Source organism: Carcharhinus amblyrhynchos, chromosome 11 (genome assembly GCF_965287045.1).
Source record: "Carcharhinus amblyrhynchos chromosome 11, sCarAmb.v2.hapA, whole genome shotgun sequence".
In the NCBI taxonomy this organism is placed as follows: Eukaryota; Metazoa; Chordata; class Chondrichthyes; order Carcharhiniformes; family Carcharhinidae; genus Carcharhinus; species Carcharhinus amblyrhynchos.
In genome coordinates this window covers 51,733,213-52,021,570 of record NC_137334.1, presented here as the reverse complement: position 1 = coordinate 52,021,570, position 288,358 = coordinate 51,733,213, and the positions used below count along the sequence as shown (strand labels likewise).

General features: G+C 41.8%; 1 protein-coding gene across 3 annotated transcripts; it reads right to left on the bottom strand.

The window, feature by feature from the left end:
* Window positions 1–63,051: 63,051 nt before the first annotated feature.
* On the bottom strand, window positions 63,052–270,778 carry LOC145350132 (G protein-activated inward rectifier potassium channel 1). Of its 3 annotated transcripts, XM_080199090.1 has the most exons (4): window positions 270,492–270,778; window positions 269,357–270,111; window positions 267,157–267,373; window positions 63,052–67,351 (listed from the first exon to the last, which is right to left on the bottom strand). In XM_080199090.1, the coding sequence occupies exons 2-4, from the start codon at window positions 270,023–270,025 to the stop codon at window positions 66,756–66,758; spliced, it is 1,482 nt and encodes a 493-aa protein (XP_080055216.1). In that variant the 5' UTR covers window positions 270,026–270,111; window positions 270,492–270,778; the 3' UTR covers window positions 63,052–66,755. The 3 variants fall into 3 exon arrangements, with proteins under 3 accessions (XP_080055216.1, XP_080055215.1, XP_080055217.1); XM_080199089.1 differs by having other exon boundaries at window positions 269,357–270,778; XM_080199091.1 differs by lacking the exon at window positions 63,052–67,351 and adding an exon at window positions 218,880–218,940 and having other exon boundaries at window positions 269,357–270,778.
* Between the last annotated feature and the right edge of the window lie 17,580 nt (window positions 270,779–288,358).

The following is a 288,358-nucleotide window of genomic DNA, read 5'->3' as shown; positions in this document are numbered from 1 at the left end:
TGCAGCTATCATGGATGAATAGCTAGCATGATATATGAAATCTGTGAGATGTAAATGTGCGGCTTGCTGCAACATTAAGTTTATGAGGGTGAGGTGAAGCATATACATGTTCGGGTTGCGTTCTGACTGATGGACATTGCTGATAGATGAGTAATGTGGGTTCTGGTGATTTGAGAGGTATCTTATTGAAAAGTATAAGATTCTTAGGGGACTTGACAGGATAAATGCTGAGGAGAGTCCAGAACCAGGGAGTCTTGTTTCAAAATAAAAGTTCTCCCATTACAGATGGAGAAGAAGAGGAATTTCTTCTCTCAGAGGATCATTAGTGGTTGGAATTCTCTCCCCATTGCAAGCTGTGAAGGATGGGTCATTTTGATTTCTGATCAACAAGGGAGTCTAGGGTTAGGGGGACAAGCATAAGAGTGAAGTTAAGGTCACGTTAGATCAGCCATGATCTTATTGACTAGTGGGGCACAGTCAACAGGCTGCTTGGCCGATTCCTGTTCTCATTTTTATGTGCTTGTATTGTACTGGCTGAAGTTAGTGGTGAAGTTGGTAGAATATAACTGTTGAAGTCCATGATGCTGACTGAACTGGGCTTTTTGGGTGAAATGATTAAACTTCTTGTAGCTTCCAGATCATCAAGAATAAATTCCCAATGTCAGCTTACTGTTTTCAGCGCTTCCTGGCAGATACAGTAAGGAGTTTCACAACACCAGATTTCTTACTGTGCCCACCCCAGTCCAACGCTGGCATCCTCATATCCTGGCAGATACAATACATCTCTCAGCCTTTCCACCTGCAACACCAAGACTTCCAGTGCAGCACTGGAAGACCCAGGTGCCTGCTATCTTCCTTGTTCAGCCATCCTCTGTCTTTTCCAATTCAGACTCAACTACCCAAGACTTATATAGTCACTGGCATCTCCTTTGTAAATGGGGAAGACAAGCTTTAAATGATGCTAGCAAGTATTGATTTTGAGCTCCCAACTGATTCACACAGCCAATCAACAGTGTGTTTATAACTGACTGCACGTAGAAATCGTTTAAAGCATAGGCAACAAGAATATGGCAATCACTCTGTATTAAATCCAACAAGTGCAGATTAATAACACTTACAATCCCCATGCCAGTTTTCAGAAGCTATCCAATTTGGTGTCTTGATGTTCATGAGAGCAAATGTCTGCCGATATTCTGTGATGGTCCTTTCAGTAGCAAATTATTGTTAAGTGACCCCCTATTTCCCAGCGGCTGATGCACAAAGTGCAATCTCTGCTTCGGCCAAAGTGTGTAGAAATCTTTAAAGCTCACAGAAGATGAGTTCTGTATACTAATTATACTTGCAATTTGTTGCATTGCATAATCAACTCTGTATTTTCCAACAGTAATTTCCTAAATATAGCAATGCAAAAAATACATATATTGCTATGGTCGTACATAAGTAATGGGGTAAAGCACCAAACCTTAGTGTGTTTCCAGTTTAATAAGGCAACAGATGTTTCTTCAATTCCACTCCTCTGCACAAAGATTTGCAGAGATAACTAGAAAATAGAAGAGCCAATATATGATCTCATCCAAATGTAACTTATCCATTTGTGACAAGATAGACAAAGGAAGATGTGTTGAGTATTGCACACAATCATTAGTCCTAAGCCTCAGAATGAATCACTGTCGTGTTTCTGACATGGTTGTTGATAGTGTGTTGAGCCAAGTACTTCCTGATATTAGATTGTGCTTTGTGTATGTCCTTGAGGTCTTCTAAAAGTCAACAGTGAATCCTTTCTCAACTGCATGACACTTGGATAGACAATGGTTGTGGAAAACCCCTTAAGGGATTTTTTTTTAAAATAGGAGGGCTCACAATCCAAAAGGCATTGCATTTTGGAACCCTAGTTCCAAACGGTGACTCCCAATGCAATTCTTCCTGTTGCAGATTTAATTTAATCCTTCTTTCACGTACTTAAAACTCATGGAAGGTGTAGTTTGAAAGCATCTGATACAGAATAAGGTATTAATTTGATGATGCTCTCAATGTACCTCTTATTCCATTAACAAAAGAATGGGAATAGAAAATGTGCAATTTTTTCACAATAATATTTCTGCTCAGTTTCAACTGCTGGAAGGCTTATGGTTACCGTGGTAACATAAATCGCATCTTCTGAAAGAAATGTAATATTCATCCATTTTTGGCAACAGATTTTTAAAGGAAATGTGTAACAGCAGCAGAACCAGTGAAAATCTGGGTAACTCTCTATATACATGCGCACATCTAAAGATTCAACTCATTAACTGGTAGCCCCCAATGTAATTATTCAGCCTTTCCATGATTTCTTATGTGGTGTTAAAAATTGATATTATCAAACTATAAAGGGTGTTTTATATTCTTAACTGGAATTTCTATCTCAAGTACTGTAAATTTTATTCCTGTCTTACAAGCGCAGGCAGCATGGTGGCATAATGGTTAGCACAGCTTCCTCACAGAGCCAAGGATCTGGGTTTGATTCCTGACTTGGGTCACTGTGTGGAGTATGCACATTCTCTCTGTGTCTGCATGGGTTTCCTCCCACAGTCCGAAAGATGTGTTGGTTATGTGCATTGGTTATACCAAATTCTCCCTCAGTGTACCAAACAGGTGTCAGAGTGCGGTGACATGGGGATTTTACCAGTAACTTCATTGCAGTGTTAATGTAAGCCTACTTGTGACTCATAAATAAACTTTAAGTTTGTAAAAGAACAAGACCATTGGACTGAATTTCCTCCTGTTAACCCTAATTTTGAGGTGTGGACTTCAGTAATTGGATAATGAAATAAAAATCAGCATGTTGATTTTCTGTCCATTTCATGTAGCATACATAACTCAAGTGGATAAATAGATTGATGTCATAAAAATCTTACACAATAAATACCTACCTGAAACAGTTGAAACCTTCATCAGTTCAATTGTGTTTCCCTGGGCCACGATTTAGATAGCCATGCAATTTCCTCACTTTTAAATCATCCAGAAAAGTGTAATAGGCACCCAGAGATACACATGAATTTAATTTCCCTGCAGGAACATTGTAGGAACATCTTTTTACAATTTCCATTGAATTCAGTGAAAAGGAAAGCTTTGGTGAAAAGCGAACAGCCAATCTTCTGCCATCCAATTTCTGCTTCCACCAAAATGGAATTTCAGAAACATATTGATTGCTATTGCCTCACTGTTTTGGTTCTGTATTCTTCCAATATAAACTTTGAATACAAAATTAAACTGAAAAGCAAGTGACATTTTCAGAATATAGTTATTGGCAGACGTTCTCCCAAAAAAATTTCAAGTGTCGAATTTGCATAAAAACTGGAGTAATTCCTGCTGGATTTTTCAGCGGGATTTTCAAAATGAATCTCCCACATTCTGTGCACTGCAGAGTGCTCTAGTATGATTCGTGTGAAAGACCAGTGGGTGGGGTCCATTCCTGCTGGAAAGGCTAAAATCAGCCGGCACAGAGGGTCACTGCACATGTGCCAGTTAGCACCAAGGTCAGCAGATGTGTAGTAGCCCCTCACTGACTGCCTCCTGATTGCTGGCCAGCCCCACGACCCCTGAATGGCTGTCCCTCCGACACCCTACAGGCTGACCCAGATATGTCAGACTCGACACCACCCCCCTGCTCAATCTCCCCCTCCCCTCTCAACGCTTGACACTGCCCAATGCCAAAAGATGTGTTGGTTATGTGCATTGGTCATACTAAATTCTCCCTCAGTGTACCCTAACAGGTATCAGAGTGCAGTGACAAGGGGATTTTCCCAGTAACTCCCCCTGGTCACTGACACTTTGTCCCTTGGCAGCGCCAGGGGGCCAGACTGGCACTGTCAAGCTGATAATGCTCAGGGGGCACTCCCTTACTCCCAACCCTCTGGGGGGGCCTTGATACCTCCCTTCACTCTAGCTGGGTCGGGCTGCCAGCTTCCCACAAGTGGAAAGCTATTGTAAACCCCACCGGACTGAAACACTCCTGGTGGGATGGAGACACGAGCGGACCCACTAACCATATGCTAATTCTAATTTTAATAATCTTATTCCACTCCACACTGATTTCTGGTGTGGAACTGATGGTGCCAGGAATCCGGCAACCAAAGACTCATGGATGCCATGGCTCCCAGCGGGGAGCCCGTTAAACAGCCTCTGCTCAAGTCTCCCAAGTGCCACGGACTGGGAGAATTGCTCCCACTATCTGGGAAAACTCTGATAACTCAATTTAACCAGTGCATCAGCTAGTTTGGAGGCTCAATTTCATATTGTACTATGAATCATCAATGATTTATTCTTGCCTTAGAGTTAAAAATGAGATTGTTCCTGTTTTCCCGTCTGCCCTGTACTATTAAGGTAAGCAGCAAACATCATGCTGCCTCCTCATTGCAGAGATTTTAGCATGTAGCCCAGAACCAAACGCACTGTTGACTAGTCTGATGGTCAGAGGACCCAGCAGTGTGCATGATTCATGCGCACATTTTTCAGCTGGCCTGCTCATTTTAAAGAGAACTTGTCTCTCTTAAGAAGGATCTGGACTCATTACAAGGAAGTAGCTGATAACTGACTGCAGGAACCGCCAGCAAGGTGAAGCAACCCAAATGGCGTGGCCCAACTGGAGCAACAGCATGAGAGAGGGCTCCCAGATTCTCTGATGCACTTATGGAGGCATTAGTACAGGAGATGGAAAGCAGAAAATAAGTAATGTTGTGCAGTGTCCAGGAGGACCTCAAGGCACACACTGGGGAAGAAATGAGAGCAGATAGTCAGGAAATACCATTCACTGAATCTGGTCCAGAAAAATAGGCAGTAGTGTTGCAAGAAGTTCAATGATCTCACAAGGGTGGTCAAGGTAAGGAAATGCATCTTCAAAGAATATTTCCTACCCACTGCATCACCGATTTTTCATGTTGTTCAATGCACCATACCCCTATTCACTCACCCATTAGTGATTTCCAGCAATCAGAATTCAGGACTAACATTCAGGTACATCAACTCACCCTCAGGACACTTCTCACTGATGTCAGCCTCACATCCACTTCGACATACATTCACCAATCAACCATCACAAACACATCACCCAACGCAAATGTGATCATTGATATTCTTCTTTTGATCTTGCAGGGAAAGGTGATCCATGACAGAAGGGGCTAGTCACACCCGGATAATTGTTTTAAATCCCATTGTATCCAGTGTCACTGAGAACGTCCAGGATGATGCTGTGTCCCTGACTTATGATCCTTCTCATGTCCCATCTCACCCTCCATCCTGCATTCTGCCATGAAGCAAAAGCAGCAGATGGGATGAAGATGGGCCGCTTGTTTCCAAATCAACTCCAACCTTCCTTCACCTCAAACATGCACTTCTAGGATCATAGGATGGAATTTTACTGCCTTACCTGCCCTGGAATTGGAGCGGGTGAGGCTCGCAGGACAGAATTCTCTGTTGGCCTTGGGCAAGATTTTATGAGCCTCGTCCGAGTAAGGTCATAAAATTCTGCCCATAGAACCCCTACAGTGCAGAAGGAGGTCACTTGGCCCATCGAGTCTACACCTACAACAATCCTACCCAGGCCCTATCCCCGTAACCCCATGTATTTACCCTGCTAATCCCCTTGTCTCTTTGGGGCAATTTAGCATGGCCAATCAACCTAACCCACACGCCTTTTTATACTATCAGATATTCAAGAACTGCTACCTGGCAAGCCATTGCAGTCTCATAAGAAAATGTGAGAGGTTCATCTGTCCTGTGATGAAGCAAACTGACATTTTATCTGACACTTACAGCTACCAGCTCAGATATTGCATATTCAAGTACCTTAGAGGAAAATATAAAGTCAGGATGTGTATGTGATGAATCACTTGGCATGCATGGGCTCCAGCCAAGCCAGGGTGAAAGGACAGTGTATACACCATCTCCCCAGGGGCTGAGATCATTGGCAGTTTTGGTCCACGATATTCAGATGAGAGTATCAACGTCACGGTAAACAGGAGAATGCTGATGAGAATGCATACCGAGATGCTTAGTACATTGGCAGCCCTGCCATAGAGTGCTTTGTTGCTGTTGAGTAGCATGGGGTGTCCAGCTCCAGCTTCGCACAGGGCATTGTGCACAGCTTGGAGGCCACCCTTTGGAAGTGGTGTTTAGTTTCATAACAGGCCTTATGGATCAATCTGTGATGCAGTGTTTGGTGGCCACTGTGCCAAGTTCCACTGCAGCACAGGCAGAAGCCATCCCATGTCACGCTGCTGCCTTAGAGGTTCCAATTAAGATTATAATATCCGTGTGTCAACTGTAGCTCAGTTAGTAATATTCTCCTCGGAGTCAGAGGTTCTGGTTCAAATCCCACTCCAGAGCACAAAAATCTAGGCTGAAACTCCAATACTTAGGGAATGTTGCACTGCTGGGGGTGTCATCTTTTGAATGAGACAATAAATACACAACTTTCTTTCCTTCTATGGCTGCTGCCAATGCAAGCTCAGATACCTGCGACCATGGTTGTGGATCTCAAAATGTGCAAAGACTGGCATAGCCATCCAACAATCTGTTCTCCAACAGATGGGATTGCACCAGGTCAGCCTATGGGGGTGACAGTGGCTTTGCAGTGCGCAAACCAGATGTCATCTTTCAGGAAGACGCCATTTGTCTTCCCACCACTGCAATTGTGCCAGTAACCTTGCTGGTGCCTGCCAACCAGCCATCCCAGATGGTGTCCATGCTGAGGTGGTACTGTCCAAAGCCAGTCCCTCCTGGCCCGGAGCTGCTCGAGAGCTTTCTGCAAAGCCATCGGCAGTCTCCCTCCAGTGAATGTCAGCAGCTTTCCACCAGGCATGCTGCAGTCACTAGGATAGCACCGCCCAGGAGGACTGGGACAAGCAAGGGCAAGTGTGGGCATTAAGGGGGACACTGGGGTGGTCCTTTGAGATTTCTATCAACATTGTAAGTGCTGTTGGATACTTTTATGATGGAAAAACGTTTCAACACTACCTGTTATTTCAGGATTTTGATCCAGACAACGATATGACGGATTGAAAGGTGATGAATTGTGGAGCAAAGCTGATGGTGAAACAAGATTGGGAAACCCGCTTGTTTAGGGAAAAATGATCCAAAATGCCTTCCCACCACCCCCCGCCTTCCCTTTCATTTTCTTCCTCTTGCTTCTGTGGTGCCCTTCAGGGCTGTGTCATTTGTCAGTACTTGAGGAAATCCCCTACTTCTACCCCAAGTAGTCCAAGCAGCAATTTCAGTTTAGCTCAGTTGGCTGGACAGCTGGTTAGTGATGCAATGCCAACAGTACGAGTTCAATTCCCGTACTGGTTAGAGTTACTCATGAAGACCCGCCTTCTCAACTTTGCCCCTTGCCCGAGGTGTGATATCCTGAGGCTAAATCACCAGCAGACCTGCCAATGGCCATCTCTGGGACCAAAGATTCAGGATGAGTTCCTCATGATTGTTAAAAAGATAGTGAACTTTCACCACCAGGATATTCTGTACATGGTCACACGTCAACCACACATCAATAGAACGCCCACCCTTGTGAATCCTGTACCTCTCCTCTTTAACATGTGAAACCTATAGAGCCACATGCATACAATTGATGAATTCCTTCCCCATTGGGAGACCTGCAGCCCTGGAACCTCTACTTGTCTGCTTCTTCTGCCTATAAGAGGAAAGACAATGAAGTCCCTTCCCAGGCATATAGGATCTCCATCCCCACCCTGTTGCAACAGTGGGTGGCAAACTAGGAAATGTGGAATTTGTTGCCTGCTTCTGCCTGGAGGGGTTCATTTCCATAGAAACGGCTAATGACAGAGAGTTGTACTCCCTGCTGACAGCTCCAGATCCTGTGAAAGGTACAGTTCAGTGACCACTTTCTTGCTGAAGCATAGGTGTATCAGAGGTTACTCCTGGCTGAAGTATAGGCAGCAGAAGTGCTCCTTGAAAAACCTTAATAGGACCTCACGTTCCTCCTTCTCTCTAAATGCAGCTTTCTCTATCTGCAGCTTGCTCTCATTGTCCCTGTCAACTTTAACCCTTTAATCACAAACAAATGTCTGTGCACAAGGCTGAAAATTCTTCTGACCCCCTTGTCAGGATGCAGTGACACTCCCTACAGAATCCAAAAGGCCTCCGAGCACACACCATAGGCCTTCCACAAAATTTGAAAGGGCAAAAATTAATTCAAAAGCAAATTGAATGGTTAGTCTTTTAATAAAATGCTGGAAGAAAAGTCCCTTTTGTAGCTGAGTGGACAGTTAGGATAGGGTGTTAACCAAATGTGCATTAGCAGATTTTCCACCAAGTCAACCTGAGTGGCTGTTTAACATTCCAACCTGCACAATGAAAGCTTTGGATGCACACACCAGGCTCATACTAGAATGGCACACTGCGTGGTCAGCATGACAAGTGGATGGAGGCTATGCACCCCCCCCCCATCCAACAGTACTATAGAGCTGATGTCTTCAGCAGCTGATTCTAGCATGTCATTCCACATGTGATTGTAGCCTGGCAGAACTAGTCTCACGTGGCCCGTAAAGTATTTGAGGTGTACAACCAGATTTCTTTAACTGTGACGCACCGCCTTCCTCTCAAGGATGGAGTTTGACAAATCACATATTTATTTAAATGCCACAAATTAAGTGATTCGCCACTCTTTTCACATTCTGGAAAGATTTTCACAAAAAAAAAACAAGCAATTGCTTCCCAATATAGCCGTCAGCTATTACAGTTTTAATTAGCCTTTCACATTAATTTTACGATTATAGTTTTGAAGATTTAATTTTAATTGAAAGGATTTTACATTTGGTTTCTCCCAAACACACACAGCAGTAACCTTCAACCTTGTGCCAAAAAACATTTTTGCTGGCACCCTTTATCTGTTGTGGCTCACTTGTGGAGCTCACTTTCCACATAAAATTGAACTGCATAAATAAAGTGTATTTATCAATTATTCAGTTATTATCAAGAAAGTAACATTAGTTGGAACTCTGACAAAACAGTGATTTATTTTTTTAAATTCACTCATGGAACATGGGTGTCGCTGGCTAACCAACATTTATTCCCCATCCATTGTTGCCCAAGGGCATTTGAGAGTCAGCCATATAGCCTTGGCTCTGGATTCATAGATAGGCCAGACCAGGTAAGGATGGCAAAGTTTCTTCCCTAAAGGACACTCATGAAGCAAATGGGTTTTTCCAGCAATCAACAATGGTTTCATGGTCATCAGTAGATTCTTAATTCCAGATATTTTTTACTGAATTCAAATTCCACCATCTGCCATGACGGTGAACCCAGAACATTAACTGAGCTTCTGGATTAATAGACTAACAATAATACCACTAGGCCATTGGCTTCGTGAGTTGGGGGGTGGGGGTGGGGGGCGGCAGGGAGAACTGGTTCAGTAATGTAAGCTAATTATGATGTACTGCAAATCATCTGCAGCTATTGTGAGTTTATCTCACTCATGCATTTTTGTTCAATCAGAATCAAATTGGTGAAAGAACATATTCTGACATAACTATTGTGATCTAATGGCCAGGAACTCCTGCCATTGACTTAATGGATGTTCCAAGGTCATGTAGTGGCTCCCTACATAGCCTAACAATGACAGCCTCCCTTTCCACAATAGACATTTGGGCTGCCTGGCAAAAATAACGGAAAAAATCTAGTGAGGAATTAGATTAACCAGTTTGGGGAGAGTTCAGCAATCCTCTCCCAAAATGATATTACAAGTACCAACAGTGCCTGGTTTGTGTTGAGGCTATTGTACCAAAAAGGCTAGGATGAGTGTGTGCCAGAAGGGTCACAGATTCTTGGGACCATTATGTTTGTCTTCTAATCTTATATTGTTTTCTTCTTAACTTTTTAAACAATCACACTATTTAAATATTATTTCACTAAAAGCAATTAATAGGTCCCAAAGAAATCCAAAAGTTACAAAAGCAAGTATTAAAATGTCATCCACAACACAACATTACTTATCAGATCAACATGAAAAAACATATTTGTGAGACATATGTTATTCTTTGTCTTATCAGTGTACCTTGGCTCTGTGCTGTACTATCAGAGTATTAAACGATGATTAGAAAATGAAGGTCAGCACAGCTAATCTACAAAAAAGTCTATTTTTTTAGTCATGTTTTTGATTGATGGTAGAAGTAGTGAGCTTTATAATAATACACTTTAATTTGAATATGTGTGCATATTATTTTTATTACGCATTGTCCATCACTCTTCCCTTACAACTGTTGTTTCTTATGGTTGACTTCCATCTTCAATGAGAAAATCAGGATGACCTGGACTTTCCCACAGTTAGTTACTTGCCAGGAGGGCTGTGATGTGAAAATCTGTGAGCTCTGATAACATTCTGGCTGTAGTGCCGAACACTTGTATTCTGAAACTAGCTGGTCCCCGAGGCAAGCTATTCCAGCACAGCTGCAACACTGGTATTTCGCCAACAACATAAAAAAGAGGACAGATCCAATCGAGACAATTATGCACCCATTAGTCAAGTCTCAATCATGAAGAAAGTGATGGAAGGTGTCATTGGCCAGGCTATCATGTAGCACTTGTTCAGCAATAATCTGCTCATGGCTGCTTATTTTGTCCACCACCCTTTCCTTACAACTGTGCTTCTTGTAGTTGGCTTCCATATTCAACAGGGAAATCGGGATGATCATTTCTTTTCCATTGTTATTTTCTTGCCAGGGCTATTTATCACAGGCTTGGTTCAAACATACACAAAACAGTTGGATTTCAGAGGTGGGTTAAGAGTAATTGTCTTTGATATGAAGTCAAGATTTGACTGTGTATAGCATCAAGGAACCCAAGTGAAATTGAAGTTAAATTGAATCAGGGGAAAAGCTCTCTGCTGGCTAGGATCATAGATAGTACAGAAGAAGATGGTTGTGCTTGCTGGAGACCAAGCATCTCAACTTTGGAACATTACTGTAGGAATTTCCTAGATCCAAACATCATCAGATACTTTATCAATGGCCTACCCTCTGACATAAAACCAGAACCGGGGATGCTCACAAATAATTACAACGTTCACTGTCATTCATAACTCCACAGATAATGAAGTGGTCCATGTCTGTATGTAACAACAGCTGGACAACATTCAGATATGGACTGATAAGTGGCAAGTAATATTAGTACCATAGAATTGATCATCACCAACAAGAGAGAATCTAACCATCTCTCCTTAACATTAATATAGTATTATTATCACTAAGTCACCCATTATCAGCATCCTGGGGGTCACCAATGACCATAAATTTAACTGTACAAGCCATATAAATGTTGGGATTATAAGAGCAGGTGAGACGCTGGGAATTCTGTAGCAAGTAACTCAACTCCTGACACAATCCCAAAATCCTGTACACCATCTACAAGGCGTAAGTCAGGAGTGTGGTGAAATATTTCCCACTTGCCTGGATGGGAACAGCTTTAACAACATTCAAGAACATGAGCCAGGATAAAGCATTTGGTTGTCATCCCATCCACTCCCTTCAATATTCATTCCCTCCACCACCTGCACATAGTGAAATCAACGGGTACTATCTACTAGATGCATTGCAACAACTTGCCAAGATTCCTTTGGCAGCAACTCCAAACCCATGTCTGCTAAACGGGGAAGAACAAGTGCAGCAAGCACAGGTGAACACTGCTATTTGCAACCGCAACGTCTCAAACAAGGATGAGACAGAGTACAGGAAACAGATAGAGAATCTGATGAATTGGCACGACAATAATAATCTCTCCCTTAACGTCAGCAAAATGAAGGAGATAGTCTTCAATTTCAGGACGCATAGTAGAGGATATGCCACTGTCTACATCAATGGGGATGAAGTGGAAATGGTTGAGAGCTTCAGGTTTCTAGGTATCCAGATCACCAACAACCTGTCCTGGTCCCTCCACACTGACACTATAGTTAAGAAAACCCACCAATGCCTCTACTTCTTCAGAAAATGAAGGAAATTTGGCACGTCCACTATGACTCTCACCAACTTTTACAGATGCATCATAGAAAGCATTCTTTCTGGTTGTATCCCAACTTGGTGTGGCTCCTGCTCCATCCAAGACCACAAGAAACAACAAAGGGTGGAGAACAAAGCCCAGTCCATCACGCAAACCAGCATCCCGTCCATTGACTCCGTTTACACTCCCCATTGCTTTGGAAAGCAGCAAACATAATCAAGGGTCCCATGTATGCCGGATATACTCTCTTCCACCTTCTTCCATTGGAAAAAAATCTGATGTCACTTATCAACTGACTCAAGAAAAGATCTACCTCATATTAAGCTGATCTTCGTCTACACCCTAGCTCTGACTGTAACACTACATCTGCACCCTCTCCATCCCTTCTCTATGTATAATGTATAAGAACATAAGACATAGGAGCAGGAGTAGGCCATCTAGCCCTTTGAGCCTGCCCCACCATTCAATAAGATCATGGCTGATCTGAAGTGGATCAGTTCCACTTTCCCACTTTATCCCCATAACCCTTAATTCCCTTGTCTGGCAAAAACCTATCTACCCGTGACTTAAAAATAGTGACTTAAAAATTAGCAAGGTAGCCTCCACCACTTCAACGGGCAGAGGATTCCAGAGATTCACCACCCTTTGAGTGAAGAAGTTCCTCCTCAACTCCGTTCTAAACTGCCCCCCCCTTATCTTGAGGCTGTGCCCTTTAGTCCTGCTATCCTTTCTGAGCGGGAAGAATCTCTCGACCTCTACCCTATCCATCCCTTTCATTATCTTATACGTCTCTATAAGATCCTCCCTCATCCTTCTAAACTCCAACGAGTACAGACCCAGTCTATTTAGTCTCTCTCCATAGTCCAACCCCCTCATCTCCAGCGTAGCACCATGTGTAGTGCGCAAGAAACTATACTTTTCACTGTGTACTAATACATGTGACATGAATAAATCAATTCAGATCAATGCACCATCTTGACTTGAAAATACATCACCCACTCCCACACTGTCTCTGAGTCAAGATTCCGAAGCTCTCTCCGAACAGCACGATGGATGTTCCTACGCCACAGGGTCTTCAGTTCAAAAAGGCAACTTACCATCATTTCTCAAATGTTACTCTGGGACGGGAAATAAATGCTGGCCCAGCCAGAAATGTCTATATCCATAGAATCCCTACAGTGCAGGAGGCGGCCATTTAGCCCATCAAGCCTGCACCAACCCACAATCACAGCCAGGCCCCATAACTCTGTGCCCAGGACATTAGTGAACCAGATGGGTTTACTTATGACAATCCGCAATGGTTTCATGGTCATCAGTAGATTTTTAATTCCAGGTAATTTTTTTTATTAAATTCAAATTTCACCATCTGCCATGGCTGGATTTGAATCTGGGTCTCTGGCTCTGTGAGGCAGCAGTGCTAACCATTGTGCCACTGTGCCATCCCATTAACAAATATTAAAGGAAAGCTTTTTGTAAGCTCTCAGAGGTACGCTGTTAATATCAAACTCTCCAGTGCTTCACTACTTGATCTAGTAGGTCCTTTTTAATTTGCTCATTTGAGGATAGGCATTTAAGTAACAGCTGGAGATAAGATTCAGACTTTCAGATTTCCACAGTGAGATCAGAGGTCAGCCATTATAGTGGTATTATCGCTGACTATTAATCCAGAAACTTAGCTAATGTTCTGGGGCCCAGAGTTCGAATCCCACCATGGCAGATGGTGGAATTTGAACTCAATAAAAAATATCTGGAATTAAAAATCTACTAATGACCATGAAGCCATTGTCAATTGCCATAAAAACCCACCTGGTTCACTAATGTCTTTTAGGGAAGGAAATCTCCCACCCTTACCTGGTCTGGCCTACATGTGTCTCCAGAGCCACAGCAATGTAGTTGACTCTCAACTGCCCTCGGGTAACTCGGGATGGGCAATAAATGCTGGCCAGCCAGTGACACCCATGTCCACGAATCAATAAAAAAAATCCAAGTTTCAAACCAATATTTATTATCTGAAATCTTTACTGAATAATTCTGTCAATAAATGTACTGCAATTAGACATGCAGATCAATTCAGTTTGATCTAAGGTTAACTCAGCCAAATGCTATGAACTGCAGAAGTAGCCTAGTTTGCTAAAGTCCCATTAATTTTTTTATTTTAATGACAACTGGAAAACATAGTGAACAGGAGTCAAGATACTTCTATCCAAAGAGCCTTGAAAAAGGATAGATGAAGGGAAGGAAATCTACATTATTCGAAGTCTGCATTAAAAAACTGCAATGTTTGCCAAACGGCACAAAGGAAATTTTTGAGTTTGTACTTCATTTCAAATCAATCACATCTCAGAATAGACTGCCTGGTCACATTACAAGCCGACCAAACTGGTTTTTGGATTATACAACTAAGCAAAAAAAAAACAAATAATTATGAGCAGTCAAGTGAATCAAATAAACTAGGTCTCATTTTAAATTGTACTTTGATCATGATCAAGTTCAAACAAGTAAATAATTGGTCAGGAAAATGCTGGAAAAAATCAATTTAAATGCTGGAACTGCTTTCAACCCCTCTCGGCTATCATGCAATTTGCTGAGTGTAATTGTTCAGACAACAAGACACTTGCGCATGTTCCTTCTAAAGCAATGGAAAACAAATTGAAATCTAGCATCTGAAATTAAAAAAGTTGGAAATCATTTCAGCACTATGTATATGCATGTAAATGTCTGGAGTTCTACGTGAACGATATAAAGTCATCGGAGAGATTTTCTGCTCCTGTCTGCAGAGGCGGAGCAGAAATCCTGTGGGAGGCCCAAATGTAATTAATGCAGGCGAGATTTCCTATTGTGATCATTCTTGACCCCCCCTAGCAATGATATAACGGGAATCCCACCGATCAATATCAGGATCCACATTAGAATAAATTTAAAGATAATTAAAGTTTAAAGTTTATTTATTAATATCACAAGTAGGCTTACATTAACACTGTAATGAAGTTACTGTGAAAATCTCTAGTCGCCATATTCCAGCACCTCTTTGGATACACTGGGGGAGAATTTAGCATGGCCATTGCAGCTAACCAGCATGTCTTTCAGACTGTCAGAGGAAACTGGAGCACCCGGACACAACCCACGCAGACACGGGGAGAACATACAGACTCTGCTCAGACAGCGGCCCAAGCTGGCAGTTGAACGTGGCTCCCTGATGCAGTGTGGCAGCAGTGCTAACCACTGTGCCAGCATGCTGCCCTAGAGGCCTATTAGGCCTCTGCACCTGATAATCATCCTCCCGATTATCCATTCACATCAATCACAACAGGTCTCTCACAGCTTGCACCTAGTGCACAGAACCCACCAGAGCCATTCAGATGAGTGCATCACCGAAGAGGGAGAGGGTCATGCACAGGAACTACCCTGGCACTGTGTCCAGCACTGTCCAAGCATTAGCCCCTGACATGGCGTGGGCCCTGTCTCTCCAAGCGGGGAGTGTTAGAGGATATACCATTGTGGAGGGTTGTTCCTTGGGGAGGGAGGTTGTTTTGGGTGTTTGTTCCATGGTGGGGGAGGTTATTCAGTGGAGGGGGGGTGTTCCACGGTGGGGGGGGAAGGGTGGAGGTTGTTTCATGGTAATGGAAGAGTTGTTTGTGGGGGACAGGGAGTGGGGGGAGGTCTATTGATAAATTTTTAAGGGGTAGCCCTGGTCTTTTAAAACTTACCTCGCTGGCGGAGTGAATTCTGATACCTGTGTTATGTTGCGCCCCTTGCCCATTCCAATATTTTTTGCTATATGCTGATGATACAGTCGAGAAAGCTGTTGTTGGGGCCAACGGTTTCAATGCTGTTTTTTCCCGCGCACCTTCATCAACATTTCAGGGAGTGCACACTAGGACATAACCATTCATTACATTAAAAAATCTTCTTAGGTTGTCTTTGGTTCTTTTGCCAATCCCTTAAAACCTCTGGCCTCTAATTCCTAACAATTCTACCAAATGGAACAATTCCTCCCTGTGTATTCTGCCGAGACCCCTCACAATTTTGAAAACCTCTGTCAAACCTTCTTTTGACCTTCTCTCCTCTGAGGAGGATAACCCAATCTCTTGCACTTAACTGAAGACCATCAGCTTTGAAAACATTCAAATAAATCTTTTCTGAACGCTTCACTTTCCTAAAGTGTATTGTCCATAATCAAGTACAAAACCATTGTAGGGGCTGAACCAGTGTTCCATAAAAGTTCATCATAACTTCATTGAATTTGTACTTAATGCCTCTGTTTATAAAGCTGAAGATCCTACTTGTCCATTTTATCATTTTCTCAATCTACTCAACCACTTTCAACAATTTGTGCACATACACACCAGCCTTCTCTGTGCCTACCCCCATTTTACAATTGTACCCTATAGTTTATGTTGCCTCTCCTTGATCTTCCTAACAAAATGTATCATTTCACACGTCACCCTAAACTGCACCTTTCATATGTCTGCCCATTCCATGAGTTGTCCATATTCTCTTGAAGTCTGTCGCTATCCTCTTCAACACTTCCAAATTTCGTTCCATTTGCAAATGCTGGAATTGTGTCATGTAGACCCAAGATTTGATGATTAATATCAGATTATGAATCTTCTGCCCAAAGGTAGGTGCTTGGTTCATAATCTGCTGATGCTTCATCCTGAGTTGTTCACTCAGCTGGTATTTTGTCAGTGGTAGTTTACCATTGACTTCCACTCTCCAGGACAGCAGAGGTCCAAAGTCTACCTCACCTTCAAAGGGAATTTAACCCTTTTTGGCATTGTTGTGAATCACATTTTCACCTTCTAGCCAATTAAATTAACTGTCAACCGCCACCCCACCCCCACCCAAAGTCAGTAGTATATATCTAGAAAAGCAGTGGTTCTAATACTGACACCTAGGGATCCTCACTGTGTACCTTCCCCAGTCTGTAAAATAATTGTTCACAACTACTCTCTATTTGTTATCACTTTGTATCCTTGCTGCCACTTCCCTTTTATTCCATTGGCTTCAAATATGCTGACAAGTCTATTGTGTGGCGCTTAATTCAACGTGTCTTGAAAGTCCACATACGCTATAGCAACTGCACTAGTCTCATCAATTCTCTTACGTTTCATTAAAATATTCAATCAAGTTTGTTAAATATATTTGCCTTTAACAAATTCACTTAGATTCTCAGTAATTAATTTACACTCATCCAAATGATTGGTAGTTAACCCTGCCTTGGATGATCATTTCTCAAAGCTTTCCCGCCGCCCAGGTTAAATTGACTGTCCTGTAGTTGTTATTGCATCCTGTTTTGTAACACTTGTAGGTCTCCAGCCCTCTGGCAACACTCCAATAGCTATGTCAAACTGGAGGATCATGGCCAACACATTAGTAATTTCCACCCTTGCTTTCCTCAGCATCATTGGATACTTCTCATCAGTCTTGTTGACTTACCAATTTAACGTACAGCTAGGACTTCTGTTCTATCAATTTTCATCCCACCCAAAACATCAGCTAACACTTTACTTTTGCTGCATCTTCTTTCTTACTAAAGACAGAGGCTAAGTGTTCATTTTAACACCTCAGCCATCCCTCTATCTTCCTGTGTCTTTTTGGTTTCTTGTTGACCTCACACCTCCACTTATGATCCTTTTACTGTTCACAGCTATAGAACAATTTTGGATTCCCACTTATGTTCACTGCGATCTCTTCTCTGACTCTCTCTTCATCCTCCTTTTTTTTTAAATTCTCCTTTGAACTTTCTATATTTAGCCTGCTTTACATATATCATAGAATCATCGAAACCCTACAATGCAGAAGAAGGCCATTCAGGCTGCATCAACAACAATCCCACCCAGGCCCTATCCCCGTAACCGCATATATTTACCTTACTAATTCTGCTGACACTTCTTTTTAATTTTTCTGAAAACGTGCTCCTCCATTTCTTTTCCACTTGTTGTTGGCTTTGAGAATGCACCCTGACATATAACGGCACATCTGTTCTTTCTTAACACGGACCAAGTAAATCCTTGGCTATTTCAGGATTCTATTATTCTCCGTATTTAATATTCCACCCCCTTTCTTTTCTCCCCTATGTTTCTTCAACTCTTTGGCCGGAATTTTCCTACCCTGCCTGCCACGGGCATCATACCGGGTGAGGGGGCAGACCATGAAAAAGTCCTTTGATCAGGGGTGGAATTTTCCGATTTTGGGGCAAGCCGGAAAACTCCATCTTCTGTATCCAGGAATACTTGATACCCAGTGTCAGCCTTTTTCAAGCCAGAACACCATTATCACCACACCATCATATTCCCATGTGGCCACCTATACCTACAGCCCACCAACTATATTTAACAAGCTTTATGAATTTATATGGTCTTGTTGTCTTCCCTTTAATTTTGACTAATATTTGATTATTTTTTGTTTACCTTCAGCAAAGGGAAAATTGGCATCGAAAAACCTTTGTCCTCTAAGAATAAAAGACCCAGTGGAAAGGATGTGCTAAGTGAATAAATCTAAACAAGGAAGATGTGTGTTAAAATTTTTAAGAGTCTCCCAAATGCATCAAAGATATTTGTATTCCTTCCAAATATGTCTGCAATATCACAGCGTCCTAACTAAACACACTTACTCAATTCAACCGATTCACTCTTCATGAATATTTTTTAGTAACACTCTCAGAGAAAGATGTTAGCACCAAATTTGATGCAGTTAACCAGTTACCTAGTGATATACAGTTTAGTTAGTATGCAGGTACAGATTCTAATTCTCCACCAACTACAAAACAATCACAAATGTGTGAGATTTTAGGCTCCTGAGTCCCCTTCCAAACAAATTGATACCAAAATGAAATAGCTAAAAAGCACATCAGTCATTCTGTGCAGTAGAATTTTCAGTTTTTACAGACTAGGTATACCACACAGCCTGTGTTCAGTGGACCACATGGGAATCTTCCAAGTTAATTTTTAATGTTTTGTAGTTAACAGAAGGTTCTCTCTTCACATTAAAATTGAACAGGCACTTGGAAACTGGTGAACATGCAGAAAGGTCCATTGCCCTCGGGCATAAAGTAATATGAGACCCAGGGAACAAATCAAATCCACAAGCTTATAGGAATTCAAAACAGATGCTTCTTTTCTAACAATATCCTTAGATTCTATACAAGATCAGGAATATGATTGAACATTTTAAGGTTGACAGCATTGAAGTGGAGAAAATCCAATTACATAATTCAGCAGCCCCAATTTGACCTCTGGGTGGTCCTGCGGTGATAGACCTGAAGGCAGTGTGAGTTCATTTTCCCTGCACAGTTTCTGATAGGCTGGTCACAGCCTCCAGTCCTAAACCCACAGAGAGATCTGTGCTCTGCTAATTCTGGCTTGTTCTGCACCCTCCATTTTAATTGGTTCCCCTTTGATGACTGCGCCTTTTACTGCACGTATGCTAAATTCTGGAATTCCCTCTCTAAACTTCTCTGCTTCTTTATCACTTTCTCCTCCTTTGAGCTGCTGCATCAAATCTGTCCGTTCAAGCTAATGGGCAGGATTTTACAGCTGTGCTCACCCCAAAATCCTTGCCCGAGATCAACAGAATTTTGCATGTTCTGCCCGCTACCTTCTACAATTCCCATGGCGGGTGGGACGATAAAATTCCCCCCCATATCTCTCCAAGGGGTTCGGTATAGAATTTTATTTGAGAATACTTCCCGTAAAGCATCATTTTTTATTACAGTAAAGACACTGCACAAATGTTGTTATTGTTGCTGTTTTGTTTACATGTGAATACGTCTCTTGCAGCAAGGTTGTACCTTTTGCTTTAAAATGTTGTCCTTATACTGCTACAAGATGGAGAATCTCAGAAATGTGTCAAACGGCCTCCCCAAGGATTTTAAATGCCTCCCTGGAAATCCTGGTGTAAGAGATCAGGACAAGGAGGGACATGTTATTCGTCAGTAACATCAGGACAACACCCATACATGAGCAATAACAGCCTTCCAGCTTTGCTAAGGCCACTGAAGGTCACTGGGAAATAATATGGTAATTAACCTTTCTAATATTGCTGGACACTAGGTTGAGAAATTAATTTAAGGCAATCATTGTATTTGACACTAAATTCATCATCTTAATCACAACTGGCACTTTGGTTGGCAGTCTGAATATGTAATTTTGTCCAGTGTTTAGTAATTATGATGTGAATATTTATTATCTACTGCCATGACTTATATTTTCCCTCTCATGTAATTAGTATCTGAATCTTCCAGTTAAGATGTATTAGTTTGTATCGTGAAGCAAAGCATTTGCCATGTGGCAGGTTAAATCATTCATACGTTCCCTGATTTGTTTAATTTTATACTTGTGCAGGCTTATGCTACAGTTTGCAACAGGAATAGTAAATGCTGGAAGTGCAGAAGAAGTGTGGAAAAAAAGACAGGTTAAGGTTTCCAATGGATGAATATGCTCATAACAATAAACAACGGATGAGATTTTGTCATCACCGTGGAGATGGTCAAGGAGACAGGCAGTGTGGCAGAATTTTCAATGGGGCACCAGTTTTCAATGGGGTTCCAGTGAGGATAAGTATCAGAGAGGGAGAGGGCTGTAGCCACAAAGAACAGAGCTTCAATGACCAGAGGGGCACCATGATCAGGAGACTGAAAATGGCCAGGCATGAGGAAGTCTGAATGGGGCACACTGCCAGCCACTTGGGTGCAGATGACACTACCAACCAGAAAGGGCAATATCTCCCCCAAAGATAAGGATAGGGAGGTGAATCAGCAAGAAGACTTAGAAGGCCAGCAAGCAAGGCACGGTGAGATATGGAAAAATGAGTCTCACAACTCACTAATATAGACCTTTCCATACACACCCATGCAATCAAACAAATCTTCCATCTCCTATCAAGCTAATGCACATCCCTTGAATGCCCTCACTGGGCTTGCTATCAAAATAGACCACAATATGGGAGGTGCACTGACCTCATGCACTGTGATCTTTGCTATATCCTTTGCTGGAGCCATCAAGATGCTGATGGCTTCGCTGAGGATAAATGATTAAAGAAGTGTTTTTGCCCTGGAACATTTCAGATTTCTTTAAAGTGTTGAACAGCAAGGTGGCGTGGAATAACATCATCAGCCCCAGCACAGCTAGGTACACTTTCTCATAGATGTTGCTACATGGTGCTCATTTTTCTACCCTATGGTTCTGTTGACAATGATGGTCATCCTGTGGTTAAATATAACAACATAACACCATAGGAAATGGGAGCTGGAGTAGGCCATGTGGCCCTTTGAACCTGCTGCAGCATTCAACACAATGGTGACTGATCATCAGCTTCAGCTCCACTTTCCATGCATCGGTGACTTCCATCCCAATGCTTACCATTACCTGTGTGAATTTCTGCTTTCCCTCACACCACCCCCTCTGACACTACAGACACATGCCCACATAGTTTCCTCTGTACCCCAGCAGGATGAAGAGTGTTAAATTTCCATTGTGTCATGACATCTGATCTACGCATTCCAACCCACAGCCAAAGAGCATAAGCCCTGACTACGCGCAGCACTGAAGTGTATTAGACAGAATGCATGACAAGGGGTCTGCATCCTGACAGGTCACATCTGGTGCCAGACATGATATTGAACATGGGAAGTGGTGCCATCTATCACCATCCTCCCACGTCAGGAGGTTCTCCACAGTGTAAGCTGTGTACTGCTGAGGTCTAAATTGAAAGGCGCCTCTACATTCTTTGGCTTGGTCTTCCAGCGGGTTAATCTTTGTCCCCAGGCCCAACTAGATCTAGCTCCAGGTAGTAAACCGGCATGCTGGACTTCTCAAAGAATCGCCAGTTAGTCACTGTGGCAACAACCTTCATCTTGGCGAGACACAGCTAGATCTTGAGAGGTATGCAATTAGCTTTTGAAGCAATTTCCTAGAGGTCAGTTTCATTGTTCAATGTCTGCAATGCAGTGCAGATAAGCAACCTTGCATGAGAGCAATCAACACACTCTCATTGCTGTACCTGGTAGTCAGAATTCACAGAGAAGTGGATTTGAACTCCCTGCCCAGTAATCCCCTCTGGCCTCACACCATTGGCAGAGGTTGTCGATCTCACTGTATTTGTCCTCCCCCAAGTGAGGGGGTCTGTTTGCCTCAAGAAACAGGGTAACTCCCCACCACAAATACCCCCCACACTGCTCTTGCAGCCTAGCCTCTCCCAAAGCAAGACGCCAGGACCTCACAGTCAGATCCAGTACCGCTCCTCCGTTGTGACCGCCGCCCACCCAGCCTGGCCCGTGGCATTACCCAATCGGCAAAGTGGCAATGCCCAGGGTGGGGGGGGGAGTGGTGGAGTCGCACAACCAGCAATGGTTGGTTGCTGTACTGACCAGTAATCGGGAGGGTGGCAGTGCGGGTCTACTGTGCATACACCGATCTTGGTGCTGACAGATTGGCGCATGCACAGTGGCCCACTCGGTGCTAAGCTGCCAGCCTCTCCAGCAGGAGTAGGCCCCACCCACAGATTATTTGCAAGATTCACGCTAGTGCACGCTGCAGTGCACAGAGTGTGGGAGAATCCACACTCTGACCCGCTGCAAAAGCCAAGGGGATTTCCTCCAGTTTTAACATGAATTTGACACTGTGAATTTTTTTGAGAGAATCCCACCTGCGATCTTTTCATCCTTTTCTAACCTCCCCAAATTTTTTGCCTACGCTGCCATTCCAACAGATGGCAAATATGAGAGTGAGGCAATTTCCCCTTTTCTTAGTCCTCAATGGCTGGCCCTTATCCTGAGACTATGCCTCTGGTGTTTTACATTCCTCAGCCAATGAAAACAACCTCATAGGGCTCTAAGTGCTGGGCCGACTTGAAACTGGGAGTGTTTCAGATTTAACTTTTAGGCCCGTTCTGAGGCGCTTCCATATGCACTCTGCCTGCAGAAATATCAGTGATTCCAAATCGCACTGCACAAGCCTGTGGGCAGTGTTTATCACGCCCGAAAAGCTGCAGCTGCAATTGGCGCCTCCAACTGCGCACGCGCAGGAAAAATACTGATAGAATGCAGCTCCCCTGCCATATCCCCCTGGCTCCCATAGACATTGCTCCCACCCCATAATATTACTGACCCCCAATCCCCCCATCCCCCACAAATGAGACCAATCAGAGGCCCATCTCCCCATTGCCCCCACCAATCTCAGCCAGAGTGGCAGCAGACGTCCCCTCCTACCCCACCGATCACAGGCAAAGTGATCCTCTTCCTCCCTCCCCACCAATTTCAGGCAGAGTGGCAATGGACCCCCTTCCCCTTCCCCAGTGATTTCAAACAGGGAACCGTCCGATGCTAGGCATCTACCTCCTCACTACCTGGAGCACCTGAATCGGACCTCTACGGAGCATGTCTGTTTCACACTGATTCTGGATGGGCAAATGCAGTATTAACAGGGCAAGTGCCAATAAAGTTGGAGGTGCAGCCCATTAAGTCAATTTAAATGGCCATCATGCCCATTTCAGGCGCAATTCTGATCATGGCCATTTTCAAGCCTTGGTAAAGGGGGGAACCGGCACAGAGGCGGACACGGTTCGCGCTAGTCGCCTCATGTCCGACTTTACCGGGTTTTTGCGCCTGAAAACAGGTGCAACGCGATGGTAAAATCGGGCCCACAATGTCCCCTTAGGTATCTGACATGTTTCTATTAGATCACCTTTCATTCTTCTCAACTCCAGCAAATATAAAACTAATTTACTCAACTTCTCAGCATCCCTCTTATTGCAGGGATCCAATGCAAGTATATCCTTCCTTAAAAATGGAGACCAAAATTACACACAGTATGATCTCCCTATACACTTGTAGCAAGACTTCTTTGATCATCTACTCCAAACTCCTTGCCATAAAAATGAACATGCTATCTGACTTCATTATTGCATCCTGTACATGTATGCCAGCTTTCTGTGCTCCTTGTACAAGTACACTCAGGTTCCGCTGAATAGCATTTACAAATTTCACATCCTTTAAAACATATTCTGATTTTCTATCCTTACGACAAAAGTGAATAACCTCATACTTCCCCATATCATACTCCATCTGCCCTTTTGTTTCCCATTAACCTCATCTGGTTCCATCTATTTGCATTCTCTCTTTGACTTGTTCACAGCTTACATTCCTCCCTGGCTTAGTGTGTCAGCATTTTGGGTACATTTGTTTCTGCCTCTTCACCTCAATCATTAATATAGATTGTGAATTATTGAATCTTTCTGTGCTCTTAGGTTTTCAGCATCTTCTCTGCCACAAGTTCTTTCTCTTTCTCAAGAATTCTGAGTTTTCTTCATTGTTTGCATTTCAATGAACATTGTTACTCACCCATCACAGAGATGCACCACGCCTATGTTGGTAGCAGCCTATTGGCCCAGCAGGATGCTGTTGGCATCTGTCCATTCATTACGTCCAGGACATGGGTCAGTTCTGACTGATGTGTCCTCCACAGAAAAAGATACCATACGTGTGGCAGCTAATCATGATGCCCAGGCATTGCCACTAACTGGATGGGCACCCTTTTCTCCAAATTCAAACTTATCTTTAGTCATAATTTAAGGCTGCAAACTTAATCTTATGCATTGCATTTACCTTGCCAGAAGGTCATTGAACCTCTTTCAACACAATACACATGTTTATTGGAATGCCATTGGCTGCTCACCTCCTCTACATTCTCCATCAGTTTATCTGGTGAGCTATTCTGTCCTGAGGGAATGCAACATACGTCCAAACCCATGCCACCTGGAGGAGCGCTTCCTGAGAGGTATTTGAGAACGCAGGCACCTCCTTTGCTCTGTCATTGCCCAATGTCTTCAATCACCAGGGTTCACTTTCCATTTGTAAAAGTACCGCTGGCTGTCTTGTAAAGATTGAGTCAGTTTTGTCTGAACTATTACTTCCCCCTGCCCATGCCCCCTAACCAGCTGGTTTCCACTCCTGTTGGCTGTTAATTGGGCTGCCCTGAGAATATCGTGCTCTCACATCTGCCCCTGTCTATGCAGTCACTCCATCCACTTTGGCTCCCAACTTCTTCGCAGTCAATAAATTCCCAGCATAGATATTTTTTTCAGACGATGATTGATCTACTACATGTTCCATTTTGATTGCTAATCTCCTGTACTGATGATTTTTCCTCTTATTTGGTGATTCATTCTATTGTGCTTGCATCTTGATTTGACTGAGAAAGTATGGTGCTCAAAATTGAATGCCCCCCTACCCAGGGCAACTTGTCCCCCACTAGATATATGCCAATTCATTTATCCACCCTAGCAACAGAAACAAAAGCAAGTTGATCAAAACTGAAAAATAACAGAGCTGGAATATTCTCAAACTACCAGAGGAACACTTATTAGCCCAGCTGTTTTGAACTTTCTCACATAGCTGGAGGGTTGGATGAAATATGCTGTCTGTACAACATCCAAAATGGGTTCTGATTAATAATGTATCAAGCCAGCTTCTGAGAACAGAAACATATAGACAATGCAGAGGTGAGGAAAGATTTATGGAAGGGAAAATCAATTTTAATTTGTTCTCAGCATGATCAATAGTACAAATAGTTTTAAAGGTTACTAATAGGCGGTTGATATCTGCCTGGTCTTTATTAATGCTTTTTCAATATATTTTTAATTTAACAATGTGTGAAGCCTTTAATACAAATTTTGAACAGTAGTTTTGGCTACGTTTTACTTTCACTTAAACTCAATGTACTTAAATATAATGTCAATGTATAAGTTAAAATGCCTAACCAACAATTAATGCTCGATGCACCTTCCACTGGAGAGGTTATAATGGACCATTCTGATCAGACCAAATTAAGTTACATTTACCAGAGAATAAAAAGCATATTTGACAAACCAGTAACAATGGAACATGCATGTTTTAGATATTAACGTATGCTTTGGTTGTCATTGATAAACTTGAAATAAGCACAATGACCTGAAAGCTTCGCATCCAGCAATCTTAAGGAAAGCGAAGGAAGAAATGAAGGAGAATCTGATGATAATTTGTTCAAAGTTCTGTGGAACAGTAAATATTAAAGTTTACAACAGTGTGTAATTTACTAAGCACTTGGAGAACAGCCAGTTAGCATGAATTTTCAGAAGTTGAGTTGTGCTTGAACTAATGTACAGTATTTTTAAAGAATAATAGATTAGATAAAGGAATTGCAGTGGATGCAATTTTTATGGATTTTGTAAAAGGTGCTGTATGAGCACAATGACAAAAGTATTAATGGCACAATGAATTGATACAATGAAGCCACGGATAGAAATGACTGGAGAACAGAAAAAAAGGGTTAAACGTAAACTTCCGTTGCTGGAAAAATGCATTGCATGGTGGTTCACAGGCTCTGTTTTAAGCCAGCACTTTTTTCAAATGTATGTAGATGACTTGAAGAACTTAGAGAATAATATTGAACTGTATTGATAATTTATCGTGAGAAACATGTAGAAAACCACAGGACGGTATAGATGAACTATTTTGTTGGGGAGATAAATATCAGCTAGCACTATGCCTCACAAGAGGAATGAGTGCCTGATTCCTGGTGTTTGCCCAGTGAGGGCTCAGACCTGTGCTTGTCAGTTGTCTAATGAGCAACTAGTAACTATTCCTCTTAGTGATAGTGATGTTATGCTGCAGGTAAGTCAGCTAATGCATCTGGTGATGGATTACTTTAAATGAGTCAGCTCCTGGATCAGATTTAGTGTTCTTCTGCCTGAGTCAGGCAGGTTATCAGTACCCCAGAGCATTGTTAATGACTGATCAAGCTGCATTGCTTATTAATGATGCCTCCAGTGGCCAATCTCCCACTGTGAGCTGAGGCTCTTTCCACTCAGTCCAACTAATTATGCAAACCAATGAATTAATGTCTGAAATGATCCAGGCAGAATAAGTAGGAGGAATATTATTATTACTGTTTCATATGAACTAGTTGTGTTTATGTATAATGCTTGGGATCTCCAGCTCTTGCTAAATTCTGTCCACTAAAGTAAATAGGGTGTGTCCCTCTAGGGAAAAAAAAGGTCACACAGTTGGGTTTCGTAGTCCTGTGTGGCCCACATGGTAATGTATGCTGGGAAAAATGCTACCACAAGCCAACTGTATATCCATTAGAAGCATCAAGTGTTTGGATCATGATGTTAATCCGCCATTGTAGCTGATTCAACACGCATTTTCAAAATGTAAACTATGTTGGGTCAATGACACATGTGATAAACATTCAGCTGAACATGCCCCATTAGCACTACTTACAGAGACAGGCAAAAAAACTTACAGATGAGATGCTTCCATTTACTTCTTCTTTGGCAAGATTCATGGAAGTACATTTTGATGAGTTGGTCTTTTGGTTAGTTGGTGCGTGGTTGCAGGGAAGACAGAGGACCATGTCACCTGTACCCAGCAAGTCTGCAGAAGATCTTGGGGCTGTGACTGCAGTGGTTTAGGATTTGCAACATGGAAAAGAGGCTGCAGAGAGAGGAAGAGGAGGAGGCCTTTCCTCCAAAGGCCCGACTCACCAAGGAACTTCAGAGAGAATTTGTAATACATCCGACTCGCCCAGGGTCAATGCATGAGACGACTCAAATTTAAACAGGAGATGATCGTAGATCCTCAAGAGCACCAAGGTGAAGAAGATGCTGCCAGTGACCGAAAGGATTACAATTGCATTAAACATCTATATGAAGATCTCCCAGTATGTTGCCCACTAATACATCTGACATCTGACAGAAGCCCTCCATGCGAAGAGTTGTAATTTCATCGTGCTCTCTCCAAGCAGAAAGCTGCAGGAAAAGCAAGCATGTGGATTTCTTAGGGCAGCGGGATTCCCAATGTTACAGAGGGCACATGATTGCAGGCCTCACATTCTTCAGCATCCTGATCGACCATTTCCACCTTACCATCCACATTGGACATTCTGTCATGGCACTTGGATCTCTCCCCTCATGGATACATTTTCTCTGTCCAGAGGTATTTATGTTTAAAAAGAATCCACTCAAGAAATTCTAAAAAGAGTGAGTTTATTTGTTACTAAAACGCAAGAAGAAAATGAAAAAAAAAATGTTACATACATACACACAGATTTGAAATGAGTTCAAAAATAAAAATTAAGACAGTATAGAAAATAATTTTTGTCTGTGAAAAGTAGGTGGTGAAACCTTTAAGTTCGGTGATTCCAGGACTGACTTTGGCAGTTGGACAGCTGGTTGGAGATTCTTCGTTTTGCAGGTTAGCAAAAAGGAATTGTCCTGTTTCCTTTTCCACTGACTCAACTTGCTTCCACCCAGCAAAGAGAGAGCCTTTATCAGCCAGTGTTAGGGGTGCCTAGAGTGTTCTTCCGGAGATAGTTTCTGCCAAGACTATAATTACTTCCATTATCTCCACAGGAGGTTACAGTTCAGCTTTTACATTTCTTCCTTGGAAATGACTCTGTCTGAAAAGGGTGTAACATTCCATTATCTCTCATGAGACTGAGTATAATCCACATAGAAATTCAACAAGTGGTTACGTTGCAGTCTCTGTCAGTTCTTACTTTTATGTCCTTTTCTAAAAATACACGTCTTATTTAAAAGTTCAGTATATCTATCCATCATTCAGGGCAATGATCGATTGTCATGACAGTATGAATTTTCCTGCATGTCTCACTGTCAAAATACTCATCTGAGACACTCGTAGCAGAACCCAACTGCAACCTCACGTTCTGGTGCATTAACACACAAACTATTGATTTTCCCTGGCCTTGCTGCAGTTCGCACATGCCCAGCAACTCACTGTGTGCTCTAAGATTCACACAGTGCCAATGTCTGAGCTATGTCAGATCAAATGGCGATGCTTCTTATTAGTGGTGTAGCGTTGCTCTCACCTTTTTTCCTGGAGTTGCTGTGACTGGGAAGGTGGCGGTTCTTTGGTATCTAAAAGCAGAAGCTCAGAAGGGAAGTGTTTGGATGAGATGTAAAGCAAAAGGTCCCCACAGTCACACCATCTGCAGCTAACACTTCACGTCAAACAAAAGAATATGGACAAGATGGGAGTTGAGAAGGGGGCAAAAGGCAGTAACATACCATCATTCTTAATGCTCTCAGCAACACTGAATAAAATGTATAAGTCGCTTATAGATTCCTGATATGAAGCCCTTTCTCTTCTGTGGAGTTCAAGGTATGCAGGCTTGCATGCCTGTCACTACGGCTCCTGCTCTGCTCACTGCTATTATGTGCCACTTGTTCAATAAGAGACGGGCTTTGGATGATGTGTTTGCCACAGCTGAATAGGTATGTGGAGGCAACGAGAAGTAGGCATGAGATTGGCATCATTAGGATATGGAAGAGGATGGGGAGAAGATCAGATTGAAAGCCGAGGCCTGATGTTAGAGAGTCCTGCTAGCTGAGTGATAAGTGTGCAGTGTACTGAGCAGCCTGTGAGTTAGTCTAACAGTGGATAGGAGCTGACATTTGAAGAAGCATTCTTGGAGCATGACCATCATTGTCCTCATGACCATATGAAGTCAATGAACCTGCTGCGAAGCACTCAGGGTCAGACACTGGATATTGACCTTCCTGACCATCTGCTCTCATTCCACTTAGACCGTTCACATTAATGATTTCCTGCCCAGCCCCCACCCCCCGCAGAACCATATGGCCTCTTCCTCTGGTCTACCTCAATGACTAAGGATCCAGGACCCGATTTTACCATTTTGATTCTAAGTGCTGAATCTGGGCAAAATTCAGATCCAACTTGAAAAACTGTTCCCAGATGTCCCTGCACGCACTTAGCTTGAAAAAAAAATCATGGGTCTGAATTGCGCTGTGGGCAGGGCTTATAGGACCTGAAATGCTGCTTCGGCCTGCGCATGCGCAGTGAGAAAACAAACATGCCGCAAAAAGTGGATAAAGCAGCTCAGGAGCAAAAAGCCCCACCCCCACAACATAACTGTCCCCCTTATCCATACACGCCCCGCTACCTAGACCGATCGCAACCCTCTGCCACCTTTCCCCCCCACGAGGCCTCCCCCTCCACCAGAGAATGATCACACTCCCTCCTTCCTCCCCCCCCCGTACCAGAGATACATCTGACTGCCTCCCTCTCCCACCCCCTCCCTCACCAGAGAATCATCTGGCCACCCTCCCTCCATCCGCCCACCACCGATCTGAGTCAGAGAGCCATTCAAAGCGCTGAACTTACTTCTTCAGGAGCTAGAGTGCCCGAAACAGACCTTTGCTCGGCATGTCTGTTTCGCGCCAAATCTGGATGGGCGAACACGATGCTAAAGGGGGAAATGCTAGTAAAGTTGGGCGTGTAGCCCATTACTTCAATTTAAATGCATGCAAATACATTTAAACTGCCGTTGCGCCCATTTTGGATACAATTTTCGGGCCTTGGTAAAGTGGAAATCTGCACGAACGGAGGCATGGATCGCGTTAATGACCTCATGCCCGACTTTACCACGTTTTTGCTCCCGAAAACAGGCGCGACGCAATGGTAAAATCAGGCTCCCAGTCTCTCACCTGTGAGCCTAGGAGCTTTCTCTCCACTCTGCTGTTCTCCATTTGCTTTGTCTCCAGTTGTAGCACTGGCAGTCAGCAGCAGATTTCTTTCAATGTGTGCGGCAGTCCTGTATGAGGGCAGATCCAGCTGAAGAGCACACGGCTACTCTTACACAGTGTCCGGCCCCCTGGCATGCACCCAGACAGCAAGATGGGTCACACTGGGATGAAATCATTCAAATGCGGATACAACACAAAGGTTGCATGGTATATGCTTCCATACAAGTGGGCACGGGCAGATTGTGAATCACAAGCCCATACACCCAAAAACAGGAACATGGATAGACACAGTTGCCCTTTCTCTAGCTGGCTCTGAAATTTGACTGAGAAATTACAGAAAATGACTCCAAAGGGCAAGGGATTATCATTATTATTTTACAATGCAAGCACATACATTTAGACATTAAGTTTTCTTGCCATCGTCCCATTAGGGAAGTTGCCCAAATTAAGAGAGAGCAATGCCATATTCATTGGAAGGCAGAAAATCTGCATTGCGCTGGCTTTGCAGATCCAACATACATTTACACCAAGTTTGACTAATTACCTTCATTCTCTCAAAACCTTTGATGAATTTAAAACTAATGAGACAGCACAGCTGTCACTGGGAAACATGCTTGAATACATTCACATTACAGGGCCAAAAAAGATAAGTATCAGTTTGTATATGTGCAGTTTTTGCTTTTCTTATTCACCAACCGAGTTCATGTCCAAAATAAAAGTGGTTTGTGCAGAAAAAGAAATAATACATAAACATTGAATTTTAACTTCAGTTATGAGAATTACTGAGTATTAAAAAGTTTAACAGCATTGCACATGTCCAATAGTGTATCACTTAGAATTTTTTTTCAGATGACTCTACTACAGAAATGCAGTATGAAACTAATCTTAAAAGTCCTTGCAGGAGTGTTGGAAAAGTGTTAGAATTTAGGCTGGGATCCGGTCTTGAATGTTCTTAGATGATAGAATCCCTACAGTACAGAAACAGAACTTTTGCCCCAATTGAACCTGCACTGACAACAATCCCACCCAGGTTCTATCCCCATAACCCCATCTATTTACCCTGCTAATCTCCCTGACACTAAGAGGCAATTGAACATGGCTAATCAACCTAACCCACACATCTCTGGATTGTGTGAGGAAACGCTCGCACACATGGGGAGAATGTGCAAACACAACACAGACAGTTACCCAATGCTGGAATTGAACTCAGGTCCCTGGTGCTGTGAGGCAACAGTGCTAACCACTGTGCCACTGTGCCACCCATTGTTGCTGACCATTCTTGTCAGTTTCCAATGCTGGGTGGGGAGAGTGTTTTTTGAGAGTTCATTTACAACGTCAGACAAGGATATTGATACCAGGGTGAGCATGGTACAGGGAGGGGATTCAGTTTCCTCATTCCCAGCCTGGAAGAACATCATCAGACAAACTCACTCCTGTAATTATTCCAGGGCATCATTGTAACTGCAGCACAGTGGCACTGCTGCCTCACAATGCCAGGGACCTGGTTCGATTCCCAGCTTGGGTCACTATCTGTGCAGAGTCTGCATGTTCTCCCCATGTCTGTGTGGATTTCCACGGGGTGCTCCAATTTCCTCCCAGAGTCTGAAAGACATGCTGGTTAGGTGCATTGGCTGTGCTAAATTTTCCCTCAATGTACCCGAACAGGTGCCAGAGTGTGGTGACTAGGGGATTTTCACAGTAACTTCATCGCAGTATTAATGTAAGCCTACTTGCGAATAACAAATAAACTTTAACGTTTCACTGTCTGCACCTAGTAGTAATACTCCATTAGGCTGTGCAGTCTCCACAGTCTGGTGTGTGCTGAGATATGCGATGATACGAGCACTGTATGCAACATAATTAAACAAACTGACTTCCCTTACACACTTTGATTTTGATAACACTGGCAGTCATCGTAAGGTTAATTCAGCCAATTATTTCTGGATGGATGGCCAATGGATTTTCTGCCACTTAATAATATCCGTATAAGCCTCACCCAAGTTCCAAATCCCAAATAACATTTGCTGTTAGGACAACCGTTGCAACATGATCCTAACCAATAATACAAAGAGGAAACCACATTGTACACACTGACCAGGTGAAAACACACCATTAACCTGCTATGCCAATCCTTCCGGTACAAGACACAATTAAAAATTAATTCGGAAATAAATGACAATAGTTTCCTGCTGGAATGTTGTGCTGAAATAAATATTACATGGGAAACAAAAGCACAATATTGAATCATCAAGAACACTCCAAAGAGCAGCAAGTATAAACCCTCAACAAAAATAAAAACATCTCTGGAGAGCAACAACAAACAAAATGAAATCTCAGTCAAATATGATCCTCAGAAACATAAAAGAAAATATAAAAATAGCTAAACCCTTGAACGCAACAGTTGCCTGCAGAGAAATGGGCAAATAAACAAGACACTAATAGGTAATTACATTTTTGAACAGCAACAAATAAATTAATTTAAAAACCAACTTAAAAAGCAAATATAATACTGAGTGAAATAAAGTATTACTTGGTCATGTAAGATATTTTGATTAATCATCAGCCAATGTCACGGACACCACCATCCTGGGCAAGTCCTGTCCCATTAGCAGGGCTGACGTAACAAACACAATGGCTGGAGTTTTCCGACCGATCCCACCAGCGGGATTTTCCCATCCTGCTGCAGTGAATGGAGATTTGGTTTGTCCGCCAAACACTCCATCTTCACTGCAGTGGGAGTGTGGCACGAACGGGCAGTGAGATCGCACCCCATGGCACAGTGTGATCATTCAGGAGGGAGTTGCTCTGGAGCCTTCAACATTGATAACAGACACCATGAATTCTCATGACACCAGGTTAAACATGGGCAAGGAAAACCTCCTAATGATTTCCACTTACTGCCCTCCCTCAGCTGATGAATCAGTACTCCTCCATGTTGAATATTAGAATGTAACAGATGATAACTTTGATTGGATATAATGTGACCAATGGGAGCAAGGTGTAAGGGTCAGCTGACCCAGTAAAACATGGAACCAATTATAGACTGATGTAATAGTCAGCTGACCAGCTGATTCATTATAAATAAGGAACTATGAGAATTGTGGGGAGCTTGAAGTGGCTGAGAATGAGGCCTCAAGTTTGGAGTAATGATGTTCCTTTATTAAACCCTTTCTTTAATTTATAAGTTGGAGTGAGTTTTGTTGTATTTTCATTAGCTGCATTTTGAAGAGTTTCTTCTGAAGAAACATTGAACACCACTTGAGGCTTAGAAGTTTTACCTGAGGGTCGCAATAGTTCAGAATATACTCTGGATGGGGGATTTCAATATCCATCAGCAAGAGTATTTTAGCGATGCCAATACTGAGTTGGGCATGTCTTGAAGGAAATGCTGCCAGATTGGGCCTATGGCACATAGTGAGGAACCAAAAAGACAGTAAAACCTACTATAAGACTATATTTGACTAAGAAATTTCATTTTGTTTGTTTTTGCACTCCTGAGGCTTTTTTATTTTTGTAGAGGTTTTCTACATGCTGCTCTTGGCAGTATACTTGCTGATTCAGTACTGTGCTATAAGACCCTATTCACCAACTTAATCATTCATTCCCTGCACCATTGTTACACAGTAGCAGTGCTGTGCACTATATACAAGATGCACTGCAGCCTCTATGCAGCTTTGCCTTTTTGGAATCTCTCTCTGTTCTTCATTGAACATAATTATTTTTTTCCAGGTTCCTGTTCTTTGTTCCTTCAACTAGAGGCTTTTCTTGGAATTTGCTTCTGTCCCTCTTCTTGGTTTTAAAATCTGTTCCTGTTTTTAAGTTACAACCTGCTCCCTGAAGTCTCTCTTCATGCCCTGCCTGTTCCAGCAGTTTGTGTGAAACTCTTTACTCCTGCATTACTTTCTTTCAACTGAACCAATTGTGGTTTGTTCCACTGTGGCCACTCTGTTACTAGGCAACAGTCCATTTTTTATATGTATGTGTTTGCTTTAGGGTCATAAAACCTCATTACAATGCAGACATCTTAAAATGAAATCAAACTAAACTTCTTAACCCTCTTGTAATATAGAAACACAAATTAAGCTTAAATGTAAAGCTGCATATTTTTCCAAATGCTAACAAACAAATATAAATTACTTAAAATTGTATCCACTCGTAACAATATTTCCATTCCTTCACTGTCATTGAAAAAAACCATGGATAGTCCCTTCCTAACTGCTCTGAGGGAGAGCATACAGCAGTTGGACTGGAGTGGTTCAAGAAGGCTGCTCAATATTACCTTCTCAAGGGCAATTAGGGGAGGGCAACAAATGCTAGACTTGCTAGAAATGCCCAAATTTCATGAAAGAATAAAAAAAAATCAGAAGAAACCATTTTCCCTCAAAGGGGAATTGTAAAAGATCAGTTGCTAATACAGCGGCACAGCGGTTAGTACTGCCGCCTCACAGTGCCAGGGACCCGGGTTTGATTCGCAGCTTGGGTCACTGTCTGTGAGGAGTTTGCACGCTCTACCCGTATGTGTGTGGATTTCCTCCGGGTGCTCCAGTTTCCTCCCACAGTCTGAAAAATATGCTGGTTAGTGGCATTGACCCAAACAGGCACCAGAGTGTGACGATTAGGGGAATTTCACAGTAACTTCATTGCAGTGTCAATGTAAGCCTTACTTGTGGCTAATAAATAAATTTTAGCTTTTCAAACACTATGATGTAATTGTGCATTAGTTTCACCTCTCCTAATAGCACAAAGAGCTAAAAGATGTTTTTTTGCTTCTGTTGGTCAGTTTAGGCATTGCAATTGAGTCTTCCTAGCCCCATGGTTCCCTGTTTAAATTAGCTTTGAACAAATGAAGCAATTCAAAATTGTTATGTGTGACCGAGCAGCCTTATAATGCCTTGATCATAATCAACTAAAAACATTTTGTTATGTGCAGCTGTTAGAACTGAAGACATCATCATGCACCTTAGGTATATACACAATTAGTCTTAAACCAGTTGTCAGGTTACAGCATTGATCTGCTTGCTACGATTAAGCAGAAGTAAAAAAGTAATTGAGTAGAAAATAATGACTATTATTCATGAGATGTGGATATTGTTATTCTTGAATAGCCAATGCGTTATTACAATAGGGAAAAATCATTCCCAGAGGCCGGATAACCTCCTTACATTTCAGTCACAACATAAGAAAAGCGAGTACCTGGTGAATCTTTATTATTTTCAGTTAGTTTTGTCGTCTAATATATAGAAGAATGGCAAGGTAGCTGGCACGCAACCCTGTTCCATATGGAAACTCCAGCACATTTTCTGTGTCCTGGATAGCCTTATGTGCAGGAAGTGTCATCAGCTTGAGCTCTGGGTTTCAGAGCTTCAACAGCAGATGGTGTCACTTTGGTACATACACAAGGTTGAGATCTTTGTGGATAGCACATTTGTAAATGTGGTCACCCTGCAGCTTAGAAGTGTGCAGGGAGAGAGAAGATGGGTGGCCACCAGTCAGTCAGTCAAGCAGAAACAGGCAAGTCATGCAGGAGTCCCCTGCATGCACCTCGCTCTCCAACTAGTATTCAGTTCTGAATACTGATGAAGGTGATTGTTCATCTGGGAAGTGCAGACGAACCAAGTTAACCACTGTTAACTCAGGTATACATGGGGGAGAGGCAAAGCAGTAGCGATAGGAGATGTTGCAGCTAAGAGGGACAGGTATTCCTGCAGTCACAGGCATGAATTCAAGATGGTATGTTGCCTCCTTGGTGCCAGGATCAAAGATGTCACTAAAGGGTTGCAGAGCACTCTGAGGTGGGAGGGTGAGCAGCCAGAGGTCATGTTCCACATAGCTAGCAACAACATGTAGAAAGAGGGACATGGTCCTGCAAACAGAATGTAGGGAGCTAGATAGGAAACTAGCAAGCAGAAGCTCATAAATAGTAATCTCCGGATCACTCCATTCAAAAGTGAGTATAGAAATAAGTGGATAGAACACATAAATGTGTGAGTGGAGAAATTGTGCTGGAGGGACGGCTTTAGAGTGAATAAGATTGATGAGTTTCAGACACAGGTAGCCACATGGAAATACAATGTTATGGTTATAACAGAGACCTCACTCAAAGAAGGACAGGACGGGATATTAAATATTCCTGTATGCAAGGTGTTCAGGAAAGATAGGAAAGGAAGAAAATGGAGGGGATGGTTGTAAGGATAAAGAAGACCACTGCAGTGCTGGAGAGAGATATTAACCCAGAGCGGTCTAGGACAGAATCATTTTGGCTAGAGCTACAGAAAAAAAGTACAATAAGTTACTTGATGTTGACTATAATTCACCAACTAGTGGGAATATGGTAGAGGAACAAATATGTCAGGAAATTACAGAGATATGCAAGAATTATACAGTAGTTATAATGGGGTCTTTAAACATCTGCCCATTGACTGGGATAGCCATAGTTCAAAAGGCAGAGAGAGCAAGACTTCTTAGGTTAAGTTCAGAAGAATTTTTTGCAGCAGTGTATTTCCAGTGCAATGAGAAAGGAAGTATTGCTGGTCTTGTTCTTAGAGCACAATTTCCCAATTTGTGCACCAATATACTGCATTGATGTGAAAAATGGTGGGTTTCCCACCAGCCGCATTGGTGAGTTTTTGCACCATATCACCCACTGCTCCCTCTCATGTGAAGCCTAGTCAATTAGAGAAGCTGAATCTCAACTAGAGCATACTGTTACCTCCCCCTCAACCCTGCCCTTAGGACAACCACCAAAGCCATTGGGTGAATCACATACCAGGTGATGATAGACAATGTTCATGCTAACAGCACCGTCCACAAGATGTGGCTGAAAATAAAGAGCTAAAAAACAGTGACTTTACCAGGAGAAAGAAGGGAGTTTGCACAACATCAGATATTTTTTCACTGTACTAACTATCATGAGAGCCTTCTCTTAGCTACATGTTGAGTAGCATCTTCCCATGCGGTGTGTTTTATGGCAGCAGAGCGACTCTCCATTGGCTGGTGACAGCATCATCCAGTCCTGCCGCTGTCAACAGGGTTTCCTGCTGCTTGCACCCTCTGTTGCCTTGCACCAGCTCATCCCATGGGCACCATTGTGCGTGCATTGCCCTCTTTGAGTTCTCTGCCATGCACTAACTTTCCGTTCTCTCTTTCATAGAGACCTTTGGAAAGTGACTGAGCTCACCCTCAAGGCAGGTGCTCAACTCCACTTTTGAAGGCACCTTGGATGAGGAACCTGAGGATGACACCTCTGAAGACCTTTCTCAGTGCTCACTTTCACCAGTGCAGATACACATGCCTCTGTGGGACCCAGATCTACAGCAAGACTGTATTGACAACCCAGTGAGCACAGCACACAGTCTGACCCACAGCAGACAGAGGCAGTGATGTCTGAGGTTGCTGATACTCAGAAGATTCCTGGAGGCCACAGTTCTGCTGTGTCTGAGTAGGATGATGAGACTCCAGACTCGGTCGAAAATCAGTTACTGGTGCTGCGGCAGGAGCACTAGGAAGAGGTGTCAGCTGCATTCCTTAGATTGCAATGAATAATGAAGGAGTCTGTCTGCAATATAGTTCCAAGTCAGGATGACAGTGGCTTAGGGGGGAATTTGCAGGTGGTGATATTCCATGATTCGGTGACCAATTTGAACTTTATCTTTTAACAATTTAATAACTTTTGACTGCAATCTCACACAAGCATGACATCTCTTTTGTATATTGCATAAGAGCAGCTGAGTGTCCATCCATGATCTAACTCCAGCAATGTAACTAACATCAAAAAGTCTAAAAGATCAGTTACAGTGCTCATAAAACTATTGACAGGAGTTTAAATACAGTCTCTGGTTTGAACACATGTCTACATGCCTGTTGTTCCTGTAAAAATATTTTTGGGCAGCACAGTGGCACACTGGTTAACACTGCTGTCTCACAGGGGCTTGGGTTCGATTCCCAGCTTGAGCCACTGTCTGTGTGGAGTTTGTACATTCTCCCCGTGTCTGCGTGTGTTTCCTCCAGGTGCTCCGGTTTCCTCCCACAGTCCAAAGATGTGCAGGTTAGTTGGATTGGCCATGCTAAATCACCCCTTAGTGTCAGAGGGACCAGCTAGGTAAATGTGTGGGGTTATGGGATAGGGCCTTGATGGGATTGTGGTCGGTGCAGTCTGGATGGGCTGAATGGCCTCCTTCTACATTGCAGGGATTCTATGTGATTCTATGAAATCGGTTGAGCTGCTTCATAGCAACAAGTTTCCCTGTTGTGAGGCAGTCAATTAGAGAAGCTGAATCTCAACTAGAGCATACTGTTACCTCCCCCCCAACCCTGCCCTTAGGACAACCACCAAAGCCATTGGGTGAATCACATACCAGGTGATGATAGACAATGTTCATGCTAACAGCACCGTCCACAAGATGTGGCTGAAAATAAAGAGCTAAAAAACAGTGACTTTACCAGGAGAAAGAAGGGAGTTTGCACAACATCAGATATTTTTTCACTGTACTAACTATCATGAGAGCCTTCTCTTAGCTACATGTTGAGTGGCATCTTCCCATGCGGTGTGTTTTATGGCAGCAGAGCGACTCTCCATTGGCTGGTGACAGCATCATCCAGTCCTGCCGCTGTCAACAGGGTTTCCTGCTGCTTGCACCCTCTGTTGCTCAGGGACCCATGGCAGCAGGAACAGCCAGGAAATCCCACTATTGTTTTTTTTTAAACGTGTTTTCATGGATGCCCATAATATTGCATTGTGAACTTCTCAGTTGTCTCAGTCCATCTCCTTTAGTAGAAGACTGCACAAAGCAGCCCATTGCAAAGTCCTACACCTTTCTATCTTTACAATAATACAGAAAGCATTCTGACACATAGGTGTAAGTAGAATCCATACAGTCTCTCACAGCTAAGTAATGTTTGTTTTTACTTTTCTAGAAGAAGTAGGTGTAATAAACAAAGGAGATAAAGTTTACAGAAGGTGCCCTTACTATCTTGTATTCCTTTGAGGATCAGGGTTACAGCAGGGGTGGCACAGTGGCACAATGGTTAGCACTGCTGCCTCACTGCACCAGAGACCTGGGGTCAATTTCAGCTTTGGGCGACTGTGTGGAGTTTGTACCTTCACCCCTTGTCTGCATGGGTTTCGTCTGGTTGCACCAGTTTCCTCCCACTGTCCAAAAATGTGCAGATTAAGTAGATTGATCATGATAAATTGCTTCTTAGTGTCCAAAGATGTGTAGGTTAAGGAGAGTAATGGGATAAATGTGTGGGGTTACAGGGATAGAGCAGGGGATGTGCCTGGGTAAGATGCTCTATTGGGGAGTCGGTGCAGACTCAATGAGCCAAATAGCCTCCTTCTGCACCTGTTGGGATTCTCTGACTCTATGAGATATTAAGACTTAGGGAAACAAACTGGTTAGCTGTGCTCAGGGCTTGTACACCAATTTCTTTCCTTCATCCTCCATCGTACTCAGTAACACAGCTGTTGTCACAAAACAACTCTCAGGCCTGCAGCTCGATACTAACTTTAAGGAGAAGGCATCTTGGCAGCCAATTCTTATGATAGAATTTTGTTTAAACCTTTCCTCTCTCGGGACCTGGATTTTCTGTGCTTGTTGGAGAAATGCCAGGGGAGGATTTGCTGCACATGTGATTCCACTAGCGCCCTGGAACTGGAGTAAATTTCTTTGACATGTCTTCACTTCTGCTGAGCTCCACCAATTAGGTTTTAATTCTCTAATATCTAGCCTTTGTTAAGTGATACTAGAATTTTCTGCTGACAATTTTGAACATATCATTTAGGTTAAAACGCCACTAAAATGAAGATGAAGAGTTGTACCCTTTAAAATACTGGATGGTATTTAATGGAAGCAAAAGGGCCTTGCTCACCAGCTGAAGAGCAGGTGAGAACACTCGTCTCTTTTAGGGAAGACTTGATGAATTAAGTGATCTGGCACTTTACTGGACAGCATTGGGTCTTCCCTAGGATCAAGAACCACATGAGCTGAAATCCCACTTGCTAAGAACTGTTGGCATCCGACTGGCCATTCTATTGAACAGCAGCACAACCGGGAAAGCAGTGGCTACAGCCAATACAACACTCTGTTGAGACCTAGCATCATCAACGGATCCATGGCAACAGATAAGCAATGGCATTAAGTTAAGGTTTATTTATTAGTGTCACAAGTCATAGGCTGACATTCACACTGCAATGAAGTTACTGTGAAAATCCCCAAGTCACCACACTCGGGTGCCTGATCAGGTACACTGAGGAAGAATTTAGCATGGCCAATGCATCTAACCAGCACCTTTTTCACTCCATGAGGAAATCCACACAGATATGGAAGAACGTACAGACTCTGCACAGTCAGTGACCCAAGCCGGGAATCAAACCCAGGTTCCTGGCGCTGTGCGGCAGCAGTGCTAACCACTGTGCCTCTGTGCTGTCCACAATGGGTATGCGAAGTGGGAATCACAGGGGATGGGAGAGGTAGACAGCAATGGGAAAGGAATATCTTTGAATGGGGGAAACTTTCAGCCCTCGCCCGTCCTCTCCCCTCCCATCACCTCCTGGGAGCCCACAAGCAAAGCCAATGGGATTTGCTTATTGTGATCCCCAGAAGATAAGCCCCTATCCCATCATTGCATTTAATACCTGTGGTGACAGGATGAGACCCTTGAGTGGCATGAAATTATCTATTTAAGGGCCCTGTGGAAGTTTGTCCATGGCCCTTCCCACCATGGACTTAATTCAGATGGAGACAGGTCCTGCTTGACCTGACTTCCCATCACCATCTTGCTTTGGAGGAGGGCATTAAATTCTGCCTTTCCGATGGGATGTCAGTTAGATCATATCTATAATTTTCTCATACAATAATTCAAGGCGCAATTCAAAGACAAACTGGGATATATTATACTGTTCCAATCAGAATTTTATTTTAATTTATTGAGAATATTCCATTTGTATTTTCCAATCAGTAAAATGAATGTTCTGTCAAAAGAATTCAGGAGTTTCTTGGATTAACTTATCAATTATCACCATGTCATGATCTTGCATTAATTGGTCCAAACGCTCCTGCAGGCTTGACGAGATTGCAATTTAAACTAATTTCAATTCAGATGACTGCAGTTTGCCTACACCACATTTATGTCACTCAGCATAGTTCTCTTATCATCAGAAAGAAATGTTTTTATTATAATTAGAAAACATTTTAGAAATGAAAGAATTGTAGCGTAACATTCTTTTCTGGATCAAATATGGTTTGCCTGTGGGAATAATTTCTGCATGCATCACTATATATTGTTTTTCCCATGGGTTCTGGGACCACACTGTGGTATAATGATTTGATATCAATCTCCTTCAGAGCCTCACAGTCTCAATGCTCGCAAAAAGCAGGAGGTTAAACATCTGCAAAGATTAACTATTTATTTTTCAGTGATAGCTGCTGAATCTTGGTTTAAAATTGCCTTTAGACTTTGGTTGCAATATTTTACTTACTGCAGCTGCCCACATGATGAATTGCTTGACTTCTTCTGCTTTGCTTGTATTATTTAAAATAAATAGCCAATGTTTTAATTTCCTATTGATGCCAATTGTATCTTTGTTACTGCAAACCCTTTGGGAGTACTTTTTACCATTTTGGTGATATCCTAGTTCCATAAATTTTACAATCTGCCTGGTGTTTATTCATTTCAAGTCAACTGTGTTCTAACCAAGGTGGTGAAGTTGAAAATGACCTTCTATTGAAATGCATGCTAACTTAGAACAAGTTGACTTTTGCTTTTGGTATTACTATGAACATCACAGCATCACACAGTGCAGAAAAGGCCCTCAGGCCCATTGAGTCTGCACACAACCTGACCTACATACCTAATCTCATTCATCCCATTTACCAGCACTTGGCCCATAGCATTGAATGTTGTGTTGTGCCAAATGGATATCCAGGCACTTTTTAAAGGATGTGACACAACGGTCTCCACCACCTTCCCAAGCAGTACATTCCAGACCATCACCACATTCTGGGGAAAAGCATTTTTCTTCACATCCCACCTAAACTCCCTGCCCCTCAACTTAAACTTCAGTCCCCTTGTGACTGACCCATCACCTAAAAGGATCAGCTGCTCCATTTCTACCCTTTCTATGTCCCTTATAATCTTGGGTCCCCCTCAGTCGACTCTTCACCATTGAAAACAAAACAAGTTTATCCAATCTCTCGTTACAACTTAAATATTCCATCCCAGGCAGCATCCTGGTGAATCTCCTCTGCATCCCCTCCAATGCAATCATATCCTTCCTAGAATCCATTGACCAGAATTGCATACAGTTTTCTAGCTGTGGCCTCACCAAAATTCTATACAATTCCAACATGATCTCCCAGCTTTCATAATCAATTCCTTGGTTGATAAAGGCAAGTGTCCCATATGCCTTTTTCACCACCCCACTAACATGCCCTTCTGCCTTCACAGATCTATGGACAAATACGTTAAGGACCCTTTGTTCCATAGAACTTCCAATGGTCATGTCATTCACTGATCACTTCCTTGTCAAACTACTCCTTCCAAAGTGTATCACCTCACACTTTTCAGTGTTAAATTTTATCTTCTACTTATCTGCCCGTTTGACCATCCTGTCTATATCTTCCTGTAGACCAAGACACTGAACCTCACTGTTAACCACCTGGCAAATCATTGTGTCATCCGCAAACATACGAATCCTAACCCCCACGTAACCTTCATTGTCACATACATGAGGTCTAATTAATGAGTAATCCTTAAAGAAACTTCTCAACAAAAACTGTTAGTTCCCCCCATACCCACTGATCCCCACCACTTAAAAGGATATGATGTTGTTGACATTGCTAAAAGTTGGACATGATACATTATATATACTTGTTCCTGTGCCCTCCGGTCAGGTTAACAGTCATAATAATAGCAGATTTTGAGAAAAAAGTCTGTAAAAGGAATTGTTGAATAACAACTTACTGACTTCTGAACCCATTTCCATTAAAAACCTTTACAGATGTGGCTTGTTCTGACATTGTAGGTTTATTTCATGGAATGTTCTGAGACTTCTGACACATGTTGCCTTGGTAACCACAAGATTTCTATTGCAACAAATAAAATCTGTATTTAAATTCATTGCTTCTGGTTTTATGGCAAAGCACATTAAAAATGAGGTATTAGTTAAATTATAAGGGTCTAGGAAGTTTAAGAATGGAAAAGAATGTAATCCAGTGCTCCCTGGTCCTTCTGCGAATGTCATATGCTCCTTCCTTCCTGTAATGGCATTGTCTTTCCCCTCCCATCCATTTTAAAGCGGACAGTAAAACCTGACCTCACTCCAGACCATTAACACCCTCACAGGTGATAGACATCAGACACTCAGTGCTATGAGATCCATGTCCTAATTCTATGAAACTTCAGTGCCACTGATATTCTGTTATCCAACAACCCCTTTTGCACTCCTGAATCAGAGCATTTTTTCCAGTACTTCTGCACTCTAGATCACTTACATAAAACAAAGCCTCCAGATTCTGCAATAATCCTTCTTATTGGCCTAAGATCTTCTCCCACACAATACAACATAATCTGTGCTCCTAAATATGATTCACTGTCAAGTACCCCCAGGTCACTGCCCTCCTGATTCTCTTGCAGCCCTGTTTCTGTAACTTTCTGACCTCCATGAGCAACGTTTCAGTCTGATATCTTCTCAGCACAACTCCACTAATACTCATCGGCCCTCCTTCTCAACTTAACACTCACCTCCCAAAGCTTTCAAATCATAGAACCACTCTCTCAACAGTATCAAAACATCAACCAAATCTCTTTCCCAGTGCTTATACATACATTTCTACAAACTAACTCTTAGCTATTTTCAGCCTGAAAGATCTTTCTATCACTTTCCTCTGCAATCCTGCAATTTGACAGAAAAGCCAATGATAAAATTGACATTAAAAAAATCATTGATTTGTTTTCCATACAAATGTTATTGTAAATATAAACCAGGATTTTTAGAAATGTGGCATTTCCCTTCCCGCAACCCAAAGTGTTGGCAGAGAACTCATCCCACATTGCCTGCCACACAGCCCTGTAATGCTTCAGATGTTAATTAGTTGGAAGGCAGAACTTACGTCCCTTACTCTGGAGGAAGATCCGCATCAGGGAGCTGCTGACTAATCTGATTGGCCAGCAGCTCTCTGTTCCCCACAATGCCTACTCCTGCGCCTATTTTCTATGTTTCTATGTGCCAGAAACTGTAGCGAACCAGACTGGGTAGTTCCCACAGTTAAAATCCCAAGAGTCCAAGACCAAGTAAGCATGGGGGTCTTAGGGTGGAGTGGGAGATGAGGTCCAATCAGGTGGGCAGAGGAGGTTGGACACAGTGTGGAGGCCAGGGGAGGGAGGACTATGGGGTCAGGCCTTTTGTTAGGGAAGTGCCTTATGTTACAAGGAGGTTACTGGTAGAAGCATGCCCAATTTCATTCTGAGGCATGAAACGGGTTGTTTTTTAGGCTTCCCTCTCCCTGAATTCCTCCCACGAGCCTCAAAATTGAAGCTGGGTGGAAATTTGTCAATACTTGGCCAATTAAAGGCCACAGTTGGAACAAAGGTGAGCCAGTCAGCCTAGGCCTTGCCCATCCAAATGTAAAATTGTGGAGAACATGGGGCAGGTGACATTCCAACAGAAAATTCATCCAAAACATTTTACAGCCTCTTCTCTCACCTACCCGCCCGGTGACACGGGAAAATAAAATTCTCCCCATAAAGGTAAAAATTTCATTAACACTTCTACAAAATCATATACTAAAAACACAATTTCACATACTCAATTACTTTAAATCTGGTAACATATTCTTACATTACATAGAACTGTATACAATAAAATTTCTGTTATCTGACACTGCATAAGTAGATTTTTCCACTAACCAAAATTGTATTGTTGTCTACCTTGAACACTTCTCTCTTTACAAACTTCTGCTGGAGTCTTTGTAGTGACAGTATCAAAAAGAAATAAACATGCCAGTCCAAAGACAGATCAAGGTAGACATTCATAAATAACTTCCTTAAAAAGAATCAAAGAATGTCATGGTACTCCTCTTGAACAACTATTTTTGATTAACCAGCTATACCCATTCTTGGAGCATGCCAGGAAAACAGAAATTTGATTGTTGTTGAGGTGTCCTGTGGCACATTCGCATTGAAAATTGGGGTGGTTGTCAATTGGAAACTCAGGTCCACCAATTGTCCAAGGCCCACTAATTTGTCCCCAACTGGACCCCAGTGAGGTCCTTGCAACTGGCTGAACTAGGCAGGAGACTTATTTCAATTCTTGACTTAGGGTTATAGGGCCCAAAGCCATTTTTGTGTGCCAATAGGCAGAGCACGTGCCATGGCAGCGGGGTAGGTGCGGCAGTGGGATGGGTGCAGGGGGAAGAGAGTGAAGATCTATCTGAGTGGACAGTAGTGGGTATTTTCAAAACCAGTTGCAGAAAAACATTTTGCAGAGAATTTTTACTGTTAAGATGTAAGATTAAATATATCACATAGTGCTTTATTTGATTTGCTAGGAAGAACCATTTTTCAGTGGATTTAATGGTGGGCCAGAATGTTCAGGTCCATGGAAGAAATACACAGCAACAGTCACAACATCACAGGCATAATTCATTTCGTGAATCATTTTCAGTCATTTCAATGTGATATGGTGTTACATAAATGCAAGGCAATTGATGGTGCTTTCTTGTTCCATGCTTTTTTATAATCTTATTGACTGACAAAAGATATTCCAGGACAACATTCATCTTGTGTGATAAGACAAGGCTGAGTCTTCTTCAAGAGCACCTTCATTTCTGTAAGGTCAAGAACAGGACTTCCACCCAGCACACCAGCTATGTTGTCACCCTGAACTATGTGTCCGCATAGAGTCTCATTGAATGAGACTCTATGATTAAATACAGAGGGTAGACACTGGTGAGGTTCCACCAAAAAAAGGAAGGGAAATTCAGTAGCATCACAAGGGGCTCCAATTCCAACATTTGAAAGAGGCAAAAGGAGTTGTAACATGGATCAAAGTAATCTGAAGATTTTTTTTTAAACAAAGGGTCTTTACTGAGCCATTATCTGTTTAACAGTGGAAAATACAAGAATTCCACCCTTTCCCTAAGGGCCCGATTTTACTGTTGCGTCCCGCCCAGTTTCGGGTGCGAAAACATGATAAATTCGGGTGTGAGGCCATTAACCTGATCCGCGCCCATGTCCATGCAGATGGCCACTTTACCAAAACCTGGAATGGCAGTGATCTGACTTGTGCCCGAAATGGGTGCAACGGCAATTTAAATGTATTTCAATTAAATTAATGAACTGCCCGCCCAACTTTATCAACATTTCCCCCTTTATCGCCACATACACCAATCCAGAATCGCACCAAAATGAACCTGCTGAATAAAAGTCTGAAATGGGCACTCCAGCTGCTGAAGAGGTGAATTCAGTGCTTCCAAGAGCTCTCTGACTAAGATGAGTGGTGGGGGAAGGAGGGAGACGGGTCAGATCATTCTCTGATTGGGGGTGGGGAGTGAGATGGAGGAGGAGGAGGCAAGTCAGGTTTATCTCTCGTGGGGAGTGGGTGGGGAGGGAGGGCCGAACCTTGGCAGCTGATCATTGTCTGGTGGTGGGAGGGAGGCAGGTCAGGTGTATCTCTGGTGGGATGGGGTGAGAGGAGGGAGGCCCGATCTCTGTTAGAGGGGGTTGGGGGTTCGCTGCCACTCTGCAGACAATTGGTGGGGTTGGGGGAAGGGGGTAGGGAGTTGCAATCAGTCTGGGTAACTGGGTGGAGTTGATAAGGAGGACAGTGATGTCTGTGGGGGCCACCGCTCCTGCTTTTGGCTGCCGGGCCACTTTCTCCACTTTCTGTGGCTTAGGAGTGATCTGACATGGGTGCGTTTTTTCAATTTTTTTTCCAACTGCGCATGCACCGTTCAGAGCTCCAACCATTTGGGCTGCACTAAGCCCCACCCACAGCACGATTCAGACTTGCAATTTTTTTTCAGGCTAAGTGAGTATGGGGGCGCCTGAAAGCAGATTTCCAAGTCGGATCTGAATTACACCCAGATTCAGCACTGAGAATGAAAATGGTAAAATCAGGCTCTAAGTTTCTAGGACAAAGCAGAGCTTATGGGATATTTGAGCGAGAATTGAGTTGGCTGTCCTGACTGCACCCAAATGCAGTCATTTAAATGTGTCAGAGCAGTTAAAGCATGAGCAACTTATTCTTTCGATTTGTGGGAGTGGGAAGCGTGGAGAATGGACAAATTATTCTAAAATACTGATGGGAGGGAATCCAAAGATGTTTGTACGAGTCCTCTCTTCCTGGCTCTATACCATTCACTCCTGGGTAGTATAGGAGATGAATAATCACCTCATAAATGGAAGTAAATAGACAATATGACGAACCTAGGGCAGCATTAGAATCTTATAACACATGCAATAGCACCCAGTTCCCAAGAATACGTAGGGGTACCAAAGGGAACCTTTGCACAGGCCTCCCACTCGGCAGATTTTGCTGCTGCTTTGAGGTGAGCCAATATTGACACCGCAGTGTGGGATACTTCACATTTAATTATTTAATCTGCAAAGTTAATTGGCCAATCATACAAATTGAACACAGAAAATTTGAGGTAGTTGGGCAACCAACAATAATATAGCAGTTAACTGCATTGCTAATATTATCAGAAATTTGCGATTGGCATGAAGCTTAACAAAAAGACAGAACAAATTTACATTTATATAGTGCCTTTCATGAGTTCAGGACATCCTAACGTGCATTACAGTCAATGAAGAAGTTTTGAAGTGTAATTACTGCTTTACTGTCAGAATAACAACAGTAACATTAAGATTTTGTATCAGAGCAGCCAATATTGCTTTGTAAAAATTAATCAATATCTTTTTTCAGTGAAGTTGGAATTTATCCAGCACAACAGTTATTGCATCGAAACTCAGTTGCTCTAAGCCAAGTTGGATATTTGGAATATGCAATATCTTGAATTCAAACATTCATAGACTCAAAGTTGAATACCAGCAGCGGTGGGACAAGGCCATTAAATGGGCAGTAATTGACCACTTAAAGACATAACATAAGAACATAAGAAATAGGTGCAGGAGTAGGCCATCTGGCCCTTCGAGCCTGCCCCGCCATTCAATAAGATCATGGCTGATCTGTTGTGGCTCAGTTCCACATTCCCGCCCTCTCCCCATAACCCTTAATCCCCTCTCTTATCAAAAACCCATCAACCCTCTTCTTAAAAATATTTAGCGAGGTAGCCTCCACCACTTCAACGGGCAGAGAATTCCAGAGATTCACCACCCTTTGAGTGAAGAAGTTCTTCCTCAACTCCGTTCTAAACCGCTCCCCCCTTTATCTTGAGGCTGTGCCCCCTAGTCCTACTGTCCTTTCTGAGCGGGAAGAGTCTCTCCACCTCCATCCTATCCATCCCATTCATCATCTTATACATCTCAATGAGATCTCCCCTCATTCTTCTAAACTCTAACGAGTACAAGCCTAATTTATTCAGCCTCTCCTCATAGCTCAGCCCCCTCAACTCCGGCATCAGCCTAGTAAACCTCCTCTGCACTCCCTCCAAGGCCAAAATATCCTTGCGTAAGTACGGCGCCCAAAACTGCACACAGTACTCCAGCTGCGGCCTCACTAGTGCCCTATACAGCCGCAGCAAGACCTCCCTACTTTTATATTCAATCCCCCTCGCTATGAAGACCACAGCGCTGTCGAGGTGGAAGGCTGTCTACAAACCTTCCTACCCTGGACTGAATTGAAGCAGAAACAAGATTGTAGCAGAGCCCTCATCCAGAAGACTCCTGTCCAATTAAATGTCCCCACCTTTCAGGAGAGAACAAAAAATTCTTAAATATTTTTCAGAGATCCTTATTTCTGCTGCTCTCTCCTCCAAAGTCACCAAACTCTCAACTATCTTGCACACTGCTTCTCCATTCTAAGGGGTCTCTACCAGTCAGAACCCAATGTTGCAATGTAAGAAGAGCCTATCAAAATGAGCCTATCAGCAAATTCAGAGCTCTCAGGCTCTGATTGATGCCCCAAACCCAGCAGCCAGCATGGGACCCCCACATTTGTCAGGACCCTGTGTCTAGGCACGATGTGATTCATTGTAAGTCCACTGTGCTCCACAATCTCTCAAACCTGACTCTGTGACCCTCCTCCAGCCCCTCACTGAGGACTTACCTGAAGTCTTGGATATATCTTCACTTCTTCATGTTGGACAGCTTTTAATCCCAGCAGTGGCCACCACTGTCTTCTGGTGCTGCTGGAACAACAGAGCAGCCAGTCAATCAGATTGGCCAACAGTTCTTTTAGATGGGACTTTCTGTCCCAAAGAATCAGAAGTCCCATTCTGCAATCAGTCAGCAATCTTCCAGCATATTCTCCTGTGGGGCAGCTGGACTTCCTGTCAGTGAGGTGCCAATTGATTATTAGGCTGGGGGTGGTGGGAAAGGGTAATCCATAATAAAATCCACCCCATTGTTTTCTATATTTTCAAAAGAAGCGTAATTTTTATAATTTGTTCATGTCAGCTCTTATAAAACGTTTCAAATAGAAACTGAACTTGTAAGAAATACAAATGACTAATAAATTCATACCAAATGAACACAGCGTCTGTGCCATTTAGTAAAGTAACCCCAAGTTACAGTCAGCATTGATTACTTTCTCACACCATATTTTAATGTTCGGAAATAGCAGGAGAACATTAGAAAATATTTTTGTCAATACAGTTCTGTCAAAATAAATTATGCAATCTGTCTATAAACTATGCCAGATTTTTCAGGTTCTTTATTCTGTCCATTTCTTGTGCAATAATTATTAATAATGCTCCATTAATACATTATCACCCAAAGGAAACTGGATTGCCAGATCTTGATATACTCAGAGCCATTGCTAAAATCATTTTAGGCTTAATTGTGTTGTCAAATCACAAAATGTTCTCTAAATATTTTCAAATGTACCTTTTGTAAAATGCTAAACACAAAGATTATAATCTCACAGCTGACATATTATTCCCCAGTACATAAAAGAACGTAGGACTATTATTGTGACAGCTAATTTCTTTCAATGGCATCTTGACAGATACTCATGTTCAGTTAGAGTGGCATGACCACCACAGGCAAGCGTCAGCTTCCAGGTGTCCATGACTTTTATCTCTGATATAGCATTCTAAGCTATTGGGTAATTAGCTTGACAGGGGCTTGAGACTTTTGACTGTCCGCTGTTTTGTCACTTCTCTGAATTTAGAGAATATCTGTCAGGGAGGATGTCATGCTGCGAGACTGTTGATGTGCATGAGAGTCTTGGTGTTGTACACAACCAGTGCAATGAGACATTCTTACCAAGAAAACTGCATCGTACTATTGCCAATTGCATCATCAACATGATTTGACTTTGACGGTTGAAATCTAACCAGAGCTGCTTCACGTCCACTGAGTGTAACAACATTTATTTGTTAAATTGATTTTACAACTCCAGGAAATACCACTAACCTTTGGAAAGAAAATTATTTAAATACGCTTAACATGTTCATTCATCTCACATGCTGACACTAAGGGATCAATTCCCAATTTACGAAAAATGTGACACTACATATTTTTCTCTGCAATTAATGGCCTGTTAGTGAAATCATACAAGTGTTGAACTTTGCAATATGGAGAGTCTGAAAATGTAATTTTCCTAGTCACTAGTCACAAAAGTAGAGGCATTCTTCTACGTTTTAATTGTCATTTCACCCCAGGTCTGTTGCCTATGATTATGGTTCATAAAAATTAGGAGTCGAAGTAGATTATTCAGCCCCTTGAGCCATTTAATAAAATCATGACTGATCTGATTGTGGCTTTAACGTTAATTTAATGCCTGTCTCCTACACTCTTTGACTCCCTTGTCAATCAAAATCTATCTAATTCAGCTTTGAATACAGTCAATAACCTAGCCTCCACTGCTCTATGCCTTCAGTTTGATATTTACCCTATGAGGCAAAATGTCTTCTCATCATCTCCCTGTCAAATCCTCTCAGAATCTTATGTTTCAATAAAATCTCATGCTTCTAAACTCCAATGAGTAGTCCCACCCTGTTCAACTTTTCTTCATAAGCGAACTCCTTCATCTCAAGAATCAACCTGATTATACAAGCAAATTGCCGTGGAAGCTGGAATCTGAAACCAAAAGAGAAAACGTTGGAAAATCTCAGCAGATCCTGCAGCATCTATAAGAAGAGAAAAAAGCTGATGTTTTGAGTCCTGTCGAAATCTCGACTTCCGAGTTTGACTTTAACACAAACACACATTAACACAAGACATTTAACCAACAAATTGTCTTTATTTTACTTGCTAGCAAGGGGGGTAATCTCTTGACACAATGGTTCAGAGATACCACTCCAACGGACAAAGAAAATCATCCTGGTTTATACAATTCTGCAATTCACAGTCAGTTGGATACAATCCAATCAAAAGTGTTATAAATGACATGCTTTATGTATTGATCCAATAGAAAAAAGTACTAAACCACCCTGATGTATAAGATCACGATGCCCTCATGGATACCCCAATATGTCATCCCTAAGTCTGTCCTCTAGTCTCTTGGTAAGACATCTCACAACACCACGTTAAAGTTCAACAGGTTTATTTGATAGCAAACGCCACTAGCTTTCGGAGAACTGCATCTCCACATCATGACGACTCTAGTCCCTTAGTCAGACATCATGTCTCTATTTTTGATAGCAGCCTCACAAAGCATTTGCACTAAAACAGTCTCACATGGACATCCTTTAATTGATAAAGGGGGACCTACAAAAGCCGTTAATATTTTATGCCCTTGTCAATGAAGTTAACTAAATCTCTAAGGGATGTGGTCAACTCATCTTGCCTTCAGGGTATTTTCCAGTTATAGCCCTGATAACTTTTGTTTATTGCCAACATAATGAAACACATTGTTTATCAATTCAATGACTGAACTTTACATCACTACCTACATTTGAAGGGGTATCATTATGTTACCATTATTTCTTTTCAATTCTCACTAAGTCCCCTACCACAACTCTTTCATTGGCTAAGACATTAACATCTTTCTGATTCTGTTTTGATCAGAAACTGTGAAGGCAGCTTCATTAAAACTCACTCTTGCATCAGTTGTTTCTATAAAGTGTCTGGTGAGACAGTTAAGTGTCCTTTATGGCCTTTTGATTCCAACAGTTGGGTGCTTTAAATGAATATATCTAAGATATGTTTAGTATCAAAGGGGCACTCTGTAACTGTGCATCTAAGTTTCTTTGTTTAATTTCCAAAATGTATAGAAGATATATTTATATGTATGGATTAATTAAAGGTATTACACATACCTTTAAAACTGCATAATATTTAAAACACCTCATTACAATTACTAACAAACTTGCTCCCCATTGATTTAAAATGAATTCTGCATCTAAGTTGATTAAACAAAAACCCTAGCAGAGTCTGCCAATCTTATTGTAGCCTTTTCTATCTTTCAGTCCAGGTGACCCTTCGACTTGAGACTTTTCAGCATTTTCTCTTTTGGAATCAACCCAATGAACCTTCAATGAACTGCTTCCAATGCAATGACGATATTTATATTCCTCCTTAAATACAGCACCAAATCGCCAGATGGTACTCTAGGTGCAGACTCACCAATGCCCTGAACAATTGTCACAACTATGCTCAATATGTTTTGTAATAAATGTCAACATTCAAGTTGCTTTCCTAATTACTTCCCATAGCCCCTTTCTAACTTTTTGTGATTCTTGTGCAAAGACACCCAGATCTCACTGTACCGCAACATTCAGCAGTGTCACTCCTTTAGATCATATTCTGCCTTTTTATTCATCCTGCCAAAGTGCACACCTCACATTTTTCAACATTACACTCCAACTGTCAATTTTTTGTCCACTCACTTAACCTATCTATGTCCCTTTGCAAACTCTTTGGAGCCAATCTTATCAAAAAAATTCTAAGTGCTAAGCGAGCGTGAAATTGGCCAGCGGGACAAGAATGTAAGATTGGCCCCTTTGTATTCTCCTCACAATTTTCTTTCTGACCTATGTATTGCTAGTAAATCTGGCTGAAATATAGTTAGTTCCCTTATTCAAGTCATTAATATAGATTGTAGGTAATTGGGACCACAGCACTGATTTCTGTGACACTCCACTTGTTACAGTCTGCCCACCTGAAAATGATCCATTTATCCCCACTTTCTATTTACTGTTAGTTAGCTAATCCCCTATCCATACTAATATAACATCTCCAATACCATGGGTGGAATTGTGTGACCTCATTCGTCCTGAAACTACAAAATCCCACCCAAGGTCAACGAACCTTCCCATGCTCCGCCCCTCACCCACTTCTATTCCCGTGGCAGGCAGGGTAGTAAAATTCCATCTCATGATTTTTTAACTTATGTGTAACTTTTTGTGTGGCACATTATCAAATGTCTTTTGGAAATTCAAACATATCTGTTGGTACCTCTTTATCCGCTCTGCTTGTAGCAAATATTTTACAGATTTTGGGGAAAACAAAACAAACCTCAAGGAGTTGAATGGTCTTCAGCACAGTATTTCTGCACATAATTGAGGACCATGTTATACAGAAATCAATGTTCTGTAAAATATTAAATTAGTTGACATTCAATAATTAAAGTATCACTGTATGGCATTGTAATTGACTAACTAATATTGATCTAGGAAATCTCAGGTGAAAATTATAAATTTAAAAAATGCACAAAATGCTAAACTGTGTTATACTGTAAAGGAATCCACTAAAATTTGAGTCTTTAGTACATATTCTGGAAGCAAATAATTTGTCTTCCAAACAAATAACTTCTTCTTCAACAAGTAACGTGAACCTTTATGATAGGTGGGAGTAAGCCCGTACTACCCAGTAAGGCGTACCAGTAAGAAAGTGGCCAAAATATACAGGTTAGATCCACTAAGGGAAGAGAAAATAATCCAAAGCCATTCTACCTGGTGTATCCTGAGGCCATTCTTGAGCCAACAAAAAAATAGATAAGCAAATTATTTTCAACTCTGAATGAAGTCACTCTGCTTTTTCAAAATTATAATTGATATTGTTCAGTTGATTATCTTAAGCAGAATATGGTCTATCACCTTTCTTCAGGCCTCAATATTAGTCATGCAAAATGCAAGAATTGTAGAACTTTTATAATTACATACTGTGCCCAGTATAACACTTGAATTCCATTAGGTGTTTCTCACCGATGCAAGAGGAAGAACAAGACTTGCTTTTCTATGCTTCTTTAACACTTCTTGGGCATCTTACATCAAGAAGAACACTGGTGGAAATGGATTCTGATTTCTGTTGTATCTGTTGCCCTGGCTACAGTTCAGAATTTCAAGTTTGGTGTTTTATCTTTAGATTCAAATCCAACTAAGCTGATGCAATCAAAGTTTTCTTTATGTGTTGTCTGTGAGAGTCATATATCAACTGAACTTGTGTAGGACAGTTCCTGCTGAGTATGGCCCCAGATACAAAATTACATGCTAGTTTGGCACAAATTATTAATCACAGGTTGATGGAGAAAATGGAAAAATGGAATACTGACAAAAGAAAGGGATACTCCTCTCCTTTTAGCAAAGAGTAAAAGGAACTTGATCCTGAGCATGGGGTGGAATTTTCCAGTCTCGTCTGTGGCAGGACCCCTTGTGTGCGAGAATGGAAGATTTGGCATTCCAGCCAAAACTTCATTGACTTTCAGCGGTACTGGAAAATCTCAGAGGTAAGCGACGATGGAAGATTTTGGCCATGGTCCTGATCAATGTGCTGGATGCTGAAAATGGGGACCCAAACATATACATCTCCCTAATAAATGAGCACAAAAAATTCACATTACAATTCCATGTGCATAATAAATCAAACATAAATGTAAACTTCTAACATGTATAATGTAAGAACACTAGTTCTTAAATAAACCAAAAGAGAAAATGCTGGAAAATCTCAGCAGATCTGGCAGCATCTGTAAGGAGAGGAAAAAGCTGATGTTCCAATTCCAAATGAGCCTTTGTCAAAGCATCTAGTCATCTGGACTCAAAACATCAGCTCTTTTCTTTCCTTACAGATGCTTCCAGACCTGCTGAGATTTTACAGCATTTTCTTTTTTGGTTTCAGATTCCAGCATTTGCAGTAATTTGCTTTTATCCTTAGTTCATAAATAAATTTAAAGAAATATTTAGCAAAGGGGCCAAACTGTTCCATAAACTTCTTAAGGGGGTGTGTAGATTAGTGAGGTAAATACATGGGGTTCACAGGGATAGGGCCTGGGTAAGGTGCTCTGTTGGGGAGTTGCATTCTAGGAATTCTACGACACCTCAACTCATTATCAAAGTATCTGTAAAATCACCATTTTCTCCTGGGCTATGTAAGATATCTCTGTGTGGCTTACTAAACTGTTTGACATCAACCAGTTTGATTAACATTAGCATTTACATTAGCAACCTCTCAATCAGTAGGTTAATCATCACTAACAACATTTAAGTGAATGAATTTACTCTTCACTTCCCAACTTTTCAAAATGGAAGTCAGACCATGAAGTCAGAAAGTAGCATTTATTAATGAGCGTCTTTAGATACCAATTATCAGCATTTAGTATTAATTACATAAATGATTTAATAGGTATGGTTAACTGTTGGGGTGAATAATTGAAGTTCCAAAGTCATTCCGATATCTCACAATCATTCAGCATTATCTGATTTGCTGATTACAAACTGATGGTTCAGCTCACTGTCTGAGATTGATACAAATTGCTGAGATTAGTTTGTGATTATGCTCCTTCCATAGCTGAAAAGTTAACAACATCAGATAATAAATCGATTGGACATATTAAAGTCCAATTAGTTCAGCTTACTACTGATATGACGGCAGTTTAAGAACAGATTCCTGAAAATCCTATAACTGGACGCTTTCGCATTGGCCATTGGGCATGTTTATACCTTGCTTCTGCGCTGATGATGTTAATCTCCTGGAAAAATGCTGAATTCTTGTCCATTGATGTGATGCCTATTCCTTTCTAGATCCTCTATCCTGAGCACACCTGTTTTACACTCTGGTACCTGCATTTGTATCAGTTAACTCAAATCTCACTTCTCTTTATTTTAAAAAAAAGTAAAATACTGCAGATGCTGGAAATCTGAAAGTAAAAACAGAAAATGCTGAATAAACTCAACTGGTCCCAGCAGGACGTTTGAAGAGAAGCCTAAGTAATGTCTTGGATCAAAACAATTCTGGGTTATTTAGATCTGAAATGTTCAGTAGGATTTATCACACAACCTTCCATGTATTTCACAGTGGTAGAAGACAGCCCACCATTGGCTAACAGTGGGATCTTTTGGTCCTGCCATTGTCAATAGTGTTTCCCATTGAATGTATCCCTTGCTGCTGGGAAACCCATGCAGCGCATGTGCCGTGGTTCCCACCGTTAACTCTGAGAGAGAGAACTCCAAATCCATAATAGTTGATATGACTGACTTACTAGGTGTCAATTACCCTAACTGGCCTTGTTCAGGAAAGCAGGAAGGTTAAACTATGGGAGTGGAAATAAATCAGATGCATAAGTGACAATTTCACTCCCTCATCTTTTCAATCTTTCAATGGAAAATAATTCCAAGATTTTGGATATATTTGTAATCTGTTAACATGCTGCCTCTGAGCTGTAACCTTCATGGCTCAGCCATTCCGGATTTGATGGAGAATGATTTGTTACAAGAAAACATTCATCATTCGGTTTGGAATTTGCTTTACCTTTCAACTTCCCACATACACTTGACTGCTGAAAACTTTATTATGAAGACATGTTTAGGGAATATTTAGGCAGTTTCTTTACAACTTGTGCAGTTCTGATCACCCTATTATAGAAAGGATATTATTAAATTAGAAAGAATGCAGAAAAGATTTACTAGGATGCTACCAGGACTTGCTGATTTGGGTTACAAGGAGATACTAGATAGAATGGGATTTCCTTCCCTGGATCACAGGAGGCTGAGGGGCAATCTTATAGACGTAATAAAATAATGAGGGGATAGATCAGCTAGATAGTCAATATCGTTTCCCAAAGGTAGGGGAGTTTAAAACTAGAGGGCATAGTATTAAGGAGAGAGGGAAGAGATACAAAAGGGTCCAGAGAGGCAATTGTTTCACACAGATAGTGGTGAGTGTCTGGAATGAGCTGCCAGAGGTGGTAGTAGTAAAGACGGGTACAATTTTGTCTTTTAAAAAGCATTTAGACAGATACAAGGGTAAGATAGACATAGAGAGATATGGGCCAAATGCAGACAGTTGGGACTAGCTTAGAGGTAAAAACTGGGCAGCATGGACAAGTTGGGCCAAAGGGCCATGTAACAAAATACATCAGATTTAAATCTGATTGTAATATTTTCAAGAGGGAATCTTTAATTTCTAAACCAACATGAACTATTTTTAAATAGAAGAATGCAATTATCGCATCAACAAATTCCGTCATGCAACAAAATATCTTTGGTCTTAACAAAATAATGGCAATAATTTATTTTACTGAAACTTATGCATGAGAGTGAAAACCTTTTGAGCATAATACTTGGGAATGTTAAGTGTTCTTAATTGATTTAAATGTTAATTTCAAACATGTTAAAATATTTGAGTGGAGTTATAATTCAGGCCTTATAGGAACAACTTTGACTTGTAGAAAAACTGCTCAACATATAAACCAATGAAAAGATTAGGGTTATTGAGGAAGTAGTTGAGATGGTTGGTCAACTATAACTAGAATCATTGAGAGATTTTCTTATTGTTTTGCCAACATCAAACTGAAAATTAGCAAGCATGTTATAAATTGATGTTTCTTAATAGCCATCACTGAAACAGCTTATTTCCACCTCTATAACAGTGTTCCACCTTGCCCCTGTGTCAGCTTACCTACTGATGAAATTCTCGTCCATGCCTCATTAACTATCGATTCAACTATTCCAATGTCTTTTAATCACTCATCATGGTCCTTCAGACTCCCCATGCTAACTCATGCCCCAGTCAATCCCCAAGGTCCTCATAATCTCCACGCTTATTTAATGCCAATTCACGCCCCTTCCATGCATATCCACCCAGTTTGCACTATTTATATAACCAATGAGCCATATACTAACAATAGCAAGTGTGGAACTGTTGAGAAAAAATACACCCATTAATCTGAAATAAAACGGTCATTCCTACACTATGGAAGTGTTAATCAGATCAATAACATAGGCATTAAACACTTTCACAGGTCTCATTCTTGTCCAAATAAATGTCAAGAAATTGACAACAGAAATCACAGAAAGAAAAAACTTATTATAATCATATAATAGAACACAGAACATAGAACATTACAGCGCAGAACAGGCCCTTCGGCCCACGATGTTGCGCCGACCAGTTAAAAAACAATGACCCTCTAACCTAAACCAATCCCTTTTCGTCCATAAACCTATCCACGGATCTCTTAAACGTCCCCAAACTAGGCGCATTTACAACCGCAGCAGGCAGGGCATTCCAATCCCTCACCACCCTCTGGGTAAAGAACCTACCCCTGACATCCGTCCTATAACTACCCCCCCTTAATTTAAAGCCATGCCCCCTCGTGCTAGCTTTCTCCATCCGAGGAAAAAAGCTATCACTGTCCACCCTATCTAAACCTCTAATCATCTTATATGTTTCAATAAGATCCCCTCTTAGCCGCCTTCTTTCCAGCAAAAACAACCCCAAATCCCTCAGTCTCTCCTCATAGGACCTCTCCTCCATACCAGGCAACATCCTGGTAAACCTCCTCTGCACCCTCTCCAAAGCCTCCACATCCTTCCTGTAATGTGGGGACCAGAACTGCACACAGTACTCCAAGTGCGGCCGCACCAGAGTTGTGTACAGTGTACACAGTGTAATGATGTCAATCAATTGGTTTAAGATGTTGGTTCTGAAATGCTCTTACTAAAAGCACTGTGGGTATATCTACACCACAATGAAGTCATTTTCTGGTTTCAAGAAGTCCTTGATAAGGTACCCTTGTGGATTTTTGTATGGCTGTGGCAGGCGAATGTGTGGAATGGGTATTCATTCTGTGCAGCCAAGTATCTGTTCATGAGAGGCCGCAATGGAGCCTGCAGTGATACAGTCACTGCCTCAAATGTGGGTTTTGTTCAAAAACTTAGCTGTGATCCAGCAAGATTCTGAGGGGTTAATATTAGGCAGTGGGAAAAGGAGGCAACCGGGGGGGGGGGGGGGGGGGGGGGGGAGCAGCTGCTAGGCAGGAACAGAGAGCATGGTTCTTCATGGAGCATCTCCTGACTGTCTCAGTGATGTTGCCTTATGTGTGATATCTACCTGGTAGCACATCATTCACCTGCTATTGTGCCATCTGATCTCGTGTGCAGTAATTTTTCAGAATCTCCTGCATCATCTGGTGTGGGACTGTCGGTGAGAAGAGTTGCTCCAACCACCTGCACTATTGTAGGCTTTCAAGGGAGGGAGGCCCTGGGTCACTGATGCATGCTGTGTGTGGGGCGAGTTAAGGGCAGGCTGGACTGAGTTCAGGATTTCTCTATGAGACCAAGACTAGGCCAGACTGTGACTGCATAATTGGTACAAGTATACAGGGGTGCAGATGGCCTTTGTGCATGGGTTTATATCAAACTTAAAGCTCTGCACTGTGTGAGGGCACAGAGAAGTGCATCATTTTAACACAGGTGCCTGAAACCAACATGAATGGAGTTACCTGCAACACCTTAGAAACTGTATGAAGGTGGTTTGCCGATGCTTCCCCATCCCGGGGTGGGGAGGGGGAATGCCCCAAGGTCACCCTCTTCCCTTCAACTCGAACCCCACTTGCCGCAGCTGAGACACACAAATCCCCCAAGCAAAGCAAAGCAGTTTAAAAATGTTTACTTACCACCTTGCTCTCCCTTGGATGCCTTGCTGAAAAGCAACATCAAATGACGTCTGCGTGACTTCCAGCAGAGAGAGAGGATGCATGGCAAGATGCTTCTGCATGGGCCATCTGGCCTGCCAATGACATTGAAATCAATGGTTTTACATTTTAATCAGGTTCCCACCCACTACAGGCCTGCAAAGTGGGAGGGCAAGGTGGGTGAATCCTGACTGCCTTGACATACTTCAGGAATCCCAATTTTTGGCCGACATCGCATTTAGATTCCCGCAGGCCAACTGGCGAGGCTAGAGAGTCCTGTCAGTGCGTTTGGGTGAAGTGCCTATCATGGTTTGCAAGCTGTGAGATGTGGAGTGAAGTTTGCAACATTGTTATTTGTGTAAGGGTCAAGTGAGGTTTTGAATGTTACGAATGAATCATGCTTGCAGAGAGTTGGTTGGCAAATGAAGGGTAGGTAGTTGTGTGATGCTAGTAGTTCCTTTATGAGGATAGGGCATTTGAAGATGCATTCACTGAACTTGACTACTCACATCAGTCATTAAATTTCTTCCTGCACTGCATACAGATTCTTGCAGCTACACTCTTACATTAACAAGGATGACTATTTGCTGCCACTGCCGGCTCTGCGCCTGTTTGCGGAGCCTCCTGCAGCAAGGCCTTCAGTTATGCATCAGAGCAAGTTGGAACATGCTTTCTGCCCTGTTGTTCCACTTTCAGCCTTTGTTTTGCCCACACTTTTTATTGCAAGCAGTTCCAGCACCTGTTCCAATCAGAATGCAGGCTGGTTTAAAGTATGCAGGCTAGTTTTAAGTGGTGCCTGTCCCACACAAATACGGGTCCCTGCTGAGACATGCAGCCACTCAGCAAATGCAATTAGAACTGGGTTGCATTTTATAATCACCTAAGTTAGCGGGCGGCAAAAGATTGCACACTGCTTGCATTGCAGTGATTGAGGGCATAGGTTAACTGTGCACAGGGATTCTAGTGCCCATTTCTGGGCCTTAACCAGTTTTCCTCCCCTAGCCACTAAGACTATAAGTCTAATCTCTTTAATGAAATGCACTAAAAACTGATTTTAAGTGATGATCAGCGAAGGAAGTTTCTTGTTTGAAAGACATGCCTGATCCAGGTCAGTAAAATTATTTGTTTCCTTTCTCTTTAAAGTGAATTTTAATTACAGGTGTATTGAAGACTGGTGAAATGCAAAACTTTAAAATCTCAAACCTGACCCCAAACTCACCCATTTTGAGAGGCAGGACAGGCTTTTGTTTAACTTCCCTTATCAGTCTATACCAGAAACCCAGCTACTCAAGGAGAATGTGGCTTGCTTTGGCACTGATGGTGGGTTAGGAGGAGCCAAATGGTACATCAAAGAATCCACACCATAGCATTCCTACAGTGCAGGAGGCCCATCGAGTCTGCACTGACTCTCCAAAACAGCATCTTACCCAGGCCCATCACATCTTCTGGGGCTTGAGCAATTACCTTGGAGTCAGGGTTTGGACCCCACTAGATTGCACCCCTCAACCTTCCACAGGCTCAGATTAGCATTGCAGGCTCCTTACCAATGACTGCAACAAGTTTAGGAGTGCTCCATGCCCAACCGGAAGCCAAGCCTATCAATCAGACTAACTTCCAGATAAGGCTCTTGTCAGAAAAACACACATTGTGGAGTTAAAACCCACTACTTACAGGTTTACCATCTGAAATTCCATATTTTCATCCACCTTGGAAGACCTGATCCTCAATGTCAAATTTCTGGGTGAGGGGATGCGGGTGGTCGACACAATGAAATCTGCAAGCTACTGCCAAAACTTTTCTATAGATGAATAGATACGTCATTGCTCAACGCACTAAGAGTTGTATTTACAGCTTTGGCATCTATCAGCTGAATACTCAAAAGCGGGGAGCTGTCCTCTGCAGGCAAAATATCCAGGCATTGTACCTTACTTGAATTAGGCATAAAATTAATAAATTAACTTAGTTCCTAATGTATTAGCTTATTTAAGTTTGTTGAAACCTTGTATCTTTAATCCATTTTAAAAGTGCCGATTGGGAGGTAATACATTTTTATGTCTGACCTGAGAAAACAAACATTTGTAAGTATTCCAGTACCTTTCAGATCGTAGCTCACATCTTACTGAACTGCTAATCTGCCTGACACGTGTGAAAACCAATATGTTATAATATCCTACCCAATCACCAAATATCAGTCAGCATAGTAGTGTGTTAAATCAACTCCCCATTGACAAATTTTCAATATTGTTCAATCATGTTTACTGTTTCCCAGTTATTCTGGAAAGAAGTTTACATCAGTGAAAATTAAAATCCAACAAGGAAGATTCAAGAAATAAGAATAGTATGTAAATAGCAAATGTTAGAAATGTACACTTTATTCACAGAGTATCTGATAGCATAATCACAGGATTAGACACAAAGATATATACTTAAAACTGAATGAAGCAACACCTGAAAAAAAAGTTGTGCAATATATTTTATGAAATTCATTACTGATAAAACATTTTGCAAGAAATATATTTTTAGTACACAAAGGTGTAGTCACCTTTAAAACTTTTGGTTCAAACAAAAAAATTTTTTTCAAAAATTTTTAACTTAAGTACATATTTTTTATCAATTGTTGATTTTTCAATATTTTCGTTTGAACAGTCAGTTCCATTGATGTGCCTGGGATGCATTACTTAACACAACTGTTTGTGTGAACTGGATTAAAATAATATCAATACAGCGGAAAGTGGAATCTATTTAGTAGATTTGTGCAAATCTCATTTGTCTGGTTGTTATGATATCCAGTAAAAGCAGTTGAGGAAGGCTGCCTTTTTCCTTTCAGCTTTTAATGGTTGGTGTTTTCCCAGAGATGCAACTGTTATTGGCATGAAACCCAAAAGGCATGGGATAGAGAATATGAAAGTGGGAAGCCAGCACCAGGAGCCAGAGAGATCAGGCATCAACTTAAATCCATGCCTGAAGAATGCCAGTGGGAGACCAAACTCAGAGCTAGAAAACATGAAACAGAAGATCTAGACTCAAGAGCTGGGGAATATTGGGTAGGGTTCAATGACTGATAATTAAATGACACCAGGCAAAGTACCATGAACATTGAGAACAAAAGACTAGGAAGTGGAGCTGGAAGGAGTACTGAAGGAATGGCCCTGAAATTTTGCAGCTGTAACAAGTGGAGCCCTAAAGAAATAGTGGAACAATGTCATGTTCAGAGGGTTTTTGCTGTTCTCCCATTGATATTTCAGTAGGAAACCAGTAGAATACTTGCAGAAATTCTTGGACTATATAAAACTGTTTTCAAACTTGTATGAGTGCAAGAGATTGCAGCCAATGTTTGCTCAGACAGCTGATTACACTGTACAAAATATCTTGTTCAGGCAGAGTTGAATTATTCAGTTTAGCCAATTGCCGAGACTGACAGCGTTCACAACTGATTTGGAACAATATCCAGTGACTAACTAGCTTTAAATGTTTTGTTCGATTATTTTCATTATTTCACTTGATGATTAATCCAAACGAGTTGTCAGTGATTCTTTTCAAAGATTCCTGTACTTTAACTAAATTACCACAGCAAGAAACATATTTACCTTTTCTCATTGAATAAAAACTGTTCCTAAATTAGGGTAATCCTACAATTTATGTTAGTTGATTTTAGCCAAGGCAGCCTTGGGTGGGGAAAATGAACCAAGGCTATTGAACTTACACAATGACCTCTCCTAGAACGTGCATGTGTGGACATTATGGTTGGAAATCCTGTTAAAATTCACCATCCAGGTTCAAACACAAAGGAGAAAATTTTGGCAATGGATAATAGCTTCAAACAAGTGATAGTGGCTGGATCATCGAGACCAATCAAGCACTTTTCCTGATTTCCTCTGACTTAATATTAGAAGATGAGAAGCTGAACGTTAATTGCTTGTTTTATACTATTATTCAAATTCCCAATTACCCTAAAATGGTTAATATAGTATCCAAAACAGCAAAATGGATCACAATTATTTGTACCTATGAAATATGTTTATTAAGTGCAGCTAATGATGATTCACTCTATAAAGGAATTAAATTACAGAACTGCATCGGAAATAATAAGAAATACTGTTATATGATCGTGATAGTTAATAATTGAACATGATAGTGAACAGAAAACAAGTAGCTTTAATCCTACAAATGAAAGCCAATGTTTTACATGGTCACCCTTCCTAGCAGGCTGAAGATTTAACCTAGTCTTTGACAAATCAGGACACTCAAAACTTAATATTTTTTTCATCCTCTACTAAATATTTCAGGTTCTGTGAGCAGATTAAGCTCTTGCTTAATTTATCAGTTTCTTGAAAGTACCTGCTTCTCTTGCTTTTACTTTACGTCTATTCCTGGACAGATAATGCTCGGGATTCTCCAGCCGTTCACACTGTTGTGATTCTTCGGTCGTGCTGCAGTGAATGGCAATTTGGCTGAACACTAAATTCTCCATCCCCACTGGCAGTGCGGCGTGAACAGCCGGAGAACTCCGACTAATGTATTTTTACTCTTTCAGCAACCATCTTTATTTGTAAAATAGTAAAATTTAATAAGCAATGATTCTTCGTGCAACTTCTAGCATCTGTTTGAGAAGTATAAATTTCCCTAAAAGCACATTGTTGTATAAACTTCCATTTATAAATATTCTTTGTAAAACATACCATTCCCCAGGTAGACTGACTTTTGTGTGCACAATGACACTCAAACTGTTTTCAGTTTACCTTGCTACAGGAGTTGAACAGAATACATCATAAAATGTGATCCCTCTAATTTTGAGACTTCAGTTTGATGATGAAAACACTCGTTTAGGCCTCATGTTACGAATCTACCTTAAATCTAAAGATACAATCTCAGTAAATAATCTATTATCATTGTGCAACTGTAATTCATTACAACAATTTTAGTAAACTGGAACATAAATAGGGTTACAATGTGAACAATTAATGTTGGAGGGGAGAAATAAAGACACAAGTGATTAAAACAAAATGTCTTCCCTGTTTTAGACAAAAGACAATCCATCTTTGATGGAAGCAAAAGAAGATTACTTAGATAACCACATTCATATACATTAGTATTGTTGAAACTAGTTTCACTATTTTGCATAGTAGCTAAAGACTTTAAAATATATTTTAACAAAAGTCTGATGCAAAAGCTATCATACATTATTGACAAAGGACACTGTAGTCTGTAAAAATGAAAGCATAAAACAGTTGAAAAATTTAATATAGTTTCAGCTAAAAACTGAGGCTGCAGTAGGAATAAATACAAGTATTCCATATTCCCTTAGTAATTCAAATAAACTTATGTTTATACACAAAGTCTGCATGCCTGAAGATGCTCCTAGTTTGGTAACATGTTTGACTTTATACAGTTCATAGTATGACGCAGGCTGAAGTAAAATAGTGTTATCTGAGATGATTAAACACAGACCTGCTGTGCAGTCTTGTTACCATAAAACATCTTTACCATTTCCTCATTCTTACTGCTGCCAGCACCTCCATCTTCACTTTCTGCATACACTCCAAAAAAGCAATATTTCAAAACAAAGCAAAAAAAATGTGAGGCCAATAAAACACAAAACAGGAAGATATCAGATTATTTAAGGCTAAAACGTTCTGATAAGAGCTCTGTCTGCTCTGTATTGCCTATAGCCTTCTCTAATTTTTGTAAGCAAAACATGCATTGAAAAGGACTAGTTTAAAGAGAACATATTATAATTTGACATACATAAGTTTCGAAGATAATAATCATCTTAAATTTTAATTTAAAGCGTGAAATCAATCCTCAAAAAATATCTACTCTCCTTTAGGAACACACTCTGCTGGACTTTTAAGATCCTATTCTGTAATACATTTTATGAGGCATAGCAAAACCTCTTTATATATATATTTTTTTGCTACTACTGAATAAATACAAATTTAAAGTGAATCATGCCATAAAACTATATGCAAGAGTTGCACATCATTATTGCATGCTATTTGTGAAACTACATGCTGGCCAATGGTAATATTACAATGAACGTAAAATGGTTGAGGTCTTGTATCAAAGCAATAAACATTACATTTCACTACAGCTGGTAAATTAACATCTCAGAATGCATGTAGTGCTAATGAAACTTTGCCCTATTTTGTAAATATTAAATGCAGTATATTTGTTCCATTAATCTTTGAAAATTACAGTAGAATTGTCTTTGATCAAAAATTAGATTTTAGTGTCCATCAAAAAGTTCCTGAAGTTACGTAAAACGATCTGAATTCATTTTTCTCAGTTTGGGAGGAAGATTTCCCTCAATCCTTGAACCACCCGCTAATCTCTGTAGCTTTGGCGGGAGCTCTGCCACAGATTGGCTCATTACGTCAGAGTTCACCTTACTGGTCTTTGGCACCAGTTTTTCCTCGGAATTTCCGGGAACTGAGCTGATTCGGTGGAGCTTCATTGGCAGGTCTCCCATATTGAATCCTTTTTCTGAGGTGGTAGAACTCATTCTCAGTAATTTTTTTGGTAAGTCTTCCCTCCCTGTGATCCTCTGCAGTTTGAGTGGTATCCTGGTACTTAGGTCATCCAGACTATCGAAACAGTCCACAGAATCATTTCTATCTGGCATTGTGCCCCTGCTGTTGTTAACAGCTGGGGCCATCAAAGGAGAGGTCATAAACAGCATTTCCTCTTGTTCTTTCACACTGTACGGTGGTGTTGGAATTTCAAATGTTGCATGAAATTGAGAGTAATCTACTTTGAAGAATCCTTCTTCCAGAGAAATAACTGGGAAAAAACGGTTACCCCAAAGAACTTCATCTTCTGTGTATGATGTTCTTGCTTGGCATGTCATACCTAGGAGGGAAAATACAAATGTAAATAAATAATTATGTCAGAATTTAAACTCGACATGATCTGATCATACACGATCCTTAAAATTCGCTAGGTGGATAATTGATAACCTTTATTTGAGTCAAAAATCAGGCACCTAATTAACATTCCATCGTCTATCTTATGTCAATCAATTGGAAACAGAACCTCAGGTTGTTGCAGGCCTCCTCCCCACAAGTAGTATCAATCACAAAACTCAATCCCTGCTGAACACATCACTGGTATGTAAATCTATTCCACACAGATGTAAAGAGCTGATACATTGGGCAGAATGTAATCCAGGTGGTCGGGGACTTGCCTGCCACCTGACAAGCTGGTGAGAGCCCCATAGATTCTACACTAGGGAATATTAAGTGTCAATCAGCTGTGTGAGTGGTCACTGTTAGACCTTCTCCAGAATTAGGGATCCTGGTGGCAGAAATCCCACCCCTGAGACTTTCCAACCAGAGCATGGCAGGTCTCCGATGCAAACAGTGCCATCAGGAGAGGTGGTAGCTGTTGGCAATGCACCCAGCAAAAGCCCAGGATCAATGAGGGACCTCAGGTTAAAGGTGAGGACATTATGGGGGTTGCCAGATTGGAGTCACAAGAGAGGAAGGAAGGAAGAGGGTAGCCTTCAAGGTCCCCCTCCCCCAACCCCCTGATGCCATGTCCCTTGATCAGGCAATATGCTTTTGAATGAGGGAACCTCCCCTGGGAACCCACAAGCATATATGACAAGGGTTTGCTTTATGGTATTTCCACGTGGCAAGTCCCTGGCCTGCTGTTGGTTGAATTCCAATGGTGAGAAAGTGAGGCCCTTAAGCTGGCATTAATTTCTCACACATCAGCCTCTATTAGCATCTGGAGAGGAAGGCTGCCTGCTAGCCTTCTAGCCCCAGACTTACTCGGGCAGAGTTGGAAAGACAGTAGGGGTCCCCCCCGATGCCCTCACACGAGATTAAATAATTCCTGCCTCTAAACTCGCTGACAGTGGTCATTAAACAAAGCCCAATATCTGTATTAACGGAAGTGGTGCAATCCTTAATTGAAATATCGCTGCTCACTCGGGAAAGTAACCCGTACTGGATGGATGCACCTTAGGTTATGTGGGAAGTGCAGCTGGAAATTTCAGAGGATCGTGACACAATTTTCTAATCCTCCTCAGTAATGGGAATGGTGCCAGAGAACTGGAGGGCTGTAAATGTAACATACTTACTTAAAAAAGGGGACGGGTAAACCCAGCAATTTACAGGTCAGTTAATCTAGTGACACTGGTGGGAAAATTGTTTTAGGCAATAATCCACAAGAACACAAGAGTTTGGATCAGGGGTAGGCCATTCAGCCCCCAAGCCTGCTCATCATCTGATAAAATCATAGCTGATAAAACCATAGCTGATATAATTGAGGCCTCAGGTCCACTTTCCTGTCTGCCACTATGATCATCAACTTCCTTGTTGACCAAAACGCCATTTAACTCAGTCTGGAGTATGTTCAATGATCCAGCCTCCACTGCTCTCTGTGAAAGAGAATTCCTCAGACTAAAGTCTCTCTCTCTTGAAAGAGAGAGAGAAAGTCCTCCTAATTGGTCTTAACTGGGAGACCCCTAATTTTTAAACTGTGTTCCCTAGTTCTAGACTTTTCTATAAGCGGAAATGTCCTCTCACTATCCACCCTGTCAGGTCCCCTCAGGATCTTAGCCTGGGATTTGATGGCCCCTCCCACCTGGTGGGATATTACGGTCCCGCTGAAATCAACGGCAATTTAAGTAGCCCATTGCATTCACTGGCGGGGGTGGATCCATATGTTGTACGCAGGTCGTCAGAGCCTGCCCTTAATTTTTGAGAAAGATTTCTTCTCACTCTACTAAGCTTCCACGGGTATGTCCCAAAGCTGCTTAATCTTTTCTTGTAAGGTAACCCATTCATCCCTGGAATCAGTCAAGTGAACATCTCTAAACTGCTCCTACTGCAGTTATACTCTCAAGTAAGGAAACCAAAACTCCAGATCCTGGCCAAAATTAATTGACATTTGGAAAAAAAAGGGCTAATAAATGAAAGTCAACACAGATAAAATCAAAATTATGTTTGACTAAGTTATTTGATAAAATAATGGCGAGGACTGTTGAGGATAGTGCAGTTGATATTGCGAATAGGGATTTTCATATTGACTCTATTAATAGAGGCATTAAGTACAAACGCAAGATAGTTATGCTAAACCTTTATAAAACATTGGCTTAACCTCAGCTAAAGTATTGTGTTCAGTTCTGAGCACTACACTCTAGGGAGGATATCAAGGCACTGAGGAAGTTGTAGAAGAGGTTTATTGCAATGGTACTAGGTTTGGGGACTTCAGCTATGTGAAGAAAATGGAAAGGTTTAGATATTTCTCATTGAAGTGGACAAGATTGAGTATTGTTCAAAATCCTGAATGGTTTTGGGAGAGAATGTTTTCAGTAGCAGAGGGCTCAGTAACTAAAGGACACAGCTTAAAATGATTGGTCATCGTACCAAATATAAATTTTTACAGAGCAGGTTGTTATGATCTGGAATGTACCACCTGCAAGGATGGTGAAAGCAGATTTAACTGTTAAATTTCAAAGGAAAGTGAATAAAGTTTGAAGGCACACAATTCCCAAAGTATTGCTATGAACAATGTGCTGGATGATCTCCAACCGTGCTCTGTCACTCTATGGGCTAGATTTGGTGCGAGGCATGTTGCTTGCCTATACCCACTTCCCCCACCTCCCCCAACCTCTGCCCCTCCCCACTCCACAATAGAAAGGTTGGTCGTAAGCCAAACAACTTTAGTGAGCTAAGTTCTGGACTTCTGCCCTTCAGAGACAAGAAGTTCCATTCTCAAAAGCTGTCGTCCAATCTGATCAGTTGGCAGCTAAGTTGTCCCGCAGTGCCAGAAGCAAACAGTAGGCACTGTTGGGATTACAAAGGAGTCCCTGGGAAGAAGTGTCACGGATACCATTTAAGGGAAGTTGGGTGTTTTTTGGTGGGGCAGTTGCCTGGGGCAGGGAAAGGTGGTGGGGGGAGGGGGGGGGGGTGGTTGGTGGTTGCGGGTCAGGTTTTGGGGGCTGGCAGAGCAAAGCAAAAAAGGTAGGCAAGGTAACATCTTGGGATGGTGTCCCACTGGGCATAGGGCACAACACAAAAAAGATATCTATCCTTTCATCCCTCCTTCTTGCTAGTGTTGGTGAAATGCAGGCTGCCTACTCTCTTCTGCCCCTTCAGGTTATGGCAGCAGAAGCAAAATTTGGTCTTTAATTGGCCAATTAACAGACTTAACATGTCTATGTATGGGCTGGTGGATGTCTTATCTGCCCACTGTGTTATGGGAACAGCTTGGGTTGGGAAGGTGATAGGCTAATCATCCATCCTGCATTATATGGCTCCTGCTGCTTCAAACATGCCTGGTGGGGTGCCATAACATTTAAAGTAAAGTTTATTTATTTGTCACAAGTAAGGCTTATATAAACACTGCAATGAAGTTACTGTAAAATTCCCCTAGTCACTACAGTCTGGCACCTGTTCAGGTTAATGCACCTAATCTACACATCTTTCAGAATGTGGGAGGAAACCAGAGCACCCAGAGGAAATCCACATAGACAGAGGGAGAAAGTGCAAACTCCACACAGATAGTGACCCAAGCCAGAAATCAAACCCAGGTCCCTGGTGCTGCAAAGCAGCAGTGCTAACCACTGCACTACCATGCCGCCTATAAGCTCTGTAAGTGACCTTCTGCATCCCTCTTCATGGCTAGATTTATGATTTTACTTTACTCTGGAGGGTTATTAATCTCAAAATTAAATATTATTGTATTTTAAGGTCATGTCAATATGTAATTTAAGATCACAGCATAACCCAACCTATTTATTATTGTAGTATAATTCATCTTTTCTAAATGTCAACAAAACATGGGTAAGATGATTAGGCCTTTACAATTTGGCTTTTTGATACAGTACATTTCACACGCTCAGACTGCACAACACTAAATTTACAGTTTGAATATGTTATATCTGTCTGCTGATCTGGTTTCCAATTTTTAAAAAATTTTATGTTGTCCTTTTTTTCATTAAACTCCATATGCCTTGATCTATAATGGACTTTGCTTACGTAAACTCTTCATTGTGCGTTCCCACACAATGACTTGAATTTTATGGCCTCCATACCTGCCAAGCATGTTTGAGGTGGGCATGCAAAGTAGGGTTGGTGGCTAGCTTACAGCATTGCTGTCCACGCTGAGCTGAACCCCATAATACGGTGGGCAGGTAAGGCATCTGCTAGCCCTTAGGTCTATTGAGACCCTTAGCTGACCAATTAAGAGTCAGTTAAGGGTCTAATTGTGTCTTGGCTGCCATAATATGGTGGGTCGTGGAAGATGGAGCAAAGTGGGCAGGCCATTTTTCACCAATGCTGGTGAAAAGGTAGAAAGGAGGGAAGGGACTGGGGGAGCTTCTTTCCTTTTAGGGATGCCCTGTTCCCACTGGGGGTACGCCCAACATGTCGCTCCTCTTTTTACCTTCACCCATGGTTTCCAAAGCCTGAAACTCCAACCCTCCCCTTCCCTCAGGTTCTCAATCCCTCCCTGGCCAAAAAGTACCAACTTCTCTTATCCTGGCATCCATGACACTTCTTCCTGGGGACGACTTGGCTGTCAGCAATCAGATTAACCAGCAGCTCTGGAGGGCAGGAAAATCTATCCCTGAGGATTGGAAATTCCACACTCACCTCATTAAGGCCACCCACAGTGTATTGTCACCGTGGGACAGCCTTTAGTTGGTCGGTTCCAACTGACTTTTCTACTGAGGTTTGGGGCGGAGTGGGGTGGGGGGAGGTTGGAGAACAAAATGCCCCATGTAAGGTCAATTTAATGGCCTTTGTGCTTTTTAATAAATGTTTTTGCTTGGAAGTATCAGCCCATTTCATATGAGTTTGAACTTGATGAGAATGACTTTCATCTGCCATTTTGGGCAATGAGGTTAAAATAAAAATATCGAAAGTGCAACCCAAATCCACTTCTGGTTTGAATCAAGGTGGTTGGTCATTGGGTAACAAATCTGCTCTGGGTCTGTCTTTAAAATATGTTAACGCGGCTTCTTGTCTTAAATTTAACCTGGCAGCGAGGGGGATGCAAATGGCTGGATGGACATAGTAGCATCTTTCCACCACTGATTTTTAATGGACAGGATTTTTTTCCCACAAGCCCATCATGCTACTTTGCAAGCCACCCTGCAATCTATTTCAACAAAACAACACCCCTCCCTCCTGCCTCACTGTCAGAGTTGAACTCTCCTCCTTCCCTCCACCACACCAACTCCCACAGCCCACTAAATCCCCACCATCTTGGTGCCTGATGCCTGGCTCACTTCCTGACCTCTGATGTCAAATGCCCAAGCTGACTCTCAATGTCCAATGGCCACCTCTGATATCCAACTTCTTCCTTGACCTTGAATGTCCAATATTGCAGAATCCCTTATGAGGTGGATAGCAATAGACTTGAAGAAGACATAGGCAGGTTAGTGGAATGGTTGGACATGTGGCAATTTAGGTTTAATACAGAGAAGTGGAAGTGATACACAACAGTAGAAAGAATGAGGAAAGGCAGTGTAAAACAAAGGATACAATTCTGAAATAGATGCAGATTCAGAGCCATGGGGATGTATGTATACAATTCACTAGAGATGGTAAAACAGGTTGAGAAAGTGGGTAATAAGCCAAATGTGATCCTCGGCTTGAAAATTTGAGACTAATGCCACAATTTTACGCCCGCATTCATTTCGACTGCAAACAGAGATGTGGGCATGAAATATCACGAGATTCAGAAAATAAGAATCACACTGATGTTTTCTGAGTTTTTGCACCCTTCATAGATGACATAATAAGATTCCCACCCAAGAAGGTTGGGAACCACATTTAAATTAATTAACATTTAATTAACGGGCTTCCTCCTATATCCCTCCCCATGTGTGGAAATCCCCCTTCGCCAGCACAATGTATGTCAGCGGGGTTTACAACTACTTCTATAAAATGTGAACCAGGTGAAGGGAACCAACTGGGGGAACCCAAGCAGGTTCAGTTCCTGGAGGAAAGGGGCATGCCCAGACAATACCCTGGCATTTATCCATGGGGAGGGGACTGCATGCCAGTTTTCTCGCCTCAGCCAGCCCCCTGCAAATAATGGAAAATTCCCCCTGGCTCCATCCCACACCACCAGGAAACCCACGGCAGGGTTGCACTGTCAGCGGAACTGCAGATTCCGGCGGCATGAACAGCCACAAAGTTCCGGCCTACATGTCATCTGTAAGAAAGAAGGTGACATTTTTAAAGGCCAAATCATAGAATGGATTGTGCATTATAACCTAGACTACATAATAATTCAAGGGGAGAGGATCAATTTTCTTTTTTATACGTGCTTGTCCGGTGCTAACTAACCATAGCTATTTACTTTTAAAGTGACGAAATTGCATAGCTCTTACTTATTTGATCAAGTCCTTGTGGATATGTGGGGAGAAAGACCAGGTTGAGGAAGGGGTAATGTACACTGAAAGACAAGATGTATAATGCTCATATGTTAAGGTCAGATCTAATTATCAATTCAAAATGAATTACCATGCAAGCTTTATGAGAATTCTATTGAAGTAGGAATTCTATTAACTGGGCAAAATCATGAAAAACAATTCAATACATGATTAGAAATAATATATTTTTCTCTTTAAGCCACATTTATCATAATGGATATAAATGATTACTATTCAGACTCAACCTTTGCTTCTAATGGAAACTTCGGAATCTTATAATCTAAAAAACCGTAAGTTAGGATATTGAATGATGGGTAAATCTGTCATATTTTTGAAGAAATTACATTATTGTTAAATTTACTAATTCAGAAATTTTTGGCTTCTGAAGGAAAATGACACAATTTTCTGTCCAAATTCCAATAGAAAAGGGGCCCATTTCCCCCCTGCTGCTCTCCTATGCTTATATCAGAAGGGAAGCTAAACTCCTGGGAGTTTTGTCTTCATTTCCTTGACAAAGTGAATGCTTGTATGACAGTATCCACGCTATTTCCACTAATGGCCTATCCTTTGCATTTAGCATCAGTATGGTGTTACTGTTGTCTGGTGGCAGGGGACATGTCCTACCCATTGTACTCTTTGCATGGCAAGTCACAGATCTTTCAGCAGCCTGCCAGGTATTTTATGGTTTCTCCCTAATATCACTTCTGTAAAGTCAAACAAGTTCAAGCATGAGAAATGAAACATGGAAAAATGCACAGACACAAAAGTCACTAAAATTCACTGAAAATCTACTTAGCTTTTTATAAACTTTTTGGCTATAGCTTAGATCGCATTTTCTGCAGGTGCAAATATGCTCTTCATAGAAATTACTGTTCTATTTTGATATCAGGCATGACATGCTGAATATAATTCTCCTCAGTTCAGCGCATCTAAAATTGTACATGCAAAATTAAATTGAAATTATGTTCCAAATGCCATATAAAATTGTAGAAGAGATTGTACTGAAAAAATATTGTGTAAAACCTGGCATAATTTATTTGAAATTGTGTCTGATAAATGTAATTAAATATTTAATAACCAACTCTAATTACTGAATACCACATTTTTGTGTTGATGTCACATGATCAGTCTGGCACTCCTTTTTCTAATCTTGTTTAACAAGCTTTCCAAATATATTTTACAACAGCTTCTAAATTGCAATGCCATTAATCTTAAGGCAAACATGTTCACTTTGAGTATTAATCATCAGTGATAATTAATCATCAATTCCGTGGACCCTCTGATTCCAAGACCAACTAGCAGCCCTTCACCAATCAGTTGAGCAAATGATTCTGTGTTCTATTTAATCGTGAAAACCTTCAAACCTGAACTGAATTTGATAATCACGATCCATAGAATCAAGGAGACACTACGATCGGTGTCAAGCTTCATTCGGTAATGTTCCTGTAAAACAATTTGGACATTTTACCGTGTTGATGACATTATATAAAACCAAAGTTCCACTACCCTCCCATCTGAGGTTAGTGAATTTAACTGAGCTCTCCCCATTACAGCATTAGTTCAAACTGGACAAAGGAGTTGAACTCCAGAGGTGAGGTGAAAGTGACTGATCTTAACATCAAAGTAGCATTTCATGAAATGTGGCATCAAGGAACCTCAACAAAAAACTGATGTCAATGGGAATCAGGAGAAAAGCTCTCCACTGGTTGAACATGCCAAGCACAAATGAAGATGTGATTGTTCAGGTCAATCATCTCAGTTCCAGGACAGAGTTTCTCAGGGTGAAAGCTGACCTAAGCAAGTGCTTCATCAATGACCTTCCTTCCATCATAAGGTCAGAAGTGGGGATGTTCACTGATGACTGCACAATTTTCAGCACTATTTGCAACTCTTCAGATGCTGAAGTTGTCCATGTCCAAATGCAGCACGACCTGAAATATATCTAGGTTTTGAGCAACTAAGTGGCAGCTAACATTCACATCACAAAGTACCAGACAATGAACATCTCCAACAAGAGAAAATTTACCCATGTCCCCTTACATTCAGTGGCATTACTATTGTTGAATCCTCTACTGTCAACACCCTGGAGGTTACCACTGACCAGACACCAAAATACTATGGCTACAAGAATAAGTTACAGGCTAGGAATCCTGTGGCAAGTAACTCACCTCTGATACCCAAATCCTGTCTGCCATCTACAAAGCGCATCAGTGTGACGGAATACTCTCCTTTTTGCCTAGATGAGTACAGCTCCAACACTCAAGATGTTCGACAAAGCAGCCCACTTGATTGACATCCAGGCCACAATCATTCACTCCCTCCATCACGGATGTAAAGTGGAGCTGTGTGTACCATCTAAAAGACACACTGCAGGAACTCACTATGGCTCATTAGGAAGCATCTTCCAAACCCACAGTTGCTGCCATCCAGAACGACAAGGGCAGCAGAGACACAGTAACACCACCAACTGCAATTCCCCCTCCAAGCCATCCACCATTCTGCTTTGGAAATATATCATGGCTCTGTTACGATTGTTGGATCAGAATGCTGGAACTCCCTTTGGAACAACATTGTGGATGTGCTTATACCCTAGGGACTGCAGTGGTTCAAGACAGCTCACCACCACCTTTTCAAGGCCAATTAGAGATGGACAATAAAGGCTGGCCTAGCCAATGATGCTCTCATCCCATAAATGAATTAAAAAGAAAGACTGGGATAAACTTGGCATCTCTTGGTGTGCAGTAATTGAATAAGGGGGACAAGGGATGAGAAAGAAAAAGTGCATTATCACATTGCTATTACACTCGTTGCTGTGATATAAGCAAACACTTAGGTCTTATTAATTTAAGCCATGCCCCATTCTATGAAGATTGGCTTAAGTGTTTATTACAGATACAAGACTATGAACATCATTCTAAACATTGTCAACGTTTGGTCGTATTTTGGTAACCTGAGTCTTTCCACCCCATTTACTAAATGTCTACTGCGAGTATCGAATTAGATTTTCTCCAGTGTGCTCAATGCAATGGCACATTATTCTATTTTCCAAGCTTATCAGAGATTTGATGAGGTTTACAGCAATCCTAAGGCCTTTGTTTTGTAGACCCAGCACAATGTGTGAATGAGCCAGTCAACAGAAGCTGAAATTGTTCAATTTTATTGTTAATGGTACAATAGCAAGGCACACATTTGTTTTCTAGTTGTCCTCAGCTTCAATAAAAATCAAACGTAGGTCTATATACTGAATGAAAGATTTGAAGAAAATGTGGATTCTATAACCTTGGCCTGCAAACAGTCTGCACTGAACAGAAAATAAACCAGTAGCCTTATTGTGCAAATTGTTATCTTGACTTATAGCATCTCAACTATGATTTTTTCAATACATCAAATTACAAAATATCTGGAGGCGAGAGGTTGAGTTCAGAAAAACTGAGGGAGAGGTTCTACATGACTCAAACATTTTTTCAATATATCTGTATTTTTTATAACTTCTAAGACTATGTTCTTTAAATCAAACCAAAAATGACAAAACCTGTAAATCTAAGAATATGAAATGTTGAAAACAGTCAGCAAGCCTGTCAACATCTGTGGATTAATCAGATCCTACATAGAGGGAAATTAAAGGCATTAATGAATGAATAGCTGAAGGAGAGAAAGAAAGGACTGGTTTGAAATGGGGGAATTTCATTGAAACATAGGGCCCGATTTTACCATTGCGCCATGTCCGTTTTTGGGTGCGAAAATGTGATAAAGTCGGGTGTGAGGCCATTAACAAAATCTGCGTCCGTATCCGCGCAGATGGCCACTTTACCAAAACCCGGGATTGGCAGTGATCCGCTTCGTGTTCAAAACGGGTGCAACGACGATTTAAATGCATTTTCATGTATTTAAATTGAATTAATGAACTGCCCACCCAATTTTATCAGCTTTAGCCCTTTACCACCACATTTGCCAATCCGGGACTGCGCCATAATGGACCTGCTAAATAAAAGTCTGAATCGGGTGCTCCAGCTGCTGAAGGGTGTGTGCAGTTAGTGTTTCCAACGGCTCTGTGACTCAGATCAGAGGTGGGGGGAGTGGGGAGGCAGGTGAGATCATTCTCTGGTTTGGGGGGGAGGGGAGTGAGGCCAGATCATTGTCTGATTGGAGGGGATGGAGGAGGCACGTCAGATGTTCCTCTGGAGGTGGTGGGGTAGTGAGGCCAGATCATTCTCTGGGGAGGGGAAAATGAGGCTAGATTGTTGTCTTGGGGGCCTAAGTGAGGCCAGATCATTCTCTGGGGGGGCGGGGGGGGTCGGGGGGACTGAGGCTAGATCACTGTCTGGGGGGCAGGGCGTGGGGAGTGAAGCCAGACTATTCTCTGGGGAGGGAGGAGTGAGGCTAGATCATTGTCTGGGGGAGGGGGGGGTGGGTGTTGAGTGAGGCCAGACTATTTTCTGGGGATGGTGGGGGGGGGGGGAAATGAGGCTATATCGTTGTCGGGATTGGGGGGGGGAGGCCTGATCGTTCACTGGTGGTGGTGGGGGAAGCAGATGGATCTCTGGTGGGGGGTGGGCAGGGGGGTCCGCTGCCATTCTGCAGGCGATCAGTGGGGAGGGGGGGGCAGAGGTGGCGATCGGTCTGGGTAGGGGGGGTGATGGATAAGAGGGACAGTGATGTGTGTGCACCATTGTTCCCGCTTTTCACGCCCAGGCTGCTTTCTCGGCTTTCTGTGGCTTGGGAGTGACATGGTTCGGGCTGTGCTTTATTCCAACTGTGCATTTGCAGTTCAGAGCTCCAATTGTTTTGGCCGCACTAAGCCCCACTCATAGCATGAATGGGACTGGAGGTGGCTGAGTGTGTATGGGGGTGCCAGAAAGCAGATTTCTAAATCGGATCTGCATTATGCTTAGATTCGGCACTTAGAATGAAAATGGTAAAATTAGGCCATAATACCATCCATTAAACAGTGACCGAAATGTCCAAGATGAAGGGAGAGGGGTCAGAATGTGCATGCACAATACGAAGCAATGGTGTTCTGTATTGGTACATGCAAAAAAGCATCCAGGGCCTATGTCTAAAGTGGATATTAATCCCTTTGTGTTTACAAGTAAGAGTTTTCATGTCTGCTTGAGCCCATTTGTGTAAAATTGGGTTATCATGTAACTAACCACAGAAATTCAGAAAATTAGATTTGGTAAATATAATTAGGGAATGATCTTACCAGCTCACCCTGCCAGTCGATGGCTGGACAAGCCAGTAAGATCGTGAGAGAGGCAAGAAGCCTCCCGTGATCTTACCGGCCCTGGATTACCAGGAAAAACACAAGGTTGATTTTAATATTGAAATTTGGATTTAAATACAATCAGTGAGTTTAGGAGGAAAAGTCAAAGCTGTGTCGCATAGAAATGAGGGGTGGGTTGAATGGGACGGTCAGTGAACTTACATCACATACCACTACATAGCATTTTTACAGGAGATTTATTACATCGCATTTACAGCACAGAAAACAAGTATAAGGAATGTTAGAACAGGATGAAAATAAGCTTTACATGGTCACAGGGAATGTGCATTGTGACAAAGCCAAATTTTTTTTCTGAAGTAGAACGAACCACTGGAATATTTACGTAGGATTTTGTTCAATCACATGGCATTGAGAAACAGCTAACATTATATAGTATTTATAGCACAGGAAAAAGCCATTCAGTCCTACAGATTCATGCCAGTAATAATGGCTGTGATTCTCCCAAAAGTGCTGAATTGGCAGGAAAACTGTTTTAAATTCGACTGTTTTGTCAGTTCAGCTTCTCACCCGAATCTCCGCACTCTGTGCACTGCAGAGGTCCCAGTCGTGAATAACATTAAAAACCCAGAGGGGGGGGGCCTATTTGTGCCAGACTCTGATAGCTCTGGAGCTCTGTGAATGCGTCGTGGCCCCGATCTGTCAGTCTCCCCCTTTGCTGGCCAGCTCGATCGCTGGCAAGCACAGGACCTCCACAGTCCTGCCCCTCCAGCCCCCACCCTCCCCTCCCCCCATGGCCTGAACATGGTCCCCACAACAATTCCCAGGCCAGCCCTGTCCTCCCCTTGCCCCAGAGCGCCCCAATGTCCAGCCCATTACCCCCAGCAGTGGCGATCCATCCATCCCCCTCACCTCGGCAGATCTACCCGCCCACTGATCGCCCCGGTGTCAGGCACCCTGCCCCCCAAGACACCCCCTGGAAGACCACCTCAATTGCTGCCGTCCCTCCATCCCAGACCAATCCTGTCTACAGAGTGGCAGCAGGACCCTTCCACCCCCACTCCCACCAATCACCCCTAGCCCCACCCAAGATAGATCCCACCCCCATGGCACTGCCCATTGCCTGATAGACAGTTTCAAGGTGTCTCCGGGCATGGGCATTTTGCCCCTTGAGCAGTGCCAGGGGCACAGGCTGGCACTGCCAAGGTGCCCGTGCCCAGGGGGTATCAGCCCAGCCCCAACCCCTTGGAGGGCCCCGATTTCCTCCTTCATTCCGGCAGGGTCTCCCGCTAATCCCCTGAACATGGGGAGCTAGCGTAAACCCCGTCAGAATGAAGTACTCCTGGTACGTTGAATATACTGCACAAAAACAGACCAATGGGCCTAACCAGTCCGTGCCAGCATTTATAGTACACTCGAGCCTCTTCCCATCTTTTCTCATCGTGATGCTAGTGTATCTTTAAGAAATGTTTTTTTTTTAAATCATGTTCTCTGCAGTTGTAAACAGGCCTTTTGTTTTCATTGTTGCTGAGCCCTCTGCCAGAAGTTCTTTTATTGCTGCTTCAATGGCTTAAATGGTGTTTTGTTTATTTTTAACCTGAGCTTCATATACTGGCTTGCAACTCATGATTAGTGGACAGGTTTTATTTCTTCATAGTGAATTTAAGATTTCACTTTCTGCTTTGGACTGCTTGCTGCTGTTTTAGTTTAGAAGGGATTTGGACATCAGACTGAAAGGCAGTATTTCTCTCTCTCTCTTCTCCTAGTATTGGAAATTCTGCTGGCTAGCTGGAAGCAGGTCTCCTGGCCTTCCTCGAGTGAAAATTCTGATTTTGATGGTTTTGCTAACTAGTTCCAAGAGTCTCTCTCTGTCTCTCCCTGGTGTTTTGGAAAGTAGTTCTGACAGCAAGCTTATCTGTGTATCTATCAAGAAAATTCCAGCATCCAACCAAAGGACTAAGTTCCAGCATCACGTGAGCATTCATATTTTCTGTGCTAAACCTGTGGCAAGGGTTTTATTTGGTTGGAACAGTATTTAGATATTAAGGTTCTTGTTTGTAATTGGTAAAAGTCATTGCTAATTTTCTTTCGAAACATATTAACTGTATTCTTAAATAAACTTTGCTTGATAAAAGTTCCCTAGTGGGTCATTTTAATTATACCTGAAGTGAAACATCTTGCTCACCCTAGCCAAATTCAAATTGCAAAACTTATGATCCAGGCAGACTTCATAAAACACTTTGGAGTTTCTGACCTGTGTTAAAACACCATCTAAATCTATCATTGCAACCTTGCTCACTCATATACTTGTCATATTTTGCTTTAAATACATATATACTATTCTCTTAACTACTCCCTGGGTTAACAAGTTCCACGTTCTTCAATTATTTTCTCATTTACTTGTTCCTCTAACTTCTATGTAAATGAATCTCGGCTATTGATTGCATCTAGTCCCTGTGATAGCAAGTTCCACATTCTTACCAATCTCCCAAATTCTCCTGATTTTCTGCTTCTATGGTCTACTTCAGAAATGAAAATATTTTCTCCATGTCTACCTGATCAAACCTTTCATAATCTTATCGGCCTTTCTCAGTTCGAGAAAAAAAATGCTCAGTTTGATAATGTTTTCCTGATGGGTATGACCTCACAGCTTTGATATCATCCTCCTAAATTCTTTTTGAACCTTTTCTGGTGCCTGCATCGATTGAATTGTTCATAATACTCCAAGTGCGATCAAACCCATGCTGTGCATAAGTTTAACTTAACTTCTCTGCTTTTTAATTCTATCTCCGAAATGAAATCAAATGTTTTGTTTACTATTTAATGGTCTTAACATAGTGATTTTACTTTCGACGATTTGTATTTCCATACCCTCAGGTCCCTGTGTTCTTCTATCCCATTTAGATATTTACCATTTTCCAAGGAATAACTGTCCTCCTTGTTCTACATATCTAAATGCATCACCCCATACTGATGTACATTGAAGTTCATTTATCAATTACATGACCATACTACGTTTATTAATGTTTTCGTGCATTTTATTGCATTCCTCCTACACCCCAGCCTCCCCTGCCCCTAATTTGGTGTCATGAGCAAATTTACAAATTGTACTTTATGCTTAATAATCACTCGCCCACTGTTCAAAGCGGAGGCTGGTCCCCACCTTGAGAGCTAACACCCTAACCACTCAAAGAGGAGTACCTCACATCATAATCCGTTAAAAGTGTGTGTGAAGTGGTATGATCCGCTCTTCAGCAAGTTTTTGTGGTTAAATCAAAAATAATTCCCTGACATTCTCTCCAACAAAAAATTAACAAATAACACTTCATTTATCAAACTAACAGTGAACAGGTCACTAAACGATCAACAAACCAAATAAAACATTATTCTAATGGAATGCCATTCAGATAAATACAATTCCCATTTATTAACAAAAATTAGAATTTTTATTCACTCTCTAAATTACAATCAGTTTGGTTTCTTCTGAAATCTTCTGGTCTTCTTTGTTAATTTCTTCTGTCTGGAACGTCTGTCTTCTTTTGGTGCCTTTGCTATTTAAATGAGACTTTGAACTAAAAGCTATGAGCTGTGGCAGAGGGCAGTTGCTGTTTCTGCTTATTGTCCCACTGCCTGTTCTTTTATATCTGTGATGACATATTCACATCCCCTATGATTGGTTCTCAAGTTACCAAAACATCAATTTCAAATCCAATAGGTTATTGGTAGCTAAGCACCTAATTCAAATTTGATTGGCTAAATTAAAAAAAATCAAAAGCCTGTTGCCAAGGCAACCCCGCTGTTTTGTCTTTAATACAATGTTTTAGTCTGTGTACTGGCACCATATGCACCTGCATTTTTTAAATCTCCAAGCACAGCAAAAAGACTACTTTTTTAAAGGGACCATGTAATACGTTCATCTCTTAGCATTTTACAATGCTTTAATAATTTTGCAAACACCAACTTTACAACACCCACTACTGGCACAGAAATGAGAATACAACAACTGCAACTTCCACTCCAAGTCACACAGCTCCTGACTTGGAAATTTGTGCCATTCCTTCATCATTGCTGGATCAAAACCCTGGAGCTCCCTAACTAATGTGAGAGTACCTAAACCACATGGATTGCAATGGCTCAAGAAGGCAGCTCTGCTCCACCTGCTCAAAGAGGCTCATGGATACATAATGAATATTGGCCTTGTCAGGGAATCCCATGTCTGATAAACAAATAATATTTAAAAATCCTGGATCCAAATAGTTTATCGAAATGGTGAATGACACCCAGTGATCCTTGTGGAACACCACTTCCCATCTTTAGCTAATCTGAGTAATAATCAATAACTTCTGCCTTCTGTTTTGTACAGCAATAAGTCTCACAACACCAGGTTAAAATCCAACAGGTATATTTGGTGGCACAAGCTTTCAGAGTGTCACTCCTTCTTCAGGTGTTTTGTAGCCAGCTTATTATCCAGATTGAACTAAGAATTGAAACGGAAAGAAATACAATCAACCTATTCAATAAACTGTTAGATTGCCTGAAGAAAACTTATAACAATCCTTACACCATCTGCCAGAAGAGGAAACAGAAAAGTCAAATGTAATGCAATAACTAAATTGGTCCCACGCCCTAGGCAAGAAAATATTCCAAATGTGCTAACATTTAATTAGAATGTGATTTTACCAGGAACCAGGATATATAAATGATCTTTTGTTATTATGGCTTGCATTTTTTATACCTAATGAATTAAAATTCTTACAATCTCAGCTGATATTACTGCTGGACAGTCAGGTCCCAGAATGGACTCAACAGACCATAACGTGCATCTTTTGTTTAAAGACGTGGATGAACATAGTCACAGGACTGCTAATTAACTTCTAACAAAAGAGTAAAACATTAGGTAAATGTGAAAAGGTGCACTATAACACAATATTCCTTCATCTTCCCTACTTCTTCACAGATGTACACTGATTTTTAAAGGTAACACAAGTTACAAAACATATCTTGTACTATAATGTGTTCAGTAAGTATACAATCCATGTAAACAAACAAGCCAACTATGGTCAGGCAAACCACATTCTGAAACCAAGTGGCTGATGTGACTCAATAGAACTCTGGATTTTTCATCCAATACCTTGCAGCTCTCTCTCTAACCGGAAACCTTTCTTTGCCCCAGAGGACAGTTCCTGTTCAGAATCAAGTCCTTTATCCCTTTGACTTTAGTCTCCTGGGACTTCTCTTTCTTTCCCTGGTTTCTGGAACTATCCGTTCTTTAGCTTCTGCGACTTGTTTTTTGTCCCTTACTCCATTGTCCTGCCTGTATTCTGACAGTGTCTGAGAGAGCTGCTTTCTTCTCAGGTACTCGGTTTCAACTGAACCACAAATGCTTATGCTTTTCAGCGTTGGCCTTTGGTTACTAAGCAACAGCTTAGTTTTTTAACCTCTGTAATTGTTTTTACTTCATAAACCCTTAATTACAAAACAGGTCCTGTTTAAAATGAAACCAAAACCCGCAGGCATACAGGCACCTTTTTTAACATGAACTAACTGAAGTTGTAATCCTTTCTCAGCACACAGCTGCAGAAACACAAATTAAATTTACTTAAAGCAATATCATACTTCGAATGCCTCAGGTACAAATATGAACTTTTTATACTATGGGGGCGATCTAACCGGCTTGTCCCACTGGTTGATTGGTGAGGGAAGGAGGTAAGATAGGTTTTTTTGCCTCTCGTGATCTTACTCGCCTTGGTTTACTAGTGATTTCAATATTCATGACATGATTACCATGTCATTAGTGAGTCCCGGAAGCTTTCACTTGCTCTTGCTTGCTCACGTGTCGAGGTCCCCACCAGTGAGGGTCACATATAGTCCCTACCAACGGGGACCAAGCATGATGGTCTTGCTGGTGGGAATGGAGGCCATTGAAGCCCCTCAGGTGGTTGGGGACAGGGCCTGGCAGTGCCCTTTGGGCAATGCCAACCTGGCACCCTACAACTGGCGATTAACAAGGTGGGGGGGCAGGGGAGTGCGATGTGGCGGTGATCAGAGGGGTGGAGAATTCAGCACAGGGAGTGATCGGTGGTGGGCCCTGATGTCCATGCGAGTGGGGGGAGGGAGTGACAGGAGATCTCCCAGAACAGTGTTGACACGGTGTTTTTACAGTGCACTGGGGGATTGAGACAACTGTTCCATGGCACCCCTAGAGCTCTAAAAATTATTTTTCTATCATGCTGAGAATACAGGCTTTCATGTCATAAAAAGTAATAATTGGAAACCTTCGAAGTGGCCAGCTAAAACCTTCTTGGTTATTGTAGACAGTTCAGTTAAAGACTGTTTTTTGGCTCCAATTGACACAATTAGGACAATTTGCATTTTAAATTTCTGCTATAGCTATCAAACCACATAGGAATTACATTTCAGTTTCTGTCAAATGCCAGTCTGCATAAAACTGGATGATACAATGTCCTCAGGATTTGAGTAATATTTATTGATTAGTAGCTTCTGGGCTAATCAATTGCAGATATCCAGTTTGAACATTTTTTTTATGGAATGGACCATTGTCCTTTTGGATGGGTAGCCAAAGAAAGGAGCTCAACCATACCGTGGTAAGTTTCTGTCCTTGGGTCATCCAGGCATAAATGGTTCTCAGAAGCTACTTGACTGTTTGTCGTGTATCGCTATATTAATGATTCCCATATCATCAGAAAAGGTTGCATTTTCCCATTAATGATTTATTGGAAAAATATTACTGTCAATGAAAGTTGATGGGAGGGGAATAAATTGATTTGGTTTTCCACTTTGCCATTTCACTCGGACCAAATAGAATATTTCAGTAAAGCTAGCTTTAGTCTTCAATATGACAATGTGTGTGATGTGTTCAAGCTGTATGAAGCAATTCACTTCTTAGATAACATGAAAAGAAAATTACTTGCTTGTAGCTTATATTAACAAGCTGCATTTGGTTCCAAATGCATATTTGTCCAAAACAAGATGGGGACAAGAAAGATGAGTAGTTTTTCTGAATATAACAAATTATCTAAAACCTCTTAAGAAATTCCATTATAGCTTATAAAATGGAAAAGCCTGGAGCTGAGATGAGAAGAAACTGGAACTTCTACTAACCTTAACAGTGCCAGGAATAGAATGTTTTGGTAAACTGACCAAGGGCATAACTATTGGTATAGCTAAAGTTTATTTCACCAAATCATTATGTGGTTACTTAATGTTAAAATCATAGAACTTATAACTGAGAAGGTGGTCATGTTACTGCTAGTTCTTCCTAAGAAGCTGTCTAATCAAAATCACATTTGACTGTCCTTTCACTATGTTCTTTTAAAATAGTTATTAAATTCCATTTAACTTCATTTTAAATCATGTTACGGTTCCTGCTTCATTCATCATTTGTGATAAAACGTTCCATATAGTCTTGTATGCAGCCTCTATTCGTAAAGCCATTCATCATTCCTTGCAACACTCTATAGACATAAATTGTTCTAATATTCTTTCCATAGAGGAGAGTCAAATACATGTGATCCAACTGTGGCCTAACTACTGACTTGTACAAATTTAGCATCATTTCCTTATCTCTGCATTCAATGCCCAAGCACTGAATAACATATGTTTTTTCCTTGTACAGTTTCAAAGATGCATTCCTCTATTTTCTGTTCTGAGAAAAGTCTTTGAAGTAATGGAAGTGAAAAACGAGGACTCACCAGCACCTATTTTACACCACTACATAAAGCCAAATTCTATCTGTGTTTGCAATTTTGAAAATCAATTAGTATTACATTGCAAGTGTTGCAGTTGCATAAATAGCAAACATTCTGAAAGCATCACACTTGCTTCCTCTGACACTTTCACTCACATTTGTTCCCAATCCTGATAATATCCAGATTGTTATAAAACAGCATATCCTGACTCACAATGAATAACACTACCGGAGGTATGGTGATACGTAATAAAAAAGGTATATCCTGCCATCAGTCACACTTCGGACATCACACTTTCTCAACCTAAATGTTAGAAAATGTTTCCCCACTGATTGGTCAATCCCCCAAATGGATATTCAAGATAAAATGTTGGCTTAAATTTTGCAGGGGACCATATTTCTCACTCACTCCAATACAAAACTCAGTGGCGAACCATTGGGGTCGAATTAAGGTTTCCTGCAGTGATAACACACTGTATGCAGCATTAACAAGCAAGGAGTGGGACCTCAGTGGGAGGAAGTCCCACCCTTGAGAGTTGCCGGCCAATCTGTGTGACTGAGTGGTCCCAGGGGTGAAGAGAAATGGATCCCAGACCAAGGTTAGTTCCAGGCTTTAAAAGCAGGAGGAGATAAGGATGCTAGGGAAAGGGGGGTGGGTGGGGGGAGATGGAGGGTGGATTCTGAAAGGTACATGGGATGGGGACACACAAAGTAGCTTTTCACCTTATGGGGAATCCTGATGCAGACAGGACATCCACAAAAGATGCACCCCAGGGCTTCCTTTGTGCGTTTTTACCCCAGATGCTAAAGAAGCAGATTCCCCATTCTCACCCATCCACCCATGCCAACTGCAAAATAGTGTGAGCAGCATAATATTCAGATCTATTGGCTTGCTGCAAACCCAATTGCCTGCTATTGATTTTTCCAAAATGGTGGCCAGGCTGCTGATTTGAGGGTAGTTAGAGGGGACTGAGTCTGAGGGTGGGCAGTGGGATAGCCATCTGGCATATTTTACATGTCCCACCCCCACCAAAAACATGTCTGACAGGGAAGCAGTCCGTAAAATGCAATCTGTAGTCTCAAGATGAATGAGGGTGCTGGAGAAGCACTTGGGAGAAACATAGAGAATAAGGGCAATGTGGTGAGTCATTCAAAAGTCTATTGACTTTGGTGGCACTGATAAATTCCACCAGCAGGAGAAACAAGAAATCCTAAAAATAGCCTATATTAAAAAAATTCTTAACCTATTATATGGAGCAATATACTAAGATCTATAGGTTGGATGGCATAAATTCAAATCCCACCCCAGGACAGCAGTGCTTAATCTAACATTTCACCGCAGTATTGAAGTATTATCGCATGGTCAGATGTAATAGACCAGAAACTGCAACTTTGGCAAAGCTTTCCACAAACAACGTTGATTCATTTCTTATGACTGACATTGCATGGCATTTCTTGTATAAATTATTGGAATACCGATTGGATGTCAACGTCACTTCCGGGTTAACATGAAAATGGGAATGTTCCTGATCCTATTTCTGAACATATTTTCACACCCAATTTTAGGTATTTAGTGATTGAAAATATGGCTAGACTGTTGCTAGCTGCTGCAGGCAGAGGGCTGGGCTTAATTCGCCAGCCAGCCTGCAGAGGGAGCTATTGTACATGTGCAGACCTCTGATGCTACAGGTGCACAATTTCAACAGCAGGACTCTAACAGACAGAGAGAACACTGCCAGGCCCCTGCTGCTGCAGGTAGTGTCACACGGTCCCCTCCTCCCACAACTGGGGGGGCCCCACAGCCGATTGCAAGCCCCACACCACCAGAAATACAGTCCCAGCTGCCCAGAACAATCACATCCCCCTCCCCCCAATCCAGTTGCATTGCAGAGTGGCAGGTGTCCTCCCTTCCCATCCCGATCTGATCGTGTTGCAGAGTGGCAGCAGGCCCCCATTCCCCCGCAACTGGGCCACCACTTCAGGCCATGTCCTTTTAGGCTCTGCCTCCTATAGGCCTTGCCCCAAAATATCCAGTGGGCATTGCCCATGTGCCAGGCTGGTAATGCCAGTGTGGCAGGCTGGCACTGCCCAAGGGGCATCCCCTGCCCCAGCCTCTCTGGCAGGCCTCAATGTCTCTGGTTCTATTGGTGAGGCCAACGCGACAGTGCCTTGTTCATGGGGAGCAGGTGTTCTCCTCACCAGAGACAATCTAACCTAGCAAGGCCAGAAAAGGCAAGCAAGCCTGGATGATTGAGTGCTGGGCTCACTAAACACATGTATATTTACATTACATAACAGGTGAGTGCAGTCCCACCCTGCTGGATGACAGTGGAAATAAACTGGAAAAGAATGGCATGATCAACCATGCTAAAGGCTGCAGACAGGTTGAAAAGGTCAAGGAGGGCTAATTTGACTTTGTCACAATCACATAGGATATCATTTGTGACTTTGATAAGTACTATAGCAGGAGCAGAAATGAATGGAGGGATTCAAACGTGGAGTTCTAAGAAAGTTGGGCATGAATTTTGGAGGCGATGTGATGTTTAAGGAATTTACAGGGGAAAACGAGATTGAAGATGCTGTGGTAGTTTGCAAGAATAGAGAGGTCAGAGGTTGGTCTCTGAGGAGAAGGATAATGATGGCAGATTTGAAAAAGGAGCAGAGCCTGAGGTGAGAGAATAATTAACAATGTCAGCTAACATGGGAGCCAGAAAAGAGAGTTGTGTAGTTTGGAGTTTACTTGGAATGGGGTTGTGAGGACAGGGGGTGAGTCTCATTGGTATGAGAGAAGGTAACAAGGTCAGGATTAATGCACAGGAATTCCTACAGGAGGTTTGGCCTGGTGGGCAAGGAGATGGGAGAGAAGACATAGAAATTTTATTCATGAGGGTAAATGTCTTGCTAAAAACAACACTGTAAAGTCAATCTTAATATGAAGACTAGAGAGAAGCCATCTGAACCAGCAGGAAAGAAGTCTGCTATAGACAGAGAAGTGGAGCTAATTTGTTTGAACTGCATGATTATATTTCTTCGCTGCACATACTCGACCACAAGTTTGATTGAAAAGCCGGGACCTATTATTGCTTGGAGTACCATTGTGGGTTCATCACCAGAAATCACTGGTCTTCATTTCTTTTTCTTCAGTGAACTGAACGAGCATTTCCAGTTCTTTGATGTTTGCTGAAGTGATATTTAGTTTTTCGGACTCTTCTTAAGAATAGCAATTCTTTTTTGTTAATCATCTTTGCTGGTGTGAGGAATGGGTGTTTGTTGCGTACACATTTGGGTCTGTGAGAAATAAATGTTTATCCTTTCTTCTGATTTAAACTTGCCAGAAAACTGTTTGGTATCTGTTCTTAAAATCACAGCATTCAAATGGTTGAAATGTTATTCCTCTGAAATGCACTTTTTTTGCAGTTCATTGAGATTTGGCAAAAAGGGAGAAATTTCTCCCCTGGATATAAAAGAGCAATTAATCTCTATCTATTAGTCCATATCAGACACATAAATGACAAAATGAGAGCTCTGTCAATGGAGAGCTTTGCGAACCTGGCCCAAACTCACCTTTTCCTCCCAAGCATGCTACAGGAACCTACTTTATACTGAGTTGACCTTTCTCTATACCCTAGCTATGATTGCAATGCTATATTCTGCACCCTCTCCTTTCTTTCTCCCCAATGTGCTCTATGAACAGTACGCTTTGCCTGTATAGTGCACAAGAAACAATACTTTTTACTGTATACTAATATATGTGACAATAATAAATCACAGTAAGAAGTGTCATAACACCAGGTTAAAGTCCAACAGGTTTATTGGAATCACAAGCTTTCAGAGCACTGCTCCTCCATCAGGTGCTCCAAAAGTTCATGAATCCAAATAAACCTGCTGGACTTTAACCTGATATTGTGAAACTTCTTACTGTGCACACCACAGTCCAACGCTGGCATCACCACATCAATAATAAATCAATCATATCAAACCTACCATGTTACAGCTCAAAATACTCTTCATTTATTTTCTAAAATGAATCAATCTAGTTTGCATTTTTGAATGTCAGCTCAGCTTTGCATCTTGAAACTTATCGTTATCTGACACTAACAAGAGTATAAACAGCAAGACTGCAACAAAAACATTGCTAGAATAGATGAAATGCTTAAAAACTCTCTTGGACCAACTCATTTATTTTTGGAGCGGAGACTCCACAATTCCACTGTTGCCTTCTTAGGCTTCCAAAATGGAATGTCATGCTAGGACTGTGAACCACATCATTAACAGAATCTTTTACAGCACTAATTGGCTGAGGAAGGAATATTTCACATTAACATCATAAATCCAGCAATTTCATGATCACTATTTAATGCAAATGGGGAGCCTCACAGCAGTAACATACTTTAATCAGCTTTAGCAAAACTAACAGAAATTTGCAGAGAGTTAGAACTCAAAGTCTTTCTCTTTAAGACTGAAAATAACTGATTCTTTCAATCAATTAATAATTGCAAATGTCATTAATATTGAAGAAATTTCTTGCCAATGCCTTTTGAGCTGAGCTGATAAACTGAAGCCTCATCTGTCTATTAAGATTCAGGCAAACAGTGTCAAGGCTTATTGAAATAAATTCAATAGGTGTAAATTTTCAGATGGTGAGCGCTTAGTGCAGTAGGCCTCATAGAATTTGCGCGAATGCACTGTCAGCAGCACATCCGCACCAATTCTGCAAGGCCCGCTGCCATTTTACAATCAATTCAGCTTGGCAGCATGCATGACTTCCATCCAACCTTGTACGGAAGTCTTGCTTTGGAGAGTTGTCAGTCAGTCTTCAGGCATAACACTGTGGTGGCCACGTAAGGTACAACAACTCCATGCCTGAGCCTAAGTCCCAGGACTGTACTTCAAGGGCAGAATATTCCTATCCTGCCGCCATGGGAATCGTAGCGGGAGAGGATAGACCATGCAAAGGTCCATTGACCTTGGGTGGAAATTTCTGGCTTTGGAGCGAGCGTGGCCGGAAAATCCCACCCCAAGTGTCAGGGATCCCAGGGGTTAGAGAACAATGGATCGCCAGGAGATTCGGGAGGGGTGTGATCTTGGTGCCTTCAGATTGAGGCACACCTGCTCATCCCTTCTTGCCTGAGATCGAGAATGGTAGCTTTTTTTATTTGGCTCCCTGGTCCAACTGATGTCCACCAGTCAAAGGATTGAGGCTGGTATGAAAGGGCGTTAATATGGACATGGGCACACTTCCTGTCTGAGGCCCTGCCTGCCCTACCATAAAATTGAATCAGGTTTGGGGCCAGGTGGGGGGGATCGCGGAGGCAATCCTGTCCATGCTATTTTGTACTCCCCCTCACTTCAGAACCTGCCAGGGATGGGGCTGGAGAAGTGTAAAATGCTTGCCATAGAGCTACTTGGAGAGCCCAGGCCAATATTTAGTCCTCAATTAAAACTTACCAAAACAGATTAACTACTAATTTTTCTCATTATTGTTTGTAGTTCTGCACATGTTCACAATGCTAATATTTCAGAAGCCCATAATTGGTTGTGAAGTGCTTTGAAAGATACTGAAGGTCTGCAAGGGATTATATAAGTGCAAGTCCATTATTTTTCTTGCAGAACTGGCTTGGCTCTTTTATAAAGACACGCAGCTTTGCAGTTCCTGGCTGTGATACACCGCCACTGGTCACAGACTGCAAATATAATTCCAGCGTGAGAACTCATGGCAGCCCCTGCTGCCCATCTCAAATGCCCTAACCAATCAATGATTCTACTCTGAAAATGGGTCTCAAATAACTGTCAATCAAAGGCACTATTCCTGGCAGGGGTTTTTGATCTGTAATCAGGTAGGTCCGAGTATCCATGTGGCTGATACCAAACCAGGACACAGCTGTACAGTTTATAATTTCTAGTGGATAATTAACAATTCATCCATATTGAGTGTAGGCATTAACTGAAAATAGCAAAGACGTGCATCATGTGAGGGCTTCAGCTGATGGATACCGTGAATCTGCTACTGTTTTCAGCCTTATCCCCACTTGTGAAGAATACAGCAGCCATCTGGAACTGATCTAAACTGTTTTCCTTTGAGAAGTCTTTTGTGAATTCTCAGGTGTAAACACGTTACATGTTGGTTCCAGTAACAAAGAGTAGAAATTAAAAACTAACAAAAACAAAATCACATTTAGCATTGTTTATAGAAATTATGATGTAGAGATGTTGGCGTTGGACTGGGGTAAACACAGCAAGAAGTCTCACAACACCAGGTTAGAGTCCAACCAGTTTATTTGATAGTAATCTCACGAGCTTTCAGAAACGGTGTTCCTTCGTCAGGTGTGTGGAAGATTCTGATCAGAGAAGGGCATATAAAGTCACACACAGTTTACAGAATACTGATTAGAATGCAAGTCTTTATAGCTAACCTGCTACTCAAGTCTTAAAGGTGCAGACAATTGTCAATACACATCTCTTTAACCTATGCTAATGCTATCTCCACTCACATTGTCTGCATCTTTAAGACTTGAATAGCAGGTTACACCATTTACCCCCAAACATGGCCCTTTATGAACACATGCTGCATCTTACCAATGGGACAATTTATATCCAGATGTCTCATTATTTCTTCCTTGGTGATAGATTCAAGCATTTTCCCTATTACAGAAGTTAAGCTAACCGGCCTATAGTTACCTACCTTTTGTCTGCCCCTTTTTTTAAACAACAGCATCACATTTGCTGTTTTCCAATCTGCGGGAACAACCACAGAGTCCAGCGAATTTTGATAAATTGCCACTCGTGTCTTTGCCATTTCTCCTGCCATTCCTTTTAGTATCCTGGGATGCATTCCATCAGGACCAGGAGACTTGTCAATCTTTAGCCCCCATTAACTTGCCGAACACGACCTCTTTCTTGATAGTGATAGTTTCTAGGTTCTCACCTGCCATAGCCTTCCTGTCATCAATTATAGGGTAGAAGAAGGTATCAGAGATACAGAAGTGGGGAGAAAGAATTTAAACAGAAAGATGAGAATTTTAAATCGCAGGCATCTGAGAATTGGGTAATAACCTCAGGATAATTAGTGAGTGGGTGTTCCTTGTGGGTTAGCATAAGGGTAACAAAGGATTTGGAGTCAGCCAAATTTCTGAATAATTGAAATGTGAGGCTGGAGAACATTGAAATGATCAAATCTGGCAGTGACGAAAGCATGAATGATGGTTTTATTAATGGGCTAAGGCAAGGGTGAGGTTGAGAGCAGTCTGGTTTAGTCTGAGGCAGTTGTTAGGGAGCATACCATAATCTTCCTCATGTTTAACTAAAGAAAACCAGGACTGAATGCCAGAGAAGCAGTCTAATAACACAGAGGCAGCTCAGTGATCAAAAGAACAGATGCATAGATAGAGTTGGGTATTGTCCGTGCAAGTGTGGAACTTGATGCCATGGCTTCTGATTATGTGAGCAAGGGTCAGAATGTAGAAAAGGAATAGGAGGAGACAAAGAATATACAGCTGGGGAGTGGGGGTGGGGGGGGGAACAGTAATCAGAGGCAACAGTGAAGAGGAGAGAACAGAAGCAATTAAGAAGATTCATTTCCTGGCTGTGGCTGAATATGCAAGAATGAAGTTGAGCGCAATTCCAATCAGCTGATTAATAGGGGACAGATGTTGAAAGAGGATGATGTGACTGACTGCATAAATTCAGTAGTGAAGTCACAAAAGAGAAAGAGGGATAGCGCTTCAAGGTTAAAGTCACAAGGGACGTCATTTCTTTAATCTGCTTTGTTTCAATGTTGTGGCAAGGGTGGAAACTTGCTAGGAGATTATTGAAACATGAAGTTGTGGGAAAGGTGGCATGGAATAGTCAAGTGACAGCAAATTTACAGACTTAGGAGGGGAAAGGGAGGTTGATGATGGGGTGGTAGTGTGTAAGGACAGTGAGATCAAGGGTAGCTTTTTGGAGGGGCCTAATGAATTGTACTTGAGGTGATAAAACAGTTTACAGCATTGGCTAACATGAGTCTGGAAAGGGAAGGTCAGCAATTTAGTGGGAATAGAGTCAAAAGAGCTGGAAGTAGGTCTTATAGATAAGGATTGGAGAAGGCATGAGAGCAGTCAGCAGAGAAACAAAACAATAAAGCTAGGTTGAGGGGAATCTTTGGGGAAGTTTGACATGACAAGCAGAAGAAAGCAGGAAACGCAACAGGTGCAGCTGAATGGGTAATCTCAGATTTTGTGCTTAAGAAATCTAAGGGCCAGTAGAAGTGAGTAGTGGGTGGAACAATGTGTGCTCAGAGCAGGAAAATGACAAGTGACTGACAGAAGTAATGATTGTGGGGAGGAAGTTGGCGGGGGGTGGGGGGGGAGGTGGGGTGGGCAGTGCTGGGATGCGTTGAGAAATGAAAGAAGATTTTCAGGGATGGATTGTTGTGGCAAGCGGCAACCGGATAGGAGATTGACAAGAGGCAGCAAAAGACAATAGGAAGGAAGAGGCATGATATTAAGTAAATAATATTTTGAAGAGCAATTTGAAGAGTCTTATCGTAGTATAGTAGTATAGTCTTATAGGTTAGTTGTAAAGACTCGCATTCTAATCAGTATTCTGTAAACTGTGTGTGCTGTTATATGCTCTGTCTGAGGCCAGAACTCTCCATTCACCTGGTGAAGGGGCAAACCCTGAAAGCTTGTGAATTTACTATCAAATATATTGGTTGGAATAAACACTAACCTGGTGTGGTGAGACTTCTTACTGAGTTCTGTTGCAACAGACAGGGCATGACACTCTCCCTCTGGGGGTTATACTCACCTGCAAATCTCTGGTAGGTTCTGTTCTTCAGGTGCATGTCGTGGGGAACCTGTTGTCATTCACACTGGTGTGCCCTTATGACTTTGGACAATCTAATGTTGGGGGGGGGGGCTATCAGGCAGAAATGCCTGATATGCATTGTCAATTAGGTGCAAATGGGGATCCTGACTTTTAAAGTCGAATCCCTGTTACATCATTGGTGGGGAGGGATAAGGTCAAGTAGGGAAATCCCACCTGCAAGAAGCATTTTGGGTCTCCCGCTTGATTCTCTGCCATTCCCACACCCCAGAAATGGGGGTAAAAAATCCCCCCATTGATTGGGAAAGCAGAGAGATAGACAGACAGGATTGGAAAAGGGGGAAGCGTGAAAGAGACTGAGTGGTAAAAGCAGGGAGAGTTGGAGAGACTAAGTGGGAAAGGGTGAGTGAAAGAGGCAGTGAAAGGAGAGAGGAACAGTGAGAAAGGGAGGCAGATGAGAGAAATAGATGTGGAAATCAGGGTGAATGAGGAAGAATAAGTGGGAAAGGAGACTGTGCGAGAGAAAGAGAATGGGAATGGGAAGAAAGAGAGAGGTAGAGTGGGAAAGGGAAAGTGAAAGAGAAAGAGTAGGAAAAGAATTCTTTCACAAGTATTTTGTGCTCAAATCAAAGTTGCTGATTTTTTTCTAGAATGATTTCCAAACAATTCGGTAAAAGATAAATTCTTTGTAACTAAGCGAGTTGGTCTCGACTGGATACTCCCGTGTCCCTTATGTATGAATGCACATTCAAACTGAACACATTCCTGAAATCCTTGATTAGCCAATCCTCTGGTAGAATGGCCAATAAGGACATGGCAAGATCAACAAATCAGGGCAGCAAAAAGCTCACCGATAACAAACTCACCTGGGAAAGAAAAATTCACAGCCTGGCTGCCAACTGCGGTGGACATAAAATACCTGTGACATTATTTCAAACAACAGCAATTGAATTATTCTAATCATTGTGTCATCACTGTGGGACCTTGCTGTGCGTAAATTAGCTGACATGTTTCATGCACTACAACAGTGACTACCTTTAATAATATTTCTTTGGTGTGGTGCTTTGGGATAATGTGAAAAGCGGCATATAAGTTGAAATCTTTCTTTGTCTTTCTCTTCAATCCGAGGGCTTCAAATATCACTGGTGCTTAACCTCCAATTGACCTTAGACTTCATGATCTTAAAGGAACACATCAGTCAAACACAGTTGCACTTTAATTATTGAAGAACACAATATCCCTGACATGGCTTATCAACAAATGTAACATGGACAACACCATGGAACATCCACTGGTACAAATTTAAAAGATTGGGCTGCTATTTGCAGTCATTGACCTGTCCGATATTGACCACAGATTTAGGATGTTGCGCAGGCAAAGATCCTTAAGTTATGGTCTATCACTCAGGGTCCCACCAAAGGGTGGACTCTCACAATGCTGGCAATCATTGAATTCAGTGAGAAATTCAACTTTCATATTCCCAGATTGTCATTTGAAACCCTTGAAAAACCCTTGTTCAATCGAATGTATTTGAGCATTTAATGGTGATGTGATTACTCAAATTTGATGAGCATCAGGAATGAAAAAAAATTGTTGTAACTGTGAAATGCTGTTAAATGTTTAATTAGTAGAATTTTTGAGCTGGATTTTTAAAATAATGTTTTAAAATTTTTCTTGGAAAATTTGGTTTTTATCTTCAATAAATGTGTACCAATCTTTAATTTGGTCTATACAAAGAGAATTAATCTTTTTTGTCTTCTCTTCTGTTTGGATGTCTATGAATATCCTGCAATATGATTGGTTGCTTTGACTACTTGATGTCATCACTTCTGCTATGTGCCAGGAATTCCTCAGTAAAGAACGTTGCAATCTGTGGCAGTATTTCTGCACTGTGATAGAGGTGAAATTCTCACCAGAGAGATTGCTAGGTTTCTCAGCAAGATTTAATTTGTTGTCAGCAGTGAGTGCGCTTGCTGTGCTGCTAGCTATTGTGCCTGTAGTCCTCACTTCACCAAACGTGAAATGTCAAAAAAAAATTGGAGAATTAAAAGTGACTTCATGCAAAAGGGCCACTTTGGCTTCTGCACGAGCTTTTTCAACATAAAATGGTTCCAAATGCATCTGAACCATACCAAATTTGGACATTTGAAGAATTGACCCAATTCTGTGGCTGCTTCCAGTGGCACGCCATGCAGTTTGTCCATCAGACATTCCTGGCGTTATTTCTGCTTACCACTGCTGTAAATCTTCAGAGCTCATAAAAGATACAAACCATTTTCATTTAATTTCCTCTCGACAGAATTTCTTAGTAAATAACATCGATTGAAGATATTTGACATATTATTTGTGTAAAGAGCTGAACATTTTTAATGAGTCTCAGCTGCTTTGTGAAGCATGCGAAGCAGACAATTTGGAAATGCATTCATTATTAAAAGATTCCTGCAAAATGCTGCATATGTGGCTTTAATAATTATGGAGTATTGCTAACAAGGCTGCATAATGACATCCTGATTACAGCTTTCAGAATACTGTAGAAATGGTGGACAACGTAGAGGTGGAGTTCATATCATGGGGCTTCTGTGAGGATTTAATACAGTCTTCTACATTCAAATAACAATGTACATTTTCTATTGCATAAATTACAAACAGAATCTTGTTTCTATTCCACTCAATGTTCTCTGTTTATTCTCTTTTATAACAATGGGAAGGGGCTTTATTTTTGTCTTTTTGATCTCCACAGCAAGAGATAAAATTATTAGCTAGTCAGTTGGAATTAATGATCCCGAATAGGAATGTAAATATTAGGAAAACAAATCACTGCAAACTCAAACCACTCTGCATGCAGAGCCACAATGGCAGGTGTTTTGCATAATCATAAAGAAAAGCAGCGAGTTATTTTTAAATTTAGAAGCAAAATCCTTGTGGCATTGTTCACAGGTACTCTGGAATCTGGAATGTGAATTTATTGATACGACTTAGACTGACACAAGAGTCGGGGGTGGGAGGGGGAGGGGAGTTTTCCCATCCCATCTGCAACAGAAATTGTAGCGGGTGAGGGGAAGATCATGCAAAGGTCTGTTGATTTGGGATGGGATTTTCTAGTTCTGGGGTGAGCACAGCTGAAAAATCCCACCCAAGGGGCTGAACATTCCTGGAGAAAGTGGAAAGGTCAAGCTGAGAAATTTCCCAGCCCCGCCACTTCTTCAAAACGGCTCCCACCCTCCACCATATTTCCACTCTGGGGAGGCAGAGGTGAGATAGAATTGGGCCCACCATCTCTGGAGTTAGACCCAGGGTGGCAGCACATCTCGGCAGATGGCCAAATTGGCAAGCTAGAATGCCCACCTCCATTTATTAGGACGTTGCCTCAGTTTCAAAGATGAGTGTCAGGTCTTGAAACCCTCACCTCTTACCCCGAACCACCTCTCAGGTTCTCTCATTCCCTAAAGCCCCCTCCTACTCCCAGGTATCTCCCACAGCCATTGTATCCATCATGCACAACCTCAGGATGTATTTGAAATAACGAAAAAAAGTAAACTTCCAACTATCTAATCTTCAAATACTCCATAGCAAAAAGAATGCTTAAACAAAAAGCCATTTCAAAACAAAACTAAACGCCCTCAAGTGATCAAACTATTGTAAAAACAAACAGACATTGATTTCACTAATCAGTCTTACATCCAACAACCAAAATATCTATACGGCATTCAACTGGCTCTGGACTATTTGAAATTCAGCCAAGTATTCATATTAGGCTTGACCTTAATTAAATAAAGCCCCTGGGAAATGTAAACAATGGAATCCATTGAAACTGAAAAGAACAGGAAGCCTTTTTGCTTCCTGAGGTACATCAGATGTCCTATCATCAAAGTAGTCCAAGAGAAGGTGTTTTCTCTTCCCCAGGTAAAAGCCACTGAAGATTTTCTCAGGACATTCAAATCATTTCAGACGTTTGCAATGGCGATCACAGGCAGTCCTTTCTTTCTTCAGCTTTTAATGCATGGGAAATGGGAAAAATGCTCCAATGCATTCACAAATCAAGAATATGATTCCTTTTGCTGGCCCTGCACTCAACCCTGGAACACCTAGATAACAAGGATACCTATGTCCGACTCCTATTTATTGAGTACAGCTCAGCCTTCAACACTATTATTCCCACAAAACTCATCTCCAAACGCCGTGGCCTGGGCCTCAGCACTCCCTCTGTGACAGGATCCTGAACTTCCGAACTCACAGATCACAATCAGTAAGGATAGACAACAACACCTCCTCCACTATCATCCTCAACACCGGTGCCCCACAAGACTGTTCTCAGCCCCCAGCTATACTCCTTATACATCTATGACTGTGCGGCCACGCTCCCCTCCAATTCGATTTTCAAGTTTGCTGATGACACCACCGTAGTTGGTCAAATCTCAAACAATGATGAGACAGAGTACAGGAATGAGATATAGAATCTGGTGAACTTGTGTGGCAGCAATAATCTCTCCCTCAATATCAACAAAACGAAGGAAATTGTCATCGACTTCAGGGGGCATAAAGGAGAACATGCCACTGTCTACATTAAGGGTTGAGAGCTTCAAGTGTTTAGGTGTCCAGATCGCCAACAACCTGTCCTGGTCCTACCATGTTGACACTATAGTAAAGAAAGCCCATCATTGCCTCTACTTTCTCAGAAGTCTAAGGAAATTTGGTACGTCAGCTACAACTCTCACCAACGTTTACAGATGCACCATAGAAAACATTCTTTCCGGTTGCATCACAGTTTGGTATGGCTCCTGCTCTCCCCAAGACTGCAAGGAATTACAAATGGTCATGAATGTAGCCCAAACCATCAGGCAAACCAGCTTCCCATCGATTGACTCTGTCTACACTTCCCGCTGCCGCGGCAAAGCAGCCAGCATAATTAAGGACCCCATGCACCCCGGACATTCTTCTTTCACCTTCTTCCTTCGAGAAAAAGATACAAAAGTTTGAGGTCACGTACCAACTGACTCAAGAGCAGCTTCTTCCCTTCCGCTGTCAGGCTTTTGAATGGACTTACCATACATTAAGTTGATCTTTCTCTACACCCTAGCAATGACTGTAACATTACATTCTGCACTCTTTCATTTCCTTCTTATGTACGGTATGTTTTGTCTGTGTGGCATGCAGAAAACAATACTTTTCACTGTACGTTAATACATGTGACAGTAATAACTCAAATTCAAATTCAATAATGCTTAGGATCTCTTGTTCAGTAATAGTCCACTTAATTGGCAGAACATAACCCTGTAAATCAATAATTGCACAAAAACACTTCTAATTTATCATCTAACTATTGAAATTAAAGGTGTGTGTGTGTGTGTGTGTGTGTGTGTGTGTAAATAACTTTTTGTGTGGTTCCCCACTTGGGGCTGGAGTTTCCTGTGGTTTATTTTCTCTCTGACAGGCTTTGAACCATTATCTATTTACAGAAGAGGCCCAGCTCCACTAAAATTATTGTGATATTTAAACTGCTGATCCCCGTATTGCAATTGGCAAGGTGAGTATACTGAGTGCGAGCGGGCCAACCAGACCCTTATCTCACACTGACAAAAATTGCCAAAAATGGCATGGGGACAGAAATCCCAGAATTGGGCCCCGGTCACCATTTTTAAAGGACTGCCAAATTGTCCTGACTCAGAAAAAAATCCGGGTTCAGGTTAAATAGATTACAGCACTTCCAATCACAGACATGATGGGGCTGATTTTCCAGATCTATTCCCTTGGAACACATTTATGTCCTGGACGCGAAGAACAGGAAAAAAAAAGGAGATTCTATAATTCCAGTCTGAACCCCTTCATGTTACTCTGGGGTTTCTGCGACTGCACCTTTCAGTATCATCCACAGGCATGGCATCCGCTTCTATATCCATGTGATGGCATCTAACTCTACCTCACCATCACTTTTCCCAACCCTACAGCTACTTCCTGCTGTTGAAATTTCTGTCATGGCTGATAAACCACCTGGAAAAACAAGAGCAGTGAGCAGATGGTAGCACTAGCATCTCCAAGTTACCTCCAACGCACATACTTTGCAACAATATTGCTATTTCTTCCTTGCTGCTGGTCAAAATCTTGGAACTTCCTCCATAATGTTCCTGCAGATGTACCTATGCCACATAAATTGCAATGATTCAAGAAGGCAGTGCATTACTACCTTCTCATAGGCAATTATTGATGGACAATAAATACTGAACTTACCAGCAATGTCCACATCCATGAAAATTCAACCTAATTCAGATTTTATTTTCCTAATGTTTTATTTGCCCTTAAAATGTTCTCTGCTTTAATATGTTTCATCACAGTATTTAGCCCCAACACGTCAAAACTACCACCTGGTCTAACACAAATACACAATCAGTTCACCTAATCAATGACGCTTCACAGTTGCTTTGTCTTTTCTTTAGATATAACATCATCTCTCTGTGATGACTTTATACAATTAACCGGGATGGGAGCAACACTCCTGAAATAGTATTGTTGAATTAAAGCTATTAAGACCTACTTCATTTAATACTTCTTCATTCCTGAGACATGAACATCGCTGGCAGGGCCAGCATTCAGTTCCTATGCCTAATTGCAACTGAGACCAATATAAACCATTTAACTCAAAACTCCACAAACTTAACTCCAAAATTCTCCTCTAATCTTATTAATAAAGCATTTCTCAAATTCCACAGTACCACCTCGTAAGAAATCATTAACATATATCATGAAGGCACCTTACAGTTGCCCTATATGATACTTGATTATCGGAACAAAAGTTGAAAGCTCCAAGTCCCAACAGTCTTTGAAGTTCCAGCGCATGTACAGGCAGGGGCAGGCCCAGAACAGTTCCTATGTGCCTGCAAATAGGGGAAAAGCACAAATGCGGCACTCCATTCAAGTAAGGAACAGAGGGGAGGCAGAGAGAGGTATCAAATAGTGGCCCAGAGACATGGAAAAGAGACAGGGGACAGGAACAGGAGATGCTAGTGTTACCATCCGCTTACTGCTCTTGTTTTTCCAGGTGGTTGTGAAGGCACTGCCAAAGGATCTTTGGCAAGCTGTTAAAGTGCATCTTATAGATGGTATAAACTTCTGTCACAATGTATCGGTGGGGTTGGGAGTGAATTTTTCAGGTGGTGGGTGGGTGCTAATCAAGTGTACATATATGTATCTGTACTTAAGCTCTCATCCTTTGGTGACCCAGAGAATCTGAAGTTTGTCATTTTTTGTGATACCTCACATGCTGATTTTCCTAATGGATATTCTCGTTCAGCGAGGTAGACAATATTACTGATGGGGGAGATTGGGAAATGTTGTCCAATTGAGTTAAGAAAAGCAGAAAAAATCTCAAATAAAAGAAAGAACTACAGGGAGCAGGCTTGAAGTGAAGTAGGCTCAGGAGAAGCCCAGATGACTGAAGCAGGTTCTAAAAAAAAGCCCTGATATCCAAGAAGAAACCTGAAGGTTGGTGACTGTGCTGTGGGCCATGGGACAAAGATACCCCCCCTTTGGAGCAGTAGTGCCCCTGCTTGACATGGCCAAAGAGCCAAAGTTGTGATTGTAAGTTGCTGCTTTAGCATACTCAGAAATCCAAGTGAATGAAATCTCTCTCTGAAGACCAGACTGAAATCCTGCAATGTGTACCATCATTTAAGCCATCTGAGTAGGAGTGACCTCTGGAGAGTTTCCAAGACAGGATCTTTGAATGTGGAGATTGGAAATGGTTGTGAGAAAAACAAAGTTTCAATGAGATTATTTGGCTCACAGTGTTACTTACACCTGGTAAATTATTGATAAACCCACGGAATCTATTTTGGTCGTCTTTGGCATTTACTGGGCAGGGTGGGGTGTTTCACGTGTACCTCATACTTACCCAGAATTTTGAAGTATATGATAGATATTGTACATTATTTTGTTTTGCTGAACTTGTATAACATTTATTTTTGTTTGTTCCAAATTTGTGGAATCTTGCAGCTTTATTCATTTAGTAAGTATCTTTGACCTCAAATTTTGTCTACTTTTAAAAAATCTCATGCCAAACTGGGTCTCACCAACAATTTGGGGTCTGACCAAGGATCATAAAGGACTAACGAATTCACAAATGCAGTGGAGACTACATGCTACTTGGTGAAGTTTAGCAAAGAGTTGACCATCATGGTGGAAACCATTGTTGCATAGGACAGATGCTGCTTCGCTACAAGACACCTATGAAACATTACAGGACCCATTTTTAGTTAACAGAACCTATTTTCAAGAAAACAGATCTCACAGAGAGGAAAAAAAGGTTATGCTGCAAGGCTGGGCCTGATTGCATTGTCTAATCCATTGAAGCTACAGCCACTTTTATGCCTGCCAGAACTATTACTGTGAGAGCACAATCAGAGACTCTCTCCATGATGTAATTATCTTCTGATACACAAGTGGTTTCCACACTGATGGTCAGGACTTGCACAGGGCTTTCTTATTCTCCACTCTGCCACTCTATTCTGCCAAAAAAAGGATCTCACTTCTTGGCCATCATACTAAACATTCAATCCATATTTAAAGTTGTCCATAGCTTCTCCTGTATATCCAATAATTATCAAATCCCTCCATTCACTAGACCCCTTTGAAATATATGTCACCTGATTACCCAATCTGGGCTTTTGGCCTGTTGATACAATGGAGCTGGAGGTTTATCACACAGCACAAAAGACAATTTGGGATTTTGCCTATAGTCTAGTTGACAGGGGCTCTAACCTTTAACCACCTGGAGTGTATTTGTTGTATGAACTGCCCATGCCAGGGCAGTTGTCAACTTGCAGTCTGGTTCATCAATTGAGGTTTTATCTCACTGCAAGGACTTCTACCTGTGGTACTCATAGCCAGGATGCTCACATTTTCACATAATTCTTAAACTTATCATTGCCAAATTTCCCTCCAATATCAATCAGAAACGTCACTGGTGTCCAAGTTCCTTTCCTATTGTTAAGAGCACAGCTGATGTTAAACATCAGGGTATTTTAAACACCGGAAGGAAAGTTTGAAACACCTGCTCACAACTGTATGTTGCAAGTTGATATAATGTGAGGGCAGATGTGAAAACCAGAGGTATCTTTGAGATGATTTTAAATACAATATAATAAAATAAAGGTTTATTTAAATAAAAGTTAAAATAATATTCACAAGACAGTCAACTGGAAATACACTTAAGTAACTCAATGGCCATACACAGTATCTCTAAAGTTACCCAGCTTCCAAATCACTTTATTTCTCTAACTACAGAGCTGATCCTCCCCAAACAACATCCCATGGGGTTTTAAAAACCATTGGCAAAATCCAGTAATCATAGAATGCCTACAGTGCAGACAGAGGCCATTCAGCCCTTAAGTGTGCACCGACCACAATTCCACTCAGGCCTTATTCCTGTAATCCCACACCGGGCACATATATCTCTCTGGATTGTTTCTGATGTAAGGCAGAATCATTGGTTGTTCAAATTGTTCAAACAGGCATTTCTACAGAGACAGCTTGCTGGGAGTTGCACACACTGCTGAGCACTGAGCTCTCAAAACAGCTAAATTGCATGAGTTGAAAATGCTCCTTATGTACCATTTTCCTTTTTGATCTTTCCTTATCTGAACTAACCTCCTCAGAAGTCACTTATAATTACCTTTGTTTTGCGAGTCCGACTTTTAGTACGTAATTGTGAAGTTCACACTTCATCTCCTCCTTTGAACCTCTAACATGTTTACTCAAACTCTTAGCATTCTATTCTCCATTACCAGTTTGCCTTCGGTAAACATCAGTTTACAGTGTTGCTAGACTTATCAAGCTACCAAAAGCACTGGTTCCATCAACTTAGCCAAACTGTCCCTACCACTCTAAATAGTTCTTTAAAAACATATAACCACCAGAACACATTTTCAATTGCTGGATTTCCTTGATTCGTCATTTTTTCATGATTTTCTGACACTATTCATTTCTCCATGGTTTTGTCAATGATAATGTCTTTATCCTGACTGAATATTATTGTAGGAAGATTAAATCTGGTCGACCGGTCTAAAAAATGTAGAATGAGAATATTTAAGTGCTTGTTCCATACCTTTAGACCCATAAGAACCAGCTTGCTAAGGTCACATGCCAATAGAAGCTCACAATAAGATGTGGTGGCATCATCCGATACTTACTATAGATTTCACAATTCTCACCAATCTCTTTTTTAATTCCTTCTATGGATGTGAATGTGACTGGAAAGGCCAGCATTTATTGCCCATCCCTAAGTGACTTGAAAGGCCACTTCAGAGGACAGTCATTGCTGTGGGTCTAGAGTCATTTATGGGCCAGACCAGGTAAGGTTAGCAGATTTTCTCAATCGTTTCTCCCTACAGAAGTGTTAACCTGTTGAACTTCTGTAACATTTGTTTGTTCTTACAGCAGATTTTCTCTGCTAAAATGAACCAGTTATGTTTTTACAACAACCCAGCAAGTTCATGATCATTATTACCAAAATTGGCTTTTTATTCCAGATTTATTTAATTACCTGAACTTAAATTCCCCAGCCAGTATGGTGGATTTTGAACTCATATCTCTCGAGTATTTGTCCGTTCCTCTGTATTACTAATCCTGTATCATTACCACTGTACCACCACTCCCTTCTATTGGTCTTAATGCAACCATGCCTGCATACTTTTGCAGAATTTTTAACCTTTGTCAAGTAGAATGGAAAAATTGTCTATGTAACGTTAAGACAATCTTTTTCTCTGATTCTTATCACCTTATCTAACAGAATATTCAACTTCATAGTATCTCGCTCAAGACCATTAATATTGAAAAACAGCTTACTCCAGCAATCTGAAAATCTGAAAAAAAAGCCCACTACCATACTTTAGTCCAGAAAGCCACATGATAAAAGAGTACTCCGAGAGCCAACCTTTACACATTCTTATAAACACTTAATCGCAGATTCACTTTGCAAATTTGCATCTCCTCACATAATAATCCTGGTTTCATTCTGTTCCATTTTATTGGGCACAAGTGAATCCCCAGTTAGTGAACATCACCTGTATCCAATTAAATAACTAATATAACATTAACAACAGAAAACAAGATTCTGCAAATCACTTTCACTTAATGCAATTGTAATATAGATGATCTGGTATTAGACTTTACTATCATTTGCTTGCAAACTTAGATCTACACTTTAGGTTCCATTTCCCTCCATTTCCATTTCTCCTCTAGTCCTCCACTCTTTAAGCCTTTGCAAATATTGGTGATAGGTTCAAGTATTTGTTGGTGCTGTACTTTCAAAGAAGTTACCTTCTTAATCTAACAAATCTCCTTTATTCCCCATATCTTTTTAAACATGGCATACATACAATCTTATGCTCTCAGGGCATGTTCTACATGCGTCCAAATCTACACCTGAAATAATAAACTAGAGAAAATATACGTGCAGAATCCACTTCATGGCGATTTGTCTAAACGCTACCATTAGCAATTATGGCAAAAGTTTTGGCAAAAAACAATACTGCTACTAACTCTGACTGCAATAATCAAATACAGTATCAATGTATATTTAGCAATTTAAATAGAGAAAGTAATCCTTAGTAACATCAATTAATAATTAATATATATTTTTAAACTGCTTAAACTTTACAGAGGTTGTAATAATGATCAGCTAATGAAACTTCACAATTATCATTTCCAAATTTAACAATGCTTGAATTAATGCAATAAAGGTACTATAATATGTCTCCAATCTTGAAATCCTCATCTATATTGGTACCACCAAACATGACTGTTCCAGCGGAGTCCTGTCTGGCCTTCCACATTCTATCCTTTAACATTGCTGCCTGTGTCACAGCTTGCACCAAGTCGTTGTATGACAGGGGATCACTTATCTGGTGTCCTAAAATCAGACCCGAAAACTGGCTATATTTGAAGCTGGCAGCTGGGCAGCAGTTTTTCATACTTTATTTCATGTGTAATAAGTACATGCTAGGCCTTGGTCCTAAAATCTATAAAATGCCCAAATCTGGCACACATCAGGTCTCAAACAGATACACGGTCCAGTCCTGTACTTTCCAAACTATGTTGACTCCTGTTTAATCACACCTTGATTGTAGCATTCTCAACCTTGTTTCCAATTACCTCCATGGCCCCACCCATCACTATCATTGTAGTCTCCTCCTGGACAAGAACTCTTGAGATTCCTGCACTCATTCAATTTTGGCCTTTTGAAGATCTCTAATTTTAATTGTTTCAACATTGGCACCTGTAGATTCAGCAGGCCTAGGCCCTAAGTTTTGGAATTTCCACTCTGAAACCTCTCCACTGCTCTAGCTTTCTCTCTCTTTTAAGTCATTTCTTAACACTTACTCCATTGACAAACTTATGGGCATATGTTCTAATATCCGTTTATGTGCCTTGGCGTCAAATTTTGTTTGGTAACATTCCTGGGATATTTCATATTACAGGCACAGTCAAAATTCAAGTTGTTATTGTAATTAGATGGCAATACAGTGAAAATTGCAACTTCCTTAAATGCTTTCCTCATGCATGACAAGGAGGAACTCAAACTCTGCAGTACTCAAAACCAAGGAGAAACTTCACCATTGTGGGCTGTATGAGATACATCGCAGGGCCATGAGAGAACAAGCCTTACATAGGATAGTATTATATAGATCACAAAGCACAGAAAGTGGCTATTCTGTCCAATCAGTCCATGTTGATGTTTATGCTCCACTCGAGCCTCCTCCAATCTTTCCTCATCTAAATCTATCATTGTAACCAGTTTTCTTATATGCTTGTCTAGTTTTCCCTTGAATGCATTGGTACTACAGTCTCCAGCCATTCAACATTCTCACCATTCCTTGGATAAAAGTTTCTTCTGAATTTCCCATTTGATTTCTTGGTGACTATCTTACATCGATGTCCTCTAGTTATGCTTTTTGTCACGTGAGAATGCTTATTGTCAGTATCTAAAACAAAAGTTTATGGATAATCTTTTTTGGCTTTTTTTCAGATGTTACATTATGATTAATTAAAGAAAAGTACTAGACTAAATGAGGAATGAAATTGTAGCTGAAAATAGTTTTAAAATATTTTTTGAGTCACTTGATTAGTTTACTTTCAGCTAGTTGTTTCCTGATTCTTTTTTAAAGAAAATTATGTTTTTGCAATACTTGCTCATTGTCAATTGGTATTTTCCCACCCAGCTTTGTACATAGGATCATTTTTTGATTGATTTGTATTTAATCAATTGGATATTTAACTAGCATTATTAACTATGGTTATTTTTGTCAATCGTGAATTTTTCCCTTAAGATTATTAAGATTTACATTTTCTGATATGGTGTGGAGTTAAGATGGAGACTTTGAGGTGACCCCATAGACTCTTGCAACACACTAGGTGGGATTTTATGGCCTCACTTGTCCCGAAATTGTAAAATCCTGCCCGAGGTCAACGGACCTTCCCATGCTCTGCCCCTCACCTGCTCTCATTCCCAGAGTGGGTGGGCCGGTAAAATTCCAGCCACAATCTTTTATAGACAGGAAAACCTGTTGTGGAGGAATTGTTGTAACATATGTTCTCTTAGTGGCAGGCTGCATGATATAAGCCATTTAAACCTTGGTTAACTATTACTGAGATGAAGGCAGGAAGCACACTCATCACAATAAAAGATTCACTACCCCGGGCAATTTAAAAAAGCCAACCACCCAAATAATTTATAATTGATATACAATCTGAACAGTCTAGTTGCTCAAGTGATTACGCAGTCTATGAAGGCAAATTAGCAAGGTGAATTCTGAACATGGAAACTGTGAAGAGTCAACTTCCCTAGTCAGCAGTTATAATCAATATACTTTTGTTCAAGTTGTCAATCAAAATCTGCCAGAAAGACCGCTGGAAGGTGGTTTTAACTCATGCAGTTGTAATCTTTCCATAGGCTACTGGAAATACCAGCAATGCCAAATTTCACAAAGTCCAGCATATGCTAGACAGGTCAAAAAATTTTAAGTTCGTATTTTACATTTACCACAACTATGTACAGAGATCAATCTGCTGTTATATATAAATTATTAGACTTTGCAGGATAGGTCTTTCAAGACATCTGAAATATCAACACAATATTCTTTTCAATGCCATTAATCAATGCAGCAGGGAGTTTTTCTGGACTCCATTTCCCTGCACTGATGCAACAGACATTATTTCAATACAGGTACAGAAAAGGCAAGCAGCAGATAACCCTGCCCATTCTTGGTCCATTCTCTCCAGCCGAAAGCCTGAGGCACTCAAAAGTCTGCACCTTGCTCTATTCTGCCAACAAACCTAAGGCATCGAAATATTACCTTGTTGCAGCTCATCGATTTGGGAGAGCAGGGAATTAGTGCACTTTCCACTGAGCCACTGACAGTTGGGACAAAATTTTACCCCCTTCCCCAGCCATGGGAATTGGAGTGGGTGAGGGACGGACAATGGGAAGGTTCATTGATCTTGGGTGGAATTTTATGATTTTGGGACAAGCGCAGCCATAAAATTTCTCCCATGGTGTCCAGAAAGATGGACAGTGACAACAGCAAAGGTCATCCTGAGGGGCCCTGAAAGTTCCAGAAGCAACCCAGTGTAGGGCCCACCAAAGTAACTACTTGCTGGACCATTCTGTGACTATTTGAAGCTCACTTTTAGCTCAAAATACATTCAGGATCATATGACTCCAATTTTTATAAGTTAATGAGACTCTGCCAGATTCAGGCAGGTGCCTGGGCATCCACATACATGCTGTGGGAGAAAAGGTTGGGGAGAAGGGTGTGGGGGGAGGAACTGGGGGGGGGGAAGCAGATGTGGGGAACAGGGCAGTAAGTGCAGCATTTGGACTTAAGGCCACTATCAGCTTTTCAAACCCTACAAACCAAGCTAAAATCTGTTGAACACTGGTTGATTGGCAGTCTAAATAAGCATGTGTAATTTCCTGAGTAGCAGGCACTGATGTGCATAATTATGCGACTGGCATTACACAACACTTGCATACTAATTGACTGGAAACTCTTCTGGATTAAAACTAAGTGGATTATCACGGCAGTTATTGGCACAGGAGTCCAATCAATAGTACTCTGCACCTGGGGGAGTCCTGAAAGTCTACAGAGGTTGACTGCTTGATTCTTTTGTTTTTTCTGGGTTTACTGAAAATGTGATTAATTTAGATGTCTCCGTTAACAGGGCATTCATAATCTCCTTAATACACAGCTGCTGATTGATGTGACTGACGTCTCCCGAGGCACGCTGGAAAGAAACAGTTACATATAAATTGAAGGCTGAAGTCATTTTTCAAGTCATTGACATGGTCAAGTCCTTCATTGATGAGGGCTGATAGCCTTTGACAGCTGTTTACATAGATCTCCAAAAACCTTTAGGTAAAAGCAGGTAAGCATGACCTTCTGAAACATTATTAATATACAGTCATAGAATCCCAAAGTGCAGAAGAAGACCATTCCACCCATTAAGTCTGTGCCAACTCTTTGACAGAGCATACCCAGGCTTTATCCCTGTAACCCCAAGTACTTATCTTGCTAATTTCCCCTAACCCACAGGCTTGGCACACTAAGGGGCAATTTAGCATAGCCAATGCACCTAACCTGCCTATCTTTGGATATGCATATATATGTGTGTAGAGGTTATGTTCTCCAAGACTGGGTACAAATCTAGATATTACTGTGAAGAGCCTTGGGATGTTTCATTGTGTTAAAGAAGCTTCATAATTGCAAGCTGTTGTACTTTTTCTTGATTTATTTGACTGGTGAGGAGTTGGGGGGAGATCAGGACTGTTGAGGAGTTGGGGGGACATCGGGGGTTGGCTCGGAGACGTCTAAGAGGCCAGCAATCAAGAGGTGAAGGGGCTCTGCAAGCCAGCAGTGGAGTTTGCTGTGCTAGCCAGTGATTAGGAGGCCGGCAGTGCAGGGCTAGTACGCATGCGCCAATCTCCACTCTGACAGAGTGGTGCAAAAGCAGTGGCCCTCTCAGCTGAGCATTATATCCATTGTGAAGCTAACAAGGTAAAAATGTATGAGAAGGGTTATTCATTCCATCTAAGCTCATGCATCCAGAAATTTTGATTTGATTTATTATTGTCACATGTATGAGTATACAGTGAAAAGTATTGTTTCTTGCGCACTATACAGACAAAACATACCATACATAGAGAAGGAAAGGAGCGGGTACAGAATATAGTGTAGCAGTCATAGATAAAGATCAACTTAATATAGGATAAGTCCATTTGAAAGTCTGATGGCAGCAGTGAAGGAGCTGTTCTTGAGTCAGCTGGTACATGACCTCAGACTTTTATATCTTTTTCCCAACAAAAAAAGGTGGAAGAGAGTATATCCAGGGTGCTTGATTATGATTATTTTCCAAGGCAGCGAGAAGTGTAAATAGAGTCAATGGATGGGAGGTTAGTTTGAATGATGGATTGGACTCCGTTCATAACCCTTTGTAGCTTCTTGCAGTCTTGGACAGAGCAAGAGCTATACTAAGCTGTGATACAACCAGAAAGAATGCTTTCTATGGTTCATCTATAAAAGTTGGTGAGAGTCATAGCAGACATCCCAACTTTCTTTAGCCTCCTGAGAAAGTAGAGATGTTAGTGGGCTTTCTTAACTAGAGCTGGTATGGAGGGACCGGGACAGGTTGTTGGTAACCTAAAAACTTGAAGCTTTCAACCATTTCCACTTCATCCCCATTGATGTAGAAAGGGACATGTCCTCCACTATGCTTCGTGAAGTCGATGTCTATCTCCTTCGTTTCGTTGACATTAAGGGAGAGATTATTGTTGTCACATCAGTTCACCAGATTCTCTATCTCTTTCTGTACTTCGTCTCTGCATCATTGGAGATCGATCCACTATGGTGGTGTCATCAGTAAACTTGAAAATCAGGTTGGCCACACAGTCATAGAGTCAGAGGTTTACAGCATGGAAACAGGCCCTTCAGCCCAATTTGTCCATGCTGCCCTTATTTTTAAAACCCCTAAACTAATCCTAATTGCCCAGATTTGGCCCAAACCCCTCTTATACTCATCATACCCATGTAACTATTTAAATGCTTTTTAAAAGATAAAATTGTACCCAACTCTACTACTACCTCTGGCAGCTTGTTCCAGACACTCACCACCCTCTGTGTGAAAAAATTGCCCCTCTGGACACTTTTGTATCTCTCCCCTCTCACCTTAAACCTATGCCCTCTAGTTTTAAACTCCACTCTGTTGGGAAAAGATATTGACTATCTATCTTGTCTATGGCCCTCATTATTTTATAGACCCCTATAAAGTCACCCCTCAGACTCCTACGCTCCAGAGTAAAAAGTCCCAGTTTATTCAGCCTCTCCTTTTAACTCAATCCATCAAGTCCCCACAGCATCCTAATAAATCTTTTCTGCACTCTTTCTAGTTTGATAATATTCTTTCTATAATAGGGTGACCAGGACTGCACACAATATTCCAAGTGCAGCCTTACCAATGACTTGAACAACTTCAAGAAGACATCCCAACTCCTGTATTCAAAGTTCTGACCAATGAAACCAAGCATGCCGAATGCCTTCTTCACCACTCTGTCCAAATGTGACTCCACTTGCAAGGAGCTATGAACATGTACCCCTAGATCTCTTTGTTCTGTAACTCTTCCCAATGCCCTGCCATTAACTGAGTAAGTTCTGCCCTGGTTTAATCTACCAAAGTGCATCACCTCGCATTTGTCTAATCTGCCATTCATCAGCCCACTGGCCCAATTGATCAAGATCCCATTGCAATTGGAGATAACTTTCTTCACTGTCCACTATACCGCCAATCTTGGTGTCATCTGCAAACTTACTAACGATGCCCCTTATGTTCTCATCCCAAATCATTTATATAAATGACAAATAACAGTGGGCCCAGAACTGATCCCTGAGGCACACCACTGGTCTCAGGCCTCCAGTTTGAAAAACAATTCTCTACAACCACCCTCTGGCTTCTGTCAAGAAGACAATTTTGTATCCATTTAGATACCTCACCCTGGATCCCGTGAGATTTAACCTTATGCAACAACCATGCAGTACCTCGTCAAAGGGTTTGCTAAAGCCCATGTGGACAACATCAACTGCACTGCCCTCATCTACCTTCTTGGTTACCCCTTCAAAAAATTCAATTAAACTTGTGAGACATGATTTTCCACTCACAATGCCATGCTGACTATCCCTAATCAGCCCTTTCATCTCTAAATGCTTGTCGATCCTGACTCGAAATACTTACAACAATATTTACACAGCACAAATGTAAGGCTCACTGACCTGTAGTTCCTAGGCTTTTCCCTGCAGCCCTTTTTAAACAAAGGCACAATATTTGCCACTCTCCAATCTTCAGGCACCTCACCCGTGACTATCAATGACTCAAATATCTTGGCTAGGGGACCTGCAATTTCCTCCCTAGCCTCCCACAATGTCCTGGGACATACACCTATGACTGAAGTATGAGGAGAATAGTAAGGGGCTGAGGAAACAGCCTTGTGAGGCACCAGTGTTGAGGATAATCATGCAGGAGGTATTGTTGCCTATCCTTACTGATTGCAATCTGTGGATTAGGAATTCTAGGATTCAGTCGCAGAGGGTTTGGAGATATGTTTTGTAGGAATAATGGTGTTGAAGGCTGAGCTGTAGTCAATAAATAGGAATATGACATGGGTGTCTTTGTTATCCAGGTGTTCCAGGATTGAGTGTAGGGCCAGGGAGATGGTATCTGCTATGGAGCTGTTGCGGCAATAGATGAACTGGAATGGATCCAGGCAATCTGGGAGGCTGGAATTGATTCGTGCCATGACTAACCTTTCAAAGCATTTCATAATGATGGATGTCAGAGCCACTGGATGATAGTCATTAAGCTATGCTGCTTGGCTTTTCAATGGTACAGGGATGATAATCATTTTCTTGAAGTAGGTAGGGACCTCAGATTGATGTAAAGAAAGGTTCAATAACCTATCATGCCTTATCACAGCTCTCACTGTTTCTTAAATTATTGCATGGCTTTTAGTGCTACTCCTTCATTCTGAAGTCTGTTTTGTATGATGATCACCCTTCATGCCTAGGACTTCTTGTCATCAGTGCAAATTTGTCTTTTTCTAGTTTCACCACCACAATGGGGCTGTAAAATTCCACCCATAATTTTTCTCTTACAATCTCACTAAATATTCTCTTAGCTTTCTCTGCTCCAGTGACTATAGTCCCTTTCAGAAACTATCTCCTCTGCTGTGGGAGTCAGGGTTGAGAGGACATATAATTTTAGCATTACAGCAAGGCATCTTGGGTTGGAAATCAATAAGCACCATGCGCACCTGCATTATTGTAGAATGTGGAATGACCTACCCCAAATAGCTGCCAGGACAATTGAGTTTTCAAGAATGATAGATCATTGTTCGGGATATTTAAATGCAGTTGAGGTACAGATTAGCCAAGATTGAAATAGTAGGCTTGAATGGCTAAATGGTCTATGTTCCTATGATCCAGTAACTCAAATTTCTCCTGAGAATTCTTGCTTCTCATTTATGGTATTACTCTGGTAAACCTGCCTTGAATGCTACCTATGACTTTAATTTATTTTCGATATACGATGCACCAAAGTGCACACAGTACCAGAACTTTAGAAATGCACTGCTTTATATACCTTTACCATTATTCCTTTGCTCCTATACTTTACACACCTATTTATAGATACAGAATGCTACTGAACATCCTTGCAACTTTGTCTAGGATGCTTGCTATTTCAACAAATTATAGTTTTGAACTGCTAGTTGCTGTTCATCTGTGTCCTTAATTATCTTTCCATTCCTTGCCGCTCCTCTCAAATGTATTACTTCACATTAAATTGCCTACCACACCTCATTCCATTAACCTATGTCTCTGCAAAGGCCTTTTGCAGTTGCTGTCAAACCAATTACTTTAATGTTTTCAGCAAATTTCAATATTGTACTCCCATCAGCAAATTTCGATATCAAGCTCCCTACGTCCAATTTCAGATCTTTATATAAAAAACAAAACTGGGCCCAGCATTGACACTTGAGGAAAACCATTTTGAACTTTGTTACAATCCAAGCAAGTCTCATTAATGCATAACCTTTGCCTCTTTCATTTTTACTATAAAGTTGAACCGGTGTTTTTGTGTAATTCATTGTCTACAGAAGTAAGTTCAATAAGAATAAGAATCAATAAGAAGACTGCCAGACTGAGTGGTCATTTGTCTACTGTTTTGCATTCTTCCAATTCCCCACACCGCTGTTGTCTTTAGATTTACAGGACCCCCTGTGACAATTGTTCTTGCTGTCTTTCTTTCCTCATAGCTTCTTACGTGCTGCATTGAGCATCCTTGTGGATATTTCAGTGTGTGTCTAACTTGTGAAGGAAGAAAGATGGCAGACAGGTCAGATTGCGCCAAGGAAGGGTCTGCACCCACTCACTGGTATCCCCAAACCAGGGTCTACAGGAATAGAAAATCATTCTGCACTGAATGAGGAGGCTGTGATTTACCAAAGGAGTTATGCTACATGCCACAGTGAAACCAACAGCCAACTTCAAAAAAGGTACTGCCAGTCAAGGTCACCATCTCCAGGAGTTCATATGCTTCAGAATAACTTCAGGTTATCACTGGGAGCATCAGTAATATAAGTCAATCAGTTGTCCAAAAGTATATTAAATGAATTACTAATATTTGCTCAGGCAAGCAATTATATCATCCTCTCTAGTGAAAACCATCAACAGCATGAGAAACATTGTATGCTGTGACTGTATTGCTCTCTGAACTTCATCACACAATGTTAGCATCTTCATAAATAGGACAGGATTTGACTACGTGATTTCTAATCAGATTGTGCATGTTCATTTTGCAAACAGCTGACACAAAGCCTGCATTTCATACAGTCCACTGCTCCATCATTATTTGATGTGGAAGGCAAGTCTCAGGTGACTGCCAGTAAATCAAAAGTTTTACTCCAACCTCAGTTCATTACACATCTTCAGTATAATAGGGTACCACCTGAACATAGGTACAACGAGGCACTGGCATTTACCTGAGTAATCATCGCATGTTGAAGCACTGGTTTAGGAATATGGCTAAGATCTGGTTGCATCCTGCAATATAGCCCCAGAACATTTCATGGATTTGTTGATATACGCTGTGTGATATATAATTGCAAGCTGCAAATAGCATCAACAAGTCATCTGGAATGTTCCCACTGCCCCAGAGAAAGATATTTCCTGGCTCACCCAGGAAATAACAAAAAGGAGAAAGAGTATTAAGAGAGAATAGATCAGAACTCAATGCCATTTATAAAAGCCATTCAACAAGCTCTCATAGTGGCAAGTGATTACTAAATATATAAAGGGTATAGGAAAAAAGATGGAAAGACAATACTTAAAAACAAAACACCTTTTTTTAAAATTTGATTTTGATTTATGATTGTCAGATGTGTTTGAATATAGTGAAAGGTATTGTTCCTTGCATGCTATACAGACAAACATACCATTCATAAAGAAGGAAAGGAGAGGGTGCAGAATATAGTGTTACAATCATAGCTAGGGTGTAGAGAAAGATCAACTTAACATGAGGTAGGTCCATTCAAAAGACTGGTGGCAGCAGGGAAGGAGCTGTTCTGACCACAAACTTATAAAAAATAACATCGATAAACAAAAAGGAAGCCTCGAAATTCCTATTCATTATCCAAGGTCCATGGTTTTAACCTTGAATTGCATGTTGGCAATTACAATGCCATTAATCAAACAGGTGGTTTCAATTATGTAAAAATAGTTTCAAAAAATAAAACTTACAATCCTCTGATGTTGACTATCATGTAAATTTCTGAAAAAAACCATGCCAATTAACATCTGTTAATCAATAGTCCATAAGCAACCACCATCTTAAATGGTTCAAAACAACAGACTTGCCATTATCAAAGAGAATGAGAAATAAGACAAAGAATGTCAATATTATTTAAATTGACAACACAAAAAATAATCAAATAGGGAAACAAATTAATTATAACTGGATATTTTTAAACTAAAATTACTGTTTCCATGAAACAGAGGTTATTTTTCAGGTACTTCACATGGAAACAAACCTCAAAACTGCAACCAGAAGTGGAATTATTGCTGGCTAAATATTTTAAATATAAAGACTAATTGTAATTGCTGAAATGATCCAAGGAATCTAGACTTGAAACATTAGCCTGTCTTTTCCTTTACATCAGATACTGATGGCCAGCTTCATTGTTCCAGTGTTTTCTATTTTTATTGTATGTACTGCACTAATAGATTGAACTGTTTTACATACTAAATAAAAGAGGATATGGGGAAGATATGATCCCTAAATTATCCAGTTTATATAGTGCAACGTTTGAGATCAAAGAAAGATAAAACAACAGGGTCGATTTCAAATCACGCTCTAAGAGGTCATTAGCAACTGTGGACTTCCATCAGATTGACCCAGGATCACACTTGGCAAGGTAATGCAATGAGTTGTGTTACCTCCTGCAGCATGGCTGACCAGGGGATTCTGCCACTCTTATTGCTTTCCATCAGGCACATCTGAAGGGATTACAGGTTGGCAATCAACCTTTTTGTCCAAGTAATGAACACACCTTCCATGGACATCAAGTTGGACTTGAGTCCAGAGCATCTGGCACCGAGGTGGGGGTACTAACTACTGTGCCACGAGGCATCCCAAATCACCCCACCCAACCACAACATGGTAACAGTGGCCAGACAATGGTATTGGGTCAGACTCTGCTCCACATATGATGGCACGCTAGCCAGTGCCATCTTGTGGAAGCTGGAATACCAGCTAATTTCAGACAGGAGACACCACGTAATACGGTAATCCAGTCTTATAATGCATTTAAGATGCTGATTACAAGTGAACATTTATACCAATCATGCGAAGGGTCATGTTTCATTTTTTTTCTTACTCAAGGGGCCAATGAGCAAATTTCAAAAAGATAAGGTTTGGCACACCATTAAACATGAATTTGAAAAAAAAGGTTGAGGTATGACAAAGATCTTGCTGAACAACAAGAAAATGTCAAAGCAATAAACTGATTTTTTTTTTGAAAAGAGTAATTCATAAAGATGACCATAAGAATTTGAGAGGGTGTGTGTGCATGTGGATGTGTGTGGGCATGTGTGTATATGTCTGGCTCACAACCAAACTCAGAGTGATGACTTATTTACTCTTATCCACACTCACAATGTGAGCAAGTGACAGTGAGCAAGGACCCTGAGACTGGGGGGTGAGCCAGACACTGTCATACATATTCTCTCATTCATTCTCACACACATTTGTGTGCTCTCAGGCTCACGTTCGCATATGCTCTGTTTTTCTCTCACTCGTGTGGTCTCTCACACTCTAATATGCCTGCTCTCTAACTTTCACTCTCATAATCACCAATTCCCTCTCGCACTCGCCGACTCTCTCTTGCAGTCCTCAACTCTCTCTCACGCTCGCCAACTCAACTCTCTCTCACGCTCGCCAACTCAACTCTCTCTCACGCTCGCCAACTCAACTCTCTCTCACGCTCGCCAACTCAACTCTCTCTCACGCTCGCCAACTCAACTCTCTCTCACGCTCGCCAACTCAACTCTCTCTCACGCTCGCCAACTCAACTCTCTCTCACGCTCGCCAACTCTCTCTCACACTCGCCAACTCTCTCTCACATTTACAGAAACACACAAGCAGTGTGGAGAGTTCAGGATGAATTTCTTTCTCTCCGTGTCCAACACAATTGTAAACCCAGTTGCCACAACTACCATCTTGACTCATGTAAGAGGCCTCGTCTCCATTCCTCCTCCACCTGACAGACTCTCTCTCCTCTCCCATCCTGTCACCCCACCCCCCCACCCCCAACCAGGTAGTTAATCTCTCCCTTCCCCTCAACTAACTCCCCTCCTCACCAGTACTGATACGTAAGCCTAAGGCTGAACAAAGCACATTGTTTGCTGCTCCTTGAATCAGTGACTGTTTCTCTCTCACATTTGCTGCTGATAGGCTCACTCATGAGCTTATCAAGAGCAAATGCTATAGAAAAGTGGCTTGTGATTGTAGGAGCAGCTTCTTACAGAATCCTCCACTTCACTTACCAGTATTTTGAACACTGACTCCCCGGGCCAGAAAAAGAGACATGGCAGACTGGCCAGTGTAACATGGGTTATAGGTTTGACGTGTCTGATTTATGACTTATGTTAAATACCTTAGCCAGCCTTAAAGTAACCAGGAAATTACTTTTGGTGAGGGCAGGATCAGAAATGCTCCTCTGGGTTAAAGTGAAATCTGGTCTGCTGCCAGCCCATCCAATACCCCCAACTCCAACATCTCCGGTTGCTCCCATGCCAAACCAGCTACAATGTGTTTCCTCCCACTCCTATAACTGGCAACCGGCAGCTGAGCACTCACTTGATGCCTACAGTTCCTTATTCAATTGCAATTATAATCATACCTGTGAATATTGATATTTTTGCTAATACAAGAAATTTCATAGGATCTGTACAGTTCTTAAAGTAAAATAATTCCAGTTATATTTTACAACTGAAACACTCTAATCCACTCAAGTTCACAATTATTTGGCAGACGCTTCTCTTATGTAAGTCACACATTTCAAATGAATGAATGCGGATAGCAATAGGCTTTTGGTTGCAGTCTTGTGGAAGTACTGTCCTCATGTGATTCATCTCAGAATGTTGGCTGGCAGACTCCTTACAGGGCTCTGAGTTCACCTACATTATTTCAATTACCCACATTGAGAGTGATCTTTACAATGCATAGACAGGAGGGCCAGCTGAGCCTGCACGTTCAGAAAATATGCATTATGCATCTTATTTAACCATCTACCCGTGTAACCAGAAAACAAACAACCGCTGATCTTTATGCCACAGAGCAAAACATATCCTTTACTTTGCCTAGAGGGATAGAATGCAAAAGTGAAGAAGCAATTTTGAACTTGTACCAATCATTAGTCAGCTAGATAAAAGATTCAGAGTTTGGATATCCCTTTATAGGAAGGATATAAAATAAATGCAAAGGCCCCAAAATAGAGTCATTAAGATGGTGCCAAAGACAATAGTGGTGGAAGTGGGGTGGTGGGGGGGGGGCTACATTTTTGAATTGAAACTTGAGAAGCTCTAACAAAGAAGGTTAAAGAGTAATCTTATTTACGTTTTTCAAATTGTGGTAGGCTAAACATTAATAAATCTTTTCTCCTGTCTGGAGAGATGGTAAGAGAAGGGCAAAAATTTAAGATCCTAAAGAAGAACTAAATGCAAGGTTCAAAATATTTATTTAGACAGAATGTGATTATTTTCAATTCTCTTCCCGCACCGAGTCATGCACTAAGGCAGACTTTCATCTGTTTCCATAGCTAGTAATTGCCAGACTAGATCACTAGTCTGTTGCCAGGGGCTTATAGCTTAAGGAGCACCACTCCACATCAAGCGTGGCTGACCAGAAGTCTCTCCCCATTGCAGTTATGAGGATGTGCTGTAATCTTGGATGTGCTACCTTTCAGGTAAGTGGTTAAATGAAAGCTATGTCTGTTCACATACTGGATATAAAAGATCCCACTGCACTATTTCGAAGGAGAGCAGTGGAACTCTCCCAGTGTGCTGATCAATATTTGTCCTTCATCCAGCATTACTAAAAGACAGTTTACCTGGTCATTACTACATTGTTGTTTCTAGGAACTTGACATGCATTAGGTAAACAAGAGGAAAATTAAATTTGCTCATTGTAATACCAAATTTCACCTTACGCTTTCTGTACAGTGTGCCACCACTTAAAACTAGATTTTATCATAATCTCCCTGATTCCCTGGTGCAAGTTTTATCTATTTTTAGCTGTCTATCTTGTGTACACTTACACCCAAACATGAGGCAGAATTTTAGCCTTGGTGTGGTGTTCCTGATGACAGAATAGGAAATGAGGGCCACTTGCTTTTTCCTGTTTCTCATACAATTTGAAATAAAGTTTAAACTGCCAGCAGGGTGTTTGGGAGAATTAGGCAGCGGGGAAAGCAGAGAGACTACATCATGGCCATAACTTTTCTGCCCAATTACATCGCCATTAACTTAAGATTTATTGACATTAATAACATAAGCGCAAAGATGGCATGGTTGTTTTTCAAATTTGTATTTCACTTGTAAACGTTTCACATTACATTGGATTCACTTTACTCTTTTGTGCATCATCATTATTTCTTGGCACTATCTTAGTCAGAGTGCTAAATGTACTGGTATGTCTCATGGTTGGCATGCACTGGTAGTTATAGGGAAATTATGGACATTTCCTTGTTGTGAAAGAAATGGTGATTTTTGTTTGTGTTCACTCTATTGAATGATCATGCTAATGTCCAGTGATGTGGGATATGGCTGAACTTGCAAACTCAGCTGGCCCTCCCTTCTGTGCATCATTAAGAACAATCTCAGTGGAGATAACTGAAATGTTATAGGTGAACTCAGAGCCCTGAAAGGACTCTGCCAGCCAACACTCTGAGATGGACAAACATTAGGACAATACCTATAGGCCCCTTATTTTCTTACCTTGTCTAACTGTTCATATCAGTCTCCCTACTGCCTCCCGTATATCCGCCACAACACCACACACAAGATGGTCAGACTTCCCTCTATTAGTTCCCCATCCCACCCCCCCCATCCCACTTAACACCACCACTGACTCAGACCTATTGATCCCAAGCCTTTATATAAGCTGCCATTCTCTAGCTACCCTCCATTGTGCCGTAGATGGAAAACTGCTGACTTTAGACACCTGCACAAGGCTGGCTGTTGCATACCACCTTTAAACAAACATGAACCAGGTGCCATGAAACTCTCGTGCACTGCTGACATTATCATGAAGACAGCATGTATTTTTAACAAGTTTTACACTAATAAGTATTCATGATATGCAAAGATATCACAAGTGGGAACTCACCACAGGATGGCGTGAGGCCCAACATGCCACAAACTTAATCCTTGCATCTCAACCGACTGTCGGGAAATTGAAATTTCAGCTCCTGTCTAATTCAGTCAACCCCACACTCCATCCTTCCCACTCTGACAGACTACATAAAATCCCCCTCCCACTCCCCGCCCCACTCCACTCCACAACCAAATTAGCTGGTTATTCTTTCACACTGAAAACCTTTTTGAGTAATGTTGATATGGTAGGTTTCAATCCATATTTCTATATCTGGATCAGGGAGGCGGGGGCACAATCGGTCTGGGTGGCAGGAGGTCATACTGTGAGGTAAGTAGCATCCCTGCCTTTCAGCCAGATGCTTTGGGTTTGAGTCCCACCCCAGGGCATTATGGCCAAGGAAGGTGTGCTCATAATCCAGTCAAACAGATTGTGCATCAATTTGCAAAATCCTACCAACACCTCAATGGCTGGTGATAAGAACGAGAGAAATTCCTGGTCAGCCATGTTTGATATGGAGTGCTATCCCTCAACCTATAACAAACCAGCAACCTTTTCCGGGAATTATTACTTTTGGAAACAGACAGAGGTCTGCCTTAATGGACCATGAAGTGTGGGAAGAGAATTGGAATATACAACCACTTAATTTTTTAATATATGTTAATGTAAAAGGGAATCCAAACAGGGTTAAACCCCCTCCGTAATTTTGTTAAGTAGGGAAAGCTGTTGCCTCCTGATCTGTTGAATTTAAAAGAAAGACTGATAATAAAGAATTTTAGGTACAGAACCTTTCTCAACAGGTGTCAGTGTAAAGCAGAATTGTTCGAGTTATGTTGGATTGGAACAATACACTAAGCAGGCATGTCAGGGATGATTCTCCCAAAAAAATTCTAAGTGCCAAATTTGCATAAAAACGCTTTTTTTTCCCAGCATGGATTTCAAAATGATTCTCCCACACTCTGTGCACTACAGAGTGCACTAGCGTACATCCTGTTGAAAATCAGTGGGTGAGGCCTATTTCCGCTGGAGAGGCCAGCAGCATAGTGCTGAGTGGGCCACTGCACACACATCAATCTGTCAGTGCCACGATCAGCACATGTGCAATGCCCCCCTGTTTGCCAGCCTCCTGATTGCTGGCCAGCTTGATCACCAGCCAGCCCCGCGACCTCCACATCGCCAGCCATGCGACGCTCCCCTCCCCCCAATGGCCTGATCACTGCCCCCTGACCATGTCCCAGGCTCGCCTCGATCTGCCCCCCGACCCTCCCCCACAGCCTCAATCTCTCGGTCTCCCCACCACTGTCGCCCTGATCACCCAGTCACCACCGCCCCCCCCCCCCCCCCCCCACCTCCCACCCCCCAACCCCACCACCACCACCACCGGAAGCCTGATTCCCCACACCCCCACAGTGCCAATCTCCTCCTGCAACTTCAACCCCCTCCCCAGGAGCCTGCGCCCCCCCCCCCCCCCAACTCCAACCCCAATGGCCAGCCCCGATCATTGACTTCCTCCCTCTGTCACTCAGTCCAAATGCAGAGTGGCAGTGGGACCCCAATCCCACCAATCACCCCCCAGAGACCCTGCCCAATTAGGCCCCATCCCGATTAGGCCCCACACCTTCGGACTGCCCAATGCCTGGTGGGCAGTGCCTGGGCATTGGCACTTTGTCCTTTGGGCAGTGCCAGGGGTCCAGACTGGCACTACAAAGGTGACAATGCCCAGGGAGCGCTTCCCCACTCCAGCCCCCGACCCTCTGGCAGGCCTCAATGGCCCCACTTCACTCCAGCAGGGTCGGGCTACCAGTTCCACGTAGGTGGAAAACAATTCTAAACCCTGCTGGAGTGCAATAATCCTGGCAGGGGAGAAAGGCTAGCAGGTCCGGAGATTTCTGTCCTGGACCTGCTAATGGGATTTAAATCATATTCAAATATTGAACTCTGGCCGCCAGAGCAGAGAAAAATTCACAATGCCCAATTAATGTGAAAACAGGGAAGTTCAGGATCCATTTTTTGGGTGTGCTTTTACTCCCAATCTTATGCACATAGTGCTTGAGTAAATGGGTTAGACTGTTTCTAGCTACTGGAGGCGGTGGGTGGGGCTTGACTTGCTTGCCAGTTTAATCAGACAGCAGGGGGAGCTATTGCACTGATCTCTGTGGCTGGACAAGCACAATTCCAATAGCAAAGGCCTGACAGAGAGAGAGAGCTGTCAGGCCTCAGTCTCAACCCAGTGGGGGAACATCAAAGTTATACGGGAACAAGCAATTGAGTGTAAAGTGAGGGAAGGGTAGGGGTGATGGCCAGGGGGTGGAAGTCAAGCTCATACAGCACTGACATCCTGATAGCACCTCAACTGAAGTTTACAGCAACTAAACAGCAATAGTCACCGAAAGGAAGGTGGAAGACTAGGACAACTCTATGGTGTTGAGACTCCCCTCCTCACTTTGCAATTCTTAAAGTAGAAATGTACTATATGCAATGCTCAGGCTGCAGCAGGGATTATCAGAGTTGCAGGCTGCAATAAATGTTTTTGTTGCTTTTTCTTATAAACTGGTAATGAAGCACTGGGATCTTTCCATCAAACAAAATCCACCCTTTCATAGAGGAAAGGATCTAATAAAGAACTCAACCACAAAACAAGAAGAAACTTATAGGGTGAGATTCTCCGGGCTCCCAACTGCAGAATTCCCACTGACATCACCCCACACCAATGGGAAACCTATGGGCAGTGAGTGTGCTACCAGCCGGAGTAGAGAATCCTGCCGGCTAGAGCGACCAGAGAATTCCAGCAATATTGTCCAATATTATCATCTTTTCCCTGTGTCATCTCAACCACTGACATTGCACCCTTAAACAAATATGCATAACAGGGAAGTTTTTTTGTAATGGATTTTCAGACATGCAGCTTTTGTAAAGAACTCTGAATTTTAAGAAATAAATATGTTATTAACAAGATGTACAAACCAACTAACAATCTATATTGGATTATGTTTGAAAAAATAGTAACTTATAATTGGTATAAAAACTCTTGATTTTTAAGCTTGGCCGCTTGGTTTATGAGATGGTGGGATTGTTAGGTTATTACCAAATTTTTCAACCACTATTGTGATGAATTTTGTTCCCAGAGGCAATACAGTAAGGAACATTTTGCAATTTCTTCAAAGGGTCTGTGAAATCTGTAAATGTATGTAAGAATGTTTGGAAATAACTTTTAAGAATTTTCATCAATTATAAAAGGATCAATTATGATTCCCCTGCATAATAAGAATTACTGGTCCATGTGACCTGGTGACATTTGTCCTGAGAACAATACAGACAAGAAGAAACATACAAAATAAGCCATGTGGTTGGCAGATAGAAAGGTGAACTGCAAACACAAGAGACAGATACAAGTAGAGGAGCTTGAGGGTAAAGGCAATCAGCACATCAATGCAGACTAAAAGAGAAAGCAAATGGAGACAAAACAAATAATACAATGAGTTAAGAGGAGAAGCAGCAAATCATTCTCAGGAAGAGGTAATTTTTTCTGTTTGGCAGAAAAGAAAACAGGAGCTTTTGGAGGTACTGTGTAAGCTGGCTAAAAAGATCTAAAATCTGCAAAGCTCAGTGAACAGCTCAGAGACACTAAAATTGCCAAACCATGAACCAGGGTGTTATTCATTAAATGTTATTTGTTGAAAAGGTATTCTGGAAAGTTAAACCATTTGGACTCTTATAACCCAGGCAAAGAGGGTTTAAGAAAGTGCACTCTGCTGATGATAATTGTATCCATTAAACTCAGGGGTAAAAGTTGTTCTTGCATAAGATTCTGCACCTATCCTACATGAATAAGAAACAGCATATTTTAGAACTATATATTTATGGAATACCATACATTCTGAAGGAGAATGCTTGTGTTTGTGTAAGAAATGGCTTTGTTGTATTGACTATTTAAAGTGAAATTTAGTTCTTTATTTGAATTATCGTCTATATGAAGTATATTTTTATTTGAAGTATGCGGGAGGATGTTGCAGATTACAGACGTACATAGATAAGCAGCAGAGCTGGGCTGAGAGGTGGCAAATGGAGTTTAATGCAGAAAAGTGTGAAGTGATTCACTTTGGAAGGAGTAATACGAATACAGAGTACTGGGCAAAAGGTAAGATACTTGGTAGTGTGGATGAGCAGAGAGATCTCAGTGTCCGTGTGCATAGATCCCTGAAAGTTGGCACCCAAGTTGATAGGGTTGTTAAGGTATACGATGAGTTAGCTTTTATTGGTAGAGGGATTGAGTTTTGGAGCCATGAGGTCATGTTGCAGCTGTACAAAACTCTGCTGTGGCCACATTTGGAGTATTGCTTACAGTTAGGAAAGGCTGAGGGACTTGAGGCTGTTTTTGTTCGAGAGAAGGTTAAGAGGTGACTTAATAGAGGCTTATAAGATGATCAGAGGATTAGAAAGGGTGGAGCCTTTTTCCTTGGATGGAGATGGTTAACACAAGGGGACATAGCTTTAAATTGAGAGGTGATAAATATAGGGCAGATGTCAGAGGTGGGTTCTTTATTCAGGGAGAAGTAAGGGTGTAGAATGCCCTGCTGCAACAGTAGTGGACTTGCTAACATTCAGGGCATTTAAATGGTCATTGGATAAACATACGGATGATATTGGAATAGTGTAGGTTAGCTGGGCTTTAGTTTAGTTTCACAGGTCGGTGCACGTCGAGGACCAAAGGGCCTATAGTGTGCTGTAACAAAGAACAAAGAACATCCCAGCAGGGGAAACAGGCCCTTCGGCCCAACGAGCCCGCGCCACCGCATCTTCCCACACCTACCCTGCCCTGTGTGTATGTGAGTGGAATCTCTAATGTAGCCAGATTCAGGGGAGAATAGTGTCAATTTGGTAAACCAATCAGCCTAAGAGCACATCTTTGGGGTGTGGGAGGAAACCAGAGCGCCCGGAGGAAACCCACGCAACCACAGGGAGAATGCGCAAACTCCCACAGACACAGGCCCAAATCCATGTATCTGCACAGCTAGCAGTGATAGTCACTGAGCTGTTATGGTGCCCATCTGCTGGTCCAGGATTAAGCACACACAACGACACGAAGTACTAGGCCACTCCTGGAACCTCCAAGAGCAGCCCACACACGACCCACCGTGTGCATGCCCCTCGTTTGACAACAAGGTGGACCGACCCTGTGGAATAAAAAGACAATACGTTAACATGTAATACTACATTTCCGGTGTCGTCCCGAGGCTCTGACCCTATTTAATACCCTCTACTATAACCCTCCATCCTTGCTTCGCTCTTGTGTCTATCTAAGTAAACCTTAAACAAGTCTAATGTGCCTGCCTCCACCACCCTACTCGGTAGCGCGTTCCATACCCCCACGATCCTCTGCGTGAAAAACCTTCCTCTCATATCCAAATTATACTTCTCCCCCCTCACCCTTAGCTTGTGACCTCTCGTAATTGTCCCCAATCTAGGGAAAAGCCTACCACTGTTGACTCTATCTATTCCCTTCAGTATTTTATATTCCTCTATCATATCCCCCCTTAATCTTCGTCTTTCTAAGGAGAAGAGCCCCAGTTTCTCCAACCTTTCCTCGTAACTCAGTCCTTCCATGCCAGGCAACATCCTGGTAAACCTCCTCTGCACCCTCTCCAGGGTCTCCACGTCCTTCCGGTAGTAAGGTGACCAGAACTGGACGCAGTACTCCAAATGCGGTCTAACCAACGTTCTGTACAACTGAAGCATTAGACAGCAGCTCTCATACTCTATACCCCTTCCTATAAAGGCTAGCATTCCATAAGCTTTCTTCACAACCTTCTCTACCTGTGTCGACACCTTCAGAGACTTGTGCACCTGTACTCCCAGGTCCCTCTGTATCTCTATACTCTTAATCGGTCTACCTTTTATCACACAACTCCTCCCTGCATTATTCCTTCCAAAATGCATCACCTCACATTTGTCAGGATTAAATTCCATCTGCCATCTATCTGCCCAATATACCAACCTATCTATATCCTGCTGTGTCACCTGACAGTCCTCCTCAGTATCTGCCAATCCTGCCATCTTGGTGTCATCCGCAAACTTGCTGATCACAGCACGTATGCCCTCTTCCAAGTCGTTTATATATACTACAAAGAGGAGAGGTCCCAGTACTGAGCCCTGCGGCACACCACTGGTGACTGGCCTCCAGCCAGAAAAGGTCCCCTCGACAACTACTCTCTGTCTCCTATTTCCCAGCCAGTTTTCGATCCACCGAGCTACCTGTCCTTGTATCCCATGTGCCTTAACCTTTTCTACCAGCCTACCGTGAGGGACTTTGTCAAACGCCTTACTGAAATCCATATAGATGACATCAACGGCTCGCCCATTGTCAACCGTTTTTGTCACCTCCTCGAAGAATTCCACCAGATCCGTAAGGCAAGACCTCCCCCGAACAAAGCCATGTTGCGTATCCCTAATCAGATCGCAACGCTCCAAATGCTCATACATCTTATCCTTAAGAATTTTTTCCAATAATTCTCCTACCACCGATGTCAAACTCACTGGTCTATAATTACCAGGGTTATCCCTACTACCCTTTTTAAACAGCGGCACCATATTAGCTACCCTCCAGTCTTCTGGGACCTCACCTGTGTCCAAAGAAGAGACAAAGGTTTGCGTCAGAGGCCCAGCAATTTCATCTTTCACCTCCCTACGCAGCCTGGGATAAATACCATCAGGCCCCGGAGCTTTATCCGTTTTTATGCTACCTAAAAACCTTAGCACTTCCTCCCTCGTAATGGATATTTCCTTCCACTGATCTACAGCTCCCTCCAAGACACTACACGACACCAAACCCTTCTCCTTCGTGAATACCGACGCAAAGTATTCATTCAGGATCTACCCCATTCCCTCAGTCTCGATACATAGCTCCCCTCCTTTGTCCCTAAGAGGACCAATTTTCCCTCTAACCACTCTCTTGCTCCTAATATACAAGTAAAATGCTTTTGGATTTTCCTTAATCCTATCAGCCAAGGCCATTTCATGTCCTCTTTTCGCCCTTCTAACTCCCCTTTTTAGCTCCCTCCTACTCTCTCTATATTCCTCCAGCGCACTCTCCATTCCCAGTTGTTTCGACCTAACATGTGCCTCCCTCTTCTTCCTGACTAAGTCTTCGATACCCCCTGTAATCCACGGCTCTCTAATCCTGCCTTTCCCATCCTTCCTCTTTACCGGCACATGCCTTTCCTGCAACATTTTCAGTTTGCCCTTAAAAACCTCCCACTTACCAACCGTGGACTTGCCAGCTAACAACCTCTCCCAATCAGTGTCCTTCAGCTCCCTCTTAATCCGAATATAGCTCGCCTTCCCCCAGTTCAGAACCCTCCCCTTCGGACGGCACTCATCCCTTTCCATTTTTATCCTAAAGTAGACGGACTTGTGGTCACTGTTAGCCACATGTTCGCCTACCTCAACCTCAACCACCTGCCCCGGCTCATTTCCCAGCACTAAATCCAGTATAGCCCCCTCCCTAGTCGGGCTAGTTACGTACTGCTCTAGGGACCCTTCCAACACACACTTTACAAACTCCTCTCCCTCCGCACCCCCAGCTCTAGGCACCTTCCAATCCACTCCAGGAAGATTAAAGTTACCCACTACAACCACCTTATTCTTTCTGCACCTATCTAAAATGCCTCTGCAAATACCTTCCTCCACTGACCTCGGGCTGTTGGGTGGCCTATAGTATACCCCTAGCATCGTAATCTCTCCCTTTTTATTCCTCAACTCCACCCACAGTGACTCAATCCCTAACTCCACCATATTGTCCTCCCTCTGCACTGCTGTGATGTACTCCTTTACTAACAACGCCACCCCACCACCTCTCTTCAACCCTCCTCTGTCGCACCTAAAACACTTATACCCAGGAACATTCAGCTGCCAATCCTGCCCTTCACGTAACCACGTCTCCGTTACTGCCACCACATCTAACTTCCTCACAAACATCAAGGCCCTAAGCTCATCCGACTTACCCATCACACTCCTCGCATTGAAACAGACGCAGTCCAACCCACCAGTGCCTCTCAGAACCTCCTTCTCCCTGATAATTTTTCTTTCACCCAAACCTACCCTATCACCCAACTCACTCCCGACCCCAGTGTCTAATGTGCTATCAGTCACATCCCCACCCCGCCTCCCTATTAGTTTAAACCCTGGCTAAACACTCCAGCTAACCTCCCTGCTAAGACATTTGTCCCTCTCCCATTCAAATCTTCCCCATCCCTCCTATACAGTTGCCCTTCTCTCACAAATACCTCCCAGTGGGCTACAAAAGTGAAGCCCTCTACCTTGCACCAATCCCTCAGCCATGCATTCAGGTGCATGATCTCGTTATTCCTAGCCCTGCCAGTACTAGGCAGCAGCCCAGAGAATGCCACCCTGGAGGTCCTGCTCTTCAGTTTGCACCCCAACTCCCTAAATGGCCTACGTATATCTGCCCTATTCCGCCTTCCTACATCCCTCTCCCCTGCGTGTATTATTACCTCTGCCTGGGTCCCCTCCCCTTTCAAAATTCCCTCTATCCTTTCCGTTATGTCCTGTACCCCTGCTCCAGGGAGGCAGACCACCATCCTGGAGTCATGCCTCTGCCCACAGAACCTCCTGTCAATTCCATTGACCTTCCCATCCCCTACCACTATCACATTGCCAGCCCCCTTCTGTCCCTGTAAGTCATTCTGGCCCTCCTGTCTATCCTTTTGTGCCCCTGTCGATGAACCTTGGGGAGCCACTGGGGAGGTCCGAGGACCAGGACTATTCTTCTTCTTCCTCTTCTTCCTCTTGACAGTTGTCCACCCATCCTGCTCCTCAGCCCCTGGGACCTCCTCTTGCTCATGGTTCCTAGCCATTAACTCTTCATTTTCCCTAACCAGAAACGCATCCTCTAAACGCACCTCTAGTTGCCTGACCCGGGCCCTTAACCGCTGCAACTCTAAACACTTAACACAGATGTGGACCTTTGGGAGATGTGATGCCTCCAAGAACTCCCACATGTGGCACCTAACACAGCTTATGTTCCTCCCCATAGCCCCTGCCATGTCCCAACCTCACTTGGGTTTGTATGTGCCGTAACGCAACCCGGGAAAGATAGAAACTGCAACTCACCTTCTCTAAGCCTGCTCTCGCACTATCTGTAACCCCCATGACTTGCCTGGGTTTGCAAAACCTCACTCATTGTGCTGCCTGGAGACAATACACATCTCTTTAACCTGTGATCAGTGCTCCTTCCACACACATTGTCAGCCACTTTAGGACTTGAACAGCAGGTGAGGTGTAAAGATTCGCATTCTAATCAGTAATCTCTAAACTGTCTGTGCTTTATATGCTCTGTCCGAGGCCAGAACTCTCCATTCACCTGACGAAGAGGGAGTCCCCTCGAAAGCTTGTGAGTTTACTATCAAATAAATCGGTTGGACTAAAACCTGGTGTTGTCAGACTTTTTACTGTGTTTACCCCAGTCCAACGCCAGCACATCCACATCATGATTTGTAATATACGGAGCTTAAAAATAATTGATCTAATGACATTTATGGATGATTCTAAAATCGCTTAAAAACACTTTAGGAAGGAAATGCACATACTTTCAAAAACAAGTCTCAGGAATGTAATGGAATGGAATATAAAATAGGTAGTTCAGTTAGAAAAGCATGTAATCCAGCAGTTAACTCTGAAGCAGCGTCTAGAAGAATAACGATGGAGTCTGAGTGGATACAAAATGGCCGATATTACCTCGGCCTGCTCAGCAGAAACCTAGGATTTACCAGAGATTTACCCATCAAAGTCTCACATGCTTCTCCTTGGTTTTTGGTTTTTACCTGTGAGGGACATCAGTTGAAAATCAGCAAGTCCTTTCTTTAAAATGCACAGGTCTGGTTTCAATGACACTGTCAGGGCCTGATTGCAAATTTAAGTAAAGACCTGTGCACTTGGTTGGAATAAGGGACCTATGAAGGTAAGAAGTTAGCCCCATTCTTCCTGGGGCTAAATACTGAAGCATTCTTTTGTGCTCCACAAGAATAGACAAGTTTCCATTCCCTCCCCCATCAATGGGGCCCTCTAAAACCTCTCCTCACCTTCAGGTTTCTGGTTGCAACCTCCTGGCAGCTATCAATTCACTTTTGTCTCTGGTCAACTGCCGCATCCTGTGCTATTGAGTGGGAAGCTCCTAGGGACCACATTGCCAAGGTCCAGGCAGTTGTCTGTCTGCCTCAATCCTTGCCCACACTGACTCTTTCCCCTAGTTAAAATCGGGGCTAACATGTTAACAGCAAAATGGGAAAGAAGACTGAACACAATCGAGAAAGTAATTGATGACTCATCAAAATTACAACCCAACTAAGCAGGTACCAGATCAAAATAGCTGTATATCTTCATTCTAAAATTACTCATGGACCCAAAAAGTAACTGATTGTTAACCTGCTATGTATAATGCTAACAGCTTTACCAAACATACTGTAATTATCACATTTAAGGCTGAAGTACTACAATTTTGAAAAGTTGCATTGGAATGAGCTTAACCAATATGATATCGCTTTAATTCTGAAATCAAAACATTTGCTGTTTGTGGTGATTACATTGGCATCCATAGAATCTTTAAACACACAAAAAAAACAGAATTTGATAATGTAACAGATTATATCCTGTTCATTTCTTCAGATCATTGAGGTGAACTGAGGTAAAAGGTACACGAACCATTGCTGTATTTTATTTCTGCTGATTGCTGAACTGAACCTAAACGGATCAGTTTATGTGAATTCATTTGAACCAGTTTATGGAAATCAATTTGAATTTCTTTATGCAGGACAGATTAAATACCAGATTAAAACAACAGGTAAAATGTAAATGCATTCTTCCTCTATAGAAAGCATAGGATACTTTCAAATTTCCATAGAAAACATAGAATCCTTACTGAGCAGGAGACCATTTGGTTTGGGTTTGCACTCCAAAGCAGCATCTTACCCAGGCTCACAACCCCACCCTATCCCAGTAACTCTGCATATTTACCATGGCTAATCCACTGAACCTGCACATCTTTAGACTGTGGGAGGAAACAGGAGTATCTGGAACAAATGCAGACAATGGGAGAATGTGCAAACTTCACACAGACAGTTACCCAAGGCTAGAATCAACCCCAGATCCTTAGTGCTGTGATGCAGCAGTGCTAACCACTATGCCACCATATTGCCCTAATTTGATGGGTGCGCAATATAGATTGGTCACCCATCCTCCCCAAATTTCTTCTCCAATGCAGTCAACTGAAATTAAAAATAACAGCTGCAGATTATAACATGTTGTCCAAACTAATTCTAACTGGAAAACTGGGATATTTATACATTACTTAAAGATCATACATCGCAAACATGATTGAAACCACACTGTGGTGTTAGAAACTTGGAGGAAACCCATGCGCCATTGAATGAAAGCATATTACCAGTCAACATTGTTAACTACATCACGTGGATGCTGAAGTCCTAAGTGTATAAAGGTTAGGTTAGTTATAAGTGCAGGGTGATTCATTTTGGTAGGACAAACTTGAATGTGGATTACAGGGTCAATGGCAGGGTTCTGAGGAATGTAGAGGAACAGAGAGATCTTGGGGTTCATATCCACAGATCTCTGAAGGTTGCCACTCAAGTGGATAGAGCCGTGAAGAAGACTTATAGTGTGTTAGCGTTTATTAATAGAAGATTTGAGTTCAAGATGGGGTTATGCTGCAACTATACAGGACCTTGATGAGACCACATTTGGAATATTGTGTGCAGTTCTGGTCACCTCATTATAAGAAGGATGTGGAAGCATTGGAGAAAGTGCAGAGGAGATTTACCAGGATGCTGCCTGGTTTGAAGGGTAGGTCTTATGAGGAAAGGTTGAGGGAGCTGGGGCTTTTCTCTTCAGAGCGAGAAGGATGAGAGGCGACTTAATAGAGATTTATAAGATGATGAGGAGGATAGATGGAGTGGATGTGCAAAGACTGTTTCCTCGGGTGGATGTAGCTGTTACTAGAGGGCATAACTATAAGGTTCATGGTGGGAGATATAGGAGGGATGTTTCTGTGGTTCGGGTGTGGAATGCACTACCTGCTGTGATAGTGGAGTGGGACACTTTAGGAACTTTCAAGCGGTTATTGGATAGGCACATGGAACACACCAGAATGATAAGAAGTGGGATAGCTTAATCTTGGGTTTGGACATAGCTCAGCACAACATTGAGGGCAGAAGGGCCTGTATTGTGCTGTACTGTTCTAAGCTACTTGGCCATCTGCAATTGAACTAAAAACCTTTCATAGTAACTAAATAGGAGAGATGGTGGCACAGTCATAATGTTACTGGACTTGTATTCCAGAGGCCCAGGCTAATGCTCTAGGGTCATCTGTTCAAATCCCACCAGCTGGTGAAATTTAAATTCAATTAATAAATGAAAAGAATGCTGGGATTGAAAATTAGTCTCAGTAATGGTGACCATGAAACTATAATCAATTGTCATAAAAACCTATCTGGCTCTATAATGACCTTTACGGAAGGAAATCTGATGTCCTCACCTCGTCTGGCCTTCATGTGACTCCAGGCGCACAGCAATGTGGCTGTCTCTTAAAAATCCTCTACCAGGCCATTCAGTTCAAGGACAATTAGGGATGGGCAACAAAAGCTTGTATTGCCAACCACACCTGCATCCCATGAAAGAGTAATGAAAAAATCCAATAACATATCTAACAATAATATGTCCAAATCAGAACAAATCACCCTCGTGTATCACCTTAGCGCCTGGGTCGTGGGTGCCTTTGACATTCTGAACACTCTACAAATGCTATCCCACTAGCTGCAGCATGGAGGAGACCTTCATTCAGCTGGTCTTCCGCAATGACCACAGGCAATATTGTATCCTTGAGGACCTGGCTTCAGACGACTACCACTGCATTAGTGGCAGCATTCTGGACTGGCTGGCTAGGAGGCATCAGCAAGGATATTGGTTGATAGGTAAGATGGGAGAACGTCTCCTAATCAGTTGAAGGGCAGATTGCTGATCTGCTGGGAGAGCGTGCATTTTCCTTTGATTGCTGAGATACACAGCCATGAAGACAGCAATCTAAGTCCGCGTGGCAACATTCATGGATCTCATGACCTCCACTGAAGTTTCCATCACAGTGCAGGAACACTGAATGGCTTTTTGCAGTGCAAGTTGAGACAATGGCCACCAGACTGCATCATGGTTGTTATGGCCACAGTGTCCTGCAAGAGTGAAAAAAACGTCAATGATCGTGTCTGGCTGATTATCTGGAGGAATGTGGAAGCACCAAGTGGCAAGGGTGAGTCAGACAGCATTTGAACATATGTGAGATTGAAGTTAAATATTATGCCAGTCCTGAATCATGGTGATTAGAAATTGGTAAACACCCATTTAAGCGGCCTGCCTCAACTGCTGGTTGAGTGATACAACGTGTCAGTCCTTCAAGTCCTGGACAATTAGTGCAATTGCTGTTGGTTCCACTTAGCTGAACATACAGTCATTCACATGAGAAAGCAACATGACAGTTGAATGCTGCCTGCTCAAAAGGTTCAACTTACAACTCCAACTTTAAATACTTTTGAATAGAAAATAAACTGAAGAATAAAATAAACGGATGGGTCCAAATATATGGGGGAAAAGAATCTCCATTGGATAAACTTTATTGGAGAAATTACTTATTTATAAAAGTAGTGGAATGGGATGAAACGCAAAAGATTACTTGTTCATAATTAAGACTTTTCAGAGAACTTCTACTCCTCCAAAAATGGATTAAATAATTTTATTGAAGGTAGTGGGAAAAAAAAGTTTTTCATGCTCAGAAAGGCAAATTAAGAGGAACTTCTTTGAATTTTTAAATTATTGGAAGCAACGTGAAAGTGTGTCCTTTTGATCATTGACTATGAGTGGATGGGACAATCTAGCCCAAAAAATATTTAAACACCAGGTCACATCTGCTGCGAGTCACTTTAAGTTTGAGAAGATTTCAAAGTATCACCCAAGAATCATTACTGATAATCACTGATTATAATGATAATTTATTAAAATATTCCACAATGTATAAAATATACTTTTTTTATGTTAGAAGAGCATTCCATTACTTATTCTCAGCAGATGACTGTCAAAGCTGACTGTTAAGATTACTTTTGAGATATAGCAGTGTATTTTTATACTTCATTACCTCCAATAAGATTATTTAAATTCTTCTCATCTGTTCTGCTGCACGTTCCAAGCCCAACTTCACAGGGAATGTGCGGAGTCACACAACATTCTATTTAGCTTGATCTCTACAAATCTGCACATGCCATATATAATTGAGATAATAAATTATTTTCAAGTTTCCATATTTAAGAATTTTCAGAAAGCATGTTGAATCTACTGTTTTAGCTGATTTGAAACTGACCTTAGTAGTTGTGATTTTAAAAAAAATCATGTTATCATACAGGACACAAAATAGACATTAGACAATTGAATTCTAGAAATTCTGGGTTTGATCCCCAGTCAGTGCTAAATTAGAAAGAAAGAAAAACAACTGCATTCATGTAGCATCTTTCACAATGTCAAAATGCTAAGCCACAATTCAATGAATGAAGTGTGGTCAGTGTTGTAATGTAGGAAACATCACAGCCAATTTGCACACAGCAAAGTGCCACAAACATCAATGTGATATTGACTTGATCATCTGTTTTACTGGTTTTGATTGAAGGATGATTATTGGCCAGTACATAAAGGAGAACTCAGCTGTTCCTCTTCAGAATAGTATAATGGGACCTTCTATGTCCATTATGTAATGCCTCATTCAAAACACAGAATAATTGCTCTTAGCCAGGGCAGCAAATGTGTCTTTACACTTTAGCTAAGTACCTCAGTCATGGAGAAGAAAGAAATTAATTGTTCAGAGTTTTGAGCTCCAGATCACTATTTAGCATTCGCTTCTGGGACAATGTGCTCACGGTGGGATTGTGTTCACTTGTAATGTACTCTCTTCATCACAGGAATAACAAATATTGTACTATGTTTCAGGGGGAAGGTTATGCCTGTGTAACTATACGCTAGTAAGGAGTCCATATTTTCTGAAAAAATAAAGAAGAATATTGACAAAGAAAAGCTCCCATGTAAAACAAAATGACATGATCCAGTATATTATGACATTGTGATCCAATTAACAATATACAATTGTTTCCATATATTCTGTCTTTCTTGCACATGTAGTCTCCTTTAATTTTCACTTAACTTAGTCCTTCACTTCTGCATTTCTTCTGCTAGAACTTGAAGAGAACTAACAGGTGAGTGTTGTCTCATCATATTGTAAGGAGAGAATAAGAAAATACATTTTAAATTAATAAGTGCTCATTTTTTCACAAAAAGGGTACTTATCATTCGATCACAGACTTTCAATTTGTTTAATCTCCTGAGGGAGGGTTCTGTAAACTTTGTTCCATCTCCTTCCTCGAAAGACAAACTCAGCAAAATGCTGGGAGTTACCAGCTGATCTTCGCCCTTCATTATGCTGACTCTATAGTTAAGAAAGCTCACCAACATCTCTACTTTCTCAGAAGACTAAGAAAATTTGGCATGTCAGCTATGACCCTCACCAACTTTTACAGATGTACTATAGAAAGCATTCTTTCTGGTTATACCACAGCTTGGTATGGCTCTTGCTCTGCCCAAGACCATAAGGATCTACAAAAGGTGATGAATGTAGCCCAAGCCATCATGCAAAAAAGCCTCCCATCCATTGACTCTATCTACATTTCCTGCAGCCTCAGCAAAGTTGCCAGCATAATTAAGGACCCCATGCACCCCAGACATTCTCTCTTCTACCTTCTTCCTTCGGGAAAAAGACAGAAAAGTCTGAGATCACATACCAACAGACTCAAGAACAGCTTCTTCCCTGCTGCTGTCAGACTTTTAAATGGATTTACCTTGCATTAAGTTGATCTTTCTCTACACCCTAGTTATAAATGTAACATTACATTCTGCACTCTCTTGTTTCCTTCTCTATGAATGGTATGTTTTGTCTGCAGAGCGTGCAAGAAACAATACTTTCCACTGTATGATAATACATGTGACAATAATAAATCAAATCAAAAATCAAAACTATTGTTTGATGACCATTCAACGAAGTAGCCTCAACAGCTTCATTGGGCAGGGAATTCCACAGATTCACAACCCTTTGAGTGAAGAAGTTCCTCCTCAACTCAGTCCTAAATCTGCTCCTCCTTATTTTGAGGCTGTGTCCCCTAGTTCTGGTTTCACTTGCCAGTGGAAACAACCTTCCAGCTTCTGTCTTATCTATTTCCTTCATGCCTTCTTTGGCATGGTTCTTCCAAGTGGGCAACAACATCACGCTTAAAATCTTGCCTACGTTTATGCTTTGAATTTTCAATCCTGTTTGGAATCAGATATTCAGGGAGCTCTTTTTGTAACAGTGAACATCCACTAAGGTAAGCTGTATAACGCAAGATCACACCCAGAGTACTATGTACAGTTTTGGTTTCCTTACTTGAGAAAGGATCTAATGGCACTGGAGGGGGAGCAGAGGAGATTCACTAGGTTGATTCCGGAGTTGAGAGGGATGGCTTATGAGGAGAGACTGAGTAGACTGGGACTATTCTCATTGGAATTCAGAAGAATGAGGGAGGATCTTATGAAAACATATAAAATTATGACAGGAATAGGTAAGATAAAAGCAGGGAGGTTGTATCTACTGACAGGTGAAACTAGAACTAGGGGCATAACCTCAAAATAAGGGGGAGTACATTTAGGACTGAGTTGAGGAGGAACTTCTTCACCCAAAGGATTCTGAATCTGTGGAATATCCTGCCCAGTGAAGCAGTTAAGGCTATCTTGTTGAATGTTTTTAAGGCAAAGATAGATAGATTTTTAAACAGCAAAAAAAAATTAAGGGTTATGGTGAACCATGCTGCTTCAATCGCTTTTGCAATTCCACAACAGGTACATCAACGTAGATAACAACATGAAAGGCAGGAACTCACAAATGTTGTTCAATTTAGTTCATTGTCGTGATCAATGCATTGTTCTGGATGTAGCCTCATTTATACATTGCTTCTAGGAAAACAAAGTCCCTGAAGGATGACCGTTCCAACACAACACCTTGAGCATCAGTGGAGCTGAGTCCAAGCAAAAATCAGCTATGATCTTATTGAATAGCGGAGCAGACTTAAGGGGCCAGATGGTCTATTGCTGCTCCTAGTTCTTACGTTCTAATACCATACATTAAGTAACATACAGCATATAGCAATTAACATACGAAAAATGCAGAAATCAGAAATAAAAAGAGAAAATGGTGAAAATATTCAGCAGGTCAGGCAGCATCTGTGGACAGAGGAACAGAATTACCATTCCACACAAATGACCCTTCTGTTTCCCTCTACTGATGTTGCCTGCCCTCCTGAGTATTTCCAACTTTTTTTTCTTTTTATTAACATACAGCATTCATGCACACTTCCTACCTTAGAGGAAAAAAATCTAAAAATATTGAGTATTGCTTATAGCATGTTAATTTTATATTCATGCATTCCATAATATACTAATCAGAAAAAATAAAACTTCCATGCTTCATGAACTGAATGATTCGTGTAACATAATCTACAAATGTAATCTGATTTTTCATGTATAAGTCCACAATATTATTTATCTGCACAGAAAATATATTCCACAATTTTCACAAGTTTGCCAATGGGTATGAATGCTCGCTTTAAGGATTACTTTCTGTTTTGGTGAAATACAAATTAATTTTCTATACATTGTATTGCATTATAAGAAGAACAATGCCAACAGAACTGAAGGGGTGCAACATTAAGATACTTATTTAACATTACATTGATTATAAAAGAAATAATGTCACAAATTGTAGAATAGTCACTATTAGTCACAGTACAGACACTGAAGGTCAAACATAAGTGCAACGGTCACATCTGTTTCATGAGCTCCATCATTACTAAACTAACACATCGCAGAATTGTATTTTATGTATCAATTTCTTTCAGTGATAGCTAAGATCTACATACTAAAACATCCCTAATTTTTTGTTTCAGCACAATAAATGACCGACAATAATTTCTAGTCTAGGAGTTGCCAGCTTGAATATTCCTATCAGTTGCATCCGATAAATGCAAACAGTAATTCAAGAGTAGGCAATGATCTGTTACACAAGGTTTTTTCTTCATCCAATTCCCCAGTTACGTTTTGCAACTGGCATCCACCGCTATTCACTTGATTATATTCCCTAATTTAGTCAACCTTTCAATTTATCAGAGTGTACGTTATTACAGCACTTAGGCATTCATTTGTTCAAATAAAATGGATGCTTCGGGCAAAATGATTATGAAAGACCATTTCAATTAATTTCTATATTAAGATTTATAGTCCAATTTTAAGACTTTGGACAGACTTTTCCCAGTCCCAGGATGGCAGGTTTAGAGGTGGAGAGGCCAGGAATATAGCACACAGTAGTGTCCAGACAGCTTCCTGACATATTTGTACTGACAGATACATTTACTCAGAGGTGGTCCAGGATGTAGATGAGTTACCGATGAAATGGTGAAGGGCCATCAATTTAATTCCCCAGTTAGCAGTGATTAAGAGGGCCAACCGGGTAATTTTGCCATGTCCATGACCCCATCAAACGGGGTGATCACTGCCTCGATGGAGGCAGCTTCCCTGTGGCAGGCTGTGGGACCATTGGAGATCGAGACTCCATACTCCAAAGTGTGTGTTGCCAACAGAGGAGGCAAAACATGACTGCTAGGATTGAGGGAAAGGGTTCTGATCTCCACAGGGCCTGCTCCCTTGGCCTCTTTGAATTTATAATTTCAATGTATGCCTCTGAAGGCATCTCTGTTTTGAAGGACATCCACAATTCTAGAGCTGCTGGGTTTCAAATGGAGCCAGCAATATCAAGAATCCGTCTGCCATCCTCAAAGTATGGGTTGTAGAAGCAGCCGAAGGAGGAGGCCATCTCTTGGGAAAACTGCTCTTCCCATTTTGGCTTGGGGCCCCCATCTTTAGTTTAGCCCTTGCCTCAGGATCATTAAGCCTCCAGAAAATTCTGTCTATCTTAATTATGATGTGGGTATGCCGGCGTTGGACTGGCGTAAACACAGTAAAAAGTCTGACAACACCAGGTTTTAGTCCAACCGATTTATTTGATAATAGACTCACAAGCTTTCGGGTTAGTCCCTTCGTCAGTTCTGTCTGAGGCCAGAATTCTCCATTCACCTGGCGAAGGGACTATCTTAATTATAGCATACATCAGGCTCATTTAATGGAAGCAATGGTTAGCTATATTCTTATGACATGTTGCACTGCTGTTCTTTCAGGTAGTTGTATTGAAGGGCTGAACAGAGTCAATTTTCTTGCTAATTTATCATTTCACACCAACTTCATTTCAACAGGCGTCATTGGACTGTTATTGTGTATTCCACCATGTAGCCGTAGGTTTGGCTTCCTGTTTCCACATTCACACCACCATCACTTGATTTAGACATGTATTTACATTACCCAAACAGCTTTTGCAAAGGCTGAAGTATCTAATAAGCAGCCTTTGTGAAGCCTAACAACATTGTTATCTATCAGCTCAACACTGAGATCAACAACTTTAGATTGTGATCTTTCTCCTCCATCTTAAAGCCCCTTTATTAAGAAATATCCTATAATTTGTTGCCTCAATAACCCTCCCTTCGCCTCTTCCCCTCTCTCTCCCATACCCCGCCATCCGGCTTTTGATCTTAAAGTTGCTAATTGTTATTGCAAGCTCTGCAGCAACAGTTTAATAACTAACACATTCTCCCTCTCTTCATTTCTTTTGAAAAGCCAAACAGGCTCTAAAAATTAACCCTGTTTTGTCTCCCTACGGATACTGCCAGACTTGCTGGGTTTTTTCATCATTCTCTGTTCTTGTTTCAGATTCCAGCATGTGCAGTATTTTGCTTATAATTGCTATCCTCTGTGTTGTCTTGGAGTACCTTCATCCTTTAAAACTTACTCATTGGCGTTTAATGACTGCTTATTTACCATTGCCCATCCTATTCCTTCTGGCAAGTTTCCATCACCAAACTCAACATGACTGAGAACATGCTCATACTGTACAAGTGAAACTGACTACCCAATGTCAAACAGAGTCAGCCCACTAAGGGTAGGGCAAAACATAATACAATATTATTCAAATCAGTATTGAGTTCATGATGTTGTATTTAAACAAATTATAAGGCTATTCAGAGTTATGACATTTAATTATTCTTCAGGTTTCCCAGGAAATAAAAATCTTTGGAAACTTGGGGTAATTAAATACATAAAGGGCAGAATTTTCCAGCTGTATTTAGCCCAAAATCGGAAAATCCTGCCAAGGTCAACAGGCCTTTACATACCCCCACCCCCCACCCCTCACCAACTATGATTCCGTGGCTGGCGGAAGGAAAATTCCACCCACAGTATCATACCATTACAATGAGTACCCTTTATCCATAAATCTGAAATCCAAACACACCCCAAAATCATCACTGAAGCTTAGTATTCGAAATCTAGTTGTTTACCTTGTGTTTTTGTGGTGAACCAATGAAAAAAAAACTTTTTCAGATATCCTGTATTTATTATCCAGTGATACAAAGAACAAAGTAATTGCAGTGCAGGAAAAAGCCCTTCAGTCCTCCAAGCCTTCACTGACCATGCTACTCGACTTAACTAAACCCACTACCTTTCTGGGGACCATATCCCTCTATTCCCATCCTATTCATGTATTTGCCAAGATGCCCCTTAAAAGTCACTATCGTTTCTGCTTCCACTACTTCCCCCAGCAACGAGTTCCAGACGCCCACCACTCTTTGCATAAAAAAATCTGTCTCATACATCTCCTTTAAACCTTGCTCCTCCCTTCTTAAACCTGTGCCCCCTAGTAATTGACTCTTCCACCCTGGGAAAAAACTTCTGACTATCCACTCAATCTATGCCTCTCATAATCTTGTAGACTTCTATCATGTTGCCCCTCAACCTTCATCATTCCAATGAGAACAAACTAAGTTTCTCCAACCTCTCTTCATAGCTGATGCCCTTCATACCTGGTAAATCTTTTCTGTACCCTCTTCAAAGCCTCTGCATCCTTCTGGCAGTGTCGTGACCAGAATTGAACACTATATTCCAATTGCGGCCTAACTAAGGTTATATAAAGCTGCAACATGACTTGCCGATTTTTAAACTCAATACCCCGGCCGATGAAGGCAAGCATGCCATGTGCCTTCTTGACCACCTTCTCCACTTGCATTGCCACTTTCAGTGACCTGTGTACTTGTATACCCAGGTCCCTTTGCCTGTCAATACTCTTAAGGGTTCTGCCATTTACTGTACATTTCCTATTTATATTAGACCTTCCAAAACACATTACCTCACATTTGTCTGCATTAAACTCCATCTGCCACCTCTCTGCCCAAGTCTCCAACTGATCTATATCCTGCTGTATCCTCCGATGGTCCTTATCGCTAATAGCAAATCCACCGACCTTTGTGTCATTCGCAAACTTACTAATCAATCCAGTTACAATTTCCTTCAAATCATTTATATATATTACAAACATCAAAGATCCCAGCACTGATCCCTGAGGGTCGCTATTTATCACAGCCCTCCATTCAGAAACGCACCCTTCCACTAGGTCACTTCTTTGACCTAGTCAGTTTTATATCCACGTAACCAGCTCACTTCTGATCATATGCGACTTCACCTTGCTTTTCTCGCCACTTTATTTACTTTAAACCTAGCTAGCCTTGGCTTAGGCTATGTAAGTATTAACGTGGTATCCGAGAACCAAGATTAGCTGAAATCCAAAATGCAATCAGCTGTGTGGGTTTCAGATAGAGGGTACACGGTCTGCACAATTAGAATTTTTGCTCAACTTCGAATGTTTGTAAAAACACACATCAACCTTCAAAACCTTTTTTTAATGTTCTGTGCAGAAACGTGGCAGCAATGTTAATTGATCTGTTTTCTTCACAGTTGCTGCTCAACTGTTCTTTCACATCTGTGAAAGCCAACCTAGTAACATGCGAAAATATCACAGCTCCTGATGCAAACTGCAATCTTCATTAACTCTGGTTGTTATGAAATACACTCTTGTGATTAACTCACCTATTAAAAGGAAATAGGAAGGTGGATTTTAAAACCTATTCAGCAAGGAAACCTCACCTGTGAAATATGGTAACCTCCGAAGGTGAGTATGGAAATCGCGATGTGCAATTAACCTGTGCCCACTCCATCCAATGCAGGTAGTACACAATCTTTGTGTTGCCTGCTGATTTGATTGGTAGCTGCATGCACCCACTGCTAGGCACACTGCTGAGTGGTCTCAGCAGAGGGTGCAAAAGCACGGTAGGCGAGCACAAGTTCAAGCAAATCTGCACTATTTAGAACCAGACTGCATTTTGTGCTGGAGCAGCTACTGTAAGTCATTCTAGAAGGAAGTCTAAAAGATCCAAGAATAGCACAATACGGCATAGAATGAGTCGTATGATTTTCCATGGTTGCACTGGGTGCCTTGATGCAGAAAATGAAGACTGATAGAATAGAATCGGTAATTTAGCTAAAAATTTGTTCTGGTAACATGGGTTCGAATCCCAACACAGGAGTTGTCGAAATTTGAATTTAGTAAAAAATATCTGGAGTTAAGAATCTACTGATGACTGTGGAACTATTGATGGTCGTTGGAAAAACCCATCTGGTTCACTAATGATCTTACCCAGTCTGACCTACGTGTGACTTCAGAAGTGCTGCAATGTGGTTGACACTCAAGTGCTCTCTGAACAAGGACAACTAGGGATGGACAATAAATGCTGGCCAGTCAATGACGCCGGCAAGATCAACCTCGTGCCTGTTAAGGGTCTGAGGCTGATTATAATATTTAAATTAAATTTAAAATATAATTTAAATGTTACAAGTGAGCCCAGGACACAATCATCCCAGGGACCAGACGTGGTGGCCTCACCAGTAGGACCAAAGGCCATTGAAGCCCGATGGGAGATCGAGGCAAAGGGGGGTTGCCCCTTGGGCAATGCCAACCTGGAACTGCCAGCCTTGCATACTGGCACTACCAATCTAGAACACTGGCAGCATCCACCGAGCACTGGGCAGTGCCAAGAGGGCAGAGCTGCTGCCACCCTGCAACAGTGGAGGGGGACAATTGCCACTCTGCAACAATAACAGCTGTGGGGGAACTGCTGCCAATCTGCAACTGCAATAATTGGTGGAGAAGGGTTGCTCACACTCTGCAACAGCAATCGGGGGGCGGAATGCTGCCACTGTGTAACAGCAATAATTGGTAGGGGAGGGTTACTCACACTCTGCAACAGCGATTGGGGGAGGCAGTGCTGGCACTCCACAACAGCGATTGGCTGGATCGTGCATTGGAATTGGGGTGGTGGGGTTTGGCCGAGGAGCCCTGCAATATAACATAGAGATGTGCACATGCGCAGTGGCGCCCCTCTGCTGCTGGTTTTCAGTGAGCCAAGCCTCTCCTCCTGCTCCTGCTGGCGAAAAACAGGTTTGGCTTCATTTTTTGGACAGTTAGGTAAGATTCCATTTTTATCTCAGCCAAAATACAGCTTGATTCTCTAAGGTTTTTCACACTCATTTGGCACATTGAGTTTTTTTTTGGTAAGATTGTCTCCTTTATCTTTTCTGCTCCAAGGGAACTCTCCCCAGAACTTATGTTGTTACCATTCACAACTCCTCAGACACTGAAGCAGTCTGTGTCCATATGCAGCACCATCTGGGCAACATTCAGATTCGGGCTGGTAAGTGACATGTAACAGTTGCACTATACAAGTGCCAAGTGATGATCATCTCCAACAAGAGAAAATATAACTATCTCTCCTTGACATTCAATGACAATATCATTGTTGCATCCCTCAACATTAGCATCATAGGGAGGTTAGTATTGGCGAGAAACATTATTGGATCGGCAACATAAATACTGTAGCTACAAGAATAGGATTGAGATTTGGGATTCTGTAGTAAGGACCTGACTTGCAAACTCCCCAAGCCTATACTCCATCTACAAAGTATAAGTCAGGAGTGTGATGGAATATTCTCCATTTGCCTAGATGAGTGCAACTTCAACAAAACTCAAGAAGGTCAGCATCATCTAGAACAAAATAGCCTGCTTGACTGGCACCCAACCATCACCTTAAATATTCACTCACTCCACTGCTAACTCACAGTGATAGCAGTGTGCATCATCCACAAAATGCACTGCTGCAACTCACCAAGGTTTTAACAACGTGACCATACAAACCTACAGCCACTAGGCATGGGAAAGGAATAAAAGTACCGGGCAAGATTCTCTGGCTTCCCCGTGGCATCTTTTGCATGGTGGAAGGTGGGGCACCATTGACTGGAATGGGGATCTTCTTGTCCCACTGCTTCCAATGGGATTTCCCATTAACTCCACCCTATGCTGCCAGGGTACCCATGGTGGGGTGCACCATCGACAGGACCAGAAGATCTCACCAGCATGAACAGCCAGAAAGTTCTAGCCAACATTTACCTATAGTATTAAAAGTTTTGCTGAGTTTCTACAAGCAGAAAGGAGAAGGGTAACAGGTTAATGTGGACACAACCTGCAGATTCCCAGATACTTCGCATGCCATCCTGATTTGGAACTATGTCATAATTCCTTCTACGTCCTTTGGTCAAAATCCTGGAATTTCTTCTCTATGGTTGTATCTACACCACATGGACTTCAATAGGTCAAGGCAGCTCAACACTATTTTCTCAAAAATATACGGATGACAAAAAGGCCAGCGACACACATCTCATGAATGCATCAATTTAAATGAATAAGTTATACATTTTTATGTTAGTAGGATGCTTCAAAATATTACTTCTAGGGTACATGATGGGACAGGTGAGGGTCCAGCGTATTAATTCAGATTTTCACTTAAATTCAGGAATTTGACTGATTGTTTTTATGGATTCTAATCATTGGCTACTCTTCAGTGCTTGGAAAAATTGTTAAAGATATGTCATCTTATTGTACAGGTTTTGGTTTTTAATTCATTTTTTGAGCCATGCCAAAACCTTTTTTTCTCTGTTTTCAGTTGATGGGCATTTGATCCAATGCGTATGCTTCATGCCCTACAAGCTCTTGAATGACATGTGAACACTTTCTGCTTGTAGAAACTCAGCAAAACTTTTAATACTATAGGTAAATGTTGGCTAGAACTTTCTGGCTGTTCATGCTGGCGAGATCTTCTGGTCCTGTTGATGGTGCACCCCACCATGGGTATCCTGGCAGCATAGGGTGGAGTCAATGGGAAATCCCATTGGATGCAATGGGACAAGAAGATCCCCATTCCAGCCAATGGTGCCCCACATTCCACCATGCAAAAGACGCCACAGGGAAGTCAGAGAATCTTGCCCAGTACTTTTATTCCTTTCCCATGCCTAGTGGCTCATAAGGCAAAGTATGCACTTGTGTCTGTTGCATGGTGGGTTTTCCTGAAACAGGTCAACGGTCTATCATCAAAGGCTATAGCTGAAGGGGCGGCAGTCAACATTAAACATGGTTGACCAGGAGACTTTCCCTCTCTTACCACCTGCAACAGCCATACAGGAGTAATTACAGATTAATAACCAACCTATCTATCCACATTATGAATGTTGCTGGATTGAGACTCAAAGCCAGAACTTCTGGCTTAGAGGCAGGGACGCAATGCATTCTGCCACAAGATGCTTCCTATAACTGTTTGGTTTTCTTAAAATAATTTCAGCAACAATATCTTTGATATCATGTTGTTATGATAAGTTACCATACGATTCAACGTACCATCATGCACAGCATGCATTTCCAAGATACTGAATTCTGATGCAGATCTCACAAAATATGAAGTTATTTTTAATCATATTTTGTGCAATATTTTAGCTATTCCGCATACAATAATTCAAATATATGCAATATTGAGAACATGGCCACATACGACATTAGGGAAAGCTTGGTTTACCCTTAAAGCCCTTAGAAGGTTGGCACATTGGTACAGTGGGTAACACTGCTGCCTCACAGCACCCAAGATCCAAGTTCAATTCCGGCCTCCAGTCACAGTCTGTATGGAATTTGCACATTCTCCCATGGGTTTCCTCTGTGTGCTCCGGTTTCCTCCCAAACTCCAAAGATGTGCAGGTTAGGTTGATTGGCCATGCTAAATTGAGCTTAGTGTCAGGAGGATTGGCAGGGTAAATATATGGGTTATGGTGCTGGGCCCTGGCTGGGTTTGTGGTCAGTCAGTGCAGACTCGATGGACCAAAATATCCTCCTCCTGCATTGTTGGGATTCTATGATTATAAACGAAACAAAAATTCCAGAATGGAGGTACACAGTTTAATAAAACATTATTAAATAGTCGATGACACAGCTGCAGAATTACAGAAATGATTTCCACAGATTATCTATTCACAGCTGAATGCACCCTTGCGATTAAGTACAAATAGTGTGAAATTATTTACTGCATCATGATTCAATTTCAAAACCACAACTTTTGCTTCATTGGGATTTGAAGCTTAAGATCAAACTGGTACATGCAGCTGAAACAACCTTATTTTCAGCAGGGAACAAAATCTCAATGCATGCAAGGGGATTGCAATTAAATATCAAAATAAGTAAACAAACTGAATAGGCAGCCTTCCATACGGAGGCATTACGTGTGTTCTCTGTGTGCTTCTAACATAGCTGAGATTCCTCAGTAACTTCAAAAACACATCTTATAGATAATGGGTAATGTTATTCTGCAGCACTTTAGCACTGTTGCCATAGTAACATTTCTACCATGAAAAGTGCAGTACAATGCCAACTCAGTGTTGAAAGTGGGAACACGGGCAAATGTTTTTTTCAAGAGGTTGTCTTACATCAATTTTGCTTTATTCTTGTAGCTGCCACAAAGCGCACAATAAAATTTTTTTCTAAATGTAAGCAATCTCCTTCACCATCACAGGCTTTTTTGATGTTTTGAATCAGTAGAATAAATTACTGGCAAACTAGTAAATCCCATTCCACGCTTACATTTGAGACTGTATGCTTGATCAATCTGCCCACATCGCAATACAAGTCAGTAGTTCAACAGCCGCACTGCAATGGGGAATTCAGAAATATTAAGGCCAAAGAGTCTTCAGGCTCAGGTACACAAACTTTAAGCATGGAAAAAACAAGTTGGTAAGAATGCAAAAAAGGTATCTTTGGGATTGCACGGTAGCACAGTGGTTAGCACTGCTGCCTGACAGCGCAAGGAACCCAGGTTCAATTCCAGCCTCAGGTGACTGTAGAGTTTGCACATTCTCCAAGTGTCTACATACATTTCCTCTGGGTGCTCCGGTTTCCTCTCACAATCCAAAGAACTGAGGGTTAGGTTAATTGCCTATGCTGAATTAGCCTCATAAGGGGGATTAACAGGGTAAATGTGTGGGGTTACGGGAATAGGTCCTGGGTGGGATTGTGTTCAGTGTGGACTGTATGGGCTGAATGGCCTCCTTCTGCACTGTTGGGATTCTATGGTCTTAGATTTGGTGAATAAATGGAATTATAGAGGAAGGCTGACACATGAGAGAAATAAATCTGCAGAACCATATGGATAGAGTAGTTATAGGGATTGACTGGATTACTTCAGACAGTTGGCATGGATTTGATGGAATGAATGGCCTCCTTCTGTGCTGTAATGATTCTATGAATCAGATGTTCATTATTGAAGTGGCAATTGAATTTTCCTGAAGTCGCAATCTTATTGCTGTGCTGTCAGTGCCAGCCAGCAAATATTGATCCAGTGAAGTTAAGGTTGCCACTGGAAGGTGGAGACAGAGGTTGGCCAATGCCAAGATGGCCAGACTAAAAGACACACCCAGAGTCACAGAGACACTGGCCTTAATCTGCAGATCATTTTTGAGCCACCCTAACTCTCACCCCTACCCGCCTCATCCCAATCCCAAACCCCCTCATACAGTATCCACTATAAACAGAACTTCCAATCCCCACAATAACATTTGGGAGTCACTGAAAACTCACCATTCTGTCACAATAAACAAGTACAACTTGATAGCTACCAAAACAAAATCCTCTCTGTTCCTCATAAATGTGTCAAAATAAACAAGCTCAAATGCCCCTGGACAGCTATGTAAACAAACCCTGCAGAGGAAATGTCATTGTTGGTTTGGAAAGCAACGGGGCATTCAAGTTCAGATTTCCTTAAACAATTGCATCAATGAATCCTGTGGACAAAATCCATTAGAGCCTCTGAAAATAGCCAAAAATTCATGCATCTGTCGAACATCTGAAGTAGATGAACAGATATCTGAGTTCTTTAAATATTCATCACAAACCTAGACAACTACTAAAGCTTTGAAATAGCCAAATAGATAGCTGTACCAAATATCAGGGAAAAACCAGAAGCATTCGGGACATTTCAGACTATCAGTTTTGGATTTCAAATTCAGCTAGCCTTTAAATATTGTATGATGTGGACTAGCACTTTATTGACAGGATAATCTATTCTAATCCTTCTGAAGACTTATCCTTCTCACAATACTGTTCTGTCTCTTTACAGGTTGTCCACCAAGGTCCACACACAGGTTAAGCAGTATTTCACTTGTACCTCTTTAAATTTGATCTATTGCATTCACCGCTCTCAATGTGGTCTCCTCTATATCGGAGAGATCAAACGTAGACTGGGTGATCGCTTTGCTGAGCACCTTCAGTCTGTATGCAATCAGGACCCTGACCTTCCCATTGCTTGCCATTTTAATACGATCCTGCTTCCATGCCCACATGTCTATCCTTGGCCTGCTGCAATGTTCCAGTGAAGTTCAACGCAAACTGGAAGAACAGCACCTCATCTTCTGGTTAGGCACATTACAGTCTTCCGGTCTCAACGTCAAATTTAACAACTTCAGACGATTAGCTCTATCTCACCTCAACCCCTTTGTTCTCATTTTATTTAATTTTTACCTATTCTCTACCTTTTCTTTCTTTATTGTCTTTATTTTTCTTTTTGCCCATTCTGTTCCCCCTATTTTATCCCCCTTTCCTTACTTTTTCTCCTCCTTTGCTTCCCCTTTCCCTCTTTTCTCTCGATTTTACCTCTTTTCCTTCCATCTCCCTCCTCCCCCCATATCTTCATCTGTCACAGCTTAGCCCTCTGATTTCATCTCTCTGTTATTTGGCCATTCATTCTATTCTCTCTAAGGACTGCCATTAGCAGCATTTTTCCTTGTTTTTGTGGCTGGGACTCAACCTTCATTCCCTCACACTGCTGTATAAATATCTCCCACTTTCTATGCCTTTTAGCTTTGACAAAGAGTCATCTGGAACAAAACATCAGCTCTTTTCTCTCTTTACAGATGCTGCCAGACCTACTGAGATTGTCCAGCATTTTCTCTTTTGGTTTCAGATTCCAGCATCTGCAGTAATTTCTTTTGGAACAAACCTATATTTTTTAAATATGTGGGGTTTTTTATTGTTATGGAAAAGCTTGATATTCCACTGGGCTAGAGTGATGGTGTTTACAAATAACTATGATATTTTTATGCCATTAAAAAACCAATTCTTAAATAAAACAAAAGTGGTAGGAAAGCTCTGCAGGTCTGGCAGCATCTGTGGAGAGAGAAACAGGGTTAAAGTTTTAAACCCAATATGACTTCTTCAGAACTGAAGAAGTAGAAATGTGATGGTTTTATGATGTTGAAAAATGGGAGGGGGGGGAAGGCTGAGTTAGAGAGTAGGAGAGATTAAATGACAAAGATGCGATGAAACAAAAGGGAGCATTAATGTTTGCAGTAAAGAGAAAAATACTGGTGCAGAACAAGCATTAATGTCAGAATAAAGGACAGCCACGTGTGAAAGCCAAAGCATGAAAACAAGATACAGACCCATACTTGGCAAGAGAAAATCAAGATAGATCGAGTTTATAGCAGAAAGTTGTTGAATTCAATGCTGAGTCCAGAAGGTTGTAGAGTGCCTTATCAGGAAATAAGGTGCACATGTGTGTTGGGCTTCACTGAATCTTTGTCGCAAGCTGGGAACTGATACATAAGCATGAGAGTGAGGTTGTGAATTAAAATGGCAAGCAGCTGGAAAATCAAGGTCTCTCTTGTGGACTGAATCGGTGTTCAGTGTTTTGTAAACTGGTCACACAACCTGCATTTAGTCTTCCCAAGGTTAGAGGAGACCACACTGGGAGCAGCGAATACAGCATACTAAATTGAAAGAAGTACAAATAAAGCACTGTTTCACTGAGAAGGAGTGTTTGCGGCCTTGGACAGTGAGGTTAGAGGAGACAAAATGGCAAGTGTCACGCATCATGTGCCATGGAAGGGAATGAGGGTTGTTGGGGATGGTACAGAATGGGATGAGGGTGCTATGGGGGTAACAGTCCTTTGGAATGCTGACATGGGAGCAGAAGATGTGTTTGGAGGTGGCATCTCATTGAAGGTGGCACAATAACGAAGGATGATCTTTTGGAAGCTGGTGGGGTGGAAAATGAAGATAAGGAGAGCCCTTTTGTGGTTCTAGGAGGAAGGGGAAGGGGTGAGGGTAGAAGTTCAGGAAATGCATCAACAAGGTTGAGAGCACTGTCAAACAGTGTGGAAGGCAGAGAGGTGGTAAATCCTCAGTTGAAGAAAAAGACACGTCAGGAACGCTGCCGTGGAAGGTAGCACCATTAGAATAGGTGTGAAGTTAACGGAGAAACTGGAATTGAGTCCGTACAAGAAGCAGGGTATGAGAAAGATTAGTCGAGGTAGCTGTGGGAGTCAGTGAATTTGTAATGAATATCAGTAGCCAGCCTCTCCCCAGAAACGGAAAGAGAATCAACAAGCGAAGGGAAGTGTCGAAGATCAACTATGTGAAGGTGAGAGATGGGTGGAAATTGGAAGCAAGGTTTTCCAGTTCCAGTCGAAAGCAGGAGGCAGCACCAATGCATGTGTCAATGTACCAGGAAAGCATTTGGGTGAGGCAACATGAACTGGTATGGAACAAAGAATGTTCCACACAACCCACAAAAAGAGAGGCACAACTAGGACCCATGATTTTGATAAGAATAAATTGAGTCAAATATGTCCATTAGTCAGTTAGTCAGGAACTAGAGAGAATAAATTTAATACCATCTCTGGAACAATGAAAGGAAAGATGAGAACAAGATTATTTTTAGTACACTGAAGGTTGTTAGGACATGAAATACCTGATGAAAAATATCAATGGAAGCAAGACATATAATTACTTCTAAAAGAGAAGTAGAAAGAAAATGAAGTAATTCATAAAAAGTGTATGAGAAAAGGACAGAAGATTGAAACTAAGTGGACAGAGAGCTGATAGATGGTACAACAGTCTTCGGTGTCAATTGCTCTATGATTCAAATGGTGCAGATATTTGGCAAGCAAAATGTAACAATGTTAGATTCATTTTACAGTCTTATGGATAATTGATGATTTACAGGTGAAAGTAGAAGTGCTCCCTGAAACTTGTTGTATCAATTTTAGAATCTGTCTGAAATCTGCTAGGAAAATAATGCAGGTGCCTGAAGTACAGCAAGCTGTTACTTAATTCTGATATGACAATGTTTACATAAATTTGTATCAACTGATTGTATATTTTGGATTAATTAGTAATAACACTTAAAACTGTCATTAAAACAGACTGGCCTGAAAGATAATTGGTATTGTTCGGTGGCACCCTGCACACTTGGTAAAATGTAGCAATTCATTCATATTTTGTTCAGTATTATTCTTGCATACATAGTCAAGATGGGATGGTGGCTATGGCCAGCAGCGGGATCTTCTGGTCCTGTTGCTGTCCCTGGGATTTACCACTGACTGCTCTCCACGCCATCAGGAAACCCACAGTGCGGGTATGCTGTTGCCGGGTCCAAAAGGAACAGCCAGAGAATTCTAGTCAGTGTACGCAGAGTTGGGACTGCCTGAACCATTTCAGTTAGGGCATCTGCGTGATAGGTGGTTCTGATTTGTATTCAAAGCCATAGAGTCAAAAACTCAAGTGTTTTCATCCATTATCACACAACTGATTCCCCTGTATCTAGAAATGCATGTATTTAGGCAGTGTTGGGCCTTAGGGCAGCTTGCAGTACTCAATTGTTCTTCAGAATGCTTTATACTTATAAGGATAGTATTCTATAACTGGATACTTTACAATAAGTAAATAATAAAAATCACAACACAATAAAATACACTAATAGCATCACTTCATGAGCACAAAAGAATTTGTGCACATCAACATATGAAATGAGATATTTAAATTTGTTCTATGTTCAATAAGACCTAAATCCAAAATAAATATACTAGGTATAGGTGTAGCCTTTTGATTTTGTCTTTTATGATATGTGTACTGGTAACTAATTACCAACTTGTATTTGGTAAGACAAATAAAATGATTGTAAGCATGAAGATTGCTTTGCAGCGTTCTATGTCATGCCTTAAAGTGGGACCTATGTGACGAATGTGAATTTTATTTTAATTGTCAGAAAATGATAGGAGAAATGTCAATCAAAGTAACTCAAAAAGGAATATTATATTAAGTAACACTGATCCAAATTGGTAATTGCAGATGAAGCTAGCACTAGAGAAGCCAGTATTACCTCACAGTATTATTCAGAGGGCCAATTATCCACCTTGCAAGTGCAGTGCTTTTGGCTTCTGCATTTACAAAGTTAATGGAAGTATTGTACTAAATTCTTGGAGGTTGGTTGACTGATTGGATTTTGGAGAGAGTGTTGTTGCTTCATGAAGGGGAACTTGGAGGAGTTTGCTGCAATGTAAACAGAAGGCCTGCTAAAGTTATCGAGACTGTAGCCGCAGTTATCCCTTGGTTAATAACATGACAGGAACACAGTACAGGTTGTAGAGAAGGAAGTTTTGCTCAAAGGCAGGAGAAGGGCACTCCAAAAAGGGCTCTGCCTACCAGAGTTTCAGGAAGCACTTCTGCTTTCACCTCAGCCAGGGGCAATGCTGAAGATGTCTACAAATCAGCAAGAAGGTGGCCACTTAGCTATGCCACCTCCTGCAACAGGATTTAGAGTCACAAAGCTGGGAGAAGGTGGTGCTGCCAATGGCTGTCAAGTCAGCGACACCCTCAACTTCCATAGATGTGGATCCATCCAGGTGACAGCAGGGAGCATGTCAATATTTATTAACTCACCATCCAACACTGCAGCAGTGAGCTGGGGGAGACTTTATATGCGAGAAAAGGGGAATTCAATGTCCACTATCTTGTTGGGGAGCCAGAAGTGCAAGCTTTGATTAGTGGCATTCTCAATGGTGAAGGGAGCCATCAACTGTACACATGTGACTTCATGTGTTTCACATTTAAGTAGGGAGATATACAGGAACTGCACGAGATACCAGTCCATTAACGTTTAGTTGCTGTGCAACCAAGCACAGGACATCGGTGAATGTCCACAGGGAGAAAGAAATCAATTCAAAATTTTCAAATCCCAGTAAAAATCAGTAATTCTGCAGTTCCATTTTAAGATAGATAGGACCATTTTGTGCAAATAACATGTATTGGTACCCTTCCTATGCCAGCAGCCATACAGGTTCATCCTGAGGCAGTCAGCCATTCCTGCAGTCTTTGGGCAACCAGCATGAACCAAGCGCTACTAAGTGACAAAGGAGATCCTCTGTTCATGACTCCCCTCCACCACCCAATCATATAAGGAACATGCGGCTATAATGAGCAGCCCATTAGCATCCTGCAACAATTTCACTGCTAGGATCACTTAGGATGAGACCACCAGTGCTCATGATAGGAGTGTATGGGTGTCCAAGTTGATAGCGGACACCATCATATGTTCTTGGCCAAAATCCTGAAATAAAATAATTTCCATTATAACATTATCTAACAACAGCAAGAGGCTGCATATTCCTTTGAGCTCTGGGAGCATAGTCATGATAACAGCACTCTGAACTTTTAGGCAGCAAGTTCATGACATCTGTCTGTAGCAATGCAACATTGAGACTTCCACCTCTGCTGAATGGAACCTGAGGCATCAGCCACCAGATGCTGAATCCCGGTTGGGTGCACAAGTATTGTTGTGGAGTTAGCTACTATTTCCATGCTGCAAAATATGGGCTCCAAGCTTTGTGACTGCTATATGCTGTGCCCCATCGAAACCAGAATCCCCTTAACAATTGCAGCAAACTATCCAGAAGACCTACTTACTCATCAGTGTTCTCCTATATGCTGCCTCACTGAACTCCTCATCTGAATCCTTTGTAGCAGAACACACAGCTATCTTGCCATCCAGGAAGCTGGCATATGCACTGTCATTTCATCTAGCATGGCTGCAGCATGCTTGTGCACTCAATACAAACAGATCTTGACTCTACTACCCTCCCTCTTTATGAGGCTGCAGTGGCCAACCAGGTGGCAGTTCTTGGGTTTCTGCTAGCAGAAAAGTAGAAGGAAAGCATGAGGGAATGCAGGGAAGTGGTTCGAACAGGGGAGGGGAGTGGGGGTCGTGGCTTGGAGATGGAAAGCAAGATGTTCATGGTCATACAACAGATGAGGTTGAGATGTGAACATTCATTCTGCATGTTCTCAATGACACTAGTTGCAATATGTTGTCATAGCTGTACTCATGATTTGGAGTGCCATGTCTTTAAATAATTGCTTCTTATCTAATGCCATCCATAGATGTCAGATGATATAGGCTTCCCTTTACTCCTTTAGTTCTGGTCTCTTCCCACCTGGGTCACCTTGTCCTGCAAGTGAGAAGGAAAAATGTCATTGAAGGCAATTGGATGGAATGCATGCCATGATAGAATAGCTGGAGTTTGAGGTGAGGATGAGGCAAGCAGCATTGGAAGGTGCATGAAGGTGATGTGGATTACCTGAATATCAGGCTTGAGTCCTGGGTGTTAGGGATTGCTGACTGGTTCATGATGGGGTTATGGCGCATTGAGTAGGATGAGAGATCAGTGGTGCAGTGGGTAGGAGATGTTGTTTGAAAATGAAGATGTGGACCACCTGTATATCTCTTTGGGAACAGATACCAGGTCCTTGAGAATAGACTAGGAACTGACCCGTTTCTCCTCTGAGGGTTTTCCCTGAAGGCCTCTTGGGCTCCTGCAGAAACACTGCTTCTCTCCACTTTTCTGTCTTGTTACAAATGCATTTGTATCAGAAAATTAGGAATCTTTACTCTAAACTGATATTCCATTTGGGGTTTTCTCCTTGCAGCTAATCCCTCCTCATTCATTTGCAACTTCTTTCCAAAAGGAAAGCTGTCTTTAATAGAGGCAGGCTAGTTAAAACACGTGCATGCTGCTGGCACCCTTGCTGAGCATGCAGCCAGGCTGCAACACATTCGGCACTGAATTGCATGCCGGAATCATGGCTATGTGGAGACAGCACAACATTCACGTGCCATCCGCTTCAATGAGACTGGGCGTGGGGTAATCACAAATCCTGTTCCCAAATAAGAGAAAAACCCAAAGTCCTAAACTTGAATGCTAAAATAGATTTGATCAATTGATGCAAAACACTGTTTGCTCAATGTATGGTAAGTTGTAGGCCTTATAAATCCCACTTAGCTAAACATTCCAAATGACTATTATCCATCAAATGGTCTTCAGTTAACATAAAGTAGTTAGCAATACCTGAGAGAGTTCTCTTCTGAAACTGGATAGCTAAAAGATTGGTAATGTAACATTATACCCAATTAATCTGGTGCCTGGAGCATCTCCAATTTTAATTGTTTTGCCACTGGTGGCTATGCATTCAGCTGTTCATGGTTCTGTACTTCTCTCCCTAAACCTCATCTTTCTACCTCACTTTTCCCCTTTAAGACACTCCCTAAACCTAACTCTGAGTTTTTGGTTATCTGATCTAACATTTCCCCATTTGGCTCAGCATCATGGGCAGGAATCTACGGCCTCGCTCTTTCCAAAACAGTAAAATCCCGCCCAAGGTCAATGGACCTTCCCATGCTCCGCCCCTCACCTGCTCCAATTACCATGGCAGGCAGGACAGTAGAACTCTGGCCCACATTTTGTTTTCACACTGCCTCTGTGAAGCGTTTTGAGTCAGTTTATTATGTGAAAGGTGCAATTTAAATATAAATTGGGCAGAATCTTGTGCCATCCATCTTAGCAAGTTTCATGATGGGCAGTGGGGGTGGGATGGTGGGAGCATATAAACGTCTGAAAGGGCGGAGGGTGGGGACACCACAACCCTTCCTACTGTACCCCAATTAAGCCTGCCATGTAGCAGTTCCTGACGTGTGGGTTGTGACATCCAGTGGGATTGCAGGAGCTTTGACAACTGCAAGATCCCTTTAAAAGTTCATTTTTTTTTCTTCCAGTAGAAATGGTTTAATCATCTATTCTCTTAGACCCAATTGCTGCTACAACCCAGCAACAGGGCAAACCCAGCTGATTTAAACAGCCTTCCACCTCCCATACAAAAACAAATAATACTTCTTCCCACACATCAGTTCTCAACTAGCCATCAGTCCCCCCTCCTGTTTAACAACTCTTTAACCCTAACCACCCCCTCTGCTCAACAACTCTCTATTTACCCACCCTTCTCCCCAGTCAACTGTTCACCATCACCTACTCACCCACCCCCCTCACACCCTGCCCACCGCAGTCTCCTACCCTCACCTCCCAAGATTGATGCAGCAGCTGACATGAGTTTTGCTGTAATTTCTGCATTAGTCTGAGCCAGGCAACTCTTGAGCACTCGATGTTAAGACAAAGCAATGATGTGGATGTGCCGGCGTTGGACTGGGGTAAACACAGTAATAAGTCTGACAATACCAGGTTTTAGTTCAACCGATTTATTTGATAGTAAACTCACAAGCTTTCGAGGGGACTCCCTCTTCGTCAGGTGAATGAAGAGGGAGTCCCCTCGAAAGCTTGTGAGTTTACTATCAGATAAATCGGTTGGACTAAAACCTGGTGTTGTCAGACTTTTTACTAAGACAAAGCAACACAGACAAAGTGGAGACAGCCAATGGACCAAAACCATGACAATGTAGATAAAGATGAATGGCGAATTAAGACAAAACAGCAGATGCAGAACATGTGTGTTTAAATCAGGAGAAACAAAGCTCGAAAGGTTATAACTTATAAAGGTTATAAGGGGATCAGGGGTTGTGGGGAAAAGACAGGAAAGTGGGGATGAGAAAATTGTTCCTATGTCTTATGGTCTAACTGGAGCTGGAATAATATTGAAAAGCATTAAAAATGCATCACAGTCAGAAAGCTATGATTATATAGGCAATACTGAAGTACTACAATAAAAAACTGCAGCATTTGAACAAAATCCACTGGGAAAAAGTTTATTCTGCAGCAGATGTTACCCAGAAGTAGCCATGGCAACGACAGCAGCTGTTGCAACACTGGCTGTTCCTGCTTGTTTCAAGAACTGAACCTACTTGCTATAAACTCCCCAAACTGATGATAAAGTCCCTTTAAATATATTTTCTTCACATTACATCACCTCCTGCAAACCTTAAAAGTCTTGAGTATGAAACAGCAGAAATTCATGGCTAAATTGTACTTAATGTGGAAATTAATTTGTGTATATTATTGAAATAATCTTATGCTCTTTTATGTGTAACAAAGGATTAAACTTCATCACTGTCATTATGGCACTCCAGCGGTCTTGGTTGTCATGCACTGGACTCATCAATTATCTTCTTTATTTTACTTGCACATAAAACTGCATCTTATAGACTACTTCTGTACATAACAATTCTGTGATGTGGTGGATTTCAGATCCACCAGCTACTGATATTTACAAATTCTGGAATAAAAATAATCAGTGCAGTCATTACTGGTATACATGTCAAAAGCAAAGGTAAATGCTCCATGATTTCCATGAAGATAGTCCAGGTGGAACAACTCAATAGTTTGCATCAAAACGGTGTTTAGTAATTGTCAGCAACAGCTCCTTTAAGTGTGAAATTTCTTTACACTTTAAAAATTTTAACTGAACCAGCATCATAATTTGGTGGCTAATTTTCTTCACTTATGTAGATGTTTCTTTATACAAGATAAGTGGAGAAATTCTTCCCAATGTTGCTATAGGACATTGACAATAATTTGCTGGCAACGAGGTATTGCTGCTACAAATGCTTGTTACTTGCAGCAAGTGTGTCAGGAGCCTGAACTCTGGTTCTGCGGTGGAGATAGCTAATTAGTTCCATTCCCCTACTCTTTCCTCATAGCTCTACAGTGTTTTCCCTTCAATATTTTCAGGCAATGCATTCAAGATCACAACACCACGCCATGTAAAAAAATGTCCATGAATCTCACTAATGATTCTTTAATTTATCATCTTAAATGTGCTTCCTCTGGTTACCAACCATCGGCAACAGCAAACTCTATCAAAGCCTTTCATGATTTATAAGGGAGGCAAGGGTTATGGGCAGCAGGCAGGAAAATAGCATGAAAGAAGTGGAAAGTGGAAGAAGAATCAAATTGAACTTGAAACCTTAACTCTATTTCTCTCTCCACAGACACCCACTTTGTTGCTTTTTTCCAGATCTCCAGCACCCGCAATATTTTGCTTTTATTTTACTATGCTAGTAAATCACATTTTCACCCTTTCCAAAACCTTGTCATCTTTCCCAGTGTGTTGCCAGAGATGAACATAATTCTACAGCTGACAACTAACCAGTGATTTCTAAAGCTTTAAAATATCTTCCTTGCTAATTGCATCCATCTATAAAGCCAAGGATCTCTCTTGTGTTTTTTTAACAGCCTTCTCAACCTCACTGATGATTGCAATGTTTAGTTCCATTTGCAACTCCTCAGAAAATGAAGTGCTCTGAGGCAGCACACAGCAAGACTTGGACAACATCCAGCCTTGAGCTGCTGGGTTACTCATAACATTTATGCCACACAAGTGCCAAGCAATGACCAGCTCCAACAAGCGAGATTATATGATCTTTTAAGAATTCCCCACAATCAACATTCTGGCTGTCACCATTGAACAGATACCTAATTGGATGAGCCACATAAATACAGTGCCTTCAAAAACTGTTGCTCAGTGTCTCACCACATGACTCCCCAAGGTCTGTCCACCATCAAGAAGGCTCAAGTCAAATGTAATACTCCCTGCTTGCCTAGTATGTGCAACTCCAAAACCTGTCACTCCCAGACCTGATGCTGTAAAGATTAAACCAATCCTGAGCCCAACCCTGGGCCCAACAGAGAAGTGCACAGCCCCAAGAAGGTTCGGGATTTCTCCCGAGGGACAGCTGCCTGGTGACCCAATAGTTTTGGAAGAGACCAGACAGGACCTCCCTGCCAATGATTCTAGAGATGGGACTGTGATAGATGTTGAACTAACTGGTGGCTCTGAGCCTCCTCCCACACCATATGTGGGGGAAGAACCAGGAATTGCAGGTGACACCCTAGAGGTGGATGGTTCAGCAGCGATCAAAAGTCATTGTCTAGTGAATTGGTGGATACTCTGGTACCCCACATAAATTCTCCCTTTCTCCCTGTACGCGAGCCCTCTCCTACTTGTGAAGCAATTGTGGTCTCTGAGGCAGAGCCCAGCCAGCCCCAGACTGATGGCATTTAGTCCAACACAGCTAACAACGACCCCAAGCTGGGCTGGAATACTAAGCGGCAGTTCCAGAAGTTTCTTTCAGGGCTCCTGATGGAGAGGGAACATTAGAATTCCTCTCCCTCCACATTGTACACTGGGTGTTGGTGTTGGTTGCCCTTATTTCTGACAATGAGAATAACCACTTTTGTAGAGTCAGAACATCCAGAATTGACCACCATTGCATTTCTAAACCATGCATGTCCTGTCTTCTGGCAGCTTCTGTGTAGCAGGTGCCGTGTTTGGATCACTATCTGGTGTGAGCAGAATTTCTTCCATTCTGCACTCGGATGGGGACCGCATACTAGCAGTTTTAACAACCTCATGCTGGAGGACAAGTAGGTCTTGGGCTCACTCTGGGAGAACTGGAGAAGGTGACCTCCCCTCCTTGAGGTCACAGTTGGACATGACCAAGACTCATATCTGAATCTTCCGTTAGGACTCCGCAAGCAGTTCCACAAAGAGATGGAACTACAGGATCGAGGAGCTGGAGAAGGAGATGCTTAATCTGTCTCAGTCAGCCTGATGAGGACATGGCCTGTGGTCAGTGTAGAAAGGGAAGGAGGGTGCACTGACGGACCTACAACTCATCGGGTCCTGAGGCGTGTATGTGAGGCCACAGATCCGGTTTCTCAAAAACATAGAGCATGTCTCCTCTTCTGCTCGCTGGAAAAAAGACATGGGATCTATAAGCAGCTCCTTACATTGCTGGCTGATGATAGGTCCCTTGTTTTAGGTTTGGGAGAGGCTGTCCCAGTCTTGCCAATTATGTTCTATTTGTGTGGAACCTTTCCTTACAGAGGAGGTTGTTGAGATTGATTCTGCACAAGCCAGGCATCCTTTCGATGATCCATGCATGAGGTCATCCTTTCAGCCTATGCTGATAATGTGCTCCTCAATTTTGCAAACCCAGCTGTCCTGCAGAGAATATGCGAGTGCCAAGAAGTATGCTCTGCAAGGATCAACTGAGACAAGTGCTCTGGACTCCTAGTCAGTCAGGGGTAGATGTAATCTCTATCAGACGCCTTTTGCCTGGAGTAGGACCAGCCTCTTCTACTTGGAAGTCCATCTCTGCCCTTCTGAGGTATCCTGGTCAGTGAGCTGGCAGGAACTGAGGCCAAAGTCACTGCTCACCTGAACACAGGACAGGACTGCGTTGAGTGCTGTCCTACAGGGGTCAAATGTAGGTTGTAAACTAGCTGATAGCCACCATGTTGTGGTAGCAGCTTGACACTTTAACTCCTTCTCTGGACTTTATCCCAAAATTTAGAAGATCATCATAGACTTTTGCAAATCCAACATTTGCAGATGCAGCATTTTCCTTGAAACTTGATGCTATGTATGGTTACTGGTCTCACAGAGAAGTCCAAGAGTTTACTACATTTTGTATCCTGCATTATGATTCTAGCTGTTGTTACCATGGGGAAAGTTAAATCTTGGATGGAACTAGGCTGATGGATTCTAACCTTTACTTTTGTTACAAAATGTGGAGAGTGGTTACTGAACAGAGTAAGAAGTCTGACAACACCAGGTTTAAGTCCAACCGATTTATTTGATAGTCGACTTCTTACTGTGTTTACTCCAGTCCAACGCCGGCATCTCCGCATACTGAACAGAGTAACAGTGGACAATTTTACGAGAAAAATTCTTAGTGTCCAGCCAGCGTGAAAACGGGAGAGTTTCAGATCCATTTTATTCCCAGTCCTATGCACTTAGTGCATGAAAAAAATGGGCATGACTTTTTTCAGCCACCAGAAGCAATGGGCGGGGCCTAACTCACCAGCCAGGTTGATCAAGCAGCAGAGGGAGTTATTGCTCACGTGCGCACTTCTATGGCTGCACATGCGCAATTGCAACAGCAGAGGTCCGACAGACAGATCTGTCAAGCTTCTGCCGTTGCAACCAGCCTCAACCCAGCCTCCTCCCTGTTATTACAGGAGCCCACAGTTGATCATGATCCCCACATCGCCTGAAAATATCACCCATACCACCTACCCCCCGCCATCCAGACTGATCCCACGCTCCCCCCCCCGCCCCGCCCAATCAGCTGCAGAACAGCAAAAGGCCACCTTCTCCTTCCTCCCCCCACTGGTCACAGATGCAGAGAGACAGCTGGCCCCCCTACCTCCCCGATCAGGCTTCAGCCTGGCCCCACTCCCTTCAGGCCTTGCCCCCTTCAAGCCCTGTCCCCCAGGCACTGCCTGGTTGGGCATTGCCAAGGTGCCTGGCTGGCACTGCCGGGCAGGCAATGCTCAAGGTGTCTGGCTGGCAATGCCAAGGTGCCTGGCTGGCACTGCCGGGCAGGCAATGCTCAAGGGGCACCCCTCTTCGCCTGAACTCCTCGAAGGGGTCTCAATGGTCTCCGGTTCTAGCAGCAAAGGCAACACGACTGTTCCTCATTTGTGGAGACCAGATGTTTTCCTCACCACTGAGAACCTCTCCCAGCAAAACCACAAAGGCAAACCCTCCAGAGATGTGTGTGTTAGGTTGATTGGACACATTAAATTGCTCCTTAGTGTCAAGGAAGTTAGCAGGATAGACGTGTCGGGTTGTGGGAATAGGGCCTGGGTGGGATTGTGGTCAGTACAGACTCGATGGGTTGAACGGCTTCTTTCTGTACTGTAGGGATTCTATGATTCTAAGTGAGCCCATACGATTGGATCCCAGACTTGCTAATCACATGTGAATTCGAATTTTAATATATTTAAATAAATTATTCAGCCTCTCACCACAAATGGGTGAGTGTCTGACTGCGCCAGATATCCAGTGCCGGTAAGATTACACAATCCTGATTTAGATCATAAGACAAAGAAGCAGAATTAGGCCACTTGGCCCGTCGAGTCTGCTCTGCCATTCAATCATGGCTGATATTTTTCTCATCCCCATCCTCCTGCTTTTTCCCCATAACCCCTGATCCCATTATTAATCAAGAATCTATCTATCTCTGTCTTAAAGAAACTCAATGACCTGGTCTACACAGCCTCCTGCGGCAAAGAGTTCCAGCTCTCAGCTCTCGTGCAACTTTACCTGTTTGTTCTGCCCATTGATGGCAGGGCCAGCCAGTAAAATCATGGCCAATGAGCCCACTGATAAAACATTTAACAAATAGGAAAGATGAACTGTGTTACACTATTCCTTCATCTGCAGCTCTCCCTTTACAGATATAAATAGACTAGATTTATTCAAATGACACAAGTTACAAAATCGAACTTAAACTCTAATGTTCACAGTAAGCGCACCATCCACATGAACAAATAGATGACGCATGGTTAGACACATCATACTCTGAAACCAAGATACCAGATAGATGCTTTGGACTGCTCATCAATACTCCCAGATTCTTGTCATGCTGTGAGCCAACTAGTCTCACTGGAATTCTATCTTTCCCATAAGGTTCTCCAATCTCAATCCTCAAAGTATTCACTTTGAAATCTTCTCAAAAATAACACCTTCCCTCAGACGTCACATGGATCCACTTCCAGCATCTCAATATCTGCTTCCAATGTTCCTCTTCCCTGACTCACCATGTGCACTTAAACTTTACCTTCCACATAGGTGTTCAGCCATACCAACAGAACACTATTGCGTAATTCTTTGGCTGTCTCCTTGGATTTCTGGCTTCCCATCAAACTATTTTATTTATGTCTGCTTCTTGCAACTTTCTCACTGTAAACTTGGGGCCTTGTTCTGCTCCTCATTCTTCACTGAGCAGGATCTGTTCCAGATCCCTGTTCTGTTCCTTTAACTTAACCTAAAAGTCTTCCTGGAATGTTTCTCCTCTTCCTTTAGGACCAGCTCCCCATAGTTCCCTCTCCCTGTAGGCTGCTGACAACCTAGTATTTCCCTTGAGAGCTAGAACTCACTTGACATTCGCTGTTACTTTAACATTAGAACAACTCATCTAAGATTCTTAGACTTATTTTCCTCAGCAATCTGCTAGTATGTCCAGTTAGAGACAGATCTAAACTGCTCCATTCACCTTAGAGCATAATCACCATCTGAACTAAAAGTTGCTATTCTATCTCTGTAGGTCCTCCTCTCTATATGTCTGCTGCTAGGCAACAGCATGCCTCTACTTCGCTTTTTATGAAAAAGTCCCTAAACTATTTCAAAGATGATAAAATCTCATTAAAAATGCAGGTACACAAACTGTGCCATACCTGCTGTCTCCACTGTAAAACAAAACTAGACTCAGGTTTCACCTTTTTAATCCACAAGTAAAGAATATAAATTAAATTTAAAACTAAAAGTTATTCCTAATACACACAAACACAACTTACTTCTTCAGTGGTCTGTAACAGCTGTTCAGGTGACATTGTTTTCAGCAACTTCCTTTTGGGCTTTTAGCCAGGCTTTCTTTTAAGCCGCCATTAGTCACATACATACACTGTACCACAATACGTCCACATCAGATGATATAGCTGTTGTGAGAAGAACAAAGCAAGGACATGACCATAATCTGCACTCATTGATGCAAGTGGCACACAATGAAGGACTGGAGTTGGAAGTTTGAAATGCGACATCAGCGTGCAGCAAATCAACTTCTTCAGCTCCATTTATTTCAGTTCTGGTATGTGATTAAAAACAAGTGAAATACAGGATATTAAGATCATGCTATCTGTTCAAGGTGAGGATGACCTTCAATGACGTCCAAGTCTCTTTATCTCTTGCCTCAATTTCACCTCAAAAACCTTAAATCACTAAGGAAGTTGTTGAGAGAATTGTTTCCTGTGACACGAAGACCACCAATGTCTTTAAAGTTTTAAAGTTTATTTATTAGTTTCACAAGTAGACTTACATTAACACTGCAATGAAGTTCCTGTGAAAATCACCCAGTCTCCACACTCTGGTGTCTGTTCGGGTACAGTGAGGGAGAATTTAGCACAGCAAACGCACCCAACCAGCACACCTTTCAGACTGTGGGAGGAAACCAGAGCACCCGGAGGAAACCCACACAGACACAGGGAGAGTGCGCAGACTCCGCACGGACAGTGACCCAAGCCAGGAATTGAACCTGGGTCCCTGGCACTGTGCAGCAGCAGTGCCAACCACTGTGCTCTTTGAAGTTCTGAAACAGACCTTTATCAGAAGCATCCACAGTGCAATTTTATGATCCTAGGGGAACGACTAACCTAGAAATAATCACCTTACAGAAAGACCTTCGAGTAGGCATATTCTAAAAAGGCAAAACGTTTGCATTTGCTTCAAAATCTCTGTCCACAACACTGTCCACAATTACTCCAATACATAGGATACATTAGCGTTAGTGATTGGAATCATCTGTTTCCATATCTTGTAGTAGAGACCAACTACAAGCCACTGAGGATGATTTGGTGAAAACCATTGACCAGTACACCGACAAGATTGCAGCATATCTTTATAATGATCCAAGGTTACGACTGTGAGGTCAAGTGCAAGCCAGGAGACTTAATGATCACATCAGATACACATGGCCGATTGCCTAATATGCTTAGGTCTACAAGTTGACTTCATTGACATCAAACATGAAGATATTCTCCAAATTGATCTGGTACATTTTGTGCAACACAACCACTAGCAACTATAAGAAGAAACGTTGAAAGATTCTGCACTGTAGAAAGTGTTGAAAACTAACATCTGTCTGGACATTTTTGTTTTGCACTTAAGTCTATACGTGTTGTGCCTTGAGAGCAGACTGAAAAGGTTGCCTGTCTCTCTCTCGCTCTCTCTCTTTTGCTCTCTCTCCCCCGAATTGCCTGCAGTTAACTGTCAGTCAGAAAATTCTAATCTCAGAATAACCCATTTGTATTTTTTAAAAACTTGTAAAGCTGTGACAAACAAGAATAATCAAATGCAGTGTGTCACCAAAGATCCATCTGAAAGGACTTTCAGATCTAATATGAACAGAATTGTCAGATCACCACTGTCGAGACCTTTTCAAACTGCATCCTTTTTATTGTATTCCTTCACTCCAACTTCTGCAGAGGTGCTATTTGTTTTGTGATTTTGTGGATATGAACGTATGTTAGGATTTTTACAAGGGAGATAAATCATTATACTTTCAGAATACAAACTGTATATTAACCAGTTTTGCAACATACTTTAAAAGAAGTTTGTTTCATAATAAATCAATTGTTCTGTGGTAATTGAAAGAGGCCTGGTTAAAGTTTTTTTTATATCAGGTACAGTAGCAGCAAAGATAAACAATTGGCCATTTTGGTGAATGAATTCAACATTTAAACTATTGTTGCAACCTGCAGAGAAGTAGGGCTAGAATTAACTGTGCACTCCTCCCATCACAGTTGTAACAGATCCCAAAGAGGGTAAATGGCTACCAGCCAAGCTGACAAGGATTCGTTCACAGCCAAGGTCTTATGAAATCACTACACTCTAAGGCACAACAATGAGGCATAACTTAACGTGGTATAAGTAAAATAATAAGAATGTTCCAATTTTCTCTCTCGCATAACGTGGCACGGTGGCACAATAGTTAGCACTGCTGCCTCACAGCGCCAGGAACCTGGATTCAATTCCAACCTTGGGTGGCTGTCTGTGAGGAATTTGCACATTCTCCCCATGTCTACGTTGATTTCCTACATAAGAACATAAGAACATAAGAAATAGGAGCAGGAGTAGGCCATCTAGCCCTTCGAGCCTGCCCCGCCATTCAATAAGATCATGGCTGATCTGTTGTGGCTCAGTTCCACCTTCCCGCCCTCTCCCCATAACCCTTAATCTCCTCTCTTATCAAAAACCCATCAACCCGTGTCTTAAAAATATTTAGCGAGGTAGCCTCCACCACTTCAACGGGCAGAGAATTCCGGAGATTCACCACCCTTTGAGTGAAGAAGTTCCTCCTCAACTCCGTTCTAAACCGCCCCCCCCCTTTATCTTGAGGCTGTGCCCCCTAGTCCTACTGTCCTTTCTGAGCGGGAAGAGTCTCTCCACCTCTATCCTATCCATCCCATTCATCATCTTATATGTCTCAATGAGATCTCCCCTCATTCTTCTAAACTCTAACGAGTACAAGCCTAGTTTATTCAGCCTCTCCTCATAGCTCAACCCCCTCAACTCCGGCATCAGCCTAGTAAACCTCCTCTGCACTCCCTCCAAGGCCAAAATATCCTTGCGTAACTACGGCACCCAAAACTGCACACAGTACTCCAGCTGCGGCCTCACCAATGCCCTATACAGCCGCAGCAAGACCTCCCTACTTTTATATTCAATCCCCCTCGCTATGAAGGCCAGCATCCCATTCGCCTTCCTGACCACCTGCTGCACCTGCAAGCTGGGTTTTTGCGACTCATGCACAAGGACCCCGAGGTCTCTCTGCACCGTCGCCTGCTGCAGTTTTTCGCCACGTAAGTAATAATCCTTCCCACAGTCCAAAGGTTTGCAGGTTAGGTGGATTAGCCATGGTAAATTGCCCCTTAGTATCCAAAGATGTGTAGGTTAAAGAGATTAGCCATTGTAAATATGTGGGGTTATGAGCATTGGGTGGAGGAAAGGGTCTGTGTGGGATGCTGTTTTGAAGAGTCAGTGCAGACTCATGAGCTGAATGGCCTGTTTCTGCATGGTAGGAATGCTATGGTTCTATGGTTCAAACACATATGCATTCTCTCAAAATTCACTGACACAAATAGATTACTGACAGGGGAGAGCCTCATAAAATTGTAGGGGTATGGCTCTTGAAGGCTGATGATTTGGCTGGATTCAGGCCAAACTTGTTGGTCCTTTTGATTTCACTCTTTGCTCCATTGTTTTCACTTCATGACCCTGCTGCTTCCAGTGCTGAAGTGGTTCGAATGTTGCAGGCATATGATTCATCTGTTATTCTGGAGACAGCAGTGCTAGATTGATAGATATCAGTGCTAGATATCTTTATAAAAATCATTGTCTGTTGGACCTGGATAATCAAAATCAATGGTTCAAATGTTGCTAGTTGGATGGAGAGAGAACAACAGACAGACAAATAGAGAAAGTGGGAAGGAATCCATTTAGGGTTTTGTTTCTTCAGCACCTTAGTCATTTGTCCTGTTCTGCGGCGAAAACAGATGCATAAAACCGACTTCCCTCTCCAATTGCCCAGGGCACAGTTACTTTGATTAGATCATGGCTGGGGATTCCTCTCTTATTATTTTACTTAGACCAGGTTAAGTTATGCCTCATTGTTGTGCCTTAGAGTGTAGTGATTTCACAGGATGTTGGCTGTGAACAAATCCTTGTATCCAGATAATTGTTGGGACAATTCACTAATGGGAAAGGAGATGGCCGCCATTCATCCTCTTTCAAGGCAATTGTGCCTGCTGCAGTTTTGTAGACAGGTTGGCCGGAATTTTACTGTCTTGTCCGCCCCAGAATCGGGCCAAGGGCGGCCCACAGAACGGCATTCTCTGCTGGCCTTGGGCAGGACTCTACGAACCTCGGGCAGGAGAGGCTGTAAAATTTCGGCTGTTGTCTCCACTTCGATGTTTCTAGAATGTAGAAGATTCAGTGATGCAAATGTGCAGCTATCTTTGATTGTGAGCCCAAATCACTTGGATGTGGCTTTAGGCTTTAAAAAAAATCCAACAAATACATTCAAAAATCATGTGTTGACATAAAGTACAGTTTTGCAACAATATACACTGATTTCTGAAAGAATATTTTATGTCTTAATAAAGCAGAACAGTTCCTCTAAATTATGTTGCACACCTCTTAATCATTGAGAGTCAGTGCAGCACAATGTTTCCCTGTAGCTTTCTGATGGCCCCTCTGGTTTGTAGCTGTATTGCATCTGCAATGATTACTTTTTTATTTTAGTAGCATTTTTATTTTAACATAAGAGCCAATCAGATATTACAATCCACACACCAGTAATAATGAACCTGTCACTGATTAAAAATGAAATAAATCTACAATACAGACCAACAATAATGCAAACGTAGCAATAAAATTACAGTTAGCTATCCCCAATCCTAATCATCTTAACAAAAATAAATACAATGCTTAATAAAGATTTGAAATGCAACATTAGAGAAGAATATAAAAAATGTAATGTACAAAATGAATAAATGCTGTAATGTTCATGACTGAATCATAATAAATAGATACAGAGACTGGCTATTAAAATAAGCTTTCTATAGGCTAATTCAATAAATGTTCCACCATGTAAACAATGAAAGAAAAATAGCTTCCAATCTCCATATTACCAGAGATGTTCTATATTCTCGGTTTGTTTTACATCACTATGATATGTTTTATTAAATTTACAAAACCTCTCTTGTATTTTTTTTTAAAAGCTCCTGCTTTCTATATCAGAGCTGTATCTAAAGTCAATATAGTGCATTAAGCATCTTTTTCTAAACACGAACTGAAATGGTAAAGAATTAATTGAGAGATATGTTCCTGATCCTGTTTTTGCACAGGAGTACACATTTTAGCAATTGGATCCATCTCATGCTAAAATTGGTATAGGAAGCACCACTTATGCACTGGTTTCTATGGCAACCTACTTTTCCCCCCACACTAGCATCTGCAACATGCATGTCCTATATTATTATGATTATGATAGTTGATTCTTACAATATAATTAGCCTCATCTTTTTGACACCCAACTGTAAAGCTACATTTGCTTCTTCTGAGCAAACGTTTTATGAAACAACCATCTATATTGCTGTAGTAAATACGTTTGTGTAAAATCATGTACTGCGTGAGAAATTTATGCAGTCAACCTATATATTGTAGTAGCATTTGTCTGACTATAATTAAAACAGAATATGCACCTACTTGTTAAACCCTTATAACCATTTAGCACCAGTAGCCAGCACAGCAACAAACTGGTTTCCATGGTACCAATCCATTTATGGTATTCTTGAGAAACATACATTATAGCAAACACAAATTTTTCACATCGAGTGAACTGATGGAGTTGATAGAGGAGCATGTGATCTCGAACTAAGCAAATCCCCTACACATACTACAGTGAAACAATTTCTGCAGCCTTTGCTTTAAATACAAAATGCAACAAAAACAATTCATATTTTTTCAGCTGGATTTTCTGCAGGAATATTTCAATCAAATATTCAAATATTGCAGATTCAATTCCAGTTTTCAGTTCTTATTAACAAGTCTACAGGACATCAATAAGCCAGATTGCCAAATAATTCATGCAACCAGATTACTCACCATAGTTTTCCATTATCACAGATTGAAATACAGTTTCTTTTTAATGTATTTCTCTTTGCAGACATCTATTTAAAATCTTTGCAATATTTTCCATAATTCTTTATTTTAGAAGCTTTTTGCCCCTTGTATAACTGCCTACACAGAATTTCATTGTAAAATGAGTTGATGCAAAATGTTCTAATTTTATACACACATCCTCAGAACTCACTGATCCAATAAAACATAGAACGTTATGGCGGGAAGTCAATTTTTTACTGGAACAAGCAATAAATATATGGTTGTGTTATGTGAAGTTTGACGCAACAGTCTATGGCTCAACCAGATGTTGTCAAATAGAACAGCGGTTCCTTACCTCACTCTCATTCTTAGGACAAATTCATTTGATCCAGAGAATTGTGCAACATCTTAAAGCCAATTATTGAAATTGCAATCAAATTGTGCAGGAATGACTTATGGGGCAAGATCTTGACAAGGTGTTGGGGATCACGCCTGCCAGCTAATGGGCTGATCAGCGACCAGCGTTGCCTCCTTTGAGGAAAAGCCACTGAACCATGAGCCAGTCAGGCAGATGAAAGGCCACCAGCAGGTCTTTCCATGGGATCAGGACCCAAGAGATAGAGGTCCTACCTGTGAAAGCTGCTGGCCAGAGTTCAGCAATGTTACTTCCACAAAAATGACAGCCATGAGAGATCCAAGTTCGCAGATTGACCCAGACCACAGGTAAATGATACCTGGTAGTGGTCTGTAGCAGGATGTAGAACAAGGGCAGCAGGATAGCTATCAGCAGGCTTCCTCTGCCCAATGCTGGCTCCCTTGAGCAGACACCAAGTGCCTTTGAAGGAGCGTCCCTGCCATCCACCATTGGAAGACGAAGAGTTGCCTGCAAAGGTAGATTTCTTCTGCTCCTATGTGGCAACAGGTCCACCTGCAGCTTGGTTAATACGAGCAGCAGCAGGAAGAGGCTGTTAAGTGGTTACGGTGGCACAGTGGTTAGCACTATTGCTTCACAGTGCCAGGGACCTGGGTTCCGTTCCAGACGCGGGTCACTGTATGTTTGGAATTTGCACCGTCTCCCAGTATCTTCGTGATTTTCTCTGGGTGCTCTATTTCTTCCCACAGTCCAAAGGTGTGCAAGTTTGGTGGATTGGCCATGCTAAATTGCCCTTTAGTGTCCCAAGATGTCTAGGTTAGGGGAGATTAGCAGGCCAAAACATGGAGTTATGGAGATAGGGTCTGAATAAGATGCTCTGTTGAGTGTAAGTGAAGACCTGATGAGCTGAATGGCCTCTTGCACTGTTGGGATTCGAAGATTCTATGATTAATTGTCTATTTAAGTGCTTTAATAGGCAGGAGATCAGAAGACTGACCAGAATTAATAGGATGGAGATGGAGATGTGCTCACCTGTAGCATCCCATCGAATTAAGTGCCCTCCCCACTTCCAAACATGCCACTCGAGAGGGCAAAAATTTGGGAAAATGTCAATCTCTGCAGCTTAAATATTTAAAATATTGTTGAAGCTAAATTGGATACCTCCTGACAATGTGAACGGGGATCACAACATCTGATTAACTTGTTCCCATTATTATAATAGAGGCAGCATGCTGACTTTGGGCTGTCTGCTTATTGGAAAGCTTGCTGCGGCCTGTGTTAACTGCGTTGCTCGCTGGCTGTACACATCAGCCGGGGGCACAACATCATAACTTTCAAGATCACTTAAAGCTAGCATGCACTGCCTAAAGCTAGCCATTTGAAAACCAAAACAATCTTATGATTCATTTAATTCACCAGTTGTGAAACTCTTACGATAGTTATCATTAATGTACTGTGAAAGACACAAAACCAAAGGACTTAAAAATTGTTGACTCTGACATCCTGTGGCTCAGTCCCTCACATGGCCAAAGGGGGAAACATGTGAGCAGAGAAGCAGAACACAACCTCTGAGAGAGAACCAAAAACACAAGTGAACAAATCAGAAACAGGGCAATCCACCGCGACAATCACTCTATCTCTGACTCCCTTCTTGCAGAAAGCAGCCCTTTCACAAGACATGTGCGTGACTCTGAAAACAGCTTTTAAGTGATTAGATCACATCGTGGCTTTAAGCCAATTTGCACTTTATAAAGGGGAGATACATTATGACCAGAGGCAGTGCTGGCAGTCATGCGGGAAGTGAAACGTTGAAGAATGGCACAACGTCGGAGGAAGCAGATTTCCAAGGCTTTCGGATACTAAATTAAAGGCCTTGGTCATAGATCATAGAATCCCATAGTACAGAAGGAGGCCATTCAACCAATCGAGCCTACATCAACAACAATTCCACCCAGGCTCTATTCCTTTAACCCCATATATTTACCCTGCTAATCCCCCTGACAATTTATCATGGCCAATCCACCTAACCCGCACATCTTTGGATTGTGGGGGGAAACTGTCCAATGCCGGCATCTCCACATCTGTGAGAGGAAACCAGAGCACCCAGAAGAAACCCACACAGACATGGGGAGAATGTGCAAACTCCACACTGACAGTGACCCAAGCCAGGATTTGAACCCAGGTCCCTGATGCTGTGAAGCAGCAGTACTAACCACTGTGCCAAGAGCATGTATGGTGGAGGGGATGAAAATGAGGAGAGATGTTCTATATCCATATGGGACTAGGAGTCCCTCCAGAGGTGCACTCTAAAGTCAGTGGGAGCTGATAGCTGTGGAGGTCAATTCCAGAAGTTGAGCTCTCAGGACGTGCACACATTGCCACGTGAAATTCAATTACTTCACATAGTCGTCAAAGACAATGAATATCAGCAAATGCTATATTTACTAACTGCATCATTCACTGCAGGCAGTCCTCAATCCATCACACTCCCATTATTCATCTACCACCAACATTTTATCAGTCAGGACTCATACATTCATATGTATCAGCACACCCTCATACATTCCACACCACTGAAAGCCTCACACCCACATTTCAAAACTGGTGCAGACTGCTTGTTACTCAACCATTACAGTCACATCAATGAAGCTCATTGCACCACAGTAATCAATGCTCTTCCCTCACTCTTACAGTCCTTGTAGAGACCTGGGATGATAGTTTCCAGTCCTCATGCAATGGATTTAATGGTGGGCGATGGGGGGGAAAGTTCAACAGGAGCTGAAAGCTTGATTTCCCACTGACATAAAATGATGGTGGGAACACCTTCTATTGCAGGTCACCATTCGTGCCAGAGGATGGTGTGAAACTGATTTGCATCCCATTAAGGAGGGGAAAGAGGTTTAGGGGGAGGAGCTAGTACAGTCAGTAGAGGAGATCTGCAGGGCATACTCAAGGTACCGGTGAAACTATGGAACGGTGACAGTTAAAGGGAACATTAGGAGCCAATAGGGTGGGAAGGCAAGACTTTGACAATGTCGAGAAGGGCTGTTGAGGGAGATGCAGAAGGTAATGTAGATTCTGGGGACCAGCAGGATGAAGAGGGTCATGTCTATTGTAATGGGAGTGGGCTGTTCAACTGTGACCTGCACAGATGAAGGGTGATGAGCGATGGTATCCGTGGTGAGGTCTAAGGTGATTCCTATGGGATCAATGGTTAAGGGGATGGGGTGGGGGGCAGATATTGGATTCAACTTGGAACGTCATTCTCACTGTGGCTGCTTACAACTATGCCAAGTCAAGTGGTGTAGATCTTGAGATGGTACACAGGAGTCATCAGGGTGCATGGGATGCATGTCGGTTCAACTCCACAACTGAAGGGCAACCCCAGCATGTAGTGCTTACAATGCTAGTGCATTAGGACAGAGCTCAACATAAAGGGAGACTTGCACATGGCTTGCAAGGGTCCAGACAAAGACCTTTGCCTCCCTGCACATCCATAGTTCTGGGGGTCATGGGGTACCCCTCAATAGGTGATGGGAGCAGGGGGATGTGAACAGGCTTACGGACTACATACCAAATCCACCACATCAAACATGATTAAAGTGAAAATGAGCTATACTCTATGATAAGTTTAACAATCATAATGCACCCATGCAATTATGAAATCAGGATTTCTGAATTTTTCTTTCCCTACCAGTTCTTCTAACTGCTCCCCCGATATTCGCAGCAGGGGTGGGGGCAGCCTGCTGACCATTTTGCCCTGCTGCCTTGGTGACCTCAGCAGCTGTCCTCTGGAGACCTGAGACTCAGAGAGCCCCAGCTTACACTGGCAGTCCTGTTGTGGGGCAGGAGTAACTGTAATCAGTATGGCAGGAGAAAACACAGGTGTGAAAATAATGCCAAAGGCACCAAGTGCCATTTTGCAAAAGGGTCACTTCCAGGCTGTGCGTCACAGAATGAAGTTGTACAGAATAAGCAAAAACAAAAGCCTCTGAAAGATAACAAGGGCCATGGAAGATATCAATGATAAAGATGTGCAGGTTAGGTTGTTTGGACATGCTAAATTGACCCTTAGTATTCGGGGGATTAGCCGGGTAAATGTGTGGGGTTACAGGAATAGGCCCTGGGTTGGATTGTGGTCAATACAGATTTGATGAGCCAAATGGCCTCCTTCTGTACTGCGGGGATTCTATGATTCTGTGCTATGATATGAGATGTCTTTCCTTTTAGAATAAGAAGTCTCACAATGCCAGGTTAAAGTCCAACAGGTTTATTTGGTATCATGAGCTTTGGGAGCACTGCTTCTTCATCAATCAAGATACCAAATAAACCTGTTGGACTTTAACCTGGTGTTGTAACACTTCTTAGTGTGCCCACCCCAGACCAAAGTCGGCATCTTCACACCACGGCTTTCCTTTCAGAGAGCCAGGAACCAAGCAGAAGCTGTTGGAGTGCTGGTATCCTAGTGGACAGAAACAAGGTGGTTATTACAGAAGGTCAGGGGGCATGGAGTTGGGGGTAGGGTGTTAGCGTGGATAGAGGACTGGTTGTCAAATAGGAGGCAGAGAGTGGGGGTCAATGGGTGCTATTCGGATTGGCGGATGGTGACTAGTGGAGTGCCCCAGGGGTCGGTGCTGGGGCCTCAGCTATTTACCATTTATATAGATGATCTGGAGGAGGGAACGGAGTGCAGGGTGTCGAAATTTGCTGATGACACCAAAATTGGTGGAAAGGCAAATTGTGCGGAGAGTGGTGAGAGTCTACAGAAGGATCTAGATAGGCTGGGCGAATGGGCCAGGAAATGGCAAATGGAATTTAATGTTGGCAAGTGCGAGGTGGTCCACTTCGGTAGGAATAATGGTAGGAAGGATTATTACTTACGTGGAGAAAAACTGCAGCAGGCGATGGTGCAGAGGGACCTCGGGGTCCTTGTGCATGAGTCACAAAAACCCAGCTTGCAGGTGGTCAGGAAGGCGAATGGGATGCTGGCCTTCATCGCGAGGGGGATTGAATATAAAAGTAGGGAGGTCTTGCTGCGACTGTATAGGGCGTTGGTGAGGCCGCAGCTGGAGTACTGTGTGCAGTTTTGGGCGCCGTACTTACGCAAGGATATTTTAGCCTTGGAGGGAGTACAGAGGAGGTTTACTAGGCTGATGCCGGAGTTGAGGGGGTTGAGCTATGAGGAGAGGCTGAATAGATTAGGCTTGTACTCGTTAGAGTTTAGAAGAATGAGGGGAGATCTCATTGAGACGTATAAGATGATGAATGGGATGGATAGGATAGAGGTGGAGAGACTCTTCCCGCTCAGGAAGGATAGTAGGACTAGGGGGCACAGCCTCAAGATAAAGGGGGTGCGGTTTAGAACAGAGTTGAGGAGGAACTGCTTCACTCAAAGGGTGGTGAATCTCTGGAATTCTCTGCCCGTTGAAGTGGTGGAGGCTGCCTCGCTAAATATTTTTAAAATGCGGGTTGATGGGTTTTTGATAAGAGAGGGGATTAGGGTTATGGGGAGAGGGCGGGAATGTGGAACTGAGCCACGACAGATCAGCCATGATCTTATTGAATGGCGGGGCAGGCTCGAAGGGCTAGTTGGCCTACTCCTGCTCCTATTTCTTATGTTCTTATGTTCTTAAGGTATGCTTTAAGTTAGTCACTGACACAGCAGTCTCAGTTCTTTCTGATGCTAAACCATATTTGGAGGAAAGTTCTCTTCAGCCATCCTGCCAAAAACTACATGGGCCAGGAGATATAGAACACAAACTGTAGCATAACTGAATGCAACTCTTCAATAGAGAGAGAGAAAAACACCAAAATCTTAAGTGATCCTGGGCCAGATCTATTCACTCTTAAATAGGAAAAGTCCTACCAACTTGCATCTGATTTGCAGAGTAGAGGAATTAGAAAGCTGAGACGATTAGCCTAAAAACATCAAAGCTGATTTTCCACAGCTGTTCAAAGGACTAGAAAACTGAAGACAATGTACCACATCACTATGTCCTGAAACCAAGCCAGAATGCCTGCTTGCGCCCAAGAAAGCAGTTGGTAATATCCCACCCTGGCAGCTGCTGACACCAGTCCTGAGGGGACTGAGACACGGCCAAGCCAGCCATGTGTTGCTAACTTGTTCCTGATGGGAGGAATTTTTCTAGGTCATTAAACAACTCTTGTGCCCTTATGTGCAAATGTGTTGACCAATCTGCAAGGCGGCAACTGTGGAGGCTACAGTCTAGCGGACGTTGTGTAACAAGCTGCCCCTCAACTTGAGCATCTTTGCTGCTAACTTTTTCTGGAAGAGAGTATGGTAAGGGTCACTGGTATATTTTCTCCTTTCTATTCTTGATGTAACCTAGCACCTTATGGTGGATAGATTAATACAAGCAAACAAGAAAAGATCATCCAGTTCAATAATTTCAGCCAACAAGTATTAACCCTGCTGGCTGCATTGAGAACAGGATCCCCTTCTCTGCACATGGGGAGTATTTCCAGACTCGACAGGCATACTTAGCTGCTGTATGGCAAGGTCTGTTGTTCATAATGTTCTCAGGCCAGTATCCCATTTAGAGCTGACCAGCTTCCTTAAGATGCTGCTTCTGGCTGTCGCCGTTACCTTAGTATTGATGATATGATCTTTGAAGCTTGGGCTGTGATTTAACATTACTCCAAAATACATTGGCTTGAAGTTCCACGTCAGAGTTCTCTAATTCGACCATCTCTTTTGAAAAGAATTGAGCTGTCTTTTCAGTTTTGGCCCACAGATGATTAATCACATAGCAGCTGGTTAGATCAGCAAGTGCATCTACTATATGGAAGGCTTGGTCCTGACATGTTATACAGAGATCATTAGAATAGAGGAAATTTCTGATATGAGGAAGAATGGACTGGTCGTTGGTATAAATATTGAATAGCAAGGATGCAAAATTTGTACCTTGTGGTAAGCCACTTCTCTTTTTGTGTGATCTGTTTTGCTTGGGGCTGAAACTGCCAAAGATGACAAAATACTCATACCCAATCCTCCTTCTCACATCCCCATCATCCTGCTCTCTTCTGATTTATAAGCTGCAGATGGCAAAATAAATGCACATCTTAAATACCACCACCCTCTCCACCAACTTCGTTGCATCACAACCCTTGCCTTATGTAAGAGCTGGTCAAGAAGTGGAGAAATACTAAGAAGAGGATGATGATGGTGACACAATACCATCACATGATTTCAAGTGGTTACCACCAGTTCAAATATTGGCACTGCACATGACTTAAAGAACACATTAGAGACAGGTTTAGCATGTTAGGAGGTCAGGCACAAGTTGACTGTATATGAGTGGTTACTTGACTGTTTTATGCAATATGGCATGAATTCATTTTCCACAGTTGATTTGAAATGTTCATTCTGTGCTGTAATTTATTTTTGCATTGTGGTCATGTGGATGCTATGATAGTCAGTGACAAAGATTTATAAGGTATGGAAATATTGCCAAATGGGAAATCATGACTGTGGTCACTGGTATTGCACTCAAATGAACTTTTCATGGGCGATTCAGATAGAAAGGGGCTTACCCTCCCTTCCTCCTCCTGCTCTTTAGGAGCTTACTGTATAATTTGTACTAAGGGTTATCCCCTCATGATGTTCAGATTAGGCAATATGTAGAAGACCATCACAAGTTCTGAATCTGTTTTTTTGAATACTGCAAAGCTTCTCCAGACTCATCCAGGTAACAGAAGCATTGTTACAGTACATGTCATTATCTGCCAATGCTGAATATTTATGTGGGTCTTCACTGCACACTCAGGAGCACCCTCATTACTATGTGGGTGTACCTACACCACATGGGCTGCAGCAGTTCTAGAAGGAGCTCACCATCACCTTCTCGAGGATAATTAGGGGTGGGCAATAAATGCTGGCTTAGCTAGTGAAGCCCACATCCCTTGAATGAAAATGTATATTTTTTAAATTCAGTATGACCCTCTCCAAAATTGTGCAAGTGTGGCATACATCTGTTTTTTGAGTTCTATGTGCACTTGTAGCCCCCACAAGGAACAAGTCCAATTTCTCACCCTATGTAATGTAATTAAAACAATTTTCCAAGACTCAGATGTAAGATGTCTGACCAACAAACATGTTTATTTGTGTCCTGGAAATTTTCTTGTACCATCTGTATCATGAAAACTTTGCAACTATGCATCATTCCACACCAAATTACATCTGTTTTCTCTATCTGTGTAGTCATTCAGAAGTGCCGCTGTCCTTTATGTTATTACATAGATGTGAGAGAATAGCTACTTCTCATGTTCTTTAAAAAGAATATTTCAATCCACTTCAAAATAAATAATAAAGATCTTAGTCTTACTGATATTCTGGGTACCTGTCTAATTCCATTCAAACCACTGACATCTCTTCAATATTCAATTTTGTGGAACTCAGAGATGAGGGTAGCCTTGATGGCTTACGTTATGGAGCTTCAACATATTGGTGCTCTAGAATTTGTACTATTAGATTGGAAAAGTTGTGACTTTTTGCTTTGGTGAAGAGGAAGTTGAGGGGAGATCCAATAGAGGTATTCAAAATGATGAGGAGTCTGTACAGAGTAGATAAGAGTAAATTGTTCCCACTGGAAAAAGGGTTGAAAACCAGAGAGCATAGGTTTAAGGTAATTGGCAAAAGAAGCAATGGCAACATGAGGAAAACGTCCTTTCATGCAGCAAATTATTAGCATCTGGAAAGTGCTGCCTGAGTTTGGTGGAGGCAGAGTCAACTGAGGATTTCTAAAATGAACTGGATCATTATCTGAAATGAAATAAAAATTGCAGGGCTATGGAGAAAAGGCAGAGAAGTGGCACTAGATGAATTATCCTTCAGAAGGCCATTACAGAGTTGACAGGCTTAATGGCTTATTTTTGTGCTATAACCATTCTATAATTCTATTATTAGGATCCCGGAAGAGAACCACAAAGTATGTTATGAAGTGAGACGAGACCCCAACAATTTTCTATTTTGGCATAAGTGTGAGGAAAGGATACTTTTGGCATAAGTGTGAGGAAAGGATATCTCCTACCAGGAATCATCCCACTGCCAAATTGGGGATATTTTATCGTAATTCAAATTTTATTTAATAATACAACTAAAATAAAGCTCTAATAAATGAAGCAACTTATCTAATAACAGTTGAACAATATTTTAAATAGAAACAACTTTAATTTCTAACTGATCAGTGTTTCAGTATTAAATAAACAATATTCCTCTTAGACTTAAATGCCACTTTAAATATAGTTAGTAACCATAAATGTACTTGCTATAATGAATGTAGACAGTCTTAAAGCTTTCAGAGAGAAACAGAGTTACAGGAACCTGCAAATCCTTCTAAGTTCAACCGGGCTTCAGCTATAAACTAAACTGCTCTCTGTGAAAGCTCTTCTTTGCAACAGATCCAGGACGGCACAAAAACCACATCACAACATGACCCTGTGAATCAGTCTAATCAGAAGTCCCAGGGGAAGTTAAGTAAACAAAAGTCCATTAACTTTACTTAACATAATCACTTGCAAAGTTAAAATGAGTAATTATCCTGCTCTCCCAACAGGATGATAGTGGATGCCTTGGTGGTTATTTTCCAAACGTCGCTGGATTCCGGGGAAGTGCCGGAAGATTGGAAAACGGCTAATGTAACGTCGTTGTTTAAGAAGGGTGCCAGGCAAAAGGCAGGGAATTATAGGCCGGTTAGTTTAACGTCTGTTGTAGGTAAAATGTTAGAATCCGTCATCAAGGAGGAAATAGCGAGGCATCTTGAGGGGAATTGCTTGATAGAGCAGATGCAGCACGGTTTCGTTAAGGGGAAGTCGTGTCTGACAAATTTACTGGAGTTCTATGAGTATGTGTCTAGGGCGGTGGATAGAGGAGAGCCGGTGGATGTGGTCTTTCTGGATTTTCAGAAGGCGTTTGACAAGGTACCTCACAAGAGGTTATTGCAGAAGGTCAGGGGACATGGAGTTGGGGGTAGGGTGTTAGCGTGGATAGAGGATTGGTTGTCAAATAGGAGGCAGAGAGTGGGGGTCAATGGGTGCTATTCGGATTGGCGGTTGGTGACTAGTGGAGTGCCCCAGGGGTCGGTGCTGGGGCCTCAGCTATTTACCATTTATATAGATGATCTGGAGGAGGGAACCGAGTGTATGGTGTCGAAATTTGCTGATGACACCAAGATTGGGGGAACGGCAAATTGCGCGGAGGGTGTGGAGATTCTGCAGAAGGATCTAGATAGGCTGGGCGAATGGGCCAGGAAATGGCAAATGGAATTTAATGTTGGCAAGTGTGAGGTGGTCCACTTTGGTAGGAAGAATGGTAGGAAGGATTATTACTTATGTGGCGAAAAACTGCAGCAGGCGACGGTGCAGAGAGACCTCGGGGTCCTTGTGCATGAGTCGCAAAAACCCAGCCTGCAGGTGCAGCAGGTGGTCAGGAAGGCGAATGGGATGCTGGCCTTCATAGCGAGGGGGATTGAATATAAAAGTAGGGAGGTCTTGCTGCGGCTGTATAGGGCATTGGTGAGGCCGCAGCTGGAGTACTGTGTGCAGTTTTGGGCGTCGTACTTACACAAGGATATTTTGGCCTTGGAGGGAGTGCAGAGGAGGTTTACTAGGCTGATGCCAGTGTTGAAGGGGTTGAGCTATGAGGAGAGGCTGAATAAACTAGGCTTGTACTCGTTAGAGTTTAGAAGAATGAGGGGAGATCTCATTGAGACATATAAGATGATGAATGGGATGGATAGGATAGAGGTGGAGAGACTCTTCCCGCTCAGAAAGGACAGTAGGACTAGGGGGCACAACCTCAAGATAAAGGGGAGGCGGTTTAGAACGGAGTTGAGGAGGAACTTCTACACTCAAAGGGTGGTGAATCTCTGGAATTCTCTGCCCGTTGAAGTGGTGGAGGCTACCTCGCTAAATATTTTTAAGACACGGGTTGATGGGTTTTTGATAAGAGAGGGGATTAAGGGTTATGGGGGGAGGGCGGGAATGTGGAACTGAGCCACAACAGATCAGCCATGATCTTATTGAATGGCGGGGCAGGCTCGAAGGGCTAGATGGCCTACTCCAGCTCCTATTTCTTATGTTCTTACGTTCTTATGATGCATTCCCTCCAAACATACTGACTACCTGTAGCATAAAGCTGAATTTTTAAACATTCTTCTTAAACATAAAAATATTTTTATATACTATATATATATTATCAATTGCACTACTATATCACACTGAATATGCAACAAACTTTTTTCCAGCTTTTCAGATGGCTATGTCTGTGATACGGTTTTGGTTGTTTGAGTGATGTAAAGTGGTCTACAAGTCAACTGTGGCTGAGCGGGCCACGTAAGGTGGCGATTTACAAAAGTATGCTGGGATAATTGGCCTACTACAGAAACAGGCAGGCTGCAGCTTAAAGGACAGAGATAAAACAGGCTGCAGCTCGGACGACTGAAAACACGGGACGACAATGGATACCCTTTGGTCAAACATACTTGTTTACCAAAGGGAAGCCTTAACCCCTCATTTGGGAGGGAGGTATGTGACCTACGTGCTTCCAGCACCTCTAGACATGGCCACTGGGTGCATACTCAGAGATTGGTGTTGCAGCATCTGATTGGACTCTATTGATCAGGGTGATCAAGCACTGATTAATTGATTGGCAATAATCAAGAGACTGTCCAAAAGGGCATGATACCAATGAGGGATAAAAGGTGCTGCACAATGGAAGAATCTCTCTCTCTCTCTCTCTGCCCCCAATAAAAAACGACAACAACTGTGACCATCGCCACCAATAACCAGCAAGAGAAGAATCACCACACCAAAGAAGGAAGAAACACCAGAGCCAGAGTATCAGGCCAGACCGAAGGACCAGACTATGCAGAGGACTACAGAGACCAACACGCAGGTAAAGACCAATATCTGCCTGGGTACTTGCAAGTCACTCAAAAGTTAAATCAAGGTCTAGTATTGGACTTGAACTTTAGTATTCTGTAAGATAACTTAGTATTTATTGTGTGGGTGATTAATATCAATCGTGTATGTGAACAAATATTACTGGACTAACAAGAAGTCGACTCACAGTTCTTTGTCCATCATATAAGGGTGAAAACAAATGGTGCGGCAGGCACAGGCAACTCAATCGATAAATCTTTTTTCTGTTTTGACCTTTGCTGCTCTGCCAGATCATGAGGAATTGTACATTAAGCTAAGTTTATTCTCTTCCTAAAAACTCAAGAGCAATTATTGACAACTTGTTCAAGCTTGACCACTTTCCTTAATTCAGTATCTGTCTCTCAAGTCACTTGGTGTCCTGCATGTATATTATTTAAGATGTCAGAGTATAATGCAGCAATCACTAACTGAATGCTTTTTGAAAGAAGTACATTGTGAATCATCAATCCTCTGGTCATGTCTCAATAAAATATTAGTCCTCTAACCTAGCTCTACTTTTCCTTGGTTTTCCAAGAATGCACTGTTGCATAATTATCTGACAGATTTCACCTTCTTGACCCACTTTTTACCAACTATAGCTGATTTGCTATAGCTGAAATGCTTTGACTTACACGGTAAATTTTAGTCAATGTATATTTATCTCTGCCAGGATACCAAGTGTGTTCTCTCCTTACCATTTCCGTTCATGATATTTAACTAGAAGCTTAAATAATGTAACATTCTAATAATGCACACACATGGCTTAATTCAATATAGATTTTTTTTTTCTCAAAAGATGGAATCACACAGATCCATCTTGTATTTCTTTATAGTTACGCACAGGAAAATGGGACTGGATTTTACAGAACATTGTATTTTCCCACAGCCCCCACAAACCAAAAAGTCAGTTGGGAGCCCTACATCAAGAAGCAGCTGCCTTGCAGTCTTGCTATTTTGCATTCGGAGGTGCATTAATTGGTTTCCGTGTCCATCTATGGAGGAAGTCCAGCTTCAGCAAGCTGCTGGCCAATTTAATTGCCCCAGGATTAACAGTGGCCACTGATGAGACAGCGAACATTCTCCATCGAAGAAAAGGTTATGGAGGTCAGAAGTCAGATAAGTCCAGAACATCAGCAGGGCCCACATGGCAGATTCTAGCAAAGGGGAAGCATGTTTGAGCAGCCAGTAGGGGAGGGTATGCAGACAGCAAACATATGAATTTAAGAAATTAGGAGCAGGATTAGGCTACTTGGCCCTTCGAGCCTGCTCTGCCATTCAACGAAATCATCGGTGATCTGACTGTAACCCTAACTCCACATTCCCACCTTTCACCCCGTTATGTATCAAGAATCTATTGAGCTCTGCCTCAGACATGTTTGTCCAAGATTGGAATAGCATCCAGGAGCTCCCACATGCTGCAGCCATGACACATTGCCTGCCTTGCCAACCTGAATACTTAATTATTTGATTAAATTAACTATTTTCCTTGTTTATATATTCTATTAAGCTTATTATTCCTTATTACTAAGCCAACTATTTTTAATCTTAGGAATAGAATAGACATTAATCACTTACCAGACACTCACCGGACAGCTAGCTTCTTCCTCTGTCCTCAAGTAAGAACTAATTCCTACAGGGTGAAAATGTGAGAAAAATAGGGGGCACTTCATTCTCCATTTCCCCTAACTCCCCACTCGCTCAACCCATTCAATATCACGCCGCAGTTTGCCCTTGAAGTGGGGATTCCTCTGATGGGCACAGGAGATCCCCAAAGAAGGCTCCCCCCTCCCTTGCCTCTGGCTCTTCCAGTGAAACCTGGATATTCAATTGGCATGGGCTTTCCCCTGCCATGGATAAAATAGCAGCAAGAGCAGGTTGAGGCATCTGAGTGGCCATTAATTAGCCACTTAAAGGCTTCAACAGGCCCAATGATGGGCTGGATGTCTGATGCCTTCACTACCCACTGGGAGACAGGTCTGCAGCAGGCAAGATGGCGGTGGCTGGCTGACCTCATGCTGCATTTTGTGAGCCCCCCCAACCCACCTTTACACATGATGGTGGGAGGCTGTAAAATATAGCCTATGGAGATGTTTTTAACCATTACATTGGTTTCCTTTGTTTTGTCTTTATATTGCAAATCAGATACTGGCAACATGTCTGCTTGATTCAATCCTAAACTTTATTGTAAATTTGGCAAGGAACAATTTTACTACCCAAAGGTTTCTTTACTTTTCAACATGCCCTGAAAAGCACTGACCCTCTTAAACATTAGTAATTGATTTTTCATTCCTGTGTGCTGTTTGGAAATGTCCCTTTCCATGAAAATTATAGTGCCTTGTTTCTTTAGAGACATATAAGTGGGATATCTATCATTTTTACAATAGACGCTCAGTTCCTCTTGGTCTTCATTACCTTTCAATCATTCTACTGGGAGTGCATTTAGTTCTAAACTTTTACCCTCTGCTATGGTTTTCCCCACTTTTCACAATGATTGTTATTTGCTACCCTAACAAGCTGCTAATTCATTGCTGTTCACTGTTCCTTTATAACTAAGCTCTCTGAGTTATTGCTTTATCAATGTCAATTTTGTAGTTCCATTACAATATGTTCATAAATAATTTTGTAATGCAAAGCACAATTCTCAGTTAAGCAGTCTAAGACTATTTCAAAACCATCTAGATTCATTTTCTTCTTGTTCCCTTTGATTCTGTTGAGCAATTTCAGAAAGCAGCTTTCTGCAGAATATCATTTTTTTAAAATCAGTATGTGCTGTTACATAAATAGTTCCATCATTGAAAAGACCTACAACATAATACTCTATCTCTCACTTGTTGAATATATCAGGAGTTTCATATGTTTCAGTTCTTCCTTCTTAACTAAGCCTGAAAGAATCATAAATCTTTCAATGGACATTATCCATCCTGGTCACCATGCTAGTTTATGTGAAAAGGAATCATTTTTCTGGCTCAGAACACCTGCTGCCAACCTGATACATTGCAAGTTAATTTCCAATACAGTCAGGTACAGGATATACATTCACTCAACTTTATGTAATATCTGGCCATTTCTAGCTTCCATTTATGAAAATTTGGCAATTATGGGCTACCTAAACCTCATTATATCAAGAAAATGCAGGAGGCGCAGTGAAGGTCAGACAACATCTGTGGAGAGGAGAAAGTAGATTTACTGGTCTACAAACCTGTTCTGATAAATGGTCAAAGGACTGAAATGTTAACCCTACCTTCATCTCTCTCCATAAATGCTGTTTGAACAGGTATGATGTTTTCACCATTTTCAGATTTGTTTAGATTTCAGATTTCAAGTAACTGTGATATTTTCTCATGGCAATCTGTCACTTTATCCTAACAGTAAAACGATTGTATAAATTAATCAGCATTTAGAAAAAAATTGCTGACTAGGCATTTAAAAATCCTGTTAATGAAAGATGTTTATTTATCGGTTACATAACGTAAGCAACAAAATTTCAAACTACACCAGCTACCTTTCAAAATACATAATAACACTGTGCCCAACACTGCTCTGCAGAAAAATAGTGCCACTTTTTTTTTGTTTTGTAGCTGGATATAATTAAATGAGACAGTATCAACATTGAGTCACTTACCAATTAACAGAGGATTCTCAGATGGGAAACGAGACACCTCATCCATTTCCGAAGGGAGGTCACTTGTAAAATGCAAAGAGAGGTCCTGGGAATGTGAATTTGCTACCACATGAAGTGGTTGAGGGAAATAGCATAGATGCATTTAAGGGAAAGTATGTGACAGAAGGGAACAGAAGGATATGCTGATAGAGTTAGATGTGAAGTAAATGTTATAGGAAGATCAGGTGCCGGATAAAAACTAGAAAAGACCAGTTAGGCAAATGGACCTGTATCTGTGCTTGAAATTCAATGTAAGGTATATATACACAAAGATAGAACACTGATGACAACTAAGAAAAATGTTTGGAAAACATGCATCATGCATGCTCTACACATTTCTACCAACATTTCGTAGGTTAATCAAAGGTCCAACCAAATTATTGGTGGCCACTCAGAATGCAGCCGAAGACTTTTTTTTCAACTTTTATTCTTGTTCGGCCAGGAGGAACAAGGACACTCTAAACATCAGCTAGCTTCCCATTGAAGTCTGCCCATTTCCCAATCTTCCCAAACACAGACATCTTGGAACGTTTGTTTGACAATAGCAGCTTTCTGAAAGCATGTAATTAAAGCCCAGGCCACAAGCTGATAACAATGGGTGACTGTTGGGCATGCATTGTCTGTTAATCTCCTGTTGCAGATCCAGAACTAAAATCAGGCCCATGTGTAAAACCAGCTTCCAGTACTTACTTTCAGAATTTGCATGTGTTATTAAAATGTTCATTGTAATATCCACCACTTAAGTGAGCTGTGTTTTGTGACCTTTTTCATAGCCAAGTGAAAAATCTAGGTATTAAGTGGCAGTAAAGTGCTAAATAGTAGATATATGCTACTCTAAATCTGAAGTATATCATGTGACACCTGTCTTCTAACCTCATTGATTTATATCAAAATAATCTCTAAGCATATCACTGTATCTGAAATGTACAACATAGAAAATACACTTGATAGAAGTCATTGAGGTTGCACTGAGGCTTCATTTGAATTATTTTTTTAAAAACAGTATTTAGGCCTTTTGGCTAAGATGCAAACAAGATCAAGCACTGGAGGGGGTGCAATTCCTGCTCCTATCACCTTGGATCATGCAGATCAAGCCCAAGACAGGAAGAGGGCAGCCTGTCTTGTCAGCTTGGATCTGTAATGTCGCGCTGGTTGAGACTTTGAATTGGACTTTAATTGGATTTGATTGGACATAACTGAAAGAAAACATAGAAGATAGACAAGGACATAGAAGTAGCCTATTAGTTGGGTCACCTGTGCCTTCACTGGAAATGAAACATAAACACTAGTTCTTCTATATCAGAACTGGTTCAAAGGAAAAACAATGGAAAAAGTGGACGACATTAATTTCTGCAGTCATGAAATCAATGATCACTAGGGCTCATGTTATATTATGTATATTCGCCTCAAGTCATGCTAATGTGGTTGGGGAGGTGAGCAGACCTTCAATGTCCTGACTTCTAGCTTTGGAGTGGGGCAGGAGACAGGGCTGTGCCAACTGCAGATCATTCCTGCAGGGCACAAGGTCCCTGTAGCAGCGATTGTTGGCTAGGGATGACAAGCAGGAGACCTGGTCATTCCCCAGGGCTCCCCTTGGGACCAGAGTCAAAGTCCTTGGCAATTTGGGAGAGTAGAACCTGAGGCAGGAGCATGGGCTGGAGGAGAAAGAGGGACCAGAACCCTTATGGAGAGAGACAGCAAGAGAGAGAGTACAGGCTGCCGCAAGGGGCTGGAACAGAAGTTCAGGATTGGTGAGTCACTGTGTTGAGGAACCAAGGCTGTGAATAGGGTAAAATTGAAGTCTCTGATTGTGGCTGGAGAACCAGGACGTAAAAGTAGAGTGGGTGAACAGCTGCATGAGGCCCAGGCGGAAATGGGTGAGAGGCAGGTTAACGTATGTAAATTTAATGCTGTTTTACATCTGCTTACTGAGCCCAGCACTCAATTGTCCGGGCTCAGCCCCTTTTCTGACCACATCGGGAAAGGTCCTCACCGGTAAGGAATAGAAATGCTCACCATGAATGGGGAGCAGTCAACTTCACCTCGCTGGTGGAACTGGAGGCTCCTGAGGCCCCCGGGAAGGCCCAAGGGCAAGGAGGGTACTCCCTGGGCTGTGCCAGACTGGTGTCTGGTACCTGGGCAATGCCCACTGGGAAGTGCCAGAGGTGGGCTAATGGGGGGGAGGGGGCCCACTGCCACTCTGCAAGGATCATGGTGGGGGGGGGGGGGGGGAGAGAGGGGAAGAGGGAAGAGGGAGAAGGGTCCCTCTGCCACTCTGCAGCAATCATTCTGGGGAGGATGGCAGGTCCGCAATCGGTGGAGGGGGGTTCTGCACTCATTCTGGGTGGTGAGGGGTGCTCAGCGGGGACTATTTCTCAGGCTGCAAGCCCCTGTGATTTCAGTGAGGGGAGCTGCTCCAGACTGCCTGCACCAGAAGGCGCCTGACAGCTTTCTCTTTTCTGTCAGACCCCTGCTACTGCTAATGCACATGTGCAGCATCAGAGGCCAGCACATGTGCACCACCTCCGTCTGCAAGCTTTTGGACATGTTTAGAACTGCCCACAGGTTTCTGCAGCGAGCAACAGACTTGCTCAACATTTTGCAGGCAGAAGTTGCACACGGTACAGTGATGCAGCAGGACATAGGCAAAAAGAAGGGGAAAAGGAACGCAGTAGTAATTGGGGACAGTGGGGTGAAGGGTATTGACACTGTCCTTTGTCACAATGACAAAGTGCACAGAAGGGTGTGTTGTCTGCCTGGTGCTCGGGTACAGGATGTCGCAGCTGGGCTGCAGAGGAACCTGGAGTGGGAGGGTGAGAATCCGGTCGTTGTGGTACATGTGGGTGCCAACGACGTAGGCAAAGTGCGGACTGAGGATCTGGGGAGGGAGTATGAGAAGCTGGGAACGAAATTAAAAAGTAGAACCGACAAGGTGGTCATCTCTGGGCTACTGCCTGAACCGTGTGCAGATGGGCATAGGGTTGACAGGATTAAGGAAGTGAATGGGTGGCTCAGAGATTGGTGTGGGAGGAATGGGTTTGAATTTATGGGGCATTGGCACCAGTATTGGGGTAGGTGGGACCTGTTCGGGCGGGATGGGGTTGGTCTGAACCGTGCTGAGACCAGAGTGCTGGCGAATCGAGTAAAGAGGACTGTAGACAGGGCTTTAAACTAATTAGGGGGGGGAGGGTGCGAGGGTAGGTGACCTTACGAGATCTAAAGTTAAGGAGAGGGTACAGGTAAGGGAAGAGGCCGAGGATGTCCCAATAATAGAGGGAGTAGGGGGCGTGAGTATGGTTGGTGGCGTTACGGCAAATAGGGTCCAGGTGAAGGCTAGGATGAAAGCGCTGTATCTGAATGCACGAAGCATTCGGAATAAAGTGGATGAGCTGGTGGCGCAGATCGACACAAATGGATATGATCTGGTGGCCATTACAGAGACGTGGCTGCAAGGTGACAGGGACTGGGAGCTGAATGTCCAAGGGTATCAAGTGTTTAGGAAGGATAGGCAGGAGGAAAGGGGGGGCGCGTAGCTCTGCTGATTAAGGATAGCATCAAGGTGGTAGCAAGGGATGATATTGGAGCCAAGGAGCAGAACGTGAAATCGTTGTGGGTGGAGATTAGGAACAGCAAAGGGAGGAAGACGCTGGTGGGTGTCGTCTATAGGCCCCCGAATATTGATCTGGAGGTGGGGCGGGCTGTTAACGCGCAAATAAGTGTGGTGTGCAGGAATGGGACGGCCGTAGTTATGGGGGATTTCAATCTGCGTATTGATTGGTCGACCCATGTTGGACACGGTGGGCTCGAGGAGGAGTTCTTGGAATGCTGCCGGGATAATTTCCTTGAACAGTGTGTGTTGGAGCCGACGAGGGAGCGAGCTATTTTGGACCTGGTGCTATGTAATGAGGCAGGTAGAATTAGGGAACTTGCGGTGAAGGATCCTCTTGGAGAGAGTGATCATTGTATGGTGGAGTTTCTGGTGCAGATGGAGGAGGAGAAAGTGGGTTCCCGGACACGCGTCCTTTGTTTGAATAGAGGGGAGTACGGTAGGATGAGAGAAGAATTGGCGAATGTGGACTGGGGGAGTGCATTGGAGGGAGGGTCTGCTGAGGAGCAGTGGGGGATCTTTAAGGAGATCTTTCTTGGTGCTCAGCAGAAATTTATTCCGATGGTCAAAAAGGATAGTAGGAGGAGAGGTAATAAGCCATGGATAACGAAGGAGGTGAAGGAAAGTGTTAATTTAAAAGCGGAGGAATTTAGAGTAGCTAAGAGTAGTGGGCGAGAAGAGGATTGGGAGAGGTTTAAATGTCAACAAAGATTGACAAAGAAGTTGATAAAGGAGGGTAGGAGAAACTATGAAGCTGGGCTAGTGCTTAATATAAAAAAGGATAGCAAGAGTTTTTATAAATATATAAAAAGGAAAAGGCTGGCTAGGGTGAACGTTGGTCCTTTAGAGGATGAGAAAGGGGACCTAGTGGTAGGGGATGGGGATATGGCTAAGGTATTGAATAACTTTTTTGTTTCTGTCTTCACGGAGGAGGATGTGAATAATTTGCCGGGTGTTAGCGATGGAAAGGTGGTAGGATTGGAGGGTCTTAATGACATTACTGTTACTAGAGAGGCGGTGCTCGACAGACTGGAGGGGCTGATTGTGGACAAGTCCCCAGGACCGGATGGAATGCATCTGAGGGTTCTGAAAGAAATGGCGGAGGTTATAGTGGATGCCTTGGTGGTTATTTTCCAGACGTCGCTGGATTCCGGGGAAGTGCCGGAAGATTGGAAAACGGCTAATGTTACGCCGTTGTTTAAGAAGGGTGCCAGGCAAAAGGCAGGGAATTATAGGCCGGTTAGTTTAACGTCTGTGGTAGGTAAAATGTTAGAATCCGTCATTAAGGAGGAAATTGCGAGGCATCTTGAAGGGAATTGCTTGATAGAGCAGACGCAGCACGGTTTCATTAAAGGGAAGTCGTGTCTGACAAATTTACTGGAGTTCTATGAGGATGTGTCTAGGGCGGTGGATAGAGGAGAGCCGGTGGATGTGGTCTTTCTGGATTTTCAGAAGGCGTTTGACAAAGTACCTCATAAGAGGTTATTGCAGAAGGTCAGGGGACTTGGAGTTGGGGGTAAGGTGTTAGCGTGGATAGAGGATTGGTTGTCAAATAGGAGGCAGAGAGTGGGGGTCAACGGGTGCTATTCGGATTGGCGGATGGTGACTAGTGGAGTGCCCCAGGGGTCGGTACTGGGGCCTCAGCTTTTTACCATTTATATAGATGATCTGGAGGAGGGAACCGAGTGTAGGGTGTCAAAATTTGCGGATGACACCAAGATTGGGGGAACGGCAAATTATGCGGAGGGTGTGGAGAGTCTGCAGAAGGATCTAGATAGGCTGGGCGAATGGGCCAGGAAATGGCAAATGGAATTTAATGTTGGCAAGTGTGAGGTGGTCCATTTTGGTAGGAAGAATGGTAGGAAGGACTATTACTTACGTGGAGAAAAACTGCAGCAGGCGACGGTGCAGAGGGACCTCGGGGTCCTTGTGCATGAGTCGCAAAAACCCAGCTTGCAGGTGCAGCAGGTGGTCAGGAAGGCGAGTGGGATGCTGGCCTTCATAGCGAAGGGGATTGAATATAAAAGTAGGGAGGTCTTGCTGCAGCTGTATAGGGCATTGGTGAGGCCGCAGCTGGAGTACTGTGCGCAGTTTTGGGCGCCGCACCTGCGCAAAGATATATTGGCCTTGGAGGGAGTGCAGAGGAGGTTTACTAGGCTGATACCGGAGTTGAGGGGGTTGAGCTATGAGGAGAGGCTGAATAAACTAGGCTTGTACTCATTGGAGTTCAGAAGAATGAGGGGAGATCTCATTGAGACGTATAAGATGATGAATGGGATGGATAGGATAGAGGTGGAGAGACTCTTCCCGCTCAAAAAAGACAGTAGGACTAGGGGGCACAGCCTCAAGATAAAGGGGGGGCGTTTTAGAACGGAGTTGAGGAGGAACTTCTTCACTCAAAGGGTGGTGAATCTCTGGAATTCTCTACCCGTTGAAGTGGTGGAGGCTGCCTCGCTAAATATTTTCAAGAAGCAGGTTGATGGGTTTTTGATAAGAGAGGAGATTAAGGGTTATGGGGAGAGGGCGGGAAAGTGGAACTGAGCCACGACAGATCAGCCATGATCTTATTGAATGGCGGGGCAGGCTCGAAGGGCTAGATGGCCTACTCCTGCTCCTATTTCTTATGTTCTTATGTTCTTATTACGTAAGGGGGGGACCTAAAAACACACTCAAATGACAGATCTGAAACTCTCCCAGTTTCAAGACCGTCCCGCACTTAGGAAAAAAAGGTAAAATTGCCCCTAAATGTTACATCCCAAGCAGCATCCTGGTAAATTGCCTCTATGTGTCCTCCAGTGCAATCACATCCTTCCTATAATGTACTGATCAGAACTATGCACCATACTCTAGCTGTGGCCTCACCAAAGTTCTGTACAAGTCCAACATGACTTTCTGCTTTTGTAATCTATATCTCAATTGATAAAGGCAAGTGTTCCATGTGCCATTTTTACTACCCTACTAACATGCCTTCCGCTTTCAGAGATCTGTGGACAAACATGCCAAGGTCCCTTTGTTCCACAGAACTTCTAAATATCCTACCATTCATTGAGTGCTTCCTTGTGAAATTACTCCTTCCAAAGTGCATCACCTCACATTTTATCAGGGTTAAATTCTGTTTGCCATTTATCTGCCTATTTGACCATTCTATCAATATCTTCTTGTCACCCAAGACAAGATTTATGCTTTTTGCCATTTTTAATAAACAACTGGTTGGAGTGGGGATCACATCCACAATTTTACTTGACAGTCCAGCCAACTACAAATCCAAGTTCCATGAAGATCTTCTAGGCAACTTTTACAATGGGCCCCTTACGTCCACAATCACCCCTTTCCTTGGACCTACTTAGATGCCAGTCAGAGTGGCCTCCAGGTCATCCAAAATCAGACTGGCCTAGAACCAATGAGCTACAGTAGGACTTCTTCTTGGTACTGCAACTCATTGTGTCACAGTAATGAGGTACAGTACTCAAAATGAACTCAGCATCCTGTTGTATTTTAAGGTTGACACGTTCCACAAGTCAGTCATTTAAGAGCTAAAAGCAAAACCAGTGGATTTTTTAAATAAATGTTAGTGATGTCAGAGTCAGTTGAGATATGGAGAAAAAAGGTTGGAACAAAGTTAGAAAAATTGGTAACTGAGTTGGTAACAGACTCGCACAGTCCGAAAGACGTGCTGGTTTGGTGCATTGGCCATGCTAAATTCACCCTCGGTGTATCCAAACAGGTGCCAGAGTGAGGCTACTAGGGGATTCTCATAGTAAATTCATTGCAGCGTTAATGTAAGCCTACTTGTCACACTAATAAATAAACCTTAAATTGTGAAAGAACATACCCTAATTGAGGAGATATGACCAGTGTGATCCCCAGCAAGTTGTGCTGGAGCCTTTGAGTTTTAACATAAATATCAGTGTCCAAATACACAACTTACATTAAAACTAGTGCACAGGTACAAAAGGGAACTCAATAATAGGACATGATCTTAACAGTAGAGCTAGGCCATTCACAAATGAAATTATATTTCCACCCGTTGTTCACGGAATGAGTAGCTTTGGTGATTTGTTGCCTCTCTGATCTGCCAAGAGATTGATATTCCATTGCCTCCTCAACCTTTCATGCAAAGCTGCCAGATCTGCACACCAAATTGTTCAGCATGTGGTGGCCTGTAGAAATTTACAGCATTTTGTTTGCAGTCATAGAATCCCTACAATACAGAAGGAGGTCATTCAGCCCATCAAGTCTGCACTGGCCACAGGCCCTATGCCCATAACTCACATATTTACCTTGCTACCCCTGACACTAAGGTCAATTTAGCATGGCCAATCAACCTAACCCACACATCTTTGGACTGTGGGAGGAAACCAGAGCACCCGGAGGAAACCCACAGAGACACAGGGAGAATGTACAAATTGCACACAGTCACCCAAGCCAGGAATCGAACCCCGGTCCCTGGCACTGTGAGGCAGCAGTGCTAACCACTGTACCACTGTGTTGCAATGTTAAGCTAAGTTAAATCATTTACCCTGCCTAAGACTGGCCTCCTTCTGCACTGTATGGATTCCATGGTTTTATGAAATTACGACATTTTTCTTCCAATTTTCTCCTCTCCTCCTGAAGATGTCACCTTTTGCTGAAGTAACCCTCCAGAGCAACAGGATGCCCAGCAGTGTTTCATATGTGAAAATGGACTGAGTCTCACGGAATACCAGAGCCAAAACATTACCCTGATGAACATGTTCATGTGTTTTTCAATCTGACCATTTAGACAGCACACAAAACATTCGTGAGTTTTATTCTCTGATCCTAGCCAAAAGACTGCTCTTTGTTTAGCTCTTTACAGCATTTAGATTCAAATATTTGGGAAGAAATTATGGTCTTCATTAACGGAAGATGGGGTGAGTCAATAGCTGTACTATTTTTATTTAAGATTTAGGTTCAAACATTTTAACAGAACATAATTTATATTTCACCTAAAGAACATCACATCCTGTAGCGTAAAAAGTTATTGTGGATCACAATTATCAACAAAAAAAATAATAGATTGCAAGGAATTTTTGAAAAACGAAGTAATTAATTATCACCTAACGACTGATATCCATTGATGTTTTCAAGAAGGGATATAAATATACACATGGGGCCCAAGTTTACCATTTTGATTCTTAGTGCTGAATCTGGGCACAATTCAGATCCGACTTGGAAAACTGCTCTCAGGCACCCCCATACACACTCAGCCTGAAAAAAATCACGAATCTGAATCACGCTGTGGGTGGGGCTTATCACGCCCGAAATACTGCACCTCTGATCAGAGCTTTGAACTACGCATGCACAATGAGAAAAAATGTGAAGAAACGTATCCTTGTCACATCGCTCCCGAGCCACAAAAAGCGGGAGAAATTGCCCCAAAGACATTGGGGCCAATTTTACCAAACATCTGCGCCCATTTCTTAGCGCAAAGTCACAGTAAATTCCAGTATCGGGCCTTTAACACAATCTGCACCCAAATCCGAGCACATCGCGGCTTTACCAACATCCGATTTGGCGGCAGATCTGGTCCGCGACCGAATCGGGCGGCTGGACAATTTAAATGCATTAGCATGTATTTAAATCCATTTAATGAACCGTGCGCCCAACTCTCCCACCAAATCCCACTTTACCTCCTTGTGGTCCATTCTGGATCTGTGCTGTAAGCAACCTGCAAAAGAAAAATCTGAAGCTGATTTTTATTTTGCAGGGGAACCTCTGAAGCGGCTTCAGAGCCTGCAATGGCTCTCTGACCCAGATCATCCTCGGCAGGGGGGCGGGGGGGGGGGGGGGGGGGGAGTGTGGAGGAGGAGGAGGGGTAGAAGGCCGGTCAGAACATTCTCCCCCCATCCCACCCCTCAGAGGATGATCTGTGTCAGAGAGCCGCTCTCTCCGCTTTCTGCTTTTCTTCTTTCCTGACCCGAACGCGCTTTTTAAAATTTTTTTCAAACTGCACACACATAGTTCAGAGCTCCGATCGTTCTGACAGCACTAAGCCCCACGCATAGCGCGGATTGGACCAAAGCTGGCAAAAAGCATATGGGCGCACTGCAAAGAGGATTCTGGACTCAGTTCTGTATTATGCCCAGATCTGGCCCTTCAAATCCAAATGGTAAAATCGGGCCCACTGCCTCACCCCTATAACATAAATGTCTCCCTTATCGACCCAATCCCCCCTCCCACCCCCACTACCCAAACCAATCGTGATCCCCTGGTCTCCTTCCTCCCACCGGCTTCAGTCTTAAAATTCAATGAATATCATAGCCGTTCCTTTTTACGCCTCACTCCGAATGACTGCAATTATATATTGTTAGCAAGAACACTCGTTCAAAGTAGGCAGGTCCTCTTTAAAGTTACAATTTAATTTCTGGTGCTGTCATTTGCTATTTTGACCACAGGAAATTTTGGTAATTAATACCAAACCAAACTTGCCTGGAATTGCATCAGCAGCCAAAGAGGCCAATTAAGGTAAGCTTTTTTCTAAACTTTCCTTATGAACCAAGAAAGATGATAGTACTCCTCTGGGTACAGAAGGAAGGAAACCCTGGCCTCCTTTGCCCCTGACATCCTCCTCTCCCCTGATTACAACGCTGTCCGGGCCTCATAATTTGCCTAACTGTTAGGTGACCAGTTGCTACTTCCTGCTACTTACATTTTTTTCTCACTGCCATCAGGGTGTGATTCCTGCCAACAAGCAGCAATCAAGAGTTCAATATGAAGAGGAAACATTGAATTATCAATCTCCAGGTTTGACATGCATATTTATTGTTTCCCCAGAACTCCTGCATACACCAATCTTGTCCTGTTAAAATCAACGTATGATTCTGTTCAAAGGATAAAGTAGGCAGGTCTGCAAAGGAAAACAGCAACACAGGGCTGATTAATCGATACCGTTTAAGAGAATCTAAACTAATTTAAGTACAAACACCAAAGTGTAATAACTCTGATCTCTACAGAATATTAAGCGATGAAGCTGGAGCTTTATAGTGTGTTTGATGTAACCTGGTTATACACCATACCAAAGTCGGACCAACTGAAGCATTTGCGACAAAGGCTATTATCATTCACAAGATAGCACTAAAGGAAGACTTAACTCCATAAGAGACACACAGGTTACATCTGACACCGAATCAGTTACCCAACCCAGCCAACAACAAAGATGTGCCTGTAGAAAACCAACATGGACAATACCTAATACGAGATGGAAGACAATCTTTACATTGCCTTGGTCAATTTTGGACATGGTCAAGCGGAAATGATACAATAAGATACCTAAGACCTGTAGCTACAACAGCTGAAGCAAGTTATTATTGCTGGTTGGCCTGATCACATCACAGATGTTCACAAGAATATCCAATCATTTTGGCACAGTTAAATGTACACATCAACATGTACACTTTCTTACTGAGTGCCCTGTCAAATTTAGTAAATCAGAAAACATTTCATTAAGGTATTGGCCTTTCAGATCTGGCACAGAACCTAAAAGATGGAAACTAAATGATTGTCATTAAGGGATCAAAAATAATTAACTTGAGATCTTCAAAGAGCTGATTGCAATGAATGTGAATTCAAAGCAGAAACACCTCAGCACATTTGGATTAACCTAACTCAGGAATACCTCAAAGCAGCAGAACTGGCAGAACATGCATGGTAATTTACTACATTAATGACTGGCATTTCATTATAAATGCCCAGAGTCAGAGTACAGGATATTATTTTTATTTTATTCTAAACATTTTACATATGTTATAGATAGCTCAACGCTACAGATTAATTGAGTAAAACACATAAAATATTTTATTTTAATCATCGCTTAGTAGTACAGAATTTGGTTATTGCTGAAAAAAGAAACATGCTTTGCATCTTGCATTCATCAGGGCAGATTTATAGGAATATTAAAAAAACAGCTACTAACACTGCATGAGAAGAGGGTACTGATTGGTTGGTAAGTGGACTCTGATTGGTAGGGGTGTTTCCATAGAGAATGCACTAGATAACAGTGAACTGTCAAGATTTTGTTTAAATTCAAGCCAGGCAGGTCAACTCTGATTGGTCAAGGCATTGCCATGGAACAAGGGAATGGCTGTTTCCCAAGCTTTTATTCAGTTGAACAGGTGCAATGCTGGATCTGAACTTTCTGTTCACAAAGGACAGGGCTCCGTGTAAGAATATAGCAAACTCCTAACATGCATAAGTAAGTCAAACTGCAAGGCCAAGTGATCATTTTAACTTGGATGTCAATACAATTCTTAGTATAATCAGGATTGTTTAATAAGTGCTGTTCAATCACAGAATCACATTTAACACTGGGTAGTTCTGTTCAAACTTTTGCAAGCAAGAGCTGGTTGAGTATGACAATACTTTCCCTACTGCAAACAGCCGAAGAAACATGCTGTTTGATATGGTCCCCCAGTCATTGGGACACACAGCCTACGTACCTGGCATCACACTAGCACTGAAATTCATATACTACATTACTCAGTTGTGTGGTAGGTGGAACTTTTTTGGCTTGAAAGCAATTGAAAGTAGCAGTTGTGTTGCTACTGCATAGTAATGGTGTGAAACAACTAATTTTACCTATTGCTCAAATGTTTTTGAGACACCATATCCTTCCAGAGTAATCTGAGATAGATTGGGCTTTTTTCAGGACATGAGTGGCAGCCTTACACCCATTCATGAGCTTTCACAAGTACAGTGAGCAATGATCTAATCAGGGTAGCTGTTATCCCATGGGAGAGCTTTAATACATCCTATTTCAACATCACGCTTGCATTGTGAGCAACTGGCCCAGATGCTGGACAGTATTTTCTGGCCACGCATGCCTCAAGTCCAGAATTTCCTGCCCGAGGTTAAAAGACCTTTATACGGTCTGCTGAATTTTTGGTCCCGCCCAATACACTTCCCGCAGCAGGCAGGACAGGAAAATCCCACCACCTATTGATGAGGAGGCCAATAACGCCAATCTTATAGTATATGGACTTTAGGAATCTCAGTGCATATAGTGACCAATGATGGTGAGGTTGCAGTAGACAGTAATAGAGAACCCATTGATTGATTACAGCAGAACTGGATGCAATCATGCAATGGAACAAAAATACCTTTTGCGACATGAATAATTTAACTTTTGTCCTTCCATTTTTCACAATGCAGTTTTTTTGTCATGTGCCCTGAGGATTGAATGGAGAACAGTTTAATATATGGGAAAGTCTGTAATATCTAGTTTAAGGCAGAGTATCTGCCAAGACTACTCCACTCAATAAAGGTCTACTCCTTCATGGAAAATTACATATTTTACAAAAATACCAGAACACTACAACTTGACAAGATCAGACATTTAAGTTATATACACCTTACACGTTTCTTTCAAAAAAAGCTACATTTTTTGCTCAGTGGGAAATAATCACGGCCATTGTACAACATTCCTTGAGACCACATATTCACCAATTTATAACGGAATTGGTAAATAAATAGCCTTGGATAATGGTATGCAAAACTGGACTGGTATTTCAGGGCACAAAACAAAACAATTCTGTATCAGAAAGCAAAGCTATGAATTACAAATTAACCAAAACAAAATTCATATGATGAGACGTGGTGTGGTATGGTGCATTTGGCACCCATACAAGTGGACCAATAAGGATACAATTCAATCCAGCAGCAAGCTAGTTGGAAGTTTCTCATTCCTGGTAAGCCAGAGTAAGTGCAGAAGGCAAGACTTGTACTCTGGAAAATTGGAGGAGACTGACCCCAATAAACACCACAGACAGATAAGTTCAATAATATGGGTGTGAAAGTAAGATGCGTTATTCCAGCAGGGGCCCAGAGACATGCTGGGGAAGGGAAGCAGGTGGGCCACGGGCACAGTTATGTTATATAATGGGCTGCATACAGTTAAAAGGCTGAGCAAGCTGTTCAAAGAGAATCTGAAATGGCTGATGTTTATATGCTGAAAAGGTGAGTTAATCTTTCTGTGCCAGTTGGAAATTCCAAGAAATCAGCTATCCAATGCAGCAGCAGACAATCTACAAAAAAGTAGTCCTGTGGGTGGAGCATTCATAAACCCAACATGAGTATTCCTTAGCACAACAGACATGCAATACTTTTTAGATGTGTCACATGACACTCATGTTCTTTGTCCCAGAAGTGAAGTAACTTGACAGTGTTCATATCAATTGTTTCACATCCTGTAATGCACACTGGAGAATCATATTCCAGATTCTTGTCGCCTTACACTTAACATTAATACCAATGAATACACAAATCAAGACAGATTGACAAGGAAGGGTTAGATGCATTGTCCATGCTAATTTGTTCCTTAGTGTCCCAGGTTGCATAGGTTAGAGGGATTAGTGGGATAAATACGTGGGGAGGTTACAGGGCTGAGGTGGGATCGTGGTTGGTGTAGATTCGATATGCCGAATGGCCTCCTTCTGCACTGTAGAGTTCCTATGTTTCTACGACAATAGAATTTCAAAATTTTAACAACCAATAAACATTATGGGGAAGAGCTCTCCAAAAAAAATTCTAAGTGCTGAACAAGAATGAGAAAGGAAAGAATTGTGCCCATTTTTTCAGTGAGAGAAAAAACATAAGTCTTATTACACTTTAAAAACTTAGGCAAAGTGCGACTCTCATCAGTAGGAAGAGTGAAAGGTATCTATTGACACCAGGAGCCAGCTGTTGACTGATAGATGGCAATATTGCACATTCAGCTGATATCCCATTGCATTATGTACAAGCATACATAATGCATTAGGAGATTGTCATTTCCCCCTTCCTCCCGGACATTGCCCCATCAAGTCCTGCCCCTCCCCTTAGGCCATACCCATTAGCACTGCCCAATGCCCTGTGGGCAGTGCCAGGGTGTCAGGCTGGCAGGTCCAGGGTACTCAGTTGTCAGTGTCAGATTGCCAGGTTGATTCTGCCCAAGGGGCACTCTGCCCCCAACCACCTGGAGGACCTCAGTAGCCTCTAGTATTATCGGTAAGGCCATCACATTTGGTCCCTATTGACGGGAGACCCTATGTAATCCTCACCACTGTGGACCTCTACCGGCAAGACCATTAAAACAAGTGAGCCCGGATGATTGCATCTTGGGCTCACTAAACTTATTAAAATAAGCTCATCAATATTAAAATCAGTGCTCGTATCATCGTGAGAGAAGAGAAACTGGGAGCGAACACAGCTTTTCGTATCTTTCATGATTGTTCTGGCACTGCGAGCTGGTAAATAGGGCAAGAGGTGATAGATCAGGTTCGTGCCCGATTTCTCAGCTCTTGCAATCTTGCCAGCCCAGTCTGCCAATGAAATATAAGACAGGTTTTGTGTGTCATTAACGAGCCTGGGACACGATTGTCTGAGCTCACTTACCTTAGTCCCCTTGCCAGTTGAGGTCCTCACTGGTGAGGATCAAAGATCATCCCCATCAATGGGAGCCAGAAGTGATGGCCTCACCGATGGGTTCAGAGGGTACTGAAGCCCCCAGGTGGTTGGGGGCGTGACCAGACAGTGCCCACGGGACAGTATCTGCTTGGCATTGCCCACAAGGCACCCTGGCACAGCCCACTGGGATGTTCAGGGCTGCCATCGGTGGAGACAGACAGGAAATGTATTGACAGGCCTCCTAGTGTACTACGTGTACACAGTATACTGGAACATTGGGGCACCTGTGCAACGGCACCCCTAAAGCTTAGCTGACCACCATGGGCATGCTAACAATAAAACTCTCTCCCCACCCCCCACAAGGGAGATTCTTACCATGGTCTTGCATTGCACAGGGTGTAGTAAATTACTATGATTTACCTCGCTGAAAAAACCTCCCATTTTCTCACCTGTATTACACTTTGAATTTTTTTGAGAAAATTCCACCCTATCTATTGCTCTTGCTTCTGGAACAAGGAATATGGTATCACTTCATACTAGCAAAGAGTATTGCATGCCTGTTATGCTAAGAAATACCCATGTGTTTCCATGATACAGTTAGTTCATCTTTTTTATTCATCTGGAAGCATAGTCTAAATGGGGTTGCAGGAGCAGAGGGGCCTGGGTATATATGTATACATGTCATTGAAAGTGGCAGGAAAGATTGAGGGAGCAGATAACAAAGCATAGAATATCCTAGGTTCTATTAATAAGAGCATAATGTACAGGAGCAAGGAGGTTATGTTGAACATGTATAAGACATTAGTTTGGTATTGGCTGCAGCACTGCCACCCAGTTCTGGGCACCGCATTTTAGGATGGATGTGAAGGCATTGGAGAGAGTGCAGAAAAGATTCATAGGAATGGTTTCAGGGATGCAGGTTTTCTGTTACAAAGGTAGCTAGGAGAAGTTGGGACTGTTTCTTGGAGAAAAGAAGGCTGAGTGGAGATTTGATAGAAGTATTCAAAGTCAGGTGGGATATGGACTGAGTACTTAGGGAACAAATGTTCCCATTCATGAAAAGATTGAAAATGGAAGGACACAGTTAAAAGTCTCCAAACTGTATAGCCTGGGCCTCGGCTCCTCCCCCGCGACTGGATCCTGAACTTCCTAACCCACAGACCACAATCAATAAAGATAGGCAACAACACCTCTTCCATGATTATCCTCAACACTGGTGCTCCACAAGGCTGTGTCCTCAGCCCCTTACTATACTCCTCATGCACCTATGACCGCGTAACCAAATTTTCCTCCAACTCGATTTTCACATTTGTTAATAACACCACCATAGTGTGTCGGATCTCAAACAATGATGAGATGGAGTACAGGAAAGAGATAGCGAATTTGGTGGATTGACGTGACAACAATAATCTTTCCCTCAATGTCAACAAAATTAAGGCAAATGTCAATCAACTTTAGAAAGCGTAGTGGAGGACATGCCCCTGCCTACAATAATGGGGACAAAGTAGAAATGGTCAAGAGTCTCAAGTTTTTAGGTGCCCAGATCACCAACAATCTGTCCTAGTCCTTCCATGCCGACACAATAGTTAAGAAGGCCAACAACACCTCTAATTTCTCAGGAGACTAAGGAAATTTGGCATGTCCACTAATGACTCTCACCAATTTTTACAGGTGCACCATAGAATGCGTTTTCTGGTTGTATCACAGTTTGATATGGCTGATGCTCTAAGACCACAATAAACGACAATGGTCATGAACAAAGCTCAGTCCATCACACAAACCAGTTTCCCATCCTTGACTCTCTCTGCACTTCCCGCTGCCTCAAAAAAGCAGCCAACATAATCAAGGACCCCATGCACCCAGACATTCTCTCTTCCACCTTTTTCCATTTGGAAAAAGACACAAAAGTTTGAGGACATGTACCAACCGACTCAAGAACAGCTTCCCTGCTGTCATCAGATTTTTGAGTGGATCTACTTTGCATTAAGTTGATCTTTCTCTGCGCCTTAGCTATGATTGTGACATTACATCCTGTACTCTTTCCTTTCTTTCTCTATAAATGGTATGCTTTGTCTGTATAATGTGCAAGAAACAATACTTTTCACTCTATACACGTGACAATAATAAATCAACTCAAAGAAGCAAAGTAATGGCATAAAGTTAAATTGCTTATTCAGAGAGCCGGCGCAGACATGATGGGCCAAATGGTGCTCCTTCTGCTCCATAATAATACTGCAATTCTATGATTTGCTACAGGAGATGCCACACAAGAAAGAAATAGCTTTTTTTTTTAAACAGAGCATTTTGTGACTTCAGGACATTGCAAAGTGCTTCGCAACTCCTATGTCCAGTTCCGGACATCACACTTAGGGAGGATGTGAAGGAATTAGACAGGATGCAGAAATAAATCACAAAAATGATTCCAGGGATGAACAATTCAGTTACATAGCTAGACTAAACAGGTTGGGATTGTTCTTCTCGGAGAAAAGAAAATTATGAACATATTTGATAGAGGTATTCTATAATATGATGGTATGGGCAAAGTGGTTAGGGAGAAATTATTCCCATTTAAGGCAAATGGCAAACAAAAAAGCAATGGCAACATGAGGATTTTTTTTAAATGCAGCCAGTGGTTAGGATCAGGAATGTACTGCCAGTGAATGTGGTGAAGGAAGGTGCAATCAAGGCACTGAAGAGGAAATTGGATTACTACCTGAAAAGAAAAAATATGCCTGCCTACGGGGAGGTGAGGAAATGGCACAAAGTGACTTCTTCATTCAGTGAGCCAGCTTCTGTGCTGTAATCGTTCTGTGATTCTACTCTGAAGAGAAGATTCACAGCCTATCCAACCTTTCCTGATGGGTGTAAGTTCTCTCTGATATCAACCTAGTAACTTTGCATGGTGTAAAGGCACAAGATCAGATTCTGATGACCAGCTGTGAGCAACAACAAGAATTGTGAAGATAAGCCAAATCTTTGATGGACTGCTATTTTTAAATCATTGTACTCCACACAGTTCCAGAGGTGTGCTGAATAGACCAATCTTTTACCTGTCAAACCAAGCAATTGCCACTGCATCCCCGTTTCATTTTTCAAGGGCTCGATTTTCAAAAACCTCAAGATCTCAGCTCTGTCCATTTAAACACAGACCAGTAATTCATCCATGATATCAAAGTCAGCAGTGGCTCTGTAGTGTTACTTGCACCTGAATTAGATCATGGATTTAAGCCCACTCCAAGTCTCAAATACATAATCCAGGCTGGTACATCAATGCAATATTGAGGGAGTGTTGCACTGTCAAATGTGTAATCTAATTTTTGTTCATTGAATGTAGCAAGTGATATGGAGGAAATGCAGGCAAATGGAGTTGAGATTAAGGTTAGCCACAATCTAACTGGATGGAGTAACGAGCTGGGGGTTGGATGGCTTTCCTCCTGTTTCTGTGCCTTGATAAATTTGTATCTTGTAAATAGCAGTGCACATTCTCATGGAAATGTAGGAAGGTGGAAGTAAGAATTTAGGATAGTCGATGGTTTCTTGTCTTCATGTTGTCATTTGCACTTGATTGCCCTTAGAAAGTTACATATTTTCACAGGACACCATGAAATTCAACTGCATTTATTCTGTAATGTTTCTTCACCTCTCCTATTTTGGCCTATCCAAATATTTTTTCCTTCCCCAAAGAGACAATTGTCAATGCACACCAGCTCCTACCCAAGAATTTTGAATAAATTGTGCAGGGAGTAAGGGGACACGTGAAGAGGACTGGTAAGCTCTGATAATCCAAATTTAAACTTGAGAAGAGCTTAAGAGTCAGACCCTAACATATAACTTTCAAACTGCAAAATCAGTTAAGTAGCCTAGTTAAACCAGAAGCTGTATGGCAGTGGCCATTATCTGTTATTCAGCTGAAAGTGATTGCTTTGAATTGGTGATAATTATTGTAGCAAAAAGCTGAGCTAGTCTTGTATTGTAACTTGGGAATGAGCTGCCAATGACTCTATAAAAGTAGACAGGTTTCCATACTTTGGAGTAAGGGAACACATGTGGAGGAGATGATGCAAATTGGATGCAAATTCAGGAATTTGGTTGAGATGGGAATTCGGTGCAGAGAGGGAAAGAGGTACCTCTTTTCCTAGTTCCTCTCAGGCTGCAGAAAGCATAAGCTGAAGACCAGAAATAGAGGGTAACCTAGAGACTCGGACAAGAAGTCTAAAGAGCTAGGTTGGGGGCGCGCTTGAGCGTTCCGTGCACAGCATTCTAAAGAAAATCAAAGTGTGATAGAGCAAGAAAGATTGATTGGTGAACATTTTCTCTTTCTCTCTTACCTACACCTGGAAATTTTAATTGGGGAAAGTATAACATTAATTTAAATAATAGCACAACTGGACTGGAGGCATTAATTAACAATAATCAAGATAATAATTGGTTTATTAAAACACAATTAGGATGCAGGACAGTTGATATCTTGCAACTGTAGTACATGGGCTCTAATGGATGCCAGTATGATTCAGAGTCACCACATATGTAATAAGTGTGTGTGGTTTGAGGATCTTTGGCTCAGGATTAATGATGTAGAAGCTGAACTTCTTCAGACATCAGAGGAGGGGAAAGGTTAACCAGATACTTTGTTCCAGAAAGCAGGCACACCCTTAAGCAAGGTCTTCCGATTCAGTGCATGGTCAGAGACAGGATGATGTGACTGTGTATGAGGCAGGCATGAGGACTGAGAAGTGGAGAAGCCCCAATCTTCCAACTGTCAAACAGGTTTAAGGTTCCTGAAGTTTGTATAATTATAAGACCATAAGAAATAGGAATAGGAGTAGACCATTCAGCTCCTTGAGCTTGCTCCACCGTTCAATAGGCTCATGGCTGATCTGACATTCCTCAATCCATTTACCTGTCCTTTCCCCATATTCTTGATTCCCTTACTGATAAAAAATCTATCATGGCCTTCGATATACACAAGGACTCTGCCCCCACAGCTCTCTGTGGTAAGAAGTTCCAAAGACTCTCAAACCTCAGACAAGAAATTTCTCCTCATTTCAGTCTTAAACTGGTGCACCTTTATTCTGAGATGATGCCCTCTGATCCTGGACTCTCCCATGAGGGGAAACATCCTTTCAGCATTGACACTGTCAAGCCCTTTAAGAATCCTATCTCTAGTCTCAATGAGATCACCTCTCATTTTTCTAAATTCCAATGAGTAGAGTTCCAACCTGTTTAACCTTCCCTCAAAAGACAATCCCTCTGCATTGGGGATCATCCTGTTGAACCTTCTCTGAGTTGCCTCCAATGAAATAATATCTTTCCTTAAGGGGACAAAAACTGCTCTGAGTACTTCAGATGTGGTGTCAACAGTCCCTTGTACAGTTGCAGCAAAACTTCCCTGCTCTTATACTCCAACTCCCATAAAATAACGGCCAACATTCCATTAGCCTTCCTAATTACCTGCTGTACCTGTGTGCTAGTTTTGTGTTTCGTGCTCAAGTACCCCCTTTCTGCAGTTTTTCTCCATTTAAATAAGTCTCTGTTCTTTTGTTCTCTCTTTCAAAATGAACAACTTCACATTTTCCCACACAGTAATCCATTTGCTCACATTTTGCCCACTTAATCAACCTATTCCCACTGCTTTGTATTTGCATCCCTCTCGCAACTTGCCATTCTGCCTACTTTTGTGTCTTCCGCAAATTTGGCTGCAGTATATTTACTTCCTTCCTCCAAGTCATGAGTGAGAGTTGAAAGAGAACTAACCATCAGTCAACATCACACAATTTGGTGGGCTTACCCTGTACACTCTGTGGTCAGAGTCATTCTGACTTCCTGCCCCCTGCCATGGGACTTAGCCTCGGAGCTGTAAATCCCAGCCAGTGTTTCACAGAGGTGAGAGTACCTGAACTGGAAGGTAGCAAGATCAGTCATGAATTTGGCAGTCCATTGTGAATCAGGCAGTCAATTTTCAAGTTGGTCACTTATATGAGCTGTGTCGTGATGTCCTCAGTAACATTCCCACACAGAAGGCAAAAAGCGTGCAAAACAGAAATTTTAAAAATCAAACTCCAGCCAGCAAAAAGCAGAAGTAAAACACGCAGTGGCTGGCTGCTGAATCTCCCCATAGAGCAGAGAAGCTACAGAACAGCATTTAAAAAAGACAGGAAATATCAGGTAGATGACCAGTAAAATCACCAGCATTAATTGGAAGGCCACAGATGTCGGCCGGAATTCTCCAGCCATTCGCATTGGCGGGATTCTCTGGTCCCGTTGTCAGCACATCCTTGCCTGCAGGTTTCCCACCAGCGTGGAGTGGCATCAGTGACAGTGACACCCATTGACAATGGCAGGACCAGGGGAATCCCACTGCTAGCAAACAATGTGCCACCTCCCATCAGCAGGAAACATGCAGCTGGGAGGCTGAGGAATCTCACCCATCATGTCCAAATTTAGGCTTTTTTAAACAAAGGATAGAGCTTTACTCTTTTGATTTATCTATCACAGAACTGGATAAACAAGCAGCGAAAGTAGGAATCAATGCTTCGGACCTGTCAGAGGAAGATCAGAAGAATCCTGCCAAGCTGTGGAACATGCTGAAGGATCAGCTTCATGTAAAGGTGAACTTTAGAATACACCATTTAGTGCTGATGGCTAACAGATAACCGCCACAAGAATCAATCAATCTGTTTGTCAGCAAGTGCCATGATAAGGATAAGGACTGTGATTTCTCAGAAGCTGAATTGTGCGGATGAATAATGAAACTGGTTATGTCTTCAACACCAATTGAAGCTTTCCAAAAAGGTCTCTTTGGACAAAAAGCAATGTCACGATATTGACACACTGCTAAGAGTTGGCAGAAAACATGAAGCCACTGTAGCCAGACAACACCAACAGCCTTAGGTGCAACGACCAGTATCTGCACAGATCCAGAATACACAAAGCAAACAAATTAAATGGGAAGTGCTGTCTGCTGCACCTACCACAAAGCTGTCCTGCATCCCAAGATCTTTGCAATCTAAGTGGCGTAAAAGGACATTGGGCTTGCCTATGTAGGAAATCTGTGCAGCACACTGACAGAAATAGCAGGGAGGACAGAGACCCACATAAATGCAAGCACACAAATATGAGATTAGCTGCAAGACAGGATGAAGATGCAGAGCAGAAAGATCTCTAACAACAAACGGGCTTTCTGCATTGTCAATCTGACACAATATGTGAATGACGTCAAATGGTTTCAGATTTTTGCTGCTATCCACATATGCCCAAAGGAAAGAGGCAAACATATACTCATACCAATGTTGACACAGGAGTAAGTGAGAGTATCCCACCAGTCAGAATTCTGAAGTATATGTATCTGGATCATTGGAAGTCAATGATGCAACCAAAGACAAACAAGCTAATTGCGTACAATGGGTTACCCATTCAGTGCATAGGTAAATTGACATTGGAGTGCAGCTACGGCAGATCTGCATGATAACCACAAACATTCTACCCGGTGGAAATGAGCAGTCTAGCAGTAAAAGGGTTTCCAGCATTACTCAATGTTTGTGACCATACACAAGATTGCCAAGATATTAGTCACAGAAAAGACCAAAAATAATTGTCTTGAGTCAGTTCATGGTCAATATACAGGAGAGCTAAAGATGCAGCTGAATAACATGAAGCATAATAGCTTTATTTGTTTTGTGCATCTGTGCATCGACCAGTGCAGTTCTATCATGTGCAGACTGAATAAAGATGGCATAATGATGCTTACAGCCAAGACGTGTAAATCTCAGTCTAAAGAGGTGTCCAGACAAGATTTCAACCTTGAAACAAAATAGGTTGTTAAGAATACGTAAAGGGTGGGATATTCCAGTCACGCTGTGGCGGGTTTCCAGCAGTGGTCGTGGTGAGGCAGCCAAAAATCAATTGACTTCTGCAGGACCAGAAGATCCCACCAGCAAGCAAAGCTATCATGACCTTACTAAACGGCGGTGAAGGTCAAGGTGTCAAGTGGACTACTTCTGCTCCTAATTCTTGTATTATTGTGTTCATTCAGCTTTTGTTTATTGTAATCGAACCTCCAAGTTTCTCAAATATTCTGAAGTATTTCAAGTGGTAAAGATGTAACTATACAGATTACGTTTCAATATAATGCATAGCACATCAAAATAAAATTTCCATCACCAACAGTATCTACAACTCTACCCAATGATCAAATACTGACCTTGCACCAGCCATGCTGCTAATTTCATAAATCAGAATGCCTCTCTCAAATGGTAAGTGCTTAATTCTTGTATCAATCCAACTGTCACACTATGAAGTCAACCAGAGCATCCAGCTTTTGTGGTGTTCACTGACATCGATATTTTAAGAAAGCTATTTTTAGTGTTATAATAATCTTGTTCCATCCACTGATAAAGACCTTTTTAGGAGAACACTATATGATGCTCTCAGTCAGCAGCATTAGGCAAACTATTCTGTCAATAAGCCTAATTCACCTCACAAAATGATACTTATTTTAGTAAAAAGTCTTATTATGGTTACATTCCACTTCAGTTGTGCTTATTCCTTGGTAATTAAGTCTGCAACTGATTCAATTATTTCAAGTTCCGATCTAATTAACAGCATGATCAAAAATGATTAAACTAAATTTTGTTAGGTCTGGGCATCAAGAAATATGGAACAGAGGCAGCTAAATCGAGCTGAGATACAGGTCATCCAGAAAATAACTAGCAGAATAAGCTTGAGATGTTGAACAGCCTTACTTCCGGTTCCTAGGGTTCCATGATCTGGCAAATTGAATTTTGTAAATAACAGTGCACATCTTATAGTGTGGTTTTCTATTCTGTGTCAATAAAAACTACTCCAGTTTCTCCAGTTCTGAGTATTGAATTTTATTTACATCTGATTTGTACAACTGTATCTTCTTCAATAAGCTTACTTCCATTGTTGACAAGGAAACATCACAACCATCTAATAAGCAGTCAGCAAAGTTTGAACAAATATTTGGAGTATCACTAGGATGCTTTACAGCAAATCTGTGTGCAGACTTCAAATACAGTCTTGTTTCCAATAGTTTTGAAAGAATTCAAATTTGTCCCCTCATATTGCACAACTTCATCTCTCATTTTCAATTTCCTTGCCACTCTCCTCATGGCCAATCTCAGCAACGCAAAGTGTAAGCTAGATCTCCTCTTGCATCAACTCCTTTGCCTGGTCTCATCCTTTCCTAGTTACCTTCTCAGAAAGAAACAAAAAAGATGGACATTCATAATAGAAAATGATAGCTGAAATTAAAGAATATGTGAAGGGACAAATTGAACATGTAAAAATATTCTTGTGTTAATGCCAGTAACAAGTAAACAATGACGCGCCAACAATATAACTATCACAAAGTTTATTTCAGGATGACCATCAGATTTTGACTTTAGCATGAAACATTAGGGCCTGTAACTGCCTCAAAGTAGCAATCTCTGTCAGACTGCCACTCTGAATGAACTTATACTTGCTGAAATTGCACAGCCTGCCTTGCCCAAATATCCTCTCCAAGGTTGAATGAGACAGGAGCAGCGGAGCACGTCCTTGGTAGCTTTGGTATGGAATAACTGAGGAGCAGAGCGGTAAGTGACTCCTGCTTTTTTAGCGTGATGTAGGAAGACCAGGAGTGGAGGAGACAGGGGGAAGGCATGGACTGACAGTGGGAGGGGGAGGGGGGGATCATGCTGGAGAGGGTAGGGGATGGAGTGTGGGGGGGAATCTGCATGAAAGGGGCGGTCAGGCTGGAGGGGAGAGGAGTTGTAACGGATCAGGAATGGGTGTTGGGTCAGGGGTGGCAAGTGTGGGGGTGCTTGGTGGTTTGTCGGGGGTGGGAGAGAGGGCTCATGTGTCTGTGTGCAGGATGTCCTGCATGAGGCTGAGTTTGGGTGTTTAGGTATTTACTCAGGAGCTAGAAGTAATTTTTCTCCCTTCTCACTCTTTCAGAGTAACCTTTGAATGTAAAATTAGCAGAACCATCCAAAGTTAGTGATATAAATCATTTTGTCTGACAGTTCCCAGCCTGGAACAATTATCCAGAGGAAGTTAGCACTTCTAGGCAATTGCAAGGTAAACCCTTAAGTGGGAACTTGCTAGAGGGATTCTCCAGTATATCACTGCAGTACCACTGCACCCCCACCCCCCACCCAAAAGGTACACTGAGGAACCAGGAAGTTATGGACCAAAATATTTCACAAAGAAGAAACCAGCACTATTGTTGAAGTAGTCAGGAATAAATGTTGAATCCATCTATTAAGCATTGCCATTACCCTAGCTTTTAATAAAAAGTAGCTGTGCTGTAAATTGTCAGCTTAACCAAACACACTCTGAATATTACAAGGACAGTTCAGCTGCATGTACAAAAGCAACATAAAATTAATGGTTGATTAAAGTGCAAAATTAGATTTGTGAATGACTTAGGTGGCTGTGCAGCAAAGGGTCTTGTAGACTGGCAGATTGAGAAGTGTTACAAACAAAGATCAAGAGGACATTCACATCCTGCACTTACTTCTATTATGTGAAAATGGAATTTTATATTGTTCTCAAGTAAGAGTTCCTTGCATCAATCAGTGAGTACACGCACTGCCCTTTGGAGTGCAATCTAAAATTTTATTTAACCTTACATTTTTTGAAAAAAATGGGAGTAAAAGGTAATTTTCTACAAATTTGAAAATGTGCTCATTCTCTGTCTGTGTTAAATGTAGTCATGATGTGGAGATGCCAGCGTTGGACTGGGATAAACACAGTAAGAAGTTTCACAACACCAGGTTAAAGTCCAACAGGCTTATTTGGTAACAAATGTCTCAAGCTTTCGGAGTGCTGCTCCTTCATCAGGTGAGTGGGGAGTTCCCACTCACTTGATGAAGGAACATAAGAACATAAGAACATAAGAAATAGGAGCAGGAGTAGGCCATCTGGCCCTTCGAGCCTGCCCCGCCATTCAATAAGATCATGGCTGATCTGTCGTGGCTCAGTTCCACTTTCCCGCCCTCTCCCCATAACCCTTAATCCCCTCTCTTATCAAAAACCCATCAACCCGCGTCTTAAAAATATTTAGCGAGGCAGCCTCCACCACTTCAACGGGCAGAGAATTCCAGAGATTCACCACCCTTTGAGTGAAGAAGTTCCTCCTCAACTCCGTTCTAAACCGCCCCCCTTTATCTTGAGGCTGTGCCCCCTAGTCCTACTGTCTTTTTTGAGCGGGAAGAGTCTCTCCACCTCTATCCTATCCATCCCATTCATCATCTTATACGTCTCAATGAGATCTCCCCTCATTCTTCTAAACTCTAACGAGTACAAGCCTAGTTTATTCAGCCTCTCCTCATAGCTCAACCCCCTCAACTCCGGTATCAGCCTAGTAAACCTCCTCTGCACTCCCTCCAAGGCCAAAATATCCTTGCGCAGGTGCGGCGCCCAAAACTGCACACAGTACTCCAGCTGCGGCCTCACCAATGCCCTATACAGCTGCAGCAAGACCTCCCTACTTTTATATTCAATCCCCCTCGCTATGAAGGCCAGCATCCCATTCGCCTTCCTGACCACCTGCTGCACCTGCAGGCTGGGTTTTTGCGACTCATGCACAAGGACCCCGAGGTCCCTCTGCACCGTCGCATGCTGCAGTTTTTCGCCACGTAAGTAATAGTCCTTCCTACCATTCTTCCTACCAAAGTGGACCACCTCACACTTGCCAACATTAAATTCCATTTGCCATTTCCTGGCCCATTCGCCCAGCCTATCTAGATCCTTCTGCAGACTCTCCACACCCTCCGCACAATTTGCCTTTCCCCCAATCTTGGTGTCATCAGCAAATTTCGACACCCTACACTCGGTTCCCTCCTCCAGATCATCTATATAAATGGTAAATAGCTGAGGCCCCAGCACCGACCCCTGGGGCACCCCACTAGTCACCAACCGCCAATCCGAATAGCACCCATTGACCCCCACTGGAGCAGCGCTCTGAAAGCCAGTGGCGTTTGTTACCAAATAAACTTGGACTTTAACCTGGTGTTGTGAGACTTCTTACTGTGTTAAATGTATACAGCACACTGGTGTCAACGTACTTTACATTATGCATTACCCTCAGTGCCATGTGAGAGTATGGAAATAGCAGAATTCCTCATGGTTGTATACTGGAAAGCAAAAGCAACAAGCCACAAATCAATCATTCATTTCTTAACAACAACCGTGAGCAGAATTTTGCTTTTGATTCAGAATATCGAAGGACTAATTTGACTGAACAACAAAGCAGGATGCTTAAATGGAAATCTATTTTTATTCCGTTTTATTGTGCACCTTCGTATTAAAATTACAATTTCTCAACACTTTGGATCAGTAAATGCAAACAGTTCTCTGACATAATTTGAGGTATGAATCCTCTGATGTGGTGGCTTTGATCCTCTGACTTTTTTAAAAAATGCTGAAGTGTCTTTTTTATTTGCATAACAATGTAACAACGCTTACATAAAAGTGAGAGTTCATTGATTGATGGAGAGTAATTGAAATAAAGTAAAAATCATTTTTAGTCATTTCAAAGTTCCAAAAAGCCCTTCAAAAAGACCAAAGTGACCGCATCAAAGGATTAAAGGAGTACATCAAACTTAAAGTGTGTGATGATCTTATTTTACTTTTTAATAAACATTAATTTCTAAACAAAAAATCAAGAAGAGCCTCTCACTAGCAGGACAGCATAAGCAGGGAAGCATGAAATTGTTTTCCAATTTGGCACGTGATGTACAATGCATTTACATTATGCTAAAATTTTCTTCAAAATAATACTGTCCAGCATTATTCAAGCTAACCCATTATTTTGGAAAAAAAAAGATGTTTTGATTAATAATCATGGGCAAGGTATTTTTCCCACTGGGCATCAAATCGAAGAAATAATTAAATCAACGTTTAGCTGGGTTTATTTGTGGGAGAGAAACATAAAGAGAACAATATCCTTCAGCAAGCAGATAGATTATTATAATTGAGGGATACCATATGATGAATGTGGCAGCTGCCCCAGGAAAGAAAATCTGTGAGGCCATGTCCTTCGTCGTTGGTTTATCTACCCTGCTGGAGATTTCTGGCTTATTGTGAAAGACAAATCAGGTTCAAATAAAAGACAAATTAATGCTTCAACAAAGTGGATAGCTTTAACAAGGGAATTAGGGATAGGCAATAAATGCTGACTTTGTCAGTGATGCTCATATAACATGAATAAAAATACAGGTGGAGTTCAGACTCAGAAAACAATATTATATATTATAGTTGCTCATTTAGAAGAAGATTTAGAATTAGGGCTTGTGGCACAGATTTAACTGTTGCTAAGAAATGGCCAGCACTTCCCTATTTTATTCACCCAGGCTGTAATCAATCTGGCATAGCTGTTAGAGGAAGCCGTGTTAGCCAATTTGCTGATCCATAGCCAAATAGTGTAGAAACTAAAGACCCTGCTCAGTACTCCATTCTTAAAGTTACAAAGCCAAAGCTCAGAATGGACCGGGCAAACCCAACTCCATTCCAACTGAATCCAATTTGAGGTCCCCACAAGGGAGACAAACAAGATCCAAGGCTGTACTCAAGGAACATCAATCACAAGACTTTGACACCATTTAAATGTCTGGCTAAGATTAAAGTTTAATTGATGGCAGATGAGGAGACACATTCACCTTCAAAAGTAGAGAATGAGGGAGTTAATGGACAGATGATTTAGAACATGAAAAGGGATATGTTGACCAAGTTGGGACAACTTGTGTGTTCACATTGCAGAGATGGCAAATGGTCTGAAAATAGCAGCAAAGAGTAAAAGTGCAGGATATGGGCAAAGGTAATAGCAAGTAAGATTTGAATTTGTGGAGCATATGTGGGAATAAATTTGCCCCAGGTACAGACCCTTAATCACTGAAAACAAGACCCTGGAAATGCCTGAGATCCAACTTGGCTGACATAAGTGCAGCTGGTAGAATTCCCATCTGCCTTCACGAATGACAGTCTATCTAGTCTAAAAGGCAGGGGACACACTACTTTGAGAAAACTATATTTTCATAAACTGTATTTTTCTTTTAAAATATGGAAGGACATTACATTTTGACACTTGATTTTTTTTAAAAGGTCATAACAATTCAAGATGAAGTCATGAGCATATCTTTTCTAAGAAATCATCTGACCAGCACTGTACTTGGGAGATGGAGGTGGGGGAGATGTTTGTATTTTTGAACTGCAATCACTTTATCTGATGGAGAAGTGATCTACTGGAGATCACATGACAGACAAGGGGCAGAATTTTCCAGCCACGCTCGACCCAAGACCGGACGATTCCAACCGAGGTCAACGGATCTTTGCAAATTCCGTGTCCCAAATGGTATGATTCCTGTGGTGGTCGGGAAACTGAAGCTCTCAGTTTTAGATCTGTTTTTGATATCTGTGTTTTTGGGGAATAAGCTCAGGAGGAAAGCTGCCCTAACTGACTCAGTTAGGCCTCCCCTCCGCCATCTCTGCCCGATGTTCCCCAATCTCTTGCTATCTCTGCAGCATCTCGTGGACGGCCAATACTGGGGGCTCCTCGTCAGACTCAAACCTCCCAGATGCCTGTTCCCCAGCAGACTTCTAAGTGCTGGTGAGATTGGTTGTCACTGTCCCCTCCTGCAGCAGATATGTGTCCATGCAGTGATCACCATAATGTGAGACCCTTACTGAACTAGACATTGTTCACTAAGGTGTGTGTGTCTCTGGACTGGTGAAGGGTGCAGGTGACTGCTTTGATGCTTCTAGAGATGCATTTTCTTCTTCCTGCTCAGTGTCTTCTGTCATCTGTATGCTGCTGTGACTGCTGAACAGGGCTTCATTGTCTTGTCTTATCCTCTCCTGCTGGTGAGAGAGGACAGCACAAGTGACTACATGAGCTGCCTTCAGCATGGAAGAACTTGTGGCCCTTAGGTTTCTATGACATACATGGATCCTTAAAGGATGGAGGCTGCAAGCCCATCTGTCCATCTCAATAGGCTCTGTCAGGTTCTGCCCCTGGCAGCTGGGCTGCCCATTCCTCAAAATCCATCAGGCTCCTGATGTCAGGACGGCCCCCACCTATCCTGCCCCTCTCCTAATGTGCCTTAGTTTTTCCTGCAGTGAGAGAGAGAGATTTGATTTGATTTATTATTGTCACATATTAGTATACAGTGAAAAGTATTGTTTCAGGCACGCTGTATAGGCATGGCATACCTTTCACAGAAAAATAAAGAAGTGCTGAATATAGTGTTACAGCCATAGCTAAGATGTAGAGAAAGATCAACTTAGTGCAAGATAGGTCCATTACGTCCATTCAAATGTCTGATGGCAGCAGAGAAAAAGCTGTTCTTGAGTTGGTATGTAACCTCAGAATTTTGTATCTTTTTTCCAATGGAAGAAGGTTGAAGGGAGAATGTCTGGGGTGCATGGGGTCCTTGATTATGCTGGCTGCTTTTCCAAGGCAGCGGAAAGTGAAGACAGAGTCTTCACTCTGGGAGGCTGGTTTGCGTGATGGACTGGGCTTCATTCACGACCCTTTGTAGTTTCTTGCGATCTTGGGCAGAGCAGGAGCCATATCAAGCTGTGATTCAACCAGAAAGAATTGTGCATCTGTAAAAGTTGGTGAGCATTGTAGCAGACATGCCAAATTTCAAAGAATGATGCATCTGTAAAAGTTGGTGAGCGTTGTAGCAGACATGCCAAATTTCCTTAGATTTCTGAGGAAGTAGAGGCATTGGTGGGCTTTCTTAACTATATTGTTGGCAGAGCAGGAACCAGGACAGGTGGTTGATATTTCGGACACCCAAAAACTTGAAGCTCTCAACCATTTCTACTTCGTCCCCACTGATGTGGACGGGCATGTTCTCCACTATGTACTACTATGTACATACTAGTAGTACTACTACTACTAGAGGAAGGACTTGCAAGCTATTGGGTTTCCTACATCTTTCCTATATTTCCAGCTTTTCAAAAACCTACTGGATTGTATACCATCACAGGTTGTCCAGAAGGCTTCTAGCGCAGCACCCTCCAGGTGAAAACATGAAGAATAAGGCTCACAGAGGCATGTCATTAGCAGTGCTCGCTAGTGCTCTCAACGCCTAAGGATCATTACCAGGATTTTGATGAGCCTATGCACCTAAGTGCACAAGCTCATGGTTTCACAGTCACATTACACAACTTGGCACATACTGGTGGCTGAGCAATCCTCAGCACCCAATGTGCATTAGTTATAGCACTGACTATCAGTGTAATAGTCTCTATTGTTTCCAAAGAAAAAAGATGTAATATATGCATTATCACAAGCAAAGAGGTCATTATTGCAACTGAAAACAAATCAAGAATTAAAATATTAATTTGTTCCAACAATGTACGTACAACAATGCAGTTGTATTTTGTGGTTGCCCCTTCTGGCTTTGCCGCATACAGAAGCCTGTTCATTGGCAGAGTGCTGCATCAACCATCTGCTTACAATCCGTAGAAGCAAATATGTATGCCCTCAAGAGCATGTACCGATTGAAATAACTTGTCTAATCAAATCATAATTAGCATTTCTGGTGAATTCAGACTTTTAGGCTTTTCATTAAGAATAAAGTGCCTGTGCTAATGCAAGCATACATTCAGCATGTTTTGAGATGAACAGCTGAGCTACTTATCTCAATGCTTTTTGAGCATTTGCATTATTTTGTTTGTGTAATAATAAAAATGAAGATTATTTAATGTTTTGTGTAAATATTTTGAAGATTATTTTAGAAGTATTCCATCCCTTGCTTAAAAACAACAAATTGAAAGTACTTTATCAGTGATTGTGTGCCATCCTGCATTTTGTTCTCTGGAGCTGGACAGAACAGCAAATTTATTTATCTCAGGCATGGATACAGAGGAAGGCTTGTACGTACTGCAGTGACATACTGAATGCTGGATTTTGGTATTATTTTCAAATGCAAATGTTTTCAAGAAGCAGTAATTAAATGTTGCTTTTACATTAACTTCAAAAAGACAGAAACTTGGTGGCAGCTCTTTGAAACGGTGCTGCTGATTTTGATCACTCAGCTGGACGCAGATGAGAGTTAGCACAATGGCAATGCAGATGCTCAAGTAGGAGGCCTGTCACAGCTTTTGCATTATCCTTATCTGCAAGGCTGAGGCAAGCTGCAAGTCCAAATTATATCTGCAGTAAGTAACCTGCAGCAATGGGGCAGCACTGCCACTTACGTTATTCTTTGATTTTGGAATTATCTCCCAATCCTCACCCCTCTTCCCTTTTCTTATGTCAATCAGAAGTCTTGTTCATTACTACCAGTGCAATGGAATTGATTCTTACAGTCAACCACCAACACGGAAATCTGCAATAGGGAATTCAGTAAGTACTGGTAAACAAGGGGCAGGTCAAGGTAGCAAAGATTGCTAAGTGAAAAGCTAAACTAAGGGCCAGTTCACAACCTGGCTTTGCTGAAAAAATGGAAATTGCAGACTTTAGAGATACAGCTTTTAACAGATGGATGATTTCATGCAGCAGCAATCCCATCGGACTGCCTACCAGTGAACTGCCAAATCCTATTACTCAGTGTGGCAGAGCCCGTTCCTGACTTGTATGGAGTCAGGAACCTGGCACTTAAGAGATTTTCTGTCAACAACAGGGTGTGTCATCACTGTGGTTACAGTTCAGTACACAAGTCTGTGGCACCAATAATAGTATCCAGCAGGCAGGCTCCTCAGCCATTCACCTTCTCCATTCTGCACAGGTTAAGAAAGCAAACACATGGATTGGCTCCCCTCTCTGATCATTAGTATCCTGGAAAGTGTGCTCCCCCACAGGTCAGTGGGAGTACTGAGCCATAGTCCAGTAGCAGACAGTTTAGCAATAGGAATGGAACATGGTGCTTTCTCTCACTTCTATGTCTTTGTAATGCCTTACACTATTATCCACATTGATGTCAGTAAACAAACTCTGTCAGCCTACCTTTGTGATTCTTAGTTGTTTCATTCTGTCACCAGGCCTTCTGAAGCTCTAACTATTAGAAGTTCCTAACCTCAGAAGTTCCTAACCTCAAGAATCTCAAGAGGCCATGAATGTGCCACAACAGCTTCTCTCTTTCCCTGTTGGAGCCACTGGAGCAGCACCTCATTGAACCCCAAGGTGAGACAAGGAAGCACCTAAAGGGGGAACCCCCTCTCTCCACGACCCCCCCACCCCCACCCCCATCCACTGCTGTGGTGCTCTAGGGTCCATGGTCACCTGTAAGCTTCATCTGAACTCCAGAGGCAGCCCTCTGGAGTTCCACCCCAAGTTTGCACTCTCTCAATAGCTTCCACATCTTTCCTGTAGTGAGGCGACCAGAACTGCACACAGTACTCCAAGTGGGGTCTGACAAGGGTCTTATAAAGTAAAACTTTACTGAAGCAATAAAATACACAACTGACACAATTCATTAGATATGTTTAATCATGATGTTTAATGATGTACTTTCAATATTTTAGATGTTAGTTCCTGAAGAATGGCATCAGATTTTTGGAAAAAGCTTTGGCTGACTGGTCAGGAAAATAAAATATAGGGCTGCCTTGTGTTCAAGCAGGTAATTGTTTTGGGCAGTGTTGACATTTAATATAATAATATCCATATTAAAAATCAGTGTCCTGATAAGGTTTAACTTCTTAAATATTGGAATTCCCTTTAAAAATATTTTAAAAGCATTCTAAAACATGACAAAGAAATAATTTGTGGGCAAGAAGGGTGCACCATTCAAGATCATTAATGCCTAAATATATAAAAATATAGAAGCCCATCAGAACTTTTTAAGATATTTGTTGAATATTCTTGGTTGTCAGCCTTCTGTTCCCTGGCCCACTGAAGACAAGGGGTGGGGTTTTACAGCCACGTTCACCCCGAAACCATCAAGTCCCATGCGAGGTCAACTGACTTTCCGATGTTCTGCCCCTCGCCCGCTCCAATTCTCGAGGCGGGGGGAGGACTCTGGCTAAGGTGTAGGTGGTGAACCCAGGCAGGTTTAAAAATGTTACAATCCACCACCAATCTAAAAATAGAAAAACCCAGTCTAGAAAAATCTGGATTCAGTCTCTGCTTTGGGTCCCTGTCTATGCAGAGTCAGCATGTTTTCCCATGCCTGTGTGGGTTTCCTCCAAATGCTCCATTTCCTCCCACAGTCTGAAGATGTGAGGGTTAGATAGATTGACCATTCTAAATTGCCCCGTGGTGTCCATGGGTTTGTAGGTTAGGTGAATTAGCCATGGTAAATATGTGAGATTACAGAGATAGGGCAAAGGGGAGGGCCTGGGTGGGATGATCTTTCGGAGAGTCGATACAGACTCAATGGGCCGAATGGTCTCTTCCTCCTCTGCAGGGATTCTATGATTGTCACTATGCCCAAGACAGAGTCATTAGACTCAGGGGCTGTGGAAATGGCCACTGAAGGGTTAAAAGGGCATTGCAATTATGTAGTTGGAGACCTTTGCATAGTTCTGTCCAGCAGCTTGTGGGGTTGATTCCTTCTAATGTAGAAGGAAACTTGATTCTGCACTAAGTTTTGAACGAACACATTCCTTAAGCCACATGTCAAATCGCCAAGAAATTCAGCACCTTTAATCCAAGGCTATTTCAATGAAAGCTGTGGTTTTATAATTTTACCACTGAAAGATTATCCACATTGCAGAAAAAAAGTGATAACTAATGCTTTACCAAGAGGTAACCCACACAGAATTGCTTCATTAAAGACATTTGAAGTGTTTATATTTAAGTCACAAGTAGGCTTACATCAAAACAATGAAGTTACTGTGAAAATCCCCAAGTCGCCATACCCTGGCATCTGAGGGAGAATTTAGCATGGTCAATGCACCTAACCAGCATGTCTTTCAAACTGTGGGAGCACCTAGAGGAAACCCACAGAGACATGGGAAGAACATGCAGACAGTACACAGACAGTGACCCAAGCTGGGAAGCGAACCTGGGTCCCTGGCACTGTGAGGCAGCAACACTAAGCACTGTGCTGCCCTAGTTACAGTAAGAAATCTCACAACATCAGGTTAAAGTCCAACAGGTTTATTTGATAGCAAACACCACTAGCTTTCAGAGTGCTCCTACGAAAGAGCAGTGCTCTGAAAGCTAGTGGCGTTTGCTACCAAATAAACCTGTTGGACTTTAACCTGGTGTTGTGAGACTTCCTACTGTGTTTACCCCAGTCCAACGCCAGCATCTCCACATCATGACTGCCCTAGCTGTAACAGTATATGTTTGAGGATGAATGTACGCATATGATTTATTTGTAACCTTAGAATGAAATGTTTCTAATATCACATTTCATTTTGCGTGGAATGGATGTGCTTATGCTAAATATTAATTTTTAATTCGATTGAAACAGGAAATGATATTTTAAAAAGACAGATTTTTAATAACAGACTAAAGTGACAGCAACCATTTCAAGATGACCAAAACTCATTTACATTACTATATATTCCACATTCCAATTCTATATAGAGGGGACAGTAAGTCTGCAAAACCCAGAAAATGACACTCCCTTGGGTTTGTAAATGGTCTTCTTTTCTGGCCCATCAACAAGATATCTATAGTAGCATTATTAAACAGCTGAAGTCGAACCACTCAAAAATTGCTCAGCAAAAAGATCTTCATCTTTCAAATAGCTTTCCAGATGAGCTGATCAAGTTACACTTGGAATATCCAATTATATCTGAATGACAGTTGGAGAGGGAACAAATGTCCAACCCAAAACTTTCTGCAAAGTTATGCACATGGGTCTCTCAGAAGAACTCAATGAGCAGTTGAGCTAAGTGGAGCTCCTGCCCTCTCTCTCAAACCAACCAACAATCTTGGACCCTATCAGTCTTTGTCTCTATTCTGCAGCAGACAGATTTGTTTTAAAGAATGTCATGACAATGTGCCATGTTCAATGTGTACTATTAATTTTTAATTTAATTGGCTGGTCAGATATATATTGAACTTGTTTAAGAGTACCCTTGCCAACAAAAAACACTGATTTAAAATGGCTGCAGAAATCACAACCTATAAAATGGGCAATTCTGGAAACTTCTAAATACGGATTTGCCAGGACACATGACAGTGGCTTCACATCTGCCACTGTATATACTGTCTGCAAAACATAAGGGTAATGCACCACTAGAATTTCTAACTTTAGAAACTACCCAAAGCAATGGAGCACAAATGAAGCTGTCATGTAAGAGGGTGCTAAAAACCCTTACTTGTTTCAATGGCATCTTGATAGTTTTGACAAAGTGCGATCAAAGCTCATTTCATTAATATAGATCACCCTCCGTTGTGTACCAATAGTAGCTGCTGCATGATTGAAACCCCCTTGTGAAAAGCTGTGATTGTAAGTTTGCCTGTGCTAACTGTAACAGAAGATGTCGTCTGCAAATGGACCAATAACACCACCTCTCTCCCTGCTGTCCCAAGCTTGGAGTCCTACATCTGTTACATTTCAGAATACATCAAATAGCTAATGTCACTCGCAAGAGTGACACTCAGCCTGTGTATATCATACTGGGATCAACAGGCAGCGAAGTTCAGAGAACACTTCAAAATTTCAACCACAAATATCTGTGGAGGACCCATCAACAGCTATCATTGGCCTTTTATCATTGAATCTTAATTTGGCCAAAATTAACTTCCTCTGCTGTATAACTTATAATTTTACATGCTTGTGTATGTGTGTTGTGAAAGAAGGGGTCTTTCAAATGTTTTTATATCTTTCTTAGGTTGGTTTTTAGCTCATAAAAATTAATCATTTGTGGCTAAACTCAAGAAAGCCTGTCGGACTGAACTATTTGCAAACAGCACATGAATGGTTAAGTACAGACACTGAATTGACACATCGGCTGGAAAATCCCACCCACGCTTGCCCCAAAACTAGAAAATCCTGCCCAAGGTCAACAATTCTTTCCATGCTCTGTCTCTTGCCCCATTGTCTTCATTAATTTTTTAAAATCTGTAAAAAGGGGAAGTCCCGGCACATGTCCACGTTGGGTTGTAACTAGAAAGGATTCAATTCTGCAGCAGTGAATCCTGAAAGAAGAAGGACCCAGCTACAGCTTTCCACCGTAAGCAAGACACACTGCCAGTGGAGACTTAAAGTTAGAAACTGTGAAAATCTTTTAATTTCTTATGCACTCTAATTTGGCCAACCTATTCTCCTATAATGTGTATTTGTGTGTGAGAAGATTGTATGTGTCTGTATGTTCGTGTGTGGAGATCAGAATGTGTTGTATTACTTTATTTGGATCAGTTTTAACTTTAAATAAACTAACCGCTTTCTTAGCTTGAAGAAGCCTGTCCACTCGATTATTTTATACCCAGCGTGTCAACAGTTAAGTACCCAATGAATTGGCAAGTGTAACCTTTAAAACAAAATCCTGCTGCAATCAGACAAGGAGAGGGAAAAGAAGGGAGCCCTTTGATCCCTCCTCACCTGGTCATATCAGTGCTGCATGAATTAGATTCTCTTTTCCGTTTTAGAGTAAAAAAATTAATATTTCGGTTTTCTAACTTTTTTCAGTTATCAAATGACAAATAGATTAGGGAATATCAGTATTATTTTGCACTAACCAAACATCAACTAACATTACTATTGGTGCCTCTATTAATTCCACATGAGGTAAGCTAATGGTTTGGTTAAAACAATTTTTCATCAGAATGTGGACATGTATTTGATAGTGTGATTAATAGCAGCTTGAACCCAGAAAAAAAGTCCCAGTATTTCTGTATTTGTTTGTGAAACAAATGTATGCCAATCAGTAGAAAAAGTGTGCAGCCAGTGTGGAATTTCTTAAAATCCCTTCTGCTTTTAATAATACTGGAATAAACGTTCCCCAATGACACAGTAAGCTTCTCAAGTAAATAACTGAGCTACATGGATCAACGTAGTTCCAGATTCAATCCTTGATCTATGCTGTTACTTAACCTTAGAGAGACGACAGTAGAATCTGTTAAATCTCTGCCTCTCTTATGCTGCCTAGATTTCTGGAGGCTCCCATGAGAGGCAGAGTAGAGTCTGTGCCTGCAATGCAATTGCACAAGTGGTGTCCAAAATTATCGCATAAAACCAATTAATGTATGCACAGCAGGGGACATCACATTAGCTCAAAAAAGCAGCTGCAGAATATTAAAAATAAATCTGGTTAAGACAGCAACAAGACACATCTTCTGAAGACAAGACTTTTATTACCCTTGAAGAAAAAAACTTAATTTTAAAAGACGAAACTTCTTGCAGCTTTTACAACTTGTTTGGAACAAACACTAAATAACAGTAACTCTCCCTCTCAGAAGCCAAGAGCACATTGTAAAATTCTGTTTCATGTTTGTGCACACATTTGAAAAAGTGATCTTTAACTGCTTCAAACTTACTTTACAATCTGCCTGAAAACAGTCCAATCTGGCGCTGGTGGACTCAAGTTGCATGTTCAAAACTAAATTACTGAAGTTAAGTTTTCTTGTAAACATTAGAAGAGTGAAAAATGGACTTATGCCAGCTTAGAAATCTGATGGTTGGAACATTTGCCATTGTCACTGATTTGAATTCAAAACACAATGTTGTTTTTCCAACTTGGGAATTGATTTAAATGTCAGAAAAGGCTGAAAAATAAACTCTCAATTGATCGGCTAACACATGAAAACATGTCAGCTGTCTTTTGGAAATTTTTGACTAAAAGTTCTCTTTTAAGAAAGCAGTGTTCATTTATTTTACACATGGATTTAGGAAGGGTTTGTGCCTTGGTAAAAGTCATGTGAGCCCTGCAATTTAAACAGCTATACACAGCCCCAATCCTTTTTGTCTTTTTCTTTATCAAGATGTTTATCCAATTGCATTTCAAATTGTATGAAACGTTCCACTTCTACCACTGTTTCTGACTGATGATTCCAGGTTCTAATAACTCCTCATATGAATGAATGGTGCATGTTCATCCTTATCTTAAAATTATGTTCTTTGAAAAAAATTGTTTGTTCTTGATCTATTTTACACAAACTTTTCATAATGTTCAGCCTGTCAGATTTCCTTTTGTTCTTCTTTATTCTGGTGATCCAGTGAAAGTTTTCTGCTTTCCCTCTTCATACCAACAGCTTATCATCTCCAGTATTAGCTTGACAAATATCTTCTGCACTCTCTGTGAGGTCTTGACATCCTTTCTAAAGTAGGATGCTCACAACTGGCCACAATATTCTGATTAGGGATTAACCAATGGTGTGTTTACTATTTTGTCTTTTGCTGTACCTTTATTAAAATAAAATTACATATCTTTTCTCTTGCAGCTTGATCAACTTAGTGTCTCGTTTTTAAAGATTCATTTGGACTCAAGTATTTTTCTGTCCCTCTCTTGGATTCCTTTGCTCCTTATTTACTTATTATGCCCCAAAGTGCACCTCCCACCCAGGATGTTTCAAGCTCCATATCACAAAATGCAACTTTACATAAAACTAATCTTTTCAGTCTTCTCTTGTTTCCTTCTTGCCGTAGCAGGTAGCCTGACCTTGACAACTCCTCTTGGACTCTGGGCCACTGTACGCTCAATCCTCTGTCCAACAACTTTGTAATGTAATCTCTTTGGTCTTATTTTCACCGTGCAACGCTCTGGAGTGCGTCATGAATATAGAAATTGCGAGTTTAGTGTTGGATCTGAAGTCATGTTGTTCACGTGGTTTGACAGAGGGCTGCACAGATCAAGGTATTTGTTATTCATTTTCAAATGTATAAATATTTCAATAAAGGCAACGGCATATGCAAACAACATAATTGATGAATTCTGAAATGTTCATATCTAATAGCATCCTGAAAATAGGATTGTAATTAGTATAGTTTAAACCTTGAAGCATATTTAATTATATTTTATAATTTGTGATAAAAGACTCTGTATTGGAAACATAATATCAGTATCTGCAAAAACACAACCTCAATTCAGCCCCAATAATCCATGAGATTAAAGTCAGAAACCTCTTTCTGTGCCAATGCTAGAAATTAATGAAGTACGAATACTGCAACCTATACTTTCTTCAGACTAAAAACATCAGTAGTGTAAAGATATATTTCAATTGCTTTAAAGGTACATATTCTCATCAAATTTAACCACAAAATCAGACTAAGTCATTCACCGAGCCATGAAGATTCCAGGGACCATTAAGCAGATCCAAATGTCCTATCTCCACCTCCCCACGCCCTTTTCTGGCAGATCCCATTTTTGTTGGTCAGGAAAAGAGGGTGGGCTGTGATTCACACATCTGGGAACCTGAACTCAACTACTCAGTGCTGAGTTCAACAGGCCCATTTTTTGATGCAACAAGGGTCTTACCATGCAAGTGTGTCAGTTAAGAATTTTTAGATGAAATGCTTGTGAAACTAGGATACAGTCTGTGGAGTTGTCACACTGTCAGGTTATTTAAACAGCCAGTCCTCTAAAAATTAGAAATAGCCTGCCTGTGTCTGGGAACTTAAAATAACATCTCTTTGCTGACATAACCCTAAGTGCTTTTATTATAGCATTATTATTGCTTGTCCACTTTCCACAGCCACAATTATCACAGCAGTGGGCTATAAGCTCTTAATTTGCCTGACAACTCAGAGATTATTAAAGGTTTAACTGTCTTTGATGGGGGATTATGAAGACAAATTTTTCTATAAGGCATTAAGTACTTCATTTAAAAGTATTGAATGGACTTTCATTTGTGGGATGTTTTTATATAGTAAAGTTTGTAATAGATATTTAGAACATTATTTTATTCCATCTCTGTCTATGGTGGCTGTGTAAATTGGCAATCCAATCAAGCATGGGGGTGGCCAAGGAAATGCACAGTAGGATTGTGATCCCTCAAAGTTGGAGACAATGGACCAAGAGGATCAAGGGCTTCAAGTCAGCAAGCAAGTAGCATATTATTTACGGATGTCATGCCCCACTTTGACTTTCTCAGCATTTTCCTGCACAACACACCTTGCAGTTCTATTCATCCTTCTATCTCCAGGTACCTCCACACATTTCCATCTGAACAGCCAACACTCTCATCCACTCTGATCTTTGTGCCATCTCACACATTCACTGTCATCCTCCGGAAGTATTGTCAATACCTCCTCCCAACATACCGTTCGGGCTGCAGGTGGGCTAAGCAAGGGCCAAGTGAGACTTTGGAACCTCACTGGGGAGGAGGTCACGCCCAAAATCAATCTGAATGGCTAGCAGCTCCACCAGTCTCAGCAGCGTCAGGACTGCATTAGTGGCTACCACCAAGACTGCAACAGAGAACAAGAAGGAGTAATGGATCCCAAGAAACTATTAAATCCAGAGTTTTGATCAGAGAGTGTTTGGGCAGGTTAGGAAGAGGGGGAGGCAGGGCAGTAGTTTTAAGGCTGCAGACGAGTCAGAAGGGGGGTGCTCTGTGTTAGGGAGTTGTCCCCCCACCCACCATTTGAAAAGGGCAGCCCCCAAAGATAGAATATCCCGCTCTTAATTTGAAGAACTTATTTTAAAAATTGCCCACTCCTACCTGACTGCCTATGACAAACATTTTATGATGTGGGCTGCTTATTATCAATTGGCCTGATAGCCCGTTGATTACCCAATTTAAATATGGTAGGCAAGCTGTTGTTTTTCAATGCCCATCCACACCCACCTCCCACCCCCTCCATATTATGGGTTTGAGCAGGAGAGGGTGGGAATTTGGTGGAGTTCGCACCTACCCTATTTTAGGTGCCCAACTGCAGAAAATATGCCTGGCAGTAGCATGTACAATGCAGCCTCTGGTGATCACAACAGATGATAGCTACTTGACACTTAACAGTCACTCATGTCGAATTAATGTCACGACTAACTGAAATATCTTGAGCTGGGTTTTTATGGTCAACAATAGCTCACGTCTTTTATTTCCTGTAGGTCACTTAAGGGTGACATAAGGACTGATGAAGGATCAGGCCAAGGGAAAGCCCTCCTAGAGAAATCCTGGAAATGTCACCAGTAGATCTCTGGAAGGAGCCAGTACCCACCTGGTCTGCATGTGGTCTGCATGGAAGGAGACTTAGATGTCTGCAGCAAACACACTGCAATGCCTGTGCCTTCTTCTTCAAGTGTCGCCTTTGTTTATTTAGTAGTACCCTTGCCTTTGAATTCAAAATCAACTCCAGGGCTTAAGCAGCTGACACTCCGGGCCCACTTTTATCATCAAGTTGCACCGTTTTTGGTGTGAAAATTTGATAATGTCATGCATGAGGCGAGTCACACGATCCACACCTGCCTCCGCGCCCGTTCTCCCTTTACCAAGCACCTAAAATAGCCACATTTGGGACTGCACCCAAAACTGGCACGACAACAATTTAAATGCATTTGCATGGCTTAAATTGACTTAATGGGCTGCACGCCCAAACTTACCGGCACTTTCTCCTTTACCACCACGTTCGCCCAACCAAATTCAGCGTGAAACAGACATGGTGGTGGTGGCGGGGCGGGTCAGGTCACTCTCAGATGAGGGAGGAGGGAGGTGGGTCAGATGGCTCTCTTTTAGGCGGGGGGGGGGGGGTGGAGAGCAAGAAGGGGGTCTGCTGCCACTCTGCGTGTGATTGATGGGGTCAGTTATGTTGTGGGGATAGGGCAATGTCTGTGAGGGCCAGGGCAGGCATTATCAGGCCTCGGAGCGATGTGGTAGGAGGCCATTTTTCTTTTCTTTCTGCACGTGCACAGTTGAAGTCTCCAATCGGAGCTGCAGTGTCTCGGGCGCAATAAGCCCTGCCCACAGGCTTCTGCAGCACAATTCAGATCGCTGATCTTTTTTCAAGCAGAGTGCATATGGGGGTGCCGGAGAACGGGTCTAGAAGTCAGATCTGAAACACTCCCAGATTCAGCACTTAGAATCAAGATGGTAAAATCAGGCCCTCCAATGCAGTACTTAGTGCTATTAATGGTGCCAATTTTTTAATGAGGCACTAAATTGATGCCCCACCTACATACTTGGGCTGATGTAAAAGAACCATGACACTGTTTCAAAGAAGAGTAAGGGTGTTATCCCCTTGCGCTCAGGCCAATATCTGTCCTTCAATCAACATCACAAAAACAGATTATCTGGTCATCACCACATTGCTGTTTGTCGTGTGCATATTAGTTGCCACAGTTTCTACATTACAAGAGTGACTACACTTTAAAAGTACTTCAGCAGCTGTAAAGGACTTCGAAATATTCAATGGCTGGGAAAAGTGCTTTATAAATGAAAGTCTCTCTTTCATTCTTCTGAGGCCTTGTCCTTTTGAAGACATTCAACCTCTCTCTGTAGACCCTTTGCTCGGGGTATTGCCTCCACCAAACCGAAGTTCCCTGCCCATCTCTTTTCTCATGTGGACCAGACTGTAGATGAGGAGAAGGTAGTTATTGTCAGTCTTACTGGTGTAGCTCCTGCTACTGCTGAATGCTGACAGTGAGGAAGTTGAATTCAAGATGATTATACTCTGAGGCAGTTGAAACTACTTCCAAAGAAGTTGAAGTTGACCCTCAAAGTGGAGATTTCCAGCTCTCAGACCTAACAGCGCAACCATACATTTTCATCATAGCTGTTCACAAGCTTCGCAATTTCACTCTTTAAAGTCTTCCCAACACATAAAATTTCATTAAGCAATCTCTCCAAGCTGTGCATTTGCCTTGTTGGCCCTGGTGATATGCAGAGAGCTCAAGGAACTCATCTGCTGGTTATTAAAGCCAGAAATTGAAAGTTAATTACCAGTTTGCATATTTTATTTAAATGATTTTCCTGACTACTGCATAAGGGTTCCTCACTCAGTGGCAAACTTGCCCGTTCAAAGCAGGATCTTATCGGACTCATGACCCGACTCCATTTTTGGGGGTTTAACCCCACTCCTGCAAACAGGACCAGTTCGTCTTAGCATTTCAAATTCTGCCTATTAACATACTTTTCAGGAAATGTGACACCAAGTTTGTAAAATTAAGTGTTCGAGGTAAGAGAGGTGGTTCAGCAATAACTATTAGTTATTATGACATTAAAGACTCCCTTACTCCTAAGTATACCCATCTCTTTCAGTGTCTTCAAAGCAGAACTAATGGGTAAGCCGCCCAAGTTCACATCACTACAGTGATTTCAGTGCCAAGTCTATAGGCAAGGACTGCAACAGAGTGGAGACAATTTTCAGCCCGCGTTAGCCATCAGTGAGAACGATGACAATCGCTGAAAATCCTGCAAGAACCAGAACATGTGATTCACACTTGCGAAATCATGGTTTCCAATTTTTCACACCCCCTTGCAGTAACATGAAAGCTCATGCCCAGAAAGGGTGGTAACCTCATTTAAATAGATTTGAATACATTTTAATATGATTACTGACTCCCCCGCCAAGTGATCCCACTTCATTGAATATTCATGTCTCACCAATATGACATCAAGGTGGCAAGGCTTACGCCAGCTATTTGAAGACATGCATCAGTCGGGGGGTGGCCACCCCGAGGATGGAAAGCTAAGCATAGCCCCTGCAGGTAGAGGGACACGCTTTGGCAGTGCCCTGGCAATGCCCTCAGCAAAGGCTGTGCCACCCAGTGCCAGGGATAGGACCTCTGGGGAGCACCATTGGGAGGGGTTTCCTGTTATATGTGTGTGGGAGTTGAGGGGGAATGCCAGAGCTATTGAAGGGGGTACTTGCAGGCAGGAGGGAGTAGGCAGTGAGGGAGAACTTGCACGTAATTGGGAGGGAAGCAAGAAATTAGGTTGTGCTGGGAGGTGAGGGATAGTTATTCCTGTGTGAACCAGCATCAATTAGGTCAATTCCAAAGCATAGTATAAGGAAAAATGAGGCCTTACACTATGACAACAAATAAGGCCATGAATAAGTTTATTTATTTATACTTATGTGGTGTTTGCTGGCTATGCAGGGTTGGGGTGGGGTGGGGGGGTGGTGGAGAGAATTCCCAATGATTGTAGCAGAAGCAGAGAGGGAGAGCTCCTGACACCTCTGTGGTGGCGGCGGCGGTTGATGGGCAGTTGGTGGGTGGGTGGATGGGGGAGGGTGGAGGAGGTGGGTCAATCTCAGTATTGATTACCACGCCCTTTAAAGATGGCATCCAAATCTCTTTGGAGCCAACTCTATCAGCATCCCCCTACTTGTAAGACTATTGAATTGAGATCCTGTCCTGTTCCTTTGTCTTCATTAATTTAATTACTACCTGCATGGTATATTTTCCAACATTGGCTGCTGGTGGGATCTGATGTCTACAAGATTTTATGAGGGGGAGGGGGAGGGTTGTTCTGGCTGGAGTGGCCTTTGGTGGGACCGGAAGATCTCACCAGCAGGAAGGGCCAGAAAATCTCACCCTTTATGTCTATCCCATTAAATTCTCAAGGGAAAATTTAAGGATGAAAAATAATTCAGCCAGGTGAGAAAAATGAAAAACATTACAAAAAAGATGAATTGGTTAAATATGAGTTCTTTATACAAACACACAGGGCAGGTTTTTCCAGCCGCGCTCACCCCAAAACCAAAAAATCCTGCCCAAGGTCAACGGACCTCTGTATGGTTCCCCCCCCCACCCACTATAATTCACCTGGCAGGTGGGATGAGACATTCCCCCCAGAGTACAAGGAACAAACTGAGTGAAATGGAGCCACAAATTGAACTTGGAAGGTGTGATACGTGGGAATAGATTTTCTGGTACCGCCCACCATGGGAATTGGAGCGGGTGGGATGGAAAATTTAGTGGACCATTTATAGCTCCGTTGACCTCAGCTCTTGGAGCATGCACAGCCAGAAAATCCCACCCCATTGTCATGGATACATGGCTGTAGGAGATCAGGATTGTTAGACCAGGTTATAAACTTTACTGAAAAGATAGGAAAAACACTAGTGGGGTAGGATCAGTGGTAATGATTCAAGGTAAGTTGTTTCAATGTTAAGAGAGGATATAACGAGAAGTAAGCAGGCAGTTAGGAATCAGGAATAGAAAAGAATTCAAGACTGTAGTGGGAATTGTGCTTTGGTCCCTTGGCAGCAGCTGTGAAGTGATACAATAAGTAAATACAGTGATTAGACAAATATGTAACAAAAGGCAGAGTGGTTTAATGAAGGTTTTTAGCTTTTATATAGATTGGGATAAGTAGACCATTATATTTCAAAAAGGTAATAGATTACTTGAGTATATTCAGGTAGTTCCCTGTCACAATGTGACCTGGAATCAATAAGCAGACAGGTCATATCAGAGTTAGTAATGAGAAGTGACCCAGATTTAGTTAACAATCTAATGGTACGTGAATGTTTATCTGACAGCAGTGTTATATGATCTAGTTCAGCATTGTGTTTGAAAGGAAAAATGCAAAACAGCTATAAGATTCTCGTTTCTAAATTCAGATGAGATAGAGACCTCCCACATAAAACTGGGCAAATTTGTTAATGGGCAAAATGATTGAAGATCAATGGGAAGTGGATTTAATGTTAGACTAAAGTTTTGTATTGCTAAGGGACAATTGCTCAACTTTCAAAAAAAGGACTGGAGGACTAAAGAGCTAAGATACAACATATGACCCAAAGGAACATTGTTCAAAACAGTATCAACCCTAGCAAATGGTACAGCTCCAAAGAACAGCAGACATTGAACAAAAGGAGAGCATGTAAAGAAATTTGAGAGATCAAAATCAATACAAAAAAAATTATGTCATCAGGAAAAAGAGGGGAGTTGGGAGTAATGTGGATCCTTGAAAATAGAATATGGTGATATTGGCAATGAAAATAAGAAAAACTTGAATAAAAGTTTGATGCTGAATAATTACTTTGCAGTAGTATGTACACTCATGGAAGAGGAAGGTTTGCCCAATATCCTGAGGAAGCTATGAATAATCCAGGGCGAGGGAATCACCAAAATTAATGTCAGCAAAATAACAAGTAATGAAGATTGGAAAAAAGAGTGCCAATCCCAGGAACCAGGTGGATTTCAATCCGAAGTTTTAAAGAAAGTAGTTGAGAATATTGCAGAAACCCTAACCATAATCTTCCAAAGCTTTCTTAATTTGGGATCATTTTAGATTGGAAAATTGTGCATGTCATTTAGCTTTTTAAGAAAGGCAAGAAGACAGAAACCAAGGAATTAAAAATCAATTAACCTAACGTCAGCTGTCAGAAATTATTAGTCTATATTTAAGGCTAGAGTAACTGAACACCTTGAAATTTTCCAGCTAATCAATGCAAGATTGCATAGACGGGTAAAATATACAGTAGTTTCTAGTTCAGGTGTTCAGATCACCAACAATCTGTCCTGGATCCTCCACACTGATGTGAAAGTTAAGAAAGCCCACCAATGCCTCTACTTTCTCAGGAGGCTTAGGAAATTCAGCATGTCCACTATGATTCTTAGCAATTTTTACAGATGCACCACAGAAAGCATCCTACCCAGACGTATCGCAGCTTGGTATGACTCCTGCTTTGAGCAAGACTGCAAAAAACTACAAAGGATTATGAATGAAGCCCAGTCCATTGAGCAAACTAACCTCCCATCCATTGACTTGATCTACACTTCCTGCTGCCTTATGAAAGCAGCCAGCATAATCAAGAATCCCTTGCATGCTGGACACACTCTTTTCCATCTTCTTCAATTAGGAAAAAGACAAAAGCATGTATCAAATGACTCAACAGCTTCTTCCCTGCTACCATCAGAATTTTGAATGGACACAACTTATATTATCTTTCCCTTCACTCTACCTGTATTTGCAATACTACATTTTGCACCCTATCCTTTCCTTCTCCCCTAAGTACTCTAAGAACAGAGTGTTTTGTCTGTATAGCATGCAAGAAACAATACTTTTCACTGTATTCCAATTCATGTAACAATAATAAATCAAATAAAAAAAATTCTTAAAAAAGTACAAAACTGTGAGAAGGCAGAAACAAAATATTTACTTACCATTTTGAAGCTGGGTAGATTTCCAGGCTGCTGGCACCTCGCACATGGCAGGCTGCAGCAACAGCTATTCTCACATAAAGAGAGTCTTATTACTTACGTGGCGAAAAACTGCAGCAGGCGACGGTGCAGAGGGACCTCGGGGTCCTTGTGCATGAGTCGCAAAAACCCAGCTTGCAGGTGCAGCAGGTGGTCAGGAAGGCTAATGGGATGCTGGCCTTCATCGCAAGGGGGATTGAATATAAAAGTAGGGAGGTCTTGCTGCGGCTGTATAGGGCATTGGTGAGGCCGCAGCTGGAGTACTGTGTGCAGTTTTGGGCGCCACACTTACGCAAGGATATTTTGGCCTTGGAGGGAGTGCAGAGGAGGTTTACTAGGCTGATGCCGGAGTTGAGGGGGTTGAGCTATGAGGAGAGGCTGAATAAATTAGGCTTGTACTCGTTAGAGTTTAGAAGAATGAGGGGAGATCTCATTGAGACGTATAAGATGATGAATGGGATGGATAGGATAGAGGTGGAGAGACTCTTCCCGCTCAGAAAGGATAGTAGGACTAGGGGGCACAGCCTCAAGATAAAGGAGGAGCGGTTTAGAATGGAGTTGAGGAGGAACTTCTTCACTCAAAGGGTGGTGAATCTCTGGAATTCTCTGCCCGTTGAAGTGGTGGAGGCTACCTCGCTAAATATTTTTAAGACGCGGGTTGATGGGTTTTTGATAAGAGAGGGGATTAAGGGTTATGGGGAGAGGGCGGGAATGTGGAACTGAGCCACGACAGATCAGCCATGATCTTATTGAATGGCGGGGCAGGCTCGAAGGGCTAGATGGCCTACTCCTGCTCCTATTTCTTATGTTATGTTCTTATGAGTCTCTGTACTCTTAAAAGGGAGCTACTGCTCCAAAATAACCCAGAAGGTTCTTGAGAAACATTAAGGTAGACAAGTCCCTGGGGCCTGATGGAATATACCCCAGAATACTGAGAGAGGCAAGGGAGGAAATTGCTGGGACCTTGAGAGAAATCTTCGTATCCTTGCTGGCTACAGGGAAGGTCCCAGAGGATTGAAGAATAGGCATGGTTGTTCCTTTGTTTAAGGAGGATAACAAGAATAATCCTGGTAATTACAGGCCGGTGAGCCTGAAGACAGTGGTAGGGAAATTATTAGAGAGGATTCTTTGAGACAGGAGTTACTCCCACTTGGAAATAACTGGACGTATTAACGAGAGGCAACATGGTTTTGTGAAGGGGAGGTCATGTCTCACGAACCTAAGGTCATGTCTCACAAAGATGATTGATGAGGATAGGATTGTGGATGTTGTCTACATGGACTTCAGTAAGGTCTTTGACAAGGTCCCTCTTGGCAGACTGGTGCAGAAGATGAAGTTGCATGGAATCAGAGATGAGCTAGCAAGGTGGATACAAAACTGGCTTGGTCAAAGAAGACAGAGAGTAGTAGTGGAAGGGTGTGTTTCTGAATGGAGGGCTGTGACAAGTGGTGCTCCTCAAGGATCAGTGCTGGAACCTTTGCTGTTTGTTATATATATATATATATATAATTGATTTGGAGGAAAATGTAACTGGATTGATTAGTAACTTTGCGGACGACACAAAGGTTGGTAGATTTGCGGATAGCGATAAGGACCATCAGAGGATACAGCAGTATATAGATCAGTTGGAGACTTGGGCGGAGAGATGGCAGATGGAGTTTAATCTGAACAAAGTGAGGTAATGCATTTTGGAAGGTCTAATACAGATAGGAAATATACAGTAAATGGCAGAACCCTTAAGAGTATTGATACGCAAAGGGATCCGGGTATACAGGTACACAGGTCACTGAAAGTGGCAATGCAGGTGAAGAAGATAAATCAATTACTAGGGGGAATAGGTTTAAGGTGCGATGGACAAGGTTTAAAGGAGATGTGCGAAGCAGATTTTTTTTTTACACAGAAAGTAGTTGGTGCCTGGAACTCATTGCTGGGGAAGGTAGTGGAAGTGGATACAGTAGTGACTTTTAAGGGGCGTCTTGACAAATATATGAATAGGATGGGAATAGAGGGGTATGGTCCCTGGTAGGATGGAGGGTTTTAATTAAGTCAGGCAGCATGGTCAGTGCAGGTTTGAAGGGCCGAAGAGCCTGGTCGTGTGCTGTAATTTTCTTGTTCTTTGAATTATATCTAAAGCTTCTGTTGTCTATTAAAGGGAATTTGATTGCCTATCTAGAAGTAGTTTGAGAAACAAACTGAACTATAGAGCCAACTGAATCAAAACAAATAACACAAGTTAGTAAAGAGAATAAGAGGGGAAAAAATTTAAAGAAAGTACTATGATTTAATGACTGGTAACTGCGATAGCGGGCAAAAGCGGCACCATTAAGGCATTTGGAGAAAATGTGGAAACATGGAATGCTTCTGAAGAAATTAGATCCATGAAAGGGGGTACCCAAAGGTTCTGGGTTTATTTAAAGTTTGACAGAGAAGTAGTAAATATGAAAGTAGATACGGGAGCTGCTCCCAGAATACGTATGCAATCTGAAGCTTGAACACTTACCACTAAAACCTTCAGGTGTAATTCTGCAAACTTATACCAAGGAGGTAATTCCACTGAAGGGACATATCATGGTTCAAGTAGAAGCTAATAAGTCAATCTTAGAATTGCCTCTGCACATTGTAAAGGAAAATTTTCCTTACTCTCTGGAAGATCACAAAATCAACCTAAACCAGGGAGCAATTGACCAATTGGTTGACAGCAAGGATGAAGTGACTGAACCTGTAACACTGAATGACTGGGTAACCCCAATCATCCCAGTTATTAAATCTGATGGTTCTGTATGTTTCCGTGGGGACTTCAAGACAACAATAAATCCACTACTCTGTGTTGACTATTACCCTTTGCCACTAATTGAGGACTTATTTGCTGGACTGGCTGGTGATCAGCAGTTCAGCAAGATAGATTTTCCCAAGCGTACATCCAGCTGAGGGTGGCAACTGAATTGCAACTGCTGCTAACAACTGTCACCCACAGGGATTGTTCCAATATAAGCTCCTACCATTTGGAATAACATTGGCACTGGCCATATTCCAGAAATCATTGGACCAAATATTAACTGGCCTCAACAGTGTCCAGTGTTATTTGGATGGCATTCTAATCACAGGCAAAATTCAACAGGAACACTTGCACAACTTAGGGGAAACACTAAGCATCCAGAGAAGTACAACCTCCATGTAAAGAAGGAAAAATATGAATTTTTCAAATCATCCATCAATTATCTAGGTCCTGGAATAGACACAGTTAGCCTCCACAAAGAACCTAAGAAAATGACAGCGATCCTGGATGTGTCACAATTGCGATCATTTTTAGGACTCATCAATTATTACGGGAAGTTCATCCCAAACCTTGCAACACTACTATAGCTGTTCCATAATTTATTGTGTGCTAACCAACAATGGAATTGACGAAGGGGTCTGAAAATGCATATAAAGGAGTTAAAGACATGCTCAAGCAATCCTAGGTTTTGGTCCATTTTACCCCAGAGTTGAAAATTCAACTAGCATGTGATGCATTGTCCTATGGGTTGGGTACTGTTGTATCTCACATTATAGCAACTGCAGAAGAACAGCCAATACACTCACATCTCAAACATTATCAAGCTCGGAATAGAGTTGTGTACAACTTGGGAAAGAAGAACTTAACATAATTTTTGGCATTAAACAGATTGCCATTTTAGGACAAAACTGAATCACAAGGCAGGTACATTAACAGATTATATATTTCTACCAGGTAGAGAATGTCCAAATAACATCAGGAACAATTTTCCCAAAACATTTTTGAGTGTCATAACAGTGTGAAAACAGGAATCCTCCACCCCTTGCCATGCACAACTCCCCCCTTGCATAGGGCCTCCCTGACATTGTACATAGCACCCTCCCATCATAGCCCCACCATACTCACACCCCGCCATACTCAGACCACAACACCCTTGACACTGACACTATTACAATAGTAGAGTGATAACAACAAGCACACGTTTCTTGCCATGAACAAACATCAAAATGGAGGAGTTTTAAACAAGGAGAAAGAGTTTCAGCAAGAAACTAGTCAACAAGAGAGAAGTGGGTATCTATAACATTCTAACTGAGAGAGACCCAATTTCTTATATTGTGCAACTTGATGACATGAGAATAGGCAAAGACACACGGATCTAATCCTCACTTCAAAGAGTAAATTGGTGACAACTGTATCAGAAAGACTTATGTCAGACACCCACATTTGGGAAATCCTTCAACAAGGGTTACTTCATAACCAAGTTCAGACTCTACTCCAGCAGAACAATCAAGATCTCTGGAATATAACAACGAAGCTACTTCACAAGATGAAGTACTTGATACTTGTAAGGAACAGGCTATCAAGGATATCCCAGAGCATCATATGTTACTAAAACAAAATCAACATCTGCCAAAAAGAGTCTTGTATTAACTGTACATATGTAGATAATAATATCTGGTAATGTAACTGATATTTATAGTGGATAATCATTAACGTTTATAAGTCTGCTGTTGTGCTACTGAAGTAAAGGGGGAGGGACATTATGTATTGTAAAGCAATGCATGTATGAGAGATTAGGCACATGATGTGACGTGACATCACCAGAGACATTCACAGGCTTTTATTTCTCTTCCATGTTGGACTTCAATCTGGCAACAGCTCTTAAATAAATCTGCATTGAGTTGGTTCAAAACCCACAGTGCAGCACCTCATCACCAAGTACTACCAGTCAAAACATCTAAAATATAACACATATCCACCTTGTCAAAACCATTCAATTAAGTCTCCTCTCAGCTTTCTAAACTCCAATGGAAATAAGCCCAGCCTGTCCAATCTATCCTCAAGATTCAAATGATCCACAGATCCTTGTGGAACACTATTTTGCAGCAGTTCTCAATGTTTCTAATTATCTTTAATCCCTATTCTGTTTTCTGTTATATAGCTGGCTTGCTATTCAATGTGTTCATTGTTCCCTGAACCCACATAGAGTCATACAGGTTGACAACATAGAAACAGGCCCTTCGGCCCAACTTCTCCATGCCACCCTTATTTTTTTTATTAAGCTCCCTAAACTAATCCCAATTGCCTGGATTTGGACCAAATCCCTCTATACCCATCGTACCCATGTAACTGTGTAAATGCTTTTTAGAAGATAAAATTGTATCCACCTCTATTACTACCTCTGGCAGCTTATTCCAGACACTCACCACCCTCTGGGTGAAAAAATTGCACCTCTGGACACTTTCCTATCTCTCCCCCCTCACCTTAAACCTATGCCCTCTAGTTTTAGACTCCCCACCGTTGGGAAAAGATATTGACCATCTACCTTGTCTATGCCCCTCATTATTTTATAGACCTCTATACCGTCACCTTTCAGCCTCCCATGCTCCAGAGAAAAAAGTTCCAGTCTATTCAGCCTCTCCTTATAACTAAATCCATCAAATCCCGGTAGCATCCTAGTAAATCTTTTCTGTATTTTTTCTAGTTTAATAATATCCTTCGTATAATAGGGTGACCAGAATTGCACACAGTATTCCAAGTGTGGCCTTACCAATGTCTTGTACAACTTCCAACAAGTGTCCCAACTCCTGCATTCAATGTTCTGACCAATGAAACCAAACATGCTGAATGCCTTCTTCACCACTCTGGCCACCGGTGACTCCACTTTCAAGGAGCTATAACCATGTATCCCTAGATCTCTTTGTTCTGTAACTCTCCCCAACGCCCTACCATCAGCTGAGTAAGTTCTGCCCTGGTTCAATCTACCAAAATGCATCACCTCACATTTGTCTAAATTAAACTCCGTCTGCCATTTGTCAGCCCACTGGCCCAATTGATCTCCAATTGCAACGGGATCTTGATCACATTCTTCACTGTCCACTATGCCATCAATCCTGGTGTCATCTGCAAACTTACTAACCATGCCCCCTATATTCTCATACAAATCATTAATATAAATGACAAATAACAGTGGGTTATTTCATCCCTGAGGCACACCACTGGTCACAGGCCTCCAGTTTGAAAAACAACTCTCTACAACAACCCTCTGGCTTCAATCAAGAAGCCAATTTTGTATCCATTTAGATACCTTACCCTGAATCCCGTGAGATTTAATCTTACGCAACAACCTACCATACGGTACCTTGCTGTACACATGTTGCAACATTAGGACATGTTTCTTGTTTCAGGGCCCTTTCTGGGTAACCTGCTCCACCTATTGGTTACCTAGAACTCCCCATGTGAGCTCCAGACTATCCTCTTCCACCATTCCATCATAACATGAGACCTCAGCATTATGCACGAATAAAATCATTGAAAATTAAGTAAACCCGACACAAAATCTGGAGTGCAGCCACATTAGATGATTGTTGTTTTCCTCATGCAAAGCATTTTCCTGCAACTCCTGCAACTGTTTTTGCCTTTCCTCTGGATATTAGCCAAATGGGGTAGATTCTGATGTCAGGCAAGTCTACAACACCTAAAAGTACGCTTAGGCAATGCAAAAGCTTTAAATGCTTTGCTCTGCTCCATTATCTTTTTCAAAAATTTCTTAGGGACTTCTTTGACCTTTCTAGTCTTTTACCTGCCACTCTTGCCTCATACTCCCCCATCCCCTCTAATGAGCTCTGAGACCCTGACCTTATGTGAACAGTGGCTTACAAATGCAAATCGATGTGTTATGCTTGTCAGTCTCAAATGTGCAGCTTCAGAATTTCTTTCTGCCAGATTACAGAAAACTCAATCAAAATGAGACTGGCTTGGAGTGAACTCATATGTTGATTGCGTATATATTTATAGGTACATTTTCCATTCAGTTTTTTAAAGATGTACGTCTGTTATGGGTTGCCCTTCTATGTATTTCACTAAAATCTTTTCAAGTTGGGCTGGCTCCAATTACTTCAACGCAAATGATTAGAACTGGAGACCTGAAGCCTGCAGGCATTCATATCACATTGTGTCAGTTATGTTTAGTTCAGAAACACACTCAGTCCCCAGTTATCGGTGTCAATCACACATATAAATGGTGACAAAGGCATTTCAACAGTGAGTTCTTTCACAGCACACTAAAATTAGATGTCAGTATCTCAGAATGTAGAAGCTGAGTACAAATGCTCATTGCAATGAATACACTTTGAACAACATCCATCTACTATCCATCTACACAACTGTAGTAAGTTTTCATTACAAAGATATTCCGGAGTGGAAACTGAAAATAATGTTTTCTAGTGGTAGAGTTATGTCAGTTGTTTTCTAATGCTGTAGTTACTTCAAAATATATTTTCCACTTCTTGGAAGAAGCTAATTATATACAAAATATTCAATATTCCATACAGAAATAATAGGAAACTTGGTATGCTGGAAAATCCTACTGGAAAATCATATGTCATCTGTAATTTATGTTTTGCTAACTTAAAAATCACAGCCTCAGGTAACTAATCATTACTATTATTAGTCATGAGAAAATTCATTCCACATCAGATTACAGTTTATTCTACTTGTTTGCTCACTCTGAACTGTAGTAAACACTAGAACTAACTGCTCATTAGTGCCACTGTTGCATGGACACAGTGGCCAACCCTTGAGCCACTTGTCACAATTTATACAACAAAATTCTCTGATAGTCCTGCCATTTCAATTTTCTTTTCATCCACTTGGTGCCAAGTATCATGGCCTTATTGCTTTTGAATGTAGCAGTGCTCAGCCTGTTATGACACTGTTTCTATCTCTTGCTAATTGTCTAAGCATTGTTTCAGGATTGCAGAATCTATTTGTTTTATTTTTTGTAAAATACTCAGTGATGCACACTTTTACACACCTCACTATAAAAAATGCATTTTTGACAATCTCATGATGTTTATTTGGACAATGTACTCGAGCAAAGCTGTGCCATCATCACCACTGTCTGTATGCATGCCATCTTGATTTATCCAAGAATTTCAGTATCTCTTAAATGGGCTTGTCATGAAAGGAACAAATAGGATATAAAACAGTGCCTTTGAGATACAAGTTTTTTCTGGCTGATGTGCATGCCATCTTGGAGCCCACTTTTACTGATGAGAAATTTGAGCATTTGTCAGAATGCCCCACAGTGTTTGCCTAGTCACTTTGCTGAAGGTTTCTTTTATGTTTAGCTAACCATCAACGCATGATGATGTGATTTGACAAAACATGAAGAGTATGCCAGTCCAGCCACAAAATCTACATTGACTTTCGGCGACAACTCTCGTAGCTGTAATATTAAGCTTGCTCATGAGTATTTTGAGAAGGATCTTTATACCAAATTCATTCATCTCAGTAATAGAGTTCTAATGAAAGGTCACAAGCCTGAAACTTTTTTTAAATTCTTTCATGGGATGTGGGCATCACTGGCTAAACTGCCATTTTTTATCCATCTCCTAACAGCCCTTGAGAAGGTTGTGGTCAACTGCCTTCTTGAATCACAGAGTATTTCTAACATTTTCTGTTTTTATTTCAGATTTCCAGCATTTGCAGTATTTTATTTTTGTACCACCAATAGAGATGTCAAATTAATTGCTAAATACCTTGGTTCTGTTATCAGAATGGATGGATGGAATTAAAACTGCCGTGCAATTTATGAAGGATGGACAAGAACCCTGGCTTTTCTGTGTACACATGTAAATATCAAAATTAAAGAAAATATTTTAATATGGACAATAGAACTTCTAAGGACAACCCAATTAGTTTCACTATTCTGCTCTTTTCCCATAGCAATGCAAGTATTTGACCAATTTCCTTTTAAAAGTTGCCATTGCATCTGTGACCGCCATTGGATCAGATAGTGCATTCCAGATCACAATAGGTCGACGCATGAAAAATATCCTTCTCATCTTACCTCTGGTTATTTTGCCACTTCCCTTAAATCTGTGTCCACTGGCTACAGAAATTTCTGCCCACGGAAACAGTTTCTCCTTATTCCCTCTTTCAATACCCTTCTTGATTTTCAATATTTCTATCAAATCTTAATCATTTCTGCTCCATGAAAAATAACCCCAGTTTCTCCAGTTTCCCCATGTAGCTGAAGTCTTTCATCCCTAATGTGATTGTAGTAAATCTTCTTTACACCCTTGCTAATACTTTCTTAACCTTCCTAAATTGCCCAGAACTAGACTCAACTCAGGCTTAACCAGTGATTTATAAATGTTTACCATATCTTCCTGCTTTTGTACTGATTTCTATTATCCATGTACAAAAGCTAAGGATACATGATGTTAAAGTTACTACTTCTAGTTAATATATGCAGCCAGTGGAATAAAATGTTTGCTGCATTATTTTTTTCACAGATAGGAATTTCCTATAGTTTTGTTTTCTGCACTGTTGTGAATATCTAGTTCTTAAAATTCATGATTTACAGCACAATTTTTAGTTTTAAGAATTAAAGTTTTAACTTGTAGATAAATGGGGCATATATTTGAGAAACTGCTAAGCAACCAGCAATAAAAGCTAATCTATGTTTATCTTCAAGTTCAGAACTGATAGTGAAAGAAACTTGAACAATAAATGACCCATCACTGGGCCTCTTGGAGGAGAAAGGGTGTCTAGAAGAAGCTAAAAGCACCCAATTCTGGGAAAGAGAGCTGTAAGACTCCATTGGAGATAGAAATTATTTGTAAGGATTACAGAATCAAAGATTCATGTTTGCATTTCACGTTGCCACAGAGATAGTGATCTGGCGTGGAGCTGTAGATAGAAGATTGTTTTGTTTATTTTATTTCTGTGCTTGACGACAAAAGCAGGCAGCTCAGTTTGGGTATAGACAGTTGTAGTTTTGCTTTGGTAAAGACTACGTCACACAAGATTGAGAGAGCCACCAGAGATAATAGTCAGTCAGGCCTGCATTTCACGTAAGGAAAATACAAAATAATAGTTGTAAACTATTGAGTTAAGTTAATAGTGCTCACTTTGATTCTCTTTGATGTACAAAAAGGTTGCTTTTATGGAAATTTTTTTTTTTGTTTACTTTATTCCAATCCAATCAAGTCAAATTAAAGCCAATTCAGAGTCCCAACAAGTTGGGACATTCCCGATCCAAGCTGACAAGACAGGGCTCTCACCCCACCTGTCTTGGGCTTGATCTACATGATCCAAGCTGATTGGAATAGGTGTAGCTCCTCCTCCAAGGCTTGATCTAATTTACGTCTTAGCCAAAAGGCCGAGATGCCGCTTTAAAAAATTGCTTCAAATGAAGGTGAAACATAACCTAATGACTTGAACCAAGTGCAGCATGTCGATACTACACTTGATCTTAGCCAAAAGACTGAGAAGCAATTTTTTTTATTCCAAAAATATACTTTATTCATAAAAATCTCAAATAAACTATTGCAAATCTACATGGCTTTGAATTGCAAACAGTGCAGAATCAAAACATTTTTACAGATTTATACAAATTACAATCATTACATTTCAATACTTAAAACTATATACATGCCTCAATAAATTACTGTGTGCCGTTGTTGCTCAGATTGGCACACAGTTACGCAGGTCGAGGGTATTCTGCAGTTCCCGGGCCCTCGGTCTGCCTCCGTTAAAAGGCCTCACAGTGCGGCCTTTCCCCATTCTGCCCCAAGCTTCAGCGTGCCCCTCAGCACGTAGTCCTGGACCTTGGAATGTGCCAGTCTGCAACACTCGGTCACGGACAGTTCTTTCAACTGGAAGATCAGCAAGTTTCGGGTGGACCAAAGTGCTTAATGACCTTCCAGCAGCAGTTGATATTTGTCTCAGTGTGCGTCCCTGGAAACAGCCCGTAGGGCACACAGTCCTGCGTCACCGAGCTGCTCGGGACGAACCTCGACAAATACCACTGCATCTCTCTCCAGACCTTCTTTGCAAAGGCACATTCCACAAGGAGGTATGCGACCGTCTCATTAGCCCAGCAGCTGCTTCGAGGGCAGCATGCGGTGCTGTTGAGACCTCGAGCGTGCATAAAGGATCTGACGGGGAGTCCCCTTCTCACCACCAGCCAAGCCAGATCTTGGTGCTTGTTTGTCAGTTCTGGTGATGAGGCATTCTGCCAGATGACACTGACAGTCTGCTCAGGGAACCATCCGACAGGATCCGCCGTCTCCTTTTCTCTCAGGGCCCCAAGGACGTTACGTGCTGACCACTGTGGTGGAGGCTGCCTCGCTAAATATTTTTAAGACACGGGTTGATGGGTTTTTGATGAGAGAGGGGATTAAGGGTTATGGGGAGAGGGCGGGAATGTGGAACTGAGCCACGACAGATCAGCCATGATCTTATTGAATGGTGGGGCAGGCTCGAAGGGCTAGTTGATCTACTCCTGCTCCTATTTCTTATGTTCTTATGAAAGGGATGGATAGGGCAGAGGTGGAGAGGTTCTTCCCACTCAGAAAGGACAGCAGGACTAGAGGGCACAGCCTCAAGATAAAGGGGGGGCGGTTTAGAACAGAGTTGAGGAGGAACTTCTTCACTCAAAGGGTGGTGAATCTCTGGAATTCTCTGCCCATTGAAGTGGTGGAGGCTGCCTCGCTAAATATATTTAAGACGTGGGTAGATAGGTTTTTGGTAGGCAAGGGGATTAAGGGTTATGGGGAGAAAGCGGGAAAGTGGAACTGAGCCACTTCAGATCAGCCATGATCTTATTGAATGGCGGGGCAGGCTCAAAGGGCTAGATGGCCTACTCCTGCTCCTATTTCTTATGTTCTTATGTGTTTGCGGAAAAATTTCTCCACAAAGGACAGGTGCTGCAGTACGGTCCAACTACTCAGAGCGTTCCACGGCAGTGTGGCCAGACCCATCCTTTGCAACACTCGGGACAGGTAGAACCTCAAAAAGTAGTGGCATTTGCTGTTAGTGTACCGAAGATCTACGCACAGCATGATGCAGCCGCACACAAAGGTAGCCATCAGGATGAGGGTGGCATTGGGAATGTTTTTCCCTCCGTTCTCTGGAGATTGGTACATCGCCTCCCTCCGGACGCGATCCCTCTTTGATCTCCAGATAAACTTGAAGATGGCCCGTGTCACTGCTGCAGCGCAGGATTTGGGGATAGGCCACACCTGCGCCACGTACAAGAACACAGACAGCACCTCGCACCGGATCACCAGGTTTTTTCCTGTCACGGAGAGGGAGCGTTGCTCCCACCAGCCCAGTTTCTGCCTGGCTTTTGCGATGCGCTCATCCCAGTTTTTGGCGCATGCCCCTGCCGCTCCAAACCATAGCCCCAGCACCTTCAGGTAGTCTGCCCTGATGGTGAAGGGGGCAAAAGATTTGTCCGCCCAGTTCCCAAAGAACATGGCCTCGCTCTTACCCTGGTTGACTTTGGCTCCCGAGGCCAGCTCGAACTGCTCGCAGACCTGGAGGAGCCTGCGAACAGACGAGGGGTCCGAGCAGAAGACAGCCATGTCATCCATGTACAGGGAGGCTTTGACCTGCATGCCTCCGCTGCCTGGGATTGTCATCCCTTTGATGCCTGGGTCGCTTCTGAGGGCCTCGGCAAAGGGTTCAATGCAACACACAAAAAGGATGGAGGAGAGAGGGCAGCCCTGTCTGACTCCAGACCTGATTTGGAAGCTATCTGTTTCCCACCCATTGACTGAAACTGCGCTACTGATGTCTGTGTAGAGCAGCCGGATCCAATTGCGGATTCCCTCCCCAAAGCCCATTTTGGACAGCACATCCATCATGTAGCTGTGCGATATTCTGTCAAACACCTTCTCCTGGTCAAGGCTGATGAGGCAAGTATCCACCTGCCTGTCCTGCACGTAGGCGATCATATCCCTGAGTAGCGCGAGGCTGTCAGAGATCTTCCTGCTGGTTACAGCACAGGTTTGATCAGGATGGATCACTGACCCCAGAGCAGACTTGACCCGGTTGGCGATGACTTTGGCCAGAATTTTATAACCCACGTTCAATAGTGAAATGGGTCGCCAATTTCAAATTTCTTCCCTCTCCCCCTTCTGCTTGTAGATAAGGGTAATGATGCCTTTCCTCATGGATTCTGACATCCTGCCTTCCAAAAGCATACTCTCGTATACTTCCAGGAGGTCCAGGCCCGTCAAGTCCCACAACGCCGAGTAAAACTCAGCCAGTAAGCCGTCGCTTCCAGGAGTTTTACCCTTCTGAAAGGACTCAACGGCCTTTGTCAGCTCGTCCAGAGATACTGGTCTGTCCAGGCTGTCCCGCTCGCCGTCGTCTAAGACCTGCGTGATAGACAACAGGAAAAACTGGGAGGCCATGCTGTCCGTTGGCTTCAGATCATACAGTCTGGCATAGAAGGATTTGCAGATCCTCAGAATGTCAGACTGCGTTGACCTTACTGAGCCGTCTTCTTCCTTCAGGCTGCTGATCACAGAGGTTTCTCTGTGTACCTTCTGGAAGAAGAAACGCGAGCACTTTTCGTCCTGCTCCACGGAGCGGACCCTGGACCGGAAGATGACCAAAGGCCGAGAAGCAACGCAAAACTTTGTCGCATCCTTCTGTCAATTGCTGAGAGTTCAGATTTCTTCTTTAAACTTAACTGTCCCTAACCACATCATAATGGGAGTTCTTGGTGGGCTTTTGAATTCACAGCCAACAACAAGTGCACTGGGATATTGCCTATGATTTAAGGGAACTTTTATTGCACTGAAAGAGAAGCAGAATTATACCATCAATTGCTAAAACTTTTTTTTAAGGGCAATGATTTATCCTTGGGTGTTTTACATAGAACATAGAACACTACAGCACAAACAGGCCCTTCGGCCCACAAGTTGTGACGATCATATCCATACCTATCAGGCCCATCTATGACTCTCAATCCCATTAAATCCCATGTGCTCATCCAGAAGTCTCTTAATGAGTCTCTCAACGAGTTCGCCTCTACCACCACCGATGGCAGCCAATTCCACTCATTCACCACCCTTTGAGTGAAAAACTTATCCCTAACATCTCCTCTGTACTTGCTTCCCAGCACCTTAAAACTGTAACTTCTCATAGCAACCATTTCAGCCCTGGGAAATAGCCTCCGAGAATCCACCCTATCTATACCTCTCAAAGTCTTATAAACCTCTATCAGGTCGCCTCTCAACCTTTGTCTCTCCAGGGAGAAAAGACCTAGCTCCCTCCACCTATCCTCATAAGGCATGCCACCCAATCCAGGCAACATCCTTGTAAATCTCCTCTGCACCCTCTCAATAGCTTCCACATCCTTCTTGTAGTGAGGTGACCAGAACTGCGCACAGTACCCCAAGTGGGATCTGACAAGGGTCTTATAAAGTTGCAGCATTACCTCCCGACTCCTGAACTCAATCCCTCAATTAATGAAGGTTAGTACACCATACGCCTTCTTATTTTGTAACAATTAACAAAAGGTAAGATTCATAGAATCCCTACAGTGCAGAAGGAAGCCATTAGGCTCATCAAGCCTGCACCGACAGCAATCCCAACCAGACCCTATCCCAGTACCCCCACTTATCTACCTTGCAATTGCCCCGATGCTAAGGGGCAATTTATCATGGCCAATCAACCTAACCCACACATCTTTGGAGTGTGGGAGGAAACCGGAGCACCCGGAGGAAACCCACGCAGACACCGGGAGAACGTGCAAACTCCACACAGACAATGACTTAAGTTTGGAATTGGACTCAGTTCCCTGGCACTGTGATGCAGCAGTGCTAACTACTGTGCCACCATGCTTCATAGCAGAACTTAAGCTCCTACATCAGTTAGATGTCAGCTGTATAATCAATACCTGTATCGTGTATTTAACATTAAATATCCAACTAGCTGATTTTTTAAGATAATTAAGCAAAATGTTTAAAAACAGATATTGATCATAGATTACACAAATTAGTCACACAGGACAAAACAAATTTAACTCAGTCTGTAGCAACCATACGTTATGCTACAGAACACTAACCAATAATTAACTCTAATATAGTTCACCTTTTTCCTGATTATGTATCCTCCATGCATTACCAGAATCATAGGCTGGGATTTTCAGTCCCGGGTTGTTTGCAAAGAGTCGTAATATTTGCAGGCTCTGTGAACTCAATACGGGAACAAGTATCCCAGAAGTTGGAATTTTCATTCTGGAATGGCAGGGTTATCTAGGAGTCCATAGAACCATAGAATCCCTACAGTGCAGGAGGAGGTCATTCAGTCCATCAAGTCTGCACCAACCACAATCCCACATAGCCCCTATTCCTGTAACCCCAAATATACACTACCAATCCCTTGACACTAGGGACAATTTAGCATGGCCAATCAACCTGACCAGCACATCTTTGAGCTGAGGGGGGAAACCAGAGCACCCAGAGGAAACCCACACAGACATGGGGAGAATGTGCAAACTCCACACAGATAGTGAGCCAAGGCTGGATTTGAACCCAGGTCCCTGGCGCTGTGAGGCAGCAGTGCTAACCACTATGCCACCGTGCTGCCCATATCAGGCCAGATGACCCAGAACAGGTGTACACTAATGTCCTTTAGGGAAGGAAGTGGGTGGCACTATAGCACAGGGGCGGCATGGTAGCACAGTGGTTAGCACTGCTGCTTCACAACTCCAGGGACCTGGGTTCAATTCCTGGCTTGGGTTACTGTCTGTGTGAAATTTGCACATTCTCCTTGTGTCTGCATGAGTTTCCTCTGGAAACTCCGGTTTCCTCCCACAGTCCAAAGATATGCGGGTTAGGTTGATGGGCCATGCTAAAATTGCCCCTTAGTGTCCTGAGATGCATAGGTTAGAGGGATTAGTAGGTAAAATATGTGTGGGGATATGGGGTAGGGTGTGGGTGGGTTTGTGGTCAGTACAGACTCGATGGGCTGAATAGTCTCTTTCTATACTGTAGGATTTCTATGAAGTCTTCCATTTTTACCTTTCATGTGGCTCCAGACCCACAGCAATGTGGTTGACATTTGACTGCCCTCTAAAGTGGCCTAGCTAGCCACTCAGTTCAAGGGCAATTAAGGATGAGCAGCAAATGTTGGCCTTGTCATTGGCATCATCTCTCACGAAAGAAAAATATCAATGCTATAATCCATTTCCTTGCTGCCCATTTTCCCCTAATGCTGTGCCACAAACCACATTCAGCCCATAAAATTCGATTTGCCAGATAGGCCACTGCAAATATTACCTTACCTAATATCTGCCCAGCATTAAGTTATTCCAACTTATCTGATTAGCAGCAAAATTTATATACACTTGGAATACGTCACACATGCGAATATACACGTGCCAAAAATATATATGTATATACATATACACAAAACAGTTTGTTTTAATTGTTCAGTGGTTAGAATGTAGAACTTGCTGCCATAGAAAATGATTAAAACAAATAGCTTAGGGGCTTTCAGAAAGAAAGTAGATGAGTACGGGAGAAGAGGAAACAGAAATACTTGTTGAAAGGCTAAGTTGAGGCTGTTGGAATGGGAGGAGACTTACATTAAGTATAAGCACCAGCAGAGATCAATTCTGTCATATATTGTACATAGCTTTTATATACAATAGATTTGGAATTCATCAACAGATCATGTGTAATGGATACTATGGATCCTCTCACAGAGGGTGGTGAATTTGTGGAACTCTGTTCTCCACAGCACAGTGGAATCTGAATCGTTGAATGGTTTCAACAGGGAGAGAGACAATATTTTTAATAAAAAGGCAAAAGATGGATATGGGGAACAGAGGGGAGGTAGATTTGAGACCAGAGAGAGGTCAGCCATAATCTGATTGAATGGTGGAGCAGGCTCAAAGGGTTGAATTTTCCTATTTCTGCTCCTAATTCCTATGTTTCTATGCCCTAGAAATTGGATGCAATCTGGAAATGCCTAAAGATGTGTCGTAGGAATTGATACGGAAGCCTGCATACTCAATTGGCTGATTCTCAATGATGGTTTCACATAGATGAACATTTTCTTCATAGAATCACAGAGATTATACTCGGCAACACTGGAATACAGGCTAACCCTGAGCCATCCATAGCACCACAGGCTGAATGTTAAATTTGTGCTGCCTGTTTATTTTTAAATGATTGTTACATGCAGCCAATCCTACTTGCAGGAATTATAATTAATTAGATCAATGCTAACAGCAGAGCACCATGAACATAGATAAATGTTTGAAGAGGTTTAAGGAGTCAATGAACCAAGAAATGCTCTTGTGACCTGGTGTCACCATGGGGATGAACAGCTAAGTAACAAAGGGTGAACAGAAAGCTAATTTCAGTGAGGTTGGATCAGCCAGGGTTTCCTTTGGCAATTCAGAACACACTGGATTGGATTTTATAAGCCATTGCCATAATTGGTGGGGGGCTGGGGTGGGCAAATAAAGTGTGCATTTGCCAACACCGCCACCTTCCTGCCCAATCCCAAGCTCATTCTCATAACACAGTACATAGACTGAAATCTGCTATTTGCCCATCAAATAATCACGGGGTCAACTGAGCTTGCTCAAAGTTGAATTGGCCAGCAGCTCTGGAGGGTGGGACTTCCTCCCCAGCAAGGGATAGAAGTACCATTGGTAGTCTATTTAACCCACCTGCAGCACATTACGGCTGCAGGAGGAAGAGGTGGAGGGGCAGCTAACAAGGACTGAGTTATTTTAATGCCAACTTTGCTTCCAGGGGTGTAGACACAAGCCATCCATGCACCCATAATATGCTGTCCACTGCATTTGGTGGAACCTAATATTGTTAGAATCAGAAAACAATTAGCCCCCTTTCAGAATACTCCATATCCAGCTTTGTTCTTAAAGGGCGATCACACAAAAATAAATTACATGCTTCCCAAAGCAAATGGATCATCACAGTAGTGATTGATAGAGATTGCACGCAGATGGGTAATGGGGGTATTTTGAATTGAACATTTGAGGCAATGACACGGCTGTTAGGATTCGAAAATTGCCTTACCTTGATCAATCTTGTCAAATCCTTAAACCTCTTCCCACATTCATCTAAAGCATATAAAATATCTAAATCATTCAAAAAGTTATTTAAGGATCAAAGAAATTACTTTTGAAAAATCATTTTTCAGTATTTTAATTGGTGATATCAATGCAATTAAAGTCATTATGAAACATCTAAACTTCCTTTATGATTGTGTACTCACATTTTACAATAGAGCTCATTTTTCTACTTCACGTTTCCTACTTCCCCGTCAGAATAAATAGTATAAGGTAAAATGTATTTATTAGTCACAAATAGGCTTATATTTACACTGCAATGAAGTTATTGTGAAAATCTCCTAATCACCACACTCTGGCACTTGTTGGGTACACTGAAGGAGAATTTAGCATGACCAATCCACTTAACCTGCACATCTTTGCACTGTAGGAAGAAGCCGGAGCACCAGGAAGAAACCCACGCAGACGCAGGTAGAATGTGCAAATTCCACACAGACAGTGACCCGAGCCAGGAATCGAATCCAAGTTCCTTACACTGTGAGGCCATGCCGCCCATGTGCCATCACGCCACCCACTATATAGAAATGTCCCAAAAAAAAAATTAACGAATAGCGGTAGAATGGTTCAATTAGCCCTCAGCTAGATGCAATGGGGGCCGAGTGGGGCAGAGGGAGTTGGGAAATGCCAAAAAAGCCCCCAGGCATTAGCAGTTGATTGCCATCCAGTGCTGCAAAGTAAGTGTGACCTTTGGCACAGTAAGATCCGGCTCAGCTGCAGTATTCCCGATGGCTAAGGAACCTGCTGGCATTTTCTAGCTGACGGTGAAATTGCCCTCAGTTGCAGTACCAGAAAAACTGCTATCACCAGACCGTACCAGAGCACAAGTTCCGTTGCTTTATTAGGAGGGAATAGAGCATGACTTTGGAAGGAAGTCCATTTAAAAGTTTTGCAGAAACTTGCAGATCACCTGGAGTTGAAGCAAAGAATGATATCGTACAACCAGGATGGTAAACACTAAGGAATGGTTTACATTGAGGAACAATTACATGATGAGGAGGCACTAAGCCTAAATGGAGACCATAGTTTAGCGAATAAATGTAGTATATTGAGCTTCTAATACCATTAGAAGCACATTTTTTCAAATCATCAAACCTGCAAACTTATTGACTGTTGATCACAAAACAGATAAATTCTATTTTAGTTGTCCATTTGGTCAATATATCAACCAGTGCAAAAATACAGAAGAGAAATATTTAATTTAAATGCGTAAGGAATTCTGTCAGCAATCTACTTCAGAAATGCATTGAAATAATTAAGTAAGTTGTCAAAAACAAGCTAAAGAAGATTACTCATGTAATGAGTAATGAGGCCCATAATGTGGCCCTCTTAGAATACGAGCTCCCAGATTAAGGCAGTCATGGTTTGTCCAATCAGGGAGCCCAGCATGTATATATAATATGGAGCATCAGGGTTATTGGCACTCCAGATTTATACTCTGCATGAAGAAGTATCTGTCTGAGTTTTGCTCACCATATAAATAAATCGAAATTTGGTGAAGGGACACCGACCGCAGAGGAGTTATTTCAACTGAGACCACTGTAATCTGAAAAATGTTATTTTCAAATGCACTTACAGTAGTACGATTTGCATTGTGACTAGATGGATTTATATATTACCATATTTGAATTAATATTTATGAAAATAGCTAACAAAAGCATTTGTTGTTTCATTAAATTGACAGAGACAAACTTGTTCACTGTAAAGAAGGATTACAAACCTTCTTGTTTACATAGCAGATGGACATAAAGGCTTTAAACTGTCAAAGACACATTAACTGTAAAAACAAAACGATAAAATCAAAATTTCTACCATTTGTGAATGTAAGATCCAAGGCTCTCTTATCACATTGCCTCTAGGGTGAGTTTATTTAATCCATTAGAATGCAAATACTTGAGACAAAAATTATATATTAGCAAATGGTGGCAAGGATTGAAATGGATGTGAACTCTCATGTACAAGTCAAGAGTAAAAACACTTGAATTACTTCAGTGTGCCCATCTAATCTTCCATCTCCTTCAGAAATGGTGACCTCATCTGGTGAAAACATGAATGGATAGGTTTTAATAAAGATATCCTTGTAAGTGGAACCCCTAGTGGGGTGGTAAGATTTTTAAACCATTAGACATTAAGTTACTGACAGAACTAGCAGCATTCAGTTAAATGACTTTTAAAATAAGTTTATAAGCTAACAAGAAGCAATTTACACATATGAAATGCAGTAATTGATTCAAATGAGTGATTTTGATTGTAAAATACATATGCTGATATTTTGAATGTATTATTATTGATTTTAAGGAATATTGATCTCTTTAATCAAAAAGCATTTTACCGCAAAGCATCATGGTAAAAGTCATTAGGGCAAAGCCGTATTTTGAGAGAATATTTGTACCTTGGAAATGTGCAAGATTTATCAGTAAAGTTTCAGATGGAAGTAACACATAGAACACTTAATCATATTTCATGAATAGGGTTTATTCACAGTAAAGACAAGATGGACTGGTATCCAGACATGGTGTCACGAGTTAGTCTGGTTGGACAGTGACCTTTAAGGGAACCCATGAGAATGTTTATTTGAACTCTGGGCTGAGAATCAGGGTGTCTTAGCTTACTAGGCAGCTGGGGAATGGGATCAGCCAAGACAGGAGTCAGCTTCCGGCTTTCATGGACTAACAAAGTACTATTATGCTAAGGTGTGGAATGCAAATGGCTAAAAGTATTTGACAGATATTATAGATGATTTGCGTAGCTTGAAGATGATTGATTTAAAATTACTGAAAGGTGGGAATGATTGATAAGAAAAAATTATAACTGATCTGTTTTTGATTGTATATATTAGATTCATCAGAGAAGTTTTGCTGCTCAATGTCAGAGCTACTTAGCCCTTTGATGAACTCCTGGCGGGCACTGGTTTAAATCAAGTTATGTATTTATATAGATATACCTGCCTTGTGAGTCTTGTACTGTCTAAACTTTGGGCAGTACTGGTCACTTCTGGTAGCCCACATCCTCATAATCAATTACTACATCTCATGTAGTAATTCTTGTTAGCTCATAAACTTATTTTAAAAGTAATTTAACTGAATGCTGTTAATTCTGTCAGTGCCTTAATATCTAATGGTTTAAAGATTTTACCACCCCTTTGAGGGTTCTGCTTACAAGCCTGAAATGTATTTACAGCATTTTTAAATATTCTGTTTTGAAATATACGCTAGTAAGCAGTTTTCATTTAAGCAGCATCTTTCATGAAATGTCTCTAGATATTTACAAGAAAAACGTGTTTGATGTCAATTAATCTATAGGGGAGAAAGATTAGATAACCAATGACATGGTCAAAGGGACTGAAGTTCACCAGTCCTTTGGGGATGGTTTGGGAGACAGGAAGCTGTTGTGCAGTGTGCTCTATTTTCCCCAGCACCTTGCAATTCTGCCAGTGGCAAGAAAGGTGGCAGACGAGTTTTCCACCAGGAGCCCAAACGAGCCACTTAAGAGGCCAATTAAGAGCCATTTCCAATCGCTGTGGGCATCTTAATAGCATTAAGGGGCCTGTTGCCTCATGGGAAGACCATCCACTGAAACTTGGTGACATCCCACAGGTTTCAAGAAGAAAGGGTGGGGGGGTCTCCTTTCTGTGTGGTCTTTGACCAATAGAGAGGTCTCCTGGTGGCAGCTGCTGCACCCAGGACACTCTATGTTATTGAGATTCACAATCCACCAATAACTTCCCCAAACCCCACTTAGTCTTCTTTGAAAATGCCAGCTATTTATATGCTCTCATCCTGCAGCTTTTTGTGTCAAAGTCCGATTCTCCAGACCATTGCAATCCACATTCAGAGCTGGTGGGCCTGGAGAATCTCCCCGACACCCCATGGAGATAAGTAGCAATGAAATAAGTCAATGGGGAGGGTACTCCAAAGGTTACTATTTTCTTATTTGTTCATGGCAATGAATGACTACAGTTCATGAAATAAAGGTACTCCCAGTGCTGTTAGGAAGGGTGTCCTGAAATGTGAACCCAACGATATTGAAGGAACAGCGATAGTTTCAAGTCATGATTAAATGCAATTTGAAAGGAAGTTTCAGGTGGTTCTCTCCAACTCGACTCTCCTAACAGTAGTTACACTGTTGAACACAGGATAAATCAAGAAAGAATTGGAAATCTGCAAGAAAAATATTGAAACTTTAATCTTTACATACGTTAGATGAATCAGATTGGCATAGATATCCTTGAGAACAATTTCCCAAGATAGTATTTGGGACAGGTTAATCAAATAATATGTTGTGGAACCAACCAGGGAACAAGCAATTTTAGATATGGTCGTGCAGAATGAGAGAGGATTAATTAATGATCTCATATAAAAGATCCTAAGGGAAGAGTGATCATAACGTGTACAGTGTCACATTCAGTTTGAGTGTGACAAAAGTGAGTCTGAAACTAATGTCTTAAACTCAAATAAAAGCAATTACAAGAGGAGGAAGGGAGAGTTGGCTAAAGTAATAAGGGAAAAACAGATTAAAATTTAAAACAATAGATAAGTAGTAACAAACATTTAAGGAGATATTTTACAATTCTCAACTAAGATGCATTTCATTAAGAAAGAATGGTTCTAGAAGGACAAACCATCCACGGCTAACAAAAGAAATTAAAGATGGTATCGAAGTGAGAGTAAAGGCACAATGTGTTGTAATGAATAGTGACAGGCCATTTTTTTTTTAAAAAATAGAATCCTGTGAATGATAACAAATAAGAATTTGAGAGAGTAAACAAGCAAGAAATTTAAAAGCTGACAGTAGGACCTTCTGTACGAGTAGGAAGTGAGTAGCTAAAGCAAACGTTGGTCTCTTAGAGGGGGAGATTGAGGGATTAATAATTGCAACTTGTTATATTGTGACTGTTATGGTGTTGTCAAGAGATTTCAGCTTTGCTTAGGAACAAAAGGTATTTAATGATAAAAGCCCAGTTCTACATGATAACAACATGGTTCTAGAAGATTCTGCCTTAAGACTCCACCGTCTGGTGTGATTACTCACTCTCAATTTCCATTGGTCCCTCAAGTCAGGTGACTCACTTCTGCTGTGCTGCATTATGGAGACAGACATCACATACACAATACAAACAAGGAAATAACAGACTTTGAACAAATATTGTGCATTTGTCTTCATAGTGGAAGACACTGAGACATCCCATTAATAATAGAGAAACAGGGCACAAAAGGAACTCAAAATAGTCATTACTACTAAAGGAAACGTATTAGACAAACTTAAAGGAGTAAAGGCTCACAAGTCCTGAGGACGTTATAACCTCCATTCTAGGGTCTTATAAGAAGCAGCCACAGAAATGGCGGATGGACTGGTTGTAATCTTACAAACATTTCTAAACTCTGGAAATGTTCAGAAAATTGAAAAACACCCCTACACAAGAAGTCATGAAAGTGAGGAAACAATAGGCCTGTTAGCCTAACACTCACCCTACCACCTTTGGCAGGACTGGAAGATCCCATCAGTGGGAAGGATTGGAAAATCCCACCCCACCCAGAGTCTGCAAAGCAAGATTGCTAGGTTAAGTGAGTGAGCAAAAATATTTGCAGATGCAGTATAAGGCATTGATTGGGGAAGGTTCACCATGTTGGAATAAGCTTCTCCTTTCAAACAGCTTAGAGCTAAAGAGCATAATTTCAGAATCAGGAGTCACACATTTAATATGAAGATGAAGGATTTCTTCTCCTGGATGGTCGGTGAATCATTGGAATTCTCCATCCCAGAGATATATGACATTGAGTATATTCAAAGCTAAGATTGACAGATTTTTGAATTACAGGATACTCAAAGATTATGGGGAACAGGCAGAAAAGTGAAGTTGATGCCAAGTTCTGATCAGCCATGATCTTTCTGTATTGCAGAACAGGCGCACTGGATTATAAACCTTCTCTTGATCTCCTAGTTCTCCTATTACTTATGTTCTTGTGTACTTCCTTACGTACAGTATGTAGATGAGAATAAGACCTGTAGAGTTCTGGATTGGTCTTACCATCTGTAATTGGGGAGATGTTGGAGAAATTAAATATAGTGTGCATGAGGCTTTCTAAGGCAGAAAGGCAGAAATGGAATGGTCAACCAACAACATTCCAGAGTTGGAAGTAAGCTACCCGTATTGTGAATAAAATGTTGAAATGGAGTATCTCAACAGCAATATCTCAATAGCATAACTGTGATTTCAAACAGCCCTGGAGCCAGATGGATTCAATGCTTAAAATTTTTGACAGGAGGCAAACATGGCTACCTTGAAATATTGCAGATATTGAATTTAGGTTCTGGGTCTTCTATTAGCTGACATCCAACAATTATTTGGACACTGCACTAACACTGTTGGAATCAAATGTCCATATGGGCAAGTGGAGGTAGGATCATTAGCATGTAAATCAGCTATGTTTGTGTGCATTGCCACCAAAAGAAACATATAGATATGGAGCAAAGAGGAAGACACCAGTGAACCTTTTGGAGTGAAATAAAGATGAAAATCTAGCCATTGGATTAGGTATTATTGAATTGAGGAGAAGTCAGTGTTATAGAGGAAAGCCATAATACAAAACAGTAAATGAAATGGTCAATTATATTAAAGACCACAGAGCGGTAAATGTAAATGAGGAGTAATTTAGTTAATCAAACATTAAATTGTTAGAGGGATGGTCTGGGATTAAGAACACAGGAAAAGAAAATTAGAAAATCCAGAAAGGAAAAAGCGCATTTAATCCATCATTGCCCACTTCATCATAACTCATGTTGATTTATAAGTGCAGTAAGCAAGTCATGGAATTGAATGGAGCCAAGAACAAACATTTTGGAAAGTCTACTTTTTCCATAAGAACTTTGGATAGCAGCAAAAATACAAACAAAATGGTGATTTTTAAAAATTTTCATAATGGGTACAATGCATATAAAGCACAGAAGTTGGATATGATGCAATGATTAGTCTTGAGATTGTAGATAGGTGCATATGACAAGTGTAAATTATTTTCTATTTTTGTTAGAAATTTGTCGGGATCAAACTAGAGCAAATTTGAATTTGTCCCTCTTCCATCAGTTCATGGTAGAATTGATGACATTGAAAGGGAAGGTTGAAGAACATGGCCACGATTTTAGTGTCATAACAGTGAGGAAAGCAAAGCTGGTGCAATCTGGACAGCAATCATCCCACACTTGGTCGTTTTTTGGGAGAGCAGCGAGTTGCATCTGGTTCTGAGAAGGGCGGGGCTTGAACACCCTGGTGACTCTGGCTGTAAAGTGATCGTACACCATTTTGGAGCCCTGATCTCTCAGTGCACTGAGGAACCCAACCCCTCCCCGACATAGATCGCTGGCATCGGGGCATTGAGGCCCTCCAATGAGTCCTCCTTCATGAACCCCCATATGTCCCTCCTCATGCACCATCCTTTCCTGACATCCCCTGTGCAGATGCCCCCCTGCCGCCCAACCTCCTTCATAGCCCCTGTCATAGCCCTCACAGAGTTATAGGTTTGAATGCTAAACAAATCAGGAGTCAAAACACACAGAGCTAACTGGAGTGTCTGAACTTGGAGACAAGTCTGAGAGTCCCGGGCAACAGATGTCCAAAGTGAAGATGGAGGGAGTTATGATTGAAGTCAGTTTGTTGTGAGTAGGTAAGTCTGAGATTTTTTTAATTCACCAGAATGACCCTGGAGTGAGGGATGTCTTTAGACTTAGAGGGAATTTATAAATCTAAAATTAGATCAGAGACACAAAATATTAATTAAAATCTGAAGAATAATGAAAACTCTGTTTGAATGAAATATATATTGCACAATGAATATACAGCTTAAAGGTTTTGAACCTTCCACTATTCTAGTTTGGAGCTGCTGCTTAAAAGTCGATAGCTGTAATGTCAAAATAATGGAAAGTTTCCAAGTTTTATATTATGTATTTACTCTGTGTTATACAACTATTTTATGCAATCAGGATCTTTCTTTATAAATAAAAAATTCACATCTTTACTATTCAGTGGTGATATTAATATTAAAGATGCACATTTATCACTGTTATAATTCAGTCAGTTTCTGTACTTGGCTTTAAACTTGAACCAGACTAGAGGAATAGATGTCATCAATTTGGTTACTGATTATAATTAGTACAAAATATTAAGTACAATGCAATGTTTAAAGATCACTAAACTGTACATTAACTATTTCAATTTTATATAATCCCAGCAAGAAATTGATTAGTAACTAAGCCCTTCAAAAATATTTAAACACTTATACTCAAGAGCAAGGATTCAGTATTATTTAATTTCAGGAATCTTGCATTTTAGAAATTCAATATGCCATTAATATTGACACATTGCTGGGCTAATTAGCTGTCACAAGATGTACAGCTCAACTAATAAGTTAGTGTGACAGTATTGTGTATTTAAATTTCCAGTTGTATTAATTATCATTTGCACACATTTTTGGTATGTATTACAATCTGCCTCATTTTATAAATTGTTCTTCAGTCTCCCTCTGCCTTATACAATATCATGCAATTCCCCAGCTAGGGCTGACAGGTGATACATCCCCAAGCCTCTACCTACTCACCACATTCAAGCTAATTACCATGGATGAGAAAGTGTGGTACACGTCAACTCATCCTGAAGTTTCCTTCAGTGATTAAAGAGGTACTTCATCTCCGCTCAACATTTCCCTGATGGCAGAGGGAATCACGAGTTCTGAACTGAAGAGTAACGGTATAACACTCTATAACTTGGGGTATATTCTTTCTTTCTAGTCTCAAACAAATTAAGCCCCCTCAAAAGTTTTCCATTGTTGACCAATCAAACCAAAGAAACAAAATTATCTCATATTGTTGGAACAATACCGTATACATGATACCAATGGGAATTGAAGGCAGATTAATTATGCAGAAATCAGATCAGGTGAATAATTATCACATCAACTCAAATCAATATTATAAAATACCACTGAGAAATCTTATTACAATATAATTGCTGGAAATGGAGTATTTCAAAGGCTGTGAGGTGTATCAAATTATTTTGAAAGATCAACATGTGGGTTTCCATAAATAGTAAATGTTTATAAAAAGGCTTCAAGCGAATATAATGCTGCCATGTATTTGATGTGATAACCATTATTATTTTTCAATGTCCTGGTACTTACATAAACAGCAACACCAGGCATAAATGCAACCTTAAAAATCTGAATATGGTTTGCTGATGTAGTGATATCATGTGCTGAATCAACAATATGCAGGGCAACAGCAACAAGATAGTTAAGCTTACAACCAACAGTTCCCATCATGAGTTCCTATTCTGAGTTACACTACAGCAGGGAAGGTGCTGAGCTGAAAACAAGCTTCACAAAACAATGCATAAGGGCATAAAAAACACTAAGTATTATAGGAGAAAAGTGACAATAAAAGTGAAAGTCATCCTCTTGGTCCTAGTCTAGACCAAGGTACATATCAGCAACCCATCTGTGTGGCAATATATTCCCGTGGTTTAGATAAAAGAAAAGATCCCGACTTGGGTCGCTGTCTTTGTGGAGTTTGCACATTCTCTCCATGTATGCGTGAGTTTCCTCCGGTGCTCCAGTTTCCTCCCACAGTTCAAAGATGTGCAGGTTAGGTGGATTGCCATGCTAAATTGCTCCTTGGTATCAGCGGAACTAGCTGGGGTAAATGTGTCGTGTTATGGGGTTATCCCACATGGGCAGGATTGTGGTTGGTGCAGGCTCGATGGGCTGAATGGCCTCCTTCTGCACAGTAAGATTTTAAAAACCTCTAGAATTTGAGAAATATGAAATTGAATTTGTGGTATTGGCACTGCTTGTACATCCAAAGAAAAGTATCCCCTTAACATCTCTTTAAATCCAAGCAGGATCCACACCTACAGAACTGAGGCTTTTACTTGATATTTGTACATAGAACAGTAAATTATGCCCATCAATGTTCCCTCTTATTTACCTTTGTTGTGCCCAGATTGTTTGTTCCATGCTGTGGTCCTTTCAAGATTGCCACATAACCAAGTTTGAGCATATCATAAAGGATACACTGCTTGTGTGCAACCCTACATGGTGCATTCCAAATTGCTGTGCTGCCATGCACCCACAAACCCCTACAACACTGAAATATTTTACTGTCCATGTATAAATTTGATAGTCAAGCAAACACTCATTTATCCCTGCTATCTGATAATTAAGAATGGGTTGGAGACATCTATTTTAACATATGACAGTGCTTTGTATGTAACATACATGCCTTTAACTTATCTTGTGCAATATTTGAAGTTGTATGCGATTGTTCTATGTTCAATTATCATTCCTGGTCTACTCCACAGTTATCCTGAAGTAAATCATGTTCTCTGTTATCTGGAATCTGTATCTTCAAAATCATGCCTTGCAGAGATTCCAAGACCCAGGACAGTCACTTACCCAGTGATAGTAGTCTGCACACTAGATACTAATAGACCTTCTCACATTGAAAATCATGATATTTTCAATTAATCTGGTGTGTTGTAAACCAAGACACAGATCAGACGCTTTTAGTCAACAATAACCAAAGTATTCAGTTTCAAAATGTAGAATCAATTGTTCTGCAGCTTCTTGAACATCTTACTCACATTCCAAAAGAGAAAAAACACTTTCAGAGAGGAGATTCCCCTCTCTGAATTCTGTTGTAACCATTAATAGCAAGCCTATCAGTTCTCTTTTCATGGCAGAATTCATACAGAAACTGAATTAAGTGACATGTCAAAGGTACACTGCAGCATGAATTGCTATATAACACACAACATGGTGCATAAGCTTCCAAAAATGATACAAGGAAATTAAATACAATATTATATAAGAATGTTATTGGTCATTATGGGCAGTGTGTTTTATCTTCGGAATTAGAAGGCAGGAGTACAAAATTGGTTGTTCAGCTGCAACATCAAATGCATAAATTAACACTTCACATGAACCACCGACAAATATCTATCAAAAAAAACAACCCCAGCACTCTTCTGGATAGAAAGGTGTTGTCAGCAGCCTAGGCATTAAGAATATACAAAAGGGCACATAATCTAATTCCTTATACAGTTCATGAGATAAATTAATGCTCATGTCACTAAAGACATTAGTTTCCAAGACACTTATTATATTAGCACGAAATGAACTACTTACAGCAGCTATTATCATGATATGAAATTCCAAGGTGACCAATCATAACTGATCAACCCATATCAAGAGTCTTGCTACTGCATTGAAGAGTTTTCAGCTGCATCCATCAACAGAACAAACAGCTCTAAAGATTGTGTTCCATACTCAGAAAGCTAGTAATTTTGCTTCACAATTTCATGGTACAGGGTTATGCATTTTTTGCAGCCGTTTTGTTTAAAAAAGCGGTTAAAATTTCAGATATTAGCAACGTACACTATTAGCAACATAGGAATCAAAGCAATGGTAGTTAATGCATGATTATTCAGGTCATTGTGCACTCTGTTTAATAATCTGATGGTGTATCTTATAAGATACTTAATCAGACAGCAGTACTCCTTTAAAGGTGCCATGCCTTTATCATTTGTTATTATTAAGCAAAAAAAACAATTCTTACACTAAACGATCCCATCATTTGTAACCAATATCAGTGCAACACAATGGTTTTCATTTTTCCTAATAAAAAATAATTGACTTTCAGTCTAGCAGGAATGGGTTATTAGGATTCAAATGCTTCATTTAATTTGCCAAAGTCCCTTGCTGCACTGTTCCAATTGAGGAATTATCCCACTGAAAACTAAATGGGTTAATGTATTGACTACAGTAATTAAAAGATGATTTTCAAAAATGATTATGTGAAGAAGTCATACTTTAATAACTCACAGTGTAACTTGACAGCAAATACTTCTTTACAGCATTATAATTGATTTGTGATATAATTCAACTGTAGTGTTGTGCGTCAGGTTTTGTGCATGGCCATAACTAGGCCTTTTAGAAAGTCCCTTTCACTGACACTCCTGGCTTGAATTTTTGTAAGATTAATCCTTCCATTAATCATTCCATTTTAAAAAGTACCAATTAAGGTTCCATAAAGGCACTTTTCTACCTGCTGAATAAGAAATAAAATATCTTTCCCTGGAAGCTGCTAAAAGGTTCTTGAAGTAACATTTAATAAGCTTTAAAACGCATGTTGCCAGTTCAATTCCCCAATTGCATTCGTTCTCTGGATTAAACAAAATCACTCAAAACGTCCATTTCATTGCATTTCAGTAGCTTGTCAGCAATTGATAGGAAATACTTCTAAAAAATATATAACTGAGCTTATGTTCAAAAGTAATCTGCATTTACAATTGAAGATCAAACAGCAATGCCCAGTGGTATAACTTAAGTAAATGACAGGAAGTGCTTTAAAAAAATGATCTCCCATCAACTGCATTCTTTATTTAATTTTGTTTTTAAAAAATACTTCAACATATTGAGAGCTATGCCGAGTTACCTGGCAAAGTAACTAATTGAAACCTAAACTAATGAGGAGGAATGTATTTCACAGCCTTTGGCAAAGTAAATCATATTAAGAGATAATAATAATTGCTGAAGATACTCAGGGAGGGCCATGCCTTTGGCAATGCTTCAGTTCAAACTGAAATTCATTACTTCTTTTTAAGATGTCAAATTTGATGACAAGCTGTAATCATATTTGATTAATCACAATGATAAAAGATTGGTAGACTGTGTATTTATACAAATGATCAGGAATTTAAAACTTGTAGTTTTCGTTTTTGATTTGTGATATATGCAGCACCCATCTTCCAGCTAATGTAACGCCCTGCGTTTCCACCCTGATTCCTCAGTGGTTCCATTACAAAATGTTATCTCCTTCAACAGTTACTTGATCACAGTACGATTCCCAAGGGGACTCGTTGGCACTTAGGCTTTGTTGAAAGTGCAGGTCGTTTTACTCACCAGTCGTTTCGACGATTCCCTCAAGGATAACGACTATCTCGAATTGCTCCGTTTGCATTGATCGCTGAGAGAGGTCGTAGAAAGGGCTCTTGCTATCAATCACATGGCAGATAGTGAGTGGGGAGACGAGGAAAAGCTGATCTGCCCCTGTGCTAAATCCCACGTCCAGCTCTAGTTGATCGAGGGGCAAGAATTCACCCTCGGGCGTCTGCCGGGACTAGACAAGCGTGGAGAGAAGACATCAACATTGGGCTAAGCTACTCGTCAAGACATCCTGAAAGCCCTTTACATCACCGCCAACCCGCTGCACTGTTAATAACGAAGGAAAACTGTTTTCTATTCAGGTTCAACGATCCAGATTAAAGAGTGTCTTTGTGTATAACACGAATGCATTAGACATGTTTAATGGGGATCGGGACATTTTCTGTCCTAAAGATCGTGCCTGAATACATACAAAACTGCTTGCCATCGAGGAATCCATCGATCTATTTCGGCACCCTTTACTATTTAAGTGTTAACTCGCATTATGTCCCTGGCTTGTGCATGAAGCGCTCCCGTATAATTCTCATTTAGCTTCCATTCCAGTGTCTAAATGTATTCACTGTTCGATTGAAAGCTAATTTTTTGGAAGTTTACAATTTTTTTAGTGAACTCATCCAATAATCTGGGTCTTTTTGTATTCGTCGTTACATTACTGGATTTCTTAGTTGGGCATTTAGAATAAAGCTCAAGTTGTGTGGCGATCTTCTTCCCAGTTAGGTCAAGAGCGGTCCCATAGGGCAAACATCGATCTAAATCAACTGTGTGCGTTAGATATAGCGCCTCATCCCGACTGTTGGAAAAGTTTCCAGCCACATAATTAACAATTAACTACTTCAAAGTTTGAAGTGCAGTAGCCGTGGTCAAAGGAACAGTGAGACACACATGGTTCCTTTCATCGCACTGTACCACAAACAGGTGTAAATTTACACTCCCATCCCGAGGACGAGACGTTCAAAAAATATCCACTCCCTAATATCGTTCAATTTATAACCTCGTTAACCAGCGCTTCTTTCTAAAGATGGCTAGTTAGCTCAGATTTTTAGGAAGTAGTACAGCTCAGGGCACAATACTGTCGAATTTATCTCCATCAGTCAAAGAAGGACTGCCAGTAAATGTAACCATGCATTTTAGAAGCTGAACGGTTTAAGTAGCCAGGATTAAATTTGTGCTGGAAATTAAGTACTGGAGTGGTGTCCAATTTAAGTTTTTTGGTATCTGGATTCTAAGTAATAATAGCCGCGTTAGCACTGCAACTTAATCTAAATGCAAAACTGTCTCCAATGTAATTGTTATTCTATGATTTTCCGTGGCTGGGATGCTTATAGGCAGAATTATTCTCAATCGAGTGATGGGTTTATTTGTACTTCTTAATTGAAATTCCAATAGTTTTTCAAACAGGCTGCTTAATAAGAGTGTATAAAAAGGTTAGATTTTCAATGTGGATGATTATGACTTTAGTATGTGGATGCATTCGTATCCATAGGGACAAACAGTTAGTGGTTTCTGAAATACGTGCATGTGTGTATATATAACACAAATTAAGCCAACTGGGTTCAGAATGAATCTCAGGGTTGGATGGATACTGATTTGCCAGTCTTTCTGTTTGCTCCGAGCTTTATATAATCCCAGATAATGCCAATGTACCCTCAATTGGAAGATTTTAACTGGTGGTGCAGGCATTTTTTTTGCGGGTGACGCCGATATTCCCCCTAATCCCCCACCCAGGAGATATGAATTGCCAGGCGAAGTGATTAATGATAAACAACATTAATGCTTAAACTGGGGAAAAAATAATTAGCCCAGTGGTAACATAGCATGGAAGGATGAAACGGAAATGTGACTACCGCCAATTTAGATACCAGACGCTTTGCATACAGTCCCCGAGAAGCCCCCACCTCCCTCTCCAGCCCCCGCCTATTACAGAAAATGTGAACAGGAGTCTCACCCACATTAAAAGAAGCCCCTGACAAGATTCTGTGTCATGGTTTCAAAAGAATCTTTGGGAAAATTCACACAATCCAATAAACTGCTCTTGCCTAAGTTGTGCACATAAAATCCTCACGGTAAACGTGTTAGAACACATAAATACGTTCAGATGCCTGGAAAATACACATTGATTATTGCAACAAATGTTGTCTTGCGTTTGAGTATCACTTACTTTGAGCAATTTGCAGCGTATCTGTGCCGACACCATATGGCTGTTGCGGAGGTTCCCCACTCTGAACATTAGAGTCAGTTTGCCGTCTCGCATGGAAATCACCGCATGTTCGCTGAACATCAGCGTTTCTGCTCGCTTCTTGGGCTGGGACATTTTTATAAACATGCAACCGATCAAGAACGCGTCCACAATGGAGCCCAGGATGGACTGCAGGAGGAACAAGATGATGCCCTCTGGACATTTGTCCGTGATGTACCTGTATCCGTACCCGATGGTGGCCTCCGTCTCAATGAAGAACAAGAAGGCAGAGGGAAAGTTGTAGACGTTGGCCACACACGGGGTGTACTTCTCGTCGTGAGCTTTGTTGAGGTCGCCGCGGATGTAGGCGATGAGCCACCACATCGACGCCATGAAGAGCCAAGCCACCGTGTATGTCAGGATAAAGATGAACAAATTCCAGCGCCATTTCAAGTCAACTAAGGTGGTGAATAAATCCGAGAGGTAGCGGCTGGTCTCGCCACTCAGGTTCCCGTGCTGCACATTACAACGCCCGTTCTTGTCCACGAACCTCTGCCTCTTTTTCTTGGGAGGCTGAGTGAATCCAGAGCCGCTGGACAAGGTGGTCACTACTTGGTAATCGTCACCAAATTTTCTGCGGAGTGCGGACATAATATGGGTAACTGGCCAGATTGAGACTCTGACAACCTCAACTTGTTTTCTCTCCACTTGGCGTGGCCAAACCACTCACTCACTACCTGCCCAACAAACGAAACAGGGGGAAAAAAGAGAGGGGGGAAAAAAGAGAGGGGGGAATTAGCTTTGTGAGCCAGACAAAGAAATTCCCATCCGTTGCCCCTTGGAAAATGCGCACAAGAGCATCGCGGAGTAGTTCTCTTGTCTGCAGCCACCCCGGTTTTTTTTCTCTCTCCCTGGCAATCGTCCTCCTTTCTCTCTCTCCCCTCCTCCTCTGCAGGTTGCTTTTCCCAAACCCAGCCCAGTGGGATTGGAGCCTCCCTGCTCCCCCTGTGTGAAGAGCTCTCTATTCTCAACTCAACACCGCCTCCGACCTCCCTCCCCTCCACCCCAATAAAAACTTTACCCAGATCCTAACATTCCTACCGCCGCCTCATCTTACTTTTTATAAATGTTTGGAGCCTAGATGCCGCCTGCCTGCTGCTTGAAGCAAGTTAAACCGAGCATTGGCACAGACGCTGGTGCTTACTGCGGGCTCCACTTCTCCCTCTCTCACTCACTCTCCCAGCTTGTTGCAGATGGATGTTGAATAGTGAACCCCCCCCATCTCCATTCCTCATCCCCCCGCACACCCAAGTGAAGCTGCTCCCTCTCTCTCTGCCTTTTCCCCGGGCTGGCTGCGGGGCTGTAGCCGGCTCTCAGGTGGCAGCTTGCGGGGAGGACTGACTGACTGACAGGCGCTGCGGCTTCCCAGCGCTTCCTCGTGCTGCAGGTGAGAGAGCGCGCGCACACACACTCGATCTGGCCGGCTCGCTCCCGCCTCCTCCCGCGCGCGTTCCCACCCTCTCCTCCCACACCGGGCACGTCCCCTCCCCCCGCGCGCGCTCACTCTCCAACGCCTGCTCACTGCGCGCGCACGTGGGCGGGCGAGCGAATGCCACACGTGGGCGAATTGAGGGTTTCTTGTCACCCAGCAACCCCAAATGTGTGGTTAAAACTGGCAAAGAAATATGTGCAAATATACCTGTAATATATCTGTATATATGCATATAAATATATGTGTATTAATGTATATACACTGTCTGTGTACTAATATGTATGTGCAAATATATATAAATTGGTGTGTATATGCGTACATGTAAGTGCATGAATACTAATATTAACATATACTAATATGTGTAATTATATACCTGTGTTCATACATACTAATAGATATGTGTACTAATATATGTATACGTATGTACATGTATGTGTAAAAATACTATGTATTATGTATTAGTGTCATAAATATGCTTACATTAACACTGCAATGAAGTTACTATGAAAATCCCCTAGTCGCCGCACTCTGGCACCTGTTCAGGTACACTGAGGGGGAATTTAGCATGGCCAGTGCACCTAACCAGCATGTCTTTCGAGCTGTGGGAGGAACCTGGAGCACCCAGAGGAAATCTACACAGACACTGAGAGAACATGCAGACTCTGCACAGACAGTGACCCAAGTCTGGAATTCCTGGCGCTGTGAGGCAGCAGTGCGAAACACCGTGCCATGGTGCCATCCATTATGTATATGTACATGTATATAATTATATGTGTGTGTATATACTTATGTGTGTGTTTGTATATGTATGTATATACACTAATGTATGCATGTATATATATATATGCATACTTATATGTGCATATATATACTAATATAGGCATATGTATATTTATGTATGAACATATGCTTCTACTTCAACCAAAACTAAGTGTTGCGGATCTGCATTTAAACTGTATGTTTTCTGAGTGTTTTGCAAGTATTGGAAGAAAAGACAAATTGAGTTTTCACCGGCGCTTTGAACAGGGGAGCATCACTCAACTGAGAAAAAAGTGGTCCTTACAATTGGAGTAAAACAATCAGCTGTTTCACGTCACCAATTATGTTAAACAGGTTTTCAGAAAATAGTTTCAGCTGCAATTTTTATACAAAATACTCTTAACAGAGATTTTCCAAACTTTCATTTCCATTGTTAGCAGTCATCATCTCCAAGTATATCAGTTGACCATTTGAAAGCCACCTTAATAGGGATGCATTTTATATTTATGAGGAAAAAGATTACTTCATTTTCAAGTATTCTTTTTCTCATGGGTACACATTGACCTGCAGTAAAAAAGGGATTTATTTTTGAAGCTTGGCTTACAATGTTGCTTTATTGTTGGTAGATGCAGTACATCAAATTATTGGGTTGCACTATTCAGGTGATTTCAGACTACAGAGGTGTGATCCAGCAAGTTGATACCTATTATTCAAGTCATAACTATGGTGCTTTTGTAAGTGGAGACCTGGTGAGTAAATTGAAGTATCTATGGTCAGCGGTGGAGATGATGGAAGTATGGGAATGAAAATTAAGCAATGGATCATCTCTGGCTGGAATAATTTGAAGAAGTGCAGTGGAGTATTATGTCATAGAAGAGGACTGAAATTAAGAATCTACAAGCTCCACCTTGTTATCTAGTGCAGAAAGTTGGGCAACAGAGATGAACAACAACTGATACTAATCAGGTGTGGCACACTCAGAAACAAGTGCCTCAGAGGTTAGTGGAGATTGTGGATTCATCTAAAAAAGTAACTGAGAAGACATTGAAATAGTTTGGAGTTGTGTTGCAGAGAGAGAGGATGTATTGTGATGAGTGATGGAGATTGTAGGGAAGATGAGGAATGCCTAAGATCAGATCAAAGGACGCAATGATGAGAGACTTTACATAGTGCAAATTGATGAAGAATGGATGTCTGACTGGAAGAGAAACCATTTCTGTACAACCCCAAGTAAAATGGGAGAAGCTGAATAAAGAAGTCACCCGTGATGTTTTAATTCCACAGCAGTTCATGATGGTTATGTTATTTAAAAGTCCTGAAACAATGACAGATAGCTGTTGAGAGACCAAGTCAAAATGGCTGATGATCACAACTGGAAATTCTACTCAGCAGTAAAATGCAGATACAATGAGGCCCATGCCACTCACCAAAGTTTTTGTTCTATGTACCGTAAAGAGCTGAAGTAGCAATTGCATTGTTTACACCATTCAGGTGAGATGTTGCTGCACTATCCAGCCAAAGGAGACCAATATCATCACCACACATTGCCCACTGGACAATTTAACACCAAAAAGGATCAGCTGATTTCACCCTCATGTGTTCATTCAAATATGAAATGCTGTATTGGGACACTTTTAAAAATAAGTCCTATCATTAATTTGTGTTGACTTACAAATTGACATGGGACTCTAGTTTGTAATTAGGTGTCTTTTCTTTCCTTGAACTGCAGTGAAACAGTGTAATTAAGCATACTCTATTTTTATGCTCTCTTTTCCACTGAAATTTTGTAGATGCTTCAATTAAAGATGGCTGTCCAGTGATTTGAGCATATTTAGCTACTTCTGTTTCTACTTATAAATTCCCTGCATTTCTAACATTGCCAGAAATGCAAAAACCTGCACTAAAAGAGTAATGGAACACAAACAAAGCGCATAGTGTAGTCCAGTCATAATTGCCTTTAATGCCTTTAAGGGGAAAGACATCCTGGGTGCTAAGAGGCATGAGGAGAAATCAGACATTGAGCCAAAGTAAACATCAGGAAAACAAAGATTATAGGTTGGTTCAACAAAGGAGTGTAATAAGAATTCTCACATTACCAGGCTGAAATCCAACAGGTTTATTTGGTAGCACAAGCTTTCGGAGCGTCACTCCTTCTTCAGGTGACTGAGGAGTTGTGTTCACAAACAGGGCATATAGAGACACAAACTCAATTTACAAGATAATGGTTGGAATGTGAGTCTTTACACGTAATCAAGTCTTAAAGCTACAGAAAATGTGAGCGGAGAGAGGATTAAACACAGGTTAAAGAGGTGTATATATTGTCTCCAGCCAGGGCAGTTAGTGAGATTTTGCAAGCCCAGGCAAGTCGTGGGGGTTACAGATAGTGTGACAAAGGAGCAGAGGGACCAAATGAGACAAAAGAATATGGAAGAGGAATTCCAAGATAAAAGACTTAAACAGATGAAATAATAGTCTTGAGTGGTGTTAGGAGAGATAAAAAAGTTATCGGGTTCAGATGAATGGAGAGTATAGGAGATGGCTGGTGGGAGGATTTTAGGACTGGACAGGGTTACAGAAATAATGGGTGAATGAGGCAATGGGGAAGTTTAAAGATGAGGATTAGAATTTTAAATTTGGGCTCTGTCCAGGAGTCAAGTAAAAATGGGATGAAGGTTGATTCATGGTTATAATCAAAGTGCTTGTTCCATTGATGGGAGCAGTTTCGTTGCTGTGGGAGAAAGAGGAATCTTAGTTGGAGGAATTAAAACAGGAAATATAGGTACAGGATAAGAAAGGATGGAAATGGGATGACTAGTAATGAAGTCAAAGGAATCAAGACTTTTTTTAATGTTAGAAGGTTTCATAACAGCAGTTTCAAAGGGATGTAGGGAATATATGAGGAAAACAGCGTTGGACTTAGTTAATGGACAAGAAGTGCGTTAGCAGGAGTGGGGGAGACAGAGCTGAAGAAAAGGTTTCCATCATGTCCAGAAATCTCCAAAGATTTTATCACTTTAGTTCTGTAGAATAAGTCAACATTGGGGCAGAAATATAGGGGGCGATTCTCCCATCGTGACCTGCAACTTTTCTGGCAGGTAAGCCTTTTTCTGAGATTTTCACGTGCCGGGAACACATGCACATCTTCCAGAGCCGGAGAACAATTGGAATCCAGACCATGCTGGAAACCAGCAGGAAGACAAGTAAGTCATTTGAATCTTTTTTTAATGTAGTTTAAACATGTTTAGCATTTCATTATCAGGAACTTGCCAGTCTCCATTGAATCTCCCACCCCGCCAGGAATACTTCATTCCGACAGGGTTTAGAGTAACTTCTGGGGAACTAGCGAGACACTCTGCTGGAATGAAGGGTGGGTGGGGGGGCAACTGGGGCCTGCCAAGAGGTCAGGCAGCAGGGGGATTGTGCCCTTGGGCATAGGCATCCTGGCAATGCCAACTGTGCACCTGGCACTGCCCAAGGGGCAAAATGACAATGCCCAGGGGCACTTTGTCACTACCCACTGAGGAGTGATCAGTAGGGGTAGAGGGATCCTGCTGCCACTCTGCGTGGCGATCGGTCTGGGCTGGAGGGAGGCCAGTGATCGGGGCGGGCTGAGGGGGAATGGTCTGCCCTCCCTGGAAGCGGGGGGGGCATGTCTGACCCAGGGGGTTCAGTTGGGGGGGGGAGGGGAGGGGAGGGGTCTGCTGGGGCGAGGGGGTGAGGGGGTCACCACTGCTGAGTGTGGGGGTGATAGACATCGGGGCAGGGAGGGGAAGGGTCAGGGCTGTTCCAGGAATTGTTGCGGAGGCCACGATCACGTGGTGGGAGGTGTTGAAGGGGCAGTACTGAGGGGGTCCCAGGCTGGCCAGTGATTGAGCTGGCCAGCAAACGGGGAGCCTGACAGTTCGGGTGTATTGCGCAAGTTCCAGAATTGTCAGACTCTGGCACGAATTGGCCCCGGCCTCCTAGGTTTTTAATGAGATTCACGACTGGGACCTCTGCAGTACGCAGAGTGCAGAGATATGGGTGAGAAGTTGAACTGAGAAAACAGTTGTGACGTGGAACACTTTTCCCACCAATTCACAACTTTTGGGAGAATCACCCTCATAGATACAAAATATTAATCAGGTGTGTAACAGATTTAAAACTCCAGCCAAACAAACCTACTGACAAAGCAGTCTTGAAGATATGTATCTTTTTATCACTGTTTATGACTGGCATTTGTCCTTGCACTGTTGTAGCAGTGGCCCAACAGATCAGCGAATCTTGCAATTGCAGGGAGTCCCGAATCTGGCAGGGGGCCTGATACCAAGGTGCATATGCAGCTCAGAATTATCTTTTAAATCTTTTTTGTTGCTAAATGCACATTGATAAGCTGTTCAGAGCCTAAATAGCAATTTATATTACAAAAAAGTAATTAATATAGTGGTTTGACTTGCTTTTCAACAGCAAATAGAGGATTGTACATCGTACATTGTACATCCAATGATAATATGGAGTTGTAATGTTTGCAACAAAGGGACAGTAACAAATGGAGGTGGAGGAAAAAACTGAAGAATAGAGAGAAAGTGAGAGGAATGGAGAAATTCAGAAGAACGGAAAGGCAATTATAGATGAAAAGAATGGGTAAAGAGAGAGAATCACAAAGAAATTGTCGCATTTTGGAATTTTTGACCATTTTTCTACAGATATGATTTAAACAATTATGTATTTAAAGGTTATGCTTTAAAGCAATGTATGTATGGAAGTGTTAAAAAACTGATTTGAAAAGTAGTTAAAATGTTGATGTTGTTTTTCCAAAGACATTGATAAAGCTGCATTTTTATTGCCTATTCTGAGGCATCTTGAGAAAATTATGGTCAGGCTTCTTTTAATGATGATCCCAGAATAGTGTTAAGTAAGGAATTCCAAAATCATGATCCAGCAACAAAAAAGGAATGGTATTATAAATACAAACGACATAAGTGTGTGACTTGAATGAGGACCAGATGGCAACATATCCCATTATGTTATTACTCTTGGCCTTCGTGATATAGAGGTTGTCGGGCTGGGAGCAGCTATCTAAGCAAGTTGCAACTGTATACTCTGTAAAAATGGCCTGATGGCTTGAGATGTTCAAGGTGATGTGGCATTACGCTAGTGTCTCCAGATTATAAAATTTATGGTAGCAGGTCATTTCAGGCAACCGTAGATATCTGTAATATTACAGAAGGTGCATTTGGGTATGTATTCACCAGGTAGGGGTCACATTTTTCCACAGTTCATCATCAAATCAAGGCAGTAATGCAATAGTACCATCAAGGTTTCTAGGGTAGCTGGCTTCACTAAGCTGAGTTTGCAATCTCCCATAGCCTTGAAATAAATAATGCTCCATACAAGAACCCATGCTAGAATATTACAACATTGCGGGATTCTGCCCTTGCATCACTATTTGACTATTAGGGCACCAGATCAGAAGCCCAAGGAATATTATAAAACCAGACTGGACCCCAACAATTTTTTTACTTTGGTATTGGTGTGAGAATACAATGTTTCACTCCAGGCGCAATTCTACTGACAAACTGGAAGCTTTTACCAAAACAAACTTTATTAAACAACACAGTTCAACTATAACAACTTAATGAGCTTAACTTTTAACAATTGAACAATACTTAAACATGACAAGGTACAATCCTTAACTGTTAACCTAACACTATGAAATCCAATCAAGCAGAATTTCCCTTGTAGATTTAAACCCCTCTTTATAAGTAATTAGCAAAATGCAGGCATACTTGCTCTGAGTTGGGTTAACAATCCTGGAGCTTTCAGAAACCTCTGGAGAGAGAGGGAGAGAGAGACAGGGAGACACTTGTTTCTTCAAGCAGGGCCAGGCAGTAACTGCTTGTATTTTAAAATTAAAATGTAACTGGGCCTTACTGCAAGCTTAGATCCTCCCATTCACCACATGACTCTACTTCTGTCAATCAACCTAATAAAACTTACATGACTCTGTATATCTTATGTAAAATCCCAGGAGAACCTAAAAAAAAAGGTCCATTGACTCTACAAAATAACACATTCCTAGCTAACATCAAATATTAGCCTGCATTCTTAGCATCTGCTGCACGTTTCTCAGACAAATTGACTCCTGTAACAAAATACATCCTCTTAAAGCAACCGCACCCTAAAGATAAATTATATCAAAATAGTACAATATCATCACATCACACCAAACAGAATACCCAACTGAATAAGATAATACAAAGTAACAGCAGTCTTTTCAATATAGGCAGAATTTTACAGCCTGTCACAATGGTGGAATTTTCTGGTCCCATCAAAGTCAATGAACTTTTGAATGGCTTGTTGCATTTTGTGGCCCAACTCTGCCGTGAAAAGGCCACACAATTCCACCCCAAGAATTACCAAAATGACATAAATCCCATCCTGCTGTGTTACAAGGATACCAAAAATGAACAGATGTTAATCTACTTCTTCCTGACTCTGTGCTTCTCTTGGACATCCAAACTTGTCCTTCTCTCTCTTATTCTAGTACATCTCTTAGGTACAATCTAATATAAAATATTGTGAGACATGTTTAGCTGCTCTTGTAATACAAAATGCTCATGGGTCAAGGTTGGGTCTTTTGCAACTTGCCCCATATGCTTTAATAAGAACATAAGAACATAAGAAATAGGAGCAGGAGTAGGCCATCTAGCCCTTCGAGCCTGCCCCGCCATTCAATAAGATCATGGCTGATCTGTCGCTGCTTAGTTCCACTTTCCCGCCCTCTCCCCATAACCCTTAATCCCCTCTCTTATCAAAAACCCATCAACCCGCGTCTTAAAAATATTTAGTGAGGCAGCCTCCCCCACTTCAACAGGCAGAGAATTCCAGAGATTCACCACCCTTTGAGTGAAGAAGTTCCTCCTCAACTCCGTTCTAAACCGCCTCCCTTTTATCTTGAGGCTGTGCCCCCTAGTCCTACTGTCTTTTTTGAGTGGGAAGAGTCTTTCCACCTCTATCCTATCCATCCCATTCATCATCTTATACGTCTCAATGAGACGTATCTAGTATCTAGTGTCACCTCCTTTGTGTCATTGATTTGGTGATGGGATGGAGGGAAGATAGATAGCTATATGTTCTGCTGTTCTGTGAAATGGCAGCTTTATTTAAATGGCAGGTCTATTCCATCAGCTCCCTTTCTACTTAGGGTTAGTTTTGTGTCCCCATGGTCAACAAGCTAGCTGATCTACAGTCACATTTAGTTTAGTATATTATTTATTCGTCACAAGTAAGGCTTACATTCACACTGCAATGAAGTTACTGTGCAATTTCCCTAGTCACCACAGTCTGGCGCCTTTTCAGGTGAATGCACCTAACCAGCACGTCTTTCAGAATGTGGGAGGGGAAACTGGAGCACCAGGAGAAACTCACACAGATACAGGAAAAACATGCAAGCTCCACACAGATAGTGATCCATGTTGGGAATCAAACCCGGGGGCCGGTGATGCTGTGAGGCAGCAGTGCTAACCATTGTGCCACTGTGCCGCCAGATGTCATACATCTGTTGAAAGTAATTTCAGAACTTCTACATTGATATCTTTTCATGTGACTACCCATGCATTTTGTGCCCCATGACTGAAGCTCTGGGCAGCTTTCCATTCAAGCTCTACTGGCATATCCAGTCTTCCAGCTCCTTCATGTCCTGTTAATTGTCCAACACCGCAACTTTACTAACACTGATTCATCAAGGTAAAAATACCTGAGGCGATGCATGGGTGTAATGCAGGTGGTGAGGTGAAAGAGGCTGTAGCAGGACAACAATAGCTCTGACCCACATCCAAAGGATTGTCATCAGCTTCCTCAGCAATACACAAGAAAATAAGAACATGAGAACTGGAAGCAAGAGTAGGCAATTCAACCCCTCAAGTCTGCTCCACCATTCAATATGATCGTGGCTGATACTATCTTGACCTCAACTTCACTTTCCTGCCTGCTTTCCATGACACTTCTACCCATTACTAATTAAAAATCTGTCTCTTTCCTCCATAAACTTACTCAATGCCCCACATCCACTGCATGTAGCGAATTCCACGGATTCACCACTCTTTGACAGAAGGTAATTACTCCTAATTTCTGTTTTAAGTCTGCTACCCCTTATCCTAAAACTATGACTTCTCATTCTAGATTGCCCCACAAGAGGAAGCATCTGCTGTATGTCTACCCTGTCAATCTCCCTTAGCATCTTAAATACCCCTTATTCTTATAAATTCTAGAACATATAGGCCTAAACTGTTGAACACCTCTTCATAAGACAAACCCTTCATCTCTGGCATCTATCTTGTGAACCTCCAAATAGTTTTTCTTCTGGATTCCTTATTATTTGTTCTCCTCATCCTCAGCTGCCCTGCTACCTGCCCATTGCTGTGAATGATCTGCAGAACCAGAAAGCGCTAGGTGAGAATTGGCGAACTTAACCTCTTCGGGAATACTGAAACAGGGAGAAGTGTGGAAGTCTGTGGCTGAGTGTTGTTTCCTGGGGATGATGTGGTGACTGTGTAGATGCTTGATCACTAATCTAGTACCAACACTACCATTATCCACCAGAACAAAAGTAGAGTGTCTTCCCAGTAACAACAGGGTGTGCTCTTAGCAGGGGATGAGCTCTGTAATACAACAGCAAAATACAGTGGATACTGGAAATCTGAAATAAAAACAGAAAATGTTGGTATCACTCAGCAATCTGGCAGCATTTTCCAGAGAGAAACAGAGTTAATGGGTGCAAGTTTCCATTTCTCACTCCAAGAGGTTGATTTTTCAGTTCAGCTCACCATGGAAATCATCGTGGGTGGGATGGAAAGTTTGAGAGACTATTGGAAGGTCAGTTGACCTCAGGTGGGATTTTCCAGTATCAGGGCAGGTGGGACTGGAAAATTCCACCCCAGTGTTGTGATGGGACCAAAGTCAACATTGATCCCAGTCCTTGGTGCCAGGATAAACTCCTGCTATTGCGTACCTCTCAGTTGATTACTTATGTGCATGCAATACAGGAAATCTTGAAGCACGGTGGGCATGAAGTAGATGCTGCTCCCACTACCTCATGAATTTGAAGGTCTAGACACCATATTTAAAGGGCACATGGACATTGTCTGCAATGTCTCTCTTCATCGTCGAGCCCCACCTGTGAACACCCTAGCCTCCAACCTTGTAGACAGATGTCTGACAGCATGTAGCCCCATGTTTTAGCAAAGTCTCACTGAAGATCCTCCTCCAGGCTGTGTGAAAAAGGAGGGATGTCTCTTTCCCAGGGATGGTAGCAATCACCCATCCAGCCAGACTAAGGACGTCTGGACAGAGGTAGCAGAAATGGTCAGCTGTAAGTTCCATTGGAGAACTTGGCTGCAGTGCTGCAATAGAATGAATGAACTGCAGCAAGTGGCAAGCAAGAGTAAATGCCAGTGTGTACTCATTGCAAAGTCACAAAGGGTATGAAGCATTGTATGTTTACCACTGCAGAGGGTTGTCACACAGGAAGTTGCCTGGCAGGTGTCTCCATTGAAGGCATAAAATCTACCTGTGCCCAGTGCAATCAGAGGCTACCTGTCTGTGCTGGCTTCTCAAGGAGGGGAGGAGGGCAGTCAGGTAAGTCATAAAAAAAATCAAATATTGAAAACCTGACTCCAACTCATTTAAATGTAGATTTAAGGATAGTTAAAAAAATGGGAATGGATGACTATCCACTCCCAGGAGACAGGCTGACCAATTAAATATTATGATAGGCTGCTTGCCTCAAATTTAACTCCCTTTCCAGGATTAATCCTAGTGTTGGGAAACCTGCAGTTAAAATGATATGAAGACTGCTTTGTTGTAAATGCTTTTACCCTTCCAACAAAGGGGTCGGAGCAACAGGAATGCTTTCCTATGCTCCTGAGCTTACCTTCTTCCTTGGCACAGGAACCCCCTCTTGTCTGAAGACCATTCATAAGAACAGAAGAACTAGGAGCAGGTGTAGGCCATCTGGCCCCTCAAGTCTCCTCCGCTATTCAATAAGATCATGGCGGATCTTTTCGTGGACTCAGCTCCACTTACCTGCCTGCTCACCATAACCCTTAATTTCTTTACTGTTCAAAAATGTATCTATCCTTGTCTTAAAAACATTCAATGAGGTAGCCTTAACTGCTTCATTGGGCAGGGAATTCCACAGATGAACAACCCTTTGTGTGAAGAGAAGTTCTTCCTCAACTCAGTCCTAAATTTTCTTCCCCTAATTTTGAGACTATGCCCCCTAGTTGTAGTTTCACCCACCAGTGGAAACAACTTCTCTGCATCTATCTTATCTATTCCCTTCACAATCTTATATGTTTCTATAAGATTCCCCCCCCACCGGGGATCAAATTGCCCCTTGTCATGATATCAGAGACCAGAGAAAACACCCTCGCTACAACACCACTGCCCTCCCCACAACTGATCAATGATTGGTTCCCCAATTCCTGGCATGTTTCTGCCCACTTCCCACAACATGGGATGCTTAATATTCTTTTTGGCTTCCTCTCGGAGTCCTAACAATCTGTCTTTCTCCTTTAATCCGTTTCCTGGAGGAAGGGTTTGCAGGTATACCTCATTGAAACACAGCACTTTTGTTTGTGTTCCTGTTTTTAGAGAATTGAATGGATATTTAAATTATGATGAGATTGACCCTCCAAAGTATCAGCAGGCAAAATCTTGCTACCTTGTTATAGCTTATCAAGGACATTCCACAACGTGGAATCTTGGTGTCAATGGAGCTAAACTTCTGATGGCCCCCATTGCCCTGATGAAGCTGAGACAGAGCAGGACCCACAAATGCCCATGGGGCAAACCCTGGCCTTACCCAAAGTTGGGTTCACAAGTTTAGTTGGGCAAGTGATTGCAAGGGTAATGTCTTCCCACACACATTAGTTTTTGAAAAGCTTTTCAAAGAAGCTGTTGTCTTTGTGACACTCTAGTTTACTCTTTCACAGTTGCAGTATAATTTTCGTGGTACTTCCCATGCAAACACAGGAAATGCAACCGCTATTCAAATGAAAATAGAGAGTATATAATCATTGATGATCATGCACTATAACACTACAGTAGACCACACATATTGTGTATTCTCATTTTCAAAACTAAATTCTGTACAGAGCCATTCGATTTAGTTGAATAAAGCAAACACTGAGACTCTGCACTGCTAAGAGTCAGATCATATTAAGTTAGATCCAGTTAATGTTGTACCATTGGGATTCCCAAACTGCATCATGATTAATCTGATACCTTGTGATCTTTGCCAATATTGTAGAGCTAGAAAAAAATCAACAAAATTTCCTCCAAGCTAATGACATTTTATTGCCAGAACCTTGCCAAAAGTGCAGCAGAAACCCATTAATGCAAGTAAATTGGGTCTTGGTTACACTTCTGGTAAAGTCATGACAGCAGAGTAGGAGGTAAAAGCTTGGTCATAGTGTTAGATATACAAGTCCATATCACTAATTATACCTTGATATCTGGAAAGCTATGTGCCAGAAATGACAGTCTTGGATGCTGGAATTAATACATAATTTTGTTGAAAGAAGTCACATGTGATAATGTGAAGATAGCAGAAGTCTTCATGTTAAAGTCACTGAGCTCAATTGCATAGTGATTAGATCATGGATTCCTAATTTCATTTTAATATTGAGGCTAATTGGTATGATTGGTAAAGTTAATGAACTATCATCATGGAAAATCTGCCTTCTGAAATTTTAAAGAACCGTAGAACCATAGAATCCCTAAAGTGCAGAAGGAGGCCATTTGGCCCATTGAGTCTGCACTGACTCTCTGATAAAGCATCTTACCCAAGCCCAAGCCCAAGCCCTCACCTTATCCCTGCAACCCTGCATATTTACCATTGCTAATCCACCAAACCTATACACCTTTGGCTATTAGGAACAATTTAGCATGGGCAATTCATCTAAACTGCGCTTCATTGGACCATGATAGGAAACTGGAGCACTGGAGAACAGGAGCTATTAAATTGTAAGAATCTACAGAAGAATCACTCAAAAATATTTGGCAAAATATGGGTACAGTGAGAAATTTGTAAATGTACAAAATTACTTTTCCCAAAAAGCGGGCAATTAAGCCAAATAAATGCAAAATTTCCATCACATTCTTGCTTGAATTTTTTTTGTTATTCATTCACAGGATATGGGCATTTCTGGATGGCCAGAGTTTATTGCCCATCCCTAGTTGCCCTTGTTCAGAGGGTAGTTGAGAGTCAATCACATTGCTGTGGCTCTGGAGTCACATGTAGGCCAGACCAGGTAAGGATGATAGATTTCATTCCTTAAAGAACACGAGTGAACTAAATGGATTTTTCTGACAATTGACAGTGGTTTTATGGGCTTCAGTAGACTCTTAATTCCAGATTTTTCTTTTATTGAATTCAAATTCCATCATCTGTCATGGTGGGATTCTAACCTGAGTCCCCAGAACATTAGCTGAGTTTCTGGATTAATAGCCTAGCAATAATACCACTAGGACATCATCTCCCCAGTATATGTTCAAACTTTTCAGTGAAGAGCTTCTCTGGGACACCGCAAAGAAGTGAAATAGCAATTAGCACAAAGGGGTATAAAGATTCAGAAACAAAGTAGGAGTGGTGGAATGGAGAAGGGGGTGTGAAAAATCTATGAAAAAGACAATTGGGTTTAATTGGATCTTGCCTGAGTTGAACTTCTTAAATTATAATAAGTCTGCCATGTCATGAGGGGGTTAGGAGACCTTAAGACTGCAGGCAACATGTTTTCTGAACAAGAAGCCAGCAGCCTGAGAAGTTAATTTTAAATGACAATGTTGTTCAGCGGGGTTAATTAATTATGCATAGACAGGATGATTAGGTGCAGTTTCAAACATGTCCATTATAAGTTGAACAATCTTTGCACCACCTGAGGGCCCAGGCATTCTTGCATTCCATACAGCTCCCCAGAGGCTAAGCAAAACAGCTGTTTGGAAGCCCTCCTGCACACTCATCTAAGAATACATGTTACCTCAAGGGGCACAGACCACAAAATATCTTGAATGAGGAATATGAAAATGTTGAAGAAAAATTCCATTCACACAGAATATAAAGTATGTTTCACTAAGTTTAATTCTGTGCGCAAATATTGTTATTGACAAGTCAGGAAACTGAATGTGAGCAGTTAAGCAAACCTCTCACTGAAGTTAAGATATAATATAGTTGGCTCAGGATGCATCCAGACAAATATATGAAATAATAATAAAACCCACAAAGGGCAAGGAACATAAATAATAGCTGAGAGAGAGAGAGCTCAAGAATTTAAATTTGATGTAACATAATGTAACATATACACTAATAAATTCTACTCGCTGAATCTGGGAGAAAGAGAGACAATAAAAGTAAACTGGGAAATGTGCCTCACAAAATCACATTTGATCCAATAGATTTAACTGTTGTCATTCCAGAATATTTAATGACAATTCATTCAAATTTTCAGTAGTTTGTTGAAGCATCTACCACTAAAGGGCTTGATTTATATCTTTTAGTGTGGACCTTATTTACAAAAATGAATTGATGCAAATTGAGGTAGATAGCAGACAATTGCAGGGCAGAGTCATTTGGAAGAGAATAACGTAAGTTTACTGATGAAGATGAGCCAGTTTTAACAGTCTTCAATACAAGAAAATCAATGCAAGGATTAAAATCCATCCGTTTATATACTTTGGAGGAAATAATGTAGTTAGTGCTACAAAGCTTTTGCTAGATATTTACAGGGATTTGCTTTAAGTGTTCTGATAAAATGTTGTTTCAAAATAGTGAAGAATCCTTGAACTTTTCCATCATGAGTAAAGCACATAAAGCAAGACAGTACACAAATTTGGATAGCACAGTCCTCTAACTGGTGTTAGTAGCATTACCAGAGTATGTGAATCATTTTATCAAAATTAAGTCAAATAATTAAGTTAAATCAAATAATTTTAACAAAATTAAATTTATGAAGAGAGACTAAATAGACTGGGTCTGTACTTGTTGGAGTTTAGAAGGATGAGGGGGAATCTTATAGAGATGTATAAGATAATGAAGGAGATGGATAGCGTAGAGGTAGAGAGATTCTTCCCGCTTAGAAAGGATAGCAGGACTCGAGGGCACAGCCTCAAGATAAGGGGGGGGGGCAGTTTAGATCGGAGTTGAGGAGGAACTTCTTCACTCAAAGGGTGGTGAATCTCTGGAATTCTCTGCCCGTTGAAGTGGTGGAGGCTACCTCGCTAAATATATTTAAGTCACGAGTAGATAGGTTTTTGATAGACAAGGGGATTAAGAGTTATGGGGAGAGAGCGGGAAAGCGGAACTGATCCACTTCAGATCAGCCATGATCTTATTGAATGGCAGGGCAGGATTGAAGGGCTAGATGGCCTACTCCTGCTCCTATTTCTTTTGTTCTTATGTTAAACAATTATGACATTTATCAATTTGAGTTATAAATCACAAAATCAGGGAGGTGCCCATGATAGAACTTCTTGTCACTAAAGCTGCAATTAAAACAATATCTATGGCTCCATAAATCCTAGAAGCAAAAGGTTTTGAATAATTGAGAGTTGTAGCCTACAGATAAATGATTGTGTAAGACAGAGATGCCAAAAAAAAAGAACTTGGCAGATTTGATAATATCTGAGTCAATCACAGTGTTAAATGGATAAGCACAGCTCCAAACTGACTGAAAAAAATAGGAACACCACAGGTGAAATTAAAGTCAATGCCACAATCCAAAGTACTCTTGTACTAAAGAATATGGTGGAAGTAACTCCTACGTGGCTGGTGTTCCTTCACCAAATGTGTATTTATTTACATAGTAAGCAAGATCAGACAGGTACTTCCTTATACAGAGTATAATTCTGAAGTACCAGTAAGCCAGACACTCCACATTATGTACACATGCAGGGCTCCCTGATTGGATAGCCCATCACTGCCTTAATCTGGGAGCTCGTATTCTAAGAGATCCACATGCTGGGCCCTGTTAAACTCATTACGATGGCCAAGATTTAGCAGGGACTTTTGACATCCAACTGTTGGAGTTTGCCAGCATTACCCCTCTGAAACAACCACAACTGCAGGATTTAATGCATGGGGTGGCAAGGTGGCACAGTTGTTAGCACTGCTGCCTCACAGCACCAGGGGCCTGGATTTGATTCCCAGCTTGGGTCACTGTCTCTGCGGAGTTTGCACTTTCTTCCTATATCTGCATGGGTTTCCTCGGGGTGCTCCAGTTTCCTTATGTGGTCCAAAAATGTGCTGGTTAGCTGAATTAACCATGCTAAATTCTCCCTCAGTGTACCTGAACAGGTGCCAGAATGCAGCGACTAGGGGATTTTCACAGTAACTTTACTGCAATGTTAATGTAAGCCTACTTATAACTAATAAATAAATGAAATGAGGTGATTAACACAGAAATGCTGAAGTTGCAGCCTGTCATTTACAACTCCACTCCAGGTTGTGCTATGGATAGTTTTACCCCCATCCCAAGTCAGCAATCATTGAAATCAGTTCATATGGTGAGATCTTTCCTTTTCTTGTTTTCACATCACTATTCGAAACCCCATGTTTAATCAGGTTTAACTGGGTTTTTGGATGGGGACCTGACTAGTAAGTATCACAGAACAAAGATCTGGTCCTGAAAAAGTATGCATGGAGTGTTGTTAAATGTCACCACTAAGATTAGTTCGGGATGTTTTGTGACCTGAGCCAAGAGCTCTAGGTTTAAATCCCAGTCCAGGACTTGATGACCAAGGAAGGTGCAGCCAGACAGGTTGAGTATCAATTTGCAAATCCTCCCAATATACACGAATGGCAAATGGTAAAATCAGGTGAAATTCCTGATCAGCGTATGATGGAAAGAAATTGGAGCCTCCACCATCACCCTCCATTGGTCTAGGCTAAACATGCATATAAAAGTGTATGTTGCCACACCAACACCTGCTCCTTGGGGAGGGGGTAGGACTGATGTGGATCACGTTGGTGCCAAGAGAATGGGGCTCAGTCCCTTTTCTGCCTGGGGAATATTCACCTTTATGTTGTGCCGCTGTAGATTAGGCCTGCCGTTAGGCAGAGAGAACTGAAGAAGATGATTAATTACTAGCTTTTTCCTAAACTCAATTTTTTAAAAGGTTTTTTTAATGATATTTCCATCTACTTCGACTTCATGGATAATCTTTATTTTTCTCTTTTTTTTAAAAAAAGTGATTTGGTTTTAGTGCTTTTCATTTTCTGGTTGGCTATGTCTGAGAATTCCTTAATGTGAATGGGTGCTTGGAAAGCATCACTACAACTCCACTCCGGGAATTCCCATTAAAGACCACCACAATCAGTTGTGTGACAAGAAAGTTGAAGTTCTCAACGCAATGATCACTAACCTTTTCAGTAAGACTTTCACCCAGGTCAGTGGCAAGAGCCCGATGCTGCTTACAGCACTACCCTCTTTAAGCTAATAAACCCAAATGCTTTTTTTTATAGACCCAAATTGTCTAACATTAGAGGTCAGCAGAGCTAAGAGGCACTTAAGTTGTAACTGAGAATTAATCTGTAAGAATTTATGATTGGGTGGTTATTCAAAATATTGATATAGATATCTTTGAACTATGGCCTGAAATGCCATGAGTTCAGTTTGATGATTCTTCCTAATTAGATAAATGACGGCGAGAAATATAAAAATATTAAGCTTCAAATCTTCAGACTTCTAATTCTG

Bases quoted from the DNA above. Each gene is read 5' to 3' on its own strand.
- LOC145350132 (XM_080199089.1), bottom strand. From the start codon at position 270,025: ATGTCCGCACTCCGCAGAAAATTTGGTGACGATTACCAAGTAGTGACC. The intron at 267,374-269,356 runs GTAAGTGATACT...ACGCTTGTCTAG, and splicing joins TACGCTGCAAATTGCTCAAA to TCCCGGCAGACGCCCGAGGG. The intron at 67,352-267,156 runs GTGAGTAAAACG...TTTCCCTCCTAG, and splicing joins GGGAATCGTCGAAACGACTG to GTATGACATGCCAAGCAAGA.